At 38.5% G+C, this 210,982-nt stretch overlaps 1 protein-coding gene across 9 annotated transcripts; it reads right to left on the bottom strand.

Moving 5' to 3' along the window:
- Window positions 1-12,423: 12,423 nt before the first annotated feature.
- On the bottom strand, window positions 12,424-207,998 carry ncam1a (neural cell adhesion molecule 1a). Of its 9 annotated transcripts, XM_026372146.1 has the most exons (22): window positions 207,754-207,998; window positions 76,223-76,297; window positions 74,346-74,555; window positions 72,925-73,068; window positions 70,164-70,301; window positions 69,753-69,870; window positions 66,242-66,402; window positions 65,466-65,608; window positions 61,037-61,066; window positions 55,863-56,013; window positions 52,619-52,803; window positions 52,361-52,457; window positions 50,049-50,216; window positions 46,393-46,518; window positions 42,559-42,606; window positions 40,066-40,068; window positions 36,474-36,598; window positions 35,640-35,820; window positions 22,226-22,433; window positions 21,835-21,948; window positions 20,699-21,148; window positions 12,424-18,033 (listed from the first exon to the last, which is right to left on the bottom strand). In XM_026372146.1, the coding sequence occupies exons 1-22, from the start codon at window positions 207,803-207,805 to the stop codon at window positions 17,913-17,915; spliced, it is 3,048 nt and encodes a 1,015-aa protein (XP_026227931.1). In that variant the 5' UTR covers window positions 207,806-207,998; the 3' UTR covers window positions 12,424-17,912. The 9 variants fall into 9 exon arrangements, with proteins under 9 accessions (XP_026227931.1, XP_026227937.1, XP_026227934.1 ...); XM_026372152.1 differs by lacking the exon at window positions 20,699-21,148; XM_026372149.1 differs by lacking the exon at window positions 42,559-42,606.
- Window positions 207,999-210,982: the final 2,984 nt, after the last annotated feature.

The following is a 210,982-nucleotide window of genomic DNA, read 5'->3' as shown; positions in this document are numbered from 1 at the left end:
TTTTAAATAGCAACAGGTCTGGGTTCTTGCACCAGGTTGTAAGCTGTCACTTTATAGCTGTTTCCAAATGGAAAGCATAGGTTTGAAGGGAGCTTTCAGGAAAATCTAATTTCCTTTAAAATACAGTGGCGCTCAGGGAATTTTTAGATTCATCTGGGCACAGATCACAGAGTGCTTCATTACCTTTGAGCTGCGTGCTGTGCAGGCTTACCCAGGGATAAAGACATAATCCACCATTTTACAGAGGGAAAGGAAGATGAGGGCTAAATTATAAAAACCAGATCATCGCTGCACTTTAAAATAATACCAAGATACACTTGGTCCAAGATTTAGAAAAAAAAAAAAGGGGGGGGGATTACTGGGGAAGGTTTGGTTTGTAGCTGAGGTTAGAAATGGGACCATTAGCTGTCAGGGAGTTAATAGAAGCTTCTGTGTGATTCACAGGTTGGTTATGTACAGTGAGCCGCATTCCTAAAGCTTGATTTTATTCTCTGGAGGAAAAGTGTGAGCTACTACTAAGAAACATCAGTGTGGATTCCAAGGTGTTCCACTTAAAATGGAAAAAGTTTATTTCTTCATATACATTAATGTTGTTAAAAACTATGGAATGGTATGGTGGCATGTCTAATTCTAGGAGGATCTCCTTATTATATCTCCTTCTAATTATTTGATGTATTATTTCAGTAGCTACCATCATTCTTTAGTCTTACTCCTAGTGCTATAAAAAGAAGGTTAGGTAGTAGGTGTAACAAAAAAAAAAAGAAGGACTTTGTATGTCTGGTGTAATTAAAAACGAAACTTATTTGAACAACTGAACCTGTGTAACATTTCAGTAGTATTTCAAGTATTTCAGGTTGACATGTATGTGGCTCTAGAACCAGAAACCCCCCATTGTCTGTGTCCTGTGTACGCATGGTGCATGTAGGACGGTATGTGTATGTATGTGAGCGTGTGTGAAGGTGGGGGGGGGAGTACAGGCCCCACACAGTGGACCTTTGTCAAACTCTGCTCATGCAGCCAGGCTGAATGGACTCTTTTTACACTTGTGTAAACCTGGGGGCGTCTCCGGCACTAAGGCCACACCTCTCTCACCCCTGACCCTCACCTCTGACCTTTGTTGGATTTGGTCGGGAAGTACTTTTTGCTTGCCATGTGCTCGTGGGTAAGACCTTAATCAAACAATTTAGAGTCCTAGTTTAACCCCCAGCCTCTCCAATAGTAGTACGCAAGCAGCTCTAGTGATACAGTACAGTAATATGTTTTTCTTTTTTAAATCAAAAATAAGAAAGAAACACGTTTCTACGTGATCTAAGAAAAGTTTAGAGTAAAAGATAAAACAAATTCCACAATTAGTGCTTCATCCAACCAAAAGCCAGCAGAGTTCAACCCTTTCTGACCCCTGAATGACCAACTTCTTTTGTTTATCAAGTTACAGGTTTGCCCACTTCCACACACACACTGCGTAATGTCACAGAATGGCCAAACCTGCTTCAGGTTAATGGGTGAAATGGCTATGTTGACCTAGGTGTTTTATACACCAAGGCCTGTTTACTTCTCCATTCCAAGCCTTCAGCTCCACCCTCAGAGGACAAACTACAGCGCTTAAGAGAATCCTCTGGATCAATACTCCTCTTGTCTTGAATGGCAAAAGAATGACAGCCCAACAAACTGGATTTGTGTGGCCAGTCTCAGGTGAAGAGTACCTTGACCTAAGACTCTGCAATCATCTCTTAACAAAGCAATAATAGACCATTACGACACAGGGACTTTTTCTTTTTTTCTTTTTGCTGTGTTAAAAGGACAGTTATAGTGAAAAGACAACACATTACAATCTGTAGATAACATTGTCGCACTGAGAGTTAGAGTGCACTTTACACCCCTAAAAAGCACTAAACATGTAACAATTCATACTGAAATTAGACCGACATAAGGCACTGTTTGCTAAAATGTTGTACTGGCTCTACGTGCGCTAAATATGTGTGATAAAAAACCGGCGTGTACAGACACGACTGCAGACGAAAGCGTTTCTTCAGGACATATTTTATTGTAAAATGTTTACTAAGTAATAGGGTACATATGCACAGCCTTAAGGAGCACTTTGTGAGTTTTAGAGTCCCCTAAGTTGATATTGAATTGAAGACTTTTAGGAAGTTACTGAAACACAAACATAAAGTTCAAGGAGATTCATTGGACAGTATTGTTGGTCGCACAATATCAGTACTTCTATCAACTCTGATTCAAACAGCCTACTTTTCAACATCATAATCAACACAGAAATCCATTGTAATGTATTGTGGGTAGGTGTTAAACATTGTTGAAGCAGCTGCTAGTAATTACGTTTATAAGCACATGATTGACACCCAGTGCCAATGTTTATTGCCGGCATGTAGGGAGGACGAAAAAGAAAAACACCTAGAAAAAATCAACTGCTTAAAATGAAACACAACCAGTAAATTCTACATTCGAATGATGGATGTGCCTTTGTAATGTTAATATGTCTAACAATGTTTTTAAATCTTAACAGAAGTAGCTGTGTGTACATGTACTGTATATGTATACTGCATGTGTGTGTGTGACAAAGCTACCACGCTGAGACTTGCTATTTTTCAGGTGAAGATAACATTAATTTGATGATTCATTCCTGCTTTAAGCTCTTATTTTCACCTCTGAGTGGAGATTATTCTGTAGAAAACAACGAAAAGATAACAGGAAAACAAAAGAACAAAAACATTAAGAAAGGAAGGGGGCAGAGAAAAGCTCCTCTCCTCATCTGTAAACACACAACCCACTTATCTCTTCTTAACTATATTTGTTTGTATTTTGCTAAATGAATATTGATAAAGCTAATTGTAAGACAAAAGGAGAGATAATCTCAGCTATTTTGGGATCATTTTAAAATAATCTCTCATGTGAATTTCTAATTACATTCTTAAGTCTGTGACAAAGCTTTAGCCCGAATCTATTCTGGTTCAGAAAGGTTATACATAGAAAAAAGAAGTCTGGCACAAACTTGCGGAGACAAACACGAAACCCCACATGGACTTTGGTGGGGTACTTTTCTCATTAATAATGAATATATTTGAGCCCTCTTACACTCTTCACCAACGTGATCTCCTTGAAGAAATCACAACAGAAAAGTGGTGATCTGAGAGCAGAGAGCCCCAGTTACAGTCTGACAGCGGATCAATTCTCTCCCGTGCCTCAGGTCTTTATGCATTGTACAGTGCAAGTGGATGAGGCAGACACTGACCAAATAAATCAGAGGGATTTCACTGTATATCGAACAAGACTCCTTCCTCTGGGAATCCCTTCGTGTTTGTTTAGGCATGTAGGAAGTGTGTGGGTTTTTGTAGATATAGTGTGCCAAAAAAATTAAAAAAAATAATAAAAAGGTGCACGTCAGTGCAGTTATCGTCTTTTATCAACATCTGGGCAAACTGACATCTCCCCTCAGTTAGGGTATGTTCATAATAGTTATAGTTAGTTATAGTTACAACTGTTTTCATTGGCTTATTACTTGCTTTTATCACTGTAGAGTCTCACCTCACCTGGGCTCCCTCCGTTCTCCTGCCTCCTGTCCGTTCTCCGTGGAGGAGCTGAGCTCTGCCTTCATTCACAGAGAGCAGACACCGACACAGAGAGGAGTGGCTGCAGCAGAAACACCACAAAGTATTTTCAGATCTGCTAATCACACTCGCTGCTTCTTCAAGTGCTAATAAAATGCATCCTAGTGAGTCACTCGCACTGGTGCACCTAAATAATTTTTTCACATTCATACACTGTAATTTTCAGCCGCGTATGCCAATGAAATGCTCCCAGTGTAGACTGCAGGTGTGTCTGCAGAGATGTTTTATTAATTGGCCGGTAAGAGACATTAGCCAATGATGATTAATTAGGAATGACAATGATCTTCCTATCAACTGGTTGGCCATATACTGTAGCGTCAACCATAGGAGGTTAATATGACAGTATATACATTCCCCTCTAGAAGTATTGGAAAGTGAGGGCTGTTCCTTTACTTTTACTTTAGACTGAAAACATTTGGGTTTGGCATCAAAAGATGACTATGAGACAAAAGATCAATTTTCCAATACTTTTGGAGGGGAGTGTGTTTTTTTTCTTGTGGGAATTTATCAGCAGGCTAACTTTTTAAACAGCACATGCTCCTATTACTGTATATTTTTTTTATGTTGTGATATTTGTCTTACCGCCAAAACCACAGTAAGCATGCATCCAGGGTGTGTGTTTAACACTTGAAGAGAGAACATATTTAAAGAAATACTATTAAAAACACACACACACTTCAATTTCTTTCCAGTGTCACAGTGTGAATTTGTTTGTCTACCTGTGTTCAATTGCCCTTGGTTTGATTCCTTCCATCCTTTCTTGAAGCACTGCTTAATAGCCTCTTTCCCTTCAGAGGAGATTGCATGGACATCTTGGAAGGGCCAAAAAGCCCAGAGATAGACTAGTTTAGTACGAAGTCCGTATACTTAAATTAATGTCACATCACTGTAATGACTAAGGGAAGAACTCAATTGTGAAATGGTGGGTGAAGAAATAAATGTGGATACACAGGCAGCTGTGGGGGAAAAAAGCAAGACCAATAGAAAAGGAAGAAGATTAAAATGTAGGGTCCAATGATTGGTATGATGTATTCGATTCAGTGTAATGCTGTATAAATAATACACAAACATCCACTGCGTCTACCTCAGCCAACAACACCATGCACATCTGCTCTGGGATCCATAATATTCAGGAAGAGAAGTCTATGTAGAGGAGACACTATACACGTACTGATCAATTACAAAATAGCACAGGAACTGAACAAATCCTCTGTATCACAAATGGAGAACGGTAAAACTTAAAGCTTCATATGTACACAGAATCTTTAGATCAGTATGTACAGTACATATATATCTTTTGGATTTAAAATGACATCTTTGTGCACTCAGCTGAGAGATAGTTTGACTGGATGAAGGAGGAGGCGAACCTCCATCAAAAAAGGCTTTGACGGGCTTGTTGCTGGGGAGCCTACACATTCATTAGTCACACAGATTTTTTTCAGAGTTGGTGTGTGAACTCTGTGCTATATGCAAGAAACTATCCAAACTATAAACTGACCACTTGTTGAACCACAATGTGAGATTTTTCTGTTTTTTCTGTTAATGGAAATATATTCTGAGATGTCTCAGTGAGCGAAGCTGGTATAAATATAGATAATGCAGATATTTTATTTAACTCTTTAAACATTTAGTTGCTTTAGTTTCACTTGGGTTCAGTTTTGGTCACTGTTCACTGGTATTGTGCGTACGACATTTAGCCACCGTTTCCACGGTTGTGCAGAAATGTCACAATTTGAAATGATCTCGTGGAAACTCAAGCCTCTCACCACCTCATGCATGTCCACTCCTACAGCAAGGCCACTGCTGCCTTTCATTCAACAAAAAGAAAAGACCCACCTCTTCCCCCCTCATCCACATTTAAAAAAAAAAAAAAAAAAAAACGTCACCCACACACATACACACACACACACACACAGTGTAGGAACCCAGCGGTTCCTGGAACAGAATTCCAAATCCTCTCTCTGACATTCTTCCTGCCTGTTTTTCCTGTTGTTTAGTTTTTTTGTTTGGTCATTTGCATGTAAAATTTCTAACTTACCATTTTTTACTTAAACATTTTCAGTGAATACACTTTTTTTTTTACATTTATTGAAAAAAAGCATGTAAAAATCTAACTCTGGTTTCTGTCTGTGCTGTGTAGAAGCAATGAAGCTCTTTTGTCCATAGTGCTTAACCACTGGACCGATGGCAAACGACACAGTAATCACCTTACAGTGTTCCTGGTGTTCCTGGGAAGAAGAAGGCCTACTCACCACAGGGAAGCTCCTTGCAGCTAATCCTTCAGCACATCTCTCTCTTTCTTTCCCCCACTTCTTTTTTTCCAGTTTGTCTCTAAAATCAAAGAATCATTTACGATAACTTTTACTTGTTTATCCTTTATTGCGGTTTAACTAGATATCACTCCATCAAACTCCAGTCACTCTTTCCTTATTTCCTATTTAAGGTTTGATGGTAGCCTCAGCCTACAACAGCAGCAGCAGATACATTTTGGTTAAGAACTACTTTTTTAGACACATTTGTAACTGACACGTCCATAAAAATATATATACATTAAGTATTTATCTATATTTTCAGTGCTCAGTGCACCTGTTAACCACCAACTACACACTGCACTGCTTTCATTCACTGAGAAACACTGACCAGTGATTATACTGCATCTGAACTGGCCTGTGAATCTATTTTGTCACTCGGGTAAAGAAAACCTTTACAGACTGTTTCAGCATCATTCCTGTTACATTTGCTGGTATCACCTCATGCTTTGCTGGGATTTCTAAAATCACGGCTTTCCTTTTGGGTGGCTTTGAGATCATAGATGTCTTTACTAACTTATCCATCCTCTTGTTGGAAGACTCAACAGAGAGTCTTTGTTTCTCTACTGCTGATCCAACAATGGCTTGTAAAGTCCCTTTGTTGCTCTAGCGGTTCATGCACTGCCATGGAGATGGTGTCTTCTGAAGAACTGTTTGCTCTCCCCTTCGGTGCCACAACTAGGCAGAGATGGACAGTGGTTTAACTAGGTTAGAGGTCTGGAAAATGCAGTCAGAACAAATAATCACTTGCCAAATCCCTTTAAATAGGTTGATCCAGTGATATTTCATAGATAGGATTCAGTGTGGCTCTCAGAAACATACAGACCTTGTCAATCCACAATCTTGACTTAAAAGGTTTTCATACAAATAACAAAAAGACACACAGTAAAACAAAATTAGCCCAGAACAAACTGAGTGTTGAAAATATAATAAAGAAATACTGATTGCATTATATTTTTAATGATTTCTAGACATTAGAGTAAAAACTGCTGACGGGAAGATTACAAAAACTTTTTTGAATGTAATGTTCAAAGCATCCGATATTAGAAAAACAAAGATGGTGTAATCTGAGCTCAAATTGCTGACGCAGCACTCAACAATGTGTCCAAATAACATCACCAACTGCACAATGACTTGATGTCAAGAGAAAGAGCCTTGAAAAAACCCTGACACCCGATGTCAGACACAGACCGACTGCATCACTGAAGCTTTGGAAGTCACAAATTAAACCTCATTAACAAAAACATCATGCCAATGCCTCTGAAACTGTGTTTAAACAATCAGCTAGTTCACACGGGCATTAATTTACACAGCCATATGTGACACTCATTCATTACTATTTGGGTTATTTACTATTTTTCTCACAGTTGGACAAAGTGCTAGAATTAATAATAATGTTTGTGTGAGATGTAATGAACTTGATGAACGGGACGTTTCACATAAAGTGGATGCTATTCTAACTTTTATGCATGATTAATAGGTCACTTTGTGTTATACCCACAGACTCTCTCTCAGACAATGTAGTTTGTGCGGTTTAAAGTATAAAAACTATAGCAAGAAGTGAGCTGTCATAACTTTTAGAATCCACAGATTAGACGTGCCCAAAATGACGTAATTTCTGTGACTCACGCAGCGGTCATGTAAATGCCTCCCCACTGACAGTCGCCCAGAGAAATAGGTGGCCGTCACATAAAACAGAAAAGGAAAGGTGCATCCGAGAGGGAGAGAATGAAAAGTGGAAAGGCTCTTGCCACAGATGCAGCTAAATGCTGCAAAATAAAGAACACATTTGCCAGTAATGGGCCAGGTCAGGCAAAGCACTGGGATAATACTCAGTATAACGCGATACGGCATGTCTAGCTAAGGAGCTAAACCGCTGGTAGACTGCACAATCTGCACGTTCCCAGAGCCATGAGAGCAACACCGTAACCCTATGACATAGTAATAAAATCTACACTATGAATTTGCCAGGCTAGAAAAACATACACAGCTATTTATCCATCTATCCTTCATCTTCCTGAAGGTTTTGTTTTCATGGTGGGTTTTTGTTTCTTTTATATTTTTTACCCTACCTAATGTGTGAATTGCAATTCAGTTATCATGTGATGTTTACTAAAACATAAATAAAAAAACAATTTTGATCTATCATTTTATTGTGAGACAAAAAAAATATCGGAGGAGGAAAATAACTGATGAAGGATAAATAAATCATCTGACACCTTGTCGAGTCAGACGGCAGTGTTGAGAAGGATGGAGTGCAATAATTGCAGTTGTTTCATGTGTGTACCTGTTGTGTCAACCCCCTCCATCGGCCTTCATCCTCTGTCTTTCTGTTCTGTGGCCAGAGGACGAGAGCGGGCTACAATACTGCCAGCTGCGGCCACAAGCTGTGAGCAAAAGCCATTCATTTAAGAGGAGTTTTTGTTCAGCTTAAGAAGTGAAGTGGGAAGTTATTACTTTGAAGAAGCCTCCTTCTGAAGATTTGCTGATCAAAAACCAAAGGTTCTGTAATTTGCTGGAACTCCTGGTGTATTTCTTTGAAAGGTCCACTGCAATAAGAGAAAGCCCGAACAGGAAAGAAAAGGGTCAGTGAGTGGTTTGAAAACCTATGTGAATACACTGAATATTTACATACTGTATACAAATGTTCCCTTATCTGACAAATCACCCCCTATTTTTGCTGACATAGACTATTCTTCAACTACAGCATCACAAAAGAAATAGCTGCTTATAACAAATTAAGTTTAGTGTAAGCAATAGGATTTGAGCAAATATTAACATTCTGTTACTTTTTATTTTGTATTATAGAAAAACAAAAAAACCTTAAAGTGGTTGCAAAGGTTTGTGTATCATTCTACTTTTAAAGTCTTATAGTAGGACTGTATAGTTTGATAGCAGTTCAAGAATTGTTGTCAGGAATTAGATGGTGACGTTGCTCGATGAATTCTTTAACTCTTCAAACATTGTGATATCGACCGGGGAACCGATTCTGAAAATGAACTTAACAGATACGTACAAAGCAGGAGAGGCTATATAAAGGTATCCAAACACTTCTAGGTTGACATTTTCACAGTCTGAAATGTCATTGAGAAATAGCAGTTAAGGAGAAAAGTGAAAGTCAAGACAAGATGTGGATGACCAAGTAAAGATGATCGCATGAGCAAAGCGACCGTGTAAGTTCGAAGGACATGCAGGACGGTTTAGCTGACACAGGAGTGGTGGTGCACCGTTCCACTTTGCTGCGTTGTTTGACAAACATGGTCTACATGGAAGAGTCATCAGAAGGAAACTTTACCTGCCGTCTAATCACATAAGGCAACAGTCAAAGTATGCAGAGTAGTGTGTGCATAGGCCAGAGCCATCTTAGTGTAGTGAACGGTTTAAGTCATCATTTTTTTGTGTGCATGTCACATGGCTGGCTGGGGACCTTTGTTGCGTTTCACACTGTCTCTTTCTGTCTCCTCTCTAAGGGGGACATTAGCTGCCGCAGCTGAATCTCAGAGGCTAAAAAATCTTATCTCTAGATCTTAAATGCTGCGTACAGACAGTATGTGGTGTTAGTCTAAAAAATGAAGCTGAGACGTGGTTAAATCTAGAATAAAAAAAAAAGTGATATGTGCCAAAGAGGGTTTACTAAATACTGACTATGGTTCCCAAACTTCTGCACATGCCACAATTACAATTTAATTTGTTTCTATTTTTTAAAAGTTTATGACTTTTTTCTGAAAATAATCTGAATAAAGTCTACATATTTGTTGCTAGGGAGGGAAGGAGAGGAAAAACTTTCTGGTATGGTGGCCACAGCAGGAGTCCGTGTGTGTGTGTGCGTGTGCGTGTGTGTGTGTGTTGTGATGCAACACCGATGTGATTTAAAGGTTGGAAAGCAGAGATGAAGCAGAGTGTTCTGGATAGGAATGTAAGCTGGCTCAGCTCTGAGGCAAAAGCAAAAAGGGGACAAGACGGGAGCAGCCTGGAAATGCAAAAGCTGAAACGTGACTGTGCATGAAAAAAGAAAACAAATAGTCTTGAACAATCTGGAAAAACAAAAACAAAAAACGAAACAAAACAAGCAAAAAGAGAAAAGAGAGAAAATCTGTGCAAACATCTGCTTCAGTATGTTTCAGTTCAAACTGCAGCTCAGCCTCAGGTATACTGAGACCGCACTCTAATCTGCTCAACAAAGCTGACTTTGATGGGAAGCGTGGCCTTCTGTTTCATCTAATCACTTCAACTTCACTGAATACATTAGACTGTTTACACCAGTTTACTGGCTTTTACTGTGAAAAATGATTCCATCGTTTGGCACAAAATACCACAGAGATGCTTATTCTGAGATCCACAAACCTGACAGGAAATGACTTCCTGTCTATTCACTGAGCTTTCATGTAAAAAATACTGCTGAGACTTGATCACATTCCCCAGACTGTATGGGATTGTTGGAAAATTGGCTTTTCATTTTAAGAGACATTAATATTGAGAGTATTGTGAAGACTTTAAACTAGTATAATGTTATTACCAATAAAAGTACATGTAAAATAAGGCTCTATTAAAACAGATTTATTCTTTAAAGCGCATTATAACCTGTTATCATTAAACTTAACTTGCCATGATGGATGGACCTTTATAATGACACTAGAGGAAACCTTTCTCCTATCATGGGCACAAAGACTTCATGAATGACCAACTACTTTACTAATTAACCCATCAGTACACATTAACTCCTGCCTCGTCTAAACAAGATATAGGTGAGATGTGTACCAAACAGCTTAACACAAAGCTTTCACTACTGGCCTTGTGTGTGTGTGTGTGTGTGTGTGTGTGTGAGTGAGTAACTGTAGAATGGTCACACAGGTAATAGCCATGAGGCCAGGCTCTGTGCCTTCAGCTATCTGTGTGTAGGATCAATCCCAGACCACAGAAAACCACATTGGACCATTGTTATAGCATGGGGGGAGGGACGGCTTCCCTGAAAAGGATTCTAATCTGTTGTGTGCAAAGTTGGGGGTTAGTGTAGTAGCACTATGAAATGAAGTCCTCAGAGGGAAGAAAAATGAAGCTTTGACGACACGTGAATGGTAATTTACAACATCATTTAGACTTTATGTCTGATCGTTTGACTTTTGACCAAGATAAATAGTTTAGTTTTCATTCACAAGCTCCGTGTCAGATGTCACATCTGTCTAGTGTTTTCATTACAGAACGCATTAACATTATCCAAGTCTTATCAGGCCTTCCAAGGCGCTCCCTAAATGTAAAGCAGTTTTAGAATTGCATGAAACCCAGAGACTTTCTAGTAAAGAATGAAAATTATTTCTTCTTTAACTCCAAGAAATCAGTAAAAGTGTTAGAAAACTATATATGAAGCTGCATTCTGCCACTCAAGAAAACGCTCTCCAACGTTCACTCACTATTCCTTCATCCAACCTGTGAACACACAGTAACTCTTAATCTGAGTTAGTCTGCCACCTTTTGGACAAATGAGAAATTACTGAGTTTCATACACTTGCGAGCATAGGAGTAATAGATCCATGTTATTGTGACTGTTGTTAATTAAGTATTGAATTGTACAGAGTGTACACAACGTTTGGGGTCACTTCAAATGGCAGAAATGCAGTGTAGACATTTTTAATGTTGTAAATAACAACAGCAGTTTTAATTCAGTATGTCTGTAGGTGTATCAGCAAACTTTAGTCTTTGTCGTAATGGCTTTTTTCTGCTTGCTAATACGCATTTATCAGTTTAAAGTGAAAACTGAGCAGTAAAAAAAAACCTTTTGTATGTTTTTTTTTTGTAATAAAAACATACACACAGCTGAAAACAAGTGACCTCACAGTAGTGCAGCACATGTAGCTCATTTGCTGATATCTGATTAAAGAAAAAGATGTGTTTAACATCAAAGATGGTTTAGTAATTATGGAAATGGGTGTTGTAAATTATTTTACATATACTGTAAGTCCTGTGACTCAGCTCTTTAACAGTGTCAGCCTTAGTGTCTCTAGATTGGGAAGATACTGCTATCTAGTGGTCAGAAATGCATTGTGCATGGAGTTACTAATTTTATTGGTTGGCTGTTAGTCATAACCTGATTCAAACATGTTGGTGTAGTTTTTATTTTATAAAAATAAAATCGCCATATAACAGGAACAACAACACAACAGTGTAGTGATTTTACTGATAACACTGATATTGAAGATTTATATTAAACAGTTCATTTAGCCTACATTTCTTAGATCCGCACAATGCATGGACACTTCAGCAGCATTTTAAATTATTTATACCTAAATTTACAGACTTGCTGCACATTCTACTAAAAATACAATTTGTCTTTATACTCAAGAGTGTAGAAATATATTATGTTGATATATCCATATAGGCAAATCGTGTAAATATATAATTCTTGTGAGTTTTACATGATGGAAATTACACAGCCTTTTTATTGAATAAAAACAAACATACAGTGTCTTGTATTTTTCTTTACTTTTATTGAACACAAACATTTCTGGCAGAATGCAAAGTCAAGATGTGTTTTCCTTCTTCCTCAGTTAGTATTCAGTATTTACATCAGTGACAGAGGGTAGATAGACAGAAGAGAGGAGTTGGAGCCTAACTGAAACATTTATGGAATAAAGTCTGTGCTGCATAGCTGTCAGGGTTCCTTCGCCTTTTTAAAGTATTTTAGCTTATTTTTTATGACAATTATTAGGATTTTTGGGCATTTGAGGACACGTCCATGTCGTTTTGAGAGTTATTAGAAATACATAAGACCGGTAGACTACTCATGTTTGCCCTACAGTATGAGAGTTAAAATCTGATGTCTGAGTGTGAAGAAAGTTGGATGTTAGACAGTTGTGTGTTGGAGATTCTTACAGTGAGACCGAGAACCTTGGCAGGATGTTTTTTCTCTTCTTTTTTTGTCTTTTTTTTTTTTTTCAAATGCTGAAAAATTCATGTTGCTTTGTATCCTCTTCACAAATGCAGAACAAGATGAAAAACCCTGCTAGATGTCTTTATTCTGACTGAATCAAGCTGTGGACTCAAAGAGAAAAATTCAAGGATGCCTTTGTGACATTCTTGCATATTTGAGGTATCTGAACAAGGGGGCCTAGTTCACCCCATGGCCTCCTGTGACATGGGTAGAGAAAGGTTTTGCATGAACTTGCATAAAACTTGGTCCTAAATTCGACACCCTAAATACTTTTAAGCTTATTTTTGAGCAAAAGGACATTTTCAATATATTAGAAACAGTAAAATATGCTTATGACACCTCACTTTTTTTTTTATTACATTTCAGAGCTTTGTGAAGCAAAAACAATTTTCTTTTGAAGCAAACATAAAAAGTCGGGAACAGGACAAGTTACACAACACTTGGAAAAAAAGATCAATACATGCTACCTTTGTTATTGTTTTCCATATCAAAAAACTTTGACAATAATATCAATTTTTAATATATTTTGCCTGCTTCTGACAAATCCATATTTTAGTGATTATGGGACCTGAGCAAAGTGTACTGGTGTCTTGTACTGTGACATGATGGTTTGCTAGACGACGTTCTCATGTGCTTACATTTTCTAGAATGAGAGGTCAAATATGTCCAAATATTCTAGTTTATTACAAGTCATTTCGACCATCTTAGTCATTTCTATTAGTTTCATACTCACGGGGATAGTTGACGAGATCTGGGAACATGGCGACACCACTACAGTGAAGTTTTACAAACAGCAGGAGTCAGATACGTGGTAACAAAGCCAACTGTTTGGTTAGGCATTGCTAAACGTCTGTTAACCTTGTGAGTACATGAGCGTAGGATCTAAATTGTAATAAACCAGAACGATGCTTTAACGAGGACAGTTAATGAACCCACAACATGCACCACATCAATACAGTCAATCCGAATACACAAGGCGGTTTGGACAAAGCGTTATTTCATTTACAACCGTAAAAATGGAAAATGGTAAATGGAAAAGCGAGTTGGCAGAAAGATGGAGATGTGAAACTTGCAACAGGCAGATGCTAAGAGGAATGGGATGCATGCCACCATAGTCTTTTTCGAAGGCACTGTGTCTTTCTAGTTTGCTGCTGTCAGACTTCTGTACATTGGCGTTGGGAATTCGGTCGCGTACTATCAGCTACATCTTTTCACAATCAAACTATTTGCTCAACTCTATGACAAAGGACACAATGGATTCACACATTCACAGTGTACTAGCTTGCAGTCTAAAGTAGGAGAAAAGAGACAGACATTGTTTTCTACCTTCCAAACCCCAAGCAGGGCACTATGGCTCAAGAGAAACATTCTGAAACCTATTCACTGACTTTCTATGCATAAAAATTCCTGGTTTGTTAAAAGAGGCCAAATTTAACCTTCACTCAGATTTGTTTTGTTGACAACTGAATGGCTATTAAATGGCTTGAGTGTTTACATTTATTTACAGAAACTGACAAGATAAAAGTCTGTAATCAACTTCAAACAAATTCGGACTTCTGTAACATTTTCTGTATTTGATGGACACCTCTTATTGGTAATTTAGCACACTGGTAATCTCAACGATTTTGATGAGGACTGCTTACAGGCATCTCTTTTTGGGTATTTTTGCTCAGTACGCATGCTGAAATATTGACAAATCACAAGGAGTCCATTGTCACATCACTGCAGGCACAGGGTGTTCTGAACAACCACAGCTAAGTAGCATCATCCAGCATTTAGATATTTATCAGTAACAATGTCCAATATTATGAGTCTGGTGGAGCTGACTGGTTAATGATCTGTAAGCTGCACACAGACAGTCTAGTGCTGGTGACAGTGCTGAATCTGTTGGATCCATAAGCTTTCCATGTAAAGTGATCCACACAGATCAGAGCAGGGCCAGTATTGGGTTGTTCCACTGAAAGACCATTCAACAGATGGTTAAATAAGCTGCTGATGGTGACTTGACCAGTTTCTTGATTTGTTTCTGGCAGTTTCTTTGCTGGATTGCTAGATTAACCTGAATTACTAACTAGAATATCAACCACAAAGATTTATGGTTTGCACCAAATGTTTTTTTGTTTGGCTTGGTTACATCTTTTTTTTCTTTCTCTGTATTTTGTAACAATGCTGGAGGGTTTCGGTTTGACGGCACCAAAATTAGCTCATCATTCAGGCTTAGACAAGCTTCAAAAGACACAAAGAGGATGCTGCTACATGGAAAACTAAATGCAGATTCCTTGTTATTTTCAGGGTATTTGCAGTTTATTTTTTCAGCAATAAAATGAATCTTCATTAAATTAAATACACTACAGACCTCTGCTGCTTATAGCACCTACTGTATGTGTATTATAACAGCATGTGGGGCTTTTTAACACACACACACAGTGAGACCTATTCTACTGATCATAGAATCATTCATCTCAGATACTGGGTTAATTGACCAATGAGCCAAACTACACAAATAAATTTGTGGATTCCTGTGAAGTAGTTGTTTTATGCAAAACAAATAAATCTGAACCACATAACCTCATTCAAATGTGCGTATTGTGGCTTTCTGTAATGCTTTAACAATATTTTTAGTGTGTCTTCTTCTGGTCAGGTGTAAAAAAAAGACCTCAGGCCAAAAACAAATTACAAACTTCCAGACGTTTTCCTGCCAATAGCCTGTACTAAGTCTGTTACACCTCACATTGCTTGGTCAGTCTGACGTAGAGAAATCTGAGCAACAGAGCCTTTGAAGCAGTAAAAATTAGAGGTTGTCACAAAGTGGAAAACAAAGGTTTTGGATCACACAAGGAAGCAGAGATGGTTTAGCCAGCAGTCAGACTCTAATTCAGTCCGGCTGCATGCAGTGGAAATTGGTGTGTCATCAACTAGTTTGGCCAAGAAGCTTGCAGAAGCTAAAGGGAATGCTTTTTTATTTCAACACCCAAACATGCAGTTTGAAACAGCTTTGATAGAGCACGTGGTCTTTTAAGCCACTGTTAAGCCCACACCTGTTAGTTAAATAACTGGTGTGAAAAAACAAAAAAAACAAAAGAAAATAAAAGACAATATTAACAACACATGCAAAAGCTGTCTCCCATTAAAGGTGTCATCTTATTTAAACTGCGTCGTTGTGTGTTTGCACTGAAGGCTACCCGACCTATGAGACTATCATCATCATTAAATGCCACTGCCAGGTTCACTGAGATCAAAACTAATGGGTGGTCCTTGACAACTCCTAAGGTCAAAATTTACAAACAGGAATTTGCCTGGGATGGTTTATAGTTCAGGCACACATGTGGCATTTCAAGACATAATGGATAACTGGCAAACAGGTTGCAATGCTACAGGTAAACCTATCCATATAATTTAACTACGCTTCACTACATAGCTACCGTCAAGAGCACACAGTGGACTCTAAGCATGCCTCCCATTATTTACATCATGTAGCGTCTTTTTTCATTAGTCCACTTCAGGTAACACACGGACCATGTGAATACACTTGGCATGTTTGGTCACATGACTGTTTTCTGACTTAAATTGATGAAGGCTGGAAGCAGTTTGAGAAACTGACTGGTATATTTTATAGGATGAGTCAAACATAAAGGATGATTTATTGATTTGTAATTTTCATCTAATTTAGGCAAGTAAAAGCCGTATTTCTCCTGCAATTGGAAACAGTTGGACTTTGAAGGATGTGGTGACCTCTGAACAGTTATAATCACTCAAAAAACATCTTCATATGGAACTAATTCACAACAACAAAACGCTTTTGAAAGGAACCACATGTCATCCATATTGTGATCGTTCTTATGAATGTATCCGCAAACCAACAAAATCTTCATACTGATTACACCTGTGACTTGATCAACAATGTCTTTCATTTGTTTTCATGTTGCGTTTTCTATTTTTAGACCATAATCATTCTCTAATCTTATCATTCCAGTAGCTTAAACATTAACAATTTGCAGGATGCAGGATAAACTATGTCACTACACCTTACATCCAACATCCCATCTGACCACCAGCAACATTATTCCAGTCTACAACAAGCTTTTAGACTGGAATAATGTTGTCTGGGACCATAACCCATGCGGAACTTATATGTCTTCCAAAACATATTAACAAAAAGTATATGAACATATTTTTAAGGAGACCAGGTTGAAGCCAATAAATCAAAAAGGTTGAATTAATCTTTCTCTGGTTTTTCTTCTGTTTCCCGCAGCTTTGGCTACATGATTTCTGGACCAGAACCATATGAAGGCAACATTTAAGAAATAAACATCCAAAGACAAACCAGATGACAGTAATGTGTACCGTAATACAGTAACCTTGCAAAAAAGAAAAAAAAAAGAAAAAGTAAAACGGGCATGCTAATGTTGTACTTTTTAGCCCTGAAAATAAAACATTTAAAATGCTAAATAGGCAGTAATGTCTGCACATTATTATAACACAATAAAATATTGACAAACAAACGAACAAACAAACAAAAAAAAAGACCCATAATCCATTACTGTGATGATGATACTGCATAAAGAATAGTAGTAGTATTGGTAATGTACCAGTCTTACATGTGTGTACATCTTGAAGGCAGTACTCTGTGAAGTAAAGCTATACTCCAACAATGGTTATCTACAGGAAAATAGTTTTCAATTTCTGTTGACAGTTGATCAATTTAATATTACATACAAGAAACATGGTGAACTACAAGTGTGAATTTTGTTTTGTGTGCGTGAAATAAACAATAAGAAACTGAGATAACAGGAACTAAGGCATGTACATGAGGTCTTTACATTTTCCTGGTCAGAAGACACTGTAGAATGAGACCTTTTGCTTTTCTGTTGCGTTTCGTTGATTTATTTTTTTTGTTGCTTTTTTTTCTGATGCGATGGGGGTGGTGTGTGACATTGCTTTGAGGTTTCAGTGACTATGACCCCACCTCATTTAACCTTAATCTTAATAACCCACACCCAAACAACTTTCCAACCCCAGCCACCCTCTTCTTTCTGACGCTCCGAGGAGCAATTACGCTTTACTTTCATTGCCGTTTGTTTGGGGGGCCTCGTTGGGAACCGTCTTCACCTCCGTCGTGGCATTCTTCACTTCAGTCTCACCTTTTGTGTTATCATCCTTCACAGTCTTACCACTACGGGGACACACACACACAGGAGAACCAGAGAAAGACAAGAACAGAAGAGATTCTGTTAACGGCAAATCACCAAGTCTCTTTCTCACAGCTAAACTGTCTGCTCGGAGCTACCTTTTGTGTAAATTTTCAAAGAAAAGAGGAAAAGAAATGGGGGGAAAACATGCAAGATGGTTTGAGGGAATTTGTTTTCCCTCCTGGAACTGAATGCATTTCACGCATAATGTGATCAAGCTCACTATCCTAGCCAGACATCAAAAAAGAGTACATGGATGTCACAGCTATTTTCAAGGAACAATGAATGCTGATGTGGAATGAGACAGGGCCGGTAGGCACAATGGATGAAGGAATGAAAGACTGAGGCATAACCTACAACACAAACTACAATACACAAGAGGATTACACACCGTCTGGACTGTGCCAACACACAATGGAGAGAGACTTAAAGCCATACTTCACTGAAGTCGAACATTTTCTGGTGTTAGCATATGCACCCCTGTGGAAAACATTTCTAGTAACATGCTGCTGCTGCTTTCATTTTAAAAAATATGGTGCATACTGTTACACTACACAGAGTACTGTCAAACAGCACAATTCAATTTAATAATTCATTAATAGAAAAGCTGTTAGCGAGCTTGATAACGTTTCATTTAAAGAGACGTCAGATTAAGAGGTGGCTTCACTGTGAACTGTCACAGTTTATCAATGATGTTGCGCAAATGTTCTCAACACATTTTATTCTCATTCTACATCTAGTCAGAACTATGAAATGGGGTTTAAAAAATACATTATGTATCATAAGTCATACAGAGGCTCCCTTTCATGCTACACCGTTTCTCTATCACTTTCAAGCCCAAGAGCACCACTATGCTTTGCATGAAGCTGATTACACTTCTAACCAATGTACTACAAGCACTTATAACCTTATACGGTCACTATTCAGACCATTTTCATTTTGAAACATTAAAAAACGCTCTTATAAATTGAAGGGCAGTGCAGTGATGCACTAATCTAACTAAACATAGAGTTTAGCAACATCATGAAATAGATTTATGTATGTGATATGTTCGGGTGTGTGAACTATGGGAATGGTTTCCTACACCCTTTTCTAATCAAAAGAGAAAAAGGGGTCCAACGTCACTGCAAAACCCAATAAAGCTGCAAGAAGCATGGGTAAGACATTTCAGCATTGTGATGCTGAAGAAGGATCTCCACATAGATCTGTGGGAGAGCTGTGCTTTTGACTTGTCAAAGAGTTATGAAGAAAAATCCATCCTATGACAAGTTTGGTTATATCAAGGTGATGTTGAGCTGACAGGAGGCCTGCTTCCAACTAGCTGGAACTCCCCGTACTTCATCACTGACATCTTCTGGACATTCGAGTGAGCAAAAGATGAGATGAAGGAGGGAGAGAAAGAGGAGTTATTGTCAGTAAGCCTCTGTAATTCATCTTCTGCCACAGCTTTCCCATCATCCTCACAGGCTGTCAGGAACCTCTGCAAACTCCTGTAGGGGCAAATCTAAAACTGAAATACTAAACCTATGACTTAAAACAATACACAACGATGCTGCTGGGAATCCGTTTGTGTCAAATATGTCATTTACATAAATAAGTTCATTCAATGTCAACATTCTTTGCATTCATTTTCACACTGAGCCAAGGTTAAACCCAATAACTCAGTAAAGCACAGTTCTCATTTCACAGGAAGACTGTGTAGATGCACAACAATAGTCAAAGCTGAAGCAGGAGACTGGTCTCTAGCTGTGACCGAAGTTTAAGATGATTTGTTTGGTTCCATTTTACCATATTCAAATATGAAGAAGCTGTATGGTTAAAAAATAAAAGCTTATCTCCATCAAGTAAACAAACAAACAGGTAGAGGATGAAAAGTGATGGTTAAATGAAGAGGTCATGCACTGGTTTCATCCCAGTAGATCACAGTGATGTGCCTGCTCAACGTCTGGTTTTCTTAAAGGAAAATTTGACACTTCAGTGTTTCTACAATGGTAATCCCACAACCAGAAATTCTCTGTACATTATTCTGAGATCAAATGTCACAAATAATTTAGTATGGTAATATCCATTTTTAACTATTTGCTTCTGTTTATAAGTTTTTATTTTCCAGGATACCATTTTCATATTCATAAGCAAAGGCTGAGTGTATATAAATACACATTCTCACTGGATAGTGGAATAGCTTTTGAAAATTGGGGCATGTCTATAGTCACAGCTGTGCTCTCTTCTCATACTGCTGCTAGATTTCTGGCTGCATTTCATTCAGGTATAATGAGGCTGTTGTTGGCAGAGGCATCTGGATTTTCTCCCCATAATGTATGTATATTTATTAAACACTAGTTCTACACAAACAGTATCCGTAGAATCTACTGAAAGGCAGCAGTGTTTGTACACTCACAGATGTCTAACAAACATTTTTTTGGTCAATTTTATCTCTTTTTTTCCATAATGTAATGAAGATGAACTGACTGTATGAATCTTCTAGCTCTTGTTTTGCGTGCAATGCAGCATTTCCGGCTTGTCATTTGGCCCCTGTGTATGTCATTTAGGGTGAAATTTTCCTTTAAATATTGCATACCTATGAGCTACTGGGATGGTCTGTGAACAGAGGTGACAAGTTGAGGAATGTGGAAAAGGTAGTGTTCATACTCATTTTGGGCTGGTGTGGTCGAGTCTGTGCACAAGGCATTGGGAACATCCTTGGTTGGACCGTCTACTCGTAAGTCCTTATTCTGGATGCTCTCAGGGGCTTTGACTGGGTCACACTGGCTCTGTGGCCCATCAGCATTAGCACAAGGTGGTCTGATTGGCTCTGAGACAGGGGGTGTTGGGCTGGATAAGGAAGGAACTTTAGGAGTGTCGCTCAGGTCAACCAGGGGCCCGACTTCAGGTTGGGTGTTAGCTTTACGCGAACTGGACTGGTCAACAGGGCTGTTTTGAGAGGAGGACTTGGCAGGGGCCACTTTGGTTGAGCTTGAGGTTAGAGTAGTGCTCTCGCTAGCAGGGCTGCTCTGTGCTGTGCTAAAGCTCTCTGTAACTGAGTTAGTGGTAGTGGAGGGGAAGTTTACCACTGTGGACGTGGTGTCTGCAGCAGCAGGCCTGTTTGGTGGGAAGGAGCAGGACAAACAAGAGGGAGAGGGAAGGGTGGGGAGTGGACGCAGGGGTGGGAACACAGAGACCAGAAAAGAAAAGACAAGAGAAATAAAAGCATAAAAGGAGAGTGTAGATCAGGGCATAAACAAGGCAGAGTGAGTACTACTGTTACGGGGAAAAAGCAAAAACCAGCGCAATAAAAATGTTAGACAAAATATAGAAGGGTAAACAAAAAATAACAATAAAATATAGAAAAAGGAGTTTCAGCATTAGGATGCTAGTTTGGTTTTCACAAGAGCCGGGAGAAAGTAGTGTTTGTTGGTCTGGTAAAGCTCTCGGGAATAGATCTGCACATACCAGACCTACAGTCAAAATTAGCCCATATATCAGCTATTTCTGTTTTGAGCAACGTAGAGTTCTGCAGAAATGGTATTTATGGGGCACATGTAGAAAACCTCTGGACATCTATGTTATCAACAGCATAAAGTTCCATGTTACAGTTTAAAATCCTATTTTATCATTCACTCAGCTCAGATAAATGTATTTTTTAGTTGTTTGTATTTTTCTGTACTTTGGACTTTTCTACTAAAATAAAAAAAAAAAAACATTTTAGTATTGAGTATAGAGTATTGAGTTTGAGTACTTCTACTATCTGCATGTTGACAGGGGAATTAGTGCTGTTGAATACTTACTCAGGTTCTGTCAAAGGAGTGGTCTCATTGGGCTCAGTAGGACCCCCTCCTTGGTTTGGAGTGTTTTCTTCCTCTGTCCTCACCTCAACAATTGGCTCCTTCGACTCATCTTTCCTGTTGTGACAGGTTAACGTTGTTACCAAGTGAACACATAAAAAGATCGAGTGCAGACTATTACATTAGGTCAGACACGTAAATCTAGTTGACGCACAATTTACTTTTGTAATTTAACCTTCTTAACCACTGTAAAACATATAATTTATAATTAAAGGGCTAAAACATCAGTATTGTCCTTTAAACTGTCTTTTGTTCATATCACTACTATAACAGTTTTTAGTAATTTCATACATAACAAATAATGCGTCATAAACCCAAAATGAAGCTCACTTACGTGAATGCCGCCTTTCCCTCTTCTATGTCCTTGCTTTTTGCACCTGGACCGGCTTTCCCACAGAAGTTAACAGCAATGCACATCAGAAGTCCACACTTGTTGAGGAAGTAGCAGGTGATGTCTATGCCCACCAACAGCAGGAAAAACACAACAATGAGGATGCCTACGATGGCTCCGGTGCCCAGGACTGAGCCACCAGCTGTGGCACCTGAAGGACAAGGACAAGAAGAGGGGATATGCAAGCCAAACAGGCAGGAAAGAGAGGCAAGTTAGGAAAGAGAAAAGGGTTTAACATGAAGGAGAAGGGACAGAAAGAAAGTTAGAAAGAGAGAGGAAGGGAGATGATGAGGAACGTAGTCAAGCTTTTAATAAACTGCTTCAGATTTCAGTTGTCAAGACCTCAAGTGTGTCGTTCTTTTCAAAGAGAATTTGGAAGCAAATCGTGCCAGAGCCAGAGGGAAACTAATACGCTAATCTCCGCTTTCATTATAGCAACTTGATATTTACTCTTGAAAGTCATCATAGCTGACACACTCGAGGAGTTCAATTTCACACAATGACAGAACCAAAGATTAAAAAACACACATCAAACTCAATTTAGAATTGGACTGGATCTGCAAAACATCTAGGGTTCTTTTTATTCCAGCTTCAGATCAGACCAGTTTTAAAAACCTGACAGAACCACAGACCTCTGCAGAAGTAAGGACTAAAAAACATTTTTTAAACTACTTGTGCCTCTGATATTACAGTAAAACACTAAAAGCCTGTTTGTCCATGACTAATTTTGTTGTATAATTCATTTGTCATTGTGTGAACAAACTGCTGAGGGAGGGCGAGATGAAAGAGAGACAGCTCAACTGAACGATCTATCAGGAGGTGAGCTCCATCTGGTTGTTAGAGATTTGTGCCAAACCACCCAGAGGAAATTTATATAGTTAAAAGTTTAAAATGGTGGTGCTGCTGCTAACATGACTTACATGTTTTGGCTCTTAACTAAGCTGCATTTTGAAGGAAGACTATGTTTAATTTTGAATAGAAACTTAATAATAATATTCGATTTTCGAGTTACAGATTGACCTTCAATCAAAATAAAACAAAACTCATGATTACTAGTCCATTGTAACACCTCCAGTTTCACATTCTGTGCTAATTTTCCTATTAGGAAACATTGTTTTTCATAATAAAATAAAAACAATATCTTGCAAACATCTATGTGCTTACCCATTATTTTCAGAAGCACTCCACAGAAAACAATACTCCTAACAGGTAATATTACAGCAGGTTGTGTGGTTTGTTCAGCAGCCATGCACCCCTACACAGCTAGTTAGCTTTCATTACTTTCTCTTGGGTCCCATTTTGTTTATTTATGCTGCTAAAACGGTTATCTGAACAGTTGTTTATCTCAACATATGCAAGCAGTCATCACACATATTTTTTTCTATAAATCTACTTTGAGGGCAAAGTGCAAATGTGGATTATTTTCTCCCATAGATTATTCCACATTAACATATGCACACACAGTTTATAACCAGCATGGAATAAACAGGATTTGGAGGTCCAAGGCAGCTCAGGCTTTGCAGCTTTGCATTTCAGCAATGGGTTGCTCAAATCTTATCATTCATAATGACATTTGATGATTCTACAAACCCAGACTAGTAAATGGTGGCCATGTTTTTTCATCTTCACATGGAATTTATGAGTGTATAATATATGAAATGGTACAAAAACCTTTATAAATATAAAGCATTAACATTCTTTAGTGACCAAAACATTTGTTTTCAATTGATGCTTACTTTTTGACTCACAACATTAAATGGATGTAAATGGACGCCAAAAGGAAACAAAAAGCGAACTTAACATACAGTATATGAAGTAGCAGTAGCATGTACCTGAGATGTGCATCTTTATCTACACTGATTTATACATATACCTATTCAAGAACTAGTAGTTCATTCAAGTTAGATCACAGAATTACGAATCTGCTGACAGTGACAATTTAGTTTCAAGCATTTCTATGTACTTAAATGGAACTATACGCTTCCTTTTCGTCAGGGTATCAAAATAAGCATGATTGATTGCCGCTAGACTGGTGCTCCCATGTGACAGAAGACATTTGCATGAAACTTCTCAACTCACTTTGTCGTACCCAGCGCTTTTGACTCTTTGAAAAGTGGCCCCTGTAGGCTCTTCAAACAGGCCACCTTGATGTTGTCCCATGAAAGAACATGAAGGAACAAAGAATCATAGCGAAGCAAGATCCAGCCTCGGCTGGTAGTGAGGCCCGTTCTTGTGAAGTGGTTAAGTTAGTGGCTACCACTTGCAAGGGTCTGTAGAGGATCAAGGAGTCATCATACTGTACTATTTGAGAAGAACATGAGCACTTTGTAGTTTTAGGACTGTCAGTTTATGTAAAACTGGTTATATCCAAATCCCTGAAGGTGGGAAGAAAATGCAGGGACAGCTAGTGTTGAGTATGTTTTGCAGTTCTGGTGCCTTTTGAGGCCTGTATCACATATAAAAGATGAAATGTTGACAACCTAGTTGCCATAATATACAAAGCAGCGTTTGTGTTTTATAATTACAGGTATTAGAAAAATCATATTTAAAGATAAAAATCTAAAGTTCTAATGCATAGACCCAGCATTAATGGTTCTGCTTTCTCTTGGTGTCTGTCCCTTATATCTCTTTTTTTCTGCCTGTAACAGGTTCAAGTAATTGACAACCCACACACGTTTAAGCAATCAAATGTGATTTGGGCCATGCTGACCCTCAGATAAAATCACACTTGACTGTTAACAGCAGGCTCATTTATCTTACTATAGTTTACAGTTTGAGATCACATTTCACTTCAGCATTATAGTTTCTCTAATACAGTCATATGCTAATGTTATAATGCTAATGATATAAACAGCCTGTAGTGATGAATATTTCCAGACCACTAACTTTAATCCATTATTTACATCCTGTAATTATCTTCTCTTTGGCCCAGTTTATGCGACTATATTTTTACCATATACAATGTTCAATTTTCAGATTTCAGTTGACAGGCACAGCTTTAACACTCAATTTAATAGGTGATTAACGCAAATTAGGGAAAATGACAGCCACAGTTTTGAGAATTCTGTAAACATTTGGCCTTCCATGGCAAATGATTCATGCTCCATGTTAAAACCTCAAACAGAGCCGCAGTGGGACACGCTTCGCTATGACTGATCTGTCTGTTATGTTTGTTTCCTGCATAGATACAGATACCCTTTCAAGTGAAAGTACAGCCCACGGTTATTCTAGACATTTCATTTACATTCACTAATTCCCCATCTTGGCTGCTCTGCAATAGGCAATCCTTAATTTTCTTTAATGGCGGTGATGAAAATGGAAGGAGTGCACCAGGTTTGTGTACTTAAAGGTGGCTATGGTGTAGCAGACAGAGCTTGTTTTTCCTCTGCCCATTGCTTCATTTGCATTTTAACAGACATAATAAATCATGTGGCATGTATTCAGTGCTGGATTTTCTCTGAGAATGCTCTCACTGAGGGGGAATACACAAATCTATATGTCAGGGTGGACTAACCAGCCATTTTTCTTTACAGGCTTGTCAGGTACAGTACCGAGACAGTTCTCCAGAAGACTGCTAATAACAGATTGCATGTGATAAGTCTCAATTTCACAGAAAACCACACACTCCTGAGAAATCAATAACCAGCATGTCCAGCATAGACAGCCTGTCACATTTGTGTACATGTACACTGATGAAAAACCATCACACGGGCAGTTGGTTTACATATGATTATAGCACTGGAAGAGGCAACAGTGACTACATATTGAAATGCTCATTTTAAACAGAATGCATACAATACATTAAGTTTTATCTATAACCTCTGACACTCTGCCTGATTCATTGGTAACCTTGTCTTTATAAAAACACAAACAAAAAGCAATGTATTTGTCTTTTCTCTTGTCTCTACAGATGCCAATTGTATCAGGCTGAATGTGTTGGAAATGATGTCAAACATGTCTACGATAGATTGGTGGCGCTTTAAATAGAAGGTTAAATTATTAAACTATAAAACTATTGAGAAGCCTTCATTTCATTATATACTGACACAACAAATGTGCATGATACATGTGTTGAAATGCAGTGGGGATTATGCAATATTCAGATTGTTATATCACAATTTCAAAATGTTCATAAATCTTATACAACATATTATATGAAAACGAATACAATGTCACTAGCAGGAATGTTGAAATAATGTATGTATGCACTGAAAAACCGAACTGTGTTATTTTGGTTTTCCAACATCACTGTAATACGTTTGTATGGATACTGACTTCACACCCTAAATCTTTGCTGACTCTCACATGACCTGATGGATTTTCAAAGACTCTTACATGATTACATGATGTGAGTAACCATGACAGGTTTAAACTGCTGGGACTTAACCAGAGCAAGTCAGTCACTATAAATATCTCCACATAGAAAAAAAAAAGAATATCTCACTCAGTGAGTTATTTGCAGATTTACAGTGAATTTTTCATACTATTTATAAACTGGAGCATGCCAACACAGATTACATACAATATATAATATGCAAATAATTTGTGGCAAACTACCTTGAGTTCAGTTGTGTAACCATTTAACTTTCTTTGGGATTTGCATTGACCTTATTAGGCTTGATAGATGTATCTTCAATAATTCCCTGTGTGTATCCTTCATCAATGTTCTGCCACAGTGTGGCACTACACAACCATTAATATAGATGAACTTCAGATCCCGTTTTTTTTTTTGGGCACAAGAAAGCAGAGTAATGCTGACAACTGACTCCCTCCCAGATTGATTAAAATCTTTTGAAACTCTTCACGCAGGAATGAGTGTGTGTGAGTGTTTAAATGATGATTAATGCTAGTGAGATATGGAGAGGTGAATGATAGGCAGAAATATTAGGAAAAATTGCCTTTTGACATATCTAATTTAATAAATAGTGACAATATTGTTAAAGAGACATGGTTACTGTCAATCGTCTGATTGTGTTATGGCCTTGCTGTACGGAAAAAATCTTTAGTCTTATGAATAGGACAATATGTAGAAAAATAAGCTGCATTCTTATGTAATAAAAAGTTATAGTGTGGAAAATTACAAATTAAAGTGATAAAAGAAAATTTCTAGATTACTGAATGAATACTTGTTGCTTCATTTCCTATATAAATTTGCAGATTTGATTTTAACTTGTTCATATAAACATCTCATTAATCACATCAGCCAACAAACAAACAAACAAACAACAACAAAAAAAAAAAACTGTCGAAATTGAATGTTGAATTCCTGAACAACAGCGGAAACTCTTCGCGTCGTCTGTATGCAGTGGGCATCTACACTGTTTGCTTCAGGGAGCAGAAATGTTCTGTTTATATGCAATGCGAGTACATCTGATGCACACATTTAGATGAAGATTCTGATTAGCAAAAATGAAAATTGCTCAACACTGATCAGTACTATCATTACTCAGTAGGCACTGATGGATAACAGGAGAGACCAACAAGTGACAAAGAACACCTCAAGGGTGTAGTAAGCTCTCATTATCTTTGTCACAGAACTTAGTTGAGATAAAACAGCAGTGCCAGAGATAATAAACTGTGGAAAGTCTCATTTTAGAGCTCAGCCCTGCATGAATGAAGGAAGGCCATGAGGCCATGTTTCAGAGCGGCCCAAAGGCAACAACCAAAAGGAAGAAATATATATATCTACAGGTATTTTTTCTCTTTACCAATACACTTCTTTATTTGCCCTGTCATTCCTGTTTCCAGGGCTTTATGATAGATCTATGTTATTCTACCTTCACATATAAAAGCTCAATGTAAGCAAGCAATTTTATGGTGCTTCTACAGTCCGAACCTACATGCAGCCTCTTGAGCTCCATTCATCATGGCATCCCCTCCAAAGCCCCTTCAAAAGACGGAAAACCTTTGACATTTGCTCATTTGGCACTGAAGGGCTCTTTGCTACAGACTACGGCTGCCTCATATGAAGCCTTTCCTGTTTTCGAAATAGGCAGTCGAGAGCATGGTATGCTTGGCGTTTAAGCACTCAGAACGTATGACAACAACTGACAGTAAAATGTCCTCTTTTAGTAAAACTGTGAATGATATTATGTTTGAAAACTACGACAAAATAAAAGAGCAGATGGCGGCATTTCTACTTAGAAAGGCATGAATGCTAGGAGTGCTAAGAGTGGATTTTTTTTCCATGAACACATTAAATATTAACCCATCTGCGCCATTTGGAATGCCTTACAATTGTGGGTAATTCAGCTGAAGAGTATCTCAACAACAAACAACATACTTTGTCATTAACCTTTAAATAATTAAAGCCAAAGTATTGTAAATAAATCAGAATTGGTTAACATAAACCAAGTTCTCCAGTGTTTTCATTTTCAAGATTCTGTCTGATTACTGAAAATGTATCAGTGCTTTATTAGTTCTCTCATATTGAACTGCTGATGATCCTGGCTTTAGTCATTTCAGTTTCTTAATGCACTGCATTCTCTCACTTCTGCAGCCTTTCAGAGCGTAGCAAAGCAGAGTGTTGAACAAATGTTTAAACAAATGGAAACTGTATAGAGGGCTTTACGTACAGTAACTTTTGATTGCCATTTTAAAATGTGTAGCTCTTGGTTATTAGTGTTAAAGAACTTTTATTTGATTATATTAATCGTTTGATTTACACAAATAGCCTGAAACAGCATATATTCACCTCCAGGAGTGAATTATGTGTAAATTAGGAATTGTTCATCAAAGGAGCAGAGGTGAAACTAGTGTGATATGAAGCCACAAAACTGGGAAGAAGGAACAACAAGGTGAAAACAATGTATGTGCCAGTAGTATTACTCATTACTCATCATTTCACTTCTGCTGCTTGACGTCAGGGAGTAAGGATGATTTTGAAATTAACATAATACACAGACATGATTTTGCAGGTGTGTCTGGTTCAGAGATTACATGGTGATTCAAATACATAATTATGTTTTTAAGTCTATGGGGCCAGTAGATTATTTGATAAACTGTGTCTTGGAACAGCCACTTTGCAACAGACAGCAAATGCCAGCGTATGCCACCATCATACAATTATAATGATTTGTCAAAAGGCGGTTTGCAAATATTACTGGTCCTACACAGGCCTAATTCATAAATATCAGATCACGTTGGGGCAATCACTTTTCAGTCAGAGATCAATTTATTTTTTTCCAATTTTTATGCTGATGAATTTCAAAATAAAATCTTTTGAAGGCAAAGCATGTTGTGCTCTACTGTGCGTCTGATTGGCTTAATGTTCTTAGCCTAACCAAGCATCACTCCTTTCTAAATGTAACCAAAACAGCCACCAAAGGCAGAAAAAAATATTAGCATGCACTCAGCTCATGACTGCATATCAGTTTATTAGGTTGAGTATAGAAGTGGATATATACAGCACTGAATGAAAAGATAAGAAGGTGTTTATATATGTCTTATGTCTGTGTCTACCCTACACTACGCTAATGGTTATAACCATAATCTCTGGGGCAAGCTATCATGGTTCTGCAGCAGATTGGATTTTTTTCTAAAGTATAAGTTTAGCCAATTAATAATTAAAATAAATATAATAAAAATGAGAATTTAGTTTTTGTTTTTAGTTTCATATTTAATTTCAAAGCCTCTATACAAAACGCACTGTTTACCATTTGTTCCTTTTTTGTTCGAAACGAGTATTGTATGTTCTGCAATTACATTCAAGTTTAACAGTCGTGTTTGGAGTAATGCGACACTGAACGCAGAATACAGACATTTTGTTAAAGCTCTGGAGAAATAAAAGGGCCAATATCAGCCTCATAATCTCGGCAATGACAAGTGAGCACTGTGTCACACGTATGGTGGCTAAAGCTTCAGAAAGCCATTACTTTCATGAAAGAAAAAGGAACACAATTTATTTCAACCTTACAATGGTTACATTGAAATACACTGATATGTACTTACAAAAATGTTTTAGAGAATAAAATAATTTCACATTACTGAAAATGAAAATTTTAGAGTATAACAGCTGTTGCATTTATGATTTTTTGACATTTCTCTGCTTTCAGGTAAAAAGAGAACATGAACCATCAAAATAACAGCAGATTTCTTGTATTTCTTGATCAGTTTGAAAAGACTATGTACACTTTGTCACAAAACATGATTAGTTTTTTTTTCTGCACAACCTTTAGTCCTCTCCTGACGAAGCAGTGACATAACACTGTATTTGAAAAGAAGCGTTACTACATATGTAATGTTGAAAAGTAATAAAGTGTATTAAAAATGAATACTCTCACCATAATCAAAATTAAACTCTCTGCAAATGTTACCTCCCTTCATTTTGTATTGTAGGACATTTCAAGCTTTTATCCAAATCAACAGATAATAGGCACAGCATTTAAACTTGTCACTTGGTTAACACATTCATAATGCTTGACGGGGGAGCTTCAAAGCAGCTGCATAGCACATTCATGAATACTGGATCATGCCTTGTGTCAGCTTTCATGCAGTGTTCATGCTTTTATGTCATTTGTGACATAACAGTGGAATGATGTGTCTGTTTTATAGGCAATAAATCCAAAATAAAAGTCTCTTTACAGTCGACATTTCTGGTCAGAACATTGTAGACACATAATTAAACAGTGTAAGGTAATCGTTGTAATCATTGTCCCTCTTAAGATCACATTAAGGCATTATGAATGTGTTTCTAGCTGTACCTAAAACCAAAGTAGCAACATCATCGTAGTACCAAAGACCAACTTATACCATTACCAAATCCCTTTCTGTATCTGTTATCTCTTATACAACATAAAAAAAGATGAAACAGAATATTAACAGAATCTAAATCTCCAAAATTTCGAGAATGATGAAACTACTGAGCACCCTGTCATAATGTCATGAAACCAATGTCTTGACTCTATCTTTTTTTTTTTCTTCTTGTGTGTGACTGCACAAGGGTCAAAAGGCATAGAAAGCAAAGGGGTCTGGGCCCAGAGATTTCAGCAGCTCAGACTATCCTCTTTCTCCTTGAACAAAATCAGTTTATGAAAGCCAGAGCACAGTCAGCATGGAGAGCAGAAGAGCTGCCAGGCTGTACGTCACACATTGGCAACCAAGGGTAGCTGAGATTATTGATCAAAAATACACATATATATATATATCAATATCCACAACAGTTTTTTTTTTGAGTGACAATTAAATGTAACAAGTAAAACAAACAAATAAAAAACACAATAAAAGCACAAACAGAGAAAGAAATTTGTGTGTATGGCAATGTCATGGTCCATAGGTGCCCAAGAAGATCACACATGAAGACAGGGATAGGACACGGAGAAAAGGGAAGCAGGAGAGAAAGAGGGAAAAGAGGGAGAGAGATAGAAAAATAGGTCAGAAATACACAAATACAGTACAAGTCTGAAAGGTTATTAAAGACTGAACTGAAGAGTAACAAAGGAAGTCTAAAGTTAGAGGATCAAAGTAAAACGAAGCCATAGCATGTTGGTTGTACGGCAAATGACACATGGTTCATGGCAGGCATGGGTGGAAGGTCACAGAAATGAAGGTAGTAGGGAGCGAGTACGATAATGAAGACATTTCTAACACACTGTAGTACAGCCTCTCTGCTCTCATGTTCAGTAAAAACACACAGGGTTTTTAATCAGTCATGGTGCAGATCAGTGGCAGGGTCTAAGGTAAGACAGATGGCGACCTGGATGCAAGAACATATCCACTAGAATCAAGGTCTCATTCATAAGGGCCAGTGGTGTAATGTAAGATAAAAGCAAGTTTATTATTATTTACCACTGATGTGCAAATGTGATAATTTGATTCAAATGCTTTACGGTCATTAATGGAAACATTGTGGACGCAGTAGGACCAATGGCTGGCCCACTGACTGATGAATAAACTAGAGTAATTGCTAATTCATTTCTGGTGAGCAGCTCCACTGCCGCATCAGCTACTGTGCAAATGCACAGTGCAATCATACACAGTGTCATCATCATCATACAGAGATCTATTTATTAATATTGTGAGAAAATAATAGAACTATGTTTATCAATTAGATGCATTTCATGTCAGTTTTTGTGATTTCATTCATTAAACTATATGAGAACTACTATAAGTGTGCTGTATCGAGACAGATGACTGGGGTGAATGTGTGCACGTGTAGAAAGGAGAGGACAGGTCAATAATCACAGCAGAGCCACTTCTTCAGCTACCATTACACCACTGGTCATGGCAGGGAGAACAGCCCATGCACAAACCACACATCCAAAACAGAAGTAGGTTATGAAGGTCACGTCTATGACACAGATGAAAGGGTGATCTCATGTTATAACTGTTAATAGCTGTCTCTGTTTTTTGTTTTTTTTGGTAGTTTTACTCCAATGTCAACCGTAGCTGGGGAGATTTGGATGGATCAGTTGTCAACACCTGCCACTTTTGTGTCCATATAAGCAAATGTACCAAAGCTGTGTTTATTTTTGACCAATACTTTTTTTTGGCATGAGAATAATGATAATTTCTCTTTCCACACCTGGGTAGTGTTTTGCCTTCTGTGGCGTGGAAATGCTACCCAGCTGTATCTACAGAGAACAGAAATTGCAAAGCCAATTTACATAAAAAAAGGTAACAGGTCCTTCTCCCAAAGAAATGGTAACGTAAGATTGATGTTTGCAGAGATCTTTCATTCTCAAATACATTCAAATCACTTAAATATGATTTTGTATGTGGAGTTCTTTTTGAGCATGTGTTTGAAATAAATACGAAACAAAAAAAACAAACAGATCAAAACTCAACCTTGGAATAACACAGCATTCACAATTTGCCTCACTGTGCCAATTTCGATCGCACAGATCCAATATATACTTACAAAAGAGCCAAGAAAGCCAGAGAAACCTAATGAAATTAAATTCAGCTATTGTAGCTAAAAATAAACCTCAGCAACGTCCCACATGAAGAAAAACAGCAACAACTTGGAAGTACAACTATATAAGAAAAAAAATCAAAATATTCAGTCAAAGTAATTACTAAAATTAAAGGGGGGTTGACTTGGATGAAGTCCATGTGAACTTCTGCTATGGTAGTATAATAAGTGATCCAAACCTCCCACTGCTATATGGCTGTGGCCCAGCAAGCGCTTGAAAAAGAAAATAACTGGTTTCTTTATGTGCCATGCACTGGCAGCCGATGCCTTTTAGGGTTTCCAGTAAAGAACAGACAAAATTAATCCAGTTGGAAGTGGCATCATGCAAAGACTTTAAGGGCTGCATCCCCACCTAACTAGGCCACACACTGTATATTAGGTCAGTCATAGTCCCCTGTCATAGGCCCCACTCGACCAGTGGAAAAAAAGAAAGATGCTGGCAGAATGAACACAAATAAAAGACAATGCAGAAAAGGAGTGAATGTAAAATAGATGAAGAAAAAATATGTGCAGTGAGTTTACTATCCTGAGTGAAATAAAATGTTCACTGTAAAGGTCTAAATCAGTCTATGTTTCATTTATAGATTTCATGCATAATAGATGCATTGAATTTGAAAAGCTATTTTAATAAAATGTTGCAGCTCCTTGCACACTTTACACTTGGCTTCTTTCAGCTATCTTATAATAAAGAGCAGTTGCTAACTGGCCTGAGGTAGAGGCATAAACAAGGTGACCGGTGGACCCACACAGAGAGCAAGTCCCATTATTTTGTGATTTTATTATTGTCACCGAATCCCAAAAAATCAGCAACAATCGAGAGTCTGTGGCCCCAAGCTCAAATATATAGTTTTATTTTTAAAAAGAGGCCAACTAATCTCCATAAACAGCTGGGCACTTTTTAATTTGTTACTCATACAGAAACAGTTTGTTTGCTGTAGACTACTTCCATCTGTAGATTAGTTTGGGGATTTAGGGGCATTATTACATTATTTTAAGTTTCACCAGGTTAATTTATTTTCTGTCTCCACTTTTTGTAGTTGTAGTTTATTATTTCTCATAAGAGCCCTTGTGGCAGAAAATATATTTATTTGTTTAAGGAATGAGCAGCTTGCTGACATGTCTGCTTTGGTTTTATTAACATTTCTATTGTGATCAACAGTAAATATCAATATATTATTATATATATTATATATTTGTGTTGAATGTTATCGGATATTGTTTGTGTTTCAAGACAATTATAAGTAATAATTGCATATTAATTCTGTTCTGTTTTATTTGCCTTCACAACTTTGTTTCTACCATGCAGAAAGTTGAAAACTTTGTTTCACTTTGTTAGATCTTCACTTGAAAGTTAAAAGAAAGCTGAAGCAATAAATTTATATTTACTGCAGGAAGAAAGCTGTAGCAAGAAAGTGCTGAAACTAAAGATGAGAAAGGTAGCGTGGCACAGAGAGAAAAAAATTGAGCTGTTAAGATAAAGATAGTTGGATGAGAAAGGAATTTAACCTGCTATACAGCTCAGGCACAGTGCGATAGGGAGGCAGCCCAAGTTAAAATGTCTACCTTACACACAACACAACAACAGAGCAAAGGCTGACCGTGACCACCTGGGTAGAAAAGTATTTAATATTAAGTGGACAAAATGCTCTGGGTCTGACTGATATCTGCTCCGACTTTGTTGCTCACTGAACTTGACCAGTGGTGGCTACCGCACGGGAGCTAGAGAAGAAGCAGGAGAGCAGAATATCATGATGCTGGGTTTTATCTGTACAGCAGAGCATCAATGAGGAGAGAGGAAAAAAAAGAGAGTAACCCTCTGCTCTTCATATGGATTCAATTGTTGAACTTGTGCAGTCTGGTATCTGAAATTTTGTGAAGTGAGCACAGTGTATTCACATGCAAATAAGGCACTTCTGTGCATGAAGAAACTGAGAAATGCACAGTATTTCTCCAGGAGCAAATGACTGGGTGTAGGAGACCTAACAGAAACATGCAGGACATTTTCATTACATGTACCAGTTGAAAGAAAGAGGACAGGCCAGAGGCACAATGAAAAATAAACTTCAGGTGACCCAGCTTCAAGTCACTTGTGTATTTTTAATGACATCGAAGCTTTGTTTTGCTATCTTGACCTATATTTACTCCTATTGTCAAATCTCTCGTGTTACAATGTCATATCCAATTGATGTTGTGCTTTATGCATGTGCTCAGCACACAATATGCATCTACTTTGTTCCCCACTATAATAAGGGCAGTACACCTTTGCCATGCAATAGACAGAGACAGGTGATTAATGTCAGACCATATCAGTCAGCAAACTTTGAACAAGCACCCAGTTAAAGTTAAGGATTCAAGTGATAGAGCCTTTCCGGTCACGGTGGAAGCCTTTGTACACTGTAGCTGGTGTGTGTGGATATGCTCGGGGTGGGATGATGAGAATAGTACCTGGGACGGTAGTGGGCTCTGTAGCTGTTCTGACAGACAGGATGCCGGGTTCAGATTTGCCCTGCTGATTTTCTGCCACAACGTGAACCTCGTACTCTGTATTCCAGTCCAAGCCGTTCAGTATCACGTAGTCGCTGCCATGGGGGATGCGGATCTCTGGTTTCCAGTCAGACACATGCTTCTGATAAGGGAATATAGAAGGAACAAAAAACTCAAAACTGGGTAACAAAGAGAGATTGTGGTTAGTCTGTCAAGGCATAAAGGGAAGCGGGCTTTTTTAGATCATTTGAGGATGATGCCATTTCTTAAGCTCCTTGCTAAAGATAACATTTGTGCATTGTTCTATAACTTCACAAACTACACACGTGGTGACTGGAGGAATACAGGATCTTTTCAGTTCAACAGTTCAACGATTTTATCCGGCCTCAAGGAATCTGTAGCAGCATTTCCAAGTATAAGATGACCAGAATATGAAATGGAAAACCAAGGTTTAGACTCCCACAGAGGTCCTCGTGTCTCGGTGTTCAATCAAACACTGTCGCATTCACTGGTGAGAAGCCAGTGAGGGATCATGGTTTACTGGTTTCTCTGGCTACACTCAATCTTTCTGTTAGCCTCTCCCACAATAGTAAATGCTTATTCCAAACTGATAAATGAAAAGTCATCTTAATCATTATACTATTGCTTAACAGTTAAATTTGCTCAGTTGGTGAACACAGCACTTTGTACCTTTTGAGAATTGTGTTCAGATTTCAGTACTTCTATAAAACCATTGCAAGAATTGAAAAAAGCAGCAAAGTGGCACCAAGTTACCTCCTTGCCCAGTATACTCACAGCCTTGTATCTGACCAGGTAATGTTTAATGGGCGAACCGCCATCATCCTGTTTGATCCAGTTGACTTTAACAGAGTTGCCCCTGTTTTGGACCTTGAATTCTAGTATGGGGGCACTGGGTTCCCCTGTAGAGGAAAACACACAGAATGATGATTAGATAAAATAAATACGGTGGAATCAACTTGTGTTTAAAACACACATTACCTAGTTAATTTTCAGTTTAAACTACGTAAGTCTTCAAACTGTAAATCACTGCAACCAAAAGCATGGTGTGCTATGTCAGCCTAATGTAATAGGGAGCTTTTGTGAGGCCATTTAAGTCTACTAAGTAGTACAAGGATGAGAACACAGGGGTGTCAACATACAATCCAAATTAGTCCAATGAAAATTAAAGCTTTCAGCTAATCTTATGTTTACTTGGAAGAAGCAAATAGCTCCAAGTGTGGATAGGACTGGAAATAGGGTAACTATTAAACCTAATCTATAGAAGTACCACAAAACATTTGGTGTCACTGTTAAGTGATTAGCTTAAAAATAAAACACTAATCACTAAGTCTGGCTTTTAAGTGATACTCCTCAAAACAAGTTTATATTATCAATGACTGACTGTTGTGCATCTATACTTTAAAAGTTTAATTTAACACTTTTCCAAAAATACTGTGTTTGAAACCTTCAGAACTGAACTACTCGTCATGAAAAGGTTTGATTCTATCCACAATCATCACTTTTTGTTGTAATACAAAAAAGTATTACTTTGTATAATGATCTAAGTTGTATTTCCTGATAAGGACCTTTAGAGGGTGTGTGAATTATGATTCTTGTCTGTAAGTAGCAAACTTGGAATTGTGATATTATTATAGCACCTTAATACTCTTATTGAGAAGGCTGGGGTTGATGAATGGGTCACGAATGTCTGACTTTGACATAAGACAGTTATTTTTTCCTAATCCTGACCCAAGTAGTTTTTACCTAAACTTTAACAATGGCAAACACATCATGAAACATATCATATATAACGTAACATATCAAATGTATCAATTTCGTTGCAGCGATTTGCACTGAACTTGTGTTATCCTGGCCACAGAGGTGATTTATCAGCAAATGCTTTGAAGGATATTTTTTAGAAGGAGATGAAAATGTATTTTGTCATTTAGTCGGGAGTATAAACCATTTACTTTCATGCTTACAGTTAGAATATTTGTTTTTCAAAGAACTATTTTGGGTGAAACATCTCTTTTGGGGCTGCTCGAAGGAACAGCAAGCAGTGTGGCTGTCTCCCAGCCACTGGCTGAGACGTTGTTTTCCTTGAGGCTTCTCAATATCTCCTTTGTCCTCCTGACTAATGACTACTGGGGCGTCGGATAATGAGCCTGTAGGCCTTGATTGGACATGTTAATCTATTACGTGGAATAACATTTATATAGGCGTGTGGGAAGGAAGGTCAAGGTATCTTGTGTTTGTGTGTGTGTAGTGATGCTGACTTTTACTCTTATGCCACTGTAAAGGCTGTAAGAGAGGGAACTAACAACCCAAACTCATCAATTATGTACATATTGGTTACACACAGTAATTACAGCTATTGCCCTGTGCAAACTATTTGATAATAGCCCTAGAAGGACATTGCAGAACATTTTTAGACTATTAAAGAATAAAACATGACACAGATTTACTGTAAATGTATCATTTACCTACGCAAGGACTTGCCAGTAATAATAAAATAATAATAATAATAATAATAATAAAATAATAATAATACTATGTTTTACATTTCAAATGGACATCTGCCATGTCCAAAACCAATATTTAATATTTCAAATACCAGTGTTAGTGGCTGTAGTTAATTAAATGAATATGCATGAAGACACTGTCTCCATAATATGTAACCATCAGAGTATTCTGCCTAAAAACTGCGCTCCACTAAATCAGGCTGAGCATGACAGATGCTGGAAGTGAATCAGACAGTTAGTAAAAGCAGAGGTAACATGATGACAGGTAGACACTGGTACATCCAGTATTGTTATGCACAACCATCATTCTGGGTTAGGTGAATGTATCTGAGGGTAAAACAGAGAAAGAGGTTGTTAGAATGAAAGGCTCCCCCATGCAGGTCAGAAATTTTGGGAGCTTCTATTTATGAGGAGGCACAACCTGTAGAACATGGCCCATTATCTCACGCAGACACACTAGAGAGAGGAACAGTTCCTCAACACAATACAATGCACTCTCTCACCTTCCAGCATACATTGGGAGATAAGTGGTTAGTAGAGTTATTTAAGCATGCTGTAGGATACATATAGCATTGTTCTTATATCTTCATTTTAGTCATTTTTGTTCAAAATTGTTTCATCAGATGCAACATTTAATGCAGACAAAGATTGTATTATATAAAAGTATAGTTGCCCAATTTACATTAAAAAACCTGAATATTTATAGGTACAGTTGTATTTGGTTAAATAAAAGCTGTGAACACATTTCATATGTATATGTATACTGGTAATTGTAGTTCCAAGAAGACATCGTACCAAAGACAGACTGATTCAGACAGAACTAAAATTTTTTCAGAGAAACAATGAGAAGACGGATGCAACTACAAAGAGCAAAGACACTTGCATGCATAGTGCAAGTCATAATGCAATGGGCTTCTGTGAATCTAATCAATAAAATACTGTGAGATTAAGTAGAGATCTGTAGCTGTTCATGTGGGGAAAAAATAATTATTATTATGAGAACTATGCTGACCAGTGTGTGTGATAAGGTGACACTATGTCAGCCATAACATAGTGGTAAATAAAACAAACAAACAAGATAAACAGATAATAAACAAGAAACAACTATAAAGTCTGATTATTTATATGTCAACTAAACCCAGGCTAACAAATTAGCATAAAATCCTCTATATTATTTTGGCCTGGTCTAAACCAGCCAACATGTGACTGCGAAACCTTAACAAGGTTTAGAATAAAGCAAAGTGAGAGAACAAATGCAAAGTGAGATTTAAAACTTGATGGGATACATTTCCAACACATTGTAGTCTGCCCTTTAATGACAGTCTTTCAGAAAGTAGCATGTGAAAATGAGCTGACAGGTGGGAAACATTAAAATCCCGTTTGTTATATAGTTTGACTTGAATGCCATTCTGTGAGAAATGGCTTTAAAAACCCCATTTTCACTTGGCACTTGTGTAATTTGTCTGTTTCATTTGTATAAAGACAAGTGCATTTTATTGCAAGCGGAGGATATGGGGTACAGGAGTTCACATGAAGCTAATTGAGTTAACCGCAGTGGCCCTGGTGTGTATTTCCAATATTAATATATTAGAGTATAAGTCAAGGCAGTAAGAAGGCAATAGTCATGCATTGTTACTTTGTGAATGCAATGGAAAATGGGCAAAAAAAAAACATACCTAGAAAGAATTTAGAGTTTCAGGATGCATGGAAATGATGAAAGTGCTGGTTTAAATACTACCATATTTACATAATGGCTTAAAAATGAAAAATGGAAAAAATGCTAAATGGCCAAATAAAACTGACAGTTTCAGTGGTTTGGAAATAATAAATTAAAAAAAACAACAACAACAGAAAACAAAAATTACCTTCTGTTGGCCAGCGAAGACGACATCATCAGCACCATGCAAGAGCCACATGACAAAGTCACATGATGTGCACGCACATGATTGGTTCAAAAGAAAACATAGGGAAATAATAGGGGTGGGGGGGAGAGGCAGGGGGCACATGGGAAACAACACAAGACATTTTGTGAAATGATGAAAACACAATGAACAAAAACAAGAATGTTAAATATAAATTAACACAAAATGGACATAAACAATAAAAGAAATATGATCAACAGATCATCATAAATATAAAAGATGAACAGATCTAAACAAAAAACATGTTAAAATGATGAAGCGCTGCAGAATTAGTTCAGTTTGTTGAATACAGGAATGATTACCCAAACAAATCCACTTGTCTTTGAGACAATCAACATTAATGTTAATATTAAGGCTCAGATCAAATTTGAACTACGGTCAGCTCTAACACTATGACTTCTACTACAGACAAACTAAACATTACAATATAGCAGCTGGTTTCTGTGGGACAAAAAAGAAATCAGGGTTATAAAAGAAGGAGAAGAAAAGAAGAGGAAAGTCTTGGAGCTTTGACAACTAAATGGGATAAAACAAAAACCCAGCAGACAACAGTATGAACACATGAAACACAGGAAGAACAGGGTTTGCATCAGGTGATTTGTGACTGTGCTTTTGAGTGACACATTAGCAGGTACCAGCAGGTACCAGCAATTACCAAGTACCAGGATGATCAATGTGATTACAGTAAGTAAAAAGAGCAACTATAGACTAACAACTGCTCCTGTATCCACACAAATCATGTTTCTCTACACACACCACACACTGTTACCTCAGGTGTTCACAGTTTAAAGGTGTCAGGAGTCAGATAGGTTAGGTGGTGGAAACAGAATCAGCCGGGTTCTCAGCACAAAAAATATCAGCAGGGATTTAATATGCTGTTGATCAGGGACATCACAAGAGATGTCTATCATGGGATCACTTCGTTAGCTCAATGGCTGCTGAGGAAATCATTTCTAATTAGGCAAAGCATGTCCGGCTTGGTATATTTCCTGGTTACGCTGAACAGTTGCACTATGTAGAATGACTTCCATCACAGTACTGCCTGATAGGCAGGCCTTATTATTTTACACTCTCAAAACTGTCAGCTGATCAGATACTGTGGGTACATCTCAATTCCCTCAGTTGGATTCCTCACACTAAAGACGAAGGAAGGACATAATAATATGACCCTCAAATTGCTGTTCAATATCAACTGGACTTGTTTCTTTTATCCTTCTATCAAAATGCTTCATCAGTTCCAGAAGTCCAGTTGATATTAAAACTGAATTTTGGGATAATCATGACCTGGATGACTGAAACTCCTCACAGACACCTTACCGGACATGTCCAAAATGCTAATTAGGGCGCTAACTTACCACACGCTTGTGCTACACGTACTTCAGCAGCAGTGCATTTTTAAATTTAGTAATTATTAAAAGTCTGTGAATCTATAATCCAGGTTATAATAATATATAATGTTTTATAATGTTTGGTGGATTCATCATCCTAGTCATTTTAGAGAAACTGTAAATTATTTAATGCCACATCAAACTACACCAAGTTTTTCTGAAAGAGACATAAAAGCACACAAATCAAATTTAAAACTTCTACAAAACTTCTAAACTTTTTAAATTGGTTCTATTATTTATCTGTCCACTTACATGGACAGTGATGCAGTGATGTGGTTTCAGATCGGTTCAGTGAGCTGCAGCATACAGAAAGAAGGTTCTGTGAATGATGGGCTTGTGTATCTTCGCTCATGGTTCATCAGGGATGAAACCATCTCCTCGCTCCTAAGAGCAGATATAGGAGCTTTTGAATGGACTTCAAGATGAAGGACCGGGTCAAACAAGGATCGAGTAGTGGGGAATAGTCAAGAGAATTGGGATGTACCCTGTGTCTGGACCGAATGGACATCATGATGAGAACATAGAGCTTAATGTTTATGCTAAAATACTAATATAAACATGTAGTTATGTATTAAAGTTTTATGACTTAACCATAAATCAAATAACTCTAATGCTTAAGTGTGATACATGTAAAAACAGCACATAAGTATCCACTCCTACACTTGCATTCTCATAAATTAACAGGTCACATATTCTGCATTCACTGAACCACCTCCAGAAGAATCTAGACTGAGACTTGTATCTATAAGAAGAGACACACTGTGTTAATTATGTCACACATATGTTAGCAGAGCAACCTCCATGTCCTCCACGAATGCTGGTTAAATCGTTATCTACGAGTAATCAAAACGGTTAGCAAAGCTACTGTAGTAAGCTGCCAATTCATTTAGCTGTTTTGCAAAGGTTATATTCTACAGAGGGTGTTTGCAGCCTCCTATGAGCCACAACAGGAAAAAATGAGCATCTACAGTAACGGTGATGCCAAGCAGGAAAGAGAGGCAGAGGTGAAGAACACACATGCTGCACACTACTGAACTGGCATACTCACTACGGGCCATACTGGTGGCACCATTAGGAGGTGGTATCTCTGATGAAACTGAAAGATGGTGAAAAGGTGGTGAGAAGAGCTGGAGTTCTTGTCAGTGAGAGCAACTCGGTGCTGCGTCAGTTTTGCTTTTAGACTGTCTTAGTGAATTTTGCTGGAAGATTGCAGTGTAACAGTCTTCGCGCATCCACAATGCTAAACCAGAGTAATGCAAATACTGAGATGACACACATTTATATTGTCAGAGGTGCCATCATTAATACTGTAGCTCCCAACACTATGCATCTCTGTCAAGGTGTCACCAAGTTGTCAGTTGTGTTCCTGGAAGTACAGACTTGGAATAACATATGGTCTCTTACAATTTTAGAGCCAGTGTCTAGAACAGAAAACATTTATTTCTCATTAAACAGAGATTGGAAAGAAAAAGCTCCACATTCTCTGAAATGCAGTGATTGGGCAACTTCAGTAAGTTGCTTGATGAGCATCCTATGGTTTGTTCTTTTGTTCAGCAGTGAAAGTACATTGTCAGCTTCCTTTCCTTTTGTACCCACTCCTTTTTGTTTTTGTTTCATTTACAGGAACAACTAGAAATTACTCTAATTTAGATTTCCAACTCTGGCCTACATTCTTCTGAAGCACAATACACATGACAAAACAACATATGCACTATTATTATTAGAACAAAACACAATGCATATGAAAGTTGTTTGTTCCAAACCTAAAAGCTATGCAGTATCCCAGATATTTTTACAATACACACCTAAACATTACAGCCTAGTGTTAGAAACCTGAATATTCCAGCAGGTCATATTAGGAATCAATTGCTATAATTGAAACAACCTTTACTGCTAAACACTGGCTAGACAACAGTTATGAAGCTGAAAATGAACCACAGTCAGGGATTGGAGCTTTAAGAGCAGTATAGAAAAGCTTTTCCTGAGCAGCAGTAAGCAAGAAATCAGCAGTTCTTCCCCCCAGTCAACACAGCAGTACTTAATACAAATTCTAGTGACCTCTGAGTCAAAATAATATCAAATACCAAAATAAAAGCACACCATGAGCACAAATGAGACAGGAAGGTTTGCATATGGGGTCATTATAATGTTTCTCTATATTGAGAATGACTCAATTCCTCTTTGTTGAGTCTGAGCACAATTTGCCTTCCTATTTACTGTATAGGGCAGAACATTCTTGCTGCAGACGGTGGCACCTAAGCTCCTCTGCAGGACAGAGGTATGCACCATGCCATACAATCAAAGTGTTCAAAGAATTGTTGCTCGCATTGTTGCTCTCAGACTCTGCACTGTAGTAACGCAGTTAGATTGCAGTAGAAGCCAAAAATTACAGTACTAACCACTGGCTGAACTGCTGTAGTGCAATACACTTATTTATTTTGTAGGGGAGACAACAAAAGAAAGATCGTACAGTAGAAAAGCACAGATCGTGGCAGAGACTACGGTGCAAAAGAACACATGGTTCATGGGTTTGGAAGGACAGGGTGACGATTTCTGCCACTGGCAAATATATGATCAAGAATATGTTTATAGTACATTATATAGTACATTATTTTAATAATCAAGACACATATTGAATGTAGACAGGGTGAAAGCAATGGAGATGGAAACAAGTTCAGAAAGAAAGAAAACAAAGCAGACAAAACAGAAAGAGAGAGAGAGAGAGAAAAAAACTTACTTGAATGCCCTGAGACGTCCAGTGGAATACAAAATAGATGGAAAATCATGATGAGAAAACAATAGAGCAAAGAGAAGAAACAAAGAGAATGAAATGAGAAATATGAACAATGAAAGAGGGCAACTGTGTCCTGCCATATTATTTACTCACTGTCACACTGCTGTAGAGTTATTTCTATCTACTTAAGGTGTTGTTTCTCTCCGTCTCTGTGCATCTAATCCTGGTGATGTATTCCTATTGAAATCCAAAATCCGTCTTTCACAGTAAATATTTGTAAGCTCAGATGGGACTTTGGACTTTGTAGGTTTTCATAGTTTTCACAAGAGGACACTGACTTTCCAGCAATCATCTCCTGCTGCTCTAATGTATATGTATACATAATAAATGTATACAGTCTAACTGACTCCTGTGTGTACATTTCATCATTTCATTGCTATAGTTTTAATTATACTGTAATTGTAAAAAAAAAACAATATACACTATACATAAAATTCTACTTGGACCAGTCTAAACTGAGTAAACATCTTTTCTTTTTGCTGAAACATGTGAAAGTAGGACAAAGTCTCTCTCCGGATTTAGAGATTGAGGCTAAATAAGTAGGGTGCTGAGGTGGGACTTTTCTACAGAAGCAGTGGGGTGATGAAGCACAGATGGACAGACGACACAGAGGCTGGTGCAAACTAAAACAAAGATTTATTCATGACCCTGATTTGAAATGCTGACTGAGAAATAGGTCTGCTGCTTTCTAATTGTAGCCTGAACAAACTAGTTCCACAGTAAATAGAGTGCACATAGAGTCCACAGTAGATAATCTGGGTTTGTTATGATTTGGGTCTTGGGTGTTTTGGCAACTATTCTTCAAGTATAATAACATAATCAGTAATAATACAATTTATTGGAAACAACTGCTCACATACTTTGTGCTTCCATCAAACATGGCAAGCACAAAACAAGAACTGAAAAATCACCCTTTGAGTTCCCCTCTTTTAAAACTCTGACAGCATTTTCAAATTAGCCTCTCAAGGTCATGTTTGGCCCTGAGAACTAATTGTCTATCGGAAGTGAAACTGGTTTCCCTATTACAATATGAGAAGTATTATTATATTTAACAAATATAAGTCAGATCTTTGCTTTGTGTAGAGGAGTTACTCTCAGCCTGACTATAAGAGCAGATTATGGACTTTTATTTGGCTTAATTTATACTTCAGTGAGAAAACATGATGTGACATGTTGCTAAACATAAATAAACACAAAGATGACACATATTATGTCAAGCTGACTCATGCTGATGATGACAGGTGTCATGCACCTGCTTTTTGCTGTAAGGTTTCAAATTCTGCCATATGACTAACACAGCTGTTATTTGATGCCAGATTATTCACTAGGAGAAAACTTGAATGCAGGGAACACGGAGAGTGACAGCAAGTTACTCCAGAACATCCTGCAATCTGGTGATGGTGTCATGGTTGATGAGCAAATGCAACATGGTCAACACCTGCCTGTCTGACAAGCAGGTGTTCCCTCCTCTCTCTGTTGTATTGTTAAGGTAACTATTGGTAGAAGAAATACATAATTTTTCTCAATTTGCAAACATTACACTATGACCTGCCATTATCTTCACACATATAAACAATCCTCGGTAGGCCTTCACCTATGTCTGCTTCATTAGCAATGCATGTTGACACCAAACTACTAATACAGAGCTGACACTCCCACTCCCATTGAAGTATAATTCAGTTTTAAGAGCACAGAAGTACTTTGTAGGAAACTCAGTATGTCACCTGAGTTATGGGCTAAAAAGAGACAGAGAGAGGGCTACAAAATAAAAGGAGGCAGGCTCTGCCTTACACATGAGGAAAGAAGCACCTTACTGGTCAGTGATGAAGGCTAGTGAGGTTAATCTTTGCATAGTTAACACTATTAACCAAGTTGGATTAAGGAGTGGCAGTTACATCGTTGTGGCCTGGATGGAAAAGGACTGCACTGGGCCTTGGCGTGAGAATAAAGGGCTGTAGGGGTGAAAGCATCTGGGCTCAGCTAGACATGAGCAGGCGGTGGAGTGAGCAACAGCATTAAGTTCAGAGCATTAGGGTCAGTGAAGTGCTTACTGAGAGCAGGGACATGAGCTGTGAGGGCACTACTTACGGACTGGCTCAGTCTTGAAAGTGCTGGCCATGCTGCTCTCGCCTTCGCCTTTGCCATTGATGGCGGACATCTTGACCTCATAGGTGGTCTCCGGTTTCAGACCAACAATGGTGATCTTGGTTGTGCCTGTTGGAGGTGAGATGGTGTTATTCAGTGCAAGAAACTGAGAAACTGTGCACCAAGACTTAGGGAACAAAATGTTCATTGCTTTTCATGTGATTATATGTGTCATGTAGACAGTTTCCAACAAAATACAGTCACAAGAACTATGTCCAAAAGAACATTTTCTTTCTTGTCATTTATATATTTTTCAACGTAGACTAAGAGCCAATTTTAAGAGCCAGAAAAAGTCACCACCTGGATTTAACTAAGCAAATACGTCAGAGCCTCAAATTGGATAATTGCTGCATGGATGATTATTTTTCAGCTGGTAACAAGTTATTTAACTGGAAGCTAATGAATAGCTTCTCATCCTACTGAATCACATCCTACGGTTGTGAAAAAGACGTTAATCTGTTTCAGAGGGCTAAAGAAACATTGGCAGGCATCAAGCAAAGAAAACATCTGAGAAGATTGATGAAACTACTAAAACTGTGTTAAAAACTGTTCAATGGAAGGAGGACTTGAGGTCTGATGAGTCCAGATTTACCCTGTTCCAGAGTGATGGGAGCATCAGGGTAAGAAGAGAGGTGGGTGAAGTGATGCACCCATCATGCCTAGGGTCTACTGTGCAAGCCTGTGGGGGCAGTGCTATGATTTGGGGTTGTTGCAGTTGGTCAGGTCTAGGTTCATAAATGTTATGTTTTCAAAGAATGAGGTCAGCTGGCTACCTGAATATACTGAATGACCAGGTTATTCCATCAATGGATTTGCCTGATGGCACGGGCATATTCCAATATGACTTCCAGAATTCATTCAGACCTTAACCCCATTGAGAATCTTTGGGATGTGCTGGACAGTGGTCCGACTCTCCCATTAGCAATACAAGACATTGACAAAAAATGTATGCATTATGATTGTGTGCTGTAATCAAAGCTAAAGGTGGTCAGACAAAACATTAAAGTGTGATTTTTTTTTTGATGAGCAGTGTTAAAATTAGACTCACATGAACACGTGGAGCGTTTTAGCAAGTCATGGCTGTCATTTCAATCGGGTTACACACATGCTACATACACAAATGTTTTTCTTTTATCACAAAAGCCTCTTGGCTGATATCTCACTGTATAATACAAAGAATAGTTATTTCATGGATGAGAACAAATTTTAGCTCTGAAACAGGCGAGAAACAATTTTTGAATTACAGTGACACAGAGAAAGGTCTAAATGTGTTTCGCATTAATGTTTCAGTGTGAGAGATTTTCTGAATGAATCATGCATAAATGGCTGCTTGGGGAAACTGTATGAATACTGCTAAAAAGCACGAGGCCAAATGAATTCACAACTGGGCTTTTAGCAACAACATCATCAGTAAAACCAATGTCACTGCAAAAACCATTCATGTATAGATGAGATTTCCAGTAGCCCACAATAATTTACCACTGATTACCACATGCTGGTTTCCTCAGCTTCTGTAAAAGGTTATCTGCACAAATCATAACAATCGTTCAACTGACTGAATTAAACTGCCTTTGGTATGTGTTAATGACTGTGTTGCTACAGTGCATACAACACTAAGGAATGTGTGCTGAAGCCTAAGGAATCCATCTTTGGAGATATTAAATCAACAAATAGCCTCGATGGCTATGGTTTTAAAGCTGAAATTAGCAACTTGTTTCCCATTAAATAAATACATGAAATCTGCAATACCGCTCTAGCATACATATCCTTCTAAGCTGACATATCTATATCTGACAATTGCCTTGACATAAACAATGCAGGTAAAGAATGGAGAGGATTTTTGATGCTCAGAACATTTAAAAAATAATTTTCAAAATGAAAAAGCAAAGATAAGAAACCTAAAGGACAGTTTTTCATTAATACATAACATCAAGTAAATGATAAACTGGCAATATTCTGTTTTACTGTTAATTAAGTTCAGACCTAAAAAAATACTGTCATGCACAGCCAACGCTTTACCTCTCTGTGTCTTTTTCCTCTGTTGTTGTCTAAGAACTATAAAAAAACACATAATCGAGCCATCATATTGAGCTGCTTTTGTTTGTGTGGATGCCCATGAACAGATTCACTGTAGTTTTTTTCCCAGTCAATCCAACATGCACTCTCTTGTTCCAGTCCCCACACAAATGCAACTATTTACAGTAGCTTTGCTTGTGTGAAGTTGTGAATAACATTTGGTAAAAAGAGAGTGCTCAGCAGGACGTATTTGCTACTGTATATTATATTTTGTGACTGTGCTAAAATGAAATATCATCATCATAATTACAATGCATTAACAGTACAGTACTTTGATGCTTTCTGCAGACTATATACATCAGACATCTATATACAATGGCACATGAAAGTTTGCAAAACCTTTAGAATTGTCTCTATTGTTGCAGAAACTTACTTGTGTTACTGAAAACATTATTTAATCTTGTCTACATTGCCTGTTTTGCTCAAAGCTATGTGGACAATAAACCTCCTTCAGCCTGGCATTGAAGCTACCAATGCTTTCAGTATTTGTGATTTTACTTTTACAAGAAGTGTATACACTGTGCAGAGCAACAGGCATGGTTCATTCAGTGTATCTGTATTTTTGAAAAGCTTTTACTTATCAGATGTGGGGTGGCTGATGTGGTTGCGTGAGATATTTTTAGCATCACTTACTGTTGGTATATGGATGCATGTGTTTTGTTTTGTGTAAATGCTTGCATGAGAGGTGGCTCTGGGGCCTTGAGCTGACAGCAAAGCCTGTCAACCACTGACTGATACGTCCCATGTGGCAGACAGGACGAGAACCATCCAGATTTGTCAGAACTACAAACCCTTAGTGGGACAGGGATATTATCTAGGGCCTGTCAGTGTGTGAGCTGGAGAGCGGTGTCTGAGTGTCTGTCATTTAGGATGCACAGTGTTCCACCTCTCCTCCTAACATCAGCCACTGTCATTTCTGGATTAACTGTTGTTGCCAGCAGGAATGTTTTCTGCAGCTTTGGCACATATTTCATTAATGTAGGAGAAACAGTCTAAATAGAAAAAGGACCCTGAAATAACAACAAGTACCATTCTACAAAATAAAAAATAAAATCATAATGGTAGTAATACATTTAAACTCACCACCCAAATCTAAATCCACAGTAATTAAATAGTGCGTCATTAGGATCAAATCAAATAAAAAAACTGATGTCATAATTTTCTTAATGTGAAATGTAGTTTGTATGTTGTATAGTTGTATATAACAACAGCAGGTGATACCCTAAAATACCACAGAAAGCACAGACTTCTGAGACAGAATGACATAACATCACTCACATTCACTTTAGATTGAAAATATTTTTCCAAGGACTTAGCAGGGTAAAATAAATGATGGTGAAAATAAAACAAAATTGAATCACACTGAGAAGAAATCCACACCACAGTTGTTTTTATCAGCCATGAGTACAAAATATGATACTTAAAAGCCCACTATAAAATTTCTTGTGAAATTATAATTGTACACATTTTTACACTTGCTCAATAGGCATAAAATCTCTGGTCACGAGAGATGCGTGACTCACCATCCTCAGCTTCATACTCCTTGCCAGCCCAAGTCTGGCCAGGCACACGCCACTGCACCCTGTACTTGATAAGGGGCACTCCACCCAAGGCATCCGGCTCCGTAAAGTGTACGACTGCTGTGCTCGAGAAAGGTTCCACTCTTTGAATTTTTGGTGATGATGGCACATCTGCAGCAAAAAGCAGACAAAAATAACTTTTTTTTTCCTTTTCAAAATCTTATTTTAGCTGCAAGAACCATATAAAATATGTAAAAATATAACTATTTGCAAATTACTTTCCAGCGAATATACAGTGTTTTGCTTAGAATGTGGACAAGAAACAATTTGGCAGTAAAACAATGCAATATCACACATTATGTTAGGTCAATTTGAAATAATTTAGCAATGTAAAAAGGGATTTGAACAGGAAGTTATTATCAATTTCTTGATAACAATTGAAAACTTGTACTAACAGTATATTAGTTCCTGCCAGGTTTGCGCTTCTCTTTTGTATGTTTATAAAATTTCAAGTCAGCCTTGTGCTCATGCTGGTGCCACTTCACTGACACTCCAGGATGCCATTAACCACAATGCCATTACTAGTCGTTACTCAAGAAAACTATCACACTCACCGCTGTGAGATATATATAAAAAAGCTGGATTATCATCATGGCCCTCTACAGTAGGAGGCATCAGTAGTAAGTGGTTGTGAGTCTGCCAAAGCCTGTGGTTTGCAATCTGTGATGTACTTTGAAGATGAGACACAGGTTTGCAGAAATAGAGCACTACACAATTTAACTCTTAGTGAAGTCATTCTAATATAATACCTCTTACAAGTCAAGTAGGGGCATGTTTTTGATCTTTTAAGCCTAGGTATGGTAATCACTATATTTATCTGTGTGTTCTGTATATTCTGTTTTGTGTAACTACTGTGTTCTTGATCATACCTTTGCTAAACTATATACAAGGCTCCCTGATGACAGGAATATTTTAAATTTAAAATTTCACACAAGAAAATCAATGTTTTTTGAAGGACTTATCACATTTACTGTATGTTTCCTTGAGGGCGAGCCCTTCTGACTTCACTGAATCTGATCTTTCACCTTGCAATGCTACTAACTTTACACTTTTACCTACACTACTGATATATTGCTAACAACAACAACAACTGTATTTAGTCCAATAATTTGGATTTGTGAAAGGAACACAGCAGCCTCCAGGGGTCATTATTGAGTCTTCACATATTTGGTTAAAATAGTTAAAATAAAATAACACCTCAATGCCAAAAGGAATTGGAATAAACGAATCACTGGTCCATGTGTGTACGTCTGCAACTTTCTTGGAGCCACTCATTAGTGTCACACACATAATGTAGACGCCTATGAAAATGCTGCTCCAGCTGCAATGATTTTCTCATTTCCATATCAATGTAGAAAATAAGGTGTGAACATATTTCAAAGGTTGATTTTGCCCATCTCTTCTTGGAAGGAGATGCTTTAGGCATATGCATATGATGAGTTAATCAGTGATGGAGAAAGGAGAAAGAAAACAACTTAAAGGGTCTACACTATGTTACACAGAGGCGGCACAGGTTGTCAGTACAATTTATAAACCACAATTTAGAGTAGGTCCAAAGTGACCTACACTACCTCCTCTAAAGGGTCCAAAACAATGTGCATATCAAATGAAGTCAACCAAAACAAACAACAAAAGCAATCTTTAAGGATTGAAGGACAACTCCAGTGTGATTTGACTTTTTATTCCCAACTTGTCCGCCTGTGCTCCAGTGTGTCACATCAGAAAAGGCCACCTTTAGGACATCTCATATATAAAAATAAGATTTTCTATGTTTGTACAAGCATACAGATGTATTTCAGGAACAACCTTGTTAGTCATCGTGTGCAGCCATCAGGTGTGATAAAACCTTGTCAGTGTAGCACAGTCAGTAAAACAGTGCGTCATCCTTTTTGCCGTCTGCTCTTAACGTTGACAGGTCTAATGAGTGCTAGAGTGGGCACAAGTATAAGTATGCGCACTGATGTTTAAAGGCGTTTCTACTTCCATTCATGGCAAATTGTGAGAGTGGAAATGCGGCTGGTGTATGTGCATCATTAATTGACATTCATGAAACAGAACTAGGGACATGTGCGTGTTTAAAAATCTGGCAAAAAGAATGAATATGGATATTTGTATCTTTGCGTATATACATAGATCCTGTGAATTCATCAAAATTCCTCTTTACTCACATTTGGAATTGTGGATTATTTACCTTTCTTGACACATTTGTTAAAGTAAAATACAGTAAATCCTGCAAATGTTCTTGGTTAACAAACCTGCTTGGATAAGAATGAACTCCTTGGAATCTGTGCCCATCACATTGGTTGCTGTGCAGTTGTAGGTCCCAAAGTCATTCTGGGAATCAGGGTTAATCTGAGAGACACAAAAAGACAAAAATTCTAAGAGGTATAATTATGTAATGTGGCAAGAAGAAATGCAGCTGCAACTATAAACAAATGCTGACAATATCTGAGAGCTATAAAATCTCTGTGTTTGATCAACTCCTGTGTCAGTGTACAAACGGTGCAGCAGACCTCCAGATAGCTGATGCTTGGCGTGTTGTATATCGTTACGCTGGTGGTGTTGGCACTGGGCAGCTGGAAGCCGTCTCTGAACCAAACCACAGAGGCTCTGGGGTGAGCCTCTACCTCACAGCTGATGTTGGCTGGGTTCCCCTCCCATGTGTGCACTGTCACTGGACCAAGGATCTTTGGAGCAACTGCAATAGCATAAAAGGAATGAAGATGGTCAAATTATGAAAAAAGGCAAGTGTTTTTTACTAGGATTACTAGACTAGGATTTTGTTTACTGTCATGGTGGCCTAGCTACAGTTGTCTTTTCTATATGTTCAGGTCAAAATCTTTAGGAAAATCAATTTGTGTTTTAAATACAGTGTAACACCAAATTGCCACTTTTAGCCCACTAGATGCACTAGTTTAGCAACTACATAACATTTCAGTTTCTCACAGAGCCATTATTACACAGCAAGTCTTATAGGCTCATACCACGAGCAGCAGGAGCATTCAGCTAATAAATAACAAAGATGCATGTTGTCAGTTCCAACTGCTGCAGAAGATTTCAGCCGGTTCATTTTGGGCCTGATGAACATTATATTAATCTGCCTCTCGTTGCTACTGTTCTTTTTCTATATTTGATACCTGCAGAGATACCAATAACACTAGGCTTTGCTGTGCAGTGTAAACCTCATATAACAAGCAGCTCTGACATGCTGACTGAATTTACTTAATACTATATACATGTAGTATTACTTTAACGCTGGGCTTTAACTTTGAGCATCATTATTAAGAAATAGGAGGCTATAAGAGGACATTATTGTTTTGCTTCATTGAATCCTAGCATTATATCTTACCCACATTACTGGGCAGTGAAGTCTATTTTGCTTCCTGTGTGCTGTGAAATGCCGTAGCTCCTGACACTGCTGGAGCTTTGCTTCTGACCCTAGATCCTTGAAAAATCTCCAGTGTACTGCAGCTGGGATTGATGGACAAGGCTGAGTCAATAGATGCTCCATCTCCCGAAACCCTGATTAGTCTCTCACTCTTTCTGTCAATGCTGCTTTTGGGCCTCATTGACTCTCTACAGTGGCTGTGATCTGACTGTTTGATTTCTGTAACCTCAAAGCCTGGTTGAGGTGAGACTATTGATATATTTGCAAATAATGGGAGTGTATCTGCCAGTGGTGCTCACATAGGTCACGCAAAGCATAAAATACATACAAACATACAACAGGGAACGTGAGCTGGGTTTAGACCGTGGTGAGACAGGTTAGTTTTACCCTACTGATGATGTGTTGCTGAAATACTAATCCTGCTATTGCAGAATGAATACAGCAGTATTAATTACAAGGGATAATATAGAATATAAACTATAATAGGTACAATTTACACATTTTTGTCCTTGGCAGAGTAACAAAACATTAAATATGTGTATAATATACATTTACAGTATGTTTACAAAAGCATATATTAAAAAAAATTAATTTGTCAATTTGCATCTCTTGTATGTAGTCTCAGCAGTTTGTAGCTTGTCCATTGAGCCCAAAAAGCTGTAGGTTAAATCAGCAACATCTTTCTCTCGTTTTTTGATTAACAACACTTTCACATTGACACTGATTATTTTGTAAGTGAATAAGCATTAGTATACTTTTATTATTTTTATAAATCTAAATGTTTTGAAGATGGTGAGTTTAAAAACCGAAAGTAATGCACATCAGTAGGACTATCCAAGACTGACGTGAGTACATAATGAAGTGACCTTCTCCGAGTGCAAACTGTATTTTTATTCATGCTAAGCAAACTTCGCCGTGGACAAAATTCAGTTCAAACAGAGATGATATTAACACTTTCCTATCAGTCCTTCAGCAGCAAACCTATACACACTAGCCTAGCTAATGTGATCATGCTGTGCAGCAGATAGGAAGTTCCATGCTTAGATAACGTCTTCATTGTATGAGTGGGCGAGTGAAGATAGAGAGGACAGAGAGTGAGAGCTGTGCTCAAGACAAAGCACCTTTTCTTATCAATAATTGCTTGGCAACAGTGAATCAGCTACTGATTACTTACTGATTACTCCAGCTAACTGCAAGCCCTCAAACAACTCTATCAACGTTGCATTGTGATTATATCTGAGCAAATTGCTGGCACATTGAGAGCAGGGCATATTAATCCAATTAAACGTTGACTGGCTTTATTTTATTCTCTTTTTTTTTTTTTTTTTTTTAAACCAAGGAAACATTTGATAGATTTCAAAATTAGATCAAGTACGATTTTGGATTCCACTTTCCATGTTCGATCTTTCCAGGCATGTGCTGCGATTGAGTTAATGCATTGACAGGAAATGCATGCAAAACACTTGCAGTGCTAGCTTATGAAAAGTGCATATGAACTTGCCATATCTGAGTCTGCAGCACATTGCGATGCTGATGTTAGTGTCTCCAAGACAGCTGAGTGTTGCAACACATTAAGACTGGTGCACAGCTCAAAGACAGTTACTCAGCTGCTGATCAGACAAGGTCATTTAAAGACTAAAGGGCTACTGTACCCCTGAGGTTATGTCAGAACTGAGACCTTTGTTTCTATGGTGCATGGCCCCTGCGATGGTAAGCAGGGGCCATACATATATAGATTAACTGTTCACTACTGACTTCACACTTGAACTTTGCAGCTGCTGCAATAGGCAATAGACTGTGAAGAGTATTTGTCCAGTCTGTAAGTCTGTCTTTGTGAAATCAGCTCTTTATTCTTTTGTCAATCTATCTGAATCAGTGACGCTCCTATGGACAAACAATCATAAAGAGAAACCTCTTGTAGACATGTCTTCAGGGCAGCCACAAAGCAGGTGATGATTAGATAAAAGGCTTTATAAGCTTTTCTTGTCTGGACAGACATGCTCTTATTCCTATTGTTATATTACTAGTGCTATTGGATTTTCTGCCTACCAGCTTACAGGTGAAATTGAGGGCTAATGAACAAAGCCTAGAAAGTTTTCGAGATGCTGTCAAAAGAAATTTTGGCTTTCCAACCTCCAACATCAGAGTTTTTCTCAGTGCATCTTGTCTATTGAAAAGATCAGTAACAGTTACTTTGCCACAGACATTCAGCTGATTTTATAAATGTTGGTGTGACACTCGCACCAGAGTATAGTTATTGGAGTGTGGTCTCTAAATGTTGATTAAATGCTGATTAAAACAACAGTCGTTCACCAGCTGTTCTTTCGGCACATTATTTTCAATTAGGAAGAAAGAGTCGGGTGACTTACAGCGTACTTCCAGGAACACATGCTGGTTGTCCTGACCAATGGAATTACTGGCAGTGCAGAGATACTGGCCGGCATATGTGAACTGGACATTTTTCACGGTGAGAGAGGACACTCTTGCATGGCTGCGTACCACAATATTTCTATCAAGGCTCTGTAAAAAAGAGAAAGAAATGATTGAAAATGAATGTACACCTTGCTACTTTGTTGATCTAAACACTGGAATAGTCTTGGAAAACGGACAAATAAAGAAATCAATAGAGAATATAGAGTTATGTATTTGGTTTGTTTGGAATATTCACAGAATAAAACTCGATGGCCTGAGAACTCAGAAAGTGATGGACACTGGTTGATTGACAGTCGACCTACGTTAGGTGAATTACAGTGCTACACCACACCACAGTTATGACCCGCTGAATGGAGAGAACATAATTACAGCTGCAATGAGGTCTTAACGCTGACACACAATATAACACGCACACACACACAAAACAAATGATAAAGTTGGTATTAATCTGTTCTTTTTTTTTTATTGTAAATGACAAAACAAGGAAGTTGGAAAAACTGGAAATGACTAACACTGGATTTAGTCTGTTGAGAGCTGAAACACACCAGCCCTATCCTCTGCTGTGTGGCCAATATACATGAAAAATGTCCCTGCATCAGCCTGGAAATCAGCGGGTAAATAAAGCCCCGGCCAATAAACTGCACACTCCCATAATATGTCGATTGCTATCCCTACCATTTAGCAGTGTAGCTGCAAGTTTGCAGACAGTCTAATTGCTGTTGGAACACTGTAATTGCAATTGGGACAAATGGCTTGTTAAACCTTGTTTATATTTCGCAGAACACCTTTATTGCTCTGCCTGCTTAGTAGAACCTGTGTGATATGCAGGGTCAACGAGGATGTGTTCTGTCAGCTGACATCTGAGTTCACCTACTGGCATTTTTTAATCATGTGTATGTTACTGAATACAAAGGATGCGGCCAAACGACAGAATGCTTTATTTACTGCTCTGTTCTTTGTTCTTGATGATGTTCCTGGTAATATTGAACTATTTTCACATGTAGTTTTGTTTTTTTAAGAAATGCAGGTTTCCCTCTGGGTCAGAAATTCATATTTATTTTTACATGGCATGCCTTTCTGTCTTGCAAGTGCACTGCAGAGGGGTGTGAGTGAGAAAAAAAAGACATCAATAATGAAGAAGAGCCGTGTAGCAGGCCCTATAGAAACTGGCTGTTAAAAATACAGTAACAGCTTTTCTTCCCTCTGGGCGACACATGGTTCAAACCAACAGGGGATATACATCTTCCTCCGAGCTGCCATGATTTTATATTACTATTTCAAGCATCCTATGCTCTTCAGCATTTATGCTTTATAAATAATTTAATATTTGTTGTTTTAGCATTACAGAATGAATTGTTATCCTTTACAGAGTGAGATGATGCAGATGTGGCAGAAATATTTCTGCTGCTTGCCGAACATCTGAGGGAGCGTCCTGGAACATTTTGAAAGGGCAGCATTAATCTTGTCTCACTGCGGTGACATGGGAAAGAGCTGTACTGGGCACATTGTTGGAATGTAAACAGAGATAAGGTTAATGGAGAATAATGCTTTAATGACACAACAGAGGCAGAATTGAACAGGCAGACCTTTCAACAGGATTTATTCATTAATTCCAATGAATCATTTTAATTATACAAATGGTAGACCTGTAACAGAAAGCATGGAACTGATTTTTCACAGTTTCCCTTGTTTGTGTAGTCACTGCTTCTTTGCTCAGCGGGACACAACCGTCCCTCTGTTACATAACCAGTCAATACATGTATTTCGCTTGTCATATATTCTGTACTACGGTTATGGAAGAGACTGCTGCCTGCTCAATCCTTATATGAGCTGCTTCTGCATTTTCAATACATTTAAATTAAATTTGACACAAGGGTAGTTTTTCTAGGTAATCAACATGCAAATGCATTTTTTTTACTTTGGGGCGGGGGGGACTTCGTTTTTTTCTGTTAGTACCTCTTCACCAACTATAGCTCTTCTCACTCTATAAAAAGATGTTAATTCTGCATCAATGCCATGCAGGATTTTTGTAGCACACTTTGAAAGAGCTCTTTGGCTCAGTGGTTTGTAGATTGACATGTTATCATCAGAATACTAACATGCTCATACTGAAAATATTAACATTCTTATATTAACATGTATGATGTTTGCCATGTTCACTATCTTTGTTTAGTATGATTTAATGCAAACATTTTCTGTTTAGCACTAATTCCAACTCCCATTTTTTGGCTCAGCTCCGTTTTGAATCTAGCCAAGGATGTAAATTGTTCACTTGAAGCTTAATAGAGAAACTATTTCACATTGAGATTTTACAATTCAGAAACCACAGAACTGGGATTCTAATGATTTGCACTTATGCAAGTAAAATAGACGACAAAGAAAGAACGTCAGCTAATGTTGTTATCAAAATTATTCCATGTAAATGCTGAAGTGGGGCTGGCACACAGAGGCTGGTGGCCCTGCTCGATGGTGAGAAGCATATCAAGTGGGAGCAGAAGCAGATCCTTTTACCATAGATACATGTTTTTTTGTTTTTCATTGCTGCAGCGTAGAAGGACGATTAGAATGATGAAAGTAGGGATGTGTGTCCTTAAATAGAGCTGAGGGCGACAAGCTGAGCCAACAATGTCCTTAAAAATGTCCTTGGTATCAAGAAATAAAGCTCATGAGTAACTGTCTCCTAGTTTTGTGACTGGATCGTTCAGCAGGATCTGCTTTTACACCTTCTCCAGAAAATGAACAGTCTATTTAAAGTAACTCTGCCTTTGAGTGTTCCTGAGTGTAAACATACAAAACTGGTTGAGTCCACCCTGGGATATTTGCCGCTGTTTAATGTGGTGTAGCACAGTTCACTAACTTAACAGATATCTAAGCTGCTAACAAGGACAAAGAGGGATTTACATTTACTATTACATCTAATTATGATGAACACGAACCCATTATGCTAACCACTTTGTCTCTTAAGGGTCACAGGGCTGCTGGAGCCTATCCCATCTGTCACTGAGCAAGAGGCAGGGTACATCCTCTGGTCGCCAGTCTATCACAAGTCTGACATAGATGATAGAGACAGGCAACCATTCACACTTACATTCACACCTACGGGCGATTTAAAGTCACCAATTAACCTAACAGCATGTCTCTGGACTGTGGGAGGAAACTGGAGTTAACCCACACAAGCACAGAGAGAACATGCACACTCCACACAGAAAGGCACCTACTTGAACCCTGATCCTTCTAGCTGTGAGGTGACAGTGCTAACCACTACACCACCGCGCTGCCCATCACGATAAACAGCTGAATTATGCAGGATCTAAAACACGACCAAGTGAATTTTCCTGATTTTATACATCGGACGGGCTGAAAGCTCTTTTGGGCACTGCTCACAACAATGTCATTCAGCAGGCAGATTATTATAATCAGACTCCGATCTGGTGAAAGTGTCAGTCTGCTTTCGAGAGTGCATTTCTTGATGCAATAAAGACACCTTGTAAAGATTTGGCAGCTCTCTGTGGCTTTTTAACTTACATTTATCATTGTGACTAATCATATAATGACTGCTTGTTAGCAACCCACGATATATGCCTATAACAGAACTAAATCCAACCAGTGTCCAATGCAAGAAAGGCCTAAATCTTTAGCAGTGACTATAGATTTGTGTGATCTATACTGGGTTCTTAGAGATGCATTCATCAATAGCTGATTCTATAAAGTGGGTCTGTCCATAATGTTACACAGAACTATTACTGATAATATCTTTAGGGACAGAAAATAGACTGCTCACTCTACGGACAAATTAGTTTAGTGATATCACTGTCTTTTTTATCTACACACAAGCTATAGTCTCAGGAAGCTTTTTCTCTCACACAGGTTTCTCTCACTAACTGTCCTCACCTTGCAGAAACTAGAGAAAAGAAAAGGATGAACTGTTAAAAGGGTGTGAAATAAAAATGCATTTTTCTATTGGCAACCATCTACTGAGTAGGAGCAATATTAAACTGTATCGAAAACTAAACTATACTTCTATGAAAGCACACACACAGTCTACAATAACAAGAACCTACAGTGCAGGTCCACAAGTAATTATGTGCAATAATGGCCAATGCATTGAGTGTGTATGACCTGTCAGAGTCACAGATAATGTAAGCTAAAAGATTACAGATAACATAATATAACCATTGTAATTTTCACAACACTATGGACGTAGTATTTGAATTATTCAGTGACTTCATAGGCTGATTTTAGAAGAACACAAATTGTTAGAACTCATTTCTTATTCTCACATCGAAACTTGGTCAAGTAAATTAATTCCATTTCTGGTATTATGTGTGTAGGAGTGAGTGAAGTTAGCTTGTTATTTTGTGGCAGATCTATTCAAAGGTAGTGGTTCTTATTTTGTGGAGGTCCAAGAGTTTGCATGTTGCCTTCCAGTCAAATGCTAGAGCAGACTTCATGCATAAAAGTGTTTTCGAATTTATAATTAATTGTGTTCTCCCATTGCATGGTCAAGTTCAATTTTTAAAAAGAAATATTTGTTACTTGTGTTCTAGCTAGTGATGTCTGTGCCTCAAATGAGCACACTACAAACATAATTTCAACATGCAGACTCTTGTTTTAAGACAGGCTACATCTTTTAAAACCTCTCTGTTAAGGTTTAGTATAGCTCGGTGAGTTAAGAGCAATGACTGGCACATAGCAGAGCAGAAGGTGTTTTCTATGTCACACTGTAGAGTTCCTGGAATACAAACAAACCGATGCAGGTCTGAAAACTAACCAGACCATGCAGCAGGAAATAACAGCATGCTATATGGCCCAAAAATGAAACATCTACTTTGAGACACTGTGACTGTCTCTCCAACTCAAGACAGAATTTGTCGACAAAAATAAACATGGACAAGTAAATAGGGCAAGTCTAAATGTGTACTGGAACTAAATAGATTTAATGTGCTGTACTACGTGTCTAATGGTCTACATATTTAGCGCACAAAATGTAAAGCACATTTAATATGGGCTGAATGACAACACTTCTGCTCTGCAATAAAAAAGGGGTGGTCTACAGTGTAAGGTTGGGCTATTACAACTACACTCTGACTACGACACTTAGTAGCTATACCTCATATTTGTCAGGTCGCGTCCAAGAAGCCTAGAGAGGACAAACACAAGGGAAGCAAAGACAAACAGCAACACAGTGGAGCAAAGTAAGCTTTTGTAAAAGACCCACACTGAGAGAGAGTGCAGACTGAATTTACCCGCAGGAGATGTGCAATGATTTCAGCTATCAAAACATCTTCTCTACACTGCTGCCAATCATTTTCCAGGACATATCAGAGTGCATTTTCTGCCTTCCAGGCAATTTTTGATTTACATTCACTTACAGATGGTACGCAAATCAACCTGCAGTGACACCGTGATTAGGTAATCCATCACAGTGAACTTTTTCTCTCCTTTGCTATACTATTGTTGATACTAAAATAACCTGCTGTGCAACTGTAATTGTAACTTTCATAAAAACTCAGTCACAGTGAGCACTTGCTATCACTGCTTCCACAGCTACGCAATGTAAACACAGCAGCAGATGTGGCGCTGAGGTCAGCAGCAGTGGCAAGTAGAGAGAGGACAGCTGCTATGCTACTGCCACAGGAGTTCATGATGGTTCAACTCTTGCTGACTGACCGCCGTAGTTTAGACAATGACATTGTCAGACATATACAAAACGAAATATACAAAAGCTAATTAAGCAGGTAACTGAATAATCTGAATGATCCAACAGACATGAAGACACACAGAACTCCAAAAGCTCCAAAATCTGATTATCTGGACAGAATAAATACATGATACTGTAGCAAGACTTCCTTAATTAATATTATATGGGTATTCATTCATCTACCATTACGCTACTTACCACTCTGGTGAGATTTCTGATTATGTATATCACATACATACATACATACTTAGGCAGGTAGTGGTTTTGTGCCCAAAATGCACCAGTGTTGCTGGGTGACTTCTCATTGTCTGAAAGCACCTCAGTGCTTACTGTGATAAATTACGCAGTGTCAAGTCTGTTTATTGATTTTCACACCCTTGTGAAATAAATGGAAACCAGTTCTTGCCTGAAAGGATAACACATCCAAAGAGCTACAACATGCATTGGCATTAAACACATGATTTGTAGTTAAGCAACTTCAACATGTTGTATACATACTAGTACTGTCCTTAGAAAACACAATGAGTAAAAAAGCTGGTGAATTTACTTTTTCATGGGATAATTTTGAATTATTTCCTTATTTTTAAAGCAAATATCTTTAATTTTGTCATAAATACAATATAATGCTGCAATAAAATATTAAAAACAGGACAAGCAATATTAAACTATGATCTGATGTTTTCTAAAAGTGAAACATTCAGTGAGTGACTGCTTTGGTGAGGTCATTTTTTCTGACTTGGCAGTTGAAATATGGGCAGGGAATTTACAGAACTGTTCAAAATGCCCAACTGGAGCATATTTTCTTAAAGCAAAGCAGAGGCTTCTCAGTTGGTTATTAATTCATGTTCTGTAATAAGAGACAATTTGGAGACACACTACGGAAATCAGGGCACTGAAGCTAATTATGAGAGAGCCATTACTGGTATCTAGGGACTTTGTTTTTCTAATCAACATGTCTCTCAGTGGTGGCGTGTACCACTTATCTTCCTTTACTATCAAGTGCATACAGGTAATTGTCATCTCATGGTCTAAAAACACAACTGTTATGTGTGAATGGGCAAATAACTTCAAGATCACATTATAATCCTTTGTTAGGAGATGATGGAATGATCCCATCCACTTCACTTTTTACAAGACATATTCAAAAGAGGCAGCGGCAGCCAGTAAAATTACTGCTATGCCATTCTGCTACACTATGATTATGTCTGTGCTCTTGTATTCTGGGTGATATGATGTCGAGGACACAGCACGGCAAATGGGAAACAGACCAATGATGAATGACGAGCAAATGAAAATTAGTGAAAGCCATTACCAAATGATCAGCCGGGTTTTCTGATCATAGCAGCATTAAATCAAAATTGATCTGACAGATAGATGGGAAATACAGGGATGCTGGCAGCCTGTGAATGGAAGAAGATAGTTGGTGACAAGTGTGTGTTGCGATGGCCAAATCCTGTGTTGCAGTTGGGAGATAAGATTCAGTAAGTCACAATGCAGCCATGATTGCACTCAGATGTGTGCATCTTTCCACTGACGGTCAGCAATAAAATCCACTGTTGATTGGGCAAACTAGAGACAGCTTAGTTGATTTAAATGAACACATTTCCCCTTTAGTAAATCTCCAAATCTGAATTCAGGTTCAGAAAATTATCCATGAACCTGAAAATATTTTGGACTGAACACTGACAAAGACTTGTTTGCTGAAACATGAAACTTAAATCTAAATTTGAGTGATCACGCATCACATGGAAACTAGAAGCTAAATGTTAACTTAGTTTTCTCTGTAAAAACATAGACTTCTCAGTAACAGAGATTTCATGCAATGCTGAAAGTCAGTGACTGACTAGTTAACTCATTTCCTACAAAGACCTGCTGTTATAAAAGAAAACTGTATTGAGCGTGACAGGGAGTGATTAATTATGCAATACAGAGTGAGTCATATTCAAGCCAAAGTAGCCCATAATAACCAGCTATAGCTACATTAGCTATATTATTATTATGACATTTTTATTTCATTCAAGTAATTTTATTGTGGACCAGTAATACTTTTTCCTTGGCCTAGTGTCAAACGTGCTATGAAGATGTATTTGTAGTTTTATAGTTTAGGCAAGCTGGAGCACTAACCAGCAGACAGTACTAACTGTTCTTCCTTAATCAACAAACCTGTGTGAGGCTGCAAGGTAATTAACCTAATACTGTTTACTGCATTTACTGCGGAAAATCACACCTCTAACTAATCCATGTACTGCTCACATGATGCATGTTGTCAGAATAGACAGTTTAGGTGGATTTTTCAAAATTATGCCATTTTAATGAGGTGATAAGAGCATATGAATAGACTTGGGATAAGATTCTCTCTTAAGGCCGGCGACTGCAAACACGCTGTGGCCACTGTAATGAAGAAATTGCATAAGGATGATATTCATAGCTCACACAAAGCCTTTTACCAAGTTCTATAGCCAAAGCGTTAATCCAGTGTTATCTCCAGCTCTCCTGAAGGACATGAAGAGAAAAACGAGGATATACACCAAAGCATGGCAGAGATGCATGACCGTTATGTGGCTTTACACGCACACTTTCCTCTTATATTACATTCATCCTGAGAAAAAAAACCCATGCCTACTTGTTTCTAAAATGGATTATCACAGCAGTTAGCATGCCGCATAACTGAGCTCAAAACAGTCTCATTTAAAAATAGAGGAAGAATCAGGTCATCTGGCTGAAAATTACCTTAATTTAATTAAAATCTTCATGTTTTCAGCTCTTTCTTTGCTTTTAGTGAGATTTTTCCAAAATGTCAACTTTTAAATGCTAATTATTAATAGAGAGTGGGAGGATACTGTACAACACTTGTGAATATCATGGCACTGCAAGATTTTCTGGCAATTTCCACACACTATGCTCTAGTATGTTTGTGGAGAAGACTGTCAAAAGTTTAGAGATGACAGAATCCAAACTTGTCTATAAAAAGGCCACATTGAGGGGTATGAAGCACAATAAGCAGTTGGATGTCATTGCCCAGCTACTATACACTATTAATGATTTCAGATGGGGCAGAGTGGAAATTATAAAAGTTAACTGAAGTCATTTCAAGAGTGAATGAGAAGCGCAAGTCAGTGGGCCGGCGACTGAAATGTTCAATATTAGTAGATATGTTAGGTCTGTGATGGATTGGAGCCATGCCCTATTTTCCTGAAATAATGGACTATTTAGTAGAGGTTTGTTCATTAACAGCAACTATTTGAGGAGTCCATGTACATGCAACTGGTAACAAGATCGGCAGTGTTTGCTCTGCATTGCCAAAAATAATGTAGCTCATTATGGACAGCTGGCGCACATTATCTTGTAGCATGCAGGAGTTTATTCAAGCATTTGACCAACAGAAACCCATTAGGATTACAATATTGGAATCTGTGCACCCCTAAATGTGAATGGAAGCTTTGTATTGTACTACAAATATAGTGCAAACATTCCACATTAAAAAAGTTTTCAGTGAAACACCAATGTAAGATATTTGCAATTTCATAAATAAATGTACGAACAATTAACACTTTCCTTTCAGTAGTGTGCCAACACACTGCAGGGCACTTTGACCTTTCTCTCTAAAGAGAAATAAAAAATAAAATACCAAAGATACTGGTCTGTTTGAAGGACTTCTGTTATTTAATAATGCACCAAGTGGAATTCAATATTAGCAAAGACTCGTTTTCATATGAGGTCTCAAAAATTCATCTGATCACATTAATCCTGCATATGTTTTAATAGCTGGTCTGTTTGAAAGTGATACTGCCCATGTTAGGGGGGGGAAAAATGAATAAATAAAAAAAAACATCCGTACCTGCTCTCCTTCAGTGAACACTCTGTTTTCAAAACTCCAGGAGATGGTGGGTGTGGGGTCACCTGAAGCCTCACAAGTCAAGGTGACTTGCTCATCAAACTCTGAAGCAGTCTGGTTACTCAGGTAGGTAATCTTAGGTTGCACTAAAGGAAAAGACCAAGAAGAATTACTGAAACATGAATTTGTGGACACCTTTTTAACTAAAAAATATCCACATAGGCGCTTTTGCTAGAGGTCAGGGTCAAACCCAGGGCCTTCTTCCTCTGGGGGTTCAGTGCTAATCTCTGCACCACAATGCTGCCCCACATTTGATTCGTATCTGATGGTAGTTGTGTTATCAGAAGTTGTAGGTGGTAAAACCTGTAAAACATTTGGTTCTTTGTAAATATAAAACCATTAATTGGCACAGGCTTAAATACCTGGTACAGTAGAAAAGTATACAGACAGGCTTCATTAGTCTTGTAGTTTCATACCCCATTGACACATAATAGAACTGCAAGCACATGATTACATAAGGCTGGTGCAAATTCCCTCATGCAGAGAAACTCTAGTGTGATATCTCTGAATGTCCTAAAGGGGTGGCTTAATTAGTTTTCGATAGGACACAATTTTCTTTAAACTGTATTCTTCATGCTGTGTAACCCTGCACCCAGCCACTAGCAAAGCAGTGGAGGAGTGTACCACAAATGTCAGGAAGTACAAAAGAAAAGGCCAGCGAGAGAAAAAAGAGCCACAGTTGTGTATGTTCTTGTAAGCGAATGGAGTTATTCTCTTACCGAACACGTTCAGGCTGACTTCCTCGGCTTTCTCTCCTGCCTTGTTCTTTGCGATGCAAGTGTAATCTCCTTCATCCACTTTCTTGACATCTTTTATTACCAATTCTGAACCATCCTCGTTCAGGCTGTACTTATCACCCGTTTCAAGGACAATGTCGTTACTGTAGCAGAGGGGGGAAAAAAAGGAAAAGGACATAGCGGAGTTCACATCACATACATTTTCTTATGCAACTTGAGGGGCCTATAAATACGTTTTTGAACTTTGGGGTTTTATCTCAGGGAGAGAACAGCTGGTACCCAACGACTGAAAAAGCTGTCCTGTAGCTGTACTGTATGCCTCTTGTTTGCCTCAGCTCTCCGTTAGTACTTACATCTGTGTTTCTAAGAAGGCCACACACCAATCTGATGATAACGCATGTTTTTTGTGTTTGTGTTTTTTTTTTTCCATTTTAGTGAGAAAACACTCTATCAATCAAGACAACCAGAACTTAGCTAGAGGTCAGAATATTGTTTGTGCTGAGTATTTGTATGCCTGGGGAGCAGCCATCCTGGTGCATTTTGCAGGCAGACAGTGAATGACAACCTTGTGTCAGCAGCCCCAGAACAAATAGGGCTTTACCTTTCTGTTTTTTTTTTTTTTTATATGCCTCGTCCATCTGTCCACCTAAACCCCTTACTATCTCTCTATACGCTCTTCGGCCATGAACTGCCTCCTTCTCAAACTCAAGACTCAGACCACACACAAGCTGTACTGCTTCTAAGACAGCAGCAAACAGCATCAGTCTTCAGTAGTTGTATTAGGCCAGATGTCAAAGTATTAGGAGTTACTGTGATGCACCAGGCGCACGGATGACATGTGCATTGTACAAACAGCTATGTGATTTTGTGCAATTTCACAAAACTGGGTGGTGATTTTGGTGTCATCAAAACACACTGACTGAAGTTACTTGAATATACCAACTAATGGCAAACTTATTGCTTTTATGGTCTGCTAATCATCTCCATTTTAAATTTTGATCCATTTTGGTCCAATACCTCGATTTTTCTTATTGCAGATGCTAATGAATCTCTTACCAGAACACCAATTTCTTCCTATTTCATTTTATTGGGAAAAAGTAATATGGAAAAAAACATGTTTATTTTCAATTTGGCCTTTTGGAATAAGGTGTCCATTGTTCATAACATAACAACAGAAAGACATTTTTATAACAATATTGTATGATTGGGAATGGATTGTTTTTGAGTTCAGTAACAAGAAAGCATTTCATTTAACATTACTGACAGAATGATCATTAAAATTAAATGATCTGACTCGTTAATGACATAAAGCAGGAAGTGGACACTGATGTAGAACCAGAGCCTCATATAGATGATTATTGTGTGGTCAACAAGATGTTTAACTTTGACACCAGTTACTGACTCTTTAGCTTACTGACCTCCTGAAAATCCAAATATTCTAAGGGTAATGAGATTTGGGAATTATTAGTTTAGAATGGGAATGTGCAAGATAAGACATGAAAAATAAGTAGTGGTTAACTGTTATGATGTCAATGTGTTGACTTTATATATTTTACCTTTCTCATTTCGTCAAATTGTAGCTATATGTAGTAAAGATTAATTAAATTACAACTAAGATCTCAATCATAATGATGAAACTCATTTGTCAAACAATAATATAAAGCTTTAAAATTGAATAAGATCGGTCTAGGATGGCAAATTTATTGCTGTTACCCTACACACCATTATTCTCCTTGAACAGTAAATTTAGCTATATAGCACTTCTATATTGTAGGATTTCTATATAAATATACTAGACTATATTTAAAACAACCCAATTTGTGTTCCTGCAAGAACTTTCTTTGAATTGACAAGTAATTGACAGCCTCGTTATGTACACATACTGTTGCAGTTGTACCTCACTAAAGGTTTAAAAGCAGCGCCTGCTCTTTTACCACACAAAGCTGACGAAAAATGGTGTGCAATTTAAATAGTGTGTGCAGAGTGGAAACCCGGCTAATATTACTGATCAAAGCCTTTTAGCTCTTGTTACAGTCATGGAAATGTAAATACATGTAAATCTCATCATTTCTCCCACACAACAATTTGTAGGCAAGGCCATGTAAATTCATATTTTTGTCCTATTTACAAACACTTTACAACACCAACTCTCTGAAATGTATGTTGTGCACATGCAGTGGCTTTTAAAGGGAGCACAATCACTTTCAACAAACATTTTGGTCAGTAAGGCTGAGAGAAGCTGCTGGCTTCATCAAAGTTTGCATCATTTGATATCAGACTTGATAAGAAGGCTCAATTTATAAAGGAGCATAAAACCGACAGTGCCTGGTGGATTACTATTGAATCAAACAATTTGCACCTTCATTTGGAGTTGAAATGCCCTTTCGGAAGGCTTGTTTGGAGCTTAATTTGTGGATATTTTAATGAGTACAATAAATATTGTATGTATGTTGTTAGTGCAGAGAACAAAGCTGGAGATTATAATTAATGGGTCAACATGTTTTGGTTTTTTTGCATCTGGACAGGTGTATTATTAAATCAGATATTGTACTGGTGTTTTATAGGGAGTCTTAGTGTGCTTAGTACTTTGCAACCAGTTAAAAAAAGCAGAAAGACCTAATACAAAACCACAACTTCATTTAAAATGTTGTTTGTACCTTCCAACCAATATGCAGGAGGATCAGGCAGCAGTGTTTTTAATGGCTTTGTACTGAGGTGCTGCCTTGAAATAATGGGGCTCATAGAGACTGAGAACAGGCTCTTAACTGGATAAAATCAATATGAATGCAATTTTAAAAAAGACTAAAAAGGACTAATTCTTTTCTTTTCCCTTGCAGTTACTGGCTCCTGTTGTCAATGAGCCACCACTTTACGTGGCTGCATTTATTCTTTGTGTAGAAATCGATCCACTATGAACTATGAGTGGATCAGGAGCATCTATTTTTTACTGTGTACTCAGCATGCTAATGGTCACACACACGCTGATGTAAAACAGTAACTGAATGGAAACCTTTCTTGATTGTGCAGCGTTGTACATCGGTGTCTAGTTACCACATGTGTGTCTGCACATTGCCATTGTGTCCAGCAGCTGGAGACAGAGGGAAAATACAGTATAGCCCAAGCACCTGTAGAACTCTCTACTTGATGATCACACAGGCCTCTGATCACATTGTGATACAGATTATTGACTACATACTGTTTCTAAAGGGCATAGTCTCACCCTTTCTGATGTAATAGAAAGACAGTAATAGAAACTTTGTGTTTGTGTTTCTGTTATACTTGTCTTCATGAATGCTTTTCAGCTACTTTGATTTTAAAATTTTTGTGAGGGTGGGAAAGTTAACCCAGCACCGAGTATCGACTATATTTCTGCAGCTCATTCTTCTTCACATCTTTGCTTTGAAGATCCTTAGGATCAGTGGTAGATCTAAGCAAAACCTCACTTGTGATCCTACTCATCAAAACAGGCCTGTGACAGGTGTGGATGACATACTGTGCCCAGGTGACGGAGGGTTCAGGGAAGCCGTCTGCATCACAAGCCAGCAAAGCAGAGCTACCAATGTCGGCTGTAGCGTTGACCTCTGGCTGCCTCGCACGGATGGTGGGAAGCACTAAAACAAATGAAAAGCAAGTGATGAAAGCACTGATTACACTATCTCACACAAGTGTTTAAAAATGTATTTTGCTATTGGCTATTTTTTTCTAACTGCACCACTATGACCATCAGTTAGACATGACTGATGTTTGAGGCCGAACATACACAGTGTTTTTACAGCACCACTCTGGGCTAAAGTATAGAGCAGATAAGAAAAAATGTATATGGACCACACATTACTTAAGATTTTAAAGAACATATCTAGGGTTGTCAGGCTCATCCAAAAACACTGACAGGTGCACTGCTTACCATTAACAATGACTTTGATCATTCTGAAGTCGATTTCTCCTCTGGCCATGACACGAGCCTCACAGGTGTACATGCCCTCATCTGTCTTCTTCATGCCACGGATCTGCAGATGGCCATTATCCATGTTCTTGAATCGCACTGAAACAAAAAAGGCAATAAGGCAAAACACGTTATTCAACATTACAAAGACTATACCGACACAGCACGGCATTAAAGGTAAATTTGTCAGTCTTATCTGAATTGAGTAAAAAACAATATGCATCTTATATAGTTTCCATATGGTATTTTGTCTGGTTTGTAACATAACACGAATAATCCATTCCAAACATGATTTCTCAGTAGATTATCTCTTGTAGTGTTTCCCTCTGAATAAACACATTAAAATTAGCAATGAATTCTAATTTTAACAAAACTCCAAATGGAGAAACATGATTGGTTGCAATAGTTTAATGCTCTTTAACACATTTAGATGTAAAAAGCCAACAAGTTTCTAACTGAAGTGTGAAATAATCAGACTTTGTACATAAATACCAGTAAAGGTTCAGATATTTTAAACCTGAAATAATTAATTAAAATGCTCAGACTGGATTTTGGAGGCAGATTAAAAAGTCCCAATTACCCCTGGTTATGAAGCATGTGGTTGGAAGAACACAGAGAGCCCTGCATGACACCCTGTCTACACCAGACGCATTTCAGCTGTGTTTTACACAAATCATAGAGCCTGACAAACTGTTGCAGAGCCTGACAAACTGTTGCACCTCTAATTAAACCAGCCATAAACACATAGAAGCAGAGTGAGCTGTTTTAACTGAAACCATGTGTTGTTTCTCAGATGCATCTGGGAAAAGCATCCAACATTCATTATAAATCAAGGCTCAGATGACATCTGATTTAAAAGCTTTAAGACAGGAATCTCAGTCATCTATACTGCTTGTGCTCTACACATCTCAGTTTGGATAGCTTCTCCAAAAGCTGTGACTGGCCAGTGTGTCTTGAAAAACTCACTTAAGCGTGGTGGCTAATGAGGGTTTCTTTGTTAAACTTTCACAGGCTAGTCGAATGCTTCTGTGGAGGTAGAAGTAGAGATCTGTTCAATTTTAACGCTAATGAATCAGTATGAGTTTAAAATTTTGTGGACTCTATTGCACAAACAAGGACTTAGTGTGGTATTTCTTAGAAAAAAACATTTACATTTTATTGTATTAGCGTAGACACATGCTACAAAGACTAAGTTCTGTAGTGTTGTTTAACAATGCAACAAGCAGTATATGTTTAGGTCAACTGCTGCTCTGAGGAAAATTACAAAAGCAGTTTTCAGCTTTCAGTGTCAGTTACAATTAGTGGTTTTTCCAGTGAAAAACACATTCCTTGACATGAGTCCAAGAATAAAGGCTGGCTTAGCAAAATGCTGTGGTGACTCCAGGCACTCCAGCGGTCACCCAAAGGGAGGGGTTACTGTAAGGTTAAAATAGGCCCAGTCCAAGTGTAAAATAAAACCCAGTCTCTCACCTCCTCTCCACCTCAGCTCTCAAACTGCAGATTGAAGTTCGAGTTGAACTAGAGGTAGCACTGCTCTGGTTCAATCTTGTAAACCTTCCAAAGAAAGTAGCTACTGGCTGCATAAAACTGCCTAAAACCATTCACAAAAACAGGGCATAATTATTTTTACTCTACTTCATCTTTTGGCAGAAGTAGAGAAATACTAATAGTGTTTTGATGTGTTCCCTCATCTAAAACAGAAGTTTTACAACAGTGGTTATAATGAGATTGAGCAAAAGCAGATACAGTAGATTCAAGGTTTACTGAAGGTCACAACAGCAAGAGGTTTCAAACTTTATCAAACACATCCATATCAACTTCTCATTCCCCTCCAGCAGCAACATTCACTTCTGCTGTCGAGTATGTTCAAAAACCTTTTTTTTGTAAAAAATACCTTTGTTCTGTTCTGTGTCATGCTCCGTAGTTCCAAAGCATGTTTACTGGCAATGCAATTGTTCAGAACATAAGGATCAACAATGAAGCAAAGGATTGTGATGCAGGGATGGTCTGAGCTGTTTCTATAGATGCTGTGATGTCTTTGCTTTGTTTTTCTTTTCCTGCTGTGACAGCGCTCCAACATTTGAATCCTCAGCAAATGAGGGACCTCTTCAGAACCCCATTATAAACCTAAAGACATGGCTAATTTGTATACTCACAGGATCGAATTTCAGTGAAGTTTACCTTTACCTTTTGCACAGTTGCAACATACAGCATAGTTGGCAATCCTATCATGAGAGCATGACTATACCTGACTTCAAAAATTAACATGCTCCTAAATTTATCATTTCTATCTCTTCATATTTTTAAAAACAACAGTCGGAAAAAAACTACATAATACAGTTTTTCAGATCATTTCGTCTTCCAGAAACGTTCTCTCTCTATTTGGGAAACCTGAATTCCAATCTGCCCTCAGACGTCTTTTATAGTGACAATAACCACTTCTTGAAAGGCCAGAAAATACAATTCCCACATTTATGCATCATCTGTGAGGTCTAAAACCCCTTCCCCGCTGAAAATGCATGGCTTTGTTCATAGATGTTGGGCAGCCGGAGAAAGAGATGAAGAAGAGTATGGCAAATTGATTGGAAAGCATACATTGGCAGAAAAAATTGGCAGGAAGGCAAGGTGACTGCTCAGGAGTCAGGGGGATGATATGAGATGGCAGAATGAAAATGAGAAAGTAGCTCAAGCATTGGAACGTTTTTTATTTGGACTGGCTCACCATCTTTGGCAACTTGAATCTTGGAGCCCTTATGCTTCCAAATGATGGTGGGTGGTGGTGAACTGACAACATCACAGACTATGTCAGCATCGTCACCTTCGTTGAACTCCTGTGGGCTCGGCGCACTCTTGAAGGTGATTTTTTCTGTAGAGAGATGTGATAAGAAAAGATATAATGAGAACATTTTTTTTATCTTAATTTAACAACTGACACTTCTAAAGGTGGAAAAAAACAAACAAACAAAAAAAATGGATGCATGAAAAAATATCTTACAGTTGATGAGCAGCATAACGAGGCACCATATGGTTGAGCTTCTGCTCTTCTAATAAAGGTTTTGCTGCTTTCAAATTTATGTAATCACAAATGCTGTGGGAGGGTAGTTGAGGTAAAGATAATTCAAGTGCTCTTGATGCACTGCATCAAAAAACACAGTGCTCACATTCATTTTAATGGGATGGGACTACTTGGTTGATAGAGCTGATGGGCCAACACACAGGGCTCAGGCAATAAACACATGGTCAACACTTATTGGGCAACATCCTGGGTTGGACAGTCAAACATAAGCAAGCCCACATAGACCAAAAAAAATCAAAATACAGCCATATCCAGCTACCACAGATTGCTTTCTAAATGAAAGTGGAAGAATGGGAGGAAGAAAAAACCCACATTTCAAAGAGAAACATAAAAACTGACTGGAGTTTACTAAAATGAATGTTGACAAGCCACAACGCTTCTCTGAGATTTCCTTTGAATAGATGAAACAAAATTAGAGCTTTTTGGTAAGTCACATCAGTTCTCTATTCACAGGAGGGGGAAAAATGGAGCTTTAAAAGAAAGGAACACCATCCCCACTGTGAGACATGGAGGAGGCTCAGCTATGTTCTCGATTTGCGTTGCTGTGTCTGGCACAGGGTGCCCTGAATCTGCAAAGGGCGCAATGAAATCAGAAGATTATCAAGGCATTCTGCAGAGAAACAGACTGCACAGTGTCACAGTGATCTCTCTCAGTCAGGTCATCCAACAGGCTAATGAGCCAAAACATATATCTAAAGCCACCAATAAAGGGCAACAGGAAAACAGTGGAGCATTCTGAAGTGGCCTGTCATGAGTCCTGATCTTAATCCAATTGAACATCCATGAAAAGAGCTGACACTTGCAGCTTGGAGAAGGCACCCATCAAATCTGAGAAAACTGGAGCAGTTTTGCTCAGAAAGAGGAGCAAAAATACCAGCTGAGAGGAAGAGAAAGCCTGTTAAGAGCTACAGAAGGCGCCTGATTGCAGCGACTGCCTCAAAGTGGTGTTAGGGGTTCCAGTATTTTCTGCCCTTGACATATTTAAAATAACATGTTACATCAAAAGCACAATATCTATTCTATTAAATGTAGAACAGTGAAAGTCAAAATGAAACTCTGAAACTTACGAAAGATCTTGACTTGCACTGTGGCCTGGGCCTCCTTGTCCCCGTTCTTTGCCACACATTTGTAGATGCCAGCACTGTCCACATTGGCGTGGTATATGTTGAGGGTCGACGTGGTCTCATCACTGCGGCTCACAAAAATGTCCTGTCTGTTGGGAAGGATCTTCTCACCATTGGGGGCGTACCAGTCTATGTCTTTAGCATCTCCCACCACTAAAAACAGAAAATTAAGAATAAATCGAAATTAGCTTATTTTTTGTTTTCAGTGTTCTACTGTAAAAACAAATATGGGTTTTATTTTTCTGTTTCTGTGTAGACTTGTGCACCATACCAACTTTTCTGGCATTGGGGTTGTAGGTACAATACTAAAGTACTATCTGTATTCACAATGCTCTCTGCCGGATCAGTGGGAGAAAAAAAGAGGCAATAATTATGATGCTCTTTGCATCATATATTCAGTTACGTCCCTAATGGATTTCATCATACAGGCCCAAATACTTCAACAGGTTTAAGCAAGACTCTGTACTCTCATGATATTCTGTAAGTAAACATAAACCATACTCAAAGTGAATGATGAAACACAAACAGTCATTATTACTAGTGCAAGTCAAAAAAGCTGATATTTACACTTTATATATCAAAACCTTTTGATGTGAAGATAGCTTAGAAACTAAATTGTTCAATCAAAACCCATCTCCCACAAGTATATCGTCAAGATCAGACTACATTTTTAAAGTAAGACATGAAAACATTGATGTAAATAATTTCTATTGGCTCAGCAGGACTTATTATTCTGTAAGAGGCAACTTTCACTGAAAGAAAAAAAAACAACCTTTCTAAATTATTTTTTATAAAGACAAGTGTAAGCTTCTCATGTCTTAAGGGCCCTAAATGCAGTTTGACATTCTTTTCAATTAGAGAATTAAAGAACAGATTTCTGCTTGGGCTCAAATACAATAGAGGTGAATGGAATTTTGCTATTGGTGCTCAAGATTAACTTGATAATTTTATTTATTTTTTATAGTGTTGCTATGACATCACAGTGCAAAACACTCACCTGATCTCAGACGTCGTGTACTGATCACGGCACTATTTCAATCAGAGGCATCCGCCACAGGTGCAAATAATTGTGATATTCAACTAAGAGTATGTGTGTGTAGGTGTGTGTGTGCCAGCTGCCTACCTTATTCCTCACCCTCCGCTTGTTGCAACACTCTAATTGGAAGTGACTCATATCCTGTGTCAGACTCACCTCTGCGGTGCTACAACTATCTATGTAAGTAAGCGTGTCTTAAAAAAAATCCCATCAAAACACATTTGAAAACCTTTGTCGTGTCAGAGACAACTGACAACAAGGTCATGACATTTTGTAGCAGCTCAAGCTCAAGACAAAAAAGCTATTCCATGCTTACATATCCCTTTGGTGAAAGGAAATCAATGACAACCTAGTGATGGGGATGCAGACACTGGCATGAGATGCTGATTAGCACCAAAGTAAGGCAACAACTATATGCATTGCAACTTCTTTTAATTTGTGATGTGGCTCTCAAATCTGATTTTAATCACATTGTATATAGTCCCATGTGTAAGGAATGATCTAGAGTCAGATTTACCTGTCTCTAAAACCCCTCTCTTATTATCTCCTCAGACTCCTCTAAACACTGTGCTCTAGGTGACTGAACTCAGTCTCAGTCAATTTCTCCTTTTTCTTCAACTCCGTTTCATCTGGCTAAAGTTCTAATAAGGAAATGTACACTCCGCTCTATCTAAACTTACTTGTATAAATTTTATCAGATGATTTCAATTGGCATACCACAGACATTCTTATGTGAGGTAACATTTGCTCCGAGCTGTGTTACATGAAATATTTTGAAGATTACCTTCGCACAGAAAAAATTTGGACTCTCCCACGCTGATCTCTCCTTGTGGTGGAGTGATTTCCACCTGGATGGCAGCTGGGTAAAGAAAAGAAGACAGAACAAAACAGACATTAGTCTCTGGTTTCATTAAGATGAATGAAGAAAAGGGGAAAAAGCAAAATAAGGCTTTGCCTGGTCTAAAGTGTAACCATATTTTCAGGCATAGCCTTGATGAATACACCTGACTGAAATGTGCTCTCAAGCTTGTTTTCCCTGTCCCTGCTTCCCTAGGCAGATGACTTGGAAGGCAAAATTCTGCAAATCAAAGAATACCCTTTTCCTGAGACTCTAATGCACTTCATTTCTCATCAGCAGCTAAAGCTGTAGAGACGCATTTGAGATTTAGAGTCCAGAGAAACACCTGGCGTTTGTTCCTCTCTGCACGATAACAAATTAGAATTAAAACTCTTGAATATTCAATGAAAAGTGTTAAAATGCATAATATTTCTTAAAGTCTAATCAGGAAATCATCACTCGCACGTGTGCACCAGTATGACAAGCGTTGTGATGATTTTTTAAATGTGACATGATTTAATTTAGGAAACTTATCTTCATTTAAATGTGGAGTGGGAGTAGATAGAAGGGGAAGCAAAGCAGAAACACCACTGAATTGCAGCAGAGAGAAATCCCACTGAGCCTTAAGCATGTCATCACTTCACACATACAAAAGAGTGAGTCTTTGCTCGGTTCCCACCAGGAGATTAATAGGAATGATTCGCAAAGGCGGACCATTCAAAGCAGGTAGTGTGAGACATTAGTGTGTCATAATGCAACAGTCTCACAGCTACAGAAACACAGGCATGATTAAGAAGAGACAGCAGTGGACGGTGCTGTTCTTTTTCGGCTCTACAAACTCCTTTATCAAAATATTACAGTTGCTGCTGTAGGATTGTGATGCCTACATACAGTTATGACAGGTGACCATATGCACTTGAACAGGCAATAGAGGCAGTATTTTCCTGGTCAAGGACAGCCTCACATTTTGATTTCATTAAACTATTCACAGTGAGATTAATATCTCCCTTATGGCTCAGTCAAAAAGTCACACAAATATTGATTTGCTGTAAAACACTGCCTCTGCCACATGAATGACCTGGCCTTTGTTCCAGGCTAGCAAGCAGCCTCTAGAGGTAATGAAAAACCGCTACCCACAGTATGTTTGCTTTCACAGGCTGGAGGTAGATTCAAAGAAAACAACATATCCATTTCCTTCCCTCATCTAGTAAGATCACGTACAATGCAGCAAACCCTAGACCTGCCTCCTAAGACTAAGACAACTGGAGAAAAATCAACTGATGATATCTACAACACTAAAGACAACAGAAACTAGTTCAGGTGGTGTGGGAAAGATAGCTATTCCCAGAGCCATTTTCTCTGCGTATGTCTCTAAATGGCCACTTGTGCTCGTTGTCAATGATGAAGTGGTTGTTGAGTCTTATGCATCAAGCAAAAGTGTGACTTTGTGTCTGTGCTGAGAACATATTGTAAGTAATAAAATGGAGGTGTGAAAACGAGATAACTCATTAGGTTTCCTTTCTAAACAAGTCAAAAACAGCCCTCGTTCACCTCGTTCATCACTTGGACAAGGATTCTTCAAGTTCAAACGAAGCGTTGTTCACCAGACATGTTGTCTTTCTGCTTACTGCAATGTCAAATGCTGGGGGAATAATCAATCCTATTTCCATATCATCACATACATCTCCTTGACGCCTAAACCACTGTTCAGATATTTCACGATGGACCACATCAGGACAATTGACAATATGTCATAACACATAATTATCTGGTCTTATTCCCTATAGTAAAAGGACAAGATACATAGAAAAAAACATCTTAATTCAATTGATAAATTTAATATATAGAACCAAAATGCTACAAGTACACTGAGAATAAGTTTAATCAAAATCATCACCTTCACAACTGAATTTGCCCCAGTGCCTGATGGGAAATGTATCTTTGCTCAGTGTGCCACTACAACAAAACAAATTTGGTGAAATTGTCAATATACAGATAAAACAAATAAAGTGAGAGAAGTTATTATAGAGCACGGGGAAGAGGATGAACTCAAATATGTACAATACGAGTTATTCATGGAATTATGTTGGTATAGGGATCATTTGTGAGAAAGTGCTTCTTAAAAGTTTATATAGGCACTTTAATTTATCTTTAATCAGTTTTTATCCAGATTCAGAAATTTGTCTTGTTTAAAAAAAACATAACAAATAATATGAATTGGTACAATGTAAATTTTCTTAAGGCATTTTCTTGTCATTCAATATGTAGAAGTAATTCTCTTCTTGCACTACACTTACACTGAAGCTTTAAGCTAGCATTAGTAGCTAAACGATGGCTCGCTATGGCAAACATGGAGAAGATATTCTGTAGGTGAAGGGCCCGATGGAGCAGGTGGAAAGGTGGAGGAGGCCTGCTTGTACTTTATCTATCTTTATTTTCAGAGCAATAATCACTTTGAATTCTGTGTTAATAAAAATAGATTTTTTTTGTAATAATGGCTGTAATATTGGATTATATTATCTGTACCTATAGTATTTACTTCATATAAATCTTTTTAAATTTGGATGAATTTATATCAAAGCTTTAGAAAATGGCAAGTAGTGATATAAATTTTGGCACTGAAATTAAAAGATATGGGGAATAAAATGTAAAGGAAAAGGCCCAGAACCAGAGGAGATATGTGGGAAGAAGGTGTGGAATAACAAAAAGGATAGAAAAAAAAGTGCCTGGCTAGTGAGGAGAGCTTAGATAAAGGATGAAGCTATCTGTGCCCCAATGTGCTCACTCATGACACCAATCTAATATCTATCCACTAAGCCTGTCCTCTCTAAAGACTCATAAACCTTTCTGTCTACTCTCAAGAGTCCTCCTTTTACTCTTCATTCCACCGCTTAGACATCTATAGCCACGTCTCTCTCCTCTTACACAAACCAGACTTCTACTATCATTCAGATCAGAATATTTTTACAAAGATGAAGGTATATGGGGGTAAGTGGGAAAGAAACATCTATGAATCAGTGTGAGTCCTTAGAGAAAACATGTCTCTTCCCATAACAGCAAAAAGCCACAGGTTTACACCCTTTGATGTCATATGTTCCAGTTCATATCATAACACTTAACTATGTAAAACGTATTGCTGGTTATCCCTAGAGTAATGTTGGTATGTGCCTCCTATTATTAACTATTATAATACTACTATTAACTCATTATTAAATCTGGATCAGCTCAGAAAATATGCCAAACCTCGTGATTTATCACAAGTCATCCAGGATCCAACACTGGGTATCGTCCTCTTGGAAAAAGCACACTCATTACTTCAGGACTGTGGTATCCACGGCACAGGTTACTGATAGATACTGATGATATTCTCATGACAGACTGAAGTACAGACAGCAGCAAACAGCAATTTATGCCATCACTAAGAGTGTTACTGACACACAGTCGAGCTAACATAGTGAACCAGGCTTCAGCCAACTGGTAAAAAGTAGCTCACAATGTAGAAGCCCACCGAAGATGTGAGTTCTCCAGTTCATCCATTGTATTTTTACTTAGTCACTAAAAATATTTCAGTCTGCACAGCAGCTCTCCCTGTGACAAATGTTTGTATAAATAAACCTCAAATCAGCCTTTCTCTCCCTGTAGACTCGGCACCGTATTCTGTACCTTGCATTTCAAGTGTGTGAGGGCAGCACAACTGTATAACCACACATGACAGTTTCCACCATCAAACCTACAGTAAGTGCCTCCTGTTTTTTCTGTCCTCAAAAATAAATAAATAAACCCACATGTTGTTCCCTGAAACAATCCACGGAGTCAATTAAAGGCCACAGCAATCCGACACTGAAAGTTTACAGTTGTACTGCAAACAGATGGAGGGTATGGAATTCCAGAGTGTTTACCAGCATTTTCCCCTCGCCGATTCTGTTTGCTCATTCATATCTCCTAAAAACTACAATTCATTAGCAACAATAATTGTATTTCCAAGACAGTATGCCACACGGATTGCATTTTTTTAATCAATGTAGTGAGCAGAGCTGTGGTCAGAATTGCAAATACTTTGGTTATACCGCTAGTCCAAGTCCCCTCCAGGCAGCAATTACATTCACTCCAAACTTAATATAAAACAACACAATAACAGAACATTTGAACCTTATTGTTGCTAAAATATAAAACCTTATCATACAGGTTTGAATTAATAAGAGAAATAAACATGAAAACAATACAATGTTTTTCCACATATTAAACATCAAAACCCACTTATAATAAATGTAGAACTAGAGTTTTTAACAGTAATTTATGATACACACACATTTACATAGACATACACACATACTCGTGTTTGCCAAGCAGACTGATTATTCAAGTTTTAACTAAATGTATTATTCAATTTAACAAATTTAGCAAATAAGTAAGATGGAAGAGCACATTTAAAGCTGCTCATAGTAAAGTCAGCAATAATATTAGCAATGCTGTATTCGGTTACTGATAATCCCTTTGTACTTTGAAGCAAATATGCCGTGGGGGGGTTAATTAACAATGACCAAAACCACTGAGTGAAGATGCAAGTGCTGGCCATTCTCTAGTGAGAGGATTATGGACTTTACATCCTGCTACAGTAGGCTTTTAGCAGCTTTTTAAATAGGCTTTTAGCATCTTAACCGTCTTCTTTAATTCCCGAGTTATGCAACAGCACACATATTTCTACAGGCCACATGGTCATCGTTACTTCATTATATGGAGTGTGTGTGAACTAACAAGAAGTAGTTAATTCTACATGAAGTTTGAAGCAGCTTCTTCCCAGTCTTGAATCAGGAGGTTTGCATTCTTAATTGGAGCCTGGCAGCCGGTGGTGACTGGCTCCATTACAAGAAGGCTACAACAGTCCTCTGTTGGTGCTTAACATGCAAGTCATGTTGGAGCAAGCACACACTATGCAGGGGCAGACAGCACTGTGTAGAGACACTCTGGGGTGCATACATCACTAACACATACTCTTAGAAAGCAACTGTCTGAGGATATACAGCAGAAAGAGATGCAAATGCACCCTTCTGTATATACGGCTCACGTTTCTCATTGCATACCGTACGTATGTGCTGTATGAAAATGACTCTACAATGCCAGTGCTCATAAATCCCTGTGGCCTGACAAAAGGTCAAGACCTTGGCAATGAGAGGGACAAAAACAAGAGCGTCATCCAAGAACACACCAGTCATCTAATGTTAACCGCTGGAGAATTCCAACTTTCAGCTTTCCCAAAGAAATTGAATGTTTCTATCGGGTGGGGGTGATGGTGAAATTAACTAATTTGTGGCATCATGTGACAACAGAAAGAGGAGAGAGATGGGATTTCCATATGAAACTGAGCCATCTTCAAAATGGAGTCAATGCCAGATATTTTGTAGTATGCTCTTCTTGACATGCTGAAGAAATATTTCCTTTGGAACCCTCCTGAAACCACTCTAAATGCTACACAAATACATACTCAGAAAATCTGTTAAGTACACATTCTCATGCATATGTAGGAACAAAGTTGGCATAGCTAAATGGCATTATTGGGGATTGTTTGGAGAACTCTCTCTATGATGAGGCAGGGATTAATATGAGCTGGCCCCAGTACTGTTTCACAGTAAAAGAAACCCATATCTGAGACCATGTGTTGTAGTGTACGATCTCCGTTTCTTGAATCCAATGGGATTGTCTAATGGTCCTCAAATGAAATCAAGCATTCGTCAAGATCAAACGCTTAAAATCACATGTGGTACAATTTTTCTGATCCAATTAACTGTAAACTTCGAGACCGAGGTTTTTCTTGATGTTACAGCCCCATTCTGTTTACAATTCTTTGAAACCTGAAAGAGGATCTGGGAATACTGCTTCACCGTTAAGGCACCCGTGTACAGAAGACAGCCTACAGTATCTTCAAAGTTCACTGAAATTGTAAGTCATGGAGTTGACACAAATGTAGGTGATAAGAAAGTTTGCTCCTCATCACAAAATTTTAAAGAGAGATCAGGACTGTGCTTTTGCCCTCTCATAGAAAAAACTCTTCTAATATATCACTACGCTTGATACGATCTCTACTTGGAATTCAGGGCTGACAAGGTTTGAAACGACTACATAAGAAAATGTCAATCACTGTCTGATACAACCTCACCTACACAGACCCGCTGTAATGCTGACATCACATACAGTAGGGGTACCTCAATGGACTTCAAAGAGCCACGCACAAGCTCTTCCTCTAACCCTTCGCTAACCCTCGGAAATTTGAAGAAACTTCTCCACAAACTTCAATAAGTATTCTAGCAGGCATTTTCCATACCTGCAGCACTGTACGTCTTTTACAGCGCTGCATAAACATCAACACAACACTCCCATCATGCATTCTCAGTACTGGCTCCCCATACACTCAGAAACTTCTGAGTAAACTCTTTCTCTGCATTCTGTGCATGAGTCCACAGAAATACCTCACACTGCTTACAGCAGGCTGTTATCTTCAGTTTGATCTCCAGAGACACACACACCGACACACACACACAACAAGGTTGTTCCTAAAATATGGCTTTGTTTTTGCCATTTTCCTTGTGTTTAAATACATCCCATGTGAAAGCAAGGTAAAGACTGGCAGGGTGTTATCAAAATGTTTTTATTTTATTTATGTATTTAAAGATATCAGAGTATTAAATATAATGTGCCTTAAAAAATAAAATAAAGAAAATCTAATATTTCATGTTTTTATTGAGAACAACCATAAATACCTCAGTGATAAAAAGGAGGAAAAAGTATGTGAACCGTGGATGTCATACTGCAAAAACAGATACTGCAATAAAAAAAAAAACTCTGGGAAGATTATACCAATATTTCAATAAATTTTATTTGTCAACATGTCTTCATTGTGTATACAGAAAATGTAAACCAGTTGCAATTACAGACCTTGCCTTTGCAGTTTATTTTTAGAATATAATATTTCTATATCCATGCACAACAACCTGTCTTGGTAGGAATGGTAGAAGTAACGTTAGTTCAAAATTTCCCTAGTGTTAACAGAATAGTACAGAATATCGTAAATCTTGATGGATGTCGACACTTTAAAGGAAAATTAATTTGCAGGTGAGCACACATACCAGTGAATAGACATAACAGCTGTTACATTTAGTATCCTAATAGAACTTACTTTGAGCTTTATGTTTCCAAATTGCTGTTTCAGACCAAGATAAATTAGCCTTTTAGAAGTACATTCCAAACTGTCTCCACCACTTAACATTAACCTGCTGTACTTTGAGATGCAGCACAAAGCACTAAGCAGCCATTTCCATGTGCTGTGTGTGGGTGTCAGGCCTTAATCAAATTGACATAGACATGTCAGCTACTAAGCTCCTTCTCTTCACATCTTTCAGCCATTCACTACCACAGCTTTGTCAGGATTATAGTTGTTGCCATCACTTCCTCAGCCTGCTACCACTTCAGTTGTCATCCAAGTGTGTTCGAAATAGAAATAAATAAATGTAGAGAAATCAACAGTTAATCGAGAGTTTTGAGTGTTTTCCACTAACTTCAGAGCAAAACAAAAAAGTTTGGAATGATCTACTTCTCATGTTTACCCTCGTCTTTTAATCAAAGATGTGCTGTCCCACCTCATCCTTAGCAAATAAACACCCCCTGATTTCCAATAGCTCCTCCTGTCATTGAGATTTGGATATTGAAAAAAGGGCAAATAGTGAAATGTCCTTCTTTGCACTGACTAATTTGAGCCTTCTCGTTCTGACAGCACCTAATTACTCAACCTTAAGAGAATGCTGCACAAAGGCTAAAAAGGCTGAAAAGGGCAGCAGAAAGGAAAAGCAGCTACAGCATGAAATCTGGTTTGTGAATAGATTACCACTCAGGGTAAGGGGTAGCATGACTAAAGATCATAAAACACAAAGGAAAAATGTTAAGCGCTGCAAGAAGCTGCGGTATACATTATGCCACAGAGTAAAAAGCCTTGTAGAAATACTAAATATGTACTGTAAAATGTTTGTCCAAAGGGTGATAAAGGAAGGGGCATGGGGCTCACTTAAAAAAGAAAAGTTAATTCACGGAGAAGCAATACTGTCTCCAACAAATTCAATGCCACTCTCTGTTCAAGTTCTGGCTTGACGTTGGTACAAGATTACAGCCTTTAAAAGGTACCAGAATATTAATAGTTTGCCCCCTGATAGGCATGAATGGTCTAAGTAAGTGTATATTTCTTGTCATGTGTATAGAATAGCATTTTGCTAGAGGAAAAGAGCAAAGATTCAGGAGTTTTCATTAGGATTCATCATCTTAGGATCATGAATGACCACATACATTCATCAACCTCCAGTTTCAAGGAAAGCTTGTCTTTATAGCACCATATCATAAATCATAGGCAAGATTTGATCTATTGGTAATGTCTCTAGAAAAGGCATAGTAACCAAAATCATGGGGAACAATGAGTATTCATGTAATCTGGTCACAGCTGGTCCAGTATCATGCTCTAGACTGAGATGGAAAGACAGCACTACGCATCTGCATAGCCAAAGCAGTTTTGTTTAGTTGTAACTGACATGGTATAGTAGAGAGGTGGACACTACTATTGAGAACAGTGACACACATGCCATCAAGCTTAAAAAGTTGGATCTCCAAACCTTTCATTTACTGTTCTGTCTTTTTTACAAACCTTACATATCCCACTTCTGAGCTAAAGCAGATCATGTAAAGTATTTCCAAGTAACCAGGTCTGACCTGAATTTGCCTCAGTTCCTACCAATTAACATCCTGCAGGGTCTGTCTGTCACAAGGTCAAGTCCCCTGGTACACTATAATTAACAGCATGAAGAGGCCAAGCTATAATTTGGTTGGTAAATTATTGTGTCTTAGGTGAAGGGAGGGCAGAATATATAGCAGGTTTTCTCAACCAAAACAATAATCACATTAGCATCATTAAAAATGACAAAAACTCAGGGGACACAAACTTATGGATTAACATTTTTTTCTCCTAAATTTTTAAAAACATATCAGAACATATGTACAAAAAGAAGTCAGTTTGCATAAGTATGAACTCGTCAGACTTTGATGGTCCCCACGTGCTGCCACACTACCAATATGTATGTTGGTAACCTTTTTGCATTAAACATCACAGCTTTGGGCTCATATTTAGTCCTTTAGTTTCTTAAATTATGTTTTCTTTAAATGCCATATTAGGTTTGTGAGCAAATTATATTGTGTAATTAAGTGTATTAGTTTTTTGTGTACAGTACATTAGTGTACCTCTGTGGCACACACATTTATTTAATAACTGTACAGTCACATCTTAGTTTGTTTCACTTAGGATGCTGGTGCATGTTGCTGCTGAAGATTATTTAATATTTTGTTAGTTTTCTTCATTTTTAGGTAGATAAAAATCCCCTCTTTTCTGAAAATCCACTCGCTTCCTTTTGCATGCCTGTTTAGTCCTTCACACTGACTTATCTGGTTTGTGCTGACACATTTGCTGAAATAACTTTAAGACTGGTGGCTGCTCGCAACTCTTTACGTCGTCTTTCAAATGACAAAATAACAAAGAAAATGTTTGCAGGATGTTTGCTTGATGTTTTTCTCTCCTCCAATACATATTTGTTTGCATCAACTACAGGTAATGGCTTTTAAAGTTGCTTTAGACATGGCTGTATACTTTGCCTTGAGTTTTAGCAAGATGTTGCCTCTCAGTTCCTCAGCAGACACCTTAATGCAAAACTGTGAATCCTCAGAACTGATCACTGGACAAAATCTTTTGAAGTAGTGGTTTTTGAAAAACTCATCAGTGACAAAGTGCCTCAAAACTGGTAAAGCTGAAGCTTCAGAGATAGTAAAGTGCTGCTGATGTCAGAAACACTTGATGTTGTTTTCACTTGTTAAATGAGTCCTTGAAAACTGTTGAAAGAGTAAAAGCAATGGCAGATGGACAAGTGTTGCAAGCTAAAAGCATTGTAGTTGTATCTTTTCTCACTCTCTCTCGCTTTCTTTTGGCTATCATAGAAAAAGTCAACAGTTGCAGGTTAATTTTTTTACTGTAGCTTTTTCTTGACTCCTGGCGGTCATGGTCTTGGTTCAATATTCTATTTAATGTTAATTTCAGAACCAGTTTCGTTTGGCAACACCTGTATTTTACTAATACACATCCGAGAGTCTGGCTTGAAATTACACATTTCAGTCACTGAAGTGGCAAACACATCTTGAACAACTACTCTATTGGAAGAGCAGCAGAAGTTGGGTAACTGGTGTACAGCCAAAAAAACAGTCTGAAACTCAACTGATGAGTGAATGCTATGAGCCACAATAGGCCTCTTTCCATCATCGTGTGCAGAGTAATACATACACAAGTAAAAAACAACCATCATTGTAAACTTTCATCTTCTGTTGAGGTGACACCCAAAAAGATTTCAGCAGTCTGCATGTCCTGTTTATGTTTTATTTTGGTTCTTGTAATGTTCTAGTAGTGTGTAAAGTAAAGTGTAGTATTTTCATGGGCTCTCCCTGCATGCTCAAAGGCTAGTATGAAGTGAAATTGCCTGTCTGCACCCCACTTAACTAATGAGGCCAAAAGGGCCTATCCGCTACCCCATGCTCTTTCTTTCTTTGACCCTGGGGTGGCCCTGCATTTCACCAAGCTCATAATGACTGTAGCAGAGCTGCAGAATAATCTCAGGCATACTAATGGTAGAGTAACTAATATACCAAGCACAGCACCAGTCAGTTGAGATCATCTAAACTACATTAAGTAGTTAAGGTCTTTTTCCTTTTACAGCAAACTTTTCACAATATTTCTACACTTCGGGGGAAACACAGCCAACATGTGCAAATGGGATCTCATTCTATCTCATCATACTGTATTAAAATTTAACTGAATCATGACCTCACTTTGGGTGAGGTCACTTTGAGGACCTCTGAATGTATCCCTCATCAAACTAGTGGATGGGAAAATTGTGTAGCCATTCTGTATTTTTTTATTTATTTGTGCTTAGGGCTCCAAGGCCGTGCTCCTTGCAGGTAATGTTTTGCCTTGGATATAGGAGATACTGTATAAATATAAGACCTACACTGGCAAGTTTAACAGAATATTATTTGCAACTTAGAATCTCTAAAGCTGCAGACTTAAAGTAATAATATGATTTACAGAATCACCCTATATTCATTTGTAATTATTAATATAGATCAAATATAACTAGGGCCTAATAATACCTGTCCACCTGGCAAATGTAAGTCTGATAGCTCTGCACAGACAAAACTATGACCTAGAAGACACGTAAATGTTCCCTAAATTTGAGAGGATAGGCATGTTTTTCACAGTCATTTAATATTTGTTGACATTTAAAAAAAAAAAGAAAAAATGAATAGTGGAGCTATAACCGCTTAACTCTGTAGGTGATCTAGATGAACCTCATTGTCCTTTATATGATAGATAAATGATGACTAAAACAGTTTCCATTTAAAACTCTGTCCTTACCGACTTGCTCAAAGAGTCTCACTAAAAGCTTTCCACACACTGGATGTCTGAGGAGCTACTGTTGTGTTATCCTTCATGGGCCAACAACCTCATCTGAATTTGATGGTGGCTAAATGCACCATGAGGTTTTATTTATTTATTTTATTTTATTTATTTTTTTTGGTAGTGAGCGATTTAGATAAAAGTACTGACAAAGTCACACACAACTTCAAACAACAAAAGTTAAGTCTCTGGATATATGTCACACTATGTCTGCACAGCAAGTGGACGGATAACGTACAAACATGCGCTCAATTTCTAGCAAGACCTGTAAATATGACAAAAAAGAAAAAAAAAAGCTTTCATCCAAGAAAATCGGCACCTCTTAAAAGCTGTTGCCATCAAACAAACCAAGCTTGATGGTGTTATCAATCCATGAATGAAGACTAGTAAACAAAATGACCTGATTACTCAGAATAAAGGAAGGCACAATATTCCAGAAATCATGACAGATGGAAGCGGGGGAAATGAATCAGGGTGGCCCACTGTTGGCTCAGTGACTTCTATTTCACTCTTGTATTTTAGCACCCCGATAATGGGTTATTTAAGTTAGGGCAATGATAAAGGCAATGTCTGGTGTAATAGGGAGTGAACAGAAAAACTTGGTTCAGGAACAAAAAATGAATAAATCAAATAACAACTCAGATTGAATAAACCTCCCTCCCTGTTCTCCCTCATCTTCATCTTTAAAACAAACATGCCCGGAGGAAGACCTGACGGGAGACGAGAACAAGTAGCAATGTTTTCTTTGCAACGAGAAGCGCTGCAGTTCATAGGAAGTGATCTTAATTTACAGAAATTCAAGGAGTAACAGTGTGAGACATACTCTTAGCCATGTTCTCATTTGTTCCACGTCATCGTACTAAGGTATTGCAATTAATTTGACAGTGATATATGGGTGGCTAAATATGCTAAACATAGCACTTTTGTAGCGGAGTAGACAAACCTATGGAGTGTGTGGAGAGTGGAGGATAGCATGTGGCATGTGTCCAAGGCACTGGCACTTCAGCCTACAGTACTGTATATAGCCCACTGAATCAAAGTGAGCCTGCAGTGAGGATTGGATATGGCAGGATCCATGAACAGAGGCTAACCTTAAATCCAATTGAATCTTCTGCAATCGCTTTACAGCCTCTGGCCTCAGTTCTGTGCTTATTCCTCACACCATTCCTCACAGGACCTGAGACATCTCCTGCTCCCCATGAGCATTTTCAGTATCAACCCCAGATGTAAACGCATACCAGAGAAACTAATTCACATACCAGTGGATGATACTGTATAATAAGGAGTCAGAGCAGATATTAAGAAACATAAACCATAACCGCTGGGATGTGGCTCTGGATTTATAATTGATGGGGATTCCACACTGGCTGCTTGAGATACAATACAACTCTTTTACATAATTGAGAGTGGCTTGTGAATTCATTCCTCTCGAACCCGTCCATTTGACCGTGCACAGCTTGCTGTGATGGAAGCTTCAGCTGACACAAACAAAGGATCATTCATCTTTTAGAGTATATGCTCATCACCAGGGTATATCTGGGAGTTGGCCAGAGAACTTTCTTGTAACCTTCCCTGAACTCTTTACTGTCTATCACCCAGCAGAGTGATGATACCAATCCCCTGAAAGACGACTTGTTCTTGCAACTGAGCCACTGTCTATCACTCACGAACAGCTGCAACTTGGATATCCTTCAGCGACAATGGGGGACCTTAATCCAGCTCTCAACTTAGACTGAGCTCCCACAGCACATTTGTAATCTCAATCAAAGACAACAGCAAACATCAAACAGACCACCATGTGAGACAGTGCAGTGTCTGTTCCTGCATATAGATTCAGTTACAAGCTAGAGGTGATTTTAATGACTTCAATTAAGAAAAGAAAAAAAAAAAAACCCAGCAAACTAGGAGGAATTTGTATTCCATTCACACTTTGCTGTTTACAACAGGAAGCACACTCTCTTTTTAGCCTTTTTACTACAGTATGTTATGAATTAATCAAACCCATTTGCAAGCCGTATGAAGTCGAGATGCTCTTAAAAACTTTGGATCTTGTCTTATTCATGTCAAATGTATCAAATAATAGTCCAGATATTTCTGTGTGGCCGTAAGTGCAAACCTGATGTATTCTCCTCTATTCCTTTCTTAATTGTAGCCTTGACACCTTGCTGGAAAATAGAGGTACACATAGCAAACGCCATTACACCACAATGTTAGATGTGAACGGCTGCACGAAATTAAAAGGTAGATTAGAGGCTGAAACTGAAAGAATATTACTCTACTCTACATGGAAAACACAATTAATCAAGTGGATAAAAGACAAACTTGTGGATTTGCTGCTAATATATTCATACGTGTGAAAACTGGCACATCAATAATTTCTTCTGTGCTAGTTGTGTAATTTGTACTGCCATGTTGATATTTAAAAGGTTTAATGAATCAGAGTTGTGGAACTTCCAAGATTCTTGCTATCGTTTCATTTTTGTATTTTTTTTTTTTTTATTCGAGTAGATGTTCAGTCTGACTCTTCTTGGCGTAGGTGATCAGGTGAGCACTGATAATGAGCCCTCTACATTGCATTTTGTTGAAGTATGACACTGATCTCCCAGAGAATGTCTTTTCCCTCGCCGCCACCACAGGAGAGCAAAGCTTTGCCTGCTATGTAGCAGCGGTCAAAGACCTGGTCTTGCTCAAAGCTGCTTTCAGTTGAAGGGAGGTTACTCTAATCACTGCTACACACACACACACACACACACACAAAGTTTAAAACCCGATTGTACCAAAGCCCTCCCACAGCCTTCTGGATAGGATGCACCTTTTGAAAATAGTACATTGAAAATTTCCAAATATTAGACATAAAAAAACAGCTATTTGCACAGATTCTTGTGAAGAAATATCTCAAGTTTACATGATTACTCAGTCTTTTCTTTCACAGCTACTTGAACATTAATAATGCCTAATGCAGCCTCTGTACTGCCCATGTGAAATCTGAAGGTTACATGGGTTCAGTGCTCATCTCTCATGCACAAATTGAACTACATCTAACTGATTTAATTTACTCTCACTTTAAGTTGTTGAATGCTGTTCTTTAGGTTCACTATCTTTATCTCTCTCATCTTTGAAAGTATTAGGCAGCCGCCCATCTTTCAATCTGATCGTCACCACCACGACTGCCTTTTTGCTGCCTTTACACCTGCTGCATCCCGTCGACTCTAGGGACATCGTGCTTTTCTTGCTTCACTGCATTTTATGAAATTCAGGCACATTGATTGAGTTTAATCAGCAAATTCTTCCTCTATTATCATGTAATTTCTTCATAAATATTGAAATTAATTTGCATTTGATTCATCCGTATTCTTCTGGCTGACTGGAAGACTAATAACAAAACAAAACAGAAAATCAAAATGCTAAAATGTGTACAGTACCACTCAATAGAAATTGTTCTTTTTATTGTATAAATGCATTGTCTGGCATCCAATGGCAGAAGTCAGCTCTGTCCCTTTCACTACAACATTGTTGCTGTCTTAAACATTTGTCTTAAACATTGCAGCTTTCAGACACTGTCCCACTCAAACTGATTCATTAAATAAATTATTAACTTCATCTTAAGTTAAGTATCTGTGGCCATCACACAGCAGCAGGATCAGTCTGTGTCTCTTTAACTTGTGTGAGAGAAGAACAGAGCACATCATGCACAACAGCATTAACTGGGTTAGTCTAGCATTGTTTAAGCTGTTGCTAAAATTTAATTTAATTAAATTTCAAGTCAAACTATTGTTTAAACTGCTTTTTTGGTTTCTTTTTATGGCATTTTAAGTGGATTATTGCATCAAGCTTCATAAATGCAATACTATTTCATTACTGGCATTACTGCGAGCATGAAACTAATATAAGTATAAAAAAGAAAACTCACAATAAATCTAATAAACACACTTCTGTACAAGGATTATGTCTATTTTAACACAGAGACGGGGCTGTGTACTGAACTAATGTAAAACAAAAAGAAACTTGTATCTGGCTATAGGCTTGTTTACTACTGTTTTTTGGGACTTCACTGAGCTTCGGAGAGGTGCACTTTATTCCCTTAAATTAATTTAAAGGGTGGCTTCACTTCTAATCAAAAACTGAAATAAAATGGACAACGAAAAAACTAAACATGGCTGTCAAACAAGGTCAGGGCTGCCGTTGTTTCAATGTAAGTTGGTTTTCAACTGTGAGGAAAAAAATGATCTCAAAACTCACAAATCACTTTCACATTTTCTTTAGAAAGTACCATTGTAGTTCGATATATCAATTTGTTTGGGATGACTTAAAAGCACACTACTTCATGGAAGTGTTTTACAGATTTGCTTAAATGCATTTGTCACATACTGTAGATTAGTTAAGCAGATTTACGACAATGAACAAAAAAAACAAGATAATGGCGGATAATGTCAGCAACAGGTAGCTAGGCAGAACAACACAGCACCATAACACAATTTTAAAATAAAGTACAGTTTACCGTCTATAGTGATGGTAGTTTTCCCTTAAATGACAAAAACCTACTTAAAATGACAAACCACATTCTCAAACACTTAAAAATTTAAATAACAATCTCCCATTGCATTCACATAAAATGCACACGTTTATGCATGTGTCAAAAGTGCAAATCCTCACAAACAAATTGCCAAATAGAGTTAATTAAATAGGAAACAGCAACAAACATTCTTCCATGTCTTTTAATGCTTGTAGGGTGCTAAGTGCTATCTTACCACAGAACAACATCAATATCACCTAATTATAATCGCTTACTATAGAATCCTTACTGACCATGCACGACATGTGGTCTCTCTGCTTTGAAAAACATATCCCTCACTGAAGTAGTTTTTGAATTAGCCCACTGAATACAACAGTATCATGATCTTAAGCTTGTTACACAATTGACAGCTAGACTGAATAGAACTACAGAAAGAGCATTAGTGGCATGTCAACTTCATTAGCCATACAGCTGTACTTAACTTGTGTAATTGGTGTCGCCACAGCACTTTATTCCCATTATTATTATCCTAAGAGATTCTCCTAGTATGTCTCTGACTTAAAATACACTCTCTCACTGATGACATAGGGGCAGAAGCGGGACAAGTATTCACCATGAAATATATGCTAAATAATTTACAACAGTGCTTAAAGAGCATTAGGCACATATTTCCTATTTCTCAACCCCCTCTCTCAAATCATTCCACCTCCACTTTCAGCCAATAAATTTGTCTGGTTTAAACATGATTACGAACATGGGAAATGCATAACTCCTACAGTTGGCTGCAGAATATGGTGTTTGAACTTCACTGGATCGCTGCTGGGCATTAGACTCAGCTTATGAACAGTTTGGAAGGGAGGACGCACAGAATGGATGGTTTGTCTGGGTGTCTGGTGAGGAAAATGTGTGATCTGCAAGTTATCTGGCAAGTCTGCGATATGGAGCGAGAGGGAGTCTGAATCCCCACATTCAATCTAAAGAGATTTTGCTCCTGACAGATTCCATTTTAATTGGATTTCACTGTCCAATTCTTTCTGGAATAAATCTTCCTCTAAAGGACACCTGATCTGACACTTGTCATCACCAACAAAGGCCAGAGAACCATTGATTAAATAGCTGATAGCTCTCGCCTCTGCTCGAAATTCAGTTTCCTGTGGCTTGCTTGTATTCTGATGCAGGAGGGAATATAGTTACTGAATTTATTTTCTTTTTTGTCATTTTCATTCTGATGACAGTAGCACTTTCCAGGATGTTCTATTCAATATTACAGAGAGAAATAACTTTATACAAATATCCAGGTACCTCATACACTAATCATACTATTTAATCTAACTTTTATAAGGCACTATGGTAGGGCAGATTGAAACCGTCAAAACCTCGATACACGTTGTGATGTGACAGTGTTTCTTTAGTAAAAACTCAAAGTCATTTGAAAGCAATTTAAATAGCACATTGCATTTCACATGTAAGTGCTTTATACATATTTTATGACTATGACGGAGAATGCCATTTGTTGATTTTTAGATGTTTATCCAAAATGAACACAATATCAAGAAGAAACTAGGATGAGTACAATTTTATCAAAAATGTCCAACAGTGTAGCACGATTCATGATGTCAACAAGGTGTTAGGTTGAAGGGCAGGTTATGAGAAAAAACTGCTTGCATCATCTTTCTCAAATGAAAAGTGTTCTCTGGAACAAAATGCATTACAACACTAAAATAACTGAGGCGATGAGTTAATCCCTATCCCCAGTTAATTACTGTGTTTAATATTAATGGCTCCATTCTACAGCCAAAGTTCAGCAGAGTTGCAGAAGCTGCTCTACACCTGTGTCTGGTTAACAAAAATAAATAATATTAATTAACAAAATGTGAATATGTACTTAGTATGCTCACAGCATAACTAACAGATGGACTGATGTTGTTGCCAAATAAATAATGGAGGAGGGGTAGATGTGTTTAATATAAAAAGGCAGTACAACAGTATAATAATCTGGCTATTCTGGCAAGAATTTGGAACAGGTTGAATGGTTTCAGTCATTGAAGGGAGAGTCATATGTGCAACGCCAACAACAAAACCTACTGTCGTGCTAAATGACATGTTAAGCAGGTCATCTGTCACAATACATTCATGTTACAGTGACTTTGATTTGGGGCATTAATGTTTTTATCTGCTTCACTGTGTCTGCTATACTGTAGCATAAAAAGCCTTACACCTGCCCCCGGGCCTGTTTGTTACAGTAAACACAGCAACTCAAGGGAAGTAAATGAAATTAAATGAAATTAAAATAAAAAAGAGCAGTTTCAGCCTTACCTGTAGCATATTCTTACAGACAGAAGACTTAGGCTCAGGCTGTAAAACACTGTGAGTGTGTCTGTGTGCATTTTCTATATAAGCTACATTCGCATGAATGCAGCACAATTCAATTGTTTTTGGAGCAGGGGATCAAGGAAAATTTTTGATAATATGCTGAAAGGCACAGAGATAAAGTCATTGTGAGTCTGTATAACAGTAGGTGGTGAAAGGGGATAGAAAATATTATTGCTGTAAAATGAGGTGAAAGCATGATGTTCTTCCATTATACTGCTGAAGAACAAATTGGATTGTTTAAAAGGAAAGAAAAACGAGTAGAAACACTTGAACTCGTATTTCATAGGATTCAACAAAAATTCACAAGATGAGAAATACAAGCTCAACAGTGTGAGTCAGAGATGAAACAAACAGACAGGGAGGGCGGGGGGTTGTAGACAGCAAAATCAGATTCCTGCACCACCTCTCTATCCCACCCTATCTCATTTTCACTGCAAGTATCCCATGGCGAAACTTGTCCGAAATCCACAATCTGTCAGTGGATGGTGTCATCCTTATGACACACTTGGCATACTGATGATTCCCATCTGCAACTCTACGTCCAACAGAGTGGATGTGCCACCAACACATACATTATTTAACCATCTGAATGGGGCTAAGGCCATTGGCAAAAATTACATGCCTCTGTGGTCCAGCTGGATGCTGGGACACTCCATTATAGAGTTTCCACTCCTTAGATTGTTAAATAATGTATGTACATAAGGCAGCAGGAAGGACAGAAAGAGCCAGTGTGATGAAAGGGGAACAGAGGAAGAGGAGGATAGGAATAGACAAAGAAAAAATAGGAAGGGAATTGGTGACTGCAGCCCACTGCTGCTGGTGTGAAAAAATACCTTGCCCTTGAAAAATGAGGACAAGCAGCCAGAACTAGGCTGACTCAAGTTCCCAGGTGAAAAACTACATATAGAGGTTCTGCCTTGTACAGCATGTAGGGATGGCTCCTTGTGTAACATGATTTTATTTGCTGCTGAGCATCATTAGTACAAGAAATGAAGTGCAGACATACAGTAGCTGCTATTCTGACAAGGAGAAGACTTCATTAACAACTCTCACTGTCTAGCTGTCTTGGCTAAAAGAAGGATTTCGTTTGAGAGTTTAATTCTAAATGTCTGAGTATTAGCAGTCATTTAGAGCTGGTGGACGACAATCTGAACAGATGTTAGACTAGACAGTGCTTTCCTAATCTACTGCAGTCCAGCACACACAGGAAGTAGCTTGTCCTTTATAAAAAGTGAGCATGTGGAGGGACATGACATTGTTTGGAGGGCTTGTTGGCCAGTCAGCTCAAGACACTAATTGGGGAGATTTAATAATATATAAGCATAAAACCCACAAGCATAGACAGAACACACTGCCAACATCTTTGAATGCACGGATAAGTGAAGTCCTGCAGCAACATTTTAAATAGGAGAGCCCTCCTTAGCCCCTGAAGCCAACTGTTCCACTGATGCCTGCCTCATCTCCTCAATCTGCTGTTTGCAGCCTAGAGTGCCAACCCTGGCTGCCCCCCCTGACCGCTGTTATCAACAAAGCAGCAAGCCACGCGCTATCTGGCTGCTCGTCCTCACGGGGAGATTCTGATAAATGTTTCAGTTAGTATGCAGCATGCCCCCTGGGGATGGTTAGACTTTTGAAATTCATTAGACTATTTTTAATTACCATATTCTCTGGAATTCTCAGCATCAGACCAAAAAAGCCAAATGTTTAAATATGGGACATGCTTCTGCAAATTAAATATATTTTTACATGTTTATACTGTAGTATAGTAAAAAAATTGCATACATGTAGATGTAAAATTCCATGACTATTTAATCCTCTTTAATTTGAAAGCCTCGGTACCTCCATGGCCTAAAACTACTCCTTCTTCTTGGATTGTTAATGTTGTTTTTCAGCTCCGACCATTTCTAACGGGGTAAACAGCTTGGCTTCCACACCAGCTGGCCTGAAAATCACCATCACTGAACTGAATGTGAGAAACAACCATTATCATTCTATGAAGTCAGCATGGAGTCAAGCTGTAAAGTACTACAAGCATACACATCAATACATAGTCAATACGCATTCTATAATACAGCAAGAGGGGAGGACCGAGCCAGAATATGGATTGCATGTCATGCAGTAGCTGAATGCCCTTCAGAATAAATGGAACTGTCATTCCACATTATTTTGTGAACAGCAAAATGTAAATGAATAAATAATATTTGCTGTTCATAGAATAGAGCTTACAACTTTTTTAACTAAAGAATTTTGGAAAATGTATTTCACCAAACCTGTCTTCTGAAAATTACACTGCTAGGCAACTAAACTACAACCACAATTATGTTTTTGTACTGAACACAACCATTATGTTGTGAGTCAACATATTTCTTTCAATGAATGAACCTAAATCTGAATGAAAGAATTGAATGAGTGCACTTTGGTTAGCATTAGAAAAAGATTGTGTTTTGGTCAAAATTTTACTGCACACATAAAGTGACTGTTGCTTTTTGCCTCTATGAGTCCTGCTCACAGTCTTTTTCTGATCTTAACCCAGTGCTGTGATGTCTGATCCCAACTACAAAAAACTGCAATTACGCTACAGTGGCAAATATGTTCTGTGCTGCAAAACTGGACATTTTGGATTTTTGGCATTTTGTTGTAGATCGGATATTTTGGCGGACATACCAAGTAAACTACTCTATTCTGAAGAAGCCATTAACTTGAGAATCATTTACACCAATGCAATGATCTCGCACCAGCTGTGGTGTATATTCGTATATTGCGTTTATTGCTTTTGCAATAAACGCAATATACTGGCTTTAGTATAAAAATAATGAAAAGATCATGGAATTTAATGTGTGCATGGCAAATAAATAAGTCCACGCACGTGACTCGTTGGCATGGCTGTTGACGTTAAGAACTTATTATACAGAGAACAAAGCTGCGGAGGATGCGGAGGGTTTCCATCAACATACAGTAAAATGTGACTCATTTTTGTATATTATCTTCTGCATGTATGTCTGTTTCTCTGTGTAATAGCTACTGCAACACCAGATATTCCCTTACAGTATAAGATTAATAAAGTATCTGTGTATCTAAATGGACATTCACACAGCAATATAAGGATTCTAACAATAAGTGATTACTTTGATTACTTTAAGTTTGCACTGCTTGCAAAAGACTTGCTAAAAATGTTATGTGAAGGAAAACAGACTGCTTCCAATTTCTCTTTCTGGGTGCTGCATATCTGTGGCCGGCCGTGGGTGGTGTGTTTCAGCACAGTGTGTGTGTGCTTCTGTATTTTCTTTTGGTTTGTATTTGTGTATGTTTATGCACACGTGTTTGTACACACTGCACATTGTGTATGTGTTTAGTTGACGGATTTATATGTTGGCATTCTGCTTTGCCTGTGGCAGCGGTGACCATTATGTGGCCTTCAGCTTTGTCATGGTAAATAGAGACCTTTGCTAGTGTGCTTCACCCGGAGTATCTATTGTTTTGCTCTGGCTGTAGAAACAAAGGAAGGCTCCCATGGGTCCAGATGTACATAGTAAAAGCAGCCAAGATTTGAGAGGGGGGTACTACATAAGCACAACCTGGAGCTCCCTTTCACCAGAGAGCTCTTCATACACATGTTGCGTCTCTCTACGCTCGGAGCCTTTGTTCTGTTTTGTAGACCACTAGCCAATAACAACCATTTCTCATACACCAACACCAAAGTACATATGTACACGTTAGCAGTGAATGCAGTGGGTTGTGGATGTTAGATGGCTCTCATGCAACTTAACTGGAAGGCGGCGTGTTAAATGTCTTCCAAAGGATTTACACCATAAGACAACAAGACTAAGGGATTTTTTTATGAGGTTAACAGCTCAGACAGACCAGGGGATGCACAACCACTATTACAATGGCTGGTGACACCAGAGTGAAAACAGGCAAAAGTATGAAGTACAGTGCTTGAATCAGGAAAAGTGCAGCTGCATTACATGTTTAGATGAAGTCACTGGATTACCTTACACAATGTTTAAGCAGAAGCAGTACAATTACAAACTGTGGTCATGTGTATAACAAGTCTTCATTTAGATGCATTGGATATGTTTGTGGAGAAGAAAACAGGATGTTGTAGAACGGACAATAAACATGTTGCCTATGTGCATTTAAATTGTTAAATATCAACATGTTTGTGCTTTGTTATTTACATTATTGTGAACACATGGTCATTATGTTAATAGAAAATGTAATCAGGTTGCAATTATGTTCCCCACAAAAACATATTTGTGATTGTATTTTAGTAGTGTGGGAAAGTAATTTTCAGGAGCAGGTTTTTTTCCCCAGAGTCACCCTCCAGCAAAATACTCCAAATGCAACTGGCTACGTTGACAGTACACTCTGCCGTCATTTTGGACATTCTGAGAAGGATGAGGAAAGGAAAGATTGATAAAACCAAGCTATCAGCACCCCAGTAATGCACATGTGTTTGTGGGGTTGGTTCGGTCTTATACAGGAAATAGAGCACTCAAATGGAACATTTCTGCTCAAGGCGAGTTTTCCTTGCTCTGTCTATCAGAGAGCACAGAGGTCCACTATCTGCCTTACTGATAGCAGCATGTTGCACTGTTCCAAAAGTCTGATGTCATCCTTATGGAAAATAATCTGGCTGTATCTGTCACCCTATTAACAGATCAATGCACAGGTTATTAAGTTCACTGCTTATGTGGAGCACACCGCAATTCCCAAAGCCATTTATTTGGACTGTGACCACTGTCAGGAATTAAAGCGGTCTCCATGGAAACTCTCTACACCAATTATGCACACATACATATGAAACAAAAGGAAAATGAATTTTGGTACTCTTAAAACGGTTACTCCCTCCAGGCCTGAACATGCCCTGCCACATGCATGCACTTTTGACAAGGGTTACATTTCAAAGAGAGACGATGAGACAGAATTTAAAACCATCAAAGCAGACTTTGATAGACTTATGCAGTTTGGTTTGTTATTTAGGAGCCTGACTTCTTTGTTGCTTGACATTGTCCCCCTAAAAGAACAAACCTTGGTTCTGGGGCCAATATTTCATCTTTCACTGGCATTTAGAATAAAAAAAAAAAAAAAAAAAAAAGGATCAGCTTGGTTTGCTTTAAGCTGTTCTGGGCCTGTAGAGAAACATTATGAGGATGGATGAATGCATGCAGAATGCAAAAACCATGGTCTGACTTTTGTCTCTTCTGATAATAAAACTAATGTGTAATAAATTCTCATAGCCCCAATATGAGAGTGCAAAAGCAGCTACGGCCCTTCATGCATTGCTATGAGATTTGTGTGAAATGGGGGAATGGCCTTTCAAATCAAGGGAACACATCTAAGGAACACAAACACTAACACACAGGTTATTCTAGACTGAGAAAATAATTCATATTGAATTGAAAAATTGATATGAATTTGTATCCAAGTAAACTCTAAACTTAATTTAAAACTAATTTAATAGGATCTTACATGTTGGTGGTTACATAGCATAATGAAATCAAAGATACAGTATTGAGCTCAGTTTGCTTATATACTATGAAAAGTATTGCAGTTACAATGAAAATGATTAATTACTACTAGAAAAGCAGCTTGTGTACCACACTGTAATATTCAGGGTGAATTGCGTTTATTAAAATTAATTTAAAAGTTGACAAGACAAGGGTAAAAAGAAAATATTATCTCCCCTGGTAATTGTACAGTATGTTGAGCAACAAACAGACATATTCTTATTCTAAGTCAGATTTCGTCGAGAACATCTGAACATACAACATCACCAGAGGGTTTTATTCTTCATCTCTAGTCATTTGAAGTGTGCATCATCTTTAAAAGAACTTGCCATTTCCTCTTGTGAGCAGTTAAATAGAAATCTGCAGGGTTTTCTCCAGGTAACAAGGGAAACACTTGGTTATAAATGAATCACTATGTAAAGCAAGTGCAAATTTCATCAAAACTCTAAATACAGCATTAAATGTATTATTATAATAATAGCCTCAAGGGATGTTCTATAAGAGAGGAATACAAAATGTGCACCATCCACACTACACTAAGCAGCAAAAAGGAGAGATCTCATATCCAGTAATTTCTTAGGTAATGAAATCCTTATTCATTCTTCATTTCTGTTTGTAGCCATTAACATCCACAATGTCCTGCAACAAATATGCTTCATTTCTGCTTAAGTGAAGCTATGGGTAGAAAAACCTCATGAACAACATTCAATAAATATGTCTCTCATATGATGCAGACAATCCACCTACATGTGTTTAAAATCGTTGGCTTGTTACACGGAGCGAAAGTGAACACGAAAAAGCACTTAGCATGACTGAGGAGACAAGGCATTACTACATTACCGCCCAGATTTCCAGAACTTTTCAAAAACAATCTACAGCAGCACATGGCCGATCCCTATGCTGCATTTAAATGAACAATGTTTAAATAAAGGAGTGAGAACCTTTAGGGTATATTTATACGGGATGGCAGAGATCAGCGTGGGTGTGGATAAAGAAGGTCAGAAGCTGCCATTCACTTTCACTCACTGCGATATTTAAAGGCCGGAGTAATGTTGTTTTTTTTTATTTTTTTTGAATATAAGTTATGTCTAAAAGTAAGATTGTAGGGTTATATTACAGTTTTCCACTGGTCCATTTTATTTCTAGTACTTCATCAGTAGTTTCTTATTCATTTTTATGCACTTTATAAATATGTAATATAAGAACCCCACTATCTAAAATGTGGTAAAAATGGAAACGTTGTAATAACTTTGTCTTGTATTATTGGCATTTTATGTCTCAGTGAGTCTCTGATCAGCTGCAGGCCCATAGATAGTGTTTGACACAGATTTAACATCACTGGCTCAACTCAGTTCAGCTGTCACAACTCAGCCTACAAGATGTCAAGCATGCTATCTCTTCAAGGAGCCCAGCACTCTCTGCGTAAGGCACCACCACTTGCTTGCTGTTACAACGTTCAGAGTTCAAACTGCTATATTGGAGGCAATAAGATCTTTATCATGTTCTGGGATTGTGAACAACAGGTCATTATTCACTTAATTATTCACTGCCGAAAAGATTTTACACGTCTGTTCAAGAGCTTTGTGACATCAGCATTTATACTGAAATTGGTATAAAGCCCCTAAGAGTCCCTAAGGGATGCACACTTTAGTCTTTCCTATCTGGAAGTTTTAATTATCCTTTTAACTAGCTGTACCGGTGTTGCTCCGGTATTAGAAATGCTGTGAAACCAGTAGCTTGGGTTGATGTAGATGAGTCTCACCACAGGAGACCTCTTCAACATGAAAGTGCACTACGACTCTTTATCGGAATATGGCTCCTGCTCCTGGAACGCACTGAACATCACAGACAGCTACCCAACAGTGGATGTGAGAGTGGGCTGAATTTTCCTTTTGGTCATCAGGAGATACCTGATAAATAGATGCCAAATGGGTCTCCTCACTGAGCAGCTCTGCCTCAGACGATACGTTTTTTATGTAGAAAGCCAGCCAGTTAACCCTCCTGCTTGTGCAAACCAGCCTCTTCGCTCTGATTTATTACTATGACCGAGCCAGAATCCTGAAAGAAACCACATTCCATAAGCACTGCGTGTTTGAACAGTCTTGGAGCCAGCTTTTCATGCTGATTCATGCTGACCAGGCACAAATGCAGTATGATCATTAGGGGCAGCATTAGCATCAGGAATAAAAAGACACAGACTACCAACCATAAAATGATTTGACTACATTCATCATCCTTTTTTCCTTTTTACCCTAATGACTTCTTTAATACTTCTTTCATATTCTTACCTCTACTCCCTCAGAAGTGCTTGATAGAGCTATTAGGAGTAAAGCTATTTTCTGAATGCAATTTATACTGATGTAATTTAAACATGACCCAAGGGTGTCTTAATATAAAATGGGGTATCTTTGTGTTGCACAAAATCTTTTTTTTTTTTTTTTAATTCTTGCAAGTACTGAATTAAAGAAACAGTCAAAAACCACAATAAATTATATTGAGCATACATGAACCATAAATTGCTAAAGATATAGTCCTATTGTGAACAGTGTTAATGTTCTCCCAGTTTCAAATAAAATTTTGTCCACTTATTTAGTAAAGAAATGCTCCATGCTGCATGGGTGATACAGAGATGTAGAGGTACAATGACATGGAGTCTCCTCACAGATATATGTAAAGTAGCGCAAGGAGAATTACTGATACAGAGAAAAGCGATTATTTCACCTTGCACTGACAGCAGACCTTCAAGGACACTGTTTTTTATCAAAAGAGGCTCACAAAATGTTTAAATGATGATTAAAAAAATGATTATCCTCATGAATGTCCTCTGGATGATGGGATATGTGCGAGTTCCAAAGCAATCATGGAAATCTGGTCAGAAGATGACATGAAAAGACCATCAGCAACAACCTTCGACATTGGATCCTAGAAATTACCTTCATTAGAACTAGCTGCGCTCCTGATTACTTTGTTGTGGCAACATAAACTCTGGATTGATGTTTTTTTTTTAAGAAAGCAAAATCACATAAATCCCAGCAGGTTTGCCCTTAATTTGGGTTGGAAGTTGTGCAGGCAAAAAAGCAGCTGCAGTGAAGACTGCTGCCGGTGTTAATGGGTGGGAAGTCAGTGAGGGATTGCACCATCATCAGTATCAGTACACTACAGTAATATAAAATCCCTTGTCCCTTGCAGGCTAATGAACAATGCTATATATGTTATGTGATGCCTGTCAGCTTCTATCTAACCATGTACGCAGCCTTAATAATGAATTACAGCAGCAGTTAAAAGCAGAGCCGTACTTTCCTTATCACTTCTTTCTATCTGCTGGTGGGCTATCTAATCTTTCTTCCTCTTTGAGAACGGTCCCTGCTTTAAATCCACTGGTAGGGAGCCGATATCATCTCATGTCAAGAAGAATCTACCTCACTCATTGCACTGAGGGAACCAATGTGCCTCATAAATCCGCTCCCTTGCTGTTTCCAATTCACATATGTATGTGCACTGCACTTTGTGATAATGTAGCCTGAAGAAATAAAAACCAAATATGCAAAAATGATAAGTTATTCGTAACAATGTTGTATGTTTTTCACTGCATTAACAACTTAACCTATTGTGTTAACATGCTAATTTTTGGTAGCTGTACTGTATCTATTCTGCCACTGTTGGAGATATTTTTAAACAGATGATGAAAAGATGATCTTAATCATTTTGATACATGAGGATATTAGATGACAAGAACCATTTTAGCTTACGTTACAGGGACAGGGGTTCAGTAAATCCATTTATGTAGATGGAAAAAAAAGGAAATAAAAGTTTTAGTATTACTGGAATCAACTTGTTTTTACAGTTATCCAATATCTATATTGACTTATGCCTTTCTGAGTTGCAGTAGGCTGGGGCTTTTCTCAGCCAACGTTGTCTGGTGTTTTTTCTAAAAAATATTCATACAGTGCTAGTGGTGGGCGATACAGCCTCAAAATTATATCACAGTATTTTAAGGAAATTTGCTGTAATGATATTTATGAAGATATAGAAAAGAAGTACTTCATGTTTTCAGCGCAGTTAGCAGGCAGCAGGATTCATTTGTGCAAATAAAATTTAGGGCATTTTCCACCCTTTTCCAGTGAGCTACAGTTCTTAACAGCAGTTGCATGCAATTAAATAACCAGATGATGCAGAGAAAGCAACTTTCTTAAGCAATCAAGAAATACAGGTAACATGCACGCGGCTGTCTGACTTTTTTTGTCTTTTCCGCATTTGTCTAGCTGTAGGCAGTAGTGACAGTGCATGGGGAGAGAGGAAGAAGAGAGTGTAGAGCTGCACAGCTGATACACAACTGACCTGCATGCTAGGGAACGTAAACGACATATGTCATCGTGTCACTATATAACCGATATCGCAAAATGACAATCATGTAAAACACCTAGAGGACATCATCTTTCTTTTGCAAGTGCTACTTATTTATATTTGAACATACAGATGGGTGACACATGGAAGGAACAACCAACTTAAAATATGTGATAAATGCAATGAATTAGACTTTTCAAGTGTGTGGGACTTGACACAAAGGATGAGCACCGCTCTCCCAAAAGAAATGGGTTTTGATGATCTTAGCTGCACGGGGCACTAAAATGTCATTACAATATCTTGCATACAGTAAAGTAGGTGCTCACTTGGGTTCAGACCTGTGACTGTGAAGGCTGTCACATCAGATTCATGCCATTTTCATACTCATCAAACCATCAATGTGCCGTCTTTTCTTGTGTAGAATCATTACCGTGTATATTAGGCTTCCCCATCTTTATTTGTCCCCAATGTTTATATTGTTCAGTGGAATAAAGAAAAAATAAATAAAGCAAAGGCATCCATAATGAGAGCACAAAGAATAATGCCTCCAGCTCAATTATAACCGGTAGGTATTTACCAGCTACAGTATAGCCATTACAATATAAATCTGCCATACATAATGGTGATGTCACCCTGTGCTAATTCCATGTATGCTTCTACAGCATTTTCAGGATGGGGGTGGCGGGTAGGGGTGGGTGTATTGTCTTACTGAGTACTCCACTTTCCAGACATAGTGTCTTTCCACTAAGATGATTAACACCACATGTTATTCAGGATAATCCTGGCAAGTAGTAATGTCACCATTCACCTGGCGGAGAGCAACAATGGGTTATAGCAAGAGAAGTAAGCCTGATGTGCCAAGTCAGATACAAGCTGAGAGGCATACTGTAGCACACCACTCACATTTAGTCAGAGACAGCATCCTGTTCATTTCTTTACTTGTTTTTCAGGCCATGAATATTGATACTGTAGTTATTGCACATCAGAGGGTGTGTGTGGTGTGTGGTTGAAGGAAGGCAGTAGAAGAAGATTTAATTATTTATTTATGTTTATTTATGTGGTGGCTTTTCCCAACCAGTCATGTATTGTTATGCTTAAATAGACCCCAGTCTTACTCCAGCTCTAACTTTACCCAGTACCGTCTACCCACTCCAGACTTATACACCATAGGGGTCTCTCCCAGCTTATCATCATCCATATGTTGCTGCGGGAAACTGAATCTGTGATCTTACTCCTTTATGCTCATGTTGTATTGAAAGAGCATGTTTTGATATAAAATATGCAAAACTAGCAAAAGCACATCACGTTTCATCCACCAGATATGTTTTGAGATGCAAACAAATGGGTCACTATTTGGGAAGCTTTATCAAGTTCTGCATAAATAGGCAAAGGTGTCTTAATGAATGGTCCACCTTCTCACCAATACAGCAGTATACATTCTGTATAAAAAGAGCTACAGGCTATTAACCTACTTTCAGTTGTAAAAATGGACAAAGACTCTCAGTGTTTTTATGTCTTTCCATGTTATTCTCTCACAAATACTCTCATACACCCACACATGCACTCATACACACACATTACAGCCACCAGGTCCCACCACAGCCCGACTGCCACTGCCTGCACTGTTGCTATGGAAACACCTGCATCTCTGGTAATCCTATGAATAGGATGCAATGAGCAGGGCTTGGGGGGGGAGGGAGGGCAGATTAACACGGCGGCAGCTGGAGACAGTAAACGGATGCATGTCACTCAAAAAGACACTTGACTCCTGATTTTTTTTTTCTTTTATTAAAACCACATTGTGAATTAAAAACAAGTCTACAGTCTGTCTTTTTTTATTCCTAATGTCCTTTGGTTGCAGCCACTCTGTGTCCTGCCTGTTCTTACTGTACTGCATGTACTTATGTTTGCTTTAGTCTAAAGGGTTTATATTGGCTCAGAGTGGGATGTCTCCTAGTTGGAGTAGGAAGACCCAGAGGTGTGAAACAGTCACATTTGATTTTGATATTCTATATAATCCTTTAGTGGAATGCTACAGCTGCTCCCTTGGGTGAACTTTCGACTGGTAAAACAACTAGTTTGCACTGTGGGCAGCTGTCAACTGTTTATGAGTGACCAGATTTTTGCCTCGTCATCCCATTTATATTTGCCAGTGTACTGTAGGTGCAGTAATACTACTATTTGTTCATCTACTTTATCAAGCTAATGGTATGTAAGTTGTATAAACCTTTTGTTGATTCCAACTTAAAACACCTTCTACAAAAAGAGAAATAACCGATTTGAAATAAAAAGTACCTGCTTTAATCTTCACAAACCAATAGCTGTAGATTACCCTTATGTTCCAGTGTTGCATTGCAATGAACCTTCAGACATTAAATTGGTATCAAAAGCTGTTTTCATCATAAACATTTGTCTTCCAAGATATAGTAAAGATAAGTAGCTGGGAGTTGAATTAATTCATGTACTGGCTTACAGTACGTGAATTGTGAGTGACTTTATTTAATTCAGTAGACACCTTGAAATTATCTTGTTGTCATTGTAATATGTTTTTTGAATACAAAACTGCTGATCAGCCTGAAGGTTAAAGAAGTCTTATCGGCGTTAAATTATAAGAATTAGAATAATTTAATGGAATTAAAAATGGTAAGTAAGTAAACCAAACAGAAACATTACACAACACAAAAGCTGAGATTGTTGACATCAGGTCAACATAAAAAGTACACTGTTTAAAAGCTGCTCACTTCTCTTTCTTCTCACCTCTAAAATTGTTCAAATGACACCCAGAATCATTGTCTCAGCACCAGTAGAGCAGATCCACACAGTTCATAAACAGAGCTGTTTTCCAAGGGAGAACACACTTGCAAATTAAATGCACCCCACTATAATTTACTGCTGTCATTTTGCCTCCATCTGCCTTTGGAACAAGTCAATGGGTTTGTCAAAGAAATGAAAAGTGGCCGTTGTTAATGCACTGCTGCAGCTGCACTTGTCTCTTTTCTGCATATGTTGACCTTGTTTGTCTAGGCCCGCTAGCCTCAGTGCAATGTCCACTGTGGGACATGTTTGTCTTTCTGCTCCCTGCTCAGTATAGACATGAAACCAAGGACAATTAAAAAGCAACAGTGTGTAATTTCAGACTTAGGTTTGGGGCAAGGGTACTGAACGACAGGCGTGAAAGTGACCTTAGAAGCAAGTGTGTGGGGGAATGAAGATAGAAAGCCTGAGGACCAGAGGAGACAGAAGAAATGAGAGAAAATGGCACACGGGGACTGGAGGAAGAAAAAGATGAGGAAATAACAGTGAGGAAGAAGAGAATGAAGAGTGATGAGGATGGGACTGATGCACAGGCTAGGATACTTTTAATTGGACTGCAGTTTGGCTTGCTCTGAGAGGACTGGTCAGGTGACAGCTGGTGATGACAGCCACTTATCTTTTTCAGGGCTAAGCTGTAGACGACACAGTGTTTGCGATCAGCGAAACTCCCTAATTCCCATCCGCACTCACTACTTGCTGCCATGACACAGTGACCCTGCTGAGCATCTGCTGATGACTGGACGGATAGTGAATATTATTAAAATCAACAGACTGTTGTGCTGTGTCACACTGACGCAAGGTTTCAACTGCTCCACTGAGTTACTGGGGAGGAGCAATACAAGGGGAAAACATCTGGGCCATATCCATCAATGTGCTAAAGAAAAGCACGGGTATTTTTAGCTGCAGCCAGCAGCATAAGTCATCCTGTCAGTCGGTCAGTCAGCTCCAAAAACTTTCAAAGAGTTTTACTGCTACAACAACTGAGAGCCTGTAACACTGTGAGATTACCTCATTCAATAAAACAACAGTGTCTTTTATCACAAATTACAAACATGTTTCACTACTAGTGTACAGAAAAGATTACTCCAACAATATAACAATGCAGAAAATCCTGGACCTGTATTCTAGTTTCAAGAGAAAAGACCTAAATTTTTTTTTTCCGTGCTGTCTTGGCCAGTTAATGTAACTGGTTAAAGGAGTGGAAGCCAAAGCTATGGCAGCTTACTGTTACAAGACATCTGTCATTCAAGAACAACATGGCTGTCAAGGTTCGTGTCTTTACAAATCTCTGCTAGCTTCTTGCAGACCTCGTGGCACCGTGGACTGATCTTTTCAGCATAAAGGATTTTTAAATCTATTTGCTAATTTCATATCTCACCCGATAGACAAATTCAGGCCCATCTAGCCAAAGAAAACAAATTGACTTTTGCAGCAGTACTTACTAACAATTCTGTGCAATTGTTGAAGTGCAAAACACAAAATGCAAAAGGTAAAGCATTTCCAATTGTACATTTTAGCCTGTGTGGATTGTTTGATGTTTTAGCTAATTCAGCAGAAGAACTGGCCAACAGAAAATATCCGACCAGAAACCTGCACTGTAGGATTTCTCTTTTGACATTGCAATACAACACAGTACATGTCACAAGGCAGCTTTGATCAGTTTCAGAGCAATCACTGCCCCCATGCCTGATGCCTGATGGTGACTATAAAGCTTGTGGGTTAGGGAGAATGATTTCCCAACAATTCTTTTCAGGGAGTTTTTCCTTCTTTAATAAGTAGTCACACTGATGCTCTTCTCTGGGGTCTGTCATGAGCTGACGTTCAATCTACAGTCCAGCCATGATGTGAAGAACCAGCCTCTGACTGCTGGCTGCTGCCTCTACTCATACCATGCCAGCATAACCTAAAAGCTGACATGAATTACATTTTTATGATTGTGCAAAGGAAGAATACAGAGTCCTGTGCCACCATTGGTAATAGCTACCACATTGCTGGCTCCTCAGGAAATCAATACAAAGCTTTGTCATGAGGGGTTCGTGGACATTTCACTGGGCCAAAGGCTTTTTTGTCTACATTGCCAGTGCACCCCCTCATCCTCAATCTAAACAGCCTAAGGTGTTTATGTGTACGTTTTGCTGAATTTGAGATAAATGGTTGGTTAGAGTAGAAAAGAGTGATAGACACAATGGAAAACAATGCCAGCAAAACCAAAGAGAAGATTAGACCTAGGATTGCAAAGCCAGCCTCATGGGAGATAAGACACAAAGAAATGCCACATTCATTTTTATTCTTGTTTGTGTAGGTGGTTCCTATTCTTGCATGTGTCTAATTGAATCTGCTTTGTTTCATAATAATGTGTGATCCAACAGGAGCGGAAACACAGTTGAAATTGGAACGAAATGCAGGAATGAACTCTGTGTGGTCTAAGTGTTTACTTGGAGTCAAGGGAAGACTGTTGTACTTGGCTGAGGTAGTTAAGTGCTTCAGTTGTTTTGTTTATGACTTCCTGTCATCCTCCGCCGCAAATTACACAGTTATGCAGTAGATATGGTAGGTCAGCGCTAAGGATACAGTATGCTATCTTGAAAGCATGTCAGACTGATCTTTGTGTTCACGTGTGTTGGTCCCACTTTAGCGTTTCAGTTCTGTCTGTTTTAGCATTTGCACTTCATTTCACATTTAGTTCCATTCATGGCTACAAACAAAAGGAGAGGCTTTTCTTTTCCTTTTTGTGTTTCACTCCATGATCTTTCACAGATGTAGAGCTCTGTGTAGAACAAATAAAGAAAAGCCGAGGCTGTGACAGTGCACAAAATGAGTCCCATGAGTCTCCTAACTTCATGCTTTAGAGGATGGTTTATCGCGTTCACTGAGTCTGATGCGGATGATGACAATACACTGATTTTTATTTTTATTATTTTTTTAATTGAACGGTGTTCTCATTTAGTAAGTCGTTATCTTCAAAAACGAGCTAATATCAAAAGCCTCAGATGAGAAACGCCATTCATACATGCATTTAATTTCACCCAAACAGCAGATTCAGAAGGATGATTGGCTCTGATAAATTAATTGCTGCATTTTGTGAGCTTGAAAAATGCCACTGAAACAGCAAAAGAGCAGCTTTGATTGTTTTCAAAGGCAGCTAGGCTGATGGCTGATTCCTAATGGCTATGGCGGAGCTTGGGGGTTAGAGAGATTAACTTCAAACATTCCCAGAATTCATTTAAGAATGTTTCACTTCTTAATAACAATGATGCCTCAAAAACAAGTGATTTTTCAGCTCTGTCCAGGGATTTAACGTAGCGTGTTAAAACTGCTGGTCCAAAGTAGAAAGTGCATTGGCCAGGAGTCCTGACGCTTGTAAAAACCACGACCATATTATTTATGTATTCAGCTAATATCTTATTCATAGAATAATGTTTAGGTAATAAACATTCTTACCTTCATATAGACATGGAATGATGATAAAACAAAGACATCACCAGGCAGCAGCGATGGGAAAGCGGGCACAGGAAGAAAAACAGAGGGAGAGTATTAATTCATCATAGAAAATCTTTTCAGTGCCAACTTTTTTGCTGGGTATGTCTGCAATTGTTTGTAATGATGAAGGGGCCCAATGTGAGATTTAAACCAATATCCAGAGCTATGAGCAAAAATGATGCTTCTACACAACTAAACAGCAAATGCAAATATATAATTTTAGAACTATAACTGGGTCTTGATTTAATTTTTAGGATATCCAATCATATGTGATTTGATAGTAAACATGTCAACAACAAGTTGACAAGTGTAACACCTGGTATTTGTGACAACAGTGTAATCAAACTCTCAATGAATACGTTTGAACTCACTGAACATAGTTAACTTTAGGGGAAAGATTCTGGTTGCATATGGAAAAGTAACTTTTCTAGAAACAAAACAATTAAAATTCACAAAATTCAATGCAAGCTACTCATCTGAGCATTTCTAATCTGTCTGTAACCCCTGCAAAACTTGTCAGAACGTCTATAATATTTGTACAATTGAGTATGTATGATACTCTGTTTGGATTTAAGAAGGAACAATTCACAAAATGAATGCACTTGAAGACCTAAAACCCAAACAGCTGCACACACAGTGGTGGAGGTCAGCATTTTCTAGGTAACATTGTATCAGTTTGGCTTCATGCACTGCCTAGACCTGATGTCTAAAATTGGACCTTTGAGTATTTTCCATCTGACTGGGTTTTAATTTAACTCAAAGAGGAGCAACGATTCACATTTCTCAGTTTATTGTGAACCACAGTTCTAACATTGCCTTTCGAATATATAGCATTGCACTATCCAAACACAACCAGATCATGGCAAATGAAATATTGAAAAACACAAAGCAGTGGGAGGATGGGATTTGAAGCTGATAAAAAAAAAGAAAGAAATTATTGCTCAAATATTTGTTCCCCTAAAAGAACACTGCAGTTTGAAATCCAACCTGTTTCTCTGAGTGAGGATATACTGTGAACCCCAAGGCAACCTCATTTGTTTCTTTAAAAGCACCGCTATTTATTTGCTCTGATAAAACAATTGTGGAGTAGCACCTGCTTCTAAGCAAATGGTGAAGGCCCAAGATATTGCACAGACCTTCACCTCTCTTTCCAGATGAGCAGTGAAAATTGATGGTGAGACGTGGTGTGTGTAGAAATGGCATACTGCGTGTCAAACCATAAGAGCAAACACACTCAGCAGGGGGGGGCAACCACAGGAAAGTCAAGACAAAGGAAACTTGTCTTTTCTGGAAGCACTGTATGTGGGACGCCTGGAGGTCTGAGAGGAAGCCTGCTAGTTTGAAGCCCTGGATGCTCTGGGAGGAGGTGGGTGGTAAAGGGAATGACTAACACTTTTCCATCATTTCACCTGATTAAGTTTTGGAAGTTGCACTTTTACTGGCATCAGATTTCAACCTGCAGTATTCAGTGAATGATGATATACGGTAACATATACATATATAAATATGTTAATACACCTTACTGTAAGTAGCATTCTTGAATTTAGTATTTCAGCATTCAGAGGTAATGTTATGACCACTTGGTCTACGAGCAGACATTCAATATTACTTCTAGAGAGTGTGCACATGTTAACTGGAGTCATAAACTGGTCTAAACCAAAGACTGTAATCTTATTGTCAGACACAAGAGTGTCAGTTTTTTACACTTCATCCATTATAAATATTTGTAACATAAAATAAGCATAACAGCTGAAAAACAGAGCATCAATCGTAACTGCACTACTCTTAAACACGTGTGGTATGTGAAGGCCAATATCACAGAATCACATCTGCCGGCTGATGTTGCTTAGGCTCCATTTTCTGGTCTTTATAATCAGATCTTGATTATGTTAAGAAGACAGAGAGGATTTTCTGCTCACTGTCAGAAATCTATGCAAGACTATGCACAACAGAGAGAGTAGCTTTTGACAGCTGAAAAATACTTCATAGCACTGCTAATAAAATGACTGCATCAACGAGTGAACTAACCCGTGCAATGAGTGAACTATGAACAGAATCCAGGCAACATAAAAACCCAAGAGCTGGCACAAATCCACCAAAGTCAAAAAAGATCAACTGAGCGTGTTCCGGTTTTGTTCAAGTCAAGAAGATGCCGTGTTAAAGGAGCCAATACCCAAAATACACAAATTCACTGTCTGAATATTTCTTATCGAGTATTATTAGATCTCATTTCTGCCTGTCATAGTTGACTATCTCCAACTGAATTAATGACTAAATGCGGTGGACTACCATTAGCGCCTGAAATTAAAAACGGAAAACCACTGCACACTGTAACTCACTAGCAGTATCAGGCTTATCATCTAAAAATATTTCATTCTCACATCCATAAATGACCTTAACAAGGTAATTCAAGTATTTTTCTTGCTAGTTAGAGTCATGTAGCAATATAATTTTCAGGTCTACCAAGGAGAGGTCCTAAGAAACAAAAACATGCAGCATACTGGTTTACCTTGTGTTTTGCAAATGTAATAAACTACCACTTGAGTTTTTTTGACTACACAAAACAAAAGCCTTGATTCAAGAGTAGTTTTCTTCAGATTGTGAAAAAAACAGTCACACACCAAAATATATTGTTGTTGACTTTTTTTTTTTTGATAGCAGTGTATTTATAAGTGTTTACTGTGAATGGACAACAATAGCGTGGGTTAGTTGTTCTACCAAAAACATACTGCACAGTATTCACAAAAAGTGAAAACTGGCCAAATTTGTATGCTGCAAAACACCAGGTTTCAAAACTGTGACTGAGTTCATATGCCTGTGTCCTTTTGCCAGTGCATATTTACAGCAGTGGAAGTGACACAGACAGCAGAGCGCCCAGTTCTGGCCTTCGGGAATCTGTTTCAAACCAAAGTGTCACAGTGAATCTGTCAGCTCTCCACTGCACAGCGAGAAAATGGAACAAGAGAAGTCAATCAGAGCCCAGTGGTCAGTTAGCTCAAACTGACCTACATGTGAAAGGGAGAAAAGCCTCATTATGGAGAGTTTACATGTACATGTTAAAATGAAGAACCTAAAAGTAAGTAAGTAAAACTATATTCATATACACTGAACAAATACATTAAAAAACAGCTGATGACAGTGCATCTATGAAAATAAGTCTGTCTTGTTACTTCCATCACTACAATCTGCACTATTCTTTGACTTGTTGCCATATTTATTTCTATTAATACTCACACACAAACATGTATGACTCACCCGTAATGATTCATTAACATTCTGTGTGAACCATGAGTTTAGCACCAGAATCGCCTCCATGTTTCACACATACAGAAAGCACCAAATGTGCATGTACACAAATCACAACCTTGTTCTTGTGCTTACATGCACACATATACAGTGCACGCACACAGATAGTCACAGATGGCAGATAGTTTAGTGACCTTGGACACAACAGGCGATCCATTTGGAATAGCGGGAAAGTGCTTTATCACTGGATGACAAACTGGCTGTTTGCCAGCCAATGGAGGAAGACAATTGATTTTTTAAAAGAGTAAACAAAATCTGACAATTGAGTTTTGTACACAAATCCAAAACCTTACACTCACTCCCACCAAATGTCAATAAATGGATTTGGGCCAATCACGCTGCATAAAGAAAAATAAAATAAAATAAAATCTGGAATCTCACACTTTCTTTCCCAACTGACTTTTTATACATTATTACACAGAGAAAATAAATAAAAATAATACCCAACTGCTTGACCCTAAAACCGTACACATGTACAATGTGTGGCTCTGATCTGATCTGACCTCTTAGCTGGCAAATGGGCCCAAAGCTATTGTTATCATCCCACATTGTTTCATTTGCTAATGCACACTAATTTCACTCAGCACATCAACGATGACGGAAACAACACCTTATAGACACGATAGAAGAAAGAGAAGACAAAAAAAAGACAATATGACCAAAGCTAATATTTTAGAAAATTGTGTTTCTCTGGAAGTTGTTTGTTAAACTGAACTATTAGACAGTCTGAGTAAAAATTTATCTAGTCTACCAATCATCTCGGTGATCTTAAGTCAGTCAATATTGGTTGGAGTATCAGCAGGAGTGGTTGTGTCATCACTGGTAACTCCTGCCTTGTTTTTAAATTTGAAACAATTACCGTTTCTAATCTCCATTCTGACAGCACAGCACAATGCAGTAAAACACACCCACGGGAATATCATGTTTGACACTGTGGGACACAAAAGAATAATTTAACAGACGATAATGACATAAAAAGTGTTAGGAAATTGCTTTTAATTGTCTACAAAGCACAGTATAATCTTTCCCACCCTACTGGGGTTAAAAGTTTTGCTCAGGGGCACTTGAGTATACAGTTTGTATTTTAGACAGCATCATTTGGACCACAGTTTTAGTTCCCAGACTTACATTATTATTCTTATTTTCTCTTCCTGTGTACATTTGCACTGCATAAATGGTTCATTTCTTCTTCATATTTACTCTTATGATGTGCAGCGTCTATGATAGCATATCCCTTGCCAAGCCGGCTGTGATGACTATCTCCTTCTACATTTTCAAGCGATTATGGTCAGCACACTAGATGTGTCTCCTTCAATTATCTCGAGTGCTTAACAGCACACTGCACTTGCTGCATTGTGCCGTCACCCACAGAAGTCAAACTCTTAGACTTGGAGCTCGCCAAATTGTTTTCTTCTTGTGCTGGCACACAGCACAGCAAGTGAGCTGGCACTGTGCCGAAAATGCAGCAAGGGGCTAGAGCTGAAAATAATCCCTTTCTTTCCTGCTCTCTACGTGGGTAAAGGGTAAGGGGACAACCAGATCTGCCGATGAAAACTGACGCTCAGAGTGAAATGTTATTAATCCAGATGTTGAATTAATCATAATTCCACTCCATTCTGTAGGCAGCTGATAGGTCTTTTTAGTCATAATACCCTGAATTATTCACATTTCCCTTTTGAAGAGTAATTTCTCTCTAAATTATTAAATCCCACAGTTCTACCACAGTCTGCCTGGTTGGCCTATTAATACACCAACTATGCCTTCAACATCTCACACATCAGTTTTTCATTTTCTCCCATAATTGGGGAATTAAATTCAAGTCCCTTTGAATTCCTGTTACCATTCTGAAACATAGGCTTGTTCATAATTCTTATGATTATGGAAATATTTCACTTTAGTGTTGTCTTGTCATTTTCCAATATGATTGCTCAGTGATTTGCAGAGTACACTGCTGCTCCCATTGCATCGAGGGTGTTTCCATTAACATAACAAATTGTAGTATATTGTGCCCTGGTATGTTGGTATTTGTTTACATTTTGATCTCTACCAATGGCACAATACGCGTGCTATTTGCTGAATCCAACAGGTTCATATTATGGGCTTTAATGAACACTGAAGTCTGCAGGGGCTGTGAGCAGCTCTTTGACATTTAGCATTACTGTCTTTCTTTGAAAGTCTACAGCAGAAAGACAAGAGATTATACTTAAAAGAGGACACATGAAAGGACCAGATTAATCTGGACTTGGCTTGGGTAGGACAAGTCACATGGTATGTGGTTTAAGCAACTCTGCCAACAGGCCCCTTGATAATTTGTTTGTTTGGATCTAATTAGAGAAACCTGCGGCAAAGTGGAACACTGCAAATGCAAACCTCAGCATTTTTATCCTAAACCTTTGAGCCAGCACCTAATTTTCCTCATGACATTCGATGCCAAATAACCTCGAACAATTTGTTTACAAACCTCTGTTGCGGATGTCTCATTATATTTTATCTTTCAAGTGCCACACCTCACACAGAGGCCTGGATAGAGTCCTGCACTGGCTGCTGCACAGCCTTGTGTTTGGGCATGTATTTATATTATGGAGGTAGATGAGATGGGCAGCGTGGGGTTCACAAAGGTCAACAGTTTTGTATAATCGCTCAGTTTCTGTTCCCCACATCAAAAATCACATCTGTGCCAGTACATTGTCTGTCAGATAAAGGATTAGTTAAGACAACATGACCTAGATTGGGGGAAACATTTTTTTTTTCTTTGATCAGCTTTTGCCAGATCAACCAAATGTTACACTTGCAGCACAGTGAGTATGTAAAACCAAATAATACATGGGTTCAAATGAACATGTGACTAAAGAAAAAAACCCCAAAACAAAACAACAGCAACAACATAGGTTCAAACTTAATTAAAACCCCAAAAGAAAAGACCTAACAGAGCTGGCTATGATGGTTGATTGGCAGGTAATCTTTGGGAGCTGCAGTGCAGAAACAGAACAACAATGAAAAATAAATATATAAATAAAAAAACAACACTGATGACTGATGATGGACACGAAATTGTTGAATCAAAGATTACAGTTAACATGTTGACAAGTGCCCCTGCTCCTAGAAACATCAGCTTCAGATAATGAAATCTGAGATTGAGGTAGCGTTAAGTTATTGATTTGGCCTTCCTAAATGCAGTTGTTCAGCTGTTGATTATTTTCATGAATTACAACACAGAATTTGCGAGTTTGCATTGGTAGCGAATCAGTGGGGGAAAAGAGACATGACATTCTGTCAAAAAATGTTGAGCGCGAAGTAACTGGGCTAAAAAAGCCTTGCAGTTGTTTCAGAGTGCTCAGCTCCCAGCAGCTCTCTAACATTGCTCTCATGAATATGAATGATGCTTAACCCCTGGGAGGAAAGCTGTCATGTTAGACACAACTGCAGCATTGGCAAATTTCTCCAGACAGATCCCAGAGCCAGCCTTGACAACAAGGTGTCCAGCACAGGTGATTCACTCTGTGTGCACTTTAACACTCAGATGCTATTTTCCAAGTGAGCTGTATTTTTATTTTTTTTCCACCGAAGGGGACGGATTTAACCATCTATTTACCTATACAGCCCTTCACAGTTATTCTTGAAATATGTTTTACTCAAAAGGAACAAATATTAATTAACAAGATAGCTAAAACATTGAATAAATGGGAAATCACACATAAGTCTATGTACAGGTCTTAGGGTGGACTAGATGACAAAATGTAGGCACTTTCTGTGTATGTTTAGCTTTATAAAGACTGATAAATGCTTCAATGGAGGTTATTTGAGTCAGCTGAATGAGCTGGGGTTGTGAATAAGAAGTGTGAAAATTAGAAAAACTAAAAATCTTGGGGTCTGGTGTTATACTAAACATCTGCAAGACAAACAATCCGATGCACTTATATTTCCTGGTACCATTCTTTGTGTATCTGACAATGTTGTTGGAGTGCAAAGCTAAATGTGTGCAGTACTTTCAGGTACTTCACCGTTTAAGTGGTTAATAGATCATTTGTTCTGCCTGTTTTTGTGAAGTTGCCAATCTACAGGTGGCCATAAGCTGTATTTTCAGTACTCAAAAGAAAAGAAAAGTGAATGCAGGTATAGCTTCTATGAAGCTATAAGGAAAACATGCCTTAAGCAAAATATGAAAAGAAAAACTGCTAGACACATTGGAAAAGATGACTTCAGTTAGTCTCTGATTCACAGAAAGATACACCTGCCATAATGTTGGTGCCCAGGGGGGTATCTGGGACAGTTTACAGCAAACAAGTCTGAAGCAGCATGTTCCCTTAGCTGATGCTTGATGTGGTCTGGCAGAGGATGGAGCTAGTCTAAGACAGGATTGATGCACCAAAGGAACAGAGTGTGGATAGATTCTGGGGCCTTTGGGGAAGAAGAGCTGAGAGGTTCACTCAGATGGCAGTTCTTGTGTTATATATGTTAACTGATCACCCACGCAACTTCCATATTTTGCTGCCTCAAATGTATGATGAACAGTATCAGCATGGGAAACTTTGAAAAGAACTGTGAACGCTAAAACCTATAATTTACCATGCACTGCATGTATTGTAATGTCAGGACAGAACTGAACACTAAATACATTTTGTTAAATAAAAGAAAGAGTAAGTAAGAGTAAGTTGAAAAAGATTTAAATGGTGCCATTATAAAAATTTTAAGAATAAAGCTGAATAGTGTAAGACACTGAATGTCAGCAGAAATGTCCTTAAAGAGCTGAACATGTTAATAGCTGAATGGTTTTTAAGTTTAAATAATACCTGAAATTTAGCTGAAACATTACTTCAAGTGCAAGATTCTAAAGTAAGAGTAAGAGTAAAATTGGTTAAATTAAGTATAAGATGTACTATTCATGTATAAAATCACTGCTGTGCCTTCCATGTGAGGAACTCTGTAAGAAGTGAAAATGGTTGAAAAGGAGACGCGAGCTTTGAAGGTTCTTTTAAGTGGTTGAGTCTCGTATTTCGAAAGGAGAGTATGAAGACAAAGGTGTGTGTGTTTGTGTGTGTGTGTGTGTGTGTGTGTGTGTTTGAACTTATGTCAACAGTAACTTAACAGTAATAAAAATGAGTTATTGTTACATAGAAATCGTAATAAAAACACTGAGGTACGACATGAACAAGGAGGACGGAAAGGAGACAAAACATAGGTGAGTGACATACACAGTATTGTTTAAAATTCCTTCACTGTTAGCAGGTGAAGGTTGTAATAACTTATATGGTACGTGAAGACATTCAATAACATAATAGTTGGGTAGCAAGTCACAAACAGTGTGGTTTTATGTTTCTGATGAGGAATTCTGCACCTTCCTTACAATTAAAGCCACTGGCAGCTTAAAACGTTCCACTGTGTGGTTCTGGCCATAGCATATAATAAAAAGTCAAAAATAAATTCCATTTATCCGAATCAGACTTTCTCATTACTGGGATTAATGCTAATAATCAACAAACAGAGAGGGAAAGTGGCCAATGTCTACCTAATAATGAAGTTACAGCATTATAAGTGTTGTTTGTTAACCAATATATGACACGTTGAAACATCTAAAGTTCATTTCTTATGTTGTGAATAAATTCAAATTGAATGTTAAACTAATATAACAGAGGAACATCTCTGAAACTTGGCTGCACAGAGAGAACAGAGAAGAACAGCTACAGTGAAGATTTTAGTGTCTTCACCTGTGAAATATGTTCCCTGTGCTCATAATTAAAAACATGAATCTTGCTAATGCAGGGTCGGAAGAAAAAAACAAGCATTCTGCACAAGCACAGTGTGTGCACTTAAAATGATAAACAACACATGCATTTTCAGCCAAAAAGCACTGTGTAGTCTTTTATTTACTGCATCTATACTGTAAGTTGAGCACAGGCCAGACAATAAGTCAACATGGTCACCTTGAACAAGATCATTTAAACTTAGCAATGTGTTGTATCGGTGGGGAGAGGTTCCCGTCCCTGCTTACAGCTGCATTACTAATCACATACTATAATGATGAAAATAAAGAAGTAAAAGTGTGACTTCTCTATAAGATGATTCATAGCACATCAAAAATCTTTAGCATGTTTTGAAAAATGTGCAGCAGCTCTAGAAACCACAGAGTAATGTTAAAGGGTTAAAGGGTTGAATCGCACATTAGCTCTGTCCAAAGTAAACTTGCACAAATTCCAGTGTTTAATTTTAGCAGTGGCATATCAATATGCTGAGCTATACTATAATGAGCGGCTTTGTTCCGACATATTACGTTTTGCAGGTTGCTAATCCTGCCACATGTTGTTGTGGCTCAATTCGTGTCTCTCTCTCTGCCGCTCTACCCTGGCATCGAAGAGCTTAGGATCACGTCTGCCTTGATAGGCAGGAGGCAGGTGGAATTTGCTGCGGGATGGAGAGGAGGAAGGATATAAAGTGGAGGAGTGTTTGTGCGAGCGAGGGATAAGCAGGGCTGGATACGTGACAAGAAATGGGATCAATGGGAGGAAAGAAAGAGATAGGGAGGGAGAAAATCCCAAACCTTAGAAGAGACAGATGCTTCACAGCCAGCAGTGCTCCACCTCCAACACAAACATGGTTGAAGGATGATGTTAAGAGGGGAGGGAGGGGCAGCGGCTGGTAAAAAGGCAGACTGTACATTGTGAGTGCTGCCCTGACAGAGTTGTTCTCCATTATCACAGAAGATCTAACTTTATCTACTTTTTCTCCCCCATTGTGGAGGCTCATTCTCCTGCAAAGCACAGTGGCAATTTAGGCCATTGTAAAAGCCACAAGAATAACACCAATTACCTCAGTGAAAGAATCTTTTTTAGGTACGGGCAGACAGGGCAGCAGGGAGATAAAAGACAGAACAAAGTCTGTTGAAGCCCTGAGATGATGGTTTAGTGAGAAAGTCATATTTTTGTTTTGGTTCTGATGACTGAAGGTTTGTTTATTTCTAATTCTCCTGCTGCGCCACAATAATCAGAGACACTCGTGCACTTGCAATTTAGTTAATTCCCATGTCTTGCACGCAGTGGGCCTATCCAGTTTTCAAAGTCAACATGGTTCAAAACTAAGTTTCAAAACTTTCAACAATGATTGGGGGAGTTTTATGGCATTGCTATAGATCAATATATAGAACACAGGGCAAGTCTGACGTGGTTTTATAGCATATTTAATATAGTTTTTGGGAAAGTAAATGTCTAAATTAATTCAGGTTTGTGCCTTTAGAAATAAAAAAAATGTATAACTATTAATAGTAGATGGGAATATGCTCTCACGATTCACATTTGAGTGAACACTGTAATGTTTTAATGTACAACTCATCTAATCCAAATCCTTTCAAATCCCTTTATCAAAGCTACTTAGGTTTAGCTTACACCATTTTCACAAAAAGCAAAGTTATTAGTTGCAATTTACTTACTTAGGATTATGTCAAATTGATGGTGACAAATTGCATTAACAGTATTTATATATTGTGTTTTTGAGCCATACTGTCGCTGCACTTGGTCACATGATTTTTCATTATGGTTCTGAGTTGACAATGTTCTTGTATATATAAATACTCAATACTCAAAGGGCTATGTTGGTGTCATTGTGTTGTTTCAAGTACAAAAGAAACATTTAAGTATGATCTAGGACCAATTGGAGGGACTTATTGTTGTGTTTAAAGGATAATAGAGATGCCAGAACACAGCACAGTGGTTTGCAATACAACTTGAGAAAGTTTTGCAGGTGGCAGCTGTTTTAAATTTAGTCAAAAACCTACTTGTGACTATACATAATGACTGTAGCCATGTATGCTTTTGCATAGTTATTAATAAGCACTTAACTAATTACCAGTTTAGGAAATTATGAAAAACCTTTCCAGTAAATTATCTAGAAAAAGCAAGAACTGTAAAATAAAGCATTACTGAAAGTTTGACTCACACACATTTTATCATACTCAGTTAGAAAAACCAATGTTCTACACAGACATAAATAAATGTCTGTTTTGCTGCTTTCTCCTGGCAAGTCGTGATTCCACAAATAGCCAGATCATCAAAGCTTTGTGAAGTCGGGGAGATCCTGGTGAGAAATGCTTTGGTGCACAAGAAAGGATGTGTTTAATATCTCTGGCGTCTAGAACAGTGGTTTGTTCAGGCTGAACACAAGACACAGTGAGGCACTTAGCATGAGCAACAACAGTCGCCACAGCCGAATAGACCGAGAAAGACAAAGTACAAAAGAACAACACCTTTGCTCCAAGATGCTTAGCAACAAGGAGCCTTAAGGACATGTACAAGAGCTCAGCAACAGACGGAGCTGAATAATACTGTTGCTTCTTTATCAGCACATTGCTTTTTTTAATCTGGTGAAATCTTATTGCATAGACGAAGCAGCAGTCATCACCTTCTGTTTCTGCTGCATGACCACTTCTTTTGCAATTTAACAGACAGCTCTATCTGAGCAAAGCCACAGTGCAAATAAGGAGATGACAAATGGTTTCAAGCTCCATGACTCGATCTCTCAGGCTGAAAATCTCATTTGTATTACTACGAGATGTTGCAGGAGTATTTGTTTTTACCACATTTTGTACAGCAAACAGGCACTCAATTGTGAATGGCTCGTTGCAATCTGATTTTTATCACCCCAATGTTGCTCGAAGTCTGCCAAAAGTTAGTGTCCATAGTGTCTGGGCATATGACATTGTTACACATAGACTAAAACAGGTCCTTTTTTTGACAAGCAGTAATCTGTGTACAGAAAATAATGTACTCCTGTTCATAAAAATGACGTGCTTTTGATGTACTGGTCACGGGTGATGAGTTATTGATAAAATCATTATGTTGTCTCGCATTAGTCAGGCTATGTATGTTTATAATAAATGACAATAAATTAGTGCAGGCTGTCTTTGGTTAAATGATGAATGGCAGGAGCCATCTCCTGTCCAGTGTGTCTGATTATCTGCTGAATCGATTCACTTACACCGTCAGGTGGCTGTGAGCTCATAATTTAAAAACAGCGCCAGCACCACTGTCATGTATACTGTTTTGATTCCTCAAGAGGTTTCTGGGGATCCTCTGCCAGAATGCCTGAAATTACATGTGTCATCTGCAGCATTTCTGAATACATTAATGACAGCTGGGACACTAACACATGATTAAATTAGTAAAAATTAGTTCATTCACAAGTTAAATTTGTTAAAATCACAAAAAGCCAATCAGAACACTGCCTAATGAATGATATGTAATATCTTCTAGCCACTGCTACTGGTACATAGTAAGGCCTCTTTCTTGGAGTTAGCTAGCTTTATCAAAGGTGAAGTTATTAAAAGACATTTCTAAAGTCTGCAAAGTTACAAAGGCACTAACACTGAGGGGAAGTAGACTCATGTTTGTGTATCTGATTTGGCTGCGACCGTGAGGCACAGCTTCAAACCATTTTTTCTTGTGGAAAAAATTTCCAAAATGAATTAGAAAGACAACAAATATACAGCAAGTCGGCCCCCCATCACCAGCCTATTCCACTCAAACCTATTTATTTTTCTTGTTTTCCATGATACCAGCCCTCGGCTTGATTTTATAATGACTTAGACTAACAGGGGGAAGGAGTGCACAATTCACTAAAATCAAATACCAAAAATCAATTTCATCTTTAGAAATTGCAAATTCTGAATGAAGCCCAGGCACCAAGAATACAACAACCATGCTTCAGTATCATAACTGGTGGACAACCATTGGCACTGTTGTACATGTAGCATTAAGTGTCCATCCATCTGACCTATATAATAAAATATATCTGGTAGAAAAAAGAAAACTTTTTCAAATGGTATCTTTAAATGTGGCACCATCCATATTTGCCCAATAAACCGGTCTTCTGCAACATCCAGTCATTTTGATATAGTACAGTAAAAACTCCTTTGAGCCCTGTTAAAGTGGGATGTATTGGCATTCTACTAAAGAGAATATTTCTCTGACTGTGAAGTACGATGTGGGGCAGCCTGCCTAATAGCACTTTACTTCTGCTAAAGGTGTCCAGAGACCAGGGGATTGCTCAGCTGCCTTATTACTGCGGTCCTCTTGAGGAAAACGGTTTAGTGCTCTGTTGTTTCATTTATTTTAGCAGGAAATTATTTTGACATATTATAGGTCTGACTTTGGTTAAAAACACAATGCTTGGTAATTCAACAGACTATGTTGAATTATGTGAAAGCTGCACATAATGCTGACTGCTGAAAGGACCTTGTCTCAAAATAGCCTGGTGGGATAATTAGTGAGTGATTTATGAGATGCTGAAGGTGTGACATACACAGTCACGGCAAACTGTATCTGCATCCTCCCAGACTACTTATGTGTAACATTACCAGGAAAAACCTGCATTGCACCATGATGACAACATGAGCATGCTGACAGGGTGAGCAGGTTCTCAACCTGCTACACCTTCCTGCAGCTTCAAGGCATAGGAGAGGACCAGCATGTTTTTTTTAAGTGTAGTTTCTATCACTGCTGAAGCCTCATTTGTTGTTGCATGCCCTCTAATGATGCTGACAACCTGCAGCTAGTCATAGTATTGGGGAAGGAACCCAACCTTTGCCAGAAGCCTATCTGTCTCAGTTCCAACACCAATGGCAGTAGTCTAACCTCATACTACTCGTAAGAGTCTTTCACTAAGACCATCGAGTTTCTTCTCCAGTACCTCTTACCTCCAAGGGACACTGGGGTTCATGTAATGGGTCACAAATCCATCCAGGGACCTTAAAGCGCTATAGGAACCCAGTTAATTACAGTACAGGCACACTTGAACTTGAGTGGGGAGGGCTCAATTTCTGAGTCGGTTGTATATAGGAATGAATAATTCTAGTATGGTAGCAGTAATTTAAATTAATGCTTCGCAGGTTAAGTTTATAGATTATCTGGATTTTTGACCCAGAACACACACTGTGATATTTCTACATGCGCTCATTACAATTGATGAACTGATTACTTGTCCAGTGCACAGTACCAGGGTAAAGAATATGAGCAGCTAAATGGCCAGACCAGACAAAATACACAGATCTCTGTCTTCAATATACAATTACCAGAGTTACCCGAGTTATTTTTTTTATAAATTGACAGCACTTAAGCAATTATAAGTGTGATATCTCTGTTTGGGATCTACAGATCTCACTTAAATGTGGAATGTAAGAGCTTTAGCTTTGGTTAGAAAATATTAAATGACAACCGGGTCTTCACAAAGCATTACTCAAGTTATTGAGGGTGGGTGGGATGTCGGTATCAACTCTGCATTCCTAAGGCAAACACAAACATTGCCAGGGTGAATCTACAATATACAGTGTCTCAGCTCTTCACCCCTGCTGGGCCTCTCCTCCATAAAAATGAGACAACTGTCTTCTTGACAGACTGGGAAGCAACAGAAGTAGCTTCCTGTCGTGATGAGGGTGCGTTATTCACCCTTGGATGCTGTCAAACAACAGCAAGTTTATCACTTTATCCCAGGGGCTCTCGAGCCATCTCACTCAGATGTACTAATGAATAGGTTTGCCAACAAAAGTTCTAAAACTAAATCTTAAAAATGTGTTTTTATGTATCACAGTAAAATCACATTGAATGCCAAAGACAAGCCCAGGGGAATGACTAGCACTTTGTGAAAATAAACTCATTAGCATAATATTCTGTGATCACTGTGCCCCTGGCTTGTCCTAAGGCATGCATATTAATTGATTACCACAGACTGGAAACAAAAGCTCAGGGGGAAACCTTTAATGTACAGTGTTACAGGGTCCTGTCCAATAAAATGCATCACTTACTTATTGTCAATATCCGTTGTGTAACAAACCTGTAGTTGTGCAAGAAGAAATACAATTCTGTGTAAGGTTTGGATGAATTGTCCTACTTGTAAAACACCATGTGATGACTAGATAAGAGGAAATCATTGTTCACAGGTGTCGCTGATATTTATAGTCACTTTTTTTGGTTATCATCTCCTGGCAACTATTGGCCATGCTGCATTGCTGTTCTTAAGTTATGAAAAGTGCAAGTCTGGACAACTTCCATGCCAACAGCAAGTCACAGTCTCCGACTGCTGACGTCTGAGCGGCACAGCCCTATCCCACACCAATTCTGATGATCGGTTTAGGCACAGAAGTAGGAAAATGTTACAGGATCAGAACTTGCAAAAAAAAAAAAGCTGATAGAAGTCCAGTCCTTTCTTCACTGAACTGTAATATGTTTTTTCTATCCAGCCTGGCACAGTATAATCCTGCATATAAGAGTGGTTGGTAGCAGATTGTTTCAGCTGTCACCCGTGAACAACAGCTCTCACAGTTATTGTTTCATTCATATAATATCAATATTTTAAGGTTATAAAGTTAGTCTGGTCAAAGCAGTAATAAACATGTGTTTTGAATTTGTTACACCGCAGGTTTCAAAATCATGATAAAATAAGCAGTACCCTCTGCTCTGAAACGCTGGAGGCGTGTCCGGTGAAACCGCTGTGAGCAGCGGAGCAGGTACTTAATGTTGTAACATGGTTTCGTCCACAGTCATTAAACTCAACAACACTCGCTTGTAAAGTCATTATTTAAGCGTTCTAGCTGTAATCTTGGATGTCTAAAAATGTCTACAGCATTCAGCTTCTCTGTCCTGCTTTACTCGTCCACTCAAACATCGGCTCGCTCCTTCTGTCAAACCATGACTTGTAACACATATGGAACTCCAACAGCTTATAGTATATTTATAGATATACAATATATTCCTTCTTTTTGTCACATTTGCTGACTTACAGTGTAGGAATATCTTCTACCGGTCGTGTATGTTTGCTTTAAGTAGCTCTTTACCTCATTTGTTGTAAACACAGTTAACTTGGAAGCTAATTTGAACTTTGCAGATTCAGCAGCTGGAGTATTTTTGCAGTTTGTGGTTTCGGCATAGAAGAAAAAAAAAAAAAACTCACTCTGACTGTTTGAAGTATATTTGTGCATGTGTGACTTATCAGTGTCACTCAGCATTTCACCTGCTGTCACCCAGACATTCTATGTTTGTTCCTGCCAAATATCACTTAGAAGGTATTTCATGTTTGTGTTTATCCATGTTTTGTTAAAGGATTGTGGTCGATAGCAGTCAAAACTGATAAAAATATACCATTTGCAAAAAGACAGTTAAGTGTATAGTATGTGGAGCTATTTTTGAAAGGACTATCCCAGATTTACGGTGAGAAAAAATTCTTAAGAGAACAGCTGTCACATCGACTGACAACTGAAGATGAAGTGCAAGTGCCAAAAAATACCAAAGAGAGACTTCAACATTGGTTATACATCTATATCTGTATTCATTTTCCATTATTCTTCCTCCTTCATCTATGCATTCTGGTTTGAAATCACAATATGATGTCCGGCAAAATGATAATTTGTACCATAGAGTTTTAAACCAGTGTTTCTGATTTATTCTGTATAACGTGAGTAAAACACCACTGGAAGAGATCCATACGCTGCGGTTCAAAGGGACAGAGAGAGTGATATTCATGATCCTCTGCTGTACTGTGACATGCCTTTTTGGGAAGAGGGCTGCTTTTCACTCCCAATTTCCTAGAGTCACATCATTTTCTGGGAGAAATTTGATACAGACTGTGTAACAACAAGAGATAGGTGTGGTGACAGTTGTAGGACACAAGTACCTAAATATTATATCAGTGGGCTTCAAAACCCCTGCTTTAAGTCAGACTTAAAGCAGGGGTTTGGTTCATGATCCACAGTGTATAATTGGTCATGCTTTTAAATTGCTATTTAAATCTAATACTTAGGTTGCCATGCAGTTATTCAAGTCCTTTATGTTCCCCCAGAGGATGAACGCTTTTCAATAACTTTTAATGTCAAGTATGCTTCTATTAGTTCAATTCTGCTTAATACCTGACAATGTAGACAAAGAATGAAGAAATTAACAATTAATGAAAAAACTATCAGCTGCATTTTCAGATTGTTTACTGACATAAACAGTATTTCTGTTTTATTTAGTTGTTAGTTGTCCATAAATTTGCACAACTTCTCCTTTTCTGTGAAAGCAAAGCCTTATCTACTCTACATTGCCCATATTTATCAGCAAAATAGCCCCTATTTTTCTGAAAAACATTTTATTCTGTGCATACTGAAGGGATTACTCTCCCCAGCTAACATCTTTCTTATTTAAGCAACGCTAAGCGGATGAGCTATCGCTAGAAGTGAAATGCATGGTTGATGATGAACAAAAGTGACAAGTGAACAACAAATAAATTAGTTTTTAAGGAAGGGTGCAGCCATCAAGGACAAAGTGAGGCTGGAGGTAACACACTCAGTCAATGACTGTGTAATATATCTCTGATATGATATTGTCAAGGCAGTATGTCGGGGTTTAAACACAGGGATATCAGCCAGCAACACAAGGACCAGAGAAATGATGTACTGCACAGATCTTAGATTGCATTGCAAATGGATGTTATGTTCTGGGAAGCAAACATGACACAAGATCACAGGAGTGTTGCAGCTGATTTAAATGATAGATTCAGCATTTTTCACCCTTGAGCTTTTTAAAATACTATTTCATATCATCTATCACTGTGCTTTTCACGCAAGACCCTAACCCTTCGAGCTGCTCCTCACTGTCCAACTGTTTAGGCTATAAACCCAAAAAGGTTTTGCTTTAAATAAAGGGGTAGTTTCATGTAGACAGACATCTTTTCCAACCACTACACCAGTCATAGTCATTCAGAAGCTACAACTAATGCTGATTCAGATGGCTCCTCGTACCGATTTCACTTATGCAAATGCACATAGCAGAATAGTGAGAGCATTGGCTTTTGCTAAAACATTTGACCACTTGCAGTTACCGCAGTCCTCAGATTTCCAGAGTGCACTCATTTTTCCTCTGTGACTGGAAAAGTCAACACAGCATAAAGAGGAAAGGGGAAATTCCGAGTGAAGTAGAAGTATTCCAGATGAAATATCCCCTCCACTCCTTTCACTCCCTTTTTTTCAAAATGCTAATTGCTTTATATAGTTCTGCGTATAGTTTGGCATCCTCCATTTATACGATACTGACGGCTTGTAATATAGTATTGAAGCTGAAAAAGCTGATCAAATGCAAAAAAGCTCCTCAAAGTTTCCTCAAGTATGTTCTCAAAAGACCTGGAGTATCAGACAAGAAAACATCATTCCCAGAGTGTTTTCCTAATTTCCTGAAAACTCAGTCTGGATTCAGACAGATAATATTATGACTGAAACCTAAAAAGTTAGTGAAACACTCAAGAATTATTTGTCTTTGTAAAGTGTAGATGGAGTTCTTGTAACTCAAAGAAAATCGATGAACTCAGAAAGAGTGACTGAACTTTGGTTATAATCTGAGTTATTCCATGCAAGACAAAATAGAACCACAGATGTTGTGAGAACATAAGTAATTTTATGTGCAACATATTGTTCCACGACTGTTTAAGGTCTGAGGCCCTGGTAGGTCTGAAGCTACCGAAATAGGTTTGAGATTTGAGCTGAGTTAAGGTTAATGAAAAGATATCCTCTCTTTTGCTTTTTGTGTGTCTCTGCATCTGAATAACAGTCTGCCTATGAGTGTGAAGTTACAGTAACTGAGGTCAACTTGCAGCATTTTTGGCTGCTGACCTTAACATTTTTCCCTTAGTTCTGACTGTTACGTGAGGCCACAAGCGTGCAAAGCTGGCAAATGCAGCTGCTCATTTCCATCATGGATTCTGATGAGGAGCAGACACTGAGGGAGACTTTGTAATGTGAGACTTGCTAATGTATTACCCCATCAACCCCAAATTCATCCATTTAATTGTGTGAATGTCTCTTTTGAACATGGTTCTCCATTTTCACTTGATTCAGTGCTACCACAGCTGTTGTAATGCTTTGCCAGTGACCACAGTTTCAATTCAATTTTGAAATGAAAAGGTGAGTTTGTTACTAGCTTTGAAGTCATTATTTAGTGAATGCAGTTGTACATGTCTTAATGTCTTTAACTGGTACACAAGTAATGTGGCCCTACAAGAAGCTACTGTAATCACTTCCTTGACTCGAAGATGATCTCTGGCATAGGATGTGGACGGCCTCACTGCTATTTCTAGAGCAATCTTCTAGTCAATGAACTTGACACCTTCCAAATGAATGTGGCCAGTTTTGTCTATGGAGAGCTGTCAATGTTTGTGTTGTACCTTTGTTCATTCTTATGTCAAATACACACATAACCCCTTGTTAAAAAAAACTTAAGGACAATGATTTTGAGTTACCAAAACTGGCCTTTGTAATATTTAGAACTCTTCTGATTAATTGAACAGATCCCGTCCAGGCGGTTCTGTTCTTAACTGCAATAGAGCAACAGAGGGCTGTCTGAAGGCAGTATATTAAGAATGAGGAGATAGACTGAACCAAAATAAACAGTGAATAAGGCAAAGAGAGACCAGGGAATGTTGAGGGGCACCAGATATGGCAAATAAACACATCTCACATGGACTTCATGTGTTTTTAGCAGCAGGAAATAAAGACGATCCAACCCACTTTGAAAAATAAATGGTGAAAAATATACATAAACACACACACACACACACACACACACACACACACACACACACACACACACACACACACACACACACACACACACAGGTACTTTTCCCATCCGGTAAAAGTCTTTCCAGTCTTTTGCATTTGTGTCCATTCAACTAACAGACTACAATTACAGAGCTTGTGCCCCAGATTTCACAAACCGTTTGTTTCTAATTAAGGGGATCTGTTTTTATAATATGTGAGCATTATGGCAACAGGCATCTGCAGAAGAAAAGGATCTTCCAGAACTGAATTTTAACAGATGGTTGTATTAACTTGGTTTTTTCATCTGCTGGAGCCACAGTTGCCAAAGCGGGGCCTAGGGAACTGTGGTGGTCTTTGACAGTGTTCCAGTTGCCAGCAAAATGTGAATTTCCTACACTTCATAGATATCATCAAGTTGAAAATCTTTACTAATAAAGAATGTATAATTTGTTCAAGACAAAATGACATAACAATCAGTGGAAACCAAAATTATCAATGCTTGAAAGGCTGGGTATTAAAATCCCACATGAAAAATTCATATCACCAAGGCTGATTGAAGTTATGTAATGTCCCATAGGTGCTCAATTGGATTTAGGTCAGGGGAGCGTGAGGGCCAGTCAGCCGCATCAATGCCTTTGTCATCCAGTACCTGCCTACACACTCTACCAACATGAGACTGGGCATTGTCCTGCACCAGTAGAAACCCAGAGCCCATTGCACCAGTGTAAGGTCTGACAATCGCTCTGAAAATTTCTTCCTTGTAGCTCAAAGCAGTCAGGATAGCATTGGCTATTACATGGAGGTCTGCAAAGGATATGTTTTCCCAGATTGTCACTGACCCAACACCAAACCAGTCATGCTCAATAATAATTCTGATGTAACTGCAACTGCATGTATGTATGTGCCCTCTTGGAGTAACTGGACTACCTGTAACTGGATTGCAATGTAGGTACTGCCTCATGCTGATGAACTATTGAAGCCACTCTTTGGTGTTGCTGGATGCTACATAACATTCTTTAACAAAACCACTAAAGGCGCAATAATTTTCCTATTCAATGTAATGGTCTTGCACAATTTACAAATTTACTACTTTGACAAGTGGTTCAATTCTTGAGTTATTTTTCCTCCCACCCAAAACAAAACATTTGCAATAGGTATTATGGGAACAAAACATTTACAGTACCAAATTAAGTTGTGGTATCTTAAACTCATCTACCCATGGGATCTTTATAGTTTTCTGTGCCAGAGCACAATGTGACTGAAACACGAGAAAGCCCAAGAGACTAAAGACACAAAGAGCATGTAGTCTTTTTTCATACCAGATCACAGAAAATCAGCTTGGTAAAACTGGTGGGTTCTCATTGTGCTCATTTCATTGAGAAACATTAATTGAAACCTGGGGGGAGAAGATGACTAAGAAGGAGATAATCATGCTTCCTCGGGGTGATGAAGTGAGATTATGTGTAGCTGTGGCTTGCACTACTGAATCCAGTTTGTGAGCTCTCCCTTTTTTTTTCCCAGGATGGCTCATCAAACCAACATTAGAAGCTGGTTTTCCATTGTCAGCAAATGCCAGCATGCATTTGCATCAGCACACTGCCTCTGAAAAGACACCCAGACTTTTTCACTGTGTACCAGCACCATGGGATTAGGGAATTAAGTGCTGCTCCTATAAATGGATCCTCACCCCACACACACCAAAAGCACCAATTAAGCAATCCTTTGAAAATCTCATTATCATTATATAAAGTGTGGAATTGGCACTCAGTTCACATTTAAAAGTACAGGTTTTTACTGAGTCATAGCATTAAAGGGCCATGATATATTGGCAAGGCTGTTGATCAATAGCAATAACTTTCAAACAACGGTCTCTGGCTTGTACTGTAGTTTAGAGCTAAGCCCCATTTTGTCCATTGTAGTTGCTACAACAGCAGAGCTGATTAACTGCATTTGGACTGCATTTGATTCAACATAGTATTATCCTCAATTGATGTCTTTCCTTGAGTGATCACCCTAGTGGTGAAACCTGTGATGCATGAGGAGTGAAGCCTTATATTCCTCAATTGCACAGAGGCTGTTGGGTGAAATCAACTGAAGACCAAATAACTACTATAAGGAATTGACTGAATAAAACCATACAAAATGAACCTGACAATATAAGGGGCATGTGTTAATTAATAAGCGTTGAATGTTGTGATTGACATACACTTTGACTGACATAACAGGTAAAAAACAGACTTTTTCAAAAAAATGGTATTTATCATTTCAAATTTCAGGGCACTTTCATGATTTAGTATCAGTATCAAAGTTCCAAACAGATGCTCAGCAAATGAGACAAAGAACAACAAAATGTTGATTACTAAGTAAGTCAGTTGTGAAGTGTGACAACACATCCTATCACACTAGATTAACTCACAACTGCAGTAACAGAGCATATATTTTGTAATTACACATAAAACGAGACAAGGATGTGAGAAAAGAAGTGGGAACATGAATCTATTTGAGGCAATGTGCTTCCATAAACAAAATATACAAATGATACAATAAACAAATCTGGTATATTTACATACAGAGCTTTTGATACTGCTGCTGAAAGGAAATCAACTGAGGGAGGACGTCCTTTTTTGCTTGATACTGTAAATCTGAAAAAAAAAAATCACTTTGACATTTATATTTAAACTGGTTATTTTTGTGGATTCTGCCCCTTGACTCGTGGGAAGACAACATCCAGAAGCAAATGTTTTATCTGGAACTAAATGCAGCTCTGGATTTGGATTTACAGTTCCCTGCCATCTTTGTTATTTAATGATATTCTAAAAATGCTGCTCCTATATGCTGCACAGTTTTATTTATTTTTATCTGCCTCTGCTTCTCTTGTAGCCTCATATATTTGAAATCTAAGTTTTCTGTGCAAATAAACTACACGAGAGCACACTTGATATAGACCTTGTGTAAAGACCTGATAACATCCATGACAAAGAGGATTTACATACTGAAGATTTCAGCTACATATTATTAATCCCCATTAGGTAGGATTTAAGCGCTGTTGTCCTGTCTGCCGAGTAAAGCTGATAAAAGACAAAGAAAGATCAAATAAAAAAACATTTGATATGACTCCCTCCAAGTTGCCCATAGATACAGCCGTCGGGTTTTTGTGGAAAATGGCCAAGCAGAACCTTTACCTCTATGCAGAGGAAAAAAAAAAAAATCAACCACAAGCCTTTGGTGAACATCAAATGTATGTATTCACTTTCAAATATTCAGCTGTTCACTGACTTGAGGCCATAAAGAAAAGTATCTTTTACAGTATCTGTTTTCATTGTAAGGCCAAAGACAGAAACCTTCCAAAGGTTTGTCTTTTATAAACCTATGTTTTTCTCAGAAACCTGCAACTCATATTCATTCAAGTTGCAGGTTTATAGGCTATCATGGAGACAAAAAAATTAAGTTGCCCACACCAGGTTCAAAGCTCTGACTCTTACCTAAAGAGTGGTTAACTCAACAGCACCTGCCAACCTGAACGCCCTCATCCAGGTCTACCATCCCTTCCACCCACTGTGCTCTTCAGCTCAGAGGCCCCACACTGTTGGAACAATCATTGTGGGGCCACTCCAATATTTTGCTTCACTCCCAACATTTAAGAACATGCTGAAAACAGAACTCTTCCACTTTCTATGCACTTAAATCTTAAAAGAAAAAACCCTTTCACTTGAATTTCTTGAAACAGAAACATTTCTTCTGATATCACTTGCCTTTAATGTTTTCTCCTTGACTTAGATTTTTAGCTTGCCTTGTACTTCACTTGCACAGTAAGTTGCTTTGGATAAAAGCTTCTGCCAAATGACTAAATGGAAACGTGAATGTAAGGTAGAAGTGAAGCGCATCCCTACTCTAATGAGAACAAATGAGTGCTCATGCTCTTTCATATTTGCTGCTCGTCAGTGCCAGAAAACTCTTCTGCTAGTTGAGTGAGTTGAGTTATTTGCTCATGACAATGTTCCCACACATAGATCCACAAAGACCACAGTCGTTATCGGTGCTTCTTGGATCAACATATTGACATCCCACCCTGCTCGCATGACCTGGCTCATTGTAATTTCAGCCTCATCTCTAAAATCAAGGTCAGTGAATGCTTTGCTTGCCAAGTTGAAAAAAAAGGGGCTATGGTTGGTGGTGATTAGGTGGAGAAATCAAGAAGAGCTTCTGAAGAAAACAAGGAAACACTTGTTGTATCTCTTATTTCAATTGACTTTTAGAATTCCTCTCATCAAGTTTAGTAGGCTGGCGACAATATTCTGTTTATGTAGCTCATATTATAAATATTATTGTAAAGTCCCAGTCTCAGAAAAAGGTAAAAACATCCAAAGGACCAAAAAACAAAACAAAACGGTGTCTATGGAATTCCCATAATACACCACTTAGCTACTTAAATGGCGTGTCCTCCTTTTTTCAGAGATGTGCACTACTTTCAATCCTCAAAAGGCCTTTCTGCTTCCTCCCTCCCTCCGGCAGCATATAATATGCATATCATATTACTAATCAGCATCCCCCACCACCTTCTCCTTTTATTTTAGAATCAAACTGATAGAATTTGAACAATGTTGAAAGAGGGATATGAACGCCTTTTCACACTAAAGAATATTGGCATTTTGGCCCAAAGCCTGGAAAAACAATCACTTGTTTACATATTGTTTATAAGGGCACACATCTAGCATAGCAGATATACAGAAAGATCCTGGTCAGTTATCAGTAGCATTGCTGCAGCCATCACATTTGTTTTAAGAACAAAACTAAATGCTCTAGATAGTAAAGAAAAAAGTTGATGCAACAGTGGAAATCATTCTATGCATGCTTGGTGTACTGAACTGGGATCTAATCTCAATAAGATCTTCCTTGATTGGATATCAATACTTCCAATGGACCTGCTGATTTTGTGGCCTCTGTTGCCCAGTGTGTGTATTTCTGGTTAATCCTCTCACTGGCAACTGTCTTTTTTAATGAAGTGCATGTTGTGTCTGTCTCTGTGGCCTTCCAGAGCACACACGTATTTTATTGTTCCATACGCTCATTTTTGATCATCTCAAAACAATTCCTATAAAATTTCACAGACACACACCTGGATGAACAGTCACCAACAGCTCATGAAGTCCACATTATCAAAAACACGAGCTACAGTATTTCTGTGTTTTCTATTTCTAATTGATCAGTGGTTAAATGTCTTAATCTTAAAGTTATTCCATCAAGAAACTCTTTCAACTTTTGAGACTATTTTTACATGCACACAGGGGCTTATTGTGTTACATTACTTTTTGTGAAAATGGAAATATCTTATTAACTCAGCCAGGAGAGCAGTGGTAAAGCAAACATTTTCTATCAGAGCTATGCATGTGATGCAAAGGGTATGCATCTTTTAAATGTTTTAGGATCCACTTTTCTGTCACTAGAGCGAATTCATCTACGTTTCATTCTCTGCGTTGTTTTTGTTGCTTTTCATTTTCTGCATTTTGCTGGCATTGTACTTGTATTTTGATCAAAACAGGTCACAAGTGTCTCCTAATATGCCTATGTAAGATTTTTTTTAGCTATTCACAGTATTCAAATTCTTTTTCTTTTTTGTTTTGTTTTGTTTTTCTGTGGCTCTCTGGGATCATGATTAAAAAAAAAGGGAATTATTAATTCAAATCCAGTGCTGTTTTCTTCTTACTGCAATGTTAAAAGGGTATTTCTGTTAGTGAAAGAGATGTCAACCCAGCCTTCACTGTTATGGTCCTCAGGGGGGAATTAAACCAAATATCTTGTAATTAACTAAGTGGCTCCAGCCACTGCCCATTGTTTTGCAGCTTACCCATCTGTGACCATACAGCCATCCAATTGCCATGCTGCTGTTAATGGAAAAATATTGATCCTGGATGTTCCATATTCAGAGGGAAAAAGCTTGAGAGAGTGAGAGGTAGAACAGAGTCAATATTTCCTGAATTTGTTGCTCTGCCTTTGTTTGCTTTGGCAGTTGGATGTATTGATGAGATGCACAGAGTTGGTTTATTAGCACGAGAACTAAGAATTTAAGCTAAACGTACTGTATATAGGGGACATCTTCATTATAAGATGCTGTCACAGGTACAGCATCAAAAGCTTTCATTCAGTTATTAGACTTGATGGAAAAATGAGCCAAGTCCATGAAAAAAGGGGAAAAACAGTGCACCTACAAACATGGACACTGAGTTTAGATAGGATATTATATCAAATTACTATTCCTTTTTACAATAATAGTGGGGATAAGTAGCGTCATTAACACTTTATCAAAAGGGCATACTGGCCAGAGAAAAAGTAAGTCAGTTGTGTTGTGTTTAGGTGTCACACAATCACATATTGATAAATTTCCCTGGTGCTGGCATACCATCATGTTCATGTAGGATTTATCAGATTAATGTGGGTTTTTCATCTCTTACTCTTGAAGTACATCTGCCGTTATCTTTGGAAGGAGATTCCAAAAATAACAGTTACAACGCATAATGTGTCCATCCCTGCAGATTTCGGGTTAAACAGTTACCCATGTCTTTTACTTTACATCATTTTATTAACTTAAAAGGGAATCTTTTTCACCTTAAAGTCAATTTAAAAAATTACCCTCAAACTGCCCCATATACCATCCAGAGCACGGCAGGGTGGGAACTACGTGTTTTCAACATCAATCTGTGGTATAAGTGTAACCTTTACAAAGAGCAGCTCTCCCTCTCTTCAGCACACATAAAAAGGGGTAAACTGAGCGACACAGCGGCTGCACCCTCAGAAAATGCTTGTTGACTTGGAATATGTCATTGAATAAATATGTCAGTGAAAGTGACTTCTACTGTACCTGTTCTATGAGACTGAGCTGCTACAGTCCATTTCAACAAAACTATTTCAATTTTATTTAAAAAACGATGTGCTACCAATATACAGTACAAGTGTTCACTCCTTTGTAGACTAGATACTGTCACCCAAGGTGGATGCTTCACATACTATACAATGCTGTAATTATGGATAATGAGAGCATCCCTATGACCTCATCCTTTGTTTTACCGTCTATAATCCTGAATTTACAGTTGCTCCACTCAGCAAAATTTCAGTCACCACATGGACCACATCCAGCCGATCCTTCTGTTTGGAGCTATGACCTACTCAGCATCCTGGTTTTGAGCTCCTCTACCTGCCAAACAACAGCTCAGTTGGATTGGATCTTATTTCTATAAGGTATATGCAAGGATGCAGAGGGAAGTAGACGTGAGACACAGTATAATGTTTTGTTTTATTACCACAAATTTGAAATTATAGCGATTTTATGGTCACAATATGTGGGTTTACAATGTCTATCAGGGCATATAGAAGGACACCTATGCAACATGTTTTCTTCTATGCAACAGTATTTACCTGCACTGTGACAATAAATACACTCCTGTTTTGAAATGCTCGTTTGTTTGCTACCTTCAGTCTGACACGTCTCTGCTGATTGAAGTCTTATCTTAACAGGATGTGGTCTTTCAATCCTACAAAAATAACCACCCGAAACATACCATCAACAAACTGTACAAAGCCGGGCATAGTATCTGCACCGGAATAAGAGACAAACTTTTTTTTTTTTGCTGATAAGCAGCATTCCATCACAAAGTTTTGTCTAGATAGGATATCTAAGTCTTTCAGGTCTTATCATATCATCAATACAGTTTTTTGTAAGAAAGTTATGTTTTTATTTTATCAGCAACTGGCTGTGAAAACATTTATCTGAAAAAGTTTCTTCTATATGCTGGAGAAGTGTACACACAAAAAGAAATTAGTTCGGCTTTTCAAAGGACGGGAACTTTATTATTATTATTTATTTACACTATGACTATCAAAGGTTAACCAAATCCATCCCCGGGTCACACACAAAGAACAGCAGCCAGAACAGTTTTTTGACTTTGGGGTTTTTGCTGATGGTGAAGTCACACTGGGTTGGCGGAGAGAAATGTGTCTGCAGTGAGAAGTGGCACAACATATGGTGATATTTTCTATACTTATCCAACTTTGAAATAACACGGTTACACAAATTAGATAACTTTTAAGCAAACACGTTAATAAAATTGTTTATCCTACGTCAGATTAGTAAATCATGGCTTTCCAGTGTTTACCATTTAAATGTTTGTTATTAATACAACTATTGTTGAGTACCATGCATTAGAAAAACTACCAATTAGCATTGCCAGAATTATCAAAGTTAACTACAGTCTACCTCTTTACCTCCAAAACCAATCCTCCTGTTCATTCGAGTTCTATTAGCTTTTAAAAAATGTTCATCAATCAAAGATCTAATGAGTAATGTAGTGAGAAATGTAATTGCTGCATTTATCTAGATCAAACAAGTATGAACGAGATATTAATTTTGTTCAAAATAGAGAAGACAGAGCGAATGATGTATGTAGCAAGGCAGCAAATTCCATGCCAATCTATAATTTTCACACATTAGATCACAAGAGACTATCAAAGTTCAGGCTTTTTACATTCTAATAAAGAAGATCATGTATAACGGGGGTGAAAAAGCACACAGCAATCAAGCTCGAGAGCTCTTGATGTAATAGCATGGTATTTTGAATTTCAGGTCATTTTATTTCCCACTAATGGGAAAAAAAGTTTCAGCTTTTGTCCTGCCTTTTCTCGAAAATCATTTATTATCTATTGTTACAGATTCTCAATGAAAGCGCTGAGATTCAAAATGTCAATGTATCTCCTCGAGCTGCAATCACACAAGGTGTTGAAAAGATACTGTAAAATCAACAGGAGATTCAAAAATACCCCTGATCCACTGGTCATTTGAATGGTTTTGCACATGCGGCTCTCGTGGGACTCCAGAAGTGAAAAGGATGGAAGGTGTTGTGTGGGCGCGTCTGTTTGCTCCTGCGAATTGATGATCAGTTCGGATTTGCTATCGAATCAGTAGCTATTGATTCACCTGACAGAGCAGATAAATAATGCTGGCTTTTATGAGGCTTACTGTATGTGTGGGAGCAGGAAAAGTGTTTCACAGTAGCTTGAAGCTGCAGTGATCCACTAATGGGCTTGTGCTGCCTTGTTCCTCATTGATCCAGGCATTGAAGGGCTTGCTGATGGCTTATGAGCCATTTCCTGCGGTCCAGACGCCGGCGTTTATGCTAGTCCATTAAACCTCTTAACACCTCAAAATGACCCCATATGGGAACATCTCAATTATTAGATCATCAAGGTACTGTTCCGCTTTTATGTTATTTACTTTTTAATCATTCAGCCCCATCAGAATGCTCTTGATCCCTCTCAGGCAATTACAAAAACAACATAGTGTAGGGCTCAATTTGCTGGCATTATTAATCAGAAAACAAAAATTAATTCTGACCTGACTAGATGTCCTTCTGCTTAACAGAGCACCATGAACATTAAGTCAGTGCTGCGTGTCAGTCACAATCCACTGAGCACTGTGTAGCTGAGGCAGAAAATCTGTTTGGTGACTGATTTAATATATGGAGGGTCATGAGCATATCAACAAGCATATTATGACAGTAACATATTTGTGTTTATTGTTTGAGAGCTTGATTTACTGGTTAACCTCTCAAAATATCAGCGCCTGGTGCATATTTTCTTCTTGCAAGCGTGTGAAATGAAGCAAACTAACTAGCTTTAACCTCTTTTCCTGGGACGATTAGACAAACGAAACCTCACAACAGAAATGACACCATTAGTAATTTCTTCAATTGACTTCAACAATCAATAGTTGTTGTTGTTGACTTAACAAGTAATAAGCTGGAGTTTGGCTTTGCTCAGCTTGAATACCAATTTAAAATATAATGCTAAATTCAAACAGGGCATTACAGCTCTATTGTACTGCTCCATGCAGTGTTTTCTTGGGAGAAAATTTTGAAGTAATGTCTGTTGGACTTTGTGTTACCATTATATCAGTGTTGAAATAGTCTTATTGCAACTCGGCACAGTATTAAAAGATCTAAAAGAAAAGTGTAGGAGAAAAATTGATTGATCTCATCCATGTTTTTTCTGTCTGTGAGGGTGAAGAAGTGCTAAGCAGCTACAGATTATCATGCATTGAGGCACACACGTTCACCTACTATACATCGAAGTACCCTTTTTGTAGTAATCTGTAGCATCTCTTTAACTGTGTATCTTAATCAGTAATGCCACAGTCCACAAACATGTCTTACAATTCTTAATTCCCAGTATTTTTTTATTTATATTGTTAAATGTAATGGTAATAAATGCCGCCGCTGTGCCTTTAGACACATTCAATATATTTTCAGTGCCCCACCCAAACCCTCCCTCCTCTGACTGCATGATTTCAAGGCTGGGAAAGCAGTAAATGTAGGCTGTCCTTGCTATTAGAGTTTCAGAAAACAATCTGGGAGAAGTGGGCTGTGTCACACAGCCATCAGTCTTAAAGCCCACACGGTGTCATGAGGGAAGCCAGGTGAAGAATTGCACCTGAAGTGCCGCAGGATTTCACACCTGTTGCATGCCCCGAGAGAGGAAAGCTTCAACTGAAGTGCATAAGTAATGTTTATATTTCCTTAACCCACCATTAAAAATAAATCACTTTGATTGAAGTGGTGTAATTATTTCCCCAACACTATGAGGTTGTTGAAAAATGCAGTAATTGACCAACAATGACCAATTATGGGTCTGTGTGCATGATATGACAAAGTTGTTGTGCTGTTAAATGTTCCCATCCAGAAATAGTCACCATGTGTCTCCACAGGATAGATGGCAGTCTAGTGTTCACTCTCGTTTAGCTGGCTTTGGTCTCCAGCTCCTGAGAGAAATATCTGTCTATTTAGCTGCTAAATGTTCCACTATGTCTCTAATTTAGTCGGCCTGCTGCTTGGTGCTGAGTAGGTAGTGTACAGTGGGTCAGAACTCCCTGCTGCGGCTGAAAATGACACTGTGAGAACTGTGAGCATGAACGGCGACAGAAAAATTGTGAGTTGGCCGGCTAAACAACGAGCTAAAAGCTCGCTACGAAATTCTGAAGATGAGCGGAGCTGCAGATTCAAATGACCTCAATAGTAATGGAAATGTCCAAGTAAGCTACTTCCTTTGAGCTTTGCATTACATCCACATTAAATGGTGAGATCTCTGTAGCTAGTGAGTATTTAAGATAAGCTGCACTGTCTGAGTGACTTTGCTGTAAATAGCAAAAAACTTTTTGGTTCTTTAGAGCATCCATACATGTCATGTTCAGGTATTGGACAAATATATTTGCATAAATATATTGGGTTTGAACTTTGCAGCTCTGCATCAGTCCTCGAATGTTAGGTGTCTTCATGTGACAAACTGCCACACCAAACACACCTTGACATTAAAACTGAGTAACTATGAGTAATTTCTGCAGACGCGACATAAAACTAAAATGCAATGCTTTCTAGATAAGCGGCTCATTTAGAGATTATGAGCCAAGCACAAACACTTTGGAATGCAAATTTATTCCAGACATCAAACTCTCCCCTGGTGTACTTCAATGCAATTCAGTTTTGAGATCACAGACACAATTCTTCAGGCAGAAAACAATAGACTTCTGTTCTCCTTCCATGACGTCTTCCCTTTTCAAGAATTAATGATCCCAATCTAGCCTGTGATTTGAATGTTTTGGGAAGCCCGAAGAAAAGAGAAGAAAAAAAGATGTTGCACTGTTGTGATTCAGAGTGTCATCAGCAGTTTGGGATGATAAGCCCCTGAGGTCAGCGGCTCCAACAATTAGACACCAGCCTCACCTTACACACATACACACACACAGATTGGTCTCAATAAGCGTCAGCTACAACAGATCTACTGGTTGCCATGACAACACCTTCAGCAGCTGAACACACTATGTGAATAACAATACGGCCTGATGCTGCTGACTTCAGAGAATGACCAAGTCCAGCAGACGTTTCGAAATTATTTTAAGTAATGACCGTGGGATTTCCATCCTCCACAGACAAACAGACTTATGTTATTAATCTCTTTTTGTTACCAAGTTGGGATTTCACAATAATTAGCATTGACACTGACGGTACAAAGTCGGTTAAATATAAAACTATTCCAAATAAAAAAGCAGCTCCATATGCTGGTGCGCCTTTTTATTTCCATTATTTTGAGTATTTTCTGTACCATAATCGGAGGAATTCAAATGTATTTTTGAACTTGCATTGTAAGTGCACTTGTATTAGAGGGTGTGGTATTTCAGCTTTTATTCATCTCAAACTTGCAATTAAACCCTGCTGTGTACTTTATATAAAAGTTTTTTTCAATGTTTCTTTTATTCCCAGAAGTCAGGATTTAACGGACATTTGCACAAATGCAGCCTAAGGCACTTCAACTATAGCTGATAACGTTTCATACGACAGAGTTGTTGTGCTTCAAATTGTTCCCATCCAGAAATAGTCACCATGTGTCTCCACAGGATAGATGGCAGTCTAGTGTTCACTCTCGTTTAGCTGGCTTTGGTCTCCAGCTCCTGAGAGAAATATCTGAATCTTTAGATGCTAAATGTTCCACTATGTCTCTAATTTAGTCGGCCTGCTGCTTGGTGCTGAGTAGGTAGTGTACAGTGGGTCAGAGCTCCCTGCTGCGGCTGAAAATGACACAGTAAGAACTGTGAGCATGAACTGCGACACTAAAATTGTGAGCTGGCCGGCTAAACAACGAGCTGAAAGCTTAATACGATGTTCTGAAGATGAGCGGAGCTGCAGATTCAAATTAAAACCTCAATAGTAATGGAAATGTCCAAGTAAGCTACTTCCATTGAGCTTTGCATTGCATAGCAACATCCTTCCTGAATTTCCCTTCAGGGATTAATGATGTTTATCTTGTCCTATCAAAGTAGACTTTGACAAGCAAATAGAAATAATGAAGGAGAAACATAAAGAATTTATTAAAGTGTCCAGGTTGGTTGACAAGGAGGGAGTGTAGGGGTTCGTAAAAATGAAGACCTCTTAACTTGCTGACTCGTTCCGACTGAATCGTCAGAGATATCCATGACAACATGTTGCATTTGGGTTTAACGGAGTCACTTGTGTGTGAAAAGGCTGAATTGTGGTTTCGCAGATTGAAGAACTGCCTCTACATGTTCTCACATCACTAGTTCAATAATAGGGGCAATTTTGCAGGTAGTTCCCCACTGGGTTCCCCTGTGGAAACCAGGGCTGCTGGAGGACAATTTAGTGAATTTGTCTACCTCCGTTACCAATTTCAAATCTACATCAATTTCTCTATGTCATACCTACCACAAGTGCAACCACAAACTGCTGCCTCTGATGATGATGGAGCAGTGTCGTTTAAGATATGGACTCTTTCTCACCACAACTAAACAAAGCATGGCAAACTAGCTGGAAAAAGATATCCCCATGCTGCTCCCATCGTGGTTCCAACCATTCTTTTTATTAATGTGAAGTATTGTCGCAGCCTGGCACCAAAATGCCTCTCTGATCCAAAACTCCCCCGGAGAGAGGAAACGAGGGACAGCGAAATGAAGAGGGAATGAAAAAACAGCAGAAGAAAGAACAGAACAAAGTTGAAGTTAAAGTATAGCGGAAGAAGGTAAGAACAAAGAGACAGAGAGAAAACCAAGCAATGGAAGGGAGGAGGGAGGGAATGCAAGGCGAGGCGATATGCTGTATAAAAAAGAGAATGATGATAAAAGAAAGGGAAAGCAGGCTCAGGCTCTCAGAAGTACCTTTCCCTGAAGAAGACGGATTTCAGAGTATCCAAATTGGCATTTTTTTTTTCTTCTTGCTTGTCACGAGTAACAGGGGTTTGCTGCCGAGGCTCTGCAATAAACCCACTGCATGCAGCATTTACATATGAAATTCATTTACAAAGGAAATCTGTCAAAGGACTAGGAGGAAGACTGCAAATTAGAGTGTATCAGAGAGTTGCTTGGTGCACGAAATAACATGAAAGGTATGTTTTCAGATGTTGTACCCTAGCAACAACCCCAGCATGAGTGGCAAATAAAAAAAAACTAAAAAAAAAAAAAGGTGTGGTAGCTAATGGTCACATAGTTTCAATAGAAGAGTACTGAACTCCACTGAAAGTCTCCAACTATCCCTACGGTCAATTTAGTGTGTACTCAGAAATCTAGTTCAAAGATCTCTTTGTCTAATATGTGCACTGACAGAATCAGTTCATTAAAGGCAACCTGTTCTTTCCCCCTCGTGCAAGGGATGAGAAACTGCTGGTTTTGGAACAGGGGTTTAACACTATCTATCCTAGATGGCCACACTGTGCATTGTTGAGATGTACACATGGTTGTTTCTGTAAGCCCTGGTGACGCACAGACACTCAACTTCGGATAGATGAGGGATGATTGCATGTTTCCTCACAGAAGATTAGGCTCATATGAAATATGCTCCTTGTTATGGTCTCATGCTTACAGACTGGACTGCATTTTTATGAGCAAAGGAATGCATATTTTAGGTGATAGTGCTGACAGCTTCAATTTCCTGCCCTCAAATTGTGGTTTTCTTGTACCAGTAAATTAGAGGACATAAATACAAAACTAGCTGAAGGCTCCATGCCTGTCAAAAACAAGGTAACCAACTGATTTGTCTACAGTAACTAACACTGCGCAAGTCTTGTTAGCTTTGGGTGAACAAGGATGAGCAACAAAAAGACATTTCAAAAACATCCTGTCAGAATCCAGTGAGTCTACATTCAAAATGTTTCCTAAGAAACATGAAGATATAATACGATTAAATTATAAATTTAGAGTTTTTGTGTTCATAACACAGTCACATATTCCTTATTATTCCCATGGATCATGACATTTAGCAGCTGTTAGAAAACTTGTGAATACATGTGATTACAAGGTGTGTTAAAAGTAAAATGTATGAAAGTGAAAATTAAATATAGGTGAAGCACAGACAAATAACAATGCTGCACAATTTACTGGGTAAAACAAGTGTGGATAACATTTCATCAGTAATTACGGAGCTTTATATTTCTTGCAACACCCAAGGTTGAAGTGTTTCCATTGACATCACCTTGTCATGGTCAGACATTCAACTAGGAATGATATGCTCATGCATTTTGCTTTCCTAGACAATCCATCACTATTGCTTTGAGGAAAATGTCAGAAGTGCTTGCTTAGGACAGGTAGGGGTTTTTTGTGCACGGTGCTGTCAAACAACATCAAAGCACTATGTGACCTTTGGAAAGCTCAAGAAGGATTTTTTAGCTGCATGCAAAATTCAACCTTGGAACAAAATCCCTCTAAGTGTCTCCTATCGAACTGTCTGAGTACATCAAGGCCACAAAAACAATGCCTTAATAGGAGATGAAAACATAAACAACAGGGGTGATCAATTTCCTTCCTGTTTATATTGTATGTATAACAAATATGTTATCCAGTGGGAAAAATAATTTACTACAAATGCAATTTATTTTCTCATGCAGCAAAGAGATCCACTTCAGTTATGTCATCTGTGTTTCAAGGACATAAACCTGCCTTATTTCTAAAACGAATACAGTCCTGTTTAAAAGATGAGGCGAAGGAAACCATTTTATTTATTTGCTTTAATCTACTCACACTTATTACATAACAAGAAATAATAAAATACATAATACAACAGGTTGCATCCAACATGTGGATGTTTTTTTATTAAATCTGTTCCAATAAATTGTACCTCCTAATCTCCCCTATATCAGGAACAAGATTATAGGTGCTTGTCGGGCATTAGAAATCTGCTTAGATAGCACAACAAAAAAAAACTGCTTCAAAACCATTTCTAATCAAACTGACCCTCTAAAAGTTCAGGTGAAATGGAAATGAAAAGAAACGGCTCAGCAAATTGCACAGGATTTGGTCTGGTGGGTTTAACCTCAGCCAGTAACAAATCTCACTACAGCAATCTATCAGCACCACAGCAGATCGCAGCAAATACATGCAGCAACTCTGATAACTGAGGAAAACTTTGTTGCTCTAGTGTTCCATTCCCATTCGGCCTCACAGAACATCAATTGGTGGAAACACACAAGTACAGATACAAAGCTGAGCGTCCCAATAACGCGTTGAATTCAACGTGCACATGCAGCCTGTTTACACTTGGGGAAGACGTGTGATAGCATGATTCATACGACTCCTTTTCTTGTGTGCAACAAGGCAGAGATGGCTGATAACTCAGTCGAGTTGAACACCAGCCATGCCCTGTAGCCACACTACCAAAAGAGCCCATTCCTATGTGTGCACTGAAAATGAACTAAAAAACAACCCAAAAACAACAAACTGCATGTATTGTGACTCCACAGAAGTTTTCTGTCCACCAGGTTTTGCAGCACAGGTACAAACTTACAGAAACACAGTTGATTTCCAGTATCCATTTATTTTCTTACCGGTTTGAGCTGACAACATGCCAAGATACTCCGATACCCACCTACAGCAACAAACACCCAGCATTCGCTTGCTGGATCCAGTGTTTTCTGCGTCACATGGACTGACAAAGATCTTAATACAAGGCAGACTCAACAATTCCCTTTTCCCGAAAATGACAGGAAAAGTGATATTACTCTATATATACACCTTGGCCTATCATTGTCAGCTACCAGTGCTTGAACATTTCATCTCGGCTCCTGTAGACCTTCCATCCCTTTGACAAAATTTAAATGTCCTTTCAACACCTCACTTCAGAAACCTGCGACTGTCATCACACACATGCTATATATACGCTTTGATGTTCAATGCCAAATCAGTGGAGTGGTGGATATGAGCTGTGGTGACGAGACAGAGTGAGGAATGACCTTTACATGATGTAAAATCATAACAAATGTCCTTTCTGACTGATGAGTTGATTGTGCTTTGACCTTGATAACCTGAGTCTCGAATACACCCAGCCTTGAAGCCCCGCTGCTCTTACCTCCACTCAGAATAATGAAACAATTAGATTGGCAGACAGAGCGTCAGCGGAAGGGAGGCCTCCTCATTAAAAGCCCTTTATTCATTCTTATTGCATTACAGACAGCTTTTGTGCTGCTCTCTCTCTCTCTCTCTATTCTGTCTTTTAATACATTCACCATAGTCTTAGAGGCCTTGCAGAGTCACTGTGGGGTGGGAGAGCCGCAGTAAGTTGGCAGAGGTACAGTAAAGACTGACATTTTTACTTTGTGCATTTTTTGGAACTAGCTAGAACATTAGATTCCAAGTAGTGCATTGTCACTGAGTTACACATGTTTATTAAGTGAGAATGGGCAGCACAGTGGTGTAGTGGCTAGCACGGTCTCACAGCTGCATATATAACCAGTCTCACATTACAAGTACAAGTTTTCCTTTTCTTTTAATCTGAAACCAGAAATCTCCAGAATGTCCAGATCGGAAACTGCTGCCAAAGGATGATTAAGAAAACATCAACCGCTTTAAATATTTAATGTAAGGGGAATTTAATGTGAAATTGAGCTGTCTGAACAAAACAACTGATATTGACTGTCGCCCCCTTCAAGCACATAGTTAGTATTTATTTTGTGCCCACTAAAAAGGCTTCTCTGTCCTTTCCTTTCCTCTTTCTTTAGGTGATTCTAGGTATATCCTATATTCTTGATGTCCATCCACCACACAGATATAGCTGACTGATGTTTAACAGGATGTAAAGAGATGTCTCTCATACATATCTATACAACTCCTGGGTCATGTCATGTCAGAGCTGAACAGTAACAGCTCTGTTTAGCACACGAATGCCATCAAGTTAGACACTTCCAAGTGAGCCACAAAATGCATCTTGGTCCACTCCTTCTACAGTCATCTAAGTCTGGCAATAATTCAAGTCTTCTCCTCACCCTCCTCTCATTATGAAATCTATTAACCAGTCTGCTAGACTGCATTTCTTCCTTGTCCTCTGAGCCTCAGTGGCTTCAGTTCTCCACAAAAGACACAGCTACAGACTGCTAATATTTGCAGTGAGTTTCTCTCAGCCCTCTTGGACAGCTGTGAAATATATTCAGAGGAAGGAAGACAGAGGCAGAGAGAGAGAGAGAGAGAGAGAGAGAGAGAGAGAGAGAGCAGGGGCGTACTACTCATCCATGTCAAACAGAATCCAGCCTATTGTTTCTGCAAAAGTAGAGACAGACAAGATGAGAGATATTTGCATTTAACATGTCCTTTAACATGCTCTCTCTGTCCTCACCAGCTCTCTTGTCTCCTCCAAGAAGTAGGGTAAATTACCAGCAAGGCTCTCTGTCACATACAGCTAATACTTCACTGCTCTGCACTCAAATATTACACTTTTTTAAAAGGCGTACTGTTAGCTCACTGAGAGAATTATTAAGCCAGAACATAATGCTGTTAGAGTTATGATAATTCTGAAAACACTTTACATCGCAAAATAATAGATAAGGAAAAAAAAAGGTGGAACTCATGCATCTGAGAATGTGAAGAAGATGGAGCGGGATATTGTAATGCAATACTCCTAAGCTTGGCTGTCCAGTCTGTGTTGCAATATTATTAAACCAACAGCGACCTTGCTCAGCATGAACTATAAGTTGTTAGACTGGAGACAGTGACTCCTCACTTGCCTTTAGCCAAAAGAAAACCTAACCTGAATTTCAATCCAACCTTCCGAGAACTGGAAAAGAGGACAAACAACTAGGTCATCCGAGGCCATATTGTGCACCCACAGTTGCACAGACACACACACACATGCACGCTGCTCTTTTAAGTCAATACTCTACTTTATTTTTTCCACATCTATGATTAAGCCAAACAATTTGAATACATATCCTGAAAGAAACCTAATACTGAACCACTGAAGCAAGCCTGGATATTCTTAATATTTTGTTTCTCAACACTGCTTTCAAAGAACACTATTTCAAGGTAACAACAATTACAAATTAGAAAGGCATAATTCAAAGTTGAAGATTTTAGGAAGAGTGAACGCAGTGACAGGAGTTTCTTTGTAGTTTTTTTTTTTACTCTATTAACTAAAAATATGTATATGGCTGCATGAGGAGAGTGTCACTGTTCTATTTATGTTTGAAATGTGCTAAAATGGTAAATAATTCTAAACCTTGCAAATGTTCAAACATGGTCATCACATGGATTTGTCATTTTTCAATTTAAACTGACTAATAAACAATTATCTGACACAAGGGTTACCATTTTCTATTTTGGTATTTCATATATTCTTTATTTACATTTGATTTCTCAGAAAGATTACCATGTTCAGCAGGAAGAACAAGTCACACCAACTCTACCACTATATACATGATGTGTCTCAGTTTCTCAAGTTTAGAGTCTGAAAAGAAAGGGTGTGATTTTTGACACGAATGGTGTCAATCTAGTTCAGATGGTGAAATGAGTGCCACACAGAATTTTACAGAAATGAGGATGCATTTTAAAAGAAATTTCTCGTACTTTTCATTGGAAAGCACAGTACATAGCATCTCCTGTGAGCCTATACCAAGTCTGAGAAACTGTCTTAACCTGACCCAACCTGAGTAAACAGACAGCGCAGATGAAATTTACTTGTTATTCTCCAACTGAGGGTTTTGCTGGAGATGAGACTAGTGAATAATAATAAAAAAATAAAAAACAGAGATAGAGATAGATTTCTCTTTTCTCAAAATAATGCAGGAAAAACTAAACTTCTTTGAACATTATGTACAGTATTTGTACAAAGCCAGTAGGATAAAGACAGATTTGGAATCCAAAACAATAACCTTTTTCCTCCGTCAATACTCTGATATTAACTGAACTCACTGCTGCCCCTATGGTATGTACAACTGACTTTGTGTGCTTACAAGTGTGGAACCACGAATGCTGACATTCAGCAATACGCTGTGTAGTATTCTGGCTCTGGCTTCTTCTTGTATGCGTGCCAGTTCACCAGTCATGTTCTCGAAAGCTCCAGGAAATGATTTATGAATTCATACAAGGTTCATACAAGTATAATGATGAAGTTCTCTTACCTTGACATGACAGACACAGGCAATTTCAGGTCACATGGGGAGAGAAAAAGAAAAAAAGTTATTGCAATAATCAAATTACAATATTTACAGGTAAATTAGGCAAACACAGAGACTTCTAATTATGCGCTAAAAGGCCATATGTTGATTGCACTGTTGATTTTAAAGCACAATACACATTTTCTAGTATATGACACAGACAAAACACCAGTTTGATCCAATGAAATCAAACATTATCACACGCAGTGTGTCACAGTGAAAGACACTTTTTGTAACCTGTTTAAGGTCCGTGACATACATCATCAAACTTTGGAAGTCACAGTTGTTAAGGTTTTTTAACCCAGAGGTCTCTCTCTGTTACTACAAATCACAAACTGTAGCTTCTGAAGGACTGCAAAGGCACAAGTCATTCGAAGACGTCATCGTCAAATCTCACACAGTATCCATCTAAAAAAAATATATATGTGCAATTTGCAACACAACAAATTAATACAGCACAAAAAAAGGCAAGGCCGATATAAATAAGGTCTGAGACCCCAACAGAACTTTGATTGAGTGCTTTTGGTTTCATAAACTGCAGCACTGCTCTGTTGTGTTTACTGGCTACTGATTTCCTTTAGCCTCTTGGTGCCACACTGGCCTGAATCATTCATCACTATTAGGCAAGACGTAAGATCGCTTCATACAACAGCACACACTCAGGTGGAGACACAGGTCTGTAGATTATATGGACTGTAGCTCGTGGTACTTCCACTGGAAAGATTTAAACACTTGAGGTGTACTGTATAAACAAAGTTAAACATCTTCCTGTTAACTTTCCATAATGTAGCCCATTAACTGCAAAGCACATATACTTTAAATTCCTGCTATGCATTTGCCTTCAGTTTTTTAGCAAAAATTTTACCCCCTGGGCTGCTTTCCAGATTTGGTTTATTTCAGCTATAAAAATCAACTTGCATAGACTTGAAATGTATTGTACATATTGTCACAAGGTACTACATTCATCATGTAATAAAGCAGCTGTGAACACGGACCATTTTGAAAACAGTGAGTACTGAAGAACACTCGAGCATCTGAGTTCGCTGCTGAACACTAATCCAATCTCTTTAGTAAAAGAAACAGCCTCATTCATAATATTCTTTTCACATTGTTGTTTTTCTTTTTAAAAGATTACTCTTGTTTTCTGGGGTTTAATTTTCTAACATGAAAGCAAATGCAACACTTTTCAGTAACAGACCTTTTCTAGTCAAAACTGTTCTTGCCTCCAACTGAAAAAAAAAAGTGGACAACTTATTCTGTGACAGTTGTCTTATCTCATGTTTTATAAGGTACCCCTGTGACAAAGAAAATCCCCTGCACACTTTTTCACTAATATTTATTAATTCACAGTGTTTCGGTCTCTTAGACCTTCTTCAGGCATCAGGTATATTATGGCACTGTGAAATTAATAGAAGTGATTTCCTGAGGAAATCTAAAAAAGAAATCTGACAGTGTGATTTAGAGAATCATAAGTATAGGAAGTCTGTTGCATAGTGCACTTCCATAAATTAAAAGCAAGTCCCATATGCTAAAGTTGAAACGGAAAAATCCCTTATAATTTATTCAAACTGCTAAATTTTGCTACCAAAAACAACATTGCAAAGACATGGTTAATCAATAAATCCTCAAAGCAATTTGCATCTGTCAGTCCTGCTCCTATCCCTGACAGGGCTTTTTATAGGGTCATCATAAATCAGAGGGGACCGCTTACTGAAAAGAACAGACATAATATGCAAATGAGTCCTTTAGACCTTCTAATGCACAATGGTAGAAAAAAGAAGGCCTCCAGAAAAAGGCTTTTTTCTTCCATGTCTGTGTCCATGAATACACAGGGGGTTAGTGGAGGGCGGTCCAATGGGTGGACCAGTGGGTGTGCATAGGGTACGCAGCATTTACAGCACTGAATATAATCAACCCACAGGTCAAACTCCCAACAGACAATTTGCTTAAGTGTTTTCTGCATTCAACCTCTGATTTTATTTCTATATGAGCAGTTTTACAATTTACAAACTAAAGCTGTGCCATATCGTATTGTCCATGATATATCGAGATACTTCACATTATATCGTGATAATAATAACATAGCTGCGAGTTGATTTGTTTCCATACACACCTTAACATGTGCATGTCATTTAAGGCTACAGACACAGCAACAATGCAAAACGCTAATCCAGAACAATATTCAGCTGTAATGAAAAGGGAACTTATTTTGCTGGCTGTGCTAATGCCGCTCAGAAAAACGGGAATGAGCGTCATGGACACTGTAATGTTTAAAACATCTGAAAAATGTGACTCAGACTAGACTGATCGGAGAGAAAAGGAGAGAAACAAAAACTGCCAATGTAATTGCAAAGAAACAGTTATTGCTGGTTTTGCACAAAGCTCCCATATGAAGCAAAGCTGTCTTTATTTGGGCTGGCTCTAAAGTTATCTGCTTCATCTGTTATTTCTGCTCTGAGGATTGAATGGACCTAAACCATTTCATATCCTCTGAATGTACCGGGTGTTACAGATACAGTATTATTGTATATGATGGTTACTTTGAAGTGGTCTATTGATTTTGCCTAATATCACCGGTGAATGTCAGAAGGGTTAAGGGGATTGTGGTGTGTGTGAAGTGTTCAGTGGCTGACACACACATATTGTTAAGGAGTCTTGCTGGCTGGCTCTACTCCATGTGGTCAGTTCTGGAGAAAAACACTCCTCTGTGGATTTTTGGAATTATATCAGGAATGCAGTGCAAGGTAGCAGAGTTCAAGGGTTCAAATTCTGCCTTTCAACACTAAATGTATCTCTGGTGTACAGATTTAAATACTTAGCCATAATACTGCACATACTGTTCAGACCAGGCATGAGTTAAATCTGAGGGCCATCTGGGTATGCAATGTATGCAAACAATTGCTTGAGTACAAACAACACTGCATTAAGCTTTTACTGTAGCATTACCTTCTTTCTTCTGTAGCCCTTCATGCTACTCTACTTGTTCCCAATTAAATCAGCTAAACGAGGGCGTTCACCGTTTAAGCCACAGCGATTAGACCTTCCCTCTGTGAGCCAATCATGTCCTTGCTGTCAAAATGTAAAACTAAGCCTGTCCATGTTGCTGTTGGCTCACAATTCATTAAGAGATCAATGCAACTTTCCACCTACCTCAGTTTATATTAGAAGCACTATCCATGGGCCCTCCACTGACCTCAAACAATCTGGTCCACATCACATCTATGCAGAGTTTCAGCCATTGCTTTTATCCATTCACCACCAGTGTCTAGACTCCATCAGGTGATTTCCCTGTACAGCTCAGGCAACGACTACTCTTTTAAAAGATAATGGCCCAATATGGTCTAATTGCTTTTATAACTTTTCCATTATGCACACAAAGTCTTATGAATAAATGCTATTTAAGCCTTTTCATTAGTCTCTCCTGGCAGAAATACAAGCTTGACTTTCACTTGCAATTAATAATAATATCTATAAATGGAAATAAATGATACTATCAAATGATTAAATAAAAATGTATTAATTGCAGAGACTAGGATGCTCATATTGTATGTAGTCACTGTATTTTGATGCAGGATTTTTCACACAATTTTGGTTAAACTGTCAACAGAAGGGATGAATCTCATACATTAACACCTAATGAGCACATTGTCCTTGTATATCCATTAAGCTGCCTGTGTACTTTTCTTCGACGACTGTCATAGACTACCTTGTATTTGTCAAATTTATCCCGTCAGCACTGTTAAATCCACAGAGAGAGGGCCAGGACTTAACAGGTGATTGTGCCTCTAAATTTCATATTCCAGCCTCCATTTCGCGATTTCACTATATATATATATATATATATATATATATTGGTATAAGCTCCACCACATTTTGGTTCACATCAATAAACAGTTCATGAGTAGGAAAGCTCTTCGATTAACATGTATGTTTCATATGGCACTAGCAGATTGATGATACCAAAATGTTGGAGATTGATTTATTGCTCCAACCATATACACCAGTTCATTTAAGCTGCATGGTATTAATTACCGTACAAGCCCGTGAGAAGAACTACATGCTGTATTCCACTTACAATAAGTTTCCAAAGCTGCGATCTAACATCTGAGCTTATGCTGTAGCATTTTTTGCAAGCTACAAATTAAGATTTTTTTGGGACTCTAATTTGTTGACTCCAGGTAGCATTGCCTGTGTTGGAACAACTCTGAAAAATACAAACAGCCTGCTCCCAATGTACTTGGCAATTCAGTCATACAGCCTCATCAGTCATGTGGTCTCCAGTGCCAGCTTAATCACCCATTAACCAGGGAGAAGTGAACTGTGGACAAACAGTATCAATTCCACAGAGTGGGCAGAATGAATCCCAACATCATAACTTACCCATCCAGAACCGGCATGTCAGGGGAGATGGATCAACTGCATCTCTGGGACAGGTCGACATGTTGACGGTTAGTGATAAATTCTGCCGTTGGCTAGCATGTTGAAATATTGCAACTGACATCACTGGTGCCCACTCCAGTGCACATGTGTGAACCCTCAGGGGAGGCATGCTAATCCTCAGGCAGATGCTGGCCAAACATGTTAATAGGAGTCTCGTGGTTGCCCACGTGTACAGCAGGTGTTGTGATGGACGGCATTTCCTGTCTAGAAAGTATTATCTACTAGTACATCTGTTCTGCCTAATGATTCAGCAGTCTGCAGCAATATTACTGACTGAATACTTTGGGCCTTCACCTTTTTACATATCTGGCAGCAAAGTTGTCACTAAGTCATTGAGATTCTTAAGTGCACAGTATATATGCATGAATATATTTTTTGTCATACAAATCGTATAGTGCTACATCACTGTTAGACCTTCCCTTGTTGTTATGTGTTGTTAGAAGAGGGCAAAAGGAAAAAGAGAAACCTTACTGTTGTTAATGTCACTCCCTTTGTGTATGTGGTAGTGGACCATTCCTTCAACACGCATACTTCATGAAAAGGTCATTGTACGCCCAATTAGCTGTGACATTTACAATTATGATTGTTGATGGCAGGTAGCAAGAGTTCCACGGGGCCAAGGGATCACTTAATCCAGAGTTTGGCAAGGGTATTGAGGGATAGGTCATCCATCAGGGGAATAAACTCGTCCAGTAGCAGAGGCAACTCAAGAATATTTAGGCTCTTAATCATGTATGTCAAATGCGCAACAGAGGGTAGATCATGGTAAACACAGCAGAAACAGGTAGTAATCCACCATAAGGGTTTATTTATCTCCTGAGTGTTGCACAAAAGGGAGAACAAAAACAAGATGTGATAGCCATTTTAAACACGCTGTGAAAAATCTGGTATAGACTTTGCCATCCATGTGTGGATTCTCTTCACCACCTGCTAAAGGAAGATAAATTTCACAACCGCTGCACAGCTACTTAGGTTCACAATGCTATAAAGGCTGAAAGCAATGATGTATTTGTACTAAGAGGAAGAGAATGAAACACTAAGCACTGGCAAGCACATTTCACCCCAGAAGAGATGCATTTGAGGATCGCTGACAAAAAAAAAAAAAAAAAAAAAAACGTGATTATTTTCCCGGAGTTGTAGTCTCTGGCGCTGGCACAGCTCTGAACTAGTGTAGCAGGCGGATGTTCTGGATATTCCACATTGGCTGTTATTCTGAATTTTTGACATGCCCTGTTGATTTGGGACCAATGCCAAAAAGCCTCGAGTTCATCCCTGCCTAAAGGTTTCTGAATTGAATGGTGTCCACATCCTGGCTGCGCGCTGTACTTCACACTGTGAGGCATGAGAAATCACATAAGCAATCTTGCGTCTGTGATGTGTTTTTACCTCTTCATTCACCCTGCACAACCATTCAGACAGAGCAGCCCTCACATAGGGAAGTACAGACCAACACAAATGAATTCACTTCAGCTTAAACTGTCGGAAATAAATAATCTGAAATCAGAGCTTTCTGACAGGCTTGCCACAACTTTGGATGCCCATGATTTCTTCCTGTCTCCCTGTGTCCTATTCCTATTCTCCACTACACATAGCAGTGGCCTAAAAAAAACAGCAAGGCAGACTCCTATAGTAAATGTTTTCCCCAAGCCACACAATCTATCTTCTGTGGTAGGTGACCAACCTACCACACTGCATGGAACTATTGCTGCTCCACCCCCAGCGACACAAGGATTTGTTTGCTGTGATGTGGTATAAACCCACATAGCTGAACTTAACATTTTACATTTTGGTGGGTAGTGGGCTAATGTTGTGCATAATTTAGTTTTAAATTCCTTGACATTTTTTCTTGAATGGACACATTTTACATCTTTTCTGGTTTTAATCAATCCCTCTCCATTATTTGTGTGTATCTATTGTTGGATGATCATTTCCAACTCATATAGAGTTTGAGCCTTTGAAAACAGAGTATGTGAAAACTTGGGAAAAGTGCTTCAAGTGCCACAGACATAACTGTACACTAACTTAAACAAGCCCATGAATTAGACTCTAAAGTCATTGTGTGAAAGGAGACATTCTCAACATGATTCATTTGTGGGTCTTAATGGTCAGTGCTAAATGTACCATAGGTCAAAGGTGAGATGACAATTGGGCATATTGTTTTGCCTCTGAAATGACCACGCCACTATTGTACCACTTTCCCAGAGATTGTTGGCGCCTTTCAGCTCTGCAGGTTTCCATGCTGACCTCCAAACAACCTCTCGTCCTCTAGGTTCACATGGAGTCTTTACATGACTCCCTCTTCATTCTATGCCAACCAGACAAAAGTAAATGAGAAGTCTCAGAGCATGGGAAGCTTTCAGAGGCTGTTTGATAATGCTTTGTCAGGAAAATCTGTCAGGACAGCAAGGTTAAGTGTGACAAGTGCTATCAGCCATGGGAACTTTGCTCACTTCTTGGCCATCTTGATTTGTTATTGTTTCATAACGCCTTTAAGAAGGGTAAGACTTTGAAAGCATGCCTCAGGGAGCCGTCTCTAGCAGAATACTCTTTCCTCAGAAGTCGACATGGAGATTATGGTTACATTGCAGCGACTTGGTCTTAAAATCTGTTTCTTAACTAAACAGTTTAAGATAACACATACTCCCCTGTGTAGGATGGCTAAAAATATTCTAGTTTTTCCTAAAAGATTTCCAGATGGAAACATGTGATTCAGTTCATCAGGAATGAGCCACTGTAAAGGATTTTTTTTCCAATCAAGTGAACAAATCTTTAAATATATTCTGCAGTATCTTAAAATACCAATTAGGCATGGCAGACACATTTTCCAGATGACACTCTGGGATTGTTAATTCTGTCTAGACAGAGGTCAGGAAGTAACCAATAATGTTCCAAGCACTTCAACAGGAGAGAGAACCAACCCCCTCCCCATGTATTTTTCCATCCGTAATTTGAAAGATCCTTTCCCTTTTCTTTGCTTTGTCAAACTCCATAAAATCTTTGATGTATAGACGAGATGTAGCCAGCATACTTTTTTTTTTTTTTTTTAAAGCTTTAGTTGTCTTTAGTATTTTAAGTGAAAAGCAAGCTCTTCAGTAGGATTTTACTGTACCAGCTATCTGATTACTCTCAGGCTAGCAACTAAAAGTACTACCATTTTCTGTTGCATACGTCATAAATGACAGAAGTAATGGCCAATGTGCTGTATTAAATCAGAAATGTCTTTAGCTCTATATTCTTACAATTGCTACAAAAGAAATAAATGTTTAGGTTAATGCAGAAGAGTGTGCATGTGTAAATAATAGACAGAATTGAATAATGGTTGTGCGTGTCTGACTATATAACAGTCATCCAAAATGCAATAAACCAAATCGAAATTGGTTCCAAGCACTGTCATATAAAGTCAAACCCATCCCCCACACTCAACCCGACACCACAACTCCAAGCCTAGTCTAAAAGGTCCAGTGAAGCAGACATTTATTTCACTTCTATTGTGTCATCTGTTAAACTCTTCACACTATGAATTCTCCAAGGCATTTCATCCCCGAGGACGGCGTCATGCGTAATATAAAAACCATGACTGTTGGAGTCTGGTGAACGAATGACATCTTTCAGATCCTCTTAAATGTATACAGCTGCAAAGATGTAGTGGACACTGAGGAGCATGTTGAATATCTTTAGTGCACAATGCTCTACAGTTAGAAGTCTCTGTATTTTATGCTCGCCACCGGAGAACACTGGGTTCAGGGTAAGCAGATGGTGACTATAGCATGCGACTGTGTATATATCAAAGCTAGGGGTCCATAATCTTTTCATCAAGGCGAGCTGGTTCTGAGAGTGATCACAGCTGGTTTCTATATGAGAGAGAGCTGCTGTAACCACAATACAGAAGCTGAGCGAAGGCATTTTATTCAACCATGCAAAGGCATTTTATTCAACCATGCGTTGCATGTGCTCCTTGTGGAGTTTGCATTGCAATTGGTGGTGCTACTCTTTCAATATACATGGAAATCACTACAATGTGCAAAATCATGCTTTTCACAACAACAGAAGCCTGTGGACGAATATGTAAATATCAGTTGTGCTTATTTGCGCTGCTAAGACCAATCTTTCTAGACGCTGGTGAAAGTGTTGCAATAAACCACACATACTTACCCTTGGGATCCAAGTATTAAGTAGTTTATTATATAGTTTTATGTCACTTGTCAGTGATGCCATATTTGACAGTGGGTAAACAAGCCCTCCACTAGATCAGTGGGGCAGTGGATGCAGATTGTTGGGTGCTTGAAAACGAATAGCTCTACTGTCCCTCTGGTGAAGGAGCTGGAAAATCTATCCAAAAATAGTTCAATACTTAGAAATGTCAATACTTAATGTTGGTCTGATGTTTGGCATTTCAAGAGCAACTAATCTCCATTATGTCCAGCATGGCAATATGCACAAATAGAAATCTATACAACTGACTGGCAATAACATTGTTAATGTCAGCTCATGGCCTTGGATATTAAAAACAAATGGAGTGATGTTTTAATTTTCATTTTCTAACTGCCTTCAGAAAGAAGTCCTTCATGTTTTGTTCTTTTTTGTTTTTCTTCTCTAAGATAAAACTAATAAAAGCTAATACCTATGACATAAATATGTCCAGCGTTAGCATAAAGCATCAAAACTTCATAGTCATTTAAAGCAGACAGATGGGTAAGAAAGCATATTTGAAGGTGAGTCATATGTTTATTTTAACCATGAACATACCTTAAATAAAATTCAATAGACTAAAACATGAGATTTCCCTAACCTTAAATTAAATTAATTGAATTTAAACCAGTATCTTTCCTTTACCTTAACTGTGTAATTTGTGCCTGAACTTAAACAGATTCATACATTTATTACCTGTCTTTGACCTCAAATGTTGTGATGTTCTCCTCCCTGCAGCCATAAGCAAGGAGAGTCTTCAACCCATCGGGAGAACTGAACACCCCAGACAACACCAAGTGTCTCAGGTTCAGATGCTTCATAAGGGGCCCACGTGGGGACATAAATTAGGGCGATGTTTTCAACCATGAAGCAGCCTCTTAAAAGGGAGTGCTGTTGATGCAGCTGGCCCTCTTTGTTACTAACAGACACATGCAACCATATATGGAGCCTGGTTCTTTTAGTAAATAATATACAGATTATAACTAAGCCTCGAGGCTAAATTTCTATTTTGGTGCAGTATGAAAGCAAGTCGAGATCAATCAACATAAAACAAATTTGTAGAGATTTTGAAAATTGTATCCTATTCAATGTTACACTATATACAGAGTATCCACCTCCAAATGACAGGAAGCATTTTAGAACCCTATAGCCTATAACCTACAAGCTAATTGCTCAGATGGGCCTTTAATTCAGTTATAGAAGCAACTGAATTAAAGTTTTCCCTCCCGGTGACTTCAGTTACTAGCAGTAAGAGCAAATGTGTCTAGCAGCTGGTAGCATATGGGATTTTACTCCTTCTTCGCCTGTATGGAATAAGAGCACAAAGACGCCAGCAGTGCACAGCTGTCTAGACAAAGGCAGGCACGAGGTGGAGGGGGAAAGCCAATGAAGTAAAACTGGACACTAGGACAGGAGGATATAGGGTGGACTCCGCTGTTAGGCAGATGTTAAACGTGTGCCAAACATGAAACAACAACTTAATACGGTCTGACATACTGCTAGTTATAGTCACGCTGTCCTGAAGCAAAGTTCAATAAGCACCAAGGAGAGTTCTGTGGACCTGTGTGCAGGCGTGAAGCCTAAAACTGTAACCTTACTCCTCAACACATGTTTCTAGGCTTCCCTCTTAACAGGGGGGCTGAGAGGTTGGAAGAGTATGGAAGAGTGCAGCTAGCCCGTATGAACAATAACACTTCACATAAAAGAGAAGAGCGAAAGAATGAAGCAGCTACTAAGTATGTAACCCAAAAACAGCAACCCCCCAGCAGTGAGCTGGAGCTATAGAACAACATGTTCTCTGTTGACACAAAAAATAATGAGATGGGAACAAAGGTGCAGATCTATTTTTTGCAGAGTGGAGTACAAAAGAATGTCTTCAGTGGAGGCCTATAGTGCACATTTAAAAGATACAATAATTAAGGATTTTTAATTATCCTAATACCCTGTGTGGTCAGTGGTGCTAATCAATGGTCTATCAGTACATTTAGTTTTAGCAGTCAGTCTCAATTATGCCAGGCTTATCCACATCCAGTCTACACAACCATTGTGATTCTATTTATGTACTGCCTTTCATCTGGTTCCTAAAAAGACAGAGCGAAATCTAAACAGGAAGGAGTGAATGCTTGATCAGTGGCTGCAATAGATATAAAAATGCGTTTGATTTCACATTTACTCAACACATAAAATATGGGTCTATAAAAGAGTTTAGCTGGGCAGCTTCTGCTGTCTACGGACTTAAGTGGATAATTCATCCAGCCTATTTATCCAATTAGCGCTGAAAGGCTCAAGATAACAAAACATCCACCTGTATCTCAAACAAAGTATTAAAATAATACCCCAGAAGCAGGCTTACTTGGAGTTCTTACAATTCCTCACATTATGTTTAATTACTTGCTTTCCCACAGCTGAGGGAAATCATTACTCAAATCTTAATCTAAATTTGGGCCTATAAAAAAAAAAAAAATGTATTGTCAGCTCATTTTGTTTTAGTTGTCCGTCGGGCTCTGCAGTCATTTTCACTGTTTATCACATGCCCTATAAGCCCCCAGTCACTGGGAAAGTGCACACTAGGAGCCAGCTAAGGTTCCTTTCCTTTGTTCTTGGAGCCAAGTGGCGGAAATGAAAGACTCAAATCATCTGCTTGTCTTCGTTAGTGTGGAAGAGAAGACATCGTATTCCCTGTGATAGTATTAATGCCATCTCCCTGACATGTACTGTAAAGCAGATGACCAGTGAACAGAAACAGTAACTTCAAAAAAAAAAAAAAAAAAAAAGCCTGAGTCTTTGTAGAACAGAGCCGTATCAAATCATCCAGCAGTTCTTTGGTACAGAGAGATGATTGAAGGTACAGGATTGTCAGTTAAATTAACGCAGTGTGTTTAAGCAATGGCATTTTTTAATATTCTCAAGTGATGAATAGATGATATTTTTTTGCTGGCAAGGCTGCAAGTCGAGCTTGGTGATTTATGAAACGATCCTTTACACTATGGTGAAGGATTTAGCCCACTGGCCAGCACTTCAATAAGCCATCAGCTTTTTTTTTGCCTTCCACCTAAGCCCCCAAGACTCAGTTAGGTAAATTGTGCATAATGATCAGCTCAGCGTAATATTTTGCAATCAGTAGTTCCATTTTTATTTTCTCCCTTTGCATTAAGTCTACAAGTGTGTGCTTCTTCCCTGTGAGTGATTCACATTAAGAGGAACATATTCAGTGGTCAGTAAGCAAGCACTTGGATTAGTGTTTACAATGCTTCAGCTTAACCGCATACGACGGATGGAAACTTTAACTACCTTCTAATCCCCACAGCTTTACATAAGGCCACAAACAAACAAGCACAAACACTCAGACAACAGTCTCACACGACAACTACTAGTGTTAAGAGGATCTAAAGCAGTATTAAAATCAGGCTTTGCGCTGGGATGGTGTAGCTTCGTGTGCAGGAGGTTCAAACCCAACAGTATCAGCTGCTGAACTCACAGACCTCATCACAGTTTGACAGAACATTTTCTGCAAAATATCAACTCAGCAATGAGATTCATTAGTCTCAGAATAATGTTATTGTACACCATCTGTATAGCAAAATTAGGAATTTACGTGACCAAAATTCTTTATTATTTCTAAATTGCTAAATAATTATGATTATAAAAATAACTATTTAAATAAATATTCAGGGTATTGTGGAGCTTTGATGAAAGTCTGTGTTTTCTAGTGTTTATTTTTGTCATGTGCAGACCCTGCATGTCAAACAGTTTTTGCACTGTTATCCAGCCGAAAATTTCTTATTCACCTTCCACACAAACACCTAGAGGAGTTCAGGTGCAGTCAATGTGTGACATGGCCTGCCCTGGGGATCTGCTGTCACTACTGGTATCCAGCAATTTTTCCTCAAATGTCAAGATCAATAACAGTAAAGATTCTTGAAAGTAAGGATCTGAAACAAGCTGGAGGTTTCTTCCCTCTCCTCACTGTTACCTAGTGCTGCAAAAGTGGGGTTGTTGCGTTTTCTATATAATTCTGTATACAGTTATAGTTTGTAAGGTCTCAAACCTTACACTGTAAAGTGCCTTGAGATGTCTTCTGTTCTGATTTTGTGCAATACAAATAAAATTGAACTGAACAAAACAAACATGATGAATGCAGCTGCTTCCACACAGGTCAAACATGTTTTTGTATTCAGTGCTCCACTCCACCATCATCAAACCATTAAATGAGGGAAATACCGCTGGTTCAACTATCAAAATAAACATCACATTGTCATAAGCAATTTCCCCTTATGTTTTGATTTTGCACCACATACTTGTGTGGCACAGATCAGAAATGGACACTGCTTAACTCAGTAAATAAGACAAAATAACTGTGAAGTGAATCAGACATTTAATGGAATAAATCTGAACATTCCCTCTATAACCAAGACCGGAATTACTCCATTTGAAGACCATCCTACTCAAATTCCCTTGTTCAAACAGCAGCTCCTATGTGAATTGAGTCAGTAAGTCCCAACACCACTGCCACAGAAATTGAAAAGGAAGCAGCCAGTGCAGCACTGAGATGAGGACCAATGGAGCAAACAGACGTAGATGGTTTGTTGTCACCTCAATCTGGAAATTCAAATATTTAATGGAGCAGATACCAGAACACTTTAAAGACAATTTCCTGTGCATAGAAATATAATTTTTTTTCTTCACAGTAGAAAGACAGCCAGTCTTAAAACCAATTTTTAACAAAGTCTGTTAATTTCTGCCTTTCAAAGACACTTGCAGCCATTAAAGATACAATGGCATACAAATTAAATTTCAGCAAGAGGGCAACTGGCTCTTTCTTCTTCCGTCTATTTGACTACTCTGTATGAGGTGCTGATTACCTGCCATCTGTTCTTATGGCAGCACCAACTTGGACTTAACATTATCATCATAATTATTTTTAACTGAATCCATGGCATTATCTGTAATAAGCTGAAATGTCTCACCACTGGCCTTCTCTCGACAGCTAATTAATAGGCCTCCATATATGCTTGTGAAATTCAACTCATACAGAGACCCATATGCTCTCCAGACTGTCAAGTACTGATGCTGAAATGCCCAAAGCCAGCTGACAATCAGTTGCAAAATGGAGGACAATTTATGAATAGAAAAATAAAGTTGACTACTATCAATTATTTAAACCCTAGGGCCATGTTCAAACATTCAAAAAATAGCTTTGTAAAGAATTCCTAGCAAGCAGTTTCAGCTCAGGAACAATTCAGCCAAGTTGACAAAGACACAGTGAATGAACGGACAGGAACGTTTACGGCAGTAAGGGGTGTGATGTACTGAAATAACAGGTAAGTTGCTTTTTTTAGACAGTGAATCAAGAAAAACTTTTGATCTGGTTCAGTTGAATAACATTATTAGTTGCACCTGTGGTGTATCTTTCTAATTTGGAGAAAACATGCAAAATTCTAGTGCAGGATTCACAGCTTCTCAGGAAATATGAGCATTCTCCAGCTAAAGAAAATGAGATTTTTGCCCTGGATTTTTGCAAGACAACAGCTACCCAGCCATGTCGCAAAAAGCCCATTCTTTCATACGCCATCCGCGTTTATTGGACAGAAATTACCAGGTAGTGCAGAGGTTGAGTGAGAGCTAGAGACACGCAGAGCTCCTTAATGGCTCAAAGCCAATAAACACATAAATAAACATTATAGCAGCAGATACTTTTACAGGGGAAGGTGGTGAAAGGCTGGTTAAGTGGCAAAGAAAGCTAGTAAAACGCCAAGAGTCCAGCCTTTAATCAAGTTTTGGTGGGGCACTCAGCACAGATGTGATTAGATGCAGACAGCAGCTTCCCTAAGATGAATGTGGGTGTGACTGGGTAACTATCCCGCTCACCCCCCACTCCATCTGAGGTACAGGAGCAAAATGGCAGCTGAGCAGTTTCCTGAAAACATTGATTTCCAAGCACTGGCCTGGATGCACCATATGGTGCAGACTATCAGCATGGCTCTTGCCCGCCTCAAAGCACACATTCATAAGTAAACAGAGCAAGAGGACTCACTAATATTTCTTGCTACCATCAAGGTATTCGGATGGAGTTTTGCTGTTTTCCTAAGAACCCAAAGAACATAAAGCAGAAATGGAAGGTTTACAGATGTTTATCAGATAGTTTTAAGAAAAATTTCCATTTCTTTCCTCTTACTCAATAATTAGATAAGGAGAATTTGATTACTCATCCCTGACGGTATGATAAATGCAGATTCAGTTTACTGGAAACCTGTACTGCGTGCACTTATGTGCATGAGTCTTGTTTGTATGAATGTTCTACATTAGATCAAACGCTTAACTGCATACACTTGTCATAAATTACTTGTTTCAGACTGATAAGGGCCACTTGTTAATGAGTGGCTGCATATCCAGAAGATTTAATCATTAACATCATAATCACACCCCTAAAAATGCCATATATTGTAACTATGTCTGCTCCATTTCATCTGTGGGAAAGTTTCAGTCACAAAATCATCAAAAATCTGTTCTGTCAGAGCAAAAATAAGAATTTCACACAGCAGGGCTTCAGGTCCACTTTAAGAAATCAGCAAACTGAATCAAAACTAATATAACAGAGTCTGTAAAAAGACAGTAGTGTGTGATGAGAGCAGCTGTTCTGTGACAGAAAAATTTGCCCAATGTCCATTACAGCTATATATAAACATGGTAAAAATGTACCAGATTTCAAAGTAAAATATAAATGATCCAAACTAATGTCAGATATAATTTGGGTGCAGCAGATTGTGGTGGGATACCTTTATTTGCCTGTATCTGTACTTCATTACGTTCCATGTTGTGTAGTTGTGAACAGAGCCGACAAAGGCCCCACGTACTCTGCTCACACAAATGTCTGGGATATCTCTGACTAAGCAGCTATCATGTAGTAGCTTTCTGTCTGTCAGGCCTCCTGGCAGCTGTTTTCCATTAGCCTGATATTAGCCTCTATGCAATTAAAGTCTACACCCACGCTTAAAGCAAACTGGTGTGATGTGTGCCGAGTTGCTACAACACATCTCGACAGGCATGCTCTCTATTCTGGTCAGTTCATTCTTGAGTCAAAGCATCTGGGGACTGATCTCCTTTCTTATGGGTTACTGTTGATGCTAAACACATTCATCGAAAGTCCTGCCTAATTTAAGCCTTCTATTACCTTACATTTGTATCTGAAATGTTCTGGTTTTATAATACTTGAAGAATAGTAGAAGTTTAACAGCATTATGGTGCCGTACGGTTTAACCATGAACTGAGAAGACACAAACAAGCTGAAAGAACTACCTGAAATACACTGTACATCTTTAAATTGAATTTACAATCCACCATGGGCACAATCTAATATAGAAGCATGTATAAATGTACATATTCCAGTTAATCTTGTACTTTTTTTAAACATTTTTTTATAAATTTGATAGGAACCTGCTTAATTTTTCATACCAAATGTTGAAAATATGAAAAGAAATGCACATTGTCTAGTTTGTGGAATGGTGTTGAAAGGATTTTTTCTCCTTTATAGTTAAAATTAGCTGTTGTAGACCATATTGTGGGTATAAATTGGATATTAGTGTTGTCGGTGAACACTTTAGCTATGTCTAAAGAGTGGTTAAAGAAACCTTTAACACTATCAATCATTACCCCGACAAACAGCAGATAGATTAGGGTTGAGAATAACTAGAATTACCCACTAACACACCAGACTCAAAGACTTTAGCTGAGCTTTAATCTACTTAAAAGAAAGGGACAGTTCAATTTTACTTGTCTGAGGCGTAAACAGCTTTGTGTGAGTCACAATGAAGAGGGCCAGAGATGGCAAGTCTGTGACGACTGAGGCTCTGCAGTGGTGACACATAGTTTTAGCACATCACAACAGCCAGGGGTTTATTATGATAGTACAATAATTAACTCTGAAGCACATGTGAGAAGAAGCACTAGGCAGATTATACTACCATTATTTTGAATGTGTAATTTGACATTACAAATCTTCTAAGATTAATAACAATCTCTGTTGTCACTAACAGTTTTTGTATTTATGCAGTTATTTTTCATCCTGCATATGTACTGTATATTGACATTTTCTTGACAATGAAGATAAAAGCCCATCGCAAGAGCAGTCAATCTTTCACTCAGCCACATTTCACCTGACATCAACTCCATCCTTTAAATGTTGCAATTGAAATGTTTAGGGCAGCAGTTCATGCTCCTTGTGTTACTGGAAGGCAATGTGTGTGGTCACCATTGAAAAATGGAGCCAGCGATATGTAATAAATTCTTCGGCTCCTATCAGAATGTCTACAACATTTCTGGCATGTTGTTGTTTTGACTGACAGCTGGGGATGGGTGTGCCAGCCCTGTAGGAGTGACTTGGAAATGATCAGGATGCCTGTGAGGTAGGGGAGTCATTACCGACCCATGGCCATGAAGGGGTGAGGCAGGCGACTTGGTGGGTGGAGGGTTTGTTGAAGTCAACCTGCTTTGCAACTGGCGCAGCATGCAGGCGACAGATGGAAGGAAATGCCATGTGCCACAAGCAGCAGACACAATCCTTCACAGCTGTCCAACAGGGCGCAGGCGTGCAAAAATAGCAGGGCAGGCCCATAAGAGCTCATGGTGGGTATGTGGAATGAGGAGTAAACATTCTCATCGCTCACTTTCCAGCTCGCTCACTTGGCAATGTCACCACGGCTGATTAGACAGGCCTCTGAGCGCCTCCGCACAGGCAGGGGGTTCAACTGCAGACCCCTAACCTAAACACATCAGGGTTTTCCACCATTAAAAGGCACTATCTCTAATTTCTACTTTCTTCCCAGCAGTGCACCTGAGTACTGGCTGAAGAGAATTATGGCAGCAGCGTGAAAAACACACCAGCAGCATGAAAACATGACCCTTCAATCTAAGATATGGGTTTGATTTGATGGATTTATTTATTTATTTTTTTTATTTCCTCATTATATCTGAGTACAATGCATTTGTCATCTTTCTCTAAATAGAAAGTAGAAATGCAAAGCTTTTGATGCAGTAAAGTGTTTTTCATTCCTTCTTGAGTTTTGTCTTTCTAGGCTCTACCCTCTCTACAATTATTGTGTCTGCCAGCCTACATTGGCAAAAGCCATCGTGATGTGTCGGTGACACAGTCTTCAAAGAAAGCTTTCAGCCCTGCCCTAGGATGGCAGCGTTCAGAGATGCCAGGGCCACATGATCAGTTTTCAATTAGAAATGCATTTATTAGCCCGTCTGTGTGCATCAATCAGCAGAGACAGATAATTACTGTACAAAGGAAAACGTGCTTTAACTAAATCAATTAAAAATGCAATTAGATATTAAGGTGCTGGAGGTAAAAGCTGAAACATAAACAAAAAGAGGAAAGGAAAGGAAATAAGAGCAGCAAGAGAAATGCAAATACAAACAACACAACGAAATGTACTGTATATCTGAATCATTTCCCCAATACCAGTCAACTCAAGGAGCGTCATGTATCACCATAGTAACAAAGCGGAAAACAGGATGTTTTGCAGACGGGGCGTCATTCATATATATTTGGTTGTGTTTTCTCTACTTGCTGTCAGAAATATTTGCGTTGTTGTGCCATTTGCAGCATTTTGTGTACTCTGTGCATTGTGCATCTGAATGGGACAGTATCCTCAGACAGCTCGATCTGTAAGTCCTGCTAATGAACAACCTGCAACCTGAACATGTTTAACTTAAGCATAAAAAAAGCAAAGTCACCAAAATATTGTGGAACATAAGTGTGCTGGGCTGTAACCTGCTCTAAGGCGAATAGCAGGAACAGTCACTCAGTGACACCAAGATTCAGCACTTTACTGATCTGGCATTGTCATACATTGCTGTGAACCTCCCTCTACTGGAGTGCACAGTGATTTGCCAAATCGAATAACCTCAGTGAGCCAGGTAGGTACATGCCTGTTCACCAGCATGCAGCTGCTTTTGAGTTTGGTTATTTTAGAGAAGGACTGTGTGAGAAAACACCTAATTCATTAATTAGTTAATCCTACTTACTTGGTCTTTTTTGTGCCCTGTGATGTAACATTTAAACATCAAAATGGGTGTGTGTATTCAAGATGATCTTGGCCGCCAACTTTATTGCAATTTCTCTCTGATTAGGTAATTGTCAGTAGCTCCTGGACACATCGGTGGGACACAGCTTTTGTCACATCAATCTCATCAGTGTCGAGATAAACTCATACAGCTCATTATATATAGTAAGCTCTGCTTTTTTGGTCTTTTTTGTTAACCCTTTAAAAGTAAACACCATTATCTCTGTTTAAAAAGGTAATTTTTCATTGATCCAGATACTTTGTCAGGGAGAGACATACATTCAAACTGTGAGTGGATCACGATAAATAACCTGAAACCTATAGTGCTACGAGCACAGCTCCATCATGGATCACTTCATACAGCATGAGGTCGACACTGGATACTCCCGATGGAGAGGACCCAAGACCCTGGGACAGTGCATTTAGTCGGCTGATGGGGCCCCTCTTTGCTGAGTAAATGCACAGTGGCAGACAGCCGGCAGCAGACGGGAACATTTAACGAAAGGCCCGTGTGGCGAGGGGCTTGGACTGCGTCCAGTGGCTCTCACTGTGCAGCTTAATCACAACCAGATTTGGAAATTTCAGATAAAAACAAAACAGGGGAAGCTTGTAAATTTTATGAGGTCTTTGGAAGGTGAGACTGCAACTGTGTGAGGGATGTGTGTTTGTTATCCACAACATTATTGCAAGAAAGTCATTATAGCCATGTCCTGCATCCTACACTAGCTGTCATGTTGCAAGAAAATGACAGAAATAGTGACAGCTGTATTTCTGCATTATTGAATCCTGTGAATGCTCTTTACTGGCATGTCGCCCATTCTCATTTCCGTCTCCTGGAAATTGCATTTATACACTACTAAACTGCATTAGAATTCAAAGGGAGGTGGTCAGGAGAGCAGTGTAGAGCAAGACAGATTGACAGTACAACTGGTGCCTTAGGGTAACCAAGTGCTGTGAGTCCTAAAGATTTTAAACACGTCATGATTTCGCTGCAATGAGTTGAAAAGAAATTTAATTTAACAAAAAATATTAATGAACGTACAGATTAGTTTCTTTATTTGTTAACTTATCTTATTGATCAGAAAATGCCTGTCACCGTATCCCAAAAATGTGTTTATTTCTTCCTCCAGAAAACTTCTATGAAATAACTAAAAACTTTGTGTTTCATTCAATAGAAAAACCCTATTAGATTTTTTCTGTTGCGACAAAACTGCAAAATACAGCCTGAAAGTTCACAGGCTCACTCTCACCAAAAGCATAAGGCATCATCTTCTTGAGACCATAGATATTTTCTGTATCAATAGATTAGAATAAATAGAAATCTGTCAATAAATTCAAGATATCCTGCATCTAAAGTATAAAGACTTAGATGGATAGCTGAAAATTATAACCACCATCTTTAAAGCCAACAAGTTAAAGGGGCACGATGGCCTTTAGCAACAATATAAATAATAGCTTTCCAGAATACAGTGATGTATTTAACTTTGTTTTAGCACACAGCTGTCCCCCAAGGGCTTCTATCCTGAAATAATAAAAGTAATCAGATGACTCACCTTTTGAAGAACAAAAGAATCACCAGCAAATCCCAAAGGAGCACAAGGGAGAGACAGAGAAAGAAGGACAAATTAGTAACGTTGTAAACATTGTTCAAACATGAGTCTACAGATGACGCAAAGAAGCCTCTAAAACATTAGGTTATGTCTTGAAAAGAGGGGGGGGAAATCCATTCTAGAGGATTCTTCTCTGACCTTTTAAAAGTGAAGTTAAGCGACATCAACACGTTTAGCTTCTTACTGTGTTTTCACCTTATTAAGACGGGTCTTTCGTAAACTAACTTTGAAGAATTTCACGTCAGAAACGCAGTGCTTTTCCAACTGTTAAATCCCAGTGGCTCAGCCTGGTTTTGTTTGCTTGTTAAATGTAAGTCAGCTTAAAGGATTAACACTGTCTCAGGTTACATCACAACCTTTTACTACTGAGGTCGCACTATAATTCAGGGCCTCGTACGGGGCATTAAATACACATACAGTATTTGCCCTCCTCTGTATTGGATAAGAATCAGTGTTCCACAGCTGTTAACTGTAAACACTGCACAAGTCTGTTTAAAATTGTTCAAGATTACTTTTTTTTTTTTTTTTTTTTTTTTTTATTTGAATTGCACACATACCATCCAGTCAATATAAAGACAACATCTGACCAGAGAAAAACAGACTGAACTTTTGTGTTTTCAATGTGGCATTCAGTCAAGCAGCCATGGTTATTTACAATAGCAAACATATTATGTGTCTGTACAAGGAACTAAATATGCCAGGTTGGTCAATAGCTTTCCCCTTTTCACTCCATTTTCGTCGAGTCAAAATCACCATTCACGTGTACATTCATGCTCTTTAGCGGCCAGCAAATCGCATCAATTTTGCACAAATAAAAGGCGGTGGAAAGCAAATGCCAAGGTCAACTTATTAATCCACCTGAAGAAAAGCTCTGCTGTCCTTTTACTCTCCTCATGTGGTAATCATCTCAGCCCTCTCAAGTACTGAAGAAAGGGGGCTGGCAAAGGCCAAATGAGAGAGCGAAAGTTATTTTGAAGTGATGGGAACATAAGCACAAGGCTGAGAAGGTCACGGATATCCAAAGAAAAGTGTTTTAATATGAATCTGCCCACATTGTTGACTGTATATTGGCAGCATCCAGAAGTTACATTTAGAGCTGACATTTATGAACAATGCGATCTGTGACCATGTATATTCCTATATAAGAAAAAAAAAAGGAAAGAAAGGGTGCCATGGAGTCTTTGACACAATGACCACTAAACAACATCCCGCTAATGTACCTCACTGTAATATTCTTGTGTGATATCAAAACTATTTCATAATCATTGACAATAAAACTTGCTTAAGGTTCTTGAAGGCATTTTGCCTGTCATCTGTTCTTTAGCTCTTTAGAAGGATGAGAGGTGAAATGTCCACCTGCCACTACGCAGCATGGGATATCCATGACTTGGATGACAGAGAATCTCTGCAGAGAATTCCCCAATTCATCCCATAACATTCCCTAAATCACACTCTGTATAGTGGCAGATTTGTGGTAGAAGACAGAGACTGTACATCTGTGAACGTTTGATAAAGACCTGTAAGATGTTCAAAAAAACCTAACTTGTATGAAATCATCTTGGTGTTGCCACAGTGGACTCTACCACCGTGTATGATGTGATGGTGGTGAGTCATGTTCCACAAGCTAAACAGACAGAACACCGGGGAGGACAGTGATCTCTGCTGTTGAGCAATCTGAGAAAGCGTTCAGCTCTGCCAGACTATACTCTCAAAACCAGCAAAATGGAGTCTTGTGAAATTGAGATCTGAATTGTTCAAAGTGCCTGTTGTGGTAGAAAAAATACAACAATGGATTTATTGGAGCATGACTTTATGTACTATTGACCTGAGTGTGACCTTTTGGTTCTCATATGGGTGACCTAATGCTCAGTGCGCATCACATTTAGAGACATGGACTATTTATAGGGGTTATGAAAAATCCCTAAACATATGTTATGAAAACATATTGCTTAAGATAAACGTAATTATAATCATTAACATACTGAAGACATTGTGTGTCAACTGTAGCTGAGAGGGAATAATAATGTATTGATGTTTAAATGATCTAGCTGAGTGATTTTCTGTAAATGAGGCTAGTAGTAAGAACAAATTCAAGTTGGGTGTTCTGTTTTGCCAGCAAATTAATCTGAGCTGATAAGGTGTTATCAGGTACTTTGCTTGCCAATTTGTAGGCTAGCTGCTGCCAGCACTCTTCCTGAGACTGAAGTGTGTGTTTACAGTAACTGGTCATGAGTCATCTCTGCCCACCTTTGATGGAAATCACTGGCACCATCCCTCAGAAGGTGTGAAACTGATCCTGCAGCTTTACTGCCATTGTTTCTACAACTAAAAAAAAAAAAAAAAGCCTTTGGCTTTCTGGTTTGTGATGGAAAGAGTCACCACAATGTCTGCTCCCTACAGCTCCAACTAACAGGGCAGTGGCATCCAAGCTGACTGTTGGAGACAAGCACAACAGAGCAAAGTGTGCCAGAGGCAGAGCACACAGGCACAGATAACAGGCTTAAACATTGGCTGAGTAGTATTAAGACCACAACTTTTTTTTCCAGACTCCAACAAAGCCAGCGACGTGGTACCAAACTGCTCCAAGCCAAGGTCTTGCTAGACACAGACCACTATGTAACTTGACTGTTGTAATATGACTTGCATGCCATAGATTCACCATGTCTCCAGCTGGGCCCAAATACTGGATTTACATTATAAAACCAAATATATATAAACATGTTCTTTTACACTGTAATTGGTTGGAACCCATCATAAGCTGTGTTTTTGTGCGTTTTTTCTTTTTGTTACCCTTTAGCAACATTTTAACTGTCACACATTTGCGGATGATGGATTTACTTCAACATAGACAGAATTCGTTCACTGGGTGCCATGTTTGTGGTTTTAATACTTTGCCTAAATATTGCCTCACCTCTTATTGTACATCAATATGCACCAAGGTAGCAAGTTGAAATTCAGCTCAGGTGTTTGAAGGATTTAGTAGGTTGTAACATAAGTAGTAGAGGCTTAGAAATCAATAGGTCATGAAGAAATGTCATCGGTTTCTGGCCCAATAGGAGGACAACCTAAAGTGGACTAAGAAGCTTCTCTTTGTCCAATACATCATAGATCCATCCATTTATAGCCATATATCTGACATGTGAGACTCGTTTGCTGAGACAGAGAGTAAAAAGAGGTTATGAAGGAAGTGCTACTGTAAGCAAACAGCACATTCATGATCATTAAATATTGATGTGTCTCAATAGTAAACTGACAAATATTAAATGCTGTTTATTAAGTACCTTCAATTAGAGAAGCACACCAAGCTTTACACAAACCCCCTGCCATTTCTTCTTGCACTCCATTTCCTTGTCAGTGTTTTAGCATCCTTGTGCTCCTACTTAGTGTATCCGAAATGTTCCACTACTACAATTTATAACATGAAACACGATTATGTTATTAATCGTTTCCAGTTTTTAATTGTCAAAAACACATCAGGACCAAATGGGTCCAAAATATTACGCTAAAACATCTGCCACTACTGCTGTGCAGGTGATACAAAACTGGTGGGAGTAAGAAACTGCACTCCCAGTGCACCGTTTGAAACTACACAGAAATACCTCAGATTAATTTGTTCAGCATTTCTCTTTTATTAGTGTTTTCAAATTCAGTCAAATTTAATTATCAGTTTTTTTTCTTCAGATGACAATTTCCAATGCTCAAATTAAAGATGTAATTATCAAAACAGTTACATGCACAGTCAATCAACTTTTCCTCTAATGAGCTTGCAGCTATAACTCAGGAGGGGACAGTGCAGTCTGTCAAACAGCCATACTGAGTGTTGTTTAAACAAGAAGCCACGTCTGATGTTTTGGGAAATTGACAAAAAAAAAAAAAAAAAAAAAAAGAGTACAAACACTGAAAGAGCCAAATAGTTCACACTGTTTGATAAACAGAGCATTTACAGGTGCATGCAGATGATAATTACCATAGGCACTGGATATAAACTAAATAAAGTCATATTTCCAGTCATGGGTTATGCACTAGTGTTTTCTTTCTTTCTTCTTTTTTACATTAAAGAATAAATGACAAATGTATCCACATTAAAATTCTTGCTCATTTAAAACAATTTTAGTGTGGACTAGAAATTTGTCATGATGAACAAGGAACTTGACCAAGAATCACAACCATTAAAGTTAATAGAAAATTCCCATCACAGTTCCTCTCTGTTCGCCTTTGTAATGGCAAAAACTGGTAAGAGCTTTTCATCTGCTTTGTGTGACTAATATTCATCTATCCCACTCTAATTTGTCTGGGCAAACACAAATTACAAAGAGTCTCCTGGGTTAGGAGCTTGAAAAAAATGTTCAGGCTCACAAAACTGGATGAACAAATCAAACCCAATGAGGTGGCCAAGAGTTGGTACAGTATTGTGAAACATATGGACTCAAGCTCTCACTGAATTGTGCCCATAATGTGGATGGAAGCAAAATTGTCTGGAAATCTAACTTTAATACAACAGTACAGATTGTTAACACAGTTTAAACCCCTCATCAAACAACACTCATTTCACCAGATACAAGTCAAATATGTTAAAACAGCTCTCTAGCGTCTATGTCTGAGTTCTCTCTGTGACCTTTGAGCTAACAAACCTGGTATGTGCTGCTCTTAGGGAGGCAAAGATATCTACCACAATTCATGTGTGTTTGTACAATTAAATCACTTTCCTAACTCCCAACCTCAAGCCCTCCTGGGGATTTTGGAAAACGCAATTATTTTTTTATCAATATGACAGCATAATCAACTCATACCTAGGCAATCTCATTATACTCTGGACTGCCAGATGCCTAATCTGAACCTCTATTATCTCTACCTCTGTCTTTTGTCCTGTATGCCAGCCAATTCAATTGTAACATCATTAGTGCCTTTTATAGGGGCAATGACCCTTCTGTCTTCCAATAAATGATCTCAAGATCCTACGGGTAAGCTTATCTTTTGCATTAGGACATGTACTACAAAAGGTCTAGATGCAGACACGATGGGTATCAGGAATGTACCCATTCATCATGCTGGTAACAAACAGGTTAAGAACTTCCATTGTAGTAGTGTGTCATTGCTAAAGCAATGTGCAAAACTACCATGACCTATTTTTCAGCCAAATTCAAGTTCCACTGCAGAGCTTGGAATGTTTTTTCAGTATTAGCTGACACCCTTGAAAATGGTTGTTTGCCTGCTCCTTAAAAGGACTATTACATAAGTTGCAAAGTCTTCATGAAATGAATGTTGGAAAATAAACAACACTGGTTTCAGATGTGGTTAATATTTAGAAGGCAAAACATTGTTTTTCCCGTTTAATAAAAGTGGATACAACTCAAACAAGAAGCTTTTCACATGAGAGCAACACGGTCCAACCCACAAAAGCCATCTCGACACTTGTTTTCAAGAGCAAAACAATTGCTCTTTGTCAATGCCACCATCACAATCACACCCCCACCCCACCCCCAAAACAAACACGTCCCTGTAGGGGCAGGACAGGAAATAGTTGCGATTCTCATCAGTAACCTGTCATGAGCCAGTGAGTGATGGTTCCAAAACCATGATTTAATATAATTTCCAATACACCCGTCACATTTAATGGCATGTCACTCTAAGGTAAGGTACACAGTCAATGGGCTCTGTTACAGCTAGTTTGACTGTGACAAACTCCTTCTGCTCAAGCTAGAAGTGTAAAAAGTAATAATTTCAGCCGTGCAGTGATGTAAAACCTTGATGAATGCCTTTTTGTCACAACCATAATCTCAGTAGTAAAACAGAATCACAAAATGCTTATGTATTCCCTAGTGTTTTTCTATGGTGCAGGTTTATTCATACACACAAATTAACACTAAACTGTTTCCATAAACTCAAATAATATAATTAACCAGAAGAAAATGTAGATTAAATGAAACTATCAATGGTTTAGCTAAAATAAAATAATAGAAGTTTCTTCAAGATGGCTACTGGCCATTTAGTGTAATCTAGGACAACAATTTACAATTTAATTCTTGACTTAAGAAGTGAGGTAAAACATGTCAAGCAGAAAATATTTACAGGCTAATTTATTTTCAGGTACCTGTCGCACACACATTCAACACGCAGCAGACCTTAACGTGCTATTTGCAAAGATCAGAGAAGTGGATGACCAGATTCAAATGGAAAAACGCACTCAGCCTGTTCATCCACACTGGTTTGTTAACCAGATTATGTGATAACGCTTTAAAAGAATTAATTGCTGTACTTTCAAATTCAAAATGGCAGGGACTCTATACATGAATTAATTGATTGTGCTGGAAATGCAAAGTGCAGCTCTGTGCATCAGTCTGTGTGATCTAAAGTAAACACAAATATAGGCTCTGCTAGTCTGAAACAAATGTATTATAAGCATATATATTAATGGTGTTTGACGTTGACATTAAATGGTCATAATTTGTATACAAATAAACAGAAATTCAGATTAAATTCAAAAATATCCAAATAAAAACTCTTTATAGCAGTTCCCTAATTAAACCTGAGTAAAACGCTGAAACCAGAGAACAACACTTCATCTAATGATCAAATGATTCCTTCATTGATTAAAGCATTTCTAACTTAGGTCACAAGAAGGGCTCTGGACATGTAAAAACACTGTCCATTTTTGGGACAGTCTCATAAACTGTAAAAGGAAAACATTTGACAGATCTCTGCCGAAAGAAAATTAAATTGGCTGTGTATGCTTCTGTATCCTGGAAACACTGATGTAGGTAAATTTTTCCTGCCTCCAAAATACTTATTGACAGAAAGATTGGCTGCAATAATCCCTTCATCTTTCAACGCAGCCTCTAGCCACTCGCAATATCTCTATCCATCTGGTACAGAACAACTTTGAGTCCCTTGGCTTATCATGTCTAAACTATCTCATGCCTTTTACCTCATAGGCAGACTTAATCACAACCTTGCTTTCTTCCTTTCCAGCTGGCCAGTAAACCGTTACAGCCTCCTGCCAGTCTGCAAAGCTTTGACAGCTCATACACCCCTCTATATCGTTTTCCAAATCTCAAAAACGATGCATATTGGCAATGACAAAATAAAATCCACTGAAATATTTCAGTTTCCTACTTTCCTTAAGCTGAATGTTACCATATAAAATCACTCTCCTTGTCTTCATTCCCAATACATCAGCATTTTGTTCATTTGTTCTCACGTGAAGTCAAATGTCATATTACTAGCTCCTCCACACTTCTGGTGGTACAAAGTGCACATTAGAAAAGCAGCCTAATGACATGAATGGTTGAGGCCTATTTCTCATTGTGTCCAATTGCTCACAGATGTTCCTCACCTCAGCTCACACAGTCTGACATACTGTAAATAAAAGGGCTGGCTGGACATGAATCAGTAAATCTGAAACAAACTGCTGGATGGTTAATAGAGCCTGAATCCTTGAGGTGGGTGAAGAAAGCATGCACGGCTTGCTTTAACATTTGCAATGAGCTATCACGGTTTGCAGTTTAGAAGCCACCTGTGTTGTCTAGTCAGTCGTGTATTAGACCAGAAAATCGACTAATGAGCTACTGGTACAAAAAAAAAAAAAAAAAGCGTTGATGTCTTTATTAACATACAGCCACCAATCAGTCAAGATGCAGTTTACAGTCTGAGTGTGTCCACACTTATTGTAAGCATTTTATCCATTAGCCCCAGTGGGGATGTTTGCATCCCTAACTATTCCCTCCAGGTGTTACTGGAGGTATAAATGAGAATAAAACCGATGTGAGGTAACAATGGCCTTGACCTTTGACCACCAAAATGTGCTCAGTTGAATCTGTTGATCCTTGAGTCCAAGTGGATGTTTTGTTGCCAATATGAGGAAAACAGCTGAACAGAATTTCACTACATCTGGCAACAAGAGCCACTTGAACTCCTGCATGAACGGATTAGAGAGACTGGAAAGACATGTAAACTCCAACTTGAGCAGTTGGCAAAGGATTGGAACAGAAACATTTCTATTTCTTTGGTCTTAAAATGTCATATCAGAACATACAGACCTAAAAATAAAAAAGCAAGGAGCAGTGGTAAACACTAAAATCATATTTTGGCATTAAAATAATTTTATTAATCTTTTAGCTTTGCCAGTTTGTTTGAGTAATGTAAGTAATGCTAAATAAACATAATGGGGGTTGTCCTTTGCTACAGGTAATACAACAAAGCAAATGCAGAGCATGGATTTCTCCACAGAAATACCCACCCCAACAATAACGAACAGCTTCCCAGAATCACTACTAGGAATAAAGCATAAGTGTGCATTGTGACTTGACTCAGCTTCGCAGCACTGTTCATTACATGATAATAGAAGTAGGACATGGCTGACAGCTTTCTGGCTCTAGCTTGAAGCCCTAATAAAAAGAAACAATTAATGGACTATTAATGAGCTAAATGGGCCCTTTTAAATAACAAAAAAGGTAATGGGGTTTCTCATAAGGCCTGGCACAAGTAGTTCATCCACAGAGAAAACCAAACCAAAGTGAGAATAACTATAGACTGCTTCCATTTATCACTATCCTACAGGACATAAACCTTTCCTGAAAACAATGTTCTTGAACACATTTACAATATTTCAATAAATAATAAGCTGTATAAATAAAAACACTATTATAAGCCACTTCTAGGTTAAAAAAAAAGCCACATATCCTCTTAGACCATAAAAGCTACTTTAACATATGCACCTTTAATTCTTTAATGGTTGTATTTTGTTTGTTTAGCATCTGATCAGCTTGTGAAAGCTTTTCCTATTAGCAGGTTGCTATGTACTGTGGATGGCAACTGGGTTGGTGCTGGTAAGGCCTGTCTAAGCAAGCCAATAGCTGCAAATTGACAAGGGGCCAGCTAAGTCCCTCGGCAGAACCCTGCCCTGATTAATTAGAGCCATGGAAGATGGAAAAAGAAATACATGGAGCTTAGTACTCCTGTAATCTCCCTCTCTGGAGATGATGTGCTCAGAGCTTGACCAAGCAAAATAAACTGAAGATGACATAGTAAGGTAGATAGTGGATCCTCTTTTTTATCAAACTTCACCCTACAATTACCAAGTGTAGACCTAAGAGAGAATCCAAGAATAGGTCTGAATATGCTATTTTATTCGAAAATATATACAAAACTGTAAGAAACTACTGATTTTCCTTGAAATAATAAAAAAGAAACACAAAGTTACTGTGGAGGTATCAGATTAAATGAAGCCTGAATGTAGTATTTTTGGGCAAACCTCACGAGGGTCTGGCTTTGTTTAGCAATCATACTATTTCTCCCAAAACATCTGCCTTTAATATAGTCATTATGCAATGTGTTTGCACCAAGCTTTATGTATTTTGTCAGTTTGAAAGAGGGAATACAGCACATAATCAAACCAACAGGCCATAAAAATGACTATGACAGGCATAAAATAGAGAAGAAAAAAACCCAAAACAAAACAAAACAAAAAAAAAAAAACACCACAGGCAGTTCAAACAGATAAAACCAACAGGGATACATCGAAATTTTAAGTAATTTTTTAAGTGATTCAAAAGAAATTTGAAAGTATAATCACAATTTGAGTTTTATTTGTGCAGTTTCTGCTATCACTCAAATGGGTTCTAACTACTGTACATTGTGCTCACCAAGTGAAAATACAGTGAAAAGGAAAAGAACTCATACTGTCCGTTTCCATTTAACACGAACAAATTCAAGAGAAGGATGATTTTTATCAGGATGTAACTGGTCAAGGAAGAAGAATTCTGCACCATTTTAAGTAGTTTGCAGATTTCCAAACTTGCTGTTGTGAACTTGCTGATGTTCCGTCAATGCTGATAAAAGTAGTGTGATTCTACATCGAGCCACTGTGGTGGGCGAAGGTTTAAGAGTTGTCTCCTTGGGTTCTCTACTTTTTCATTCGTCTTTCTGATCTTAAGCAATAAACTCCCCACTATAACTCCGATTGACTCCTGTCTCTGTCATCTTTGCTGGCTAGAATTACTCCTCAGATCTATACGGAGCATGACCCTAAAAAGTGTTTTCAATTACTTGCTGCTGGTGTCAACCTCTTGTGCTTGGGCTTATTGAAACTGAACACCCCTAACTTTAAACAAGGCCACAAAGTTATGTTGTGCTGCTGCTATCAACAACACGAAATTGCATATTTTACAAATGCCTCACAGTGCCATGCACAGTATAATTTGACAGCAAATTATGTTCAGTACACAGAGAGATCAGCATAAGCACTTTGGGCCACATTCGGTTCAGTGCGATAAATAAAATATGATAGTAAAATAGCTGCTGTTAAGTTGTTATGCACCACATTTATATTGGCTCCTAGGTGCCCACCCCACAGAGGTCAGGGAACACACTGTTCAGTTCCTAGTCTCACAGACCACATGTGTGAAGTGTGCCTTCAAAAGGGATGGTGTGTAAATAAGATTAGCAGGGCCACAGTTCATTCTTAGGTGTACAACTACTTTCTAAGTACTTTCTAAGATAAGACATACATGCCTGTGCAAATACGTAACTAAACAATGCTGCTATTAATTTGCTTTAAATCCAGATTGTTTAAACTTTAAGATTATAACTGTATTTCTTTAACACTCCTGTTGACTTGGTAGAGGTGTGCTGTCCCTATTCCCAGTGCCCCTGAGCTATTATAGCCTTGCTTGGCATGGTGTCAGGTTGTCAGGGCTGCCGCCTTTACAGTTATATATTGTGTAAGGTGTCACTCTGCTCACACTGATTCACAGTGGCGTCGCTAAAGTTCAAATCCGCCACCCTTTTTCCTTCCCTCTGTTCCTCTCTCACAAGTCCTTGCCCTCACCTGTGTGCCCTGACATGGAGCTGGGCCAAGCAGGACATTCTCATCAATCACACTTAGGGGAGTGAAGTGTGGATGAAGGTAGTGATGCAGCAGTGCTAGTGATAATGGCCTTGAAAAGTCAGAGTCTGCCAGCCTTGCCCTCGTCACTATGTCATAGATAGAGTAGACCTAGTTCTCTGGGGAGAGGAGGATGCTTGCCCGGAGAATACCAGCGAGGTGACTCATGGAACATTCCAGACATAGATCCCTGTATCAATGTGATTCAGTCTTAACTTAGCTAACCCACATGTTTCAAACATGTTGCATGATTCATAAGATTATTCTGTTCTGTGCTACTGCACTGCTGCTGTAGAATAGATTTACCAGCTCATGTCTGCTTCTTAAAGTTATGCCTCTAAAATTAGCTAGAAAATTGCACTCTATATGTTGACATCTTTTCCTAAAAGCCCTTTCTTCTAGTCTGCCGTCAGACCTCTGAACCATCATCAACTTCATTAATGAATATTTTCGGCAGATAGGTTGGGTGTTTTGCTTTTGATGAGATTGTTACAGGTTGTCTCTGACCAAACTGAAAATAATGAATAAAGTCTCTTAGTAACTATAACCACACATTTTAAATTGAAGGAATATTATGTCAGTGAGATGAATATAACAAACACAATGTCATGACTTAATCACAGTGACTTAATAATGAATTAAAAACAAACCCACACGCAGTTAGGTAAGAGCAAACAATGCCAGTTCCACATCTCAGTATTAGTATGGTTATAATTATCTGCTTGCAAATTTATCTCTGTAAAGGTCAGATTTGCTTTAAAAAAGCCAGAGAAGGGATGAGACACATTTTTATACATTAGGTTCTAAGGTATGATGCATTTTCCTATGCGCGACTGCCCAGTCTACAAAGACAATGATCATTTGCTTTGGTAATGACATAAGGTGTGTACTTCAATAAAACATCCTTAATGTAGTAGTATAAGATAGTATAATACAAGTAGGAGTTATTTAACCCCAGTACATGCATAAATATATGATACATCCAATGTATTTAACTAATTTTAAGGCTATTAGGTGAATAGCTGCAATGCTTTAAAGGAACTCTAACAATGTTAGAATATTGGAAAGGGTCTGAAAATCACATCAAGTAATCAATTTCTCACAGTGCCTCTTTGACAAGTGAATGCATGTCATAATTAAAACAGAACTGCCTTTCTACATGAATCATTCAAGCGGTTACCATGTTCCTTGAGAAATGAACACATCTCAGACTAGACGTGTTGAATGTGTTGATGAGCAGATGTGAAAAGCATCTATTCATCACAGACCTTTCTGCAGTACAGACTTTTCCATCCCTTTCGGCTTGCAATGTGCTTCTGCACAGAACAATGACCGTCATCCATGCATTTCTCTTGATATGGTCTATATTGTCTTTATATAAAGCAAATGTGCAGTATAAAGGTATACTATATTAGGAGCTGATATAATCTAGACAGCAACAATAACAGTCTGTTGTCCAAGAGAGAGCTTAAAAGCTTGTTGATTGCACTAATTTGCTCTAAAAGCAACACATACATATGTCTTTAACTGGAAAGGTTCACTTTACTGTGAAGTTGCAATGAGTTACAATTGAAGTTTGAAACCAGATAGACCTGTGACATTTCTTACTATTTCCACAGTAGGGGAACAGTCTGGTAGTTGAATGGCTGCAGCACATGCCACATAACCGCAGCATTGCTGGTTCTGGTCCAGGGAGGGTTATATATCATACCTTCTCTCTCCCATATATCCTGTCTGCTTTTTCACAGTGATCTATCAAATAAAAGCTAAAATGCCCCACAAAAGGTATATAAAAAAAAAAAAATAAACTTTTTAGGGTGGTGGATTGGATGGTCTATGTCTACTCCCAGGTACTTTCCAAAACAATGTTTTATCATGCCTAATAACTGTGGTTCTTTCAGGACAACAGCCATTAATGACTACAGCATAACTTTACTGGAGGGCATTTCAATTCATGCATGAAAAATGACCATTGACAACCTTAAAATTAGGAAGAATCAAACAGGCAATGAAGCAGATTTGATTATGTGCTCTGAATTTCTATCCTCCTGAAATGCAGAAATATCTGCAGGAGGCCTACTAAACCCTTCAACATCACACTAGTGGATGCAGAGGGCTTTATTCAATACACACTGACGTCTAAAGATATGAAAGACTGCATTTTTTACAAAGATATAATCCAAAACAAAGTTGGACTGAAGGCAGAAAAACAGATCTGACACGTTAGTGAAAATCAGAATGAGATTAAGGCGAGTTCAAGACTTCCTCAGAAAGTGCTCCAGACAAACAGCTCCAGACCAAATGAAATATCAGGGTTGGAATTCCAGCCGCGCTCTAGTCAGACAATAGATAGCAGCTGCACAGAGACAAGTCCATTTATCTGAACTCCCAAGAGGCTGCACAGTAGGGCTTTTATTTCCCAGCAGCTCAAGCCGACGTATGCCATTTGTCCACTACAACTGTAAATGCTGTTCACTTAAAGTATGACAGAGTTCTTTGCTAAAAAAAGGCAACCAAATGACCAGGGTTTACCTGAACTCAACTAGAACACTAAGAGTTAGTTTAACATTGGTGATTATACTGTCAAGCGTAGTGAGAAACAACACTAACTTTCTTATTAGGACTATATTTTAAAGGTTGTTACTCTTTTGAATTAATCAAATTAAACTGATGTTACCATGCCAAGCATTAATGTGAAATATTTTATAAACAATCCAAGAGAGAGACTTCTTTGCTTCATCTGTGATTCGTGAAAACAAATACCAGTGATGATGGCAGTAGGCCAGATGCGTTATGTTTACTATCAGCACATTATTACGGTATTATGGCGATAGTTGACGTTCACTGCACATTATTAATGGAGAAGCAGTCAGGCTGGTTGGAGCCCTAACCTTTGTTTTCCTTTCCTAGAAATGGATCATTTGTGTCATGGCATGAGCTGTTGACAACATTTGGAAGTGCACAGGGGTACGTGGCCAACTTTGTGGGCCTTACCAAGATCATAAATATACCGACAAGCTTTTTCATAGTGAAATGGGACTCCTACCACTACAACTGCCATATACACACTGTCTTCACTTCCACATTCCCAGAGAACACCCCTCATTCTCATGTTCCTATGGAAAGGACCACCAACTAAAATGCTCTGCTCCTGTTACAACTCTTGACAGTTCTGCAAACGTATCAAGCAATCTTTTTTTTTCCAATACCAGCTCTGTGTGCTTCCAGAGGTCCTACACAAACATACTTTAATGCTGGTACCTCTCGTGCACAGACAGAGGGCAATTGCGGCTTTTCTTACCAGATTCGTAATATTTGACTGAGTGCAGTGTCACAGTTAAAGGAATGTTTGGCTCAGATCCAGTTTGAATTGGTGTGCACAAAAAACACACAAGAGCTAGACAGATGCATAGAAATGTGTATGGGGTTTAGTGAAATGAAAATTGAAAAATTAGCCTGCGTAAAATACAAACTTTTCAGAAAGACAATCTGCTGAGTCAAGGTTATGGGCAACTCCACTCTTTGAAAATGGGGGGCACATCTGCTTTCATGTTTTTCTTCTTGGAGAGCGAGGCTTTTATCTAAATGCATTTTTAATGGAGAAAAGGTGAAACTGTTATCCCTTTTAGGTTCACTGGACTGTGTCACCAGCTCGTCCAGTTTATTCCCATAGTTTGCTCATGCAGAAAAAAAAGAGACAGGATGTTAGGAGAACAAGCAATTACTGTAAGCTAGTGTGACAGTACACATCAGGCACTGTCTGAGGTCCCAAAAGCAAAGTAAATAAGAGCTGTTGTACGTGGAACGCACAAGAGGTTAAATTATGCCTCTTTTTAGCTGTAGATAATGAGAACTACTGTGCAAGCACATCTGCGTGGGGACTTGAAAAACCTGGCAAAGCCACATCTGGTCCTAAAAAACTGTGATGGAAATAGTCATAAAGATTCAGAACTATCAAGAGATGCAAAGCAATGTGACTCGGGTGCAGCAAAACTAGCAATTTCATTGTCAGAGCTGCAAGAAACATGAGGGCTGTAATATGCAATGAGTGGAGAGAAAAAGAAATGAGAGCATTTCTATTGTAGGCTGGTTAAGCGCTTAGAGAGGTGTGGAAGAATGGCTTGTCTGGTACCATAAACCCTGCAGCAGTTAACAAAACACCCAATCTTACACACAAATGCAAATATATTTCAAAATGGAATTTTTTTGTTTTAAGTTTAATACCTCTTAAATAAAATAAAACCAAAGCTGTATTAGGAGTTGTCCTTTAAAAAGCCAAAAGCATGCTTTCAACTTATAAGAGGAAATCATTAAATTCAAGACGCAATTAGTAATCTAGTGGATATTTTGTGGAGCTCAAACATTACAAAACTGTCAATGTGTGGAAGCTCTTGGTGAATGAGTGCCACACCCAATAACATCACCTTAATATGGATATAAACACTGGAACAGCCATCACAATTAGTGCACATTGATCAATTTACTGATGTAGCAAGCAGGAAATTAATGCAAAAGATAAAGGCAATGTGCATGAGACAGATATGCAAGCAGGTAAGTACAGCTTCGACATATCCCAAATCAGTTATGGTGTCATATCTTAATGCTTGCAACAACTGCCACAAATAAAAGAAGCCCCATTGATTCATAATAATGTGCCAAGTGATTCTTTAGATCAATATTTCCAGCTAATGGAACGAGAAAGCCTTTTGTCAGCGCATTCAATCGGACCCTTTATGAATATTTTCTAGTAAAATTATGGTTATATGTATCCAAGTAAAACACTTAGATACCACTCAATGAAAATGAAGGCTGGGTTTTGTATTGCCCCTCCATTGTAGTTTAGAAAGGCCAGACAAGGCCAAGGACAATGTAACTCTTCTGCCAACTACTGATGACGCACATAACAGTTTTTTTTTTTTTATATCTTGAGTGATCTAGTGTTAAATTCTCAAATATTGTTGGCGTGGTTTCATAATTCTCCCCATAGGCTAAGATAGCAATGAGACTAAGCCCCAACACTATACTACAAAAGTTAGCGTTTTGTCTCTTGGTTGGTTGGCATAATACAAAAATAGGATGTTGCACAAACACCAACAGAGAAAAAAAAAAAAAAAAAAAAAAGGCTTTGATTCCCACTGTGCACTTCACAGAAGAAGCACGAGTTTGATTTTTAGCAGTTTTTGAAAACCCTTTTTCATTGTGCAAAATAGCAGAATTGTGTGTATTTTAGCAATCAAAGCCTCGTACAGCATCAGTTTTATCCAAAACAAACTCAGAAAAGCCAACTTTCTACTAACTGATTGATGCTATACAGATATTAGAAGTACAACTCGTTAACTAACATCCTTGATGTCCATCAGAATTGATGGACATCTGACAGAGATAGATGTGTCATCATCCCAGAGAGCACCCGTAGGTGAGCAGTTGCCACAAATACAGATGGAATTGTCACTGTCAAACCAGCAGCAGTCCACGGTGTGAAGGTGAATTGTCAGACCTTTTCCAAACTGTCTAGACTTCCCATCCTTCCAGACCAGCATGGGATCCCTGATAGCAGAAATCTATTCTGCAAAATGCTCAGAACCACTAATGAAGAAATGAAGCATGGAGGAACCATGACGGACCCTGGCCAGAGGGAACCATACAGTTGGAAAGAAGACTACTGACAGAGTGAGCTGGTTAGAATGGAGTTGGTATGGCAGGAAAGAAAAGAAAGAATGAAAGGGAGAAAAGAAATTAAATTAAATTAAATTAAATCAAATAAAAAAGAATGTAGGTTTACTGGGTTATTCTGATGCTTTGAAACATCAATTCAAAATCAAGTCTAGTTATTTCAGACATATGGGTCTATGTTTGGTGACATTTGGTAAAGAGATTAAAACTGTATACCTATTCTCTATAGTCTTTAGTTTCCTTTTTGTTGTGTGGCACATATATAATAATGTTGAAGCTAAACAGCTTGCTTTATCCTCCATTCTCAACTAACCAGTTCTGATAAACCCACTGAACGCTAGTTATACACCAAACAGCAAACAGTGTTAGTGTTGAGAAAGACAATGACCCAGCAGCTGAAGAGAAATATTTTTAGGATCTCAACTTCAAAAGAAAGTCTAATTTTGTTCCATGTCAGTTGTCAACATGTGTCATTAAAACTGTGAAGACGATTTTATAATCAGTGTGTTTCATCTTTTAGCTTCTTTTGATGTTTTTTTTTTTTTTTTTTTTTACTGCTCCTCAGTGACCAGAAATGCAGCAAAGCAGCAAATAAGTGTCCTTCTGTATGCAAGTTACTTTGTTTGCAGTGTTTTCACTCTTATTTGCTCACTATCACCTTTAGTCCCCCTTTAGTACTCATCTGCCAGGCTGCCTCATTGTCTCAGATGAACCCAAGCAGAAGACATGGTTGCCCCAAACCCTCTGAGCCCCACCTTCCCACACACAAACAACACACCCCCACCCCTACCTACCCAGGCCCACTCTAGGGAGTTACAGTTACCAGTCTGCTGAGGGACTTGAGGAATCACATCGCATAACGCTCTGGCGCCTTCCTCCTACCATCAACAATCATGAGGTAGGGGCCACACCCTTGCTCAGCACGGCTCCACTTCCAGTACAAATCAGTCCATGCTCCATATTATTTATGACTTATCCTGCATGATTTATTATTTTGAATTATCTTTCTGACGCAGTCCAGACACTGTCACATCTGTGGTGTCTCTGGGGGTCCAGCAGGTCTTATAGGAGTCAGCCCCACCTCCTCCGTCACTGTTTTTCCAATTCTCTAATTGGGTTTTGTTTATAGGTTCTCTGATCACCGGCGACAGCGTGATTGGTACAGTTGCCTCCCAAAGTGTAATGGGCGAGAAACTGGTCTATTTATCTGCTGCCTGTTTCACTTTCACTAATCATACTGTCATCTTGCAAACAATGTTTTTATTTAGGACATGTAAGCATCAATTGACATTATAATGCCTGTATTATGCTGATGCAATATCAAAGCCACTTCTTTCCTTTCATGTTCAAGACTTATAATAATATAAACTAATAATTCCTCTGACCAATACCAAATATGATTCTGGGATATGAGGTGTGTCTGCTTTTAGCTTTGGCTCAGTGGGCTGAGCAGTCAAGGGGTAGCGTTACAGATGTTCACAAAGGCCACTTTTAAAGGTGCATTAATCAATATTTTTTAACAGATCAGATGACTAAAGGGGTTACTCACAGTGATAAGAGGATTATCATATCCCCATTGTATGTACACATAGATAGAACCTAACTTCTTAACAGGAGGAGCATCTAACCGCTAAAGGAAACATTTTTTTGAAGAGTTGGTAGGTTAAAAACAAAACAGATTAGAAATTACAATGAATAATCTGTAATTTGATTACATTCATCAGGTGGTCAGAAATAAAATTTTATGTTCCTCTGTTTTGGCTAGATGTAAAAACAGTTTGCCAGCATGTGGCCAAAAGCTAAAACTGTTTATAGCTTCACTGTCCCAGCTCCATACAATCAGTCTCTCCAATCATACACAGGATCCGCTGACATTTTGTAATGAAAAAATAAAAAATAAATAAATAAATAAAAAAAGAGGGTTGCTCATTGACTTTGCCCACCAAGACTTTCCCAGCTGTTCTTTGGTCTCAAACCCCAAAGCAATCACTCTTGACATCAAAAGGGATCTCTTGGAACAAACACAACCCCTGTGTCAAAGATAGTGCAGGTAAAAGTGCTGGATCCTTGCTGGTAGTTAATGTAATGCTCAACCCTCTTGATGAAACTGGTGACAAGCAGCGTGCGGCTTATCTCAAGAGTGAAGTGAAATCCAGTCTCAAATCCCCTGAGAGCAGGAGTCTTCAGCCTAGCTGGAGTTGAAGGGTCCCGAGGCCCACTGCTAATTTGTTCCCCCTGGTCAACTGTACCTTAAAGTTGGCAGCTTATTATTACTTTGCTGACATCACATGTTAAACAAGAGAATTATGTGTTACAGACACATTTTAATCTATGGTGAATAAAGTCCTGTGGTTTTATAGCTAGCCCAACATTTAAAAGTTACCATAATAACACGACTGCTGATCAATAATGTACCAAATTCTGAGATTGCTGCAACTTCACGATTGGCCACAAACATTGTTGAACTGAAAATTTTGCATAATAAACATGGAACTACTTAAACATAATCAGTCTCACAACTGCAAAATATCATCAGTATAATAATAGACGCATTGCCAACCACTCCGACGAGCAAATTAAGCTACTAGTAATCAAAAGTGACCCTGCAGCACCTGTTAAGACACTAGGGCCTGTTTAGTCTTTTCTGGGAACAGTTTATGTTCTAAAGATCAACTAAGCATCTGCCTTTGTGAGACTTTTGTTGTAGCTACACTAAAGCAAAGCTGGGACATTTGGTATTGAGTTTCATTTGGTAATAAAAATGATTCCTACTGCAGTTTCTGTATCTCTCATTAAATTAATCTCTCTCAAAAAGACACGACTGGCTCATAAGATGATAATGACATTCTTGTGGAAATTTGTTTTCCCCACTCCCTTTCATTATAAAAACTTCTGCTCAAGAAATGACTGGCTGCGAAACTTGTCAGTGGTCTGGATGAAGAGGGAACAATGAAAACAAATCTCTGCCACCCTGAAATGACAGTCTAAGCAGCTCTGATCAGACAAGACAGCAGCATGTAGTATTCAGAAAATAAAGTCAGGAAAAATGAGACCCGCTTCTGCAAACTCACAGCTAGTGTGGCATAAATTCAATGTAGGTTAAAGCCAATTTAGACTTTGATGAGATTTTATACAGTAGGAGTACAGTGCAGGCAGAAAATCCACTAATGTCAGGTATCACATTTTGTTATTCAGCCACCTTTTCTGGATACCAACTGGGATGCAAGCTACAGTATCTGAGCACTGCATCAAATCCAACACACCAGGCTGCAAACACAGACAAAGGACCCCCTCCACCCGTGGCGAGCGAGAGGACAGTGATTAATGAGGCCACACCAGTGGAGAGTGGCTCTGTTATACTCCACCTCCACTCGTTCTCTGCTTCAGCAGTAAGACTGTCAACAAGTAACTAATGGCTGCCAAGTTGTCCTCTGTTATACATTTCCTAGAAACATCACACTCCTTATCACCTCTAACACTGCACTGACATGCTGCTGATAACTGTACATCACCGCAGGCGAACTACATGCTAATTTTTTCATTAGCAGATTGACATTAAACTTGGTAAAAGGAGGTTGGGTTTTTCTACCTTTCACTGAGACCCTGAGCCAATAGTCCATATCTCAATACAGTTTAATCCAACTGTTATGACATTTGAGATGAAGTCAAGGATAAAAATGACGCACTACAAATAAAATCAGTGTTGCAGTCATCTATTTTTATTAAAATGAACTATTCACAAAGACAAATCTCACCTTTATGGTGTGACTGCAACTGCTTTCATTTACAAGAACTTTGCACTTGTGGTAAGTGATGTCATGCAAGATAGTTTTCTTTTTTTAAACTCCAGTGTGAGCGCAACATAAAACTGTCATCCATTCAGACTCTCCGGTCCCCTCTTGTGTCTGACAACATTTTAGTGAGCAACTCCTCCTCCTTAAAGAAACCCACTGCAGCAACCTTCTTAAGTTTTTTTCCCCATTCACGTTGTTGGTTGGTGTGTCCCTATAGCCACTGATGGAACTGTAATCTCCCTGCTCAAACACAGCTGCATCAATGGGCTTTAATCACACTGCACCCCCCTGGATACAAAGATATGCACAGCTGCTGCTCTGTTGCCCAGAAACTGAATGTCATTTCAGGAATACCCCCATTCTACAAACAGGATAGTGTTACAGGAAGAACTGAAAAAAAGCTAAAGCCTCCAAACTTGATTTTCCCCATTTCAACCTGAGCACTCTATACTGTTCCAATGCATCCATTTTCTGGAGCCCATCCCTCTAATGAGAGTTCAGATGTCATTGAAATTGTGAAGACAGGATGCAAAGAATTGCATAATTGCACCTTTCCCATAGGATGACCTAGCTATTATTGAGTTTTCAGTATCATTTTCCCCATCACTGGAGACTGACCTAAACCTCTGTTCAATCAATGCATACCGAGTTATGAGCTCTGTAATATAAAAATCACATTATTGGATGCAGCTCATTTAGTTTGAAAACCTTATGTAGAATCCTGCTAACAGACAATTTCTGTCAATCTGAAGCCAAAAAGCACTCCAGTAAATGCATCTGCAGGTTGTTTACTTATCAAAATGGCTTTCTTGTTTCTTTCAGGCTCTCGATTTTGAAAAGGAAATCCAATTCCTCCAGGATTAGATGGCTGTTAACATTACATATTTCTGAATCTTGAATAAACAAGAACATGAATAATTATGGGCATTTTAAGAAACAATGTAAGCATTATATGATTTTGCTAGGGGAAAAAAAAAACATTAAAGGCACACCAAGTGAAATGGCCTAAGGAAAATACAGCTTCAGTTCAGTAATGTTATTGACTTTATATGAGGCTTCATTAAACTAAACAGCCTTCCTAGAAGTGATCCTCACTTTATCAACCCCACACCCATCTAATTCTCTTTTTATGCAATTTAGCTTTGTTTTGTACAAATCAAGGCTGGGAGACAAGACAGTGATGCCACATTGGATTATAAGGCCATTTATGTGTTGTTATTTCCCCTCTTTCTTTTGTCTCTACAGTGCTAGACACTGCCACTGCAAGTCCTTCAAAGCAGGTACAAATGTTGTAAATAAATGCAGGAGGATTGCTGGGGTTTGCTCCCTTATTAACCTGACAGGTATTTTATATTCTGTACAGTTTGAGGCTTTCTGCAAGAGGGAGTTGGCATTTAAGGCCCTCCAGAGGCACTAAAGCCATCGGGCTAGTAAGAAGAGCCATATCCGTGAATGAACTAATTAAGCTCCTCAATGTCCTCAGCAAAATGGTGCCCTGAGATTGTTCTCTGCAATAGCAGTAATAAGAAAGAGAGAGAAGGAAGGGTAAAAACATGGGAGGAAAAAAAAAAGTAGGAGGGGAGGGCGCAGACTTCATCCTCAAATGCATAAGGAGCATGTACTGCTCAGAAAAGAAAGATTAGCGAGGAGACGGTGAGGGCAGGATTTGAAGCACTGTCTGTTCTTGTCCTGGGCAAGTGGACATGCTGCATTTTTGAATGCAAGGTCCTATTTTCTTGCCTTTGTTTTTCTACCCTTGGTTGCGGCAAGGCTCATTAAAGCCTATAAACAATGTGAGATGTGCTCCCTAATGAGCAAATGCTTCTGTAAAAGGGCTCTGTCCTTGGGAAGCTGGCCATGTCAGCTAATACTGTATCCAAACCCAGTCTCATGCATCTGAGGACTAACAACCGAGCCATTCTCGCCAGGCTTGTTTGTCTCCTCAATCTCCTCATTTTCATTGTTCCCTCATGTTCTGTACTCTACTTCCCATGAAAATCAGCGTCCATTTTAACTACTGACAGGGAAGCAGAGTCATTTCATTTATACTTTGCTCTGTGAAAATCTGACACAGTGATTAATGAAGACTTCCCCCTCTACTCTGCTGCTTTAGGGTTGCAAATAAGGAAGTGGGAGTCGAAAAAGTCCCAGGAGGTTGCTATGGCCCAGGATGGCTAACTAAGTGATCTACTTGTCCAGTTAAACTGCACAGTGGTGCTGAATGAAACAGCACAATCAAAAACAACAGTGGGCTTTCTCTGTGACCATAACAAAGTGTGCTTTCTTTGAGAAAGAGAGAACATTTCTGTGAAACAAACAGTGGAAGATGGGAACATGAGGTGGCAATTTGAGTGGCTCTTTCAAGCTGACAGTGGGTCAGACGCCGATAAGTGATCTACTTATGACTCACTGCTCACAGTGATACTGAATAATGATAGCAATAAACATGAGGTAAATCCTATTGCCCAGATACAACACAATACAATTTTCCACAAACGAGTGTACAGACAGGCTGTCTAGGAAATAAACATCTTAATCAAAAATGGATAATATGAAATTACATCAGATGCTGATAATATTTAACAAATTAGTGCTCGACCAATTGATCTGTCAGCCGATTAATCGGGCCAATCTTTGACATTTCTAATTAACCAGTCTGCACTCTTGCAGGCTGATTGATGAAGTGTCTTCACACAAATCTGCAGCCTACACTGTGTGCATTTCGCATGCATATATGCACATGACAATTATAGCATATGAATATGAAAAATGACTTGGGTGCACCAGTGTGAGTGACTTACAGGTCATTTTATTAAGAGACTACTAAGTAAGATTAGCAGATCTGAAAAGATGTAGAGTTAAAGTGTTTGTGCTGCTGCCTCTCTGACTCTCTGTGCTTGGGTCTCTGTGACCTGCAGTAGGGCGAATCTCAGTTCCTCCACAGAGTAGACAGCAGGCAGGAGAACAGAGGAAGCCCTGTGAGGTGAAACATTACTAGTTTATGACTGTACTGTTGTACAGTTGAGACTGTTTGGACAATAAAAGCAATTAAAAAGCCAATGAAGGTGAGGCATTCAACAAAAGTACAAATTGTACTAAACCATGGTCAAAACTTTATGTTTTGAAATATCTGACATAATTTATAAATTATAATATTTTCAAAATCCATGAAATGCAGATGCAACATATTTGTATCTTGTTTGTAAATATTAAATTGAAACTTATTTTTTTCTGGTGCAAAAACTGTGATTTCAGATCCACTTTATATTAGTATGACAGAAATGAGCAATGTTTCTTTTTCCTTATTTTTCAGCACCATCTGAATCAGTAAAACAGTGAACATATGCCATGACAGCCATATTCTAGTCAGTCTATGTCTCACTTTGAGGACATTTCCAACTTCGTTTGTTCTTCTGCTTTTCTGCTAATGCTGCCTTTGGAGACATTAGTACACTGTGATGAAACACACATGGACTCTATGCAGGAGCCAAAGTAGTTTTAAATCTTTGCTGGTATGTTGCATGTATTAGAAGAAGATGCTTCTGATGTTTTGGCCACCTTATTTAGCCTACATAAAGGAGTGGGTGCTAAACAGAAACACCACTTTATATAATGCACTCCCCCTTTTAACAGTAAAAAACGTTTAGTAAAAACGGTGAGTACAATCATGGGCTTACTGTTTACAGAGAATCCTTGATTGTCACTTCACACACATTTTGTCTGAGCTGCTGTCTGTGTTGTTGGAATAAAGCACAACATAATAAACCAATACAACTTATTCTGCTATACATTTTCCGTGGGAGATTTAGTAAAATACGCATGCCTGCCAAACCGCCCTAGTCCACTACTTACAGTAATGAAAGATCAAAACAACACAGACGGTTCAGAGGAAATTTGGAATGACTTGGAAGCAATTACAAAGGAGACTAAGTGTTGTTTAAGATGACATAATGTTGGCAGAGGCGTTCTTTCCTGCTGAAAGTGCTACCATGACTGGGTATGAAAGTGGGTTTTGGCAGGTAGGTGCTCTCCCCTCTTTCCAGTATCACGTACCACCACAGAATCTACAGGACCATACCGGCCTACTATGACCCCAAAATGCCGTAAACAGGTGAGACAGTAATGTGAAAGAAAATCTTGCAGTATTACAATATTACTAATATTCATTACGTCAACCATTTGTAATAGACATCACCCTGTTTCAACAATTCAAAAGATCAAGTCTGAGCTTTTATTAGGATATAGTCTATATAAACTGTTGAGCAGATTCAGTGCGGTGTCATTGAGGTGAAACTGTCACTGACAGATGCCAAGTTCAGTCTGGAGCCTTCAGACAGGCCTCTGTTGGCTAAGGTAAAAAATGCCAGGTCCTCAACCTTCATGCTGAATCATCCCATCTAGCTTCCTGCTGCAAACTGGTATCAATCAAATGCAGCATGTCCCTGTAATGTACGCATACCGGTATTTTAATCCCCCTGGTTTTCAGTGCATTGGTCCTTATTCGTCATTTGCCACCCAAAGAGCTGAACCCAAATATTTTGTTTTGTTTTATTTTATAATGTAAGCCTTTGGTAATAATTGAACACTAACTATGCTGTTAAAATGTGAACATACATAGGCCATTTCTCAGCTTGGGAGCCTGACATTACTCTCACTCAACGCCATGAAAGTGGAAACACTTCAACATGACAAAAGCCGAGTGCCAGATACGCCATTTAAAACTGGTCTACCGCGGTGTCACAACTAGCCTGAATGGAAATAGAGCATGTATTTGACAGACATGACAAAAGTCCACTCTGGCTCACTTGCATGGTGGAAGCAAAACAGTGACTGCCAAGCTAAACACTGCAATAGCACTGGGTAGGGTATCGTCGGCGTGCATTTTTTTCCAAAGGCTGCTACATCGTGAACAAGATGAGAAGTTTGCTTTCAGCTGAGCATGTGGACAAACTAATCTTCCTCGCACAGTGTAGAGGGTAAGCTTAAGGCTTAGTGAGCTCGGAATGCGATCATGATGGAAATGAGCTTGTGTATTAAAGGAGTGCTGTTATAACTATGTTACCAACCTCGCCTCGTTTCATTAATTATTACCCCCCCACCCCGGGATGAATGAAAAGTCTGAATGTCTCCTGTGTATGAAGGAGTCAAACATTTCACCATTCAGTTGGTATCAAAATATGTGATGGTATAAAAGTTTAAAAACACTTTACCATTCTAGCCATAAAGAGAAAGTTATATTCATCTATACTCTGGTCGTGTTCTAGGCAGGGGGTGAAAGTAAATGCTGCTGGCATTAAATTAAAAATTTAGACTTCAGAGAGCTTAGTTGTGAGTTTATTGATTGGTTAAAGCTTTTTCATGAAAAGCATAATTGGCCAAAATGCAATGATACTATAAGGCAATGAGTGAAGGCTAAAAATCTGCAGTATTTCTAATTCACTGCTTCATATCCCAGGGATTTACATTTAAATTTTGAGCATTTACAGTAAGTCATGCAGCACAAACACAGCAAGCTGCCAGATATTATGTAGGAGAAACTACCAAACATCTGTGCCAAGACAAGACTGCCAAGAAAACGGAAAGTGTTTCTTTATCAGCTGTCAACATTCACATATTACCAACAACACAAATTCTGTCCTCCAACAAGGGCAAGAAGTCTTTTCATATCTATTTTCATGTGCAGGCATCATTTGTGAACTGTCAGTAGAGTGAAATAATTACAGAACTTTGCAGTTATGGTGGTTATTAAAGCAGCATAGCACCACATTATGTAGATAAAATGAGACAGCTGTCAATCAGGACAGCAACTTTTTCAGAGACATAATCAGGTTACGATACACAAGCAAAATCTTTTACATCAGTCAGCTGTAAAAGTAGCCCCCTATTATTTCTAGGATAGTATTTTGCAAAAGAAAATGTATAAATGGGGAAAAAGTGCAGCAAAAAAAACGGACTATTGCTGAAGCCATGTTTAACAACAGTAGCACTTTAAATAAAAATCAAGAAATATATATAATAATATGATGCTTATAATAAAATGTCTGCTTTCAGCAAAATGTGTTACATAAACAACAACCTCCAGCAACACAAAGGGAAACAATGAATCCAGAGGTTGAAGCATGGTGCTGACCCACAGCTCCTCCTAGATGGCAATTTGCATTGTGTCCCGCCTCCCTCTCATCCTCCATCCCTCCTCCCGCCTTTCACCCTCCACCTTTGTCTGCCTGTCCAGCTCACAGTGAGCCCCTCCTGGAGCTATTCTTTGGGAGCACCTCTTCGACAATGCTGTTAGTGTGAAAGCCTAATAAATTACGGACCTCTCCTGATCTCATCAAATGCAGAAGCCTGGCCATAAACACATAATGGAATAAACCCTCTTAAAGGGCTTTGTGTTGGGTCAAATGAAGGTCTAATGTCTTATGGGTGAATGTGTTCAAATTCTTCAAAGTGAAATTGAGGATGGCCATTTTACTGACACAAACACAAAGTGTAGTCAAATTATTTTTTGTGTGCATTATTTGTGTCACGTGTTTGTATCTCTCAAAATAGGAAACTTTTCAGGATATAATAAGGCTTCACTGGGGTCATAAATAGGTTTAAAATAAATAATACCGTAATAATAAGTGTGTTATTCATTGCTCACTGTTTCTCTTAATGTTGAAAGACAAGTTATAAATTACACATCTGAGTGGTTGATGGTAAAAGTATTTTCAGTAGGTATAAATGCCAAATTCTATTAATCTAATTATCCTGAGGGACAGAGGTCCATATTGTTGTATCAGTGCTATGGGTGCCAATTATATTAATATGCACAGAAAGTAGTACATGAATCATTTCTCGATATTAAAAACACACACATTTTCTACACATCAAGGCTTATATTCAAAACCTGAAGTCTGATTCACAATGCAGGTGTTAAATGCATTCAAGCTCACTTTATATCTGTTCAGGCAACAACCCCTCCCCCTCAGCATCTTGGTGATGTTGCAACCACCTGCTACCAACACAACACAAAAACACCATCTATTTTGATCAGTATGACCTCATTAATGTTCAAATGGGATTTCCGTATGGGCAGCAGCAGCAGGGCTCTGGTTATATTCTGCCCCTCTGTTGTATTGTGGGCATTGTTTTACTGGTTAATTAAATGATATTTCACATCAGGCTGATCAAACGATCCACACAGTCTGCGCTGCATCCGCTGTCAAATCAGTAGCTCCTGGATGAGTCTGTGTTACATCTTGCTTCCATAGCATAACCTCAGAGAACATCTCACTGCAATATACCAGTACACTAATTAATAGTGCGTTATGTTGACACAGTCTACAAGTTATAATTGCAAGACTGCTACAGAATCAAAAAAGGTTTTCTCCCTGAGTGATTCCATTCAACCATTCAGTGGTTGAACAACTTCCCTCTTAAGACAACTACCTGAAAACACAAATCTAATGAAGTTACTATTTAATGTTTTCATCCTTCAAGTTGAATTCACTAGGTGTTCTTGATCTGGCTATTTCTGCACCCCAGCCATTTGAATTCACACCAAGGCTGCTCAAACAGAACCCCACAAGTCATGAATACGAATTATACCCTCGGCTTCCATATTACTTACAGTGACCACATTTTCTTTAGGATTAGACGAAACCTACAGACAGAATATAAAACATCTCTGACCTAGAAGCTTGGGAAAACAGAGTTTGTGCCACCAGGACTTGTGACACAGTACACAGTCAAATAAGTCACTCTGGACATTTGTTGGCATAGTCTGAAAACCCACAGAGGATGCTCGCCTCAAGAATGTGCTCACTGACGACTGTGCCAATTTAGAAAGTAAACAAGTCCACAGAATACTGCACATGCTGCACATCTCGCCTTGTTTCCATCTCCCAGAAGACACTTTTTTCTTTTTTTGTTCTTCACACAAAGGCTAAGGCAGCTTGACACCTGAGGAAACCAGCCAATCACAGGGTTTCTGGGATGAGCTAGTTGCCATTGCTAAGCATTACATCATGATGGTGAGTCACTCCTTGGGATTAAGAGAAAGTCGATCACATGCCTGAATACGTTTTAGCTTGCCTATGAAAACTCAGCCAAGGTAGCGTGACACAGCATAAGTGTATAAAAACATATGAAGCCAGCTTTTCTTTGTGCTTTTTCAAGTTCGAGAGAGAGAATAGTTATTGTAAAATGTCTGAGTTCATGACGATGTGAATGCTGTTACTGCTTCCTACACAAAGACCAAAACAAGTAAGTAGAGACCCCATGTGCTTATTGCTCCACCCACGTAAGGAATCAACAGCGGGCAATAGTAAATATCTGCATTTCTGTGAATCAATGATCTTTATCCATGATCACAAAAAGCCATTTTCCTCTTAATTACAAGCTGCAATTTGAATCAAAGGTTAATATGAACATAAAACATTATCTATCTTTACAAAAAAAGACAAGACTGGTGACGATAATGATATGATTGAACAAGAAGAGGCATAGAAGAATTAAGTTGATCAAGCAAAACCAGAAAGACATTTAGTGGGGAAAAGAAAATATTTCAAAACCTGAGAGACAATCACAATAAATTGTGTGGAAAAAACATTACTGCATTCATTTCAAATGAGCAACAATTATCCCTGTAGACACCAGGTGTACAACAAAATGAGCTGCCTCTCCAGGTGGTTTGAAAAGCAGGATTTCAGAGATAGGATTGAAATCCTTGAAGATAAATGCAGCAGGTGTGATATGAGCTAGGCTGCTGAAATCGTGAAACAAGCTGCAGCATCTTACACTTGTACTTTAATGCATCACCAAACTGCAGCACTGGTGAAATAGTCAAAAAACGAAGAAGAAGAAAATGCAGAACTGGTCTCTTCACGTGAGTTAAGAACTACAAAACACCATGGCTGGGATAAAGATTCAGATATGCAGCAAGTCAGAACCAATTCAACAAAACAAGAAGCCCACTGAAGCCCAAACAAAGTCTTAATTTTCTTAACTGGGAGCAACTACAGCTGCACTTGAGAAGTGGCATTATTCCCATTGTTTGTACTGAGGACTGAGAGAAAGGGGAAACACATTTACTCCTAAAGTGATATTCAGCCTACTCTTAAACTTAGCACTGTTTAAAAAGTTATAGATAAATATCTGAAATAAACTTCACTAATGAAAACTAGCAATATGTTCAAATACAATGAGGGGCGTTCAATCATGTAAGGGTATGTTGACAATTCTAGTCATAACTGTGAGAATAACATGTGGCGCTACGGGAAAAGTCATGGGATCACAAGAATCATTATTCTATTCGCACATTAGCACTACAGACGTATGGCATGTCTGGCACACACCAACCAGTATGCGTTGCCCTTTCGTCTCATTACAGCGCTGCCTTTCACGTTTTCCGGTAAATTTTATAAATCTCTTGAAAAAGTTTAGTACTTAGTGGCATCTATTTTTATACCAGCACCATAAGTGTATGCTTAGTGTTAAAAGACTGCATCAAAGACCATATAGAAGATATTTCTGTCTTATCAACACTTGAAGGCTGTGTTGAACAGTGACAATCAAGGTATACCTCCTACCGTACTCTGTGGAGGAACTACGACTCAAGATAAGATAGAAAGACTACCTGTAATTCCTTAAAAAATGCAAAGCATTCTATGATGTGCATGTGCATGACTGTTAATAAACTTCACTGCATCTTAAGCAGATTTTTTATACTGCATTAAGGCGTCTTCTGGTTTTTAAATGTACTTTTGTAATAGATTAACAGTTCAGTAAAGTAATGCAAAAACATTACTTTTTTCCAAATGAGAATTAACACCAGACAACTTAGACCGTGTCTTTGACTTTCACAGAGAGAAATACCATCTGTTCACCAGTGTCAGTCCTGGGGGAATAAAGTTAAAATAAGGACGGACTATAAATAGCACTGTGCCCCATGCTGATGATAAAGAAAACTGATCATCAATGCAAACAGTATCTATTCCAAGAAGAAGTTAAAGTGATGCTTGTACTTCTCTGGGTAGTTCAAGGAGGACAGGGACATTATGCTGGGATTCTGTTACAGAGTAATATAGTCCATCATCACCTTGGATACCCTCACCTGACTTGGCAGCCTCACTTAAATCAAGCTCAGAAAAACAATGCAGGGAGCTTAAGGCAGCACAGATGATCAGTGTTAATGTAGACAGCCTTTGGACTAAAGTGGCATGCTGAAGACACTGAACATCACAGTACAACAACTTCTCTCTATCCATGATCACCTTCCACATTATTCAGGAGAAGTGTGGCGACCATTTAGCTTGGCCTATATGAATTCATTAGAGGCTGACAGCAGTCCATCCAGCTCAGATGCTCAAGTTATCTTTAAAGAGATCTGGAGCAGTACTTGGCAAATATTCAACAGGACAGGACCCATCAGCATAGTCTGAGACAAGCTTACAGATTGTACACATGCCCATGTTTAGGAAATCTAAATGGACAGACCAGCAGAAAATGTAAAGATGGAAAATACATGAATATACACTTCACAGGGGACATTATGCTGAATATAAAGTCAAATCAATTTTGATCATGACATCTTACTAAAAGTTACTCAAATCTTTCTGAAATATACAACCATATACAGTCCTCTGTAGGAGTATTGGAACCCATTAAACAACATAAATTATATCACTTTCAAATATTATGTTCAAGCTTAAGTGAGCAGTTTTGGAACAGATTGAGGAGTGAATCAGTAGTAGTAGCAGTATGCTCAGTTGGGTTAAGGTTTGGCGATTGACTTGGCTGATCTAAAACCTACCCCTTACTCCCTCTGATAAAGTCCTATGTCGAGTTGGCAGGTTTTTGCATCATTGCCTGGCTTCATGTTGAAGTTTGTCCCAATTAATTTAGATGCATTTCTCTATAAATTTAATTATCCTGCTGCTACCATCACAAGTTATATAATCAGTGAAGATTAGCAGCCATGAATGCCCATTCTATGATTCTACCGCTATCATTCTTCACAGATGAGCTTGTATGGTTTGGATCATGAGCACATCCTTTCTTCTGGCCTTTTCATCACATTGGTGGAGGTTAATCTTGGTCTCAGCAGTCCATAAAACTTTGCTCCAGAATTTTTGCGGCCCATGACTCTAACTGTAACTTCTATTCTTTTTCTTTTTTTTGCAAATTCCAGTCTGGTTTCCCAGTTCTTACTGCTGATGGAGGGTTTGCATCTAGTGGTATGGCCTTTTTATTTCTGCTTGTGAGGTCTTCTTCAAATGGTGCATTGTAATACATTCACCTCTGCTCTGTGGAGGATGATGGTGATATCACCGACTTTTAGGTTTTTCTTCACAGCTCTTACAATGCTTGTCATCAGCTACCAACCTATTTGGTGCAAGTTGCACAGGACACCAGTGATTTCCCTCTTTTTCAGGACAATCTAAATGGTTTTACTGACTCTACCTAATGTTTGAACCTTGTACCACCTTTCAGGGATTCACAGTGACTTTCCTTTCTCCCACAGACAGCTGTCTGGTTTTTATGTTGATTTAACTTTTTAAACAGCAAATAGGCCTTCACAATTTGTTGCTAAAAACACAGGTGAAATCCAAGGCTAAAGCCAAGAGCAGTCATTTAGAGCTACATACTGTTCGAACAATCAATCTCACAGGACACCTGGGTAACAAAAAGCGACTATCAGGCAGTTACATGTTCCAAAAGGAGTGCTATGTTCTATGCTTTTTGACTTATGGAGGTATAAATACCATCAAATAGAGCTGAAATTGTTAACTTTAATTTTTATATCAATCATTTGATCTTAAAGTAAAATGTCTTCCGTTTACAGCAAAACTAATTAAGCAGTCTTGCCATCCCAATGCTTTTGGACCAGACTGTATTTTTAGAAATGTGGCCAAATATAAAGTTAAGCAGATCACTTTATAGCAAAATCATGAGTTAGTACATAAGTATATTATAAATTGAAGTATTTATTTGCACTAGGAAGAATCTTGTGGAATAAACTTCACACTAAAAATACAGTTAATGATACAATTTTACTTGTGTTATGTTAAAAGAACATACGCAACATGCACAAATCGTGACACTAGATACAAAGAGAATCTACTGAATTAACTTTTGCAATGTAATGCTGTGCTTTTAAAGGAAGAATGTCAGTGGCTAAGGGTTGGGCAGGCCCATCCTGTGCAACAAGCCCATTTTCTTTTTCATTTTTTCTTAGATTTAATTTTGTATAGGACGCCTTCAGAGCTCACACAATGCAAATCACTCATGGTTCCTTTTCATGCGCTGATTAATATGCAAAGACACCCCATCTCATCTAGCAGTCAGCAGAAAAGAAATGTAAGAGCCAGCCAAGTTGTTTTGAACTTATCTGTTTGGAAGTATCTGTACTTGTAAATTCAGTATGAAGCACTGTGAGATGACATGAAATTATGGATAATGTATGAGTTCAGTGCTTTACAGTATGCAGTCTTGATAAGACATGTTTCAGTCTCCTCTAATATTTGATCTTTAAAAGTTGTTTTAGCCACAGATCTGAACTAGTCACTAATGACTACTCTATAATTATTACTGTGTGGGTCGTTTAGTTTTTTGTTAAAATGTAAGAAGTTTAAATTGTTACCCATTTAAGGATTATAATTAAACATTTATGAAATGGGTTTAGTGGTGCAATAGTACATTTTGGCATTTGCTTTTACAGTAGTATCTTTAATAAATGTAGGTTGCTCTGTATTTCAGGGATAGATCCGCGTTACACTATTTACCAATAAACCAATTCTTTAATAATATGCTCATTTTATAAAAACCCAATTATTTGAACCATTTCATTAATTAATGTACTCCAATTCACCAGTTTTGTCTGTGCAGAAGTAAGTGTGGGGCATGTTTTGTTAAGTAATGACAATATGTACAGGTTGTAAAGAAATTAAATTCAGTAATCAATGATACTTATGTAAAATTCTCCAGCAGCAGTTGCATTGTACTCACATCTGGCAAATCAGATAAACTTGCAATTATGACTCAATAAGCAATTTTAGACTACTGGCTTTAGCTTCTTATAGTGGCAGCAGTATGCTGGATCTAGCTGAATCTAAAGGGGGTACAGCTGTAATCTCAGGAACGCCTGTACTGATGAAAATTTGATCAACAAGCTATAATATACTGCTGCAAATGTGCACATGTCACTTTAAATGCAGCACAGATCTAGCTGCAACTAAATCTAGTTTTATTCAGAGTGCAGACTACAAACGCCTTATAATTTTCTCTTGTTTTGCTGCTTTTTCCAGTTCCCCCCAAGTCAAAAATAGCCAGTATTATTTTCATAGTGGCTTTGAACTCACCACAGCAGTTAAAGTCCCATATGTTAGTCATTTAGGAATTGTGTATTTTCTCTCCCCCAAAATGTTGAGTTTAACATTTTCTTCCATTTGTGGAGCTGAGTTTTAGCCTGCTACATGAAAACATTGTTTTAGATCTAAAGGAACATATAATGACCTGCAGTGTTTGAGAGAATTTGCTTTTCCCTCATCTGAAGATTCAAAAGCATATGGATGTGATTTGCTCCTGCTCAGTGTCTTGTGTTTCACAATGTAATGGTAATGCATTAATGGAAAGACAGGTGCACAGCAGTAAATGGGCGTTCAGACCCAAAGAAGCATTTGATAAACAGAAGACGCTGCACTAGTGGGAGCTTGTTATTTTAGGTACTGATGAAATTGAGGAATATTGGTGTGAGTAATGGATGCATGAGTCTAGTCAAGTCTGTCTAGCACAAAGCACTACGATTTAAAATACCATGAAGATATATAAATTTATCACAGTGACAATTTTATCCGTCCAACAGTCAGCACAGTGTGTTCCTGGATGACGCCCCATTTTAATGCAGCAGAAGTTAAATGAGGTTCAATGTTTAATGTTCAAGCCTGCATTTCTTAGTTGTTTTGCCTACAGCTAACAGTGCAGGGCATGAAACTGAAAAACCTGAACAAACTCTTAATGCCTACAGGAAAAGCAGATCCAGCCAAGCCAGGCCAAAAACCAAAACCTAACTCATTCAGGTTGAAGATTGATTGCAATGCACAAGTCCGATCACTCCAATAACTGAAGGTCAGAATTGGTGATACACACTAGACTCAATCTATCTGGCTGCAGACAGACTAAGGCAAGAGTGACCACTGTGTATGTCCTATTAAATCATTTTCAATTTAATCTGACCATTATTCAGTCATTCCTTGAAAGCTGATGTGGCTCCACATCCTAATGTTTGTTACTAGCCTTGAAATTTAATTATCATTGAACTGGAACAGGAACTGGAAATCAATAAATGTAATTAAATTGCTGAGCCTTCAAACTGTGTGATACTGTCATTACCCTTTTAATATACCCTGCGCCTATCAAATAATGTGATCAATTCCTTTGAATATCTTTCTCTATTGCAACAGGGCAGAGCTCAGGCACAGTTGTCTAATTATCTCCCTCTTGGTTTCTTTCGCTTATGGAGGTGCAGTGAATTGCGTGGGAGTCCGAATATTTTGGCAGGATCATGAATCATATAGGAGAAAAAAAAAAAAAAACATACCGAGTGTTCATGGTACACCACCACTTTCTATACCACTAAGGGTGAGAGGGGGTATAAAAAAAGTGGCAAAAACAGAGTTTGATTTGAAAATATCACAAAATATCCTAAAAACTAAGAAGTCTGTGCTTCAGTGTGTAATAAGGTGCATGCTATTCAGTTGTTTATTGTGTTGTCAAGTAAGTTCACACATTATACTTTGACGAGTCAGAATTGAAATAGTGGTCAGCATGGTTTTACTTCAACATTGACATGAAGCAGGACTGTTATGGGGATAGAGATATCATTGGCTGAATTTGTTTCTAACAAAACTTAATCTGAAGTCAGAAACTACAGTCCTGCAGAATATGGAGGAGGAACAGTGAACTGACAAGCTGAGGTTAGAATAATCTTCATTATGCACTAATTGGGACGGTTTCTACTAAATAATATGATTGAATCAAACTATTCTTCCTCTCTTCAAGGACCCTTGGGGGGTCCTCGAAGTCCACTTGGAGCACACAGTTGCAGTGTATAGAAAGAAGGGGCACATCCAGGGAGAGAAGGAGGATGTGGGAGGCGCCAGAGGTGGGGGTTTCAAATGAAAATGGGCTCCCTCCCGCCCTATATAACCAGCCAAGCTCTGGGATTGGTTCCTTTTGTATACATTGAATGACTATTCAGTCTTCCTCGATGGATGACGAATTTAATCTGAACCAACAAAATAAATAAATAAATAATAAAATAAAAACTTCTGGCTGTGTGTGTCAACACCCTTTTGCGACTGAACCTGAACCGCATCATTAAGTTGGAAACTGTAACAGAAACTGACCATATAACGCGGTGAATGTCAAAGGACGTTAACCTTTATCCTCACAGCTACTGTGACACACTTAAAAACCGCACATTGATAAATCCTCGCTCAACACTACTTGCGTGCCAAATCCAATAATGACCAGAGTGGGAACGGTGACCGCATCTAATCCAGACAACGGGAGGAGTTCGAGCGCATGTTTTTTTTTTTTTTTTCGGAAAACAAAAACATTTTATCGTGATAAATTGTCATTAAATGCGTTTTAGTGGAGTGAAACAAAGCATCCACGAGAAGAGCGACCGACGCGCTGCTCGCTCCATCCTCGGCGCGTCACTGCTGACCCAGCACAAGTGAGAAAGCCGAGGTGCACTTTCTGCTCAGCACATATGCAGCTTGCTCTTGCTCCTTAGGTATTCGGAACTGAAATCTGTGACTTGCACTTGTGCCGGTAGACAGTAAAATATCAGCTGGAAGATCACAAAAGCGCCCCCCTCTCTCTCTCTCCATCACCAGTTTCTATCTTCGCCCGCATCCATCCCCTCCAGCCTTCACGCAAACAAATTAACATGCGTAACTCGGAAAACGCCACAGGACTTGTGGATATAATTTCACTAAACTGACACCTCTACAGTGGACCAACGCAGGTCAGTAGCACAAAATAACCGCATAAAGCAAGGCAGCGGTGCGCTGCTCCGTATTCTGCGGAGATCTCCTAAAACGCACCGAGGGGAGGTGATCCAAATATGAAACTCTACCCCAAAACTGCATAAAAAGGCGTCCCGGGTGGTATTTCACAGTGGACTGGACTCACAAAGAGGAAAAACTCAAAGTTCATAGAGAAACTTTTGGTTTGCAGTGATCGTGCTGAGTCTTGCAGAGCACCAGCTCTGACTTGCCGCCACTGTCCGGAGTCAGCGACAGGGATGCCGCTGATGGGACCAGAGGATGCTACTCCACAAATCAACACAGATCGCCCTGGTTCACGGCCAGAGTGTGGCCAAAACAGATTTATTTCGGCCACAGCCTTGGAGTTAATCGCCATACAACCTCATATGAATCCTAAATAATGCAGTGTCTTACCTGCACAGCCAATGAAAAGCAATCCCCAGATGAGGTCCCTTATTTGAAGCATTGTAATGTGTCACAGATATTCTCCTTGAAGATCAGACACACTTTAAACAAGCGGAGGGTCTCTACCGGCTGCAGGGGAGCAGACAGCTTGGTTTTTTTTTCCAGGGATAACAACTGCTACCGGACGGATTTTTGGTCCTTGTCGCTACCCGTGTTCGCGGCACAATGAGTGACAGGCAGCAGCCGTAGCACGCACTCACACACATGAACTGAATAGATACCAAACACGAATTACTCCGCCCGGTAGGGCTACACACACACACACACACACACACAGAGAGAGAGAGAGAGAGAGACACACACACACACACACACACACAGAGAGAGAGAGAGAGAGAGAGAGAGAGAGAGAGAGACACACACACACACACACACACACACACAGAGAGAGAGAGAGAGAGAGAGAGAGAGAGAGAGAGACACACACACACACACACGCGGAGAGGGCGGGCTGAGGTGAACGCAGTAACAAAGTAGTGCATGGAGCCACTGGAGCCTCCACAGTAGACAGCAGATGGTCAGCAGGGGCTCTAATTCGGATTAGTGACCTTACAAACGAGCTAACTGTGAATCAGAAACCTATAGTGCAACATGCTTATTCTAAACCGATGGCTAATTAGCGGCAGTCAGATTAAGACAAAAACAATAATAAGTTATTTAAATTGTAAATCCGTCATGCGGCGCTTTGGTCGTGGATTACACCAGTGCCACATTCAAATGTCTTATTTGTTGTAGCACATGTGCAGAGTTGGCTCATCTGTGTGGATAACTCGGCAACACTGTAGTTTGTTGGTGCATTGTTTCCTAAAAACGTTACATTTATGAGCAGCTGTGTTTTAAGTGTGATACTTTGTATAGGAGCAGACTAATGGAGAATGAAGTGCTTTATTGTGACCCTGTTACTTTTCGTGCTCAGTTGTAACCAGCAGTGGTTTAACCCTGTGAACTACAGCTAACCTAGCATTTAGCTGTTGGCTAAATGTCAGTCCAGCAGGTCCAGTAACTTTACACCATGTGTTATAACTTCATTTCCATCCTCTGTTCCTCCCCCAGTGATGCCAATTGAATTTTCAAGTTCCTGTTTATGCTTCACCACTTTAAGTGAGTATTTTTTTTTGTAGCTGTTGCTAATTAGCTTAGCAGTGATCATGTAGAGCTGGAGCTAGCTTGGATCTACTTCTGCTAATGGATTCCAGTTTGCAGAATGAAAAAAATAAAAATAAAACATAGTAAACCCCCTGCTGCAGCATTTGACCGTCCATGTTCACCATGTTTCCAACACTCGTAGTGCTGTTAAATATAGCTGGAGTAAATACACTTGTTAGCATGAGAACACCCACCTTCTGCTGCTCCAGTGCTCAGCAGAGCCGCTCTTTAAAAGAGGAGTGAGGAGATTCAATCTCTGCTGTGGTGTCATTTTAGCAGAATGTGTTTACATGCAGCACGCGTTGGGGTTCGTCCGGGGTTAGGTTTCTTGCAATCTGGCAAATGTAAATTGATTATTTACTTCTCTGATAAAAAAAAACATCCATCTTTAGCTGAAAAAATGCCAAAAAAACTTGGAGAAGGATCAATCTCCAGGTTTTTCCAAGGGGGCGCGCGTGTTCAGTGACAAGACAAAGCAGCATGGAAACATGCTCCAAGCCAAAACCCTTTTTATTCCCATGAGAAGAAGTGAAAGTCCACAGAGTTTTGGGACTTTAATAGTCTCAGACTATCAGCGAAGACCAATCAGGACAGGAGGGGCCAGGGCTGCAAGGTGTTCCACATTAATCCAAGCACACAACCTGTATGAAAGGCACAAAGTTAACGTTCCCCGTGTGTTTGCAATGCCGACATATGGCTCTTAAACTCATAAACTGCATAAAGGTTATTAGGCTAAACACACACTGTTGACAGAAAACAAATTAGCATTTTATTTCCTTATTCTGTTTCTGTATCTCTCACCATTTTGATCATCTTCCAGATGTGTATAGCCATTTTCTGTCTAGTGTCTGTCTTTGGTCTTTTTTTTAAATGTGTGAGATCATTTTGTGTCTATTTATTGTTCTCACGTGTCTCTTTATGGTAATTTCTTACTAGTTTTAATCGCTTTGTGTTTCTTAACTGAGGAAATATACATTTATGCCATACTGAGACACATAGGCCCCGGCCTGGTTGGCTCCCGAGCCTTTAAGTAAAAGTCATTGATTTCATTCTGAGGTTTAAACCAGAGCAGCAACTGGAGGAAGTAAGTGTCATGAAATGGGCATAAGGAAATGCAGTCTAATTAGTGCACACTCTCTGAAAATAGGACATCTTCTGCAACGTGATACTAAACTATCCTTGAACTAAAAAAAAAAATGCATGGATGATCTCTAATTTAAAATTCCCCCCAAAGCAATCGAAAAACAGCTGCATTGTATTCCATATCATTATTTGCCTTAAGTCTGTAACATAAAAATTACAACAGGAAGTAAGACAGAACAATGAACAAAACAATTTTAGTCTGGAATGTGTTTGTTCCCATTAAGTTAAATATGCAGCACATATTCATAGACATGTTAGTATTTATATTTTACAGTGGCAAAAGAAGTATGTCAACTGCCTAAAATAACAATAATAAGTTTTCTGCATTAATTAGTCTTTAAATTTGAACTTCACCATGAGACAGTGAACGCTTGGCAGATATGGCTCCAACAAAGTGATTTCCCTTGTCTTTGGGGCATTGGGTTAGAGAAGACAAGAAGACCTAAAAGCAGTAGCAGGATCAGGTCATCTCAGTGATTTAGCATCAGTTCTCAGAGGCATTGAGTCAGACATTTGGTGGATGTGCCTGACTGAGGAGTCAGTGGTGCATAGCTTCCATCTGTGGGATTATAGCCAACTAATTATAGTAATATATAGTCATGGTCTGGCATGCAAATGTTTGTTTTTGTAGCTTATTTCACATAAAATGGCATTTGAACAGCTTCCCCCTTTATCTCCCAGATATAAACACACATACTGCACATGCTGAACATGTGTTGATGAGTTGTTTGTGGCAGGGTAGATACAGGAATCTGAAACCACCACTTGTGTTATACTAAATAGGTCTAATCTGAAAACAAATGTTTGCCTCTCTGCGGTGTTATTTGAGCCAAAAAACTGAGCTTTCCGCAGTCAGGTCAGATGCAGACACAATAAATTAACAGTACAA

This window comes from Anabas testudineus, chromosome 14, assembly GCF_900324465.2.
Source record: "Anabas testudineus chromosome 14, fAnaTes1.2, whole genome shotgun sequence".
Taxonomy (NCBI): domain Eukaryota; kingdom Metazoa; phylum Chordata; class Actinopteri; order Anabantiformes; family Anabantidae; genus Anabas; species Anabas testudineus.
This window is presented reverse-complemented; position numbering and strand designations above follow the sequence as displayed.

Bases quoted from the DNA above. Each gene is read 5' to 3' on its own strand.
- ncam1a (XM_026372146.1), bottom strand. From the start codon at position 207,805: ATGCTTCAAATAAGGGACCTCATCTGGGGATTGCTTTTCATTGGCTGT. The intron at 69,871-70,163 runs GTAAGCAGTGCA...CATTTGTTTTAG, and splicing joins GATCAAAGTCATTGTTAATG to TGCTTCCCACCATCCGTGCG. The intron at 66,403-69,752 runs GTATGTCATCCA...CCTCTGCTACAG, and splicing joins CCCTCCGTCACCTGGGCACA to TAACGACATTGTCCTTGAAA.